Source organism: Geotrypetes seraphini, chromosome 3 (genome assembly GCF_902459505.1).
Source record: "Geotrypetes seraphini chromosome 3, aGeoSer1.1, whole genome shotgun sequence".
NCBI lineage: Eukaryota > Metazoa > Chordata > Amphibia > Gymnophiona > Dermophiidae > Geotrypetes > Geotrypetes seraphini.
In genome coordinates this window covers 320,199,767-320,444,424 of record NC_047086.1, presented here as the reverse complement: position 1 = coordinate 320,444,424, position 244,658 = coordinate 320,199,767, and the positions used below count along the sequence as shown (strand labels likewise).

General features: G+C 43.7%; 1 protein-coding gene across 4 annotated transcripts; it reads right to left on the bottom strand.

Moving 5' to 3' along the window:
- Positions 1 to 13,242: 13,242 nt before the first annotated feature.
- Positions 13,243 to 234,461, bottom strand: ATL2 (atlastin GTPase 2). 4 transcript variants are annotated; one of them, XM_033936399.1, is made up of 14 exons: positions 234,181 to 234,329; positions 223,455 to 223,699; positions 156,681 to 156,815; positions 138,311 to 138,415; positions 131,838 to 131,888; positions 128,774 to 128,830; positions 119,819 to 119,911; positions 119,158 to 119,296; positions 102,457 to 102,584; positions 80,998 to 81,054; positions 80,155 to 80,226; positions 56,525 to 56,956; positions 14,773 to 14,787; positions 14,260 to 14,662 (listed from the first exon to the last, which is right to left on the bottom strand). In XM_033936399.1, the coding sequence occupies exons 1-14, from the start codon at positions 234,254 to 234,256 to the stop codon at positions 14,555 to 14,557; spliced, it is 1,713 nt and encodes a 570-aa protein (XP_033792290.1). In that variant the 5' UTR covers positions 234,257 to 234,329; the 3' UTR covers positions 14,260 to 14,554. The 4 variants fall into 4 exon arrangements, with proteins under 4 accessions (XP_033792289.1, XP_033792287.1, XP_033792288.1 ...); XM_033936398.1 differs by lacking the exons at positions 14,260 to 14,662; positions 14,773 to 14,787; positions 234,181 to 234,329 and adding exons at positions 13,243 to 14,173; positions 234,341 to 234,461; XM_033936396.1 differs by lacking the exons at positions 14,260 to 14,662; positions 14,773 to 14,787 and adding an exon at positions 13,243 to 14,173 and having other exon boundaries at positions 234,181 to 234,328.
- Between the last annotated feature and the right edge of the window lie 10,197 nt (positions 234,462 to 244,658).

The following is a 244,658-nucleotide window of genomic DNA, read 5'->3' as shown; positions in this document are numbered from 1 at the left end:
GTTTCCAGAAAGGGCTTCTTCAGGGAAGAGATTTGGCAGACAGTCCCAGGAAGTCTATGTCTCCTCCCCTGCGATGTTCTCCCATCCATGCATTCCCTCCCAGACACACTGCCCGTGCCCCAGCCGCTCCAAGGAGGCTGCCCCAGATGAGGCCCACGGTGAATGAAGGATTCTCTCCTCTGCGGGAAAGCTTGGCACCCGTCTGTCCGGCCAATGTTAAAGGTATGGGGAAGGGGGTGGGGGGTCAGGGGGTCGGCCGGGGAGATCACGGGTCGGCAGGGGGGGGCGATCAGGGGTTCTGGGGGAGGGGGGTTGTGTCGAGGGCAGGAGGGCCTGGGATCCCTCCTGCCTGTATTGTAGTGGGGGGTAGGGGGTTGCCGGGGCCAGGAGAGCTTGGGCTCTCTCCTGGCCCGTTCATGTCGGAGGGGGGGTCGCCGGGGCCAGGAGAGCTTTGGCTCTCTCCTGGCCCGTTCGTGTCGGAGGGGGGGGGGGGGGTCGCTGGGGCTAGGAGGGCTTGGGCTCTCTCCTGGCCCATTCGTGTCCGAAGGGGGGAGGGTCGCGGTTCGACGGGGCAAGAGGTCATCATCACCCACACTCCCACTGGGGAGAAAAAACTCCCGCTCAGCAGGCTCAAGTCAGGAGGCTGCGCCTCTTTTCTCCCTCCCACAATCCATTATTCTTCACACCTTCCACTCTGCTCATCTATTACTCCCTCTGACCTCTAAACTTGTGTTTGATCTCTGGCAGTGGCAGCACTTCTCCCAGGCTATTTCTTACCAGCATTTGGGGCTTTCTCCCTGTCAGGTCCCACCCCTCTGACACAACTTCCTGTTTTCAGAGGGTGGGACCTGATAGAGGAAAGGCTCCACAGGTTGAGAACAGGGAGACAGGAAGAGAGTGTGAGAAATGTTTCTCCCAGGGTTGTGGAAGGATAGAAGGACAAAAGAGAGCTACTGTCCCATAGGAGGAAAGGAAAAGAGGACACATGAAACATAGAAACATAGAAGATGACGGCAGAAAAGGGCCATAGCCCATCAAGTTTGCCCACTCCATCAACCCTCCCCTAACCACTCCTAAGGGGTCGCTCACAGGTGGTATCACCTCTATACTGCCCTCGTAAAGATCCGACGTGGGTATCCCATTTATTCTTAAAATCTTGTATGCTGCTGGCCGCGATCACCTGCTCTGGGAGTTTGTTCCAATGGTCCACCACTCTTTCTGTGAAGAAGTACTTCCTGGTATCCCCATGAAATTTCCCGCCCCTGATTCTCAGCGGATGTCCTCTTGTGGCTGACGGACCCTTGAAAGAGAAAATGTTGTCTTCCACCTCTATGCGGCCAGTGATGTACTTAAATGTCTCAATCATGTCTCCCCTCTCCCTACGCTCTTCGAGAGAGTATAGCCGCAATCTGTGCAGCCTGTCCTCGTATGAGAAATCCTTAAGTCCCAAGATCATCCTAGTGGCCATGCGCTGAACCGACTCAACTCTTAGTACGTCCTTACGGTAGTGAGGCCTCCAGAATTGCACACAGTACTCCAGATGAGGTCTCACCATGGCTCTGTACAATGGCATTATGACCTCCGGCTTCCGGCTAACAAAGCTTCTACGGATACAACCCAGCATTTGTCTAGCCTTGGATGTAGCCTTTTCCACTTGGATGCCTCAAGGGAGGGGAGGAAGAGATATATGAGGTCTACTCAAAAAGTTCCAGGACTGATTTTATAAAACTTTATTTAAAAATCTTAAAACTTATTCCATTGGGTTTTCTTCAAAGTACTCCCCTTCCTTACGTATACACTTTTCCCACTATCGTTTCCATTTTTGGAAACAGTCCTTAAACACATCTTCAGGAATCGCCACAAGTTGCTGCTTCAGATTTTGCTTTATGTCTTCAATGGTGTCAAATCACTTTCCTTTCAGCATGGATTTACGTTTAGGAAACAGTCAGCAGGGGACAGGTCAGGAGAGTAAGGTAGCTGGAGAAGAACTGTCATTGTTTTTTGCACAAAATTTGTGAATTTTGAAGCATTCAGAACACCTTTCACAGCTCTTGACATGTTCCCCATATGCCAGTTTCAACATTTCATAAGTTTCTGTAGCAGTCTTACCCAATTTAAAACAGAACTTCACACTGTAGCGCTGCTCATTGAGGTCGCACATGATAAAAAAATAGCTGATCAAGAAAACATACTTTCCACAAAAGCTGCTGTAGCTCGGAGATGAAAACAGATATCAACAAACAGAAAAAAAGGAGGTTTAATCATGAGGTTTCAAGCTACTCAATGCCGCCTAATGCGTCTCAAAACAACTTCCCATTGGTACATATTTTAAACAGACCTCATACAAATATGTTGATCTCAGAAGGGGGCAGTGGTGCAGGAGAACTTGGTTTTAGGGACAATGTGGAGGGTTACCATATGGCTCCAGATAAAGGTTGGATTAAGACATCTGGGTTTTGCTTCCATCATGGAAGTAAAACCCAGATATCTTAATCTAACCTCCTTTTTCTGGAGCCATATGGTAACTCTAGCAATGTGTAACATGGGGAGGGATAAGGGACACAAGAGAGGCAAAGTCTGCCATGGGAGAAGACAAGGGGTGATGCCAAATAAAGACAGGGACACAGAACAACAATGATGAACAGGACAAGAATAGAGACAGAATGGAGATGCTGAGCATGGAGGCAAGGGGCAGGGACAGGAGAGATGCTGGACAGGATAATTAGAAACATAGAGGGAAGATGGATGATGATCAGGAAGAGAAAAGAAATGTCAAAATAGACAAGGAGTTCAAGGCAAAAGAGTTAAAGAGAAAAACAGAAACCAGAGACTGGAACAGAACAATTAGAAAAATAAAGTGACAGACAACAAAGGTAATATATATATATCAGCTAGCCTTGCACTTAAGTGTGTAGAAATAATGGTGATGACACAAATGTTTTCAAAAAATTATTGATTTTATTAATTTCCATAACAACTATCAAAAGGTTATTTGTGTCATGGGAGTCTTTACAGAAGCCAAAATCTGGCATTTCTAGCAAAGAATCCCACTCTATAATAGTTGTTCCTTCTATGACCAGTATGACATCATCACTTGTCAACTAATTAACCAACAGAGGCTGTCCTTAGGTTTGAACAAAGACAATTCCTTTTAACAGAAAAAAGTTTCACAAATCATATTTTTGTTTACATTAATTTCTGAATATGCATAAAACATTATAACATACCCAATACACTTTTTGTCATTCTCAAAAAGGTAAAATCAAACAGCTTGTCTGTGTCAGACAAAACCTTGTTTTGGAAAAACTGACAGTTTCAAGTTTCACTGACACACATACTCAGAAGACCCAGACCCTTTCCTATGCTGGAGGTCAAACTAGCTGACCTTTCCTGCTTTGGGCCTCTCAAAGACTGGTATTGTCATGGTAACAGTGTCTCTGGCTTAACTTAACCATGTCCAGATGTTGCCTCTGGAATTTTCAAAACCTAAATTTTAAAGTAATTTATATGCACATTTCATATATAAAGACACAACCAAAATTCACACACATAATCAAACACATTCTGGGATCTCAAACATTCATACACAACCACACTCATATCTCATTCAAATCCATACGCAACACTAATATTTCATTCCTGATCAATACTGTATTCAAACCTATTCATTAAAGATTTTTTCCTGTACCCAACATTGAAATGTCTGGACCATCTGTTACTACTTAAGCCATGAGGCTCAAGGTGGGAAAACTGCACAAAGACACAGAGAGGACAAAGAGATACAGAAAGACAGAAAACAAAATGGAGTCATTAAAACAAGATGGAGTCATTAATCCCTCTAGAAGTATGTTACGCATTACCTGATTCCCTCTATGGTCTGGCTTAACAACAAAATACATAAAGAGAATATTATTATACTTTTTCTTAATATTAATCTGTAGTGTGTTTTTCTGGCCTTGGCTACATCCATATTCAGATTTTCATGCACCCACTTTTCCATATGCTTCTATTGGGCGTGGCCTTAACTTTCATATGTACTTCTAACTAGTTTACCCAGAACCATACGAAAAGCCAGCGTTTTTGTAGAAAAATCCACAAAATACTGCTCGATGTCCTGCACACCATCCATTCCATTAACACATTAGCGCCCCCTACAGCCCACAAGCGAGTGCCACTCCTCAATATACATGAATACATACACACGGTAGAATATTAACCATAACTCAAGCAACCAACAAAATATCTAAGAAATACTATTATACTTTAAATAAAATTTAAAATAAAATAAATTTCTGGCAGAAATTTAAGTGTAAACTTGGCATGCCACACCTGGGTACATCCACACTTTGCCTACCATGTCTGGTAGTGTGTCTGGAACAGTTTATGTTATGGCATAGTTTAGGGTATAGCATTAATTAGGCCTATTTTTAATAGTAACTCTCAAGCAACCAGAAACTACAGTTATCTGGCATCTACCAATCCTCATGGGTGCTGGTTAACTGAGCATCTACTGTATTATATATATAATTTTTCTTCCAATTTCTTGATTAGAATATGTAAATTTTTGGAATGTACCTCTGCCAGATATGACATTGCTGGGGTCCATGAAAAAAAAAAAATAATGTATTGGCCTGAAATCTGCAAAGCAGTGGCAAATCTCCAGCTCTGAGATGAGACACCCTTGGCACCTCTGCTTCCCCTCTGGCAGCAGCAAGAAATGTGATCTCCTGCTATTGCAGGACCAGTCTCGCAATAAGAGTTTTAGAATTTCATTGCTCTTATTGCAAGACAGATCCTGTGGCAGCAAGATGACATTTGATTAAGGCATCTGCTGCTGCCAGAGGGGGTGGTTTGTTTGTGCTGCAAAGAACTGGAGGAAGACTGGAGTTGTGCCAGCCCCTACAAGGGGCACCACCTTGTAGTGGTGGAGAGGCTTGTGTATTTCAGTGACTGGGGATGCTATCCTGCAGGGCTACCCGGAGAAATCAGTGTCCCATATCCTCAGAAGAGAAATCAGTTTCCCAAACTTGCGGGAATCAATATGGTGTTTGAAGCAGAAGTGCTGTGTCAGCTCCTCTGTTGGCAAATGTTTTAAGCACACTAGAAACAGTGGGAGTAGACAATGAACACTCCACATAGGATCACTGGGTCAGCAGTTATTTATGTCCTTTTATTGAAATAAAGAAGACTCTTTCACACCAGTGATCCTACGTGGAGTGTTCATTGTCTGTTCCCACTGTTTCTTGTGTGCTTTTATACCTGTGTTTTTTTTGTCCTGTTGGACTTTTGTTGGCAAATGTTTTAAGCCATTTTCTCCATTTGTGCTTGTTCCAATGGGGAAGAAGAAAGGCCAGATATGAACTTACCTGCATGGTTCTGTTCTTGAACTGATTCAGATTATCCTCAAGGTTGCTGGCGCCATGATATATGGATCCGCAGTGCCTTTGGAAGGCCCAACATTTAATGAGTTGGGTCTTTGTGCAGAGTGTGTATCTTTAAGCCCTGCAGATAAATAGGCAGGTTCCACCGAGATTAGGAAGAAATTTGTTGGCTTCTGAACTGTCTGCAAAGGGGCAGAGGTAGTCAGTCTCATCGAGTGAGGAGCCAGTACATGGAATGCCATTGTCCCCCAAGCTGTTCAGGAGAGAGGTTTGACACTGCAACAACTTCTGGAGCTGCTGAGTTGGTTCAGCATGGCACTGCCCTCAGTGGATTTTAGAAACCAACGATAGTCGATGGAGACACCATATGGGAAGCCAATATAGGAAACCATCAAGATGTTGAGCTGGTCTTGTCCCTATATTAAACTGTAAAGGTAGTTCTGGAGAAGTCTGGTGATATTCAGGCCCAGGTGGAGGTAATGTGTTTAGATCTACCGTTAGGAACTTTTGTCCTGGAACGGGACTGAAATTTGGGGTTATGTAATTACTTCAGCTATATGAACAATTTCTGGGTTCTAATGTTTATATCTGCTTTATAGATAGAAAAAAACATTGTGGCCTAATGAATATTTCCTGTATTAAGGGATTTCCCTGTATATTTATGTCTTGTTCTAATTTTTATTTTCAAGTATATGCTTGAATATTAAGTTGAATTCTAAAATAAAAAAAGGTATGTCGGGGGGAGGGGGAGTTAGAGTGAGCAGGAGGCATGTCCCAAAATCTCTCCCTTAAAAATTGGGCCCCTTTGGCAGCTCTGCTTTTACCAAACTTGGCAGACAGCAGCACTCCTTAAGCCAGCACCTCATGCATGGTTTGCCAAGCTCAGTAAAAGGGAGTTTTTGTCTGCTTTCAGAGGAAATCCTTAACTGGTGGGACTTGGGTATCCTCACCAGCTACAGCAAGGTCAGGGCTGGTGTTAGCCATACCAGAGCAGAAAATAAAGAAGCCCTCCCCTATATTCCCTCTCTTCACTTGACATTACAATCATACCAAGAAACACTTACCAAATACAAAATAAGGGATCACAAATGAGAAATAAAAATATGTAGGGAAAAGCCCCCCAGAACTAGGTACCATGGCATACATTGCAAGTGAAGAAATAATAGAAAAGTTTATTTCCTTTTCTATCACAATAAAAAGACATCCACTATACACATTCCCCAAGCTACCATTACTTAATAAAATCAAATGTCCTTTCTTTGTTGTATAGACATTTTATTTTTCATCATATTGGTTCAGGTTTCTTTTTTCCACTTTCCTGTTTGTCTTCTGTTAATTCTCCAAGTGGCTGTCCATTTGACTTCTCTCCTTTCATGCCATTTCCTCACTACACTTTAAGGCACATGTGTCAAACACAAGGCCCGTGGGGTGAATCTGGCCCACCTAGCTTTTTTATGTGGCCCAAAGCAATGTTACCGATCTTTCCCTTCTGAGTCCAGTGTGTCCTCCCCTCTGCACTGGTCCGACACCAACACGCTGGAAAGTTCGCCCACCTCGGCAGCGCTTTTTGTGGCTCCCCCTCCAGCCCACCATCCGCTGCAGTCCACCTGAGCGGAAACAGGAAGTTGAGCATCATTGGAGACAGACCGCGGCCGTCAAAAAGCAGGAGGAGCCATGCACAGCACGCCCAAATTGTCGAGGCTGGCAGATTCCACTGCCCGGCAGCGACATCAGACCGGCGCCGGAGGGAAAGGCATGACAGGCTGTGAAGAGAGCGAGATGAAGGGAGAGGTTGGACCTGGGGTAGTGTGGAGAAAGAGGTAAAAAGATACTTGAAGGGAGAACCGTTGGGAAGAGAAAGGGAGAAATGGTGGACCTGGGGGGAGGGAGGCAGGCAGACAGACAAGGGGAGATATGGGATGGGGCAGTTGGGAAGAGAAAGGGACAGAAGTTGAATCTGGAGATGGAAGGGGAAGGAGAAGAAGAAATGTTAGGCCTGGGGGTGGAAGGGAGAGAGAGATGCAAAATATCCAATCAGGGACCTGAAAATACTGTTGAGTCTTTAAATAGGCTCGTCTTCAAAAATGAAAACCACTCCCTCTTAAAACAAAACATCCAATCAGGACTGGAAGGGGAGGGGCACAGCAAAGTGGAGAATATGAAAACACCACCCAGGACGAACAGCTGTTATAGGACTAGAGTTCTTTTTAAAAGAACGCTGACCATTGAACCCTATTGTTTAATCCATCCGGTATAATAGTGTTTAAATTATAGATCCAGTGCTATTCTCGCTGGCGCAGGAATCTTCTCCAATTTCCTCCCCTTGTTGATTATATACATTTCTCCAACACTACAAAAATATAAGCTCTCCTTTCTAGTTTCAAAGCTACGTCAGCTTTGCAACATCTGAGGTGTTTTACCTATTGTGCTGTACTGGCTTGAAGTTAGCTTGTAGCTATATGTTTAAGAGAAGTGAAGGTATTGAGCATGTTTCACCAGTCTGTATTAACAACTGGAAACTTTGTTTTGTTTTCTCCAACACTATACATTTACGCATATTAAAATCATGTCTAGCTTGTTTACAATGAATCACCAGAGGTTCCTCAAGTCTCTCGGTCTGTATGCATGATTTATGTTCCTGTAGTCGAGTCTTCAAACTCTCACTGTCTATCCGATATACAACAGACAGAGACATAGTATGCAATAAATGACCCTACTGGTTCTACATGTTGAGTCAAAATTCAGTTTATATTTCATATGTGTTTTTGGATGCTCAAATACTTTCCCTTCCATCATGATGGCACACATGGAGCAATTCCCACATTTCAAATGTCCCGTAGGATTATTGCATGTATAATCTATAATTGCACATATCATCTATATTTACAGAACTCAGGGTATCCCCAAAGTTGCTGTTTCTCTGAAACGCAAACAAGAATGTAGAGGAACTAAAACACAGATAGTCACAACATTGAGAGATGAGGGCGAATTGTCCATTGCAACTGGACCGATGAAGCAGAATATTTCATCACAAAAGGAAGCAGATCTTTTTCATACTTTATCTTACAATATTATAGCAAAACCTCTCTATGGACATAGAGGGCTCTTTTCTTCACTTTTCTCACCAAAGCTGCAAGATAACCTCGGTTCATCAATTTCTCTTCCAGTAGGAGCAATTGTTCCAAAAACTTCTCCTTGGTATTACAGATTTGTCTATATCTCAAAAACTGTGCATATAGTATATTACTTTTCATGGGGTATGGGTGTATGCTGTTGAATCTTAAAATAGAGTTACAATCAGTGGCTTTAATATGTACTGATGTATCAAAACGAGTAGCTGTTCTTATTACTTCTACATCCAGAAACACCGACCGCTGAGTAAAGCAAAGAAAAGAGCTGTCTCTGCCCATGACCCCTGAAAGATGAGCACAGGGCTTTTACCTGGTGAGCCACAGCTGCTTCCTGTTAGTCATGGGGTTCCTAGCATGAGAACTTAGTGATCCAAGCCATGTGAAGGTGAAAATATCTGAGATCATACCTTAGCAGATCTCTAAGCTATCATATCAGATGTGAGGAAGAAAGACATTAGTGGAAGCTGCTGTGGCTCAGTGGGTAAAAGCCCTGTTCCCCTCTTCCAGAGGTCACAGGTTCAAATCCCAGCACATATTTTAATTGTGGTATTCTACCTTGCAGGTGCACCTTGATGATTTCAAAATGAGGTCAGCATTGTGCAGCTGCACACCTCCATTTGCAATGAAGTAGAAGCTAAGGTACGTATTTGTTTTTTTTCAGGTTTTAAGCTAGGGGTGTCCAACCTTTTGGCTTCCCTGGGCTGCATTGGCCCCAAAAAAATGTTTCTGGGGCAGCACAAATGTGCAAATGCTGCAGGAAGACATAGATTGTAAACACCCGGGGGCAGCAGAGGAAAACACTGCATCGCCCTTGACCGGGGCCGCACAAAATGCTTCACAGGGCCACAGGTTGGACACCCCTGTTTTAAGCTTTTGAAAATGAAGTTATGTATGCAATCTACACATTTTTTCATGTGCTTTTCTTGCTTTCAGTAATGAGCTGATTAGAGCACTGTTTAGTCAGAAAAAGGGGTAGCTTTTTAGTAACTAACATAAAGCTGTGTTTTTCATGTGCTGTGCTTCAGTTAATGGATCTTTTCTTCTAATTAGCAAATATCATTGCTGTTTGTCCACAAAAATAGAAGGTTTTGCATGCAATATATCTGTTTTGATGTGCTCTGTTTATGTGGTGCCTTATTAAATGTATTTTGAGCTTAATAAAGAAAAAATAAAATCCCATAGAGCTATTTAGCAGATCACATTAAGGACGTCCAAACTGTGCCTAAGTTTCATCCATAGAACTCAGGTTTTCTTTCTTACTTGATCAGCATTGTAACTTTCCCCCTCTTTTTCCCTCACGACTCACGTTAGTTTTACCCTATACTGTCAATGTCACTTTGTACGTCAGCACCAGATATTTATTTGTATATTTTATTATATTGTACATCGCTTAGTAAATTAAATAAGCGATTCATTAAATACGAATAAAAACTTGGAAAACTTGGTCTATCTGAAGCCCAAACTATGCTAAAAAGTAGGTTTCCTTTACAATGCCTATAGGACCTAGCTTTACAATTGTTATGCAACTTGCTAGCTCACTGTGTAGCACACTGATTAAACCTACAGCCTAATGTTGCTGGTTCGAATCCCAGGCACTCTCTGATGGAATAAAAAATAAATAAAAGCATTAAACAGATCCAACTCCCAGTATCACAATTATAATGAAAAACAACATAAAATCACCATTCTAATATCATGATAAAATATTATAACATTAATGACACTGGACATCTATCACCTAAAACCCAAGAGTCTAAAGGATGTCTCAAAAATTAGATGTCTAAACAGTGCTGAATGTCGCTGAGCACGATTCTACAAAGGACGACTATCTTGGACACCCAAACTGCGCCTAACTTTAGGCGCGCTTTGCAGAATCAGGGCCTGAATGTCTACTATTTAAATCTCTATTGTCTAGACCCTTGGGTCCCTGGGAAGAGGAACTAGAGGAAAACTGGTGGGATTTCTGAGGAACAAAAAGTGCCTCTACTGCCTCCTGGCAGAACTTCAAATTCTGTTATCTGGTAGATATTTGGAATGGAAATCTGCAACGCTGGCCATGAGACTGTCCAAGCAATCTGCTTAGAGTAGCCCTGGAGGTTGAATTGCCCACCCACTGCCCAATCTAGAGCTTCCGGCAGGCAGAAACAGCGTATGCCGATACCTTGCTCTTGACTGATGTTATAAAAGAGCATCTGTCACATAATTCACTCCTTCCATAATCAAGTGGGGATAGGCATTCTCTCGCTCTATAGGACTACACCTCAATCTGGTGTGGCAAGCCCATGCCACAAAGGAGGCAGCAGCTGCCACTTTTATACACAAAGTTAGCACTTCAAACTGTCTTTTAAGGACCATATCCACTTTGTGATCTTGAGCATCCTGCAGCATCACCCCTCCTTCATTAAGGAGGGAGATACGCTTGGTAACTTGAGCTACCACGGAATCTACCTTCGGCTAAGAAAACAGCTGGTGGAATTCCAGAGTTATAGGATAAAGCATGGACATAGCCTTCTGGGGAGTCCCATTGGCCAGTGACTAACAAGGGATGTCCGGTTACACAGGAATAAAAAGTAGTCTCTGTGTTTATGCCACTCATAACGGAACACTGGGAGGTGGAGGGCTGCTGAGGGTCCAACTTTAATGCACAGAGAGTGTCTGGTGCACTGAAGGATCATCATTCTGAGTACAGCCACAGCCTCCTGATTTTCGGCCTCAGACAGAGACCCTAGATCATCCAAGGACACAGTGGCTCTTTGAGATAAGGCATGGAAAGTAACTTCCAGTCCTCTCGGTCCTGCTCCAAGTGGTCACTGAAACTTGAAGCTGACTTGTTAAGGAGTCAGGGAAGCCTTCTTGGCAAGGGACTCTCTCTGTTCTGATGCTGGCATGCTCACAGGCAGAGCAGCACTCTCAGGCCTGTCAAAAAGGCTCTTCACAACAGATTGAGAAAGTCTGAAATACCCTGAAGATTGCTCCAAGGATCATTGCCTGGGATTGTTGGACCTCCACATGCTTGTGTTTTGCACCCTCGTTATATGCAGCTTCTGATCAAGATATCTTCCCTGATGGCCAGGCTTTTGGGGTTCTCTCACCCTGGAGGACTCTAAAGAGTTTCAGCCCAAAGCTCCCACCCCTTCCTCCTGCACCCCATGGAACACGGTCACTCTTCTGCCAACAAAACTGTGCAAAGAGGGCATGATACAAGGCAGATTGGCCTGAGGAATCCATTTCAGATGATCTCTTGTCAAAACAAGTAGTTTTGAGGCAGATGGAAGCTATTTAAAAAAGACTATTAAAATTCTAGAAGGCCACTGCCAGTAAAAGCATGTCAAAAACTCCTCTTGGGAGCTTTCCTGAAACTCAAACTTGGATAAAAGGGGTTTTAGAGGTGGGGAACCTAATCCTAACCCCAGAAATCCTCTGATCCCCTCTCCTCCCCAATTTTCCCCATAAGGATTAATGGGAGTACTCACTGTGGATTCTCTGGTGCTGGTCTGTCAGCTTGTAGCAGTCTGCCTGCAGTAAAAGGATTTCTGCCTCAGAAACTGCTGGAAACAAATCCACCACTGAAAGTCTTCTGGCTGCCAGTCATGACTCTGAAGATGCCAATCCTCAAATCCACATAACATGTCAGGAAGTGATTATACGCAACTGTCGCTCTGAAACTCACAATGCTGTTACATAGGGGCCCCACAGCCTGCACTCAAGCTTCTGATAAATCAGCAGGTGAGCAAGCTCCCAGGGGAATGGACCCTGAATTTTTGATGGATCACAGGCACTCTAAAAGATTGGCCTGTGAGCAGCAGCCCACCTTTGTGGGTCTGCATCCTTTCCCAGGCACAGAAACCCCATCAAGAAGACCTCCAGGCATCAAGTCACATAGGAAAAGAGGACAAAGAAAGATATCCGAAAATAATAAAATGAAGCAGAGCAGATCAGCACACACCTCAGTTTGTTGCAGAAAGAAAAACTGAAGAGGGAACTAGTCTCTACTGCTGAAGGGGAGAAGATGAAATATGAGTGACATCCTTCTGCAAAGTTCACAACTAAAGGAGGACAACAGCTTCAGTACAGAGTCCTGTGTCTTTGTAACAGAAAACAAGATAGCAAAAATATCTCTGCAAGAAGTGTAGTGGGCATGAAAGTACTGTATTATGAATATAAATGTGTATATCTACATTATATAGTGCCTTCCAATGAATGACCAAACAAAACATGAATGACTGATACATGGCAGGTGAGATCACATTCACATAGATTTTTTTATATAGATAAAGAAAAAATCTTTTATTTATCAGGCATAAGGCTAAGTTGGGGCAATGTCCATTTCATAATAAGAATACACTATTAGCAAACAGAATTATTTTGGAGCACACACATTCTGTTCCTTGAAGAAATGGTTTCATATGTACAATTGATTTTAATTATGTACTGAAAATAAGTTACAGAAGAAATTTAAAATTTAATAGCAAACAAAAAGCTTTACAACAAATATCCCCATTGTTTTTCCATCGGGGATGGAGAGGATCAAGACTGCAGTGCTCAAGGTAAGTTAATATCACAAATATATAAAAAACTGCAAGTTGCATGTGCATTCACAGTTATGAGCCACAAACATTCCTTTACATGTACTGTACTTAACCTATCACTGAACCAGATTTTGCCATAAACTACAAAACTTCCCATACAAAATCAGTATTTATATATTTATACTTCATATACATTCTCTAAGCTGTGATTTCATAGAAAATAAAAATTAAAGATGCTGTACAGACAATGCTTAGCTACAGGCAAGATTTTGGGATGTAATTTTTCCTCAGAGAAAATTAAGTGGCTTATGTACACAAAGGCTAAACTGCAGAAAATAACAGTTCTATATTTCTCAATTTGCATTTCTAAGAGCAAGTTTGTAAATTAAAAGAAAAAAAAAAAACCCCACACAAAATCCCCCAAACACAGCTGTAACAGTCCTATGCATTTGTTTCTGACAGGAACTGCTAATGCAACTGTATAATACTAGTTTTAAAAGGCAGTACAACAAATATATATCTAAACTTCCAAGTAGTGGCTGAATTGTGACTTCACTAATGCCAAATACTACCAACAATCCAATCAAGAATCTTTATAATAAACTCTAAACATGCTAAATAAAAATAAAAATATGTAGTCTGGATACATTCTTTCAAAAGATTTCCTCATAGACTTCTTGTAAAAAGAAAAGCTATCATATCCCTGAAATACCTTTTTTAATGAGCAAAAGACTGTTAACCATAAAACAAAACAAAAGTAATTGAACATGGCACAAAATGAGCAGTCAGTCTGTATATTGTATTTTACTAAAAATTCATCTGCCAGTCTCCATGGCACTAGTTTGTCTCATATAAATGCAAACATTCTTCACACCTGGTGGCAGCATCATGTGAAGCCTGTCGCACTATAACTATATCTACAGTTTTGATTGTAAACTTTGGTTTATTAAGTTCTCATTGTACAGCACACAAGTCTGGGATAGAAGGACACAACTGAAGACAAGATGACTGGTCAGTCTGTCTTTAATCTGGCATGTTGGGATACTTGCTCAGTCAGACCTGCTTTGATGGAGTTTCTCACAGTCTGTCTTATGCTATCCTCCATCAAATTATCACTCAGTGGCTTCAATACCTGTAATATGAAAACATGCAAAAAAAAAAAAAAGAAGAAGAAAAAGAAAAAAAAAAGAAAATGGTAAGGTAAACCAAAACATACAAAATTAAAAAAAAACTGAAAATGTCAAATTAAATAAAATTACAGTAAAGTGAACAGAAAAGGTTGTGCTGCTACAATATTATGGGATTAATCCTTCACAGTTGATGGAAGGATAAGACTTCTTTCTAAACTGTTTTACTGAATTCAAATATCTTCAAGGTTTCCCAAACGATGTGCAATTCCATACCCTATAGGCACCATCAGTCATATGTTTACTGCATTTATGGAGATCAGCCTACACAGTGTCTGCTTAATGTCCTACAAGTATGAATACGTCAGAAACAGAACAAACAAATACTAATTTTTCTTCTTGTTATTGTTGGAGGATAGTCTCTGTCTCTGCGCTGATGCAACAGCACGACGGGTCATCCGACGTCTACAAACATCAAACAGTTTGGAAAGCACCTAAAACATGGAGTGATGTATTAGAGAGTAGCCAGACTTACAGAAAAAAATAATTGAAAAGGAAGCAGACTGATAAAGGAACATTTAATCAATCTCTGGCAGTATCTCACCTTCCTGGGACTCCTCTGTACAGCATAAAGGAAAGATAGAGAAAAAGTAATTTAGCACAAAGTATCCCTAAAGATGGTGTCCATTTCTGCTTTATAGGCCTACTAACCTGACTCTTGATACAAGCATGCTTTTAAGCTCTTTTCCAGGATTTCCTTGTCCCTTTCCCAAGCAAAAAGGTATAGATCTGCAATATTTACTTTTTTCTCAGTCTGACAGATTTTATACACACTGAAGATGAATTCCAAAAACTCATACCAAAAGGTCAACGCTAAGAAACATTAACCTAGTCATTAACTTGAAGTCTTAAAACTATTGTTTAATCTGATTGAAGTTCAAATGTTCCTCATAAAGAGAGATTACCAAGCAAATAAATACAGTACAATGTTTAAGATTCCTTCTTAGGGCAGTACTGAATATTTGTATTTGATTTGATTCAGCCCCAAATATATTTGCATTCTGCTAAATAGCATTTTAAATTTGAATACAAAAAGTCTGGGGCTCTGTGCTAAATTCTACTGAAAAATACTTGATCTCTAATTTCAAGTTGCTTCTTTTATTACTTATTATGTTAAAGCTCTATACCCATTATTTATAATTGGTATTCACATTCGGCCAATAGTAAAATATGCTCTTCTGTACAGCTCTTCAATTGTAGGATTAGAATTATTTACAAGGCAACATCTGTAGAAAAAATATTCTCAATTAAAAGCAGGGTGTCTCAGACCTAGTCTTCAGGACACACCAAATCAGGCAGATTTTCAAAAATACAATGAATATGCATGAGAGAGATTTACAAACAGGGACAGTGCATGCAAAATTTATCTCATGCATATTTCAGTATTGCAATATATTGAAAGCCAAATTGGTTTGGTATGTTTAAAAGACATCTGTAGGGATCTAAGCAAGCTATGATATCTCCTCATGAAAATTTACAAATTTGGGGTATTTTTAAATTCCATTAACTGAATTAACAAAAATATTTAAAAGACATTTTAGATAGAACGTGGAAACTGGAATTGAAACATCCAGGTCAGGGTAATGCCACTAGTATTTTAGAGAGGGATCTGCCAATGTACAGTCTTTTCTAAAATACAAGCAGGAATGAATGTGTATAGGTTGGTTACATGTGGCAGCAGCTCTCCTTTTGCATTTGTCAACATCAGGCTTGTCCAACCCTATGGCCCTGGGGCCAGAACCAGACCCTTCATATGTTGTGTTTTTTTCTGGCCCTTGGAAGCTTGGTAATTTATGTAGTGCTTATAGCAAGATTCATAGGCACCAACTTTTTAAAAATGATTGGGGGTGCTGAACTCAAAACTCTCAACAAATTATCCTTCACCTAGCAAAGAAAACCAAAATACATCTGGTAATGAATGGTCAGCCTGTATCTAAATGTTGAGAGCAAGACAGATAACAATGACAAATCAAAAACTAGGATCCTGCCACTCTCTCCTCCCCCTTGCAACTTGTCAGCATCATACTCTCTCTGTCTCTCCATTCTGGCCATCTACAACACTTTTCTCTAACCAGTCCCTCAGCCCAACATCTATATTACACTTTTTTCCTTTTTTTCACTTTCCCCAAATTTATTTTTCCTTGCTCATCCTTGTCCTCTTTCCCTCCCAACATTTTAATTTTTTTCTCCTTTTGCACAGCCTCTTTTCCTCACAACCCATCTTCTAGCTCTCAACACCTGTGCTACTCTTTGCTTCCTCATTCCTTTCTTAGGGCCTCCCTCAGCACTTTTCTTCCTGTCTATGGCAGACCTAAGGCAACGTGGCTGTCTGAACTAAGTTGCAGCTCTTCTCTGTTCCCCATTAGCCCATTGGTCAGATATTCCTTAGCCAGCCAATAGGCTGCAAGGAAAGGCAGGACAAGTAGGTTAGGAGAAACCAACCTTCCATACTGCTTTTCCCTGTGGCCTATTGGCTAGCTAAAGAATGTTTGACCAATGGGCTGCAGGGAGAGGTGGGAACAAAAGCCTTTCTGCTTTCCTGTGCAGCTCTACATTGAAAAAATTTCAGCTTTGATGTCTGGGCAGTGCTGGAAAGAATATTGGTGGTGCTCTAGCACTCACAGAGCTGGTACCTATGACAAGATTCCTGCTTCTTCGGCATGACTTAGATCTCTGTAAGTTTGAGCTGAGCAGTGACAGAAGTTTGAATTGGTCTTATGGTTTCAAGTCTCATGAACTTCTGGCACCATGCAGCTCAGACATGCAGAAAACAGAGTTACGCTGGGGAAGCAACTGAAGCCAGGTGAGAGGAAATAAACTGGGTAAAGCCTAGAGGGGGGGAACGAACACGAGAGGCAACAAGTAGACTAGATTGGTGTTTCTCACCACGCTGTACGCATACCCTTGGAGTACATGGCCTGATTGCTGGGGATCTTTCCCTGGCCGCCCGCTGCTGAATCTATTTCCGGGGATCACTCCCAGCCTGCCCGCTGCCGGCGATCCCTCCTTACCTCTGAACACCTGCCGCACCCCCCCCCCCCCTACGAAGCCGTCCCTGTTACTTTGTCGGAGCCGGATTCGCTCCATCCTCTTCCAGCAGCAAATCCGTGCAGCGACTCACACGCTGCATAGCTGACCCGCAACCTTCTCTCTGATGTCAGAATTGACATCAAGAGGGAAGGATTGTTGGCCAGCCACATGCAGTGCATGAATGGATGCACACGTCGTCCTTGCACGGAGTTGCTTCTGGGAGAGAATGGAGTGAATCCAGCTCTGACAAAGTAACAAGGACGGCTTCAAGAGTGGGGTGTGGTGCAGCGGGTGGGCGGGCAAACAGACATGCAGTTGGGCAAGAATCCCTGGTGGCTTCTGTGGACGGGATGGCTGAGGGGAGGGGGGGCAGGCAGAGAACCTCGGTAGCGCCTGTGGCTTCTGTGGACGAGTCAACTTCGGGGTAGGGAGTGGGTATGTGGGCAGGGCAAGCAGGGATCCCCAATGGTACAACTTAATTTTGGGACAAAGGCTGGAAGGTAGTGAGGGGGAGGGGGCACAAACTCGACACAGAAAGGGGGCATGAACATGGGACACAGAATGGAGAGAGGAAGGTGCACTAACTTGGGACATAGAGGGGAGGGAATAGAAAGGGAGAATTGTTGGGCATGAGTATGAGAGGAGATGCTGCACACGGGGAAAGGAAGAAAGGAAAATTGGAGAGAGAGAGAGGAGCGAGGTAGAGATGTATGGGGAAAAGAAGGATGAGAGGGAGAAAGTTGGATATGGTGGTGGAGAGGGACAGACTGAAGGGGATGCAAGAGGGAGGCATGTTGGATATAGTGACGGAGGAAGAGATGTGACATGGTGTTGGAGAGGGGTGATAGAAGGAGAAATGGGAATGGGGTTGGTGGGCAATGGTGAAAAATACTGTACATGATCTGGGGAATAAGAGAGGGAAAAATGTTGAATGTGGCAGTAGAGGGGGGAGGGGGAGGGCAAGATGACTGGATCTCTCAAGACAGATGGACAGTGAGAGAGGGAGACTTGTTGCCAATGGGTCGGAGGAGAGAGAGGAAGAAAAGCTGGACTCATGGAGGGACAAAGAGAGATGTTGGTTGGGGAATGGAATGAGGACTGGAGGAGAGGAAGCATGCAGGAGACAGAAATAAATAAATAAAATATTGGATGCACAGTCAGAAGGAAGTGCAACCAGAGACTCATGAAATCACCAGACAACAAAGGTAGGAAAAATGATTTTATTTTCAATTTAGTGATCCAAATGTGTCAGTTTTGAGAATTTATATCTGCTGTCCATATTTTAAACTATATTTATCTATTTTTCTATAGTAGTTGAGGTGACATTGCATATTTTAGCCATCTGCATTGACCTCTTTGAAAAAAAAACCCACCAAAAAAATGATAATTAACATTTTCTCTGCATAGTATGTGCTTTGTGTGTTTTTAATTTTGTGTTCAAAATTATGTATTAATAAGATTATATTGTGTGTATATGAAAAATGGATGGAAGAAATTGCATTACAATTAGTACTATTATTATCGGGGTGGAGTCAGGGCTGGTGTTTGGGAAGGTCTGGGGCAGAGCTTGGGCGGGGTACTCAGTTGGTATTTTCTAGGCTTAGGGGGTACTTGGCTTGAAGAAGTTGAGAAACACTGGACTAGATGAGCGCTACGAGTAGATGAGAGACAGAAGAGAGAGAGACTTGCTGGGTGGGGATGGCACACTGCTGCATTTTGCCACTATGTGATGAAGCATATGGTAAAATACAATGGTCCATGTTTTAGTCCTCTGAATGTTACAAAATATCAAATGTGGCTACTGATATAAAAGGGTTGGACAAGCCTGATCTAAATCATCAAATGGAAGCAACTTATCAATACTTACAAAGTGCATATTGTATTTTCGAATATAAACTTAAAACATGCATATCTGCCATTATGGAACCTAAATTTTCCCAGTTATAGAACTCAATCACTTTGCATTATCAAGTTCATGTGGGCAAAAATACACTCAGGTATTAAAGAGGTGAGCTCCCCTAATCCTTCCTCTACACTGCTGCTCAAAACAAGCACTTTTGCAAAACCTAGACACCTGCAGAAGCAGCTATAAATCTTGACCTTAATCTCCGAGATTATAAATTCCCCTTCTAGAATTGGGAATACATGTTTACATATTGGCCCCACCCAAGCCATGTCCCCTTGCTATATGCACATATTGACAATTTATATGTGTAAATCCTGGCTTTCTAAAATTGAGTTTTTTGTGCGTATCCAAAATGCATGCATAAATGTCATTATTTACATGTGTATATTGTAAATAGGGCTTCAAGATTCTAGGCCTTATTCATTAGACAATGTATGAATTACCTCCCATATTTGTCACAGGAATCACAGTTGTACTGATCAGTTTGTTCATTGAGATCAGATAATACAAAGCAAGTTATTGATGTTAAATATATATTATACTGAGACTCAGGAGGCTGCTTTTTCTATTGTTGGCCCATCATTAATGTGGAATAAATTGCCAGCATTATTTCATTTTGTAAGCCTATTGATTCAGGATAATTTATTGTTTGTAGTAGTATGTACTTTGATCATATAGCCTCAGTAGTTGAGGAAAGCAATATTGACATGTGTATAGTGTATATATTTGATTTTATAATTGTGTATGTATATTTTATTGAATGAATAAACCAAAAGAAACTCTGTGGAATGACGATGTTCCTCAATTGGACTTTATTTAAAAATGTCAAAGTTCCAAAGGTACACTTAAATCATCCACATAAAATAAAATCATCCACAGAAAAGTAAAGTAATCCACATAAAAGCCTTAAAGGACCTAATCCGCTAGGGATGCAGGACTCAACACGGTCCGCGTTTTCGACAATGGAAGCAGTGTCTCACTTCCAGCTCACCACATATTAGGACCCCTGAAAAAGACTTTTTGTCAAAATGCGGACCGTGTTGGGTCCTGCATCCCTAGTGGATTAGGTCCTTTAAGGCTTTTATGTGGATTACTTTACTTTTATGTGGATGATTTTAGTGTACCTTTGGAACTTTGACATTTTTAAATAAAGTCTATTAAGGAACATCGTCATTCCATAGAGTTTCTTTTGGTTTCTTCTGGATTTTCTTCTCTGTGGATATTTTGGGGTCATTTTTTTGGTTTTCAAATTGAATGAATAAACTCACCTTACATGGATAAAGCACAGTTACTTACCTTAATAGGTGTTTTCCAGGGACAGCAGGCAGATATTCTCATATGTGGGTGACATCATCCACCACAGAGCCCAATACAGACAGTGGTAAAGTGTACTGTCACTAAGCTTTTAGTAAAGCTTCGAGTCTGCCGCACCACACATGCGCAAGTGACTTCCCACCCAACGCCAGCTCGCAAGGTCATCAGTTCTATGCCCAATGAAGCCAACTAGGGGAGGAGGGCAGGTTGTGAGAATATCTGCCTGCTGTCCTTAGAGAACAAATGCAAAGCGATGCAAATTAGAAAGAATAACCTGAATCAGTTACCGGATGCTAGGGTCCACCTTGGGGATTAGCGCCCAAGAAAAGGATCTGGGTGTCATTGTAGACAATACGATGAAATCTTATGCCCAATGTGTGGTGGCAGCTAAAAAAGTTTCAAGTTTATTTAGGTCTTGATATACCGCTTTTATAAGGGAAGCGGTATCCAATTTATATAAAACATTAAAACGGTTTTTTAAAAAAATATAAAATATAGGGAACAAATTCACATTTAGGAAATGGACGTAACATTGACACATATGGGCAGATGGGGAGGATACATTGCTTAAAATAAAAGAAAGGGGAGGTAAAAGAACAAAAGGAATAAAGGTGATCTATAATGTCGGGCTTGATGTAAGAACATAATGTCAGGCCTGATGTAAGAACATAAGGTTTTTGAATAAGGGATTAAGTATAAATCTCAAAAGCATCTCTGAAAATAAATGTTTTAAGATTAGATTTAAAGTTATTGAAATTATTTTCTTGTCTCAATGTCAGAGGCAAAGCATTCCACAATGTGGGAGCAGTTACAGAGAAGATTGTTTTCCATGTTGTATCATAGAATAACTGACGAACTGAAGGGACCGCTAAAACATATTGTTGGGAGGAGCGTAGTGTCCTATGTGAGTCATAAGGGATTAGCAACCTATCAATAAATGATGGAATATGGTTAGATTGGACTTTGAAAGCAAGAAGTAGTATTTTGAAAGTGATCCTATGTGAAATAAGTAGCCAGTGTGCTTTTCTGAGGAAAGGGGTTACATGGTCAAATTTTTTTAGCATTAAAAATGATTTTTACAGCAGCGTTTTGAATGTCTTGTAATCTCCTGATCTCTTTTTGTGTGATGCCTTGGTAAAGCGAGTTACAATAATCTAAGGTTGAAATTACTAAGGAATGGATGAGAATATTGATTTAATTGGGGTTAAGTAGTGATTTGAGGGATCTAATCATTTTTAGTTTAAAGAAACATTTTTGTACCACAGAGCTGATCTGAGATTTGTAGGATAGCGTGTTATCAAGGATCACTCCTAGAATTTTAATGTTTGGTACAAAGTGAATTGGGATTGAGGAAATGCATATTGGGGATGCAAGGGTTTCATTTTGATCCTGCGAAAACAGCATACATTTGGTTTTTGAAATATTAAGAGAAAGAAGATTTTTGCAGAGCCAGATTACACTAGATGTAATTTTTGATTAATATCCATGATTTCCACATGATTATGGCTCTGGACTGGATGGATTAATAATAATAAAGCACAGTTACTTACCGTAATAGGTGTTATCCAGGGACAGCAGGCAGATATTCTTAACGTATGGGTGACGTCACCGACGGAGCCCCGGTACGGACACTTTTAACTAGAAAGTTCTAGTTGACCGCACCGCGCATGCGCGGGTGCCTTCCCGCTCGACGGAGGAGAGCGTGGTCCCCAGTTAAGATAAGCCACCTAAGAAGCCAACCCGGGGAGGAGGGCGGGTCCTAAGAATATCTGCCTGCTGTCCCTGGATAACACCTGTTACGGTAAATAACTGTGCTTTATCCCAGGACAAGCAGGCAGCATATTCTTAACGTATGGGTGACCTCCAAGCTAACAGAGGGGGAGGAGGGCTGGTTGGCCATTAGGAAAATAAATTTTGTAACACAGATTGGCCGAAGAGTCCATCCCGTCTGGAGAAGGCATCCAGACAGTAGTGAGTAGTGAACGTGTGAACTGAGGACCAAGTGGCAGCCTTGCAGATTTCCTCAATGGGCGTGGAACGGAGGAAAGCCACAGAAGCAGCCATAGCTCTGACTCTGTGGGCCGTGACAGCACCTTCCAGTGAGAGACCGGCCCAAGCATAACAGAAGACAATGCAGGCAGCAAGCCAGTTAGAAAGGGTCCGTTTAGAGACAGGGCGACCTAAACGGTTAGGGTCGAAAGATAGAAAGAGCTGAGGGGATGCGCGGTGAGCCCTGGTGCGATCAAGATAGTAAGCAAGGGCACGCTTACAGTCCAGCGTATGCAGCGCCTGTTCCCCAGGATGAGAGTGGGGTTTGGGAAAAAAGACAGGCAAAACAATGGACTGGTTGAGGTGAAAATCCGAGACCACCTTGGGAAGGAACTTAGGATGGGTGCGCAGAACCACCTTGTCATGGTGAAAAACAGTGAAAGGTGGGTCGGCAACTAGTGCATGCAGCTCACTAACCCTCCTGGCAGAGGTGATGGCAATGAGGAAAAGCACCTTCCAGGTAAGAAATTTGAGGGAAGTCGAGGCAAGAGGCTCAAACGGAGGTTTCATGAGGGCGGACAGAGCCACATTCAGGTCCCAGACGACTGGAGGAGGCTTCAGAGGTGGTTTGACATTGAAGAGGCCTCTCATGAACCGGGAAATCAGGGGATGAGCCGTGAGAGGTTTTCCGAGTACTGGCTCATGAAACGCATTGATGGCACTGAGATGCACTCTGATTGAGGTGGACTTGAGGCCAGCGTCAGATAAAGAGAGCAAATAGTCAAGTATAGTCTCCACCGCCAAAGAGGTGGGATTGTGGTGATGCAGTAGACACCAAGAGGAGAACCGGGTCCACTTCTGGTGGTAGCATTGGAGGGTGGCCGGTTTTCTGGAGGCATTCAAAACATGACGGACAGGCTGAGACAAATTTTCTGGAGAAGTCAGCCCGAGAGAAACCAAGCTGTCAGGTGGAGCGAAGACAGATTGGGATGTAGTAGAGACTGATGCTGCTGTGTAAGTAGAGTAGGAAACACAGGAAGAGGAATGGGCTCCCTGGAGCTGAGCTGGAGCAGGAGAGAGAACCAGTGTTGGCGAGGCCACTGAGGAGCGATGAGAATCATGGTGGCATTGTCTCTGCGGAGTTTGAACAACATCCGCAATATCAGAGGAAGTGGAGGGAAGGCATAGAGAAACCGACCCGTCCAGTTGAGCAGGAACACATCCGGGGTCAGACGATGAGGAGAGTAGAGTCTTGAACAGAAAAGGGGCAGTTGATGGTTGTGAGGAGCTGCAAAGAGGTCCACCTGAGGAGTGCCCCACCAATCGAAGATGGAGTGGAGTGTGGTCGGATCCAGAGTCCACTCGTGAGGTTGAAGGATGCGGCTGAGATTGTCGACCAGGGAGTTCTGTTCGCCCTGGATGTAGACAGCCTTGAGGAAGAGATTGCGGCCCGTGGCCCAGGTCCAGATGCGGATGGCCTCCTGACAGAGGAGGGGAGAACCGGTGCCGCCTTGCTTGTTTATGTAATACATGGCGACTTGGTTGTCTGTGCACAGGAGAAGAACCTGAGGGTAGAGAAGGTGTTGGAAAGCTTTGAGTGCATAGAACATGGCCCTGAGTTCCAGGAAGTTGATATGATGTTGACGCTCCTGAGGGGTCCAGAGACCCTGTGTGCGAAGTTCTCCCAGGTGGGCTCCCCATGCGTAGGGGGAGGCATCGGTGGTGATGACCATGGAGTGAGGGGGTAGATGAAAAAGCAGACCCCTGGAAAGATTGGAGGAGTTCAACCACCATTGAAGAGAGCGCTGAAGAGACGATGTCACACAGATGGGATGAGAAAGAAGGTCCGTGGTCTTTGACCATTGGTTGGCTAGAGCCCACTGATGTGTTCTGAGGTGGAGTCGTGCCAGAGGGAGAACATGGACCGTGGAAGCCATGTGGCCCAGGAGGACCATCATCTGCCGAGCAGGGATGGAGTGATGAAGGAGCACCTGGCGGCAAAGATGGAGCAGGGTCTGTTGACGGTCGGAGGGGAGGAACGCCCTCATCAGAGTGGTGTCGAGAACAGCTCCAATGAACTGAAGTCGCTGTGTGGGAAGCAGATGCGACTTGGGGTAGTTGATCTCGAACCCCAGAAGATGGAGGAAAGAGATGGTGTGTTGAGTGGCTTGTAGCACAAGCGGAGACGTAGGTGCTTTCACCAACCAATAGTCCAAGTAGGGGAACACCTGGAGGTTGTGAGACCTGAGGAAGGCCGCCACCACAATAAGGCACTTGGTGAACACCCTGGGCGATGATGCGAGGCCAAAGGGTAGCACTTTGTACTGGTAGTGATGGTGCTGTATCTGAAACCGGAGGTAGCGACGTGAAGTCGGATTGATTGGAATGTGAGTGTAGGCCTCCTTGAGGTCTAGGGAACATAGCCAGTCGTGTTGAGAAAGAAGAGGGTAAAGCGTGGCAAGGGAGAGCATTCTGAACTTTTCCTTGACCAGACACTTGTTGAGGTCCCTGAGATCGAGGATGGGACTTGGGTCTCCTGTCTTCTTGGGTACCAGGAAGTAGCGGGAGTAGAATCCCTGACCCCTTTGGTCTTGGGGGACTTCTTCGATGGCATTGAGAAGAAGGAGGGATTGAACCTCCTTGAGAAGGAGGAGGGTTTGAGAGGAGTGAGAAGCAGACTCTACGGGAGGATTGTCTGGTGGAAGAGTCTGGAAGTTGAGAGAGTAGCCGTGGCGAATGATGGTAAGGACCCACTGGTCTGATGTGATGACCTCCCAAAGGCTGAGAAAAAGTTGCAGGCGTCCTCCGATAGGTTGAGGAAGAGGTAACGCTGGTGAGAGACTGGCTATGCCCTGGAGAAAGGAGTCAAAAGGGCTGAGAAGGTTTTGACTGAGGGAGAGGCTTGGCAGGTTGATGAGATTGGGAGCGAGCCTGAGTTTGCTGTTGTTGACGAGGTCGGCGAGGTTGTTGCGGAGGTGGATGAAGAGGTCTGGCTGAGAATCTGCGTGGGTATGAAGACTGCTGTCTATAGGGGCGAGCAGGCGGAGTCTTCTTCTTCGGTTTGATGAGAGTATCCCACCTGGTCTCGTGGGCAGAGAGTTTCTGGGTGGGGGAGTCTAGGGACTCTCCGAAAAGTTCATCACCAAGACAAGGTGCGTTAGCCAGGCGGTCTTGATGGTTAACGTCGAGGTCGGAAACTCTCAGCCAGGCCAGACGTCTCATGGCAATCGCCATGGCCGAAGCTTGAGAGGTGAGCTCGAAAGATTCATAAATAGAGCGCACCATGAATTTGCGGAGTTGGAGCAGACTGGAAATGTGTTGTTGGAAAAGAGGGACCTTACGTTCCGGAAGATACTTTTGTAATGAAGAGAGTTGTTGAACCAGATGCTTCATGTAGAAGGAGAAGTGAAAGGTGTAATTATTGGCTCTGTTTGCAAGTATTGAATTTTGATAAAGGCGCTTGCCAAATTTATCCATCGTTTTGCCCTCTCTGCCAGGAGGGGTAGAAGCATAAATACTGGATCCCTGGGTTTACTTCAAGGTGGATTCGACAAGAAGAGATTCATGGGGTAGTTGGGGTTTGTCAAACCCCGGGATAGGGATGACCCTGTAGAGACTATCCAGTTTTCTAGGGGCCCCCGGTACCGAGAGAGGGTTCTCCCAATTCTTGTAGAAAGTTTCCCGTAAGATGTCGTGGACGGGTAACTTTAGAAATTCTTTGGGGGGTTGCTCGAAGTCTAGGGCATCTAAAAAAGCCTGTGACTTCTTAGAGTCAGATTCTAATGGGATAGAGAGAGCCGCTGACATTTCCCGAAGAAATTTGGTGAACGAGGATTGTTCAGGCTTGGAACTGGTATCGATTGTGGAGGGCTCCTCGTCGGTTGAAGAAGCCTCATCGTCGGTACTGGGTTGGGATTCTTCCCAGAGGTCCGGGTCCCTGACGTCGGTGTGTATAGGACGGGATGGTGGTGTGGATGGTTCTGCGTGGCGAGTCTTAGAGAGAGATTTGTCAGAACGCATGGAGACGGTACCGGGGGAAGAAGAGCGGTGCCGGTCTCGGTCTCGGGGGGCTTGGCAACGGTCCTGATGTCGGAGAGGATCGGCATCAGAGTGTAGTTGCACGAGAGGGTGGATGGGTTCCGCCGCGAGCACCGGCATGGACATGTTTAATGGTACCGATGGAGTCGACTCCGGTGGTATGGTGCGAGGCTCGGGCCGGTCCGGTACCGGAAGGAGCGGGGCCAATATTGTTGGCAACAGGTGTTGTAGTTGTTGCTGTAGCTGCTCCTGTAATTGAGTTTGGAGTATGGCCGCAATGCGGTCGTCCAGAGGAGGCACCGGTACCGCTTTTTTCTTTTTCGGTACCATAGGTGCTGCTCTACGCCCCGGTGATGAGGAGGCCGATGACGAGGCACTCACCGAAATCGGGGCGGAGCGTTTACGGGGTCGGCTGGATGCCGGGAGGACCGGTGTCGCCGCCGTGGCAGGAGGGCGCTCAAGGGAAGTCGATGGTGTGGCAGACTCCATGGCAGATCCGGTGCCAAAAAGGATGTTCTGCTGGATCTACCTATTCTTTAACGTACGTTTTTTTAGAGTAGCACAGCGAGTGCAGGTGTCAGCCCGATGCTCTGGACCCAGGCACTGTAAGCACCAGTTGTGCGGGTCAGTGAGAGAGATCGGGCGTGCACACCGCTAGCACTTCTTAAAACCCGGCTGAGGGGGCATGAATGGAAACACGGCCTCCGCAAAATCAAACCCGGAGGCCTGTATGTTGGCAACAGGCTCCGCTGGGGCCGGCCAGAAAAATAAAGGAAAAGACAAATTAAAGATTTTTTTTTTTTAGACGAAAAAGAAACCCGAAGGGAAAAAAGCAAAAAAGGAAGAAAATTACGCGAGCGGGAAGGCAAAGTAGGATATTTCAACAGCCGTTGAAAGCACATGCGTCTTCTTCGCTCTGCAGAAACGAAGAAACTGGGGACCACGCTCTCCTCCGTCGAGCGGGAAGGCACCCGCGCATGCGCGGTGCGGTCAACTAGAACTTTCTAGTTAAAAGTGTCCGTACCGGGGCTCCGTCGGTGACGTCACCCATACGTTAAGAATATGCTGCCTGCTTGTCCTGGGATAATAATAATAACAACAGTTTATATACCGCAGGACCGTAAAGTTCTATGCGGTTTACAATGAATTCGAAAGATTCTATGAATTAGAATGAATTAGAAAGATTCAATGCGGTTTACAATGAATTAGAAGATTCTACAAATTGAATGGAACATTCATAGCTAGAGATTAGTGGTTGACAGTTTACGGGATCGGATTTGGGGGGTGAGATTGTGATGGGGTCGATTGTGCAGATTCGTTACCTAGGTACTTCAAGAACAGGTATGTTTTTAGGTGTTTCCTAAATTCACCATAGTTATTTGCGTGTATAATTAGTTTTTCCAGGTCTTTGCCCCATGTGGCTGCTTGATACGATAGAAGTTGTTGACGGTGTCTCTTAAATTTACATCCTCTAGCCGATGGGGAAACGAACTTCAGGTGTGTTCTTCTCTTATGTCTGTTGGTTGAGAAGGAGAAGAGGTCAGTTATATATTTAGGGGCTAGACCAGATAGTACCTTGAGGCAGAGACATCCTAGCTTGAACTTCACACGTGCCTCCATTGGCAGCCAGTGCAGGAGTAGGTAGGAAGGGGTTAAGTGATCGGACTTCTTCAACCCAAAGATCAACCTGACTGCCGCATTTTGTATCAGTTGTAGTATCTGCATTTTCTTTTGGGAGATTGTCAGATGGGCAATGTTACAATAATTAAGATGGCTTAGCATTAGGGATTGTACCAGAATTCTGAATAAAGAAGCGTCGAAGTATGCTCTAATGGATCTAAGTTTCCAGAGAGTAAAAAACCCCTTTCTGACTAGGGAGTCCACATGGTCTTTCATGGTTAGACCTTGGTCCAGTATTACCCTCAGAACCTTCATTGTAGATTGAATAGGGTAGCTGAGATTGTTGATGCATAGTGGTATTGTGGTGACAGGTGGGTGTGGCGAGGCCATGAAGAATTTAGTTTTATCTGAATTAAGCTTCAGTCTGAATTCTGTGGTCCATTGTTCCATCAGGTTTAGTGCTTCTGTTGCCATGGGGGTGGTTTCAGAAGGAGAAGTATTGAAAGGGATAATGATTGTAAATTCATCCGCGTAACTGAATAATTTTATACCCCGCTGGGCCAGCTGCACGCCAAGTGATGATATGTAGACGTTGAAGAGCAGTGGGGATAATGGAGATCCCTGTGGAACGCCAGATGGGTTTCTCCATGTTTTAGAGAGGTTGTAATTGAAACGTACTTGATAGGTGCGGGACGTAAGGAATCCTCAAAACCAGTTAAATATCTCTCCTCTGATGCCGATTGCGTCTAAGCATTGTAGCAATTTCTCATGATCCACCAAGTCGAAGGCCGAGCTCATGTCAAATTGCATGATTAGGGCATTAAGGCCCTTGCTGAATAAAGTGCGTAAGTAATCTAGGGTCGCCGCAATCACTGTCTCGGTGCTAAATAGAGGTCTGAAGCCAGACTGGGTTTCATGTAGTAGAGAGAACTGATCAAGGTAGTCCATCAACTGGGTATGTACTAAACCTTCCATTATTTTTATGAAGAATGGAATGGATGCTACCAGTTTGTAGTTGGTTACTGATGTTATGGATTGTTTACGATTTTTTAGAATTGGGGTAATTATAATGTGACCGTTATTAGTTAGGAATTTTCCATTTTTGAAATTATTGGTCAGATAGCTCCACAGTGTTAGTTTAAAGTCTAATGGGGCTGCTTTCATAATGTTAGGGGGACAGGGATCTAGAATGCAGTGAGATTTAGTATACTTGTTATAGAGTTTGATAAAGTTATTCCATTCTAGGTCCTGAAAGGAGTTCCAAATCATATCCGCTGGTATTTCATTTCCATGTATGTTGGCTATTTGATGTGCATGTGTGTTGTTTGTTTTCCTTAGGTTCGCAATTTTTGAGTCAAAGTGCTGTTCTAGATCGTTTGCTGACGGTAGTTTCATATCGTGCATGGATTGACTGTGACGTGTAGTGTCAAATAAATTAGTAACCAAGTTGAACAGTTCTTTAGTGTTGATTCCTTTTGAACTTGTTTTGGATATATTAATTTTGAATGAGTAGAATGCTTTTCGCTTTTCTTTTATCAATTGTTTGTAGTTCTTTATGTTGGATCTCCAATTGTTCCGGTCTGATATTTCTCCCGTCTTATTTCAGATCCTTTCTAGTCGTCTTACTGATTGTTTCATTTTTAATAGTTCGGAGTTGAACCATTTATTGTATTTATTTGAGCGGTTTATTCTGTTTCGTTTAGGGGCAATTTTATCTAAAATGGATGTGCTTGTTTTCGTCCACCGTTCCCAGAAATCTTCCTCTTCATCTACTTCCTCACGTAATACATAATGTGCCCAGTATTCCTCTGGGTTGTTGTGGCCCCTTGTGAGATGTTCTTTTTTTATCTTTGGGTGAGTTTTTGCTTTTGATTGATTCCAGATTAAGTTAAAGTAGTAGGTGAAATGGTCGGACCAGATATCGTGGCACCAGATACCGTCGATAGTGAAATGGAAGGATTTAGGATCTCCTTTGTGGACATAGCTACCAAATCTAACTGATGGCCTTTTTCATGTGTTTGTGTAGAAAACGGGAGATTGTAGTTTAATGAGGATAGGAAGTTTTTTAAATCTTTCGCGTCGGGATTGCCCTCGTTCTCTATATGTAGGTTTACGTCTCCTGCTATAATATTGTAAGACGGAGTGATTGAATTTTGTAGAATGAATTCGTAGAAGTCCTCTCTGGCCTTTGACCAGCTTTTTGGCGGGACATAAAATATAATGCAGGAGAGGGACTCTTCTAGATCCTTGTTGCTGATTTTGCAGGCTAGTATTTCTAAGTGGTTGGTTATCTTGGAATCTACTAAGTCAAGTTCAAGTTCTTCCTTAAGGATGACTGCCAGTCCTCCCCCTCTTCTGTCTTTGCGGTTTAACATGTGAATTTTATAGTTATCTGGTATAAGGTCATTTAGTATTGGATCTTCAGACAATAGCCATGTTTCCGTTAGAAAGAGGCAGGCTAATTGCTTGCTGATGATCCAATCTTTGATTAAGAAAGCTTTGTTCCTTACTGATCTAGTGTTGAGGTAGGCGCAGGGAACAGAAGAAGTTGTGGTGGGTATGGTGAGTGTGGTGATTTTGATAGGTTTTACTTCCCTTGTCCTTTTTTTGAGGGTACGATGTGGTCTACCGTTGCTTGTGATTACTTTAATATGATTTACTTTTTTTTCCTATTGGTTAATTAGAAGCCTAATGGGTGTGTCAGGGTAATGGACGGAGTGAGATAACGTCCCTAACGTTATTACTTAGGATCAATAATAGCTTCATGTTTGCCGGTTGTTGTGATTCCTTCTTGTGGTAATTGTTATGTTGGTTTCCCGTCATTGCCAGTATTAAGTTTGCACAAAGATTGCGGGGGTCGGGGGGGGGTCGGTAGGCGAAGCTGGTTTTCCACACCGACCTGGTATCTCTCCCCTGCCGCGGGACGCTGTGTCTTGGTTAGGGCAGCTCCCGATGGCAATGGAGTTCGAGTTGGGGTGGCTCCCAATTCAAACGGAGTTGCCCTGAAGAAGAAACTCTAAAGAAAAGAAAAGGCGCCGCAAGGGCCGTTGGGGGTGGAGTTGGGCTCCCACACCCGACCAACTCCTTCCCTTGCGGCTGCTGCAGTCCTTCAGGGTTGGGGCAGCTCCCGATTCAAACGGAGCTGCCCTGAAGAGGAAAGTTTTGGAGTGAGGCGCTGCAAGGGCCGTTGGGGGTGGAGTTGGGCTCCCACACCAGACCAACGCCTTCCCTTGCGGCTGCCACGGTCTGTTTGGGTTGGGGCAGCTCCTGATTCCCGTTGGGGCAGCTCCCCATTAGTTGGATGTCATCTGCGTAGGCATAAAATGTGAATTCTACAGATTGGGCGACGGTTAACAACGGTGCTAGAAACAAGTTAAATAGTATGGACGAAAGAATGGATCCTTGTGGGACCCCTGAATCTTGAGAAAAAGGCTTTGAGGATAAATTTTGAAAGTGAACTTGATATTGTCTGTCAGAAAAGTAAGAAATGAACCATTTAAGAGCAACTCCAGAAATTCCTAGTGTTTCAAAACGGTTTAAGAGGAGTGCATGATCAATTCTATTGAACGCTGCATTGCATTTGTTTGCTCGAGAAATGGTGTTAATTGATTAAAGATAATTTTTTCTGTTAGTTTGGCAAGATAGGGAATATTGACTATAGGGCGGTAGTTGTTACAATCATCAATATTTCCAGAAACAAGTTTGGGGATAGGTCTTATTTTTGCTAATTTCCAGTGAGTGGGCATGGTACCTGAAGAGAGGCTGTTCCCAATCATGGATTGAATGAAAGGGCCAAAGATAGAGAAAAATCTTTTAATTAGTAAAGGTGGTAAAGAGTGCTCTAGGATTCCTGAGCTATTGATGGAGCGCATTGTTTTTTCTATTTCTATCAAATGTGTGTTAAAGTTAGAAAATGTGCTGAAAGAAATGGAATAGGAATTGCCTGACGTTGTGGGTGGAGACACTGGATTTGTAGAGATTATGGTGTTACGTATAGTAGTAATTTTAGTTGAGAAATAGTTTGCCAAATCCTGTGCTGAAAGAATGGTGGAGGAAAGGGATGAGTTGTTGTTACCTTTCATGGTAAGTGATTTCACTACAGCATACAAGGTTGAAGTGTTTTTGGCTGCAATAATTTTTTTGTTATAAGTTTTTTTGTTTTCCTGGATTTGTTTTTTTGAAAAAAGTGGCTTTATTTAGGTAATGGTGAAGTAAACTAGGGGTGCGATGACGGTGCCAGCGTCTTTCAAGAACATGAACTTGGCGTCTCAGTAGAATAAATTCTGGTGTGAACCAGGGCTCTTTTTTCAATATTGTAGAGGAAGAATTTTGATGTTGAATAAGGGCTAGATCATCTAAGAGTTTTTGATATGCATTTATCCATGTTTCTATCTGTGTATCTATTGATAATGTTTTAACAAAGATAGCATAGTCCGGCACTTGGATACACACGACCTGATGAGAACCAGTCAACATGGCTTCAGGAAAGGGAAATCATGTTTGACGAATTTACTTCAATTTTTTGAGACCGTGAACAAACAAATTGACAGTGGACATAATATACTTGGACTTCCAGAAAGCGTTCGACAAGGTTCCACATGAAAGACTTCTCAGGAAACTACAAAGCTATGGAATAGAGGGAGATATACTAAGATGGATAGGCAAATGGCTGGAGAACAGAAAGCAGAGAGTGGGCATAAATGGGAAGTTCTCAGACTGGGAGAAAGTGACTAGCAGTGTGCCCCAGGGCTCGGTACTTGGGCCCATCTTATTTAATATTTTCATCAATGACTTAGAAGAAGGAACATTCAGTGAGATCATCAAGTTTGCAGACGACACAAAGCTATGCCAGGCAATCAGATTTCAGAAGGATAGTGAGAAACTCCAGAGTGACTTGTGTCAGTTAGAGAAATGGGCGGAGAAATGGCAGATGAAGTTTAATGTGGAAAAGAGAGCAAATAGAATGTTAGGCATGATAAAGAAAGGAATCACGAGTAAATCGGAGAAAGTTATAATGCCGCTTTATAGGGCAAAGGTCAGACCACACTTGGAATACTGTGTCCAACATTGATCTCCCAACCTAAAGAAGAATATAAAACTGCTGGAGAGGGTGCAGAGATGAGCAACGAAGCTAATAAAAGGTATGGAGAACTTGGAATACGAGGAACGACTTAAGAGACTGGGATTGTTCTCCCTTGAGAAAAGGAGACTGCGAGGGGATATGATCGAGACTTTCAAAATACTGAAAGGAATCGACAAAATAGAACAATGTCCAATGTGACACGGACAAGAGGACATGACTGAAGCTAAGGGGGGGGGGGGGGGGACAAGTCCAGGACAAATATCAGGAAGTTCTATTTCACTGCAACAAGTGGTGGACACCTGGAATGCTCTCCCAGAGGATGTTCTAGGATTTAAAAGCAAACTAGATGCACATCTCCTTACGAGAGGCATAGAGGGATATGGGTGACTAAAATTACGCTAGGTGTACACCTGGCTGGGCCTCCGTGTGTGCGGATCGCCGGACTTGATGGACTGAAGGTCTGATCCGGAGATGGCAGTTCTTATTTTCTTATATTGAGATCAAAAGAATCTACAATGGACCCTTGATTTAGTTTAGTGAAGTCCCTAACTAGAAGCAGTGGTTGCAGCAAGCTACAAAACCATCATCACAGGATGTGGATGGTAGCCTTCAGTGTCTCTTTCCTATAACATTGTAATTCGACCCCTTTTTTCCTTTTGTACAAGTTTGTCTGCTTGGTTAATTATTCCCTCAAATATGTTTGTTAACTTGATTGTTTTTATTGATTAATGTACACCACCTAGAAGCCTGATTAGGTGGTATAATAAATTTTTAAATAAACTTGAAACTTGTCAGAGAACTGAGAGTGGTTTTGATTGTAAATCTCTTAGATTTCAGCATGCCATAGTCACCACCAGGCTATTTTGAATTGTGCAGCTGGTGGAGAGAGTTTACTTATTCCCAGCCTTAGCCAGGAGGGGAGCTCTGTTTTTTGCGAGCCACAGAGAAGAATGGAGTGAGGAATGAAATTGACATTAATAGGCAAACAGAACTCATCAGTGGAGTAGGGACTTGCAACTGATAATAGAGCTGAAGTGGGAGTTGGACCAGGGTTGGTCTATAGTTCACTGCACGTGACCACTGAACAATGGTTCAGACGTGCTCTCTTGTCTGTGTCTGCTCCATAGCAGTATAACAGGTAGAAAACCAGTAACGCTCTGAAGGGAGAGCAATATATACATAGGAATAGAAAAAAAAAAACTTTTAACAAAGGCAGTTCCCAGCATAAATGTTGGAATAATACCAAATGCAGAAAAAAAAAGTTGTTTAGAGATCCATATTAGATTCTGAAAGATATGAGTATGAACCTGTTCATAGTCCAGTGTACCAGCTAGTAGTGAACGTTCCAGAATAGGTGAGGAAGTGTTCAAGAATAGATCTAGAATTATAAATTTAGACCCTAGTGAAGGCAAAGAAAGCCAGAAAGAGATAAAATCATCCTAAATAGGATGTGCACTGGCCTTCCCCCCCAGCCAGTCCCTAGCCTCCAAGGTCTTTAGAATAAAGAAGTAGATGGATCTCGACATTGCTCTTTTGACATTAGAAAATGAGCAGTAGGGTAAGATATGCCAAAAGAAATACTGTGAATATCTCCTGGATTACTTTATTAGCATTGATGGTACAGTGGTAGACGTTCTGGTGTTGAAGAACCTGGCTGATCCTGCTGAGGAAACATAATCAGTGAACAGTCTTATACGGTATTCCCCATCTTTGAGGTCTCAGCGGAGAATGTGGATGAAAGAGACAGTCAAGGAAAGAAAGGTGATCTTTAAAAGCTCTCCATCAAATGGAAAAATATGGGAGGTGATCCAACTTGCTTCTGCTTTCAGAACTTCAGAAATATCTGAACAAGGTTGTTGCCAAGACTTTGTCAACACTATTCACTAGATATTCGTGGTACTTGTTAGAAATTTTGACTGGTCTGGCCTTGATGACAGACTAAGCAATTAAGTAAAGTCCAAGATGGTGGCAAACCTTCAGCTTCCAAAATCCACAAGTTCGATGAAACATTTGATTGCCCTCCCGAGTCACTCAATCCCATTGGCTTGGCATCTTGTTTAATAAAGAACTTATGTTTTCTTTGGTGTTCTTGACAAAAATTGACAAGGCTCAACAATTTCTGGTTAAAGATCCTGCAAACTGGAGAGATGATCCAAATTACCAGTATTTGAAGCAGTCAGCATCATCAATGTCAGTAGTCAACAACTCTGCTGAAAGAGCAATTGCCTTAATGCAGCAGTATAATAAAAGTCTCACAAAGAATGAGGGCAGAAACAGCTCCACCTTTGCCTTGTTGCTCAGCACAGAAAGACCTATCCACTTGCTCCAAAGCCACACTGATGAATAGAAACATAGAAACATGAGGGCAATTAAAAGACAAATGGCCCATCCATATCTTATGTTATCTCCTCCTATTCCTAAGAGATCCCATGTGCCTGTCCCACAATTTCTTGAAGTCAGACACAGTCTGTCTTCCACCATTCTCTACCTTTCTGTAAAAAAGTATTTCTTTACATTAATATTACCACTACTAATTTCTATAGTGCTACTAGACATATGCAGTGCTGTACATCAAAACAGAGTTCCTGCTCAAAATAACTTACAATCTAGACAACACAGACAAACTGGACAAGATGTGCTGCAATTGTCAGGTGGGGAGAAATACAGAGGGAATGGTAAAACAGATATAGGTGCTTAGCAGGTAGAATTATAGAGGGAATGATAAAACAGATATAGGTGCTTAGAAGGTGGGTTGGAGTTTGGAATTGAAAACATCTTCAAAGAAGTGGGTTTGAGTCTTGATTTGAATACTGCCAGAGATAGAGCTTGACATATCAAGTCAGGCAATTTGTTCCAGGCATATGGTGCAGCAAGGTAGAACGGACGGAATTTAGAGTTGGCTTTAGAGGAGAAGGATACAGATGAGAGACATCTAATGAGCAGAGTGCCTGGGAGGGAGTGTGGGGAGAGGAGAAATACTGAGGAGCTGCAGAGGTCAGTAAGAGGAGTTTGAACTGTATGTGGAAACAGATAGGGAGCCAATGAAGTGACTTGAGGAGAGGTGCAATGTGGGTACAGCGACGCTGAAGGAATATGAAGTGTGCAGCAGAGTTCTTAACAGATTGAAGGGAAGAGAGATGGTTTAGCGGAAAGCATGTTGCAGTAGTTAGGTGAGAAATGATGAGGGTATGGATGAGTGTCTTGGCAGTGTACTTAGAGAGGAAGGGTCTGATTTTAGAAATATTGTAGAGAAAGAAACGAAAGGTTCTGGTAGTCTGTTGGATATGTGAAGAGAAGAAAAGAGATGAGCCAAAGATTACTTCAAGGTTGCAAGCCGACAAGACAGGGAGGATGAGGGTGCTGTTCACAGAGATAGAAAACGGGGAAAGCAGAGACAGGTTAGGTGGAAAGAAAAGGAGCTCAGTCTTGGCCATATTTCATTTTAGATGGAGACGAGACATCCAGGTAGTGATATCAGACAAACAGGTTGAAACCCGGGACTGAAATGTCTGTCAAGATTTCAGGTTTAGAGAGAGATCTGCGGAGTCATTGGCACAGAGGGGATACTGAAAGCCGAGGGAGGAGATTAGAGCACCAAGAGAAGTGTAGATGGAAAAAAGTGGTCCTAGGACACAGCTCTGTGGTACAGTGACTAACAGTGGGATGGCAGTAGAGTAGGATCCACCACAGCATACACTAAAGGTGATGGGAAAGATGGGGAAAAAAACATGTGATAAGAGAGCCTTGAAATCTAAGCGAGGACAGTGTATCGATGAGTAGGTGGTGATTTACCATGTCAAAAGCTGTGGATAGATCAAGAAGTATGAGGATAGAGTAGAGGCCTTTGGATTTGGCCAGGAGTACGTCATTGAAGAGTTTCGTAAGGGCAGTTTCTGTATAATAAAGAGGGTGAAAGCCCAATTGAAGTAGGTCAAGGATAACCCCCTTATAAATGTATGGCTATGGTTGGCACTAATATGGCAGTATAGAAAGATTTTGGTGGTCTCACACACCCCAAAAATATGAATAAAACAGCACATACCTAAAAATATGAATAAAACAATACATACCTGTTTGTAAATCAGTAGATCTGGTGTAGGAAAGGTTAGTAGAGCATCACACAGGTACCTTAAGTAGCCTAGTGAATGGGCTAGTGAGCCATAGAGAGAAGGACCCAGGCCCATAAACCATTAACCACTACATTTATGGTGGAAAGTGTGAGCCCACCAAAATACTACTATACTGCCATATAAAAAGTCACCTGCAGCCACCCCCATTGCCCCAGGTACATTAGATAGATTGTGAGCCCGCCGGGACAGACAGGGAAAAATGCTTGAGTACCTGAATAAATTCATGTAAAACCGTTCTGAACTCCCCTGGGAGAACGGTATAGAAAAATTGAATAAATAAAAAAATAAGGGCTATTGGGGTGGGAGATAGGCGAGTCTAGTAGGTTTGGGGAGATTTTTGGATGGATCACCATAAATTACGAGGGGGTTATGTTGAGAGGAATGAGTCAGCACAGTCTGATTGTGACTAGAAAGACTGCTTTAAACATCAAGTCCAAGAGAAATGCACTTTTCCGAGGCCCAAACGGAGCCTTAGAGAGGCTGGATAGGACCACATTAAGGTCCCACAAAGGGAAAAGTGACTTGATCAGTGGTCTAATATGAAGAGCACTCTTCAGAAATCTGGCGCTGTCTGGATGAGACACAAAAATAGGTCCATGGTCCTGAGCTCTGAATCAAGAGAGCCCAGAGACTTGGACCCAAAGGGAAGCCACGGTGAGGACCTTGTCCAGATCCTCTTGGAGGAAGGCAAGTACCACTGACACCGGAGCTGAATACAGTTCCATACCATCATGGTCACACCAATGCTGGAAGTCCTATTCCTATTCCTCCTCATATCTGACTTCCTATTTGAAATTCTCTTATTCAACAAAAGATACTAGAAATTCAGGTAAGTTTATCTTCCCTACCCCAAAGGCCTGTCGTTATAAAACTTTTTTTGACAGGACTTTGGCGTACCCAGCAGGGAAGATGAACTCCTAGTTAAGGCCGATGACTGTTCAATCCTACTCTTACCTTACCTTTAGGAAAACATTAAAAACCCATTTATTTGACAAACAAGAATGCTGTTTTTTATATTATGAGGTGATTCGGTTCTTATTCTTTTTAATGCATGTTTTAATCTTTTGTAATATTTTATTATGTAATACTAGATTGATGTATACAGTTTGTGTGTTTTGAAATTGTATCATGTGCTGAAATGTCTCAGCTTTTTCCTGTTGTGAACCACTCAGAACTACTGGTAGGGCGGTATATAAGAAAATAAATTATTATTATTCCATGACTTAGCATAAGCAAAGAACTAAGTTGACTTCTTAGACTTGAGAAGAGTCGCAAAGACCACTTCAGAATAGCCTTTTTGTTCTAGCACAGAACGCTCAATACTCATGTAATAAGAGCAAAAAATATTCAAATCCTCCAGGCAGACTGGTCCCTGAGACTGGAGGTCCGGATGGACCTGAAACTGGAGGCCACGCTCTATGCGAGACCATGACTTGCGATGTCAATCTGGAGCCACTAGAATGACACTGCCCTGATGGGCCATTATCTAGCAAAAGGCTCAACTTATACTGGGCCAGGGAGAAAAAGACATACAACAAGACTATCTGAGGCTACGGTTGTCTGCCTTTTTGTTCATTGCCGTTGCCATGAGGTCAAATTGTGGGTGATCCCAGTGCAGGACAATGGCCTGAAATGCTGCCACTCGCCTGGATCAAAAGATCTGTTTGTTGAGGAAGTCTGCCTGAAGATTGTCCACTCCCACTACATGTGCTGCCGAGAGCACTTGAAGATGACGCTCCACCTAGTGGAAGAGCAGATGAGCTTCCAAAGCCAGAGATACACTCCTGGTACGTTTCCTGTGATTGGCATATGCCATTGCTGTTGTATTGTCAGAGAAGACCCTGACTACTTGACCCTCCAGAGTCTCCTGTAGTCTCACCAGAGCTAATCCAATGGTGCACAGCTCCAGTCGGTTAATCGACCACGACCATTTCTTCTGTGAGGGCATTCAACCCCCCCTGAAGTGGACACTGAATACAATGGACTCTCCAGCCCTGAAGACTAGCATCAGTCATGACCATTACCCATGAAGCGATCCGCAAAGGTATGCCCATGGAAAGGGTCTGAGGACGCAGCCAACAACTCATGCAAGCTTGAGCCTCCAGCATCCAAGGTAGGCACATGCTGCAGGAGACGTACGTGAGCTCTTGCCCAAGGTACAACAATCAATTGCAGTTGCCATGGACCCCAAGACCTGGAGACAGTCCCATGCTGACAGAGCTGTCTCGTCCAGAAGATGGAAAATCTGAGAGCACAGCTTCTGTCTCCGTGCATTGAGCAGAGAAACATGGCCAACTGCCGTTTCGAACCAAACATCCAGATACTCCAGGGACTGCGTCGGTGACAAATGGCTCTTTCTGTAATTCACAAGCCATCCCAGGTCTTACAGGATTTGGAGCAACCGATCCACCATTCTCTGACCCTTGGAGAATGAGGAAGTCCTGAGCAGCTAGTCATCTAAATAGGGATGGATCTGTAAACCCATGTTGCACAGTTAAGGTGCTACTGCCACCATCCCTCTATCTCTCTGTTGTTCACTTCTTGTTTCCATGACATTCCTCTTTACATGTGCTATGATCTGCTGACAGTTTGGGATTAGAAATTCCATCTTTAGCCACTGGGAAACTCACCGGCAATCGCAAATCAATGCTTTCGGTTCAGGGCCCGGTATTGTGGAATGCTTTATCATTGTTACTAGGGCAATTGACGGTGCTTTGTCAATTCAGGAAAGGAGTAAAAATGATGTTGTTTGAGTGTGCTTTTAGTAGCAATGCTGTTTTAGTATGAGGTGGTGCAATTTTTGCTGTATTTTACTGTTTACATATTTTCTTGATGTCTTTTTGAAGATTTCTTGATTATGTGTATATATGTATGTATGTATGTTTGTGTGTATATATATATATATATATATATATTTTGCAAGTTTTATGTTTTTACTTGATTTATATTTCGTTGTCAATGAATGTGGGTTTGTGTTACTGATTTTGTATGTTTTATTGTTTCGCGTCTAGATCTGTAAATAGGCGGGTTATAAATAATTTTAAATAAATTAAATCAATCACCGTGGTGAAGGTGCGAGGAACTGTCACCAGGCCAAAAGGAAGAGCTGAAAATTAGTAAAGATTTACCAGCACATGAAATCTGAGAAACTTGTGGTAATGAGAATGTGCAAGTAGGCCTCTGTCAGATCCAGAGAGACTAGGAACTCCCTTGAGGCATCTACTGCTATGTCCGATCAGTCTTCATGTGGAGGCACAGTACTCTGAGCACTGCATGCATGTGCGTAAGTTCGAGGTTGAGTCTCTAATAGTTGGAGCCTTTCTTTGGCACGATAAAGTATATGGAGTACCTGTCTGAGCCCAAGTCTTCTGGCAGGACCGGTTCTATGGCCTGAATATCCAACAAGTGCTGGACCGTGGCTGGCTTGCACTTTGTAGCATTTTCTGGGCTTCTTGCCAGAGAGTCCACAAACCAATCTGTCAGAGGTCGGGCAAATGCCCACTTGTAGCCAAACTGAATTTTTTAATTTTTTTTTTTCACTCAGAGAATAGTTAAACTCTGGAATGCATTGCCAGAAGATGTGGTAAGAGCGGATAGCGAAGCTGGTTTTAAGAAAGGTTTGGACAAGTACCTGGAGGAAAAGTCCATAGTCTGTTATTGATAAAGACATGGGGGAAGCCTCTGCTTGCCCTGGATCTGTAGCATGGAATATTGCTACTCTTTGGGTTTTGGCCAGGTACTAGTGACCTGGATTGGCCACCGTGAGAACGGGCTACTGGGCTTGATGGACCATTGGTCTGACCAAGTAAGGCTATTCTTATGTTCAAGACCCACCAGCTGGACAAAATCTAGACCCAGGCCTGAAGGAATGCCGAGAGTCTGCTCCCTAAATGAAGCAGGGCAGCACCCTGCCTGGCGTCAATGTGACTTCTTGGCCAAGGGAGATGCTTGAGAACAGAGGACCGTTTATGTATGGGTCCTAAGATCTCTGCCTGTAGCCCGGGGAAGCTCTCTGCAATGCGGAGCTGGAATACAGTCAAGATCGACTGGAGTCATGAAAATTAGACCACCCCTGAGCCTAAAGGTTCTGGGTCTGCTGCCAGACAAGATCCATAGGCACCTGACCACCATAGAATTCACAAGATAATCCAGGGCCTTGCCAAACAACTGCCCTTGCAAGCGTAGCCTTAGAGGTGGAAACACTAGCCCACTCTCTCCCAAATCATTCCGTGAGTAGATATCAAATAAGCTGATGTTTTACCCAGGACCTGTAGAATGTCATACAGGCCATCAGTAACAATCCATACCAGAGAACAAAGTTAAGGAGGCGGCTTGACCGACTCAGACTCCAAAGTATGCAATCTAGACAGACAAGCAAAAGGGACAAAGGATGCCACCGAGGCATTTGTGACTTCCAGAGCCATTGCCTTGAAAAGCCTCTTCAGAACGACATCTACACCAGTTTCAGTTGGACCACTTTCACCATATGGCACCTTTAGTTTATCCTTTTGAGACTTCACTATCTCCCCCAGAACATATTCCTCCTCCTCCACCATTATCTTGTGATAACAGGACCATATCAGAGGGTCCTATATCAGAGACAGGAACTGAAAAGGAATCACAAAGCAGTTTGAAATTGAATTTTGCTAAATTACCTCAGGTGGTTGTTTTACCTGATTCACAATTGTCTGTTCCTGTAACTGAAGATGAGCAAGATATTACTCTTAAAGATTCATGGGGCCTTAATTAAAGGATGGAAGGGATGTTAAGATCTGTGGTTTCTCAGAATAAGGTCTTTTCACAAAAAGTAGTGTATAAACTGCTCAATGTAGATTCCAATGTTTCCTTACTGGATAAAAGTAGCACGTCAGAGTCTCAGATTTCAACTATACAAGCTGTTTCAATTAAAAAAAGATTCCTGTAATATACACTTTAAAATGGAAATGCTTGAAAATGCTGATAGAGCTACAAATCTATGATTTGTTAATTTTCCTATTATATACTTGCTTTTACCTGAGACCCTTTTGAGGAAATCTCAAAGAGATTCTAGGTTTGGAAAATAGTGCTACCTTCTCATTTTCAAAATGTTATATACCTTCTAAGAAAAAGCTCCCAGGAAATCAAGAACAAGGAGTAGATTGTCTGGTTTCCTCAGAATTAGATTGAACTGCCTTTTTAGAGGAGTCACAGGACATAATCCAGACAAGGTCAACTCTTTTGTTGACTTACCTTAATGAAAATGATAAATCTATGATAATGAAACTTTACTTTAAAAAGAAGAATGACATTTTCTGTGGAGATAAAGTAATGCTATAGCCAGGGCAACCCAGCTGTGGTGGAAGGTCTTTTTATTGCTGAAGCCCAGAGTGCTGGCCCTGAAAGCTACTATTTTCCTCAAATTCCCTTGCAAATGTATACAGTACTCCCCCGAAATTCACAGGGGTTCCATTCCAGGAACCCCTGCGAATTTAAAAAAAACCTGCAAATGCGGTTTTTCACCTGTCAAAAGACAGGGGAGGAAGGAGAGGGTATCTGGAGACCAGCTCCTGATTGGTGTAGCCCGACTTTACTACAGGAAGAGGCGGTCAGAGCAAATGAGCGAGTCCGCGATTCACAAATTTGCAGGGGAACACTGTAGTGAGTTTTCAGATACATGACTTTGTTTTTTGGGATCCACGCTTTCTTAAAGATAATGAGAATAAACAGTCTTGATAGGAATATGATTAATATATTATAGCACTTCATTAGTAGGATTTATTATTTAAATGCTTCCTTTTCTTATTTTATATTTTCTTTGTGAAAGAACAACTTCTCCCTGTTGGATGTCCTGGGAAAATTTATTATTTCCTTGTTTTAAGTATATTGTAAAGATTTCCATATTCCTTAACTGTGTTTTTTGTATTGTGTATAACAATTGAAAACTCAATTTAAAAAAAAGAAGAAAATAGTATATTGTAACGATTTCCATATTCCTTAACTGTATTTTTTGTATTGTGTATAACAATTGAAAACTCAATTTAAAAAAAGAAGAAAATAAGAATATAAGAATTGCTGCTGCTGGGTCAGACCAGTGGTCCATTATGCCCAGCAGTCTGCTCACGCGGCGGCCCTCTGGTAAAAGACCAGCACCCTAACTGAGACTGAGACAGCACAGTTACTTACCGTAACAGGTGTTATCCAGGGACAGCAGGCAGATATTCTTGACTGATGGGTGACGGCACCGACGGAGCCCCGGTACGGACAATTTTAGAGTGATTGCACTCTAAGAACTTGGAAAGTTCTGGCAGGCCGCACCGCGCACGCGCGAGTGCCTTCCCGCCTGACGGAGGCGCGCGGTCCCCAGTTAGGATAAGCCAGCTAAGAAGCCAACCTGGGGAGGTGGGTGGGACGCAAGAATATCTGCCTGCTGTCCCTGGATAACACCTGTTACGGTAAGTAACTGTGCTTTATCCCAGGACAAGCAGGCAGCATATTCTTGACTGATGGGTGACCTCCAAGCTAACAAAAAGAGGGATGGTGGGAAGGTTGGCCATTAGGAAAACAAATTTTGCAAAACAGATTGGCCGAAGTGACCATCCCGTCTGGAGAATGCGTCCAGACAATAGTGAGATGTAAAAGTATGAACTGAGGACCAAGTAGCAGCCTGCAGATTTCCTCAATAGGTGTGGAACGGAGGAAAGCCACAGATGCTGCCATGGCTCGAACTCTATGGGCTGTGACAGAACCTTCCAGTGTCAGTCTGATCTGAGCATAACAGAAAGAAATGCAAGTTGCGAGCCAATTGAACAGCGTACGTTTAGAAACAGGATGTCCCAATTTATTCGGATCAAAGGACAGAAAGAGTTGAGGGAATGATCTGTGGGGCTTAGTACGGTCTAAATAGTAAGCTAAAGCCCGCTTACAGTCCAAAGTATGCAGAGCCTGTTCTCCAGAATGAGAGTGAGGTTTCGGAAAGAAGACAGGCAGAACAATGAGAGCAATCAGGAAGAGAACCTTCCAAGTGAGAAATTTGAAAGAAGCCGTGGCCAAAGGTTCAAACGGAGGCTTCATTAAGGCTGAGAGAACCACATTAAGATCCCAGATTACAGGAGGTGCTTTAAGAGGTAGTTTCACATTGAAAAGACCTCGCATGAATCTGGAGACCAAGGGATGAGCTGAAAGGAGTTTCCCATGGACTGGCTCATGAAAAGCAGCAATAGCACTGAGGTGGACTCTGATGGAAGTAGACTTGAGACCAGAGTCAGACAAAGAAAGAAGGTAATCCAACAAGGTCTCCACAGCAATGGACGTAGGATTATGATGATGAAGAAGACACCAGGAAGAAAACCGTGTCCACTTCTGATGGTAACATTGCAGAGTGGCAGGTTTCCTGGAGGCATCCAAAATAGAACGAACGGACTGAGACAAAAGAGTATCATTCGAAGTCAGCCCGAGAGACACCAGGCTGTCAGGTGCAGAGACTGGAGGTTGGGATGCAGAAGGGTCTCCTGATGCTGTGTAAGCAGAGAAGGAAATTGTGGAAGTAGAATAGGTTCCCTGGAACTGAGTTGAAGTAGAAGGGAGAACCAATGTTGCCTAGGCCACCGTGGCGCAATCAGAATCATGGTGGCCTGTTCCCTCTTGAGCTTGAACAAGGTCCGGAGCATGAGAGGCAGAGGAGGGAAAGCATACAGGAAGAGATTGGACCAATCCAGGAGAAATGCATCCGCTGCCAGACGGTGAGGAGAGTAGAGTCTGGAGCAGAAGTGGGGCAGCTGATGATTGTGAGAAGCTGCAAAGAGGTCTATCTGAGGAGTGCCCCACTGAGCGAAGATGGACTGTAGAGTGAAAGGATCGAGTGTCCACTTGTGAGGCTGGAGAATTCTGCTGAGCTTGTCCGCTAAGGAATTCTGTTCTCCCTGAATGTAGATAGCTTTCAGGAATAGATGGTGATCTGTGGCCCAAGCCCAAATCCTCTGGGCTTCCTGGCACAAGAGGCGAGAGCCTGTCCCACCCTGCTTGTTGATGTAGTACATCGCAACTTGATTGTCTGTGCACAGCAGGAGGACCTGAGGAAAGAGAAGATGTTGGAATGCCTTGAGGGCATAAAACATCGCTCTGAGTTCCAGGAAGTTGATGTGATGTTTCATTTCCTGGGCTGTCCAAAGTCCTTGAGTTTGGAATTTGTTCAAATGAGCTCCCCAGGCATAAGGGGAGGCGTCGGTGGTGATGACAAGTTGATGAGGAGGTAGATGGAACAAAAGACTTCTGGAGAGATTTGAGGATATCAACCACCATTGTAGAGACTGACGAAGAGATGATGTCACAGATATGTGTCGTGAGCAAGGATCCGTCGCTTGGGACCACTGGGTCGCTAGGGTCCATTGAGGAGTGCGCAGGTGGAGACGTGCGAAGGGTGTGACATGAACTGTGGAGGCCATGTGACCCAAGAGTATCATCATTTGCTTGGCAGAGATGGAGCGTTGATGAAACACCTGCTGACACAGAGATTGGAGAGTGTGAAGACGGTTGGACGGCAGAAATGCTCTCATGAGGACTGTGTCCAGCATCGCTCCAATGAATTGAAGTCTCTGAGTGGGGATGAGATGAGATTTGGGTAGATTGATCTCGAACCCCAGAAGTTGTAGAAACAGGATGGTCTGGTTGGTGGCCTGGAGTACTGTCTGAGAAGAAGTGGCCTTTAGAAACCAATCGTCCAGGTAAGGAAACACCTGAAGGTGGTGGGAACGTAGAAAGGCAGCCACCACAATCAGACATTTGGTGAACACTCTTGGAGAGGAGGCAAGACCGAAGGGTAGCACCTTGTATTGGTAATGACAATGGTTGATCATGAAGCGGAGGTACTGTCTGGAGGCCAGATTGACCGGTATGTGAGTGTATGCTTCTTTGAGATCTAGGGAACATAGCCAGTCGCCTTGATTGAGAAGAGGATAAAGAGTAGCCAGAGAAAGCATTTTGAATTTCTCTTTTATCAAGCATTTGTTGAGATCGCGAAGATCTAAAATGGGTCTGAGATCTCCTGTTTTTTTGGGGTCTAGAAAGTAACGGGAGTAGAATCCCTGCCCCTTTTGATCTAGAGGAACTTCCTCTATGGCGTTCAGAAGAAGGAGGGATTGAACCTCTTGAAGAAGGAGGGAAGACTGAGGAGTGTTCAAAGCAGACTCTCTTGGCAGACTTTGGGCAGGAAGAGTCTGGAAATTGAGAGAGTAGCCGTGGCGGATGATGTTGAGGACCCACTGATCCGAGGTGATGATTTCCCAACGGCTTATGAAATGAGTAAGGCGTCCTCCTATGGGCTGTGGAAGATGGGCAGAAGGAGGGAGACTGGCTATGTCCTGGAGAACCAAGTCAAAAGGGTTGAGTTGATTTCTGTGAAGGGGGAGGTTTCACCTGCTGCTGCTGTGCTGGTCTAGCAGCTTGCCTCTGTTGTTGCCTCTGACTCCTGGGTTGTTGCTGGGCCTGAGGTAAAGGACGAGCCACAAATCTACGTTGATAGGCCGATTGCTGGCGAAAAGGCCTGGTAGGTGGGGTCTTCTTCTTTGTCTTAAGGAGAGTATCCCATCGAGTCTCATGAGCTGAGAGTTTCTGAGTAGTGGAGTCCATGGATTCTCCAAACAGCTCATCTCCCAAACAAGGTGCATTGGCCAGTCGATCTTGATGATTGACATCGAGTTCTGAAACTCTGAGCCAGGCCAGTCGTCTCATAGCCACCGACATAGCCGTGGCCCTAGAGGTCAGCTCAAAGGTGTCATAGATTGATCTGACCATGAACTTGCGCAGTTGTAAGAGCGATGAAGAAGTTTGGCGAAAGGCGGATCTTTTACGGTCAGGGAGGTATTTCTCAAAAGATGACAAAGTCTGAATGAGATGCTTAAGGTAAAAAGAAAAATGGAAAGCATAGTTCCCTGATCTATTTGCTAGCATCGCATTTTGATACAACCTCTTGCCAAACTTATCCATGGCCTTACCTTCTCTGCCAGGAGGGACCGAAGCGTATACACTAGCCCCCGTGGATTTCTTTAAAGTAGATTCCACCAGTAAAGACTCATGGGGGAGTTGCGGCTTGTCAAAGCCTGGAATAGGTATGACCTTATATAAGGAGTCCAGTTTGCGGGGAGCTCCTGGGATGGTCAAGGGTGTCTCAAGATTTTTGTAAAATGTCTCTCTTAATATGTCATGGAGAGGCAGTTTGAGAAATTCCCTTGGAGGCTAGTCAAAGTCCAGAGCATCTAGAAATGCCTTGGATTTTTTGGATTCAGCCTCCAAGGGAATAGAGAGAGTCACACATCTCTTTGAGAAAAGAGGTAAAATAAGTTGAATCAGGTTTAGAGGAGGGATCTAACCCAGAAGGATCCTCTTCCCCTGATAAACACTCTCCCTACGCGAGGAGAGGGTCCTCCGAATCACCCCACAGATCAGGGTCCCTCACCTGAAAACTGCGGTCCCGGGAGTCCGGTGTGGAGGGTTCTAGGTGTCGAGCTTTATGCATCGACTTACCAGACCTCTGTGAAACGGTACCGGGAGATGTTAAAGGCTGTGTCGGCGCCGAGGTTTGAACAGCCTGGTGTAAGGATCTCGGTTCCGGCGCTAAGACCGGCATTGATACCGAGGAAGTGGTATGCATCGGTACCGACAAGGTGGATGCCGATAAAGGAGGCTGCTCCACTGCCGGTACCGGCGGCTCAGACCGGACCGGGACTGGAAGGCTCGATGTCAAAAGAGCAGGGAGCAGCTGTTGGAGTTGTTCTTTGAGCTGGACCTGCAGGACGGCGGCAATGCGCTCATCCAGTGAAGGCACCGGTACCGCTTTTTTCTTCTGCGGTACCTTGGGTGCCGCTCTACACTCCGAAGAGGAACCCGAAGTCGAGGGGCTAACCTCAATCGGAGCGGAGCGCTTCCGTGGGCGCCTCGAGGTCGGCAGGATTGGGCTCGCTGCCACTGAGACCGGAGGACGCTCCAGCGGGGAAGGCTTCTTAGCCAGCTTACCTGAGGGATGTGACGCCGGCGCGGTATCGTGCGGTGTCGAAGTAGGTGCCGACTGCGTCGGGGCCGAAGCCGGAACCGGTGCCGCTGAATCCGACATCTCGGTACCAAATAATAATCGCTGTTGGATTTGGCGATTTTTTAAAGTTCTCTTTTTAAGAGTGGCACAGCGGGTGTAGGTGGACGCTCAATGGTCAGGACCAAGACACCGTAGACACCAGTTGTGCGGGTCTGTGAGTGAAATTGGTCGAGCGCACCGCTGGCACTTCTTAAACCCGGGTTGAGGGGGCATGAAGGTACAAACGGCTTCAGCCAAATCGAAGGCCGAGGCCTCGATGGTGGCAACAGGCCCTGCTGGGGCGAAACCGAAAAAATGAAATAAAAAAACAAATTAAGTTTTTTTTTTTACAAAGAAAATAAAATAAAATGAGGGAAACAATATTTCCCAACGAGTTTACGCGAGCGGGAAGGCGAAAGAGAAAAAAGTTTTCAACAGCCGTTGAAAAGTGCGTCTTCTTAGCTCCGCGGAAACTAAGAAACTGGGGACCGCACGCCTCCGTCGGGCGGGAAGGCACTCGCGCGTGCGCGGTGCGGCCTGCTAGAACTTTCCAAGTTCTTAGAGTGCAATCACTCTAAAATTGTCCGTACCGGGGCTCCGTCGGTGCCGTCACCCATCAGTCAAGAATATGCTGCCTGCTTGTCCTGGGATAATAGCCCTACCTGCGTACATCCTTGTTCAGCAGGAACTTGTCTTTGTCTTGAATCCCTGGAAGGTGTTTTCCCCTATGACAGACTCCGGAAGAGCCCTGGATATTCACCTAAGAGGATTTAACTGGGTAATTCACTTTGCTAACAGAATAAATCCAGTTTCCCTAAGTTTATTAAGAGCTGTAGTAAGGCAATGCTGTCTAAGAGGTCCCATTACAAGATGCACTGCCAAGCAGTGCATGCTAAACATTGAGCTACCCACAGGAATAGAATGGGGCGGCTCAGCATTTAGCGTACACTGCTCAGCAGTATACCTTTCTAAAAGGACCCATTTGTTAATCTTTTTAAAAATACGATGGTCATTTCATAAATAATGCACACTATTATTATTTTTTTTTTTTTTAATTTTAGATGTTTTATTTTTTTTCCAAAGTATTTCTTTACAATCCTTCAATATAGTCTCCCTGCTTTGCAATGACTGAGTCCCAATGTCCTTGAAGCTTCATTATTCCATCCAAAGCACCGTTTTTGTTCAGTTGTCGAATAGCTCGGGTAATGGTGGAAGAAAGCTCTTCCAGAGATGCAAAACGATGTCCATGCATAGGTTGTTTCAACTTTAGAAAAAGGTCGAAGTCTGGACTGTAGGGAGCATGAGGTAACTCTTCCCAGCTGTATTCACAGTTTTTCAATGACGACATTCCTTATGTGCGTGCGAGTGTTGTCATGAAGAATGAGTGACCCAGTCAAGAGCAACTGAGGTTGGGTTTTGTGCATTTTTTGCAAAAAATCACGATAATACACTGCTGTGACACTTCTTCCACATGGAACTTTGTCTGTGATGATGATGCCTTCATGATCATAAGCAAAAATCATCATTTGTTTGATATTTGATTGAGCTTGTCAAAATTTTTTGGGTCGTGGGGAAGATGGAGTTCTCCACTTGTTGGACTGTGATTTTAGCTTCAGCTCAAAGTCTCTGACCCATGTTTATCAATAGCAACAATGCGATTCAGAAATGCCTGACCTTCAACGTCAAATCTTTGTTTCAGCATGGTTGCATTGTTCAGGCGTCTCTGCTGTTGTTCAGCAGTCAAGAAGTGGGGGACTCATCACGCAGAAATATTTTTCTTTTTTTAATAGTGAAATAGTTTTTATTGGTTTTAACAAAATATACATAGCAAAATCAGCCGTATACAAACCAGAACCACCAACCAACAAAAATAATACAGTCCCCTACAATCCTTCCCCCCCAGCCAGCCATCATACAATCCTGCAAAGAAAAGAATAGGAACCTGGTAACAAGATTACATGTTCAGAATTCTGCTGTGGGCCTGAGGCATGAGGTCAGACTAAAAGGGCTTCCATAGGGCACAGAAACAACATCCTGAAGGGGATTCAAGATCAGAAATGCTTCAACGTTCCAAGGCTGCTTGTAGGATCAGAAGTGAACGCCAGTGTTGCACCGACGGGGCTTCAGAAGAAAGTCAAACATGCAATATGGCATTCTTGCCCATCAGCATGACTCGATCCACAAAGGCTGCCATTCCCTGTGGCTTTGGGGATACAATCCTGTAGCATCCAAACAAAGCTGCGGGTGCAGGAGTCCAACTACGATTCCAGAGGGTGGAAACATATCTACCCAAAATCATCCAGAATGTCGAAACCTCGAACAGGACCAAAATTGGTGACCCAAAGAGGCATAGGAGGCAGAACACTTGAGGCAGCCGGGAGATTGACCGATATGCATCCGATATGCATGTGTAGGAGAAACATGAAGGTGTAGTAGAAACTTGTGTTGAAGTTCCCAATGGGTAATATCAGACATCAATTTAAGAGCTTTCTTCAAGGCTCTACTTATAATGCTGTTCCGAAAGGGTACACTGTAAATCCGCGGCCCATAGTCCTGCTATTAGCACAAAGTTTGCTCCCAGCTGACAGTCCAAGAGACATGATGGAAATGAAGTGGGATGAGATTTTGTGCCGAGAGGCTAAACATTTCAGAGAGCACCTCACGATTCGCCTCCACCAATGTTTCAGAGGGCAAAGAATGAATATAGTGTCTAACCTGAAAATAATGAAATATATCAGAACTAGGTAAAACATAAATATCTTGCAGTTGTGCAAACGTATATAGAATACTGTAGGGGTGTTTCCTTATTTGCACCTGAAGGTTAGGCCTCTATGACCTCACCAAGCCTGAACCATTGTCTACAAGAAATCATGGTCTGCAAGAAATCATTCTGCAAGAAACTTTCCAGCATGAATTTTGCAAGAAGAAAGAAGTACACAGCTTTGCTGTTTCTGCCTGATGCATTATGGGTATGTACCAGAATGTTATTCTACTCAAGGACATTCATCTGTGCCTTCATAATGGGACGGTGTGATTCTGGGGGAAGTTATCCTGTTCTTATCTGTCTAACGACCCTGGGTCTACCAGCCTATATGATACTTTACACAGTGCCAGTGATGATGGATCGCAAAGTCTCAGAACACTCGGAAGCAAAGGACCAACGGCTTCCTACAATACCTTCATCATCAAATACCTGAATAATAAATTTGAGACCCTTAGTTTTCCAAGATCTGATTGCTTGACATTGCATACCCGGTGTAAAATCCCCGTTTCCCTGAATAGGTAAGTAAAGAGAAGATTTGGAGGAAATGTGAAGGGTGCAGCATACCCAGGCCGGGGTAAAAATGAGATATGCAGAAATAAATTTACGAAGGCCTGGTGGTGTGACATGTAACAGAGCACTAAAATGAGTGGGGTGAAGTAATGAAGTTTCCAGCAGAATAGCCAAAAAAATGGGAAGTGCCAGTCGTTAATATGGCGCATTTGACAAGCCATGGCATACCATTTTATATTTAGCAAACCATAATCCCCTCTCTCTCGTGGTATACAGGATCGTGCATAAGTAAGATGTGTCCTCCGTCTACCCCATAAAAATCTCTGCATCCGTGCTATTAGTTTTATCTCCTGGTTGCAAGCAAGCAATAGTGGGAGCACCTGAAAGTGGTACAACCAGGGTGGGAAGTGTACCATGTTGTAAAGGGCCACCCTACCCGAAATAGACAGGAAATGACGCCCAGATACGCATCATAGTTAATGTGGAACACAAAAGTGCATAAAAATTCTATGCATATAACTGAGACAAGTCTCTAGGCAATATGACCCCCAGGTACTTCAAAGATGCGGTAGCCCAAGAAAAGGGAATCTCCCCCACCCAAGAATCCTGCAATGCCACTAGTATGGCCAACACCAGAATTTTCCCTATTCAAAGTAAATCCAGAGTAAAAATGGAATTCATCCAAGGCATAGAATACTGCGGGTCAGTCAACACAAAAAACAAGTCATTAGCGAAAGCCATAAAATTTTTCTCTTTTTTAAATCATTTCTCAGAATCTCAACTTCTTGTGTTGGCATTTGGCATACATTGACTTACTCGATGCTTGAGAAGAAACCAATGAATGTCAAGACAGTGATGCATGGGAGTGCTTAGCATTTTTAAGATGTGAAGCTGGTGGTGCCACAGAAGCTGACACTGAATGGGCTACCCATGTTGACGTAGAAATTGATGTCAATAGTTCCGTAGTGATGTTTGTTCCATGCCAGTGGGGTGGACATCGTCGATATGTCTGGTGTCCTGAACAGCTTCTCCTGTTGTAAAAATCTGAGCCTTCAAAGAACACTTTTGAAGTTTAAAGCAGAGTGCACAAGACCAAAGCACTGAAGACAGCAATTATGTGAATCAGTGACTGAAATGGTCCTATTGAACTGCGTACACTTCTTGAAACCACTGGAAGGCTTGGATATTTAGGGGAAAAATTGCAGTGGCAAAGTTGAAGGACTCACTCATATCGAATGTTGAGTGATTGAGAACCCAGAAAGAAATTGGTGCCACTGGCCTGCAAAAAGACCTAGAAGAGCCGAAAGGCCAGAAAATTCAAAAACAATGAAAAATTAGAAAGAAAACAATCAGAGAAAAATTAATGAAGAAAAGTAAGTAAAAAGACAATGGGAAGGCAAACAAAAATATCTGAAAAAAATGTGCACTTGGAAAACTCCAAGAATAGAACTTGTTAGCTCCGTAGTCCATAGTAGAACTTGTTGGTCCCATGAGTTGACAGTGAGTAGATAGTCTCAAGACTTCAAAAGAAGCTAAAGTAATGGTACATTTTTGCATTGTCCGTACTGGGGCTCCGTGGATGATGTCACCCATCTATGAAAATATGCTGCCTGCTTGTCCTGGGATAAAGAGATATTCAAATGTCTAGCAGGAAGCAATACAATTTCAGGGTATTTTCCTCCCACAGAATGGACAGTTCAAGATTATGGATCACAAGGAGGCTACAGTAGGTGCTTTAGGGTAAAGGAGATACGAGTGAAACAAACATGAGAAAATACAGATATCCAGTACCCTCTCAGTGAGAAAGTGAAGATTCTAAAATCCAAAGTACTGGCAGAGTTCAAGTTTATATGGGATAGACACACAGGAACCTTAGTAACAGAGCAAGGGAATGACAACAAAACTAGCAATACCTGCGACAAAACAGCAGGAACATACAAATGAGCAGATTGGGTTGTCTTTTATGCTGACATTTTCTTTGTTTCCAAGATCTTTGTTTGCCACTTCCTGATCCAGGAACCATTAAGTTGGGTCTAACCTTACCAAATCTGTTTGAAATAATGTTTTTCTTACCAGATATGCTACTTTTACGTTTGAGATCAAATATCTTCACACTATTCATATATAGTGGTTCAGTAGCTTAAGTTCATCCAAACAATTCATCCCTAGAACAACTGATGATATATTTTCATATGATCCTCAGCTGGCTCTTTAATCATGCAATATCAGGTTGGTTTTTGTTTTTTTTTGCATGAGCCATTATCATCCCCGGATCAATACATTTTATATCCACTAATTATTTCTACTTAAATTTTTATTTTACTTAAATATTTTTTTCGCTTATCTTTGTTATAAATATTAACTGCCTCTCCCAACATGATCACGTTTCATTAAACCTTCTTCAGGGTCAAGGCTTATTTGTCTTAACACTTCTCTATTTCTTGCATTTCAAAGCACTGTAACTAGCTACTGCTGTGCTTTAAAGCATGAAACGTGGATAAAAGTGATACATGTCGGTAACAAAAATCTCAAGCATGAATACAGGATGTCCGGGGCGGTACTTGGAGAGACCTCCCAGGAAAGAGACTGGGAGTTCTGATCGACAAGTCAATGAAGCCGTCCGCGCAATGCATGGCGGTGAAAAGGGCGAACACAATGCTAGGAATGATTAAGAAGGGTATCATGAACAGATCGGAGAAGGTTATCATGCCGCTGTACTGGGCCATGGTGTGCCCTCACCTGGAGTACTGCGTCCAGCACTAGTTGCCATACATGAAGAAAGACACGGTACTACTCGAAAGGGTCCAGAGGAGAGCGACTAAAATGGTTAAGGGGCTGGAGGAGTTGCCGTACAGTGATAGATTGGAGAAACTGGGCCTCTTCTCCCTAGAAAAGAGGAAACTGAGAGGGGACATAATCGAAACATTCAAAATACTGAAGGGAATAGACTTGATAGATAAAGACAGGTTGTTCACCCTCTCCAAGGTAGGAAGAATGAGAGGTCACTCTCTAAAGTTAAAAGGGGATAGATTCTGTACAAACGTAAGGAAGTTCTTCTTCACCCAGAGAGTGGTAGAAAACTGGAACACACTTCCAGAGCCTGTTATAGGGGAAACCACCCTCCAGGGATTCAAGACAAAGTTGGACAATTTCCTGCTCAACTGGAACGTACGCAGGTGATGCTGGACTCATTTAGAGCACTGGTCTTTGACCAAAGGGCCGCTTCGTGAGCAGACTGCTGGGCACAATGGACCACTGGTCTGACCCAGCAGTGGCAATTCTTATGTTCTTATGTAGTTAATATTTATAACTAAAAGGTAAATGAAAAAAATGTAATTTTAAAAAATATTAGAAATAAGTAGATATAAAATGTATTGATCTGGTGACGACAATGGCTCATGCAAAAAAACATATTGCATGACTAAAGAGCCAGCTGAGGATTGTATGTAAAGTATAATATCAGTTGTTCTAGAGGTGAATTGTTTGGATGAACTTTTAAGTTTCAAGCATAACAGAAAGCCTAGTTCTATACTCTGACAACTTTGCAATACAAAGAGATGGCCTGTTCAGATAGAATGTGACTACTTAGGGCTAGATTCACTAAGCAAACCGATCGTGTACCAATTGGTTTGCGACCCGACTTCCCTCTGATCCGATTCACTAACTTCTCCTCTGATCCGATTCCGATCTGTGTATGCAAATGAGGAGCCTGAGGTGCCTGAGCCAATCAGGGCCTTAGGCTCCTCCCTATGCATCACATGATACACTGGGGCGGGGCCTAAGGCCTACATTTGCATTGCGTCAGGAGGAGGAGCAGGAGGACTTTGCGGTTCCTCCTGCTTCCGAAGACAGCGCTGGAGGCCTAAGGAGTAGGAGAGATTGAGCACCCCTCCTGCTCCAAATTTTAGGTACGTAGGGGTGTCAGGCCGGGCTGGGTGTGTGTGTGCTGTGCGCGGATCGGGGGGGGGGGGGTTTTGACACGGGACACTTTGTCGGGTAGGGGGAGGCTTTTGTTTCATTTTTTTTTTATATGCCTGATATTTTGCAGCCCATTTAAAAAAAAAACAAAAAAAAAACAGCAGAAGCCCTGACAGCAGTAACAGGAGGCTGCTTCTCCTGTCACTACTGTCAGGGCTCTCTCTGACTCAATCCGATCCATGCAGTTGGTTGGGGGCATGCTTCCGATCACCCCTATTTGCATGAAGATAGTTAGTGAATCGGTCAGCCTGCCTTCAATCGCACACGGATCGGAAGGTTAGTGAATCTAGGCCTTAATTGTTTTAAAAGCCTTCATAAATCAGTGGCTAACCGAATGTTCTAATATATTCACTATAGCCTCAGTTTCAGAAAGCAGATATCTTCTTTCCTAGACAAATCAAGAGCCCCAGGCCAAACTGCCAACATCTACTGTCAAAACAATTTGGTAAGTCTGAATTTGGAAAGTTAAATCAACGTCAGACTGATATAAGAATACCAACAAGACAGAATCTAATTTTTCTTATGACCTTGATAGCTCATAAAGCCCTTAAGTGGTTTTACTCCATAATACTGACATGTCTGATTTCTTCTTCTCATGTAGCAGCATATATAACCCTCTGTGTGAACAGAATAACATTTTTCTAGTCAAATGCTGTCTTAACCAGTCACCAGCATGTGATTAACAACACATATTTGCTACCGAGACCCCATACCTAGGCCAAAACTGTTTCTAAAATATTCTTCCTTATGGAAGTTCTTGGCTTAACCACAGTGGGCCCATTTGAGTTTCCATATTTTTACCTTTAAGTTTGTCCCCAGATAAATTCAGGAACACAGTATTTAAGAAAAAGACAGGGGAGGAAAGGAAAAAACAATGTTTGAAGGATACCAACCTGTTCCCATAGTGTTTCTGCAACTTGGTCAATGATTGTTCCAATTTCTCTGAACTCTCCTGAATACTTAACGTATGCCCAAGTACAGAGGGATAAAAGTGCTACCCCCATTATGAGGTTACACAAGGAAGCTATTGAGTTCAGGCCAATGAAACCAGTCAACCCTGAGATAATGTACATGGCAAACATAACAGCAAATAACGTGGCAGGGGTACGAGCAGCATAAAAAATATTTTTGCCATCGTTGTGCTTTACAAAGTTTGCATAGATTTCTTCTAGCTCTGCTTCCAACTGATCCTGATAACGACGGCAGAACTCTTCTCCTCCCATCTTTTTCACGGATCTGAACTGTTTGATAGAAGACTCTTTCAAATCCTGATGTTTTCGTTCTAGGTCTGAAGGTGCAATGTAAGGCTTATCGCCACCACATATCTGTTAAAACAACAACAACAACTCTTATTATAAAATAAATTGATTAATATGCACACAAAAAGATTCTAAGCAGTGTAGCAATTTCCTCCAGTAGAAGTCAAATGACTTCTGTTTGAACCCTTCAAAAGAGAAATCAAAAATTTCAGGCCCCTAGCCTCCTGAACATTCCTAGAAGCCAGTAATGGCATATTTCAGTGTGCCTTTAAAAACTATATATATCATTTAAAATAACATTCAAGATAAACCTGAGGAAGTATTGAGTTAAACAATCTGAATCATACTATCATAGTAATTGCAAATAAAACAAACAAAAAAAAATCCATTTGTTTAAGCCTCTTAGAAGTATCAAATTATCAGCTATTGCTGATTTGTCATGTGTGTTAACGCTTACTAAAGCTTAGTGCATGCTAACAGAACGAAAGATTAGGTTCTTATCTTTGCTAATTTTCTTTCTTGTAAATCCACACTTTAATCTGAGACCAGTGGGTTATTTCCATCTACCTGCCAGGACTTTGTAGGAAGCCTCAAACTTCAGAGACTTAAGCCAGGATTTTCAAAAACCCGTGTTAAAAAGCGACGGTCTGCTATGAGGGGCCTTAAAAAACTTGGACCAATCAGCGCCTCAGGCCCCTCACCGGATGCATCAGGAAGGCTCCTAGGGCTCTGATTGGCCATCTCTCCTGCTGCATCACAACACAGATGGGTTTTCTAGCAGTCTCCAACAATGACCGGCACCCCTGGACCAGTATCTTTTTTTAGTTGCCAAAAGCTGACGCTGCTTTTTTAAAAAAGACTCGGCTTTTTTAAAGAATCCACTGGAGGGCTCATTTCAATGTCAGTGTCGGAGACTACTAGAAACCTTGCTAAAGAAGAAGATAATCCGCCGCTAAACTTTGACCAGGCTAAATCGTCGGAAAACAGTTTAGCGACAGCGTTAAACTTTTGAGAATCTTGCCATTAAACATGTATCCCTCTTATCTCATCACTGTCCCTATAAGCATTAGTTAGGCTTAAAGCAGCCAGGAACATCTGTAGAGGATAAGAACAATAGAGAGAGGGGTATGGGGACACTTCCCGACAAGGAAGTCTATTCTGCTGACAATTAAAAATGCAATTAAACATGCGATTAAACATAATTGAACCAGGTCATTAAACATGATAAACCTGAACAAGAACAATGCTAAAAGTAGACAGCATGCATGTCAGAATGCGGCACCCTAACTAGGGACCCCCCCTAAAACTGAGTGCTAAACCCATTTCGATGGCACTCTAATAAAGGCTGGTCAGAAAAAAGAAAACCAGCTTCCCAGTACATGGGATAGGCAGACAATCGGTGAATCAGGAAAACACAGGGTTCCTGGAATAAAGTTTGATTTGTATTATATGTATAATCTTTTTTAAAGTTTGTATTGTATTGTTTCCCTCTGAATGTATTTTAAATTGTACATCGCTTTGAATTATGATTAAGCGATTAATCAAAAAAATCATTAAACTTGAAACAAAGGTAAGAACCTAATCTTTTGTTCTTGTACAATCCCACTTTATTCTGGGACCAGAGGGACTGATGTGCCTGCTGCCAAAACAGAGGCACCAAAAACATCCTCCTGCTTGGCCGCCACACTGATCCTGTAAAACTTGGTCAACGTATGCCAGGACGACGGCCCTGCATATCTCGCACAAAGAAACAGTCGACTCTGCCCAAGAGGTTGAAACACATCTGATAGAATGAGCCTGCACCGCAAAGGGGGGGGAGAGGAGAGTTTCTTTCCGGACGTCAAGTAAACCGCTAAAATGGCAATACAGCTCCAACTGGAAATGGTGGCCTTAGAAGCTGGCTTATCCTTGCAGGCAGGACCCACCAAAATGAACAGATGGTCAGTGAGGCGAATCTCGATGGCCACCTCCAGGTACCATAAAGCAAAGTTACTTACCGTAACAGGTGTTATCCAGGGACAGCAGGCAGATATTCTTAACGCATGGGTGACGTCACCGACGGAGCCCTGGTACGGACACTTTTAACTAGAAAGTTCTAGTTGGCCGCACCGCGCATGCGCAAGTGCCTTCCCGCCCGACGGAGGAGTGCGTGGTCCCCAGTTAAGATAAGCCAGCTAAGAAGCCAACCCGGGGAGGTGGGTGGGACGTAAGAATATCTGCCTGCTGTCCCTGGATAACACCTGTTACGGTAAGTAACTGTGCTTTATCCCAGGACAAGCAGGCAGCATATTCTTAATGCATGGGTGACCTCTAAGCTAACAGAGAGGGAAGAGGGATGGTTGGCCATTAGGAAAATAAATTATGTAACACAGATTGGCCGAAGTGTCCATCCCGTCTGGAGAAGGTATCCAGACAGTAGTGAGCAGTGAACGTGTGAACTGAGGACCAAGTGACAGCCTTGCAGATTTCCTCGATGGGCGTGGAACGGAGGAAAGCCACAGAAGCTGCCATAGCTCTGACCCTGTGGGCCGTGACAGCACCTTCCAGTGAGAGACCGGCCCGAGCATAACAGAACGCAATGCAGGCCGCAAGCCAGTTGGAAAGCGTCCGTTTAGAGACAGGACGACCTAGACGGTTAGGGTTGAAGGACAAAAAGAGCTGAGGGGACGAGCGGTGAGCCCTGGTACGGTCAAGGTAATATGCAAGGGCACACTTACAGTCCAGCGTGTGCAACGCCTGTTCTCCAGGATGAGAATGGGGCTTAGGGAAAAAGACAGGCAACACAATGGACTGGTTGAGGTGAAATTCCGAGACCACCTTGGGAAGGAATTTAGGATGGGTACGCAGAACCACCTTGTCATGGTGAAAAACAGTGAAAGGTGGGTCGGCAACCAGTGCATGCAGCTCACTAACCCTCCTGGCAGAGGTGATGGCAATGAGGAAAAGCACCTTCCATGTAAGAAATTTGAGGGAAGTTGTGGCAAGAGGCTCAAAAGGAGGTTTCATGAGGGCTGATAAAACCACATTCAGGTCCCAGACGACTGGAGGAGGCTTCAGAGGTGGTTTGACATTGAAGAGGCCTCTCATGAATCGGGAAACCAGGGGATGAGCCGTGAGCGGTTTTCCGAGGATAGGCTCATGAAACGCAGTGATGGCACTGAGGTGGACTCTGATTGAGGTAGACTTGAGGCCAGCGTTGGACAGAGAGAGCAAATAGTCCAGTACAGTTTCCACCGCCAATGAGGTGGGATCGTGGTGATGTAGTAGACACCAAGAGGAGAACCGAGTCCACTTCTGATGGTAACATTGGAGGGTGGCCGGTTTCCTGGAGGCATTCAAAATACGACGGACAGGCTGAGACAGATTCTCTGGAGAGGTCAGCCCGAGAGAAACCAAGCTGTCAGGTGGAGCGAGGACAGATTGGGATGCAGTAGAGACTGATGCTGCTGTGTAAGTAGAGTAGGAAACACAGGGAGAGGAATGGGTTCTCTGGAGCTTAGTTGGAGCAGGAGGGAGAACCAGTGTTGGCGAGGCCACCGGGGGGCGATGAGAATCATGATGGCTCTGTCCCTGCGGAGTTTGCATATCGTCCGCAACATCAGAGGCAGTGGAGGAAAGGCATAGAGGAACCGATCCATCCAGTTGAGCAGGAATGCATCCGGGGCCAGACGATGAGGAGAGAAGAGTCTGGAACAGAAATGGGGCAGCTGATGGTTGTGAGGAGCTGCAAAGAGGTCCACCTGAGGAGTGCCCCACCGAGCAAATATGGAGCGGAGTGTGGGAGGATCCAGAGTCCACTCGTGAGGTTGAAGGATGCGGCTGAGATTGTCGGCCAGGGAGTTCTGTTCGCTCTGGATATAGACAGCCTTGAGGAAAAGACTGTGGGCCGTGGCCCAGGTCCAGATGCGGATGGCCTCCTGGGAGAGGAGGGGAGATCCGGTGCCGCCTTGCTTGTTTATGTAGTACATGGCGACTTGGTTGTCTGTGCACAGGAGAAGAACCTGAGGGTAGAGAAGGTGCTGGAAGGCCTTGAGAGCATAGAACATGGCCCTGAGTTCCAGGAAATTGATGTGATGTTGACACTCCTGAGGAGACCATAGACCCTGGGTACGACGATCTCCCAGGTGAGCTCCCCATGCATAGGGGGAGGCATCTGTAGTTATGATCATGGAGTGAGGGGGTTGATGAAAGAGTAGACCCCTGGAAAGATTGGAGGAGTTCAACCACCATTGAAGAGATTGCTGAAGAGACGATGTCACAGAGATGGGATGAGAAAGAGAGGCCGTGGTCTGTGACCATTGGTTGGCTAGAGTCCATTGAGGTGTCCTGAGGTGGAGTCGCGCCAGAGGAAGCACATGGACCGTCGAGGCCATGTGGCCCAGGAGGACCATCATCTGCCGAGCTGGAATGGAGCGACGGAGGATCACCTGACGGCAGAGGTGGAGCAGGGTCCGTTGGCGGTCTGAGGGGAGAAACGCCCTCATCAGAGTGGTGTCGAGGACGGCTCCAATGAACTGAAGTCGCTGTGTGGGAAGCAGATGCGACTTGGGGTAGTTGATCTCGAACCCCAGGAGATGGAGGAAGGAGATGGTGTGCTGAGTGGCTTGTAGCACAAGTGGAGACGTAGGTGCTTTCACCAACCAATCGTCCAAGTAGGGGAACACCTGGAGGTTGTGAGAACTGAGAAAGGCCGCCACCACAATAAGGCACTTGGTGAACACCCTGGGCAATGATGCGAGGCCAAAGGGTAGCACTTTGTACTGATAGTGGCGGTGCTGTATCTGAAATCGGAGGTAGCGACGTGAAGTCAGATTGATTGGAATGTGTGTGTAGGCCTCTTTGAGGTCTAGGGAACATAGCCAGTCGTGTTGAGAGAGAAGAGGGTAAAGCGTGGCAAGGGAGAGCATTCTGAACTTTTCCTTGACCAGACACTTGTTGAGGTCCCTGAGATCGAGGATGGGACTTGGGTCTCCTGTCTTCTTGGGTACCAGGAAGTAGCGGGAGTAGAATCCCTGACCCCTTTGGTCTTGGGGGACTTCTTCGATGGCATTGAGAAGAAGGAGGGAGTGGACCTCCCTCATGAGGAGGGAGGATTGGGAGGAGTGGAAAGCAGACTCTATGGGAGGACTGTCTGGTGGAAGAGTCTGAAAGTTCAGAGAGTAGCCGTGGCGAATGATGTTGAGGACCCACTGGTCCGATGTGATGACCTCCCAACGGCTGAGGAAGAGTTGGAGGCGTCCTCCGATAGGCTGAGGAAGAGGCAATGATGGTGGGAGACTGGCTATGCCCTGGAGAAAGGAGTCAAAAGGGTTGAGATGGTTTTGACGGAGGGAGAGGCTTGGCAGGTTGATGAGACTGGGAGCGAGCCTGAGTTTGATGCTGGTGACGAGGACAGCGAGGCTGCTGTTGAGGTGGGTTGAGAGGTCTGGCCGAGAACCTGCGCTGGTAGGGGCGAGCAGGCGGAGTCTTCTTTTTAGGTTTCACCAGAGTATCCCAACTGGTCTCGTGTGCCGAGAGTTTCTGGGTTGTTGAGTCCAGGGACTCCCCGAAGAGTTCGTCACCAAGACAAGGTGCGTTAGCCAGGCGGTCTTGGTGGTTAATGTCGAGGTCAGAAACCCTCAGCCAGGCCAGACGCCGCATGGCAACAGCCATGGCAGATGCTCGAGAGGTCAGCTCAAATGAGTCATAAATGGAGCGTACCATGAATTTCCGGAGTTGAAGCAGACTGGAAATTTGCTGTTGGAAGAGGGGGACCTTACGTTCAGGAATGTATTTTTGTAAGGAGGAGAGTTGTTGTACCAGATGCTTCATGTAGAAGGAGAAATGAAAGGTGTAATTATTTGCCCTGTTGGCCAGCATCGCATTCTGGAAAAGGCGCTTGCCAAATTTATCCATAGTTTTCCCCTCTCTGCCAGGAGGGGTGGAGGCATAGACACTGGAGCCCTGAGTTTTCTTTAAGGTGGACTCCACCAGGAGAGATTCATGGGGCAATTGAGGCTTGTCAAACCCTGGGATCGGAATGACCCGGTACAAGCTATCCAGTTTGCGAGGGACTCCGGGGATAGTGAGGGGGTTCTCCCAGTTTTTATAAAAAGTTTCCCGTAGGATGTCGTGGACGGGTAACTTAAGAAATTCCTTGGGCGGTTGTTCAAAGTCTAGGGCATCGAGAAAAGCCTGGGACTTTTTAGAGTCTGACTCTAAGGGAATGGAAAGAGCTGTCGACATCTCCCTGAGGAATTTGGTGAAAGAGGACTGTTCAGGTTTTGAACCGGTATCAGCCACCGAGGGTTCTTCGTCCGTCGACGAAGCGTCTTCCTCGGTACCGTGCGGGGATTCTTCCCATAAGTCCGGGTCCCTGATGTCGGGGTGCGCATGGCGGGACATCGGTGTGGAGGGCTCGGCATGGCAGGTCTTGGAGAGAGACTTGCCGGAGCATACTGAGGCGGTACCGGGAGAGGAAGACCAGTGCCGTTCCTGGTACCAGGAAGGGTCGGTATCAGAGCGGACCTGTACCGTAGGTTGGGAATGGTGTGGTTCAGCCGAGAGCACCGGCATGGAAGTGTTAAGCGGTACCGAGGGGGGTCGACACCGATGGGATCGTGCGAGGCTCGGACCGGTCCTGTACCGGAAGGTGTGGGGCCAACATCACCGGCAACAGTTGTTGGAGTTGCTGCTGCAGCTGCTCTTGTAATTGGGCTTGGAGTATGGCCGCGATGCGGTCATCCAGGGGAGGCACCGGTACCGCTTTTTTCTTCTTCGGTACCATAGGTGCCACTCTATGCTCCGGCGATGAGGAGGCCGATGACGAGGCACTCACCAATATCGGAGCGGAGCGTTTGCGGGGTCGGTGCGGTGCCGGGAGGACCGGAGTCGCAGCCGTGGCAGGAGGGCGCTCAAGGGAAGTGGAAGGCTTCTTAGCCGGCTTACCTGGGGCCAGCGACCCCGAAGAAGGATCCGGTGGCGTCGAACTAGTCGGTGCCGACTTTTGAGGTGCCTTCGACGTCGCGGCAGGTTCCATGGCAGATCCGGTACCGAAAATAATATTTTGCTGGATCTGCCTATTTTTCAATGTGCACTTTTTAAGAGTAGCACAGCGGGTGCAGGTGTCAGCCCGATGTTCCGGACCCAAGCACTGTAGGCACCAATTGTGCGGGTCGGTGAAAGAGATCGGGCGTGCACACCGCTGGCACTTCTTAAAGCCCGGTTGAGGGGGCATGAAGGGAAACACGGCCTCCGCAAAATCGAAGCCGGAGGCCTGTATGGTGGCAACAGGCCCTTCCGGGGCCGGCCTGAAAAAATAAAGAAAACTCGACGAGTTTTTTTTTTTTTTTTGAGAATAAAAGTAAAGGAATCCGAAGGGAAAAAAATAGAAGAAAAACGAAAAATTACGCAAGCGGGAAGGCAGAAACTAGTTTTTCAACGGCCGTTGAAAACACATGCGTCTTCTTCGCTCCGCGGAAACGAAGAAACTGGGGACCACGCACTCCTCCGTCGGGCAGGAAGGCACTCGCGCATGCGCGGTGCGGCCAATTAGAACTTTCTAGTTAAAAGGGCTCCATCGGTGACGTCACCCATGCGTTAAGAATATGCTGCCTGCTTGTCCTGGGATAACAGTTTGTACATGTCCAAGGGCTGCAACACCCAATTCTGCTCCCTTGAGCCAGAGGAAGCAAAAAAATGAAGCCGGACTTCCTGATATACATAGAAAGCGAAAACCACTTTCGGAAGAAAAGAAGGAACAATGCACAGCATCACATTGGAATCCACAATATTCAGAAAAGGTTCCCAGCAGGAAGGAGCCTGAAGCTCTAAAACCTTACAGGCTGAGGTAATGGCCACCAGAAAAACCGTCTTGATTGTAACATCCATAAGGGACACCTGCTCTAGAGGCACATACAGTGAACAAGCCAGAGAGTGAAGAACCAAGTTGGATAGGGAAGGCGCAGCGGAGGCTGAAGCCTCAAAGCACCCTACAGGAAGCAGGATACATCTGGATGAGCTGCCAAGGAGCCACTCAGAGGAGGGCCCATACAAGAGAGCCTGGCAATCTGCACCCTGAGAGAAGCTACTGCTAGGCCCTTCTTCAGGCCATCCTACAGAAACTCAGAACACGAGGAACTGACCAAACCGACAGGTCCACCTGTGTCAGGATGCACCCGGCCTGATAACATATCCAATTCTTCACATAGGTAGCCACTGTGGATTTCTTTTTGCTGCAAAGCAATGTGGCAACTACAGTTGAAGAATAGCCTCGGTTAGTAAAAGCAGCACGCTCAATAGCCATACCGTAAGACCAAAGTGGTCCAGATCCCACAGTGCAAGCGGACCCCACACAAGGAGGCGAGGGTGACAAGGTAGCCAGAGTCCCTTATATCGCTGGAGCCGAACAAGTTGGCATACGAAGGCTACCTCGGCCAATCGGTTGTGACCAGGACTATGGACCTTCATGGGCCACTATCCATCTCAATCGACACCCTATCAGGGGCCACTGGGAAGACAGAGGAGACCTACCCATGGCCAGGGCTAAACCAGAGCATCCAGGCCATCTCTGCTGGCCTTGGGATGGCGACTGAAGATCCGATCTTCTTTCATGTTGGTCGTATTCTTCACTGATCTACTATGCAATTGAATGCTTTTTGAGACAGAGACCACTCTCCTAGGTCCAGAGTCTCACGAGAGGATGGTGGAGCATGATGGACCACTGGTCTGACCCAGCAGCAGCAATTCTTATGAGAAAAACTGCTTGAACGTTGTTCACTCCTGCCACGTGCGCCTCTGATATCACCACTAGGTGTCTCTTTGCCCAAAAGAAGAGAAGCTGAGCCCACACACTCAGGGAGTCACTCCTGGTGCCCCCTTACCAATTGACATACCATTGTTCGAGAAAACATGGATGGCTCAATGACAGAGATGATCCTTGAAGTGGAGGAGAGTAATCCAAATCACCCGAAACTCCAGGTGATTGATTGACCACTTACGCTCGGAGGGAGTCCACCTGCCCTGAACAGGGATGGTCAGACATACCGCTCCCCAGCCTTTGATACTTGCATCTGGAGTCAAACACCCAATCCAAAATCCAGAGGGAAAGAACCCTGGAAAGTGAGAGGTCGTAGCCACAAGGCAAGACTGTTCCATGACAAGATTGACCAGGGCAGGGAATATCCTGCCATGGATGCAGACAGGTTCTGGCCCAAGGGACCACATCGATCGTGGCCATCATGGTCCCCAGAACCTCATGGCCACCATGGTCCCCAGAACCTGGAGGGAATGTCACACCAATGGAACCAGAGTGGCCAGAAGGTCCTTGAAAATCTATCGAAGCTTCTCCTGACAGGACACAGGCAGGAACACTTTATTCTGACCCATGTGAAAGTGAACTCCAAGGGATTCCAAACCTGTGCCGGGTCGAGGTGACTCTTCCTGAAATGGATCACCCAACCCAGGCGCTGCAACAACTGAGCCACCTGATGAACAGTCTGACTCCCCTCAGACTCCAAGGGAGCTCTGATCAACCAGTCATCCAGATACGGTTGAATCAAGACACCCAGGATGAAAAGACAGGCTGCCACCACCAACCCAAAAGGCAGCACTGCAAACAGGAAATGTAGCTCCAAGACATGGATACCTCCTGTGGTCTGGAAAAAATGGGAATGCGGAGCTATGTCTCTGACAGATCCAGGGAGGCTAAGAACTCCCCTGGCACCACCTATGCTATCACTAAGCGTACCATCCAAATGCAGAAGTGGAGCACTAGCAGCACTGCATTGACTGCTTTGAAATCCAGAATCGGTCTCCAGTCATCGGAGCCTCTCTTTGGAACGAGGAAATATGCCAGTAATGCCATATCTCCCATAGCCCGAGTTTTGCTTTGGAATGTGCACAATTGCCCAATGTCGAGTAATCTGCGGACTGGGGCATATACCCAAGCTGCCTTCTCAGGGCGGTCTGCTGGTGAATTCCAAAAATTCTCAGTCAGAGGACAGAGAAACTGCAGTTCGTAGCTGTCCCAGAGAACCTCCAAGACCCAGTAGTCAGAGGTAATGGCCTGCCAATCTGCCAAAAAGGCTGACAACCACCCCCTAAAGTGCTGGGGGGGGGGGGGGAGGGAGAGATAGAGAGACATCAGAATTGCCTCTCTGCAAGAGCCACCTGGGTGGCTGGCATCAAGAACTGCTGAAATGTGGTCTGACGAATGTGAAGGCTTAGCAAAAACTTTCAAATTGTCACGCAAAGTATCAGCCATATAGTCCACCACAAAACACCACAGTGTCAGGATCAGGGTGAGTCACCTCGACCCGGCACACCCGAAAGAAGAGGCCGCCGCAGCCTTAAAGTCAGCAGCCGCCAGATCAACCAGACGTTTAAGGATGAAATCCACGCATTGGTCCTGAACACTCTGCAGGAAATGTGCTTGGTGACCTGCGCCACCGAGGATTCCACCGTCGGGGAAGCAAATCGCTTGCTAAAGGCAACCGCCATGGGATAAAATCAAGATGTGGTGCGAGCACATGTTGAGGGACTTTCAGGCACCTCCCAAACACCTTTAAGAAACCATACTAGGTCAGGATGATCAAGAAAAGAGGCAGATTGCGGCCTCTGGGCACTATCGGTTTACCTGCCAGCACCCTCAAGGGGAAGCAAGAGAAAAGATCCTCGTCCAAAGGAGCAGGGGGTCTCTGCAACCCACCCGGAGCCCGCAGAGACTTTTTTTTTCCTGCAGCCAATTACAGCTTGATACATCAGACTAATAAAATCTGGGGAAAACTCATCCTCTGTGGTGGAAGCCAACCCCTGCGGTCCAGGTTTCTGCTTTAATCATCTTCTCTTCGTTCTTTCTATTCAGCATTTGTCTTCTCTCCCTTCCATGCAACATATGCCCTCTCTCTTTGCCCCTTCCACCCCGCCTCTGTCCTCTCTCTCTCTCCCTTTCCATCCCTGTCCACCTTCTCTCTGCCCTTTCCATCCAGTGTCCGCCCCTCTCTCTTCCATATGGCATCTTTCCTCTTTCTATATCCCTTCAATAAACTGTATATCTATCCTGTGCCATTTCTCTCCTTTGTACATGATTCATTTCATCTTAACCCCTTCTCCATTTTTCTGTTTCCACCCTCTCCCCTATGCTCTGGCATCTCTCTCTTCTCATTTCCTTCCTTCCTTCCCACTCCACCCCATGGTCTGGCATCTCTATCTCTTTCCCTATCCTCCCCCCATGCCCTGGCATCTCTCTCCTCTCTTATCTCTCCCTCTTTTTCCTTGCTCTGGCACCACCTCTCCTTCCTTTCCCTCTGGTCTGGCATTTGTTTCCTTAGTTTCCCTTCCCTCTCCCCATGCCCTGGCACCTCTCTCCTCTCCTTCCATCTCCCCCACCCCCTCCATTATCTAGCATCTCCACTCCTTCCTTTCTCCCTTCCTTTCCCCTGGTCTGGCATCTGTCTTCTTCCCCCCCCCATATGCCCTGACATCTTTCCCTCCCCCTGCATGGTCTAGTATCTCCTTTTCTTTCCCTCCCTCCTATGGTCTTGGCATCTCTTTTTCCTCTCCTCTCCCTTCCCTGGTCTTCCTACCCCCCCCCCCCCCAATTGGGAGCAGCAGCAGCATTTCTCTGCCCTCCGGTCGGCAGATTCGCTACAGGCTAATGCGGGAAATAGGTCAGTAATGGGGTCAGTAACAGAGGGAAGCTTACAACTTGATGTTCTTGCTTGCTTCGGGTCATCCTCGCTGCTGGGTCCTGCCTTTGCAGAAACAGAAAGTAGGCAGGACCCGGCAGCGAGGAAGGCCCGAAGCAAGCAAGAACTCCAAGTTGTAAGCTTCCCTCCCTGCCCTATCTCCCGCCTTAGCCTGTAGCAAATCTATTTCTTGGACCTGCTTTATTCCTCTTAGGCACCTTCTCCATCCTTTTCCATGTGCCAGCAGCAGTTACTTAAGCACGCAGCTGCTAGCTTCCGCCTCCCCTCTTTCTGATTGGTTCTCCTGCACAAAGCAAAACCAATGTCCTGCAGAAACAGATCAACCTGTCTTGCGGGATCATCAGCAGAACGAAAGCAAACACAACATCGGGGTTCTCCCTGTTTCGCGCACTCGGTCGTAATCAGCCTGCAGCCCCTGCTTCCAACTGCGACCGTAAAAAATGACCAGCAGTAAGATAAATAAAGCTGAAAATCCGCTTGCTGGCGCTTTAAAAAAAATAAAAAAAGTCAGGCTGAGGCGAATTCACGACAGAGATGACAGCTGGGCACTCACCTAAATTAGCTGGGCGCTCTGTCCGGCTAAAAGGCGCTAGGAAGAACACTGTTACAGGGACAATGATGAGATAAGAGGGGGAGGGGTTTAAGTCTCTGAAGTTTAAGGCTCCTACAAAGTCCTGGTGGCTAGATGAAAATAACCCACTGATCCTGGAATAAAGTGGGATTGTACAAGAATTAGCACATAGTAAATGCTGCACTTCCTATTTTTTACCTAAGGGCCACTTAGTAAATGAGTCCATTAGCATAAACTAAGCTTTATTAGAAGGACCCCTAAATCTATAGTAGCAGATCAATTATCACATTTTCTTAAACAGATTAACATTTTGCATCCATGTTGAACATTTTTCCACAAAAACCAATTCACAAAAACCGCTCTTAAGGGTGATCGCATTTATATAGGCCAATATTGATCATGATAAAATGGTAATTCTGATATCATTAAATCTCTCATTGGCATTTGACTTAGCAGACTATGATCTGCCACATGATATACCAAGGGAGCTCAATGTTATGCTTGAATGGTTCTATTCTTATCCCTTTATTTACATCTTTCTGTCTCCCTTACCGATATTGATACAAATGTTAGAAATTAGTTCATTTATTTATGCAGACAACATTCAACTTCTTTGCACACTAGATCCAAAAGTACTTCAAGCAATTTTAGCTCCAAATTAAAAACTTCTTGAAATTTTTCAACATTGTTTCATCAATGGTTCTGTAATTAGGATCTTTGTTATTTCATAGAAAGTTTTAAGTAACAGATCGTAAGGCGGTAAATGTCTCTTTCTCTCTCATTCATTTTATCAAAATCTTCATCCTTCATCAGTTTCTTTATTTGAGGACCAACAAAAATTCCAGCTTTCAATTTTTCTTGTGTGATGAAGGGAAATTTCTTAGAAAAGTACTTTAAACTGGGCCCATCCTGTGGTAGAGCCCTTACAAACTGCTTCATCAAGCCCAATTTCGATGTGTATTGGTGGAAGCAGGACTTTTGAGGAGGTCCACAAGCGGTTCATGAAGATGTTTTAGCTCCAGGCACAAAATTTCACCGCTCTGGCCAAACTCTCACACTCCAATGTCTTTGCGTTGTCTGACTGTCCCATTCACATAAAAAACAAGGCATTTTTGTGAACCCAGCTTGTTGTCTTAATAGTATTCCTATAACTTTGAAGTCACCGCAGATAAGCGGTGGCGGCGAAAAGGCGAACATAATGCTAGGAATAATAAAGAAGGGGATCATGAACAGATCGGAGAAGGTTATCATGCCGCTGTACCGGGCCATGGTATGCCCTCATCTGGAGTACTGCGTCCAGCACTGGTCGCCGTACATGAAAAAGGACACGGTACTACTCGAGAGGGTCCAGAGAACAGCGACTAAGATGGTTAAGGGGCTGGAGGAGTTGCCTTATAGCGAAAGATTAGAGAAACTGGGCATCTTCTCCCTTGAGCAGAGGAGATTGAGAGGGGACATGATCGAAACATTCAAGGTACTGAAGGGAATAGACTTAGTAGATAAGGAGAAGTTGTTCACCTTCTCCAAGGTAGGGAGAACGAGAGGGCACTCTCTAAAGTTGAAAGGGGATAGATTCCGTACAAACGTGAGAAAGTTCTTCTTCACCCAGAGAGTGGTAGACAACTGGAACGTTCTTCCGGAGTCTGTTATAGGGGAAAACACCTTCTAGGGATTCAAGACAAAGTTAGACAAGTTCCTGCTGAACCGGAACGTACGCAGGTAGGGCTAGTCTCAGGGCGCTGGTCTTTGACCAGAGGGCCGCCGCGTGAGCGGACTGCTGGGCACGATGGACCACTGGTCTGACTCAACAGTAGCAATTCTTATGTTCTTACACTGGATGCTTGTTAAAAGTAGCTTCATGTTCTCGAATGTTTCTTTCATTTGAACTGAATGGGCCACAGGAATGGACCCATACACATTCCCATTATGCAGTAACATGCCTTTGAGGCTCCTCTTTGATGAGTCTATAAAGAGTCTCCACTGAGTAGGATCATGTTTAGTGCCAAAGAAGTGCATTAACTCGTTTATGTTATTGCAGTAAACCAAAGAATCGTTTTGTGAGAATAAAGAAACTAGTTCTTTTCTCTGTGTCTGTACCATTTATTTAGTTTGTTTTCTATCCCGTTCTCCCCAAAGAGCTCAGAACAGGTTACAGGTTAACATACATAATATACAGTTAACAGGTTACCATGAGTAATGTGTTCCTGGTTCCAGAAGATTCTTACTTTTAAGCCGGGAGCCAAGTAGTTCTGCAGATTCCTTAGGCAAATTCAAATCACGTACTAGATCATTAAGTGCACTCTGAGAGAACCGTTGTGGAGTAAAGTCGTATTCAAGCTGGTAGACATCATCAGTGTCGTCTTTGGTGATTGCGTCAAGTTCACTTACAAACATCATCTTCTGCCAGGTTCTCTAAAACAGCTGGAGGAAGAGGAGCATGCAAGTCTTCTTCATGTGGAATTGACCTAATGGCTGAAGGAATGCTTGGATATACAATTTGGTTATTTTTCGAATTGCACCCCTGAACATTAACTAAACAGAAGTAACAGTCATTAAGGTGGTCTTTAGGCTCCCTCCACACCATAGAAATTGCAAATGGCATGTACGTTTTCTTTCCTTTTTTACAGAATCTTAACCTCTCAACACAATAGCAACAAACTTTCTTTGGCGCCCATGCCTTATACTGGTCACCAAGTTTCACTTTAAAATAAGCATAGTAAGCTTTTTTTTCACAAAGTCTGTTATATCCATTCCTTGCTTAAGTACTGTATAATTTGCACAAAACATTTCCAGAAAACATTTGGATTGTTCACACACTTGCGTGTAGACTTTGTAGTACCTGCAATCACAATACAGAAATAAAATGAGAACAGTACTGGTAATGCAAGCGTCTAAGATAAATAATACCTCCAAGGTCACACAAAAACAACTAGGAGCAACAGTTGTGCCAGCCTAAAGGCTTACAGGTCTGTATTGAGAAATTTCCCTCCAATAATACTCATTACCTACTGGCACAGCAATAAATCTTTGAAGTAAAATTGTGAAAAAACTGTACGTGATAGAAGAAAACTATTGATTTATGGAATCAGCATAAAAAAGTGAGGTAATATCACATATTAGTTTTCAGTCATCCAAAATCATGCAGACTAGAAGCTTCTCCTTGTGTGTCTTTGGGAGGAACACTTTGTTCTCTCCCGTGGCAAATCGGACTCCCAGGTATTCTAGGTCTTGTGTTGAAATGAGGTTGACTCTTCTAAAAGTTGACCACCCAACTGAGTTTTTGCAGCAACTGGACAGCTTGGCAAACTGCCTGATGTCCTTTGAACTAGGCTCTGATGAGTCAATCGTCCAGATACAGGTGGACCTAGATACTGAGCCTGCATAGGTGACCTGCTGCAACCACCACCACCTTGGTGAATGTTCGAGGCACTGTCACCAGCCTGAAGCGCAAGTCTGCATATTGGAAGTGTTGTTGCAAGATGTGAAACCTCAAATATAGTTTGTGCTCCAGAAAAAATGGGTATATGAAGGTAGGTCTCTGTCAAATCCATAGATGCCAGAAATTCCTCCAGCATGACCAAGGCAATCACTGACCTCACTGTTTCTATTCAGAACCACATAACTTTGAGGGCTGCATTGAATGCTTTGAGATCCATGATTGGATCTGAAAGTCCTCAGAGCCTCTCTTTGGAACAATAAAGTATACTGAGTATCTGATGGAGCCTGAGTTGGACTCTGGGACGAGCTCTATGGCTGCTATATCTAGTAATCTCTGGACTGTTGTTCTGACCTCTGCTTCTTTTTCTGGCTTCCCCACTGGGGAGTCTAGGAAAAGCTCTGGAAGGGGACAGTAAAACTCGAGTTTGTACCTCTCTCAAAGAATGTCCAGCATCCAGTGATCTGTCATGATTTCCACCCGCTTCTCTAAAAACACCAAAAAGCCTCCCTCTGTTACGTGGCAGCTAGGCCTTTGGCTTGGCATCATAAATGCTTCTTTGGGGTAGAAGAAGAGCCGGCTCCCAAAGATTGCGGGTGCCTAGCACTTCCAAATCTGTCTGCCGTTATGAAAAGACCTTTGGACCAAGGAACCTCAAGAGTATTGATGATGTCTCCTGGAGGCACAAAAGGATGTGCACCTGGATCATTTAGAGGAACAAGATTTACTAGCCATAAGGTCATCTAGATCCTTACCAAACAGTAATTGCCCCTTAAATAGCAGCTTACTTAGGATTGCCTTAGACATTGAATCACCAGATCACTTTCTAATCCACAGCATGTGGCATGCAGAGACAATAAGCCGACAGCTTGCTCACCACTCGAAACAGGTCATACAAGCATCAGTTACGTAGTCCACTCCAGTGATCATAAATGGAAGGTCCTTATCTAGAATGGTGTCCAGATTGTGACACAGCTTGGAGTGACAGGTTCAAACAACAAAAGATGCCATCACACCTTTCAACCCAGAGGCTATGGAGTTAACAGCCTTTTGAGTACAAAATCTATTCTACAGTCTTGAAAGTCCTTTAACACCACACTATCTTCACTGGGAAGAGAGATGCGCTTAGTAACCCGTGGCACCAGAGAGTCCACCTTTGGGGAAACAAAAAGCTGATTAAAAGTATCCGCCATTGGATAAAGCTTAGACATAGCCTTTGTCACTCGCAGAGGCCCTTCCGGCACCTCCCAGTGATCCGTGAGCATATTTGTGATGTCTGGATGGTCTGAAAAACAGGAAGACCGAGGTTTACTGCTACTCATAAGGGAGTATTGCCCTGTCGAGGTCTGATGAGTCTCCAGCTTTAACTCCTGGAGGGATTCCAAAATCATCCCCATCAGCACTGACGGTTTGAACAGTCTGCGCACAGTGGGGTCATCCCCTAGATCTGGGTCCTGTAGGACTATGACTGCAGTATTGTTACACAATGTGGAAGTACCTGCCAAAGAAAATAAAGGCATAAAAACAGCATTCGGATCATCAGAATCATCCGCAGGCGGATTGTCCCCCAACTGTACATGGCTCTTCTGCTGGGGACCTGCACTCTTAAGAGGAAGAAACCCCTAGTACTAACGCGATTGCAATGTTAACCAAATTCATAGAACCATTGTTAACCAAGCATGCTTGAAACCTTGCTTCCGCTATAACCAGCAGAAGCAAGAGGATACTAGCCTCAAGCCTCAAGCAGTTGGTATTAGAACCCACTGAGGATCAGGCAATCCTGGACCAGTTATTCACAATGGAGACAGTGTCACAGAGGTATCGGTGGGAGAAACCTTGGCCTCCAGCGACCACAACATGGTGTGGTTCCACCTCAAGAAAGGAACTACTAGGTCAAACACATCGACTAAGGTCTTAAATTTTAAAGGTACTAACTTTCAGGGCATGGGAGACTATGTCCACCAAGTGCTGCAAAATCAAAGCACGATGGACAATGTAGAGGAACTATGGTTGGCTCTGAAATCTACACTGCAAAAATCAACTGACATATACATAAAATCTGTGAGTAAGCGACGCAGAAAAAATAGACCACAGTGGTTCTCCGCGGAGATCTTAGAACTAGTAAAGCAAAAGAAAAGAGCTTTCCTTATCTACAAGCAAGCACAACGACCGGAAGTTAAAGAAACCTATCTGGCAAAATCTAGAAAAGTTAAAACGACAGTCAGAGAGGCCAAACTCTGGATGGAAGAAAACATAGCTAGGCAGGTAAAGAAAGGTGAGAAATCCTTCTTCAAATACGTTAGCGACAGGAAAAAGAACACAAGCGGTATTGGGCGCCTAAAGAAACTTGACGGCAACTTTACAGACTCGGATGCGGACAAAGCAGAACTATTCAATAACTACTTCTGCTCAGTCTTCACCTGCGAAGCGCCAGGATCCGGTCCTCAGCTACAGACAAAAGGGAGCTCGGAGGACCCATTCTGGGACATGGAATTTACCGCATGCGACGTCTACCATGAACTATCAAAACTAAAAGTGAACAAAGCTATGGGCCCAGATAATCTGCACCCCAGAGTACTTCGAGAATTGAGAGATGTCCTGGCAGAACCGTTAGCCGAGCTCTTCAATCTTTCCCTAAGCAAGGGAAAAGTGCCCTTGGACTGGAAAAATGCCAACATTATCCCGCTTCACAAAAAGGGATGCAGGTCAGAGGCTGAAAAGTATAGATCGGCGAATCTCACATCAATAGTGAGTAAACTCATGGAAATGTTAATTAAAAACAGATTGGACACGATTCTGGATAATGAAAGATTAAGGGATCCCCACCGGCATGGCTTTACGAAGGGAAGGTCTTGTCAATCCAATCTGATAAGCTTCTTTGACTGGGTAACAAAAAAACTGGATGGGGGCGAATCCCTAGATATTGTATATTTAGACTTCAGCAAGGCTTTTGTTAGTGTCCCACACCATAGGTTATTGAGCAAAATGAACACGCTTGGGCTTGGAGAAACACTGACAGCATGGGTAAATTACTGGCTTAGCGGCAGACTTCAAAGGGTAATGGTAAACGGACATCGAGAGTGACCAGTGGAGTGCCACAGGGCTTGGTCTTGGGCCCGATACTGTTTAATATCTTTGTAAGGGATCTGACTCAGGGACTTCGTGGCAAAATTACATTATTTGCCGATGACGCTAAACTATGCAATGCTGTGGGCAGGGCAACGGAACCTGACAGCGCTACCAGGCCCAACACTATGGAGCAGGACCTACTTCTGCTGGAACAATGGTCCAGTACTTGGCAACTAAACTTTAATTCATAATTACCATATTGTACTTATGTGATATTGTACTTATAATTTACTTATATATCCTCAAATTACATATATGTGAATAAATATTTATACATATAAAAAGTGCTCAGTGTCTTATCTCTTGCATGTGAGCCTCAATGAGATCATTAAGGGACCATCATCGCACTTTTAGGTCTCTTATTAAACATTGTGATTGATCTTATAATGCAAGACCATCCATTGAGTGCTAATACTGTCTCTTATGTACTATTGAATAAATTATTGTACTTATCTTGTTTATCTTGAACGGTCAACTCTTGTGGCTCTGCCCATGTGGGTTATATTATATAGAGCATACTAAACGTAAGCTCAAAGCTAGAATTGCTGAACATCTAAGCTGCATCTGCACTGGTAAACAACAAGCCCCTCTGGGCCATTAAGGGACACACGGAAAATGACCTGAAGGCCTCTGTAATTTTACAAATTCACCTTCCTAGGGGGGGTGATATTAGTAGATGTTTACTAGGTAAAGAACAACGGTTTATATATCAGTGGGGCACCCTTGAACCGGGAGGCCTCAATACAGATATTGAATGGGTATAGAGAAACTCACAGCACGAGTTGTGATTTTCTAGATTACTAGATTGTGAAATCGGGGTTTGTGAGAGTGTGCATATATTTCACTTTTCACTTTATAGTAAAATTGAAAGATCGGAAAGTTTGAGCTTTTCCGTTATAAGATTTGGGCCACCATAAATATTTGAGAAATCCATAAAGTAAATGTAGAGATTTTCAAATTTTCCTACCATTGAAGTTGATCCAATGAAAATACACCGAGGCAGATAAATGATGTCACAGTTCTAGGGCCCGCCATTCTTAACGGCTAAATGAAGAGAATAGCTGGCGTTTCTGGACAGGAAATGCTCAACACATTAGAGGTAACATATCTTACTTGAATAGTTTTAAATTGTAGACGGTTCTGGTTCTATGATTAGATTTGGGAATTTGTTGTTTAAAATTTACTAATTGGGTTGATGCTAATGCAGTGTGGTCTTAACTTATGAATCAATTGATAGGGCCAGGAATTTCTGACATTTTTGGCAATATTAAATAATATATGTAGACTTTCTAACCTTTCCAGGCTTTCCCAAATTAAACCCGAGGTGGTGCAATATCAAAACACGATGAATATATTGGATGATTCTATTATAACAAAGATAATGTAGTAATACAAATTTATAAAAGATATAATAATAAAACATTTAAAGTTTACTAATCAGTAAGTGCTCGGTTTATATGTTTTAAATTGTAGTTGTTTAAGTAAAGTGTTTATTTATATATTTATTTTAGCAAACACTCCTCCTGAAGAAGCCTTAGCGGCAAAACTCAGGACTGAGTTGGGGAGTAGAGAAAATTTAAAACTTGCACATTTGCACTTTTGGCACAATTTGGACACCTTTATTCACTAAGTCTCATTGGAACAGTAAGCATGCAGAGCCACAAGAGTTGACCATTCAAGATAAACAAGATAAGTACAATAATTTATTCAGTAGTACATAAGAGACAGTATTAGCACTCATTGGGTGGTCTTGGTTTATAAGATCAATCACAATGTTTAATAAGGGACCTAAAAATGCGATGATGGTCCCTTAATGATCTCATTGTAGCTTGCATGCAAGAGATAAGACACTGAGCACTTTTTATATGTTTAAATATTAATTCACATATATGTAATTTGAGGATATATAAGCAAATTATAAGTACAATATGGTAATGATGAATTGTAGAAGCTGGTAATCATTTTGAACATTCCTAAAGTACTACCGGCAATTTAGATATTTATATTCCTGTATTTTTATAGTATAACTAAACTTTAATGCCAAGAAATGTAAAGTAATGCATCTTGGAAACAGTAATCCATGCAGAACATACACCTTGAACGGTGAAAGCTTAACAAGAACTACTGCAGAAAGGGACTTAGGAGTACTCATCCAGGACGATATGAAAGCTGCAAATCAAGTGGAGAAAGCTTCAGCAAAAGCTAGAGAAATGCTAGGTTGCATCAGAAGGAGCTTTATCAGCCGAAAGCCTGAAGTCATACTGTCATTGTACAGATCCATGGTGAGACCTCACCTGGAGTACTGTGTCCAGTTCTGGAGGCCACATTATGAAAAAGATGTGAAGAGAATGGAGTCGATCCAGAGAATGGCCACTAGGATGGTCTCGGGACTCAGGGATCTCACTTATGAGGAACGTCTGATCAAACTGCGCTTGTATTCTCTCCAAGAGCGCAGAGAAAGGGGGGACATGATAGAAACATTCAAATACATCATGGATCGCATCGAAGTGGAGGAAGAAATCTTTTTTCTCAAAGGTCCCACAGCGACAAGAGGGCATCTGCTAAAACTTAAAGGGGGAAGATTTCACGGTGACAGCAGGAAATATTTCTTCACCGAAAGGGTGATTGATCGATGGAATGGTCTTCCACGCCAAGTAGTCGAGGCCAGTAATGTTCTCGACTTCAAGAGACGTTGGGACAAACAAGTGGGGTTACTACAGAGTTATGCTTCAAAGATGGATTCTCATGGGAGAGGGGATTATAGAGTGGGCAAATTTTCTGAGGGAGGGTTCTTGAGTGGGCAGACTTGTTGGGCCGCTGGCCCTTTTCTGCTGTCATACTCTATGTTTCTATGTCTATATTGCCCCAGAGGACCCCTCCAGACCCTGTTTTGAGCTTTTACAAGACTTTTGGCGCAGAATCGTGCCTGCACTTCACCAGAGATGTCCTTGTGCTGCTCCCTGGCTCCAATGTGGACTTTTTGGATGGTCCTCGGATGAACTGTGCACCAGAACCCCTGAAGAGGTAGGAGTGGCTAAAGAAGAGACTACCTCCCCCCCCCCCCACGCAGCATGCAGAACACCTTGTTCCTCCAAAAGCCATCCTCTGCAAATAGGGCATGAATCAGAAGTATCCTACCCTAAGGAGTCCATTCTATTTGTTCTCTATCAAAAACGAGGTGTTTTGAGGCAGATAAAAGCTTTTACATTCAAAACAGGAAATCCAAGATGGCTGCTGTGGCAGTGATTTTAGTGCTAAAATGATCCAGGAAAACCACACCTGAAAATACCAAAGGATTTTTGGAATGGGGGTCCTCGGACTAACCTCCAAACCACTCAAAACCTAAATTTGGAGACCCCCAAAATCAATCGCACAGGTAGTTGAGAGATTTGTATTGTTACTCACTGTGCCATGCTGTGTGCTGGGAGCTGCAAGATGGAAGCTGAAACAGCTCACAGGGAGATCCTCTGCCTCAAGAAGCCTGGAACCTGGACTGCCTGTTTGTTCTGACTGCCTTTTGGCCCACCAAAATGGCCAGAAACCAACAACACTCCTGGAAACCACACATGTGAAAGGGTAGAGGAAGTCTGCCACGAGCCTGGATAAACCACCACGAAGCCAAGCAGCCTATGCTTGAAACCACAAGCAGACAAACCTGGGGTGCGCTATACTCCCAAGGGAATGGTCCCCAAACCCCAAACTGTGACTGCAGGCTGTCCAGGTGGGTGCACTCCAAAATAGCCAACCCACTGGAAGCAGACTGTCCCTCAGAGCCTGCAATTTCCCACAGCCTTCAAGGGATCCTGCAGCAAGAAAAAAAAAATCACTCAACAAAGCGGAAAAATACTGAAGCGAAGAAAAATAAACATGCGCAGAATAGACTAGCTCCTACTATTTCACTTGCAGGAAGACAACTGGAAGTTGGAGGGCAGTCTAGAGGTAAGAGAGGAGGAGCAAAACTATGCAAATGAAGCTTCCTACAAGAGATCTTATGAAATGAGATTGACTACCCAGTTGTTCAGGAATAGAGTGGGGTTGTAAAAGAATGTAGGTTTGTGCTACTGTTCTAAAACAGCATCAGGATGCCCTGATGCTATGCAGGAAGCACTGATTCTAACAGCATTAGGGCATCAAAAAAAAAAGGGAGATGCCAATTACAGAATTGCCACCATAGATTTTTTTTCTGATCAAGAAAATGTTTGCAGGGTTACTCTACCTGAAATTCTGGAAACACATGCAACTTTCCATGATTCTTAGGAGAGTTTTGTACTATGTTTGATGGCATATAGGGAAATAAACCTGCATACATATGAGAGACACAGAGAAAACACATGCGCTTAAGGAATTAGATATTAGCTTTAATGGAAGAAACATAATACAACTTAGTAGCTAAAACACTCAGTAGATGGATGTGGCTGTTCAGTATCAGTTTTGCACTTGCCTGTTCCATGCTCTTGCTATAAGTGTCTTTTGATACTGCTACTGCAGCAAGATTGTTGGCTTCAGCGGTTGCCTAAAAATAAATTGTAGATTAGTTTTCAAAATATTTAGTTGGCTAAATATGAGACTAGTATAATTTTTAAAAAACGTGGGGCTACATTTGAGTGCCCTTTCCCCCCCAAAAAAATGCAATCTTACAAAAAATAACTCCCAATGGAGTAAGCTAATATTATGTAAAAGTCTTGGAAATGAAAGGAAAAGCACATTGTGGCAAAATATGCACTAAATCTAGAGTATATGTGTGCAATCAACTGAAGGTAAATTTTATATCAGGTGTGTTAAACAATGTAAGGATAAGAAAGTACATTGGCTATGCTACTGTTTCTATATTCAGAAAGTTTTGGAATCTATCTGGTTCAGTCTAGGACCCATGAGCCAAAGAATATGGTAGTTGAGAGATTTGTATTGTTATTTCTAAGATCTCATGAGAATCAAAATGAATATATACACAAAATTTTTGTAAAATAACTTTCATGGAGAACATGTACTAGTTATGGTCATCATTTTTTGTGTGTGGGTGGGGGGGCAGGTGTAGATGGAAGGCATGTCTACTATTAATTTATAACTGCCAAAGGTCCGTGTGGGCCACATATGAAGTGTCACATTTATAAGCATTGCCTATCAGGTGTGTCTTGACTGAAATAAGGTTGAGAATCACTGAGTCTAAGACAAACCTTTCAGATAAGCTTCTCCCTAAAGATGATGTGAAAATAAACTATTCATAAGTTACTGTAGATGGTGTGGGGATTCAAAAGTATTGATAAAAATACAAATAGAAAGATACCTGAAGCATTGACTTTGGATGCGGCAACTCCTCCCCTTGATAGATTTTGATGTAAGCCTTAAAATAAGAAAAATATTTTAATAGTTTGGCTTCTTTGATGGAAAAAAAGCACAGTTGCTTACCTGCTTTAAGAATTATTCTGCTGTCTTCAGAGATTGGACCTCACAAATGGGTGATGTCATCCAAGACAACCTGAGGCCTGTTTACAAGTTATAGAACTTTCTGGAATGCTCCTTTAAGCATACACTGAGGCCTGGATGCACCAAAAATCGTTGTTAAGATCTTGTGGGTCACTGCGGGCCGATAAATTGTTCGATTTTCGGTGAGCAATGTTCAACTGACTTTGCATGCAAATTAGTTTCGCAAAGGTCGGCCGTAATCCCACCCCATCAGTTGTTGGAAAAGCAACTTTCACACATGTACAGACTCAGAGCCATTAGGGAAAGCCTGAACAGCTGAGGGAAGCCCCGAAGCAGGCTCCTGCCACTCAGTTGTTTGGGGCAGGAAGACTTATTTCCTTTTTTATGGCACAGATGTTGTGCGTGTATTATACGCACAATACCTGTCCCCATTAAAAAACAAAATTGTGCCCCTCACAGTACCCCCTAAAAAGAAAGGAAGAATGCCCACTCCCCTCCTGCCTTGGCCACCTGAACCACCCACACACCACTGACTGCCCCAAACCTGGACCCCACCCACACCTGCCCCCTTTCCAACCCCTCCCACCACCCAACGAGAAGGCCCTAGTGAGTTAGGAGGATTCAAGTCAGAACACCCCCCCAGCTCAAGCACACACCCCCTCCTTGTACCTTGTTGTAGAAATCCAGCAAGAGGGATGCCCATTCCCTCCTGCAAGCATGCCCGCCTATTCAAAATGATCCAGATACCTAAGGCCCCTCCCATAGGAAGGCCTTAGACATCTGGGCCAATGCACTGGAAGGTGCCCAAGACTAAGACTGATGTCAGGGGAGGAGTGTGTGGTGGTCCACGTTGCCAAGGCAGGAGAGAGTGGGCATCCTTCCTGCTGATTTCTTTTAAGTTATTGGAGAGGGTGGCCATTGTCCCCGGGGGTGCGGTGGGGGTGGGGGTCAGGGTGTGTATGGGGGGGTCCCAGTTGATGAGGCAGACGGGATTAGGTATCCCTCCAGCCAATGATATTCGCGGGGGAGGGAAGGGGGGATAATCGCTATATTTTATGCATCGCGAAGTGATATGGTTTAATTAGTGGGCTGGTTAAAATATTCATGACCTCATTTTAATACCAATTAGGTCGTTTGAATAGCAGACTCGGAGGCTGCAATGGACACATGAAAAAGCATGCAGTGATCCATTGTGTACATCGGTTGGTTAAATTAGATCGATGCTAAAATCAGTTCAACAGGTTTAGCAATGATCGTTACACGCACAGTGACTTTAGTGCATCCGGGCATGAGTTCCTGTGCTATGTCACTGGGGCCACCTCAGATCTGTTTTGAACTATGAAGAGGAAAAGCAAACACCAGGGATAGAGAGGAATGAAGGAGAAATAAGTGAACTGAATTCTAAACCTCACTCCTGCAGAAAGCAGAGTTACTTACCATAACAGGTGTTATCCAGGGACAGCAGGCAGATATTCTCACATGTGGGCGACGTCATCCAAGGAGACCCGGTACAGACACTTTAAAAATGCATCGCCACTTTAAGAAACTCAGAAAGTTTGTGATAGCCTGCACAGCGCATGTGCGAGTGCCTTCCTGCCCGATGTAGGTGCGCGGCTCCTCAGTTCAGTACGCCAGCTAAGAAGTCAACCTGGGTTGTGAAAATATCTGTCTGCTGTCCCTGGATAACACCTGTTATAGTAAGTAACTGTGCTTTATCCCAGGACAAGCTTGCAGCATATTCTCACATGTGGGTGACCTCAAAGCTAATCAGAATGGGATGGTGGAAGAGTTGGACTTTTAGGAAAATACATTTTGTAATACTGACTGGCCAAAGTGCCCATCCCATCTGGAAAAAATTCCAGACAATAATGTGACATGAATGTATGAACCGAGGACTAAGTAGCAGCTTTGCAGATTTCATCAATAGGAGTGGAACGAAGAAAAGCTACTGAAGCTGCTATAGCTCAAACCTTATAGACTGTGACCCGATACTCCAGTTGCAGCCCAGCCTGAGCATAACAGAACGATATGAAAGCAGCCAACCAGTTGGAAACTATTTTCTTGGAAACAGGATGCTCCAACTTGTTAGGATCAAAGGAAAGAAAAAAGTTGAGGAGATATTCTAAGTGGTACCTCCTACTGAGGTAATAGGCCAAAGCCCGATTACAATCCAGCGTATGAAGTGCCATTTCTCCTGGATGAAAATGAGGCTTGGGAAAAAATACTGGAACCACAATTGACTGATTGATATGAAATTCAGTGACTACTTTCGGTAAAAACTTTTGATGTGTGCAAAGCACCACCTTGTCATGGTGGAACACTGTGAAAGGTGAATCCGCCACTAATGTTTGAAGTTCACTCACTCTTCTGGCAGAAGTGAGAGAGATGAGAAAAACAACTTTCAATGCAATGTACTTGAGATAAGCTGTAGACATTGGTTCAAATAGAGATCAACTTAGCAAGAACCACACTGGGATCCCAGATCACTGGATGTGGCTTGAGAGGTGGTTTGACATTGAAAAGTTCTTTCATTAATTGGGAGATGAGAGGATGAGCAGTGAGAGGTTTACCATCCACTGGATGATGAAAGTTGGTGATAGCGCTGAGGTGGACTCTAATAGATGTAGACTTGAGTCCCGAATCAGACAAATGGAGAAGGTAATCCACAACTAGTGAAACTGAAATAGATTTTGGATCATAATGATGAAGATGACACCAGGAAGAAAAACGCGTCCACTTTTGCTGGTAACGTTGTCAAGTGGCTGGTTTCCTGGAAGCTTCTAAAATGAGTTATACAGGCTGAGAAAGATGAAGGTTAGCTGTGCTCAGTCTGACAGATACTAAACTGTCAGGTGCAGAGATTGAGGTTGGGATGTAGAAGCGAGCCATGACTTTGCGTAATAAGAGTTGGAAATATCGGCAGAAGTATTGGGTCCTTGATACTGAGTTGAAATAGAAGGGAAAACCAAGGCTGTCGGGGCCACCGAGAATCATAGTAGCCAACTCTTGCTTGACCTTGACAAGTGCCTTTAGACTTAGAGGAATAGGTGAAATGCGTAGAGAAACTTGCATGTCCAGTTCAGTAGAAAGGCATCTGCCTCCAGATGTTGAGGCGAGTATAGTCTGGAACAGAATTAGGGCAACTTGTTGTTGAGGGAAGATGTAAACAAATCCACCTGAGGAGTGCTCAATTGAGAAAAGATGGGATGGAGAGCTGCAGAGTTGAGCGTCCATTCATGAGGTTGAAGAATCCTGCTGAGCTTGTCTGCTAAGCAATTCTGTTCCCCCTGAATGTAGACTGCTTTGAGGAAGATGTTGTGAACAGTCACCCAAAGCCAGATCTTCTGAGCTTCCATGCCCCCTTGCTTGTTTATATAGTACATGGCTACTTGATTGTCCGTGCAAAGCAAGAGGACTTGGTTGACTACAAGGTGTTGAAAAGCTTTGAGGGCATAATAAATAGCTTCAAGTACCAGTAGATTGATATGAAAAAAACTGTTCTCTGGTGTACCAATGACCCTGAGTCTGAAGGCCATCTTTATGTTCCCCAGAAGCATAAGTCAATGCGTCCATGGTCAATACTTCTTGATTACATTACATTACATTAGTGATTTATATTCCGCTTGTGCCTTGCGGTTCTAAGCGGATTACAATTTATAAGACTGGACATTTCCAGTAGCGGTGCAGTACATAGATTCAAGAATGTGTCAAGATACAATTGTTAATCTGGGTTTTTCGGAGGAACTTGAAAGCTAATAGTAGATTGTGATATGTTGTTGTGATGAGTAGATATAATAAAGTCAGGATTCTGGTAGGTTGTTGTGATGAATAGAGATAATAAAAGTCAGGGTTCTGATGTATTGCTATGGTGGTGATGGTGGTGGTCATGAGAGTATTTTCTATTGTTGTTGAGGGGTTATGATGATGGGAAGTGTGTTTTGAAGAGATAAGTTTTGATGAGGGGGCATGTGAAATAGAAGACCTCTGGAAAGATTGGAAGATATCCACCACTGAAGTGACCGTTGAAGAGATGAGGTTACAGAAAACTGCGAAGCCAGAGACCACTGATGCATTCTGAAATGGAGCCTCGCAAGAGGAGTCACGAGAACTGTAGAGGCCATGTGGCCGAGGAGAACTATCTTTTGCCTGGCAGAGATTGACTGGAGTCGGCACATCTGATAACAAAGTTGAAGCAAAGTGTCCTGATGTTCCTGCAGAAGAAACCCTCATTTGAGTGGTGTCAAGAAGAACCCCAATGAACTGGAATCTTTGAGATGGATGAAGTTGTGATTTGGGGAAGCTGATTTTGAAACCCAAATTTCAAAGTAATAATATGGTGTGATTCATCGCCAGAATTACATCGTGACAAGAAGGGTCTTTGATGAGCCAGTCATCTAGTTAAGGGAAGACTTGAAGACCGAGACTTCAAGGCCGATGCCACCAGCATTAGGCCCTTCGTGAAAACTCTGGGAGAGGATGCGAAGCCAAAAGGCAAAACCTTGTATTGGTAGTGGTGATGGGCCACTTGAAACCTGAAGTATTTTCTGGAAGCCGGGTGAATTGGGATAGGAGTGTAGGCTTCCTTGAGATCCAGAGAGCTTAGCCAATCATGTGAGCCAGGAGGGGATATAGAGTGGTTAGAGATAACACATAAAACTTCTTCCTGATTAGGAATTGTTGAGGGCTCTGAAATCTAAAATCGGTCGTAGACCCCCCCTGTCTCCTTCATGACCAGGAAATATCAGAAGTAAAACCCCTGCTTTTGTTGATCCAGAGGAATTTCTTTTATGGCACTGAGTAGAAGAAGGGAATGAACTTCCTGAAGAAGAAGAGAGGAGTGATGAGGGTTGAAAGCAGGGATGGTGATGAAATGTAGAGAGTAACCCTCCCGAATGATTTGTAGAACCCAGAGTTCAGAGGTGATGAGCTCCCAACGATGAAAATAGAATTGGAGACGACCTCCGAATGGCTGAGGTAGAGGCTGAAGTGGAGGGATTGCAACTATGCTCTTGAATAGCTGGTCAAAAAGACTGAGTTAACTTAGCGGGGGCAGTCGGCTGAACCTTAGGAGGAGGAGGATGCTTTTGTTTTTTTCTGTTGAGGCCTCGCTGGAGCAGAGGATTTGGCTGGAAAACACCTCTGGTAAGAAGAAGGCTGGAAAGATCTCGATGCAGAAGGCTTGGATTTAGGCTTTAACAAGGTACCCCAATGAGTCTCAAGAGCAGTAAGCTTTTGGGTCGCAATATCTGTAGAGTCCCCAAAGAGCTCATCACCCAAACAAGGGATGTTGGCTAGTCTGTCCTGAAGATTAACGTCCATGACAGAGTCTCTGAGCCACGCCAATCTTCTCATTGTACAGACAGAGGAGGCTCAGGTGAGCTCAAAAGTATAAGCTGAGTGAACCAGATATTTCCTCAACTGAGTGAGGGTGCAGACAAGGTGTTGAAACCTTTCATTTTATGAGAAGGGATAGAGTATGGCGCAGTGGTTAAAGTTACAGCCTCAGCACCCGGAGGCTATGGATTCAAACCCATGCTGCTCCTTGTGACCCTGGGCAAGTCACTTAATCCCCCCCATTGCCCCAGGTACATTAGATAGATTGTGAGCCTGCCGGGACAGACAGGGAAAAATGCTTGAGTACCTGAATAAATGTATGTAAACCGTTCTGAGCTCCCCTTGGAGAACGGTATAGAAAATTGAATAAATAAATTAAAAAAAATATATTTTTGGTGCCCAGGAAACTGTTTAATGAGATGTTTCAAATAACAAGAAAAATATAAATTATATTTGATGGCTCGGTTAGCCAACGTAGAATTTTGGTATAGCCATCGGCCAAATCTGTCCATAGTACAACCCTCCCTTCCTATTGGGACCGATGCAAAAACTTTTGATGGAGTAGATTTCTTTAAGGTGAACTCCGCAACTAGTGACTGATGAGGATGTTGAGGTTTATCAAATGCTGGAATTGATATTTTATAGAGAGAGCCCAATTTCCTGGGCATCACAGGGACAGAGAGAGGAGACTCTCAGTTCCTATATAGGGTCTCCTTTAAGATTCCATTTAAGGGCAGCTTGAGCATCTCCTTAGGAAGTTGATCATAGTCCAAAGTTTCAAGAAATCCCGCATTGAATCTGGAATATTCCTCCAACTTGACAGAGAGGTCCTTTCCCAGTTGTCTAATAAAACGAGTAAAAGAAAGCATCTCAGTAGGAGAAGAAACTCTAACTGGAGAATGTCTAGGAGACTTCGATGAAGGAGAATCATCTGCTTCTGTCATTGAAGGCCAAGGATCTGGATTTGAATCATCCTGGAGATCAAAGTCCATCAAGACAGAGGGAGAACAATGCTTCAACCGGTGTCAATCTGGTGTAAAAATCTTGGAATGTTTACATTTACGGGAAAGCTACCTGGACTTCGATGGACTCCTACTAGAGCGTATAGAAGAAGATAACTGATGCTTGGAAGATGTAGACTGGTGTCTAGAAGACCGATGCTTCGATGCAGTACTAGCAGGACTTGAAAGGTGTTGAGAGTCCTTGTGATGCGCCGATGAAGCATCGACAGTATCGGAGATCTTGGCAGTGTTAGGCTCAGGCTGGACTGGTACCAGAGGAGTCTGTGTCGAGGATAAAATATTGAACTTATCCCCAAATTGCTCCCGAAACAGAACATTGAGCTTCTGTTGGAAGGTAAGCACTGGTACCTTTGGCTTAGTTGCTGGTACCAATGGTGTTGCTCCAAAAACCAGACCTGCTCTCTATTCTCCAGACACCTGAAGGAGAGGATGCAAACTCACCCCTTGATGCTAGGAACTAGTCGCTTAAGAGGTTTTCACGGCTGGCATGAATGGACTTGATGACTTAGTGGCTTGTAACCCTGTCTGGGAAAATGTTGGCTTTTTAGCTAGTTTTCCAGATGGAGCGATGACTTGAGACACCAGAGTAGATGATGGTACATTGGGCGGTGTCTGTTATGTCAATGGTGTTGAAGTCTCTTCCTCCATGCTGACACCGAACATTTCCTGTTGAAGGATATGGCTTTTTATGGTGTGTTTCTGAAGAGTGGAACATTGTGTATAGGTTTGTGTCTGCTGCTCCAGACCCAGACACTGAAGACACCAGCTGTGAAGGTCTGTAAGGGAAATAGTGCAAGAACATCGGCCATACTTTTTAAAAATCCGTCAGCTGGCATGACATCGACAGAAAGACTGCCTCAGCTAAAATGAATTAGACGTCTGAGGAGACTAATCGCCCTCCCGGTCAACCCGCCGGATGGCCGACTTGAAAAAAGTTTTTGTCATTCGGGGTTTTTTTTGATAAGAGAAAGTTAAAGAAAAACCAAATAAAATAAAATAATTATAAAGCACGAGAGTGGGAAGGCAAGGTGAGAAAACGAAGACCGTTAACAAGGATGACTTCTATGCTCCGTGGAAAAAAACATAACTGAGGAGCTGAATGCCTAAGTCGGATGGGAAGGCACTCGCGCATGCACGGTGCGGGCTATTGCGAACTTTCTAAGTTTCTTAAAGTGGCGATGCACTTTTAAAGTGTCTGTACTGGGACTCAGTGGATGACATCACCCACATGTGAGAATATGCTGCCTGCTTGTCCTGGGATAATACCTGTTTACAAATAATCAGTTTTGCTTTCTCAGAGGACAAACAGAATAGCAGTCTTCACAGGAAGAAATCCCTGGCTACAATTTACCTTTACATAAAAAGATGAAAAATACAAATAAATAAATGTCAACAAGCAAAGCCAACATATATTTTGGTCACAACTGGCCATTTGAATTTTCCAGAGACAAGCAGGAGAGATGCAGGCACACTTGTTGGTGAAGTCTCAGACTGATCCTGTTTGTCAGTGCTATAGTAAGCTTATGGCTTACTGGGCATGTATAGAGATTCCTGCCATCCGTGGCTCCTCCCTCTGCCTTGTTAGTTTTATCTTCATCCGCTCCTAGAGTTGCAGCTCTCCCCCCTCTCTCTCTCTAACACAATAAAACAAAAACAAAACACCACACTAGATTTTTTTAAAAATTGCCTACCTGAACATCCTCAGAGAAAACTTCTCCAGAGCTAGAAAGAGAGAGAGAGAGAAAAAAAAGATACAGAACCAAATTTGCCTGCAAGAACAACTTCTCCTGCCTCTTCTCCCTTCAAGATACCGCTGCACACAGAGCCAATTCTCCCTCAATGCAGCTTCAGTGAATCTCAGCGGCATGATGTCACCTTAGCGGTCAGCTGTCTTTGTCAATCCCTCCCCCAGAGCCCTGTTTCAGCATCGCTGCGGAAAGTGAATGGCCAAACTGACCAAATCTGTTGGATCTGGTACCTTTAGTCTAACAGTAATGCAATTTGAATGTGTGGATTTACTCTACAGCACAGCTGTAAGTGTCTGAATGGGGATGAGAAGTATAAATGACTGGCACGCAGCAGGGACATCAGCCACCTGATGTTCCACCCCTTCTCTGCTGGCCGGCGCAACATCATCATCGAAGGCTTATCTGAGGTCTGTGTTTTTCTCAGGCCGCCTTCGAATTAACAGAAAGGCTACTACAGGACAAGCTTCAGCCTTGCAGTTCTCTCCCTCTTCAGGCAAGCAGAAGCAGACTAAGGGTGTCTTGCTACCTCCTAATCCTGCAGTACCACCAAAGGGCCATGCAACTTTAAAACAGTCAGTTCCTAAGGATCCTGTGGCAGTAGACCCACCACTACCTAAATATCCTGCACCACTCTTTCCCATGCCTCTTCTCCAGCTGCCTGTCCCACAACAGCCTCCACAGACACCATCAGCTTCAGATTTTCTCCAGTTGCTACAACACTTTATGCAAGACAGTGCTGCCCTGTTCCAACAGATCCCAGCATCTCCTCTAACCCTATCAGCAACACCGGCCACACAGTGGGTTGATGAAACCACTTTACCTTCAACGTTAAGATCTGTACCTAGCCCCCCTTCAGACCCCCTCTCAGATGCTGAATGGGGACCCTATACTTCTACCTATTTCTCATCTCACACATCAACCTCTCTGAGTGCCTGGTTGAACTCAGACAATATCCCACCAGAGCAATTTCAATCAGCTTCAGCTCAGCCGTTTCTCCATACAGACCAGGCTGAATATTCCTATCCAAAACTCCTTAAGAAAGTCTCCACCTTATTAAACATCTCCCAAGCAACTACACAGGCAGATGAGCATAACTTCCAAACCATTCTTCAATCCTGCCAGATACCTTCAAAGGATATCATTGCGCTTCTGGTGCACCAGATTCTTCAGGACCTTCAATTGTCCAATTGACTAAAACCACAATCCATTTCAACAGTCTCAAAATGTCTTGAACTGCAATATAACATGCAGAAGATCCCTGGTCACAATTTGCAGCAATTAGCACACTGCTCAATGGTATTGGAAATGGCCATTAAGAAAGCCAAAATGAACAGAATCCAATTGAATGCTCTGCAAGGAAAGGATTGCCGTCTCCTAGACTTAGTAGGATGTAAAGTATATCAGAACACACAAAAGACAGTGGGAACAGACAATGAACACTCCATTGAAGATCACTGATGTAAAAAGAGCTTGTTTATTGCAATAAAGGACACATACACAAGCCGTGAATCCGACATAGCGCTGTGTTTCAGCGACTAAGAGCACTTGCATCAGTGGTTACTGTAGCGTTGTAATTCACGAGTAACAGGTCCTTTGTTAAAACAAGGCTGGGTCAATCGAACGTTCAAAAAAGGCCGAGCGCTGAAAAGCTGTCGAAGCAGTTCAAAAAAGTATATCAGGAAGCCATGCTTTCCTCCAAAATCATTGCCCATCAACTTAAAATACTATATTATCAACATTCTGTCCTCCAGCAACTAGACAGCGCATCCACAGATACGGTAGCCCATCTCCACATGGCCCTTCAAGAATCCACCTATCACCTATCAAGACCAACTATAATGCCTATATATGATATGATCTCTCAAACTGCTGCTGTAGCCACTGTGACCTATCGCTTAAAGCCTCGAATCTCAGAGATGACTTCCATAAATGCTTAGCAGATACTCCCTGTCTAGAAGACAGCCTATTTGGCAAAAAAGTTAAGGATATGGTATCTCAACTAAAAGAGGATTCCATGGCTATATATGAGCTGTCTGCCCACCATACAGATCAATCCCAACAGTACTGAGAAGCTCCATCATTCCCCAATTATCATAGATCTTATCAGCAATTCTTCTAGCAATACTACCCTAGACAGTGATTTGTTCCTTACAATAGACCCAACCTACAATAGTCTCAATCCTCTGCTTACTCTTAGAAACAACACCCAAGAGAGCGGAAGCAGGTTCTCAGCACCCAGCTCTCAAAGTCAATCCTAGTTTTTGACAATTTATCAGCGGGAGGCCAGCTCAGCCAGTTCCTTCCCACATAGCAGGCCATCACAACAAAGAAATGGGTCCTGAATATCATCCACCAGACAAATGAGATCAATCTCTGCACAGACTCCAGGAATTCCTGAATATCATCTCAATTTCCTTTCAAGAGTCCTTGTTTCCCAATTGCCTCAACTATCATATACTCCAAATCACCACATCCCACTATTTGCAGTGGAACTGACCATCTTTGTTCAGAGCAACGCAGTGGAGAAGTACCCAAATGGCAAACAAACAGGGGATTTAACTCAAATTTCTTCCTTATTCCCAAGACGACTCAGGGCCTTCGTCCTATTCTAGATCTCTGTTCGCTGAATACTTACTTCAAGCGAAAAAAAAATTCAGGATAAGCTCCCTCCCCATTATTCTTCCTCTCCTCAGACCCAACGATTGGCTGGTCGCTCTAGATCTCAAGGCAAAGGAGTACTCCAGGACCAAGTTGAGAAACACTGGTGTAGGGAGAGATGAGAGATGCAGAGCGAATACACTTGTAGGTCAGTAAGAGGAGTTTGAACTGTATGCGGAAACGGATAGGGAGCCAATGAAGTGACTTGAGGAAACAACAACCACTACCAGTACAAGGTATTGCCTTTTGGCCTCTCTTTAGCACCACAAGTCTTCACAAAGTGCCTAGTTGTAGTAGTAGCGCGCCTCTGCAAAAAAAAAACAAAAAAAACCAACTCCAAAACAGCACTGTCTTTCCATACCTTGACGACTGGCTCCTTGTGGCTCATTCCAGAGATCGCTTACTTCTTACTATCCAGAACACCCTATCAACTCTGTGGTCTCTGGGATTCATCATCAATTACGAAAAATTGTCTCTAGTTCCACTCGTTTACTCACATTCATAGAAGTTCATATCAACACTATCATAGCTCTGGCCTTCTTTCCCGAGGAAAGACAAGAGTCCATAGCAAAGCTTTGCAACCTGAGAAAATCATCCCAAATGTCTGCACGCCACATTTTGTACCTCATAGGCATCTCTGACATTAGTACCTCCTGCAAGACTGTACATGAGGCCGTTGCAGTGGCACCTCAAGTTAAATTGGAACCAAAACACAACTATTCTCATGATGGATTCCAATTCCAGACTCAGTAAAACAATCCCTCCTCTGGTGGATTCAGTCTCCTTCTCTTTAAAATGGATGCCCATTTCAGTCTCCTTCACCTCATCTTAAAATTACAACAGACATCCAAACATGGGCTGAGGGCCCATATGGACCATCTCAGAACTCAAGGCCATTAGAGACCAAAGAATCACACCTGAACATCAGTCATTTAGAACTCCGTGCAGTTTTTTTATACCCTGCAAGCAATGATTCCAACAAAAGCGCACTCTTATACAGATGGACAATCAAATCATGATGTTTTATATCAACAGGGAGGATTGGGATCCCTATGTCTTTGCAGAGAGGCCTATCTCCTGTGGTGCTTTGTCCATGCCAACCTATAAATAGTGGTGGATGTAACACAGGAGAGTCAAATCCACAAACACAAAACGCACAAAGTGGAAAAGTCCAAAGAAGACTGGTGAACGCTTTTCCTTTGGATGCATTTGTCAGTGACGGTGTTTCATTTCTCTGCATAGAGCTTTTAAGTGCTTTCCTTTTTTAAGTTATCAGTGCAAGATTGAATGAACCATTTTATGTGAACATTTTCATTTCACTGCACGATTTGCAAGGCAGGCCATTCTGGCCGAAACATGTACATGTCGAGTCATTGAAATGTTTTATTGAAGAAATAAAGGATGTTCATCAAATACATTTGAGTTCACCAGTCTTCTTTGGACTTTTCCACTTCTTTGCGTGAACCTACAGTGTACATTCCAGGATGCTTGAATGTAATAGCGGACTCACTCAGCCACAAACTCAATCCTCACAAATGGTTTCTCGATCCCATAGTACTTCAAAACCACTTCTAGCTTTGGGGGACCCCAGTCATAAACCTATTTTCATTATAGGACAATGCAAAATGACTGCAGTTTTGTTCTCTTCGATCAGCAAGTCAAACCATCGCAAGAGATGCCTTCTCCATTCTGTAGCTGGGAACTCTCCTGTATGCTTTTCCTCTATTTCTACTCACCTCCAGAGTGCTTCAGAAAATCATCAGCGACTGCCCATCCTAATGGACAGCCAGGCAAATCTGGTATCCTCTTCTTTTAGAGATTCTCATTGCTGCACCAATTCCTCTCGGACTCAAACATCTCTCCTCACACAGAAGAACAGGCAAATTTTCCACCCCAACCTAACTGCATGGAAACTGAGAGGAGCACCCTCACTACTATCCTAGTCCCCCAGTCAGTAAAGTCGATTTTCCTAATAGCCAGATGACCCTCTACCAGGAAATCCTATCAAAGTGGACACATTTTTCTCTATGGTCAACTATCTAGGGCCAGGACCCCCTAAAATGTACCATTCCGCACATACTGACCCACCTGCTCTACTTATTGGATTCCTGCATCAAGACAAATTCAGTATGCCGCAGGGCTCAGTGCTTGGACTTGTGCTCTTTAACATCTTTATAAACGATCTGGACATAGGTACGACAAACGAGGTGATTAAATTTGCAGACAATACGAAGTTATTCAGAGTAGTGAAGACGCAGGGGGATTGTGAAGATCTGCAACATGACATAATCAGGCTCGAGGAATGGGCATTGACATGGCAGATGAGGTTCAACATGGATAAGTGTAAAGTGATGCATGTCGGTAACAAAAATCTCATGCACGAATACAGGATGTCCAGGGCGGTACTTGGAGAGACCTCCCAGGAAAGAGACTTGGGAGTTCTGATTGACAAGTCGATGAAGCCATCCACGCAATGTGCGGCAGCGGCAAAAAGGGCAAACAGAATACTAGGAATGATAAAGAAGTGGATCACGAACATATCAGAGAAGGTTATCATGCCATGGTGTGCCATGGTGTGCCCTCACCTGGAGTACTGCGCAGGGCTGTGGAGTCCGAGTCGAGGAGTCCGAGTCGGAGCAAAAAGAAGGTGGTGTTGAAAATGCTCAATTCTCTCAACTTGACATTCCATTTTAACGATCTGAAAATTAACCAGTGCTGTGGAGTCGGAGTCGAGGAGTCTGAGGAAATTTCGGGTACCTGGAGTCGGAGTCTGAAGTACAAAAAACTGAGGAGTCTGAGTCGGAACATTTATCTACCGACTCCACAGCCCTGGTACTGCGTCCAGCACTGGTCGCCGTACATGAAGAAGGACACGGTACTACTTGAAAGGGTCCAGAGAAGAGCGACTAAGATGGTTAAGGATTTGGAGGAGCTGCCATACAGCGAAAGATTAGAGAAACTGGGCCTCTTCTCCCTCAAACAGAGGAAATTGAGAGGGGACATGGTCGAAACATTCAAGGTACTAAAGGGGATAGACTTAGTAGATAAGGACAGGTTGTTCACCCTCTCCAAGGTAGGGAGAACAAGAGGGCACTCTCTAAAATTGAAAAGGGATAGATTCCGTACAAAAGTAAGGAAGTTCTTCTTCACCCAGAGAGTGATAGAAAGCTGGAACGCTCTTCCAGAGGCTGTTAAATGGGAAAACACCCTCCAGGGGTTCAAGACAAAGTTAGGCAAGTTCCTGCTGAACAAGAACGGGAGCTGGTAGGGCTAGTCTTGGTTAGGGTGCTGGTCTTTGATCAGAGGGCCGCCGCGTGAGCGGACTGCTAGGCATGATGGACCACTGGTCTGACCCAGCAGCGGCAATTCTTATGTTCTTATGTGTGCCTTCATTTGTCTGCGATTTCTGCCTATCATGTCCCAGTGGACATCAAACCAATTTTGCAATATTCTCTAGTGTCACAATTTCTAAGAGGCCTCCACGGGACCTCAATAATGTCTTGGATTGACTCATGTATGCACCCTTTGAACTACTAGGTACTGCTTCTCTCAAATACCAAAACATGGAAAACAGTTTCTCAGCCATAACTTTGGCAAGATGGGTCAGCGAAATCCAAGCACTGGTCATCTTTATACTCAATTTTTCCTTAACTGCATCCAGCTGCACACGCATCCAAAATTCTTACCCAAGATGGTTTCAGATTTCCACCTCAACCAGAATATAGTACATGTACTCCCATCCTTCTTTTCATCTCTGTATACCTCATCAGCAGAGTAGGAACTCTGACTGCAGAAGAGCACTTCTTTTCTATCTTAGAGAGCAACATTGTGTCATACATACCAATCAACTTTTCGTCACCTATAACCTGGCCAATCCAGATCAACCTGCCTCTAAAAGAACCATTTCCATGTGGATTTCTCATTGGATTGAATTCTGCTACACCAAAGCACATCAAGCACAGCCTAGTAGAATTAGTGGCTTCAGATTGCTTGGGGGGGGAGGGCAGTTTCTTCAGTAGCAAACTTCCGATCAATTTCACTTCAGGACATCTGTAAAGCTGCCAACTGATCAACAAAACATACTTTTGCTAAACATTACTGTTTAGATCAGAGCAAAGCACAGGACATTCGTTTTGAACAGTGCATCCTATGAATCTTTTCACTCCTTGATCTACCACCACCACCCCAATACAAATAGTAGTTAGGGACTCACCAACAAGTGTGCCTGCATCTCCCCTGTTCATCTCTGGAGAAAGCAATGTTGCTTACCTTAACAGGGGTTCTCCGTACAGAGAAGGGGAATTTAGTCACACTTATCCTCCCCACTAGCATCTTTCTATGATCTAGCTAGAGACAAAACTAACAAGGCAGAGGGAGGAGCCACGGATGGCAGGAATCTCTATACATGCCCTGTAAATCAAAAGCTTACTATAGTTAGGGGTGAGCACTGACACACAGGATCTGAGACTTCACCAACAAGTGGCATTCCCCTGCTGTCTACAGAGAACACCAATTACAGGTAAGCAATTTCACTCACTCATTCTCTCATTTTATGACAACCATCTGAAAATAATAAAAATGAACTTGGGGGAAGGAGGAAGGGGAAGGTAGATGAGCTGGATTCTAAAACTCGAGAAAAAGTTCCAGGTCAAACTGACCAAACCTGTTGGATCTGTTTTTTTAGCCTAAAAGTAATATGGATTTACTCTACAGCACAGCTTTGCACATTTCTTCCACAGAAGCTGACCTCAGATAGGTCATTTATTCTACCATAGCTTTAACACCCTTCCAGAATTAGCTTTGCCTAGGCATATCAAAGATTTAATATGAGCTTTTGCCACCTCTGATAATCAGAAAAGAAGCATTCTCCCCCACCCCAGTTGAGATGCGTCAAAGGAGACCTTTACACATCTCTTGATCAGAACAGCCTTTAGATTCAGTCATAAATCCAAAATCTCTCAGATACTCTCAGAAAACTGGTATGGTAGAGATCACTAAATATAGACCTAGTTAATTAATAAGGCCTAATAGTGGTCTCCTTGATTGCTTGTGTCTAGACCCTGAAGCAGGACAATGCCTTTGTGAAGCTTTTCCCCTGATGCATTAGAGAGACATCAGGAGTAGCCAGTACCAATACCAATGATCCTCAAGATACCAAGCATCGCTGGAGTCTCCTACATTGTTTAGATCTTCTTTTGAAGCTTACATACCTTTGCAAGATGTAGATTTAAATGCTCCTTGAACACATAGGTGAACTCTGTCCTTGGCCAAAATTCAATTGAAATTTTCAGAAAGAACATGCATAGTAGTTATCTTTATATACTGCCCTTTACTGTTTACAAACAAATCTCTTGCATATTGTCATGAGCAAAGCTGCTACCCTCTGGTTCCTTTATGTGAATGTCCTAAAGTGATAATTTTTCTATTGGCCTAAACTCCAATTCTACAGCTATAAGTTCCATTGACTGATCCAATTTACAGCAGTCTCATGCTCCAGATTCATTGAACTACCAAACACTTAATACAAGTAAATTTGCCCTGAATTTCTGTTTAAAACTTATCACAGTGAAAAAATAGAGCAATGTCTCCAGGATTTTTGTTGGAAAAAGTCCTCTTAACAATAACTGCTACAACGACACCTTAAATTGCATTTTCTCTACTCAGTGTCACAGAGTAATATGTTCTTTTCTTTTTCCATCCTTAAATGTTACAACCCATTGACAACCTTACAAACTAATACCTCTATATATTCAATTTCTTCCTCCTTAATTATTTTAGGGTGATGAAGGAACTTACAAGAAGTTCTGGTGGTTTCGCTGGCTGACCTTTTCAATGCTTCTCTAGAGTCAGGAGTGGTACCAGAGTACTGGAGAAGGGTGGATGTGGTCCCTCTCCACAAACGTGGAAGTAAGGAAGAAGTAGGGAACTACAGGCCCAAAAGTCTGACTTCTGTGGTAAGTAAATGGTAATGGTTCTCCTTGCAGAAGTAAGTGAGATGAGAAAATACTTTCCAGGTAAGGTACTCGAGATGAGTCATCGACATTGGTTCAAATGGAAGCTTCATTAATCTGGAAAGAACCACATTGAGGTCCCAGACTACTGAAGGAGGTTTGAAAGGTGGCTTCACATTGAAAAGTCCTTTTATGAATCTGGAGACCAAAGGATGTGCAGTGAGAGGTTTACCCTCAACTGGCTGGTGAAAAGCAGTAATAACACTGAGATGGACTCTGATCGATGTAGACTTGAGCACAGAATCAGACAAATGGAGAAGATAATCCAGCATCAGTGAAACTGAAATGGACTGCGGATCATAGTGATGGAGAAGACACCAAGAGGAGAAACGAGTCCACTTCTGCTGATAACATTGCTGAGTGACTGGTTTTCTGGAAGCTTCTAGAATAAGCCTCACCGGCTGAGAGAGGCAAAACTCAGCTGCATTCAGTCTGAGAGATACCAAGCTGTTAGGTGTAGAGACTGAAGGTTGAGATATAGTAGTGCACCTTGACTCTGTGTAAGAAGAGATGGAAATATCAGCACAGGAATGGGTTCCCTGGAACTGAGTTGAAGTAGAAGAGAGAACCAAGGCTGCCAGGGCCACCAAGGAGCTATGAGAATCATGGTAACTGTCTCCTGCTTGACTTTGAAAAAAGTCCTGAGAATGAGAGGCATAGGTAGAAACGTGAAAAGAAACTTGCGTGCCCAATCCAGCAGAAAAGCATCTGCCTCCAAACGATGAGGACAGTAAAGTCTGAAGCAGAATTGGGGCAACTTGTTGTGGGGAGATGCAAACAAGTCCGCTTGAAGAGTGCCCTACTGAGCAAAGATGGGATGGAGAGCTGCAAAGTTGAGCGTACATTCGTGAGGTTGAAGAATTCTGCTGAGCTTGTCTGCTAAACAATTCTGTTCCTCCTGAATATAGACTTCTCTCAGGTAGATGTTTTGAGCAGTCACCCATAACCAAATCTTTTGAGCTGTGGCATAAAAGGAGAGATCTCGTGCCTCCTTACTTGTTTATATAGTACATTGCTACTTGATTGTCCATGCGAAGCAGGAGGACTTGATTGTCGACGAGGTGCTGAAAAGCTTTGAGAGCATAGTAAATCAACCTGAGTTCCAACAGACTGATGTGGAACTTCCATTCTTTGGCGGACCAATGACCTTGGGTTTGCAGACCATCCAGATGTGCCCCCAGGCATAAGTTGATGCATCTGTGGTCAAAACTTTCCGATGAGTAAGCATGTGAAACAGGAGTACCCTGGAGAGATTTGAAAAAAAATCATCCACCACTGTAGCAATTGTTGAAGAGTCGACATCACAGAAATATATTGCGAGAGAGGATCTGTTGCTTGGGACCACTGAGAGGCTAGGGCACATTGAGGTGTTCTGAGATGGAGCCTCGCCAAAGGAGTCACATGGACTGGACTGTAGATTCCATATGGTTCAGAAGAACTATCATTCGCCTGGCTGATATGGACGCGAGCTGTTCTACTTGATGACAAAGCTGAATCAGAGCATCCCGACGACTCTGGGGAAGGAATGCTCTTGTTAGCTTGGTGTCGAGAATTGCTCCTATAAATTGAAGTTTTTGAGACCGCAGAAGCTGCGACTTGGGGAAGTTGATCTCGAATCCCAAGTGCTGGAAAAATGAGATGGTGCAATTTGTCGCTAGCACAACATCCTGAGCAGACGGGTCTTTGATAAGCCAATTGTCTAGATAGGGAAACACCTGAACACCTTGAGATCTCAAGGCCGCTGCCATCACAATCAGGCACTTCGTGAAGACTCTGGGATATGATGCCAGACCGAATGGCAGGACCTTGTATTGGTAGTGGTGAGAAGCCACTTGGAAATGGAGATATTTTCGGGAGGCCTGGAGAATTGGGATATTATTATAGGCTTCCTTGAGATCTGGAGAGCATAGCCAATCATTGTGAGCCAACAGGGGATACAGAGTGGTTAGAGAAAACATCCAAAATTTTTCTCCGACTAGAAATTTGCTGAGAGTTCAGAGATCTAGGATTGGTTGTAGACCTCCCATCTTCTTTGGCACCAGAAAATAGCAGGAATAGAACCCCTGATGTTGCTGGTCCACAGGAACTCCTTTGATGGCATTGAGGAGAAGGATTTGAAACTCCTGAATTAGAAGAGAGAACTGGCAAGGGTTGAAAGCAGACTCTCTTGGAGGATGATCTGGAGGGAGGGTGTAGAAATGCAGAGTAATCTCCTGAAAGATTTTTACGACCCAAAGGTCTGAGGTGATAAGCTCCCAATGACAGTTGTAAAACTGAAGATATCCCCCTATTGGTTGAGGGAAAGGATGAAAAATGGAGACTAAAGCAGGAAATTGTTTGACGAGATGCTTCAAATAGCAGGAAATGTAGAAATTATAACTGATTGCCTTGTTAGCCAACATGGAGTTTTGATAAGAGTCTACTTCCGAAATTATCCATAGTGTGGCACTCCCTCCCTGGAGGAACGGATGCAAAGACATTTGCTGAAACTGACTTCTTTAAGGTAGATTCCACTACTAAGGATTGATGGGGAAGTTGTGGTTTATCAAAACCTGGAAGAGGTATGACTTTGTAGAGGGATTCCAGTTTTCTTGGAGCCACCAGACGACTTCTCAATCTCAGAGAACTTAGGTGGATGTTTGAACTTAAATCCATGTCCCCAAATGGTTTAAATGAAACATCTTATTGGATGGCTCAGGTTGATATATAATCTACAATTTCTTAAGTTTCCCTTGAGGGTCCTGTGTATATTCTGGGCTAGAGGTGTAGTTGCCCTTTAATTACATAATATCAGCTGCAGCCCAGCTCATTGGGGACAGTGTGATGTCAGAATAAACACCACGGCCATCTTTGATTGCCAGCGGCAGAGTAAATCAAGCAAAGACTAACTTAGGTAAGAAGCTCTGTGGAAGATTAGTTGAAGCGGGCTTTAAACAACATTTAAATTAACACTAACTGTCTGAACTAATCATACATTTGTTTTCCTTTTCTGCGCATCTGACAGCCATCCACCGCAAAAGATGCATGAATCCATGGCATCCTGCCCTGCAGAGGTCATCTATGTGGTTTTCTTTCAAAAACGAAGTTGGCAAGTATAAAAAAATAACTTTAAAAATCAAATCGAGAAAAATCCAAGATGGCTACTGAAGGTGCAGATTTTGACTAACAGCCTGGGAAAACCACAGCAAACCCTCAAAAATGGCGATTTTAGGATTTTAGTGAGAGTGAAGAGAGGTTACATGTGGACAGAGGAAAGTGAGAGTGAAGAGAGGTTACACGTGGACAGAGGAAAGTGAGAGCGAAGAGAGGTTACACATGGACAGAGAGAAGTGAGAGCAAAGAGAAGGAAGAGAGGTTACATGTAGACAGAGGGAAGTGGGAGCGAAGGGACAAGAAGATGCACGTGGACAGTGGGAAGTGGGAGCAAAGAGAAGGGACGAGAAGGTGCACGTGGACAGTGGGAAGTGGGAGCAAAGAGAAGGGACAAGAAGGTGCACGTGGACAGTGGGAGCAAAGAGAAGGGGCGAGAAGGTGCATGTGGACAGAGGGAAGTGGGAGCAAAGAGAAAGGAAGAGAAGAAAGAGAAGAGAAGGTGCACGTGGATAGAGGGAAGTGGGAGCAAAGAGAAGAGAAAGAAGAGATGGTGCACATGGTCAGAGGGAAGTGGGATAAAAGAGAAGAGAAGGAAGAAATGGTGCACATGGTCTGAAGGAAGTTGGAGAGAAGAGGAGAGGTATGGAAGAGAGAAGATATGATAAATCTGATCTGAGATTGAGGCAGAAACATGGAAGAAAACTGAATATGAAAATCAGTGCCAAGGATGGATGTAGTGTAGAAAGCGAAGGAGAGAAAAGAAACAGCATATGTATAAGGAGACTTTTGAAACAGAGTTAAGAGAACAGTTGGAACAAGATGATTAGAAAATAAGATCACCAGATAACAAATGTAAGGAAAATGCTTTTATTTTCGATTTAGTGATTGAAATTTTGAAAAATTTACATTTGTTGGTTTTATATTTGGATTGTTCAGGAAGAAATGTATTTCTTTCTGTTTCTCTTGTGGTGTAATGTGTACAGAGTCTTGCATATTAGGGTTTGTGTATTAGAAGAGGGTTTTTTTTTTCTGTTTTCTGCATGTGTGGTTGAGGTCAGGTGTTCTGGTGGGGATAGAAGTCCATAAACTTTGGTTGGTGTCATGACCCCAAATAGGAAGTTATTTGTCAGCTCTCCTTCAATTTTTGGGGACTTTAAACAGCCCCAGCTGAAAACTTAGTGATTATTTATGGTATGATCCCTGACAAATGACACTCACATACCCAAATTTCTAATCTTGGTTTATATTCGAGTCAACCTTTTTTAACTCCTCTTTTGGGGGGGGGAGGAGGGGGAAGATCATGTTTATATTCAAGTATATACGGTAAGTGATCATACATAAAGTTAAGCATGTAAATTCAGACCTATGCTGGTATGCTATAACTGCAATTACACACGTATTTTAGGCATCTAACTTTAGAAGACTTATACAAAATTATCCCCATATTGCTTACCTTAAAGTACTCTACTAGATCTCTGCATGTCACTTTGGATCCGCCTATTTCTTTTTCCACCAGCTTTCCTGGAGCAAGTAACAATGGAACCAGGTTCTGAAGCTCCTTTTTGAAGTCATCGTCAATGTCTGATGAAGAGTAGTTAGAAAAATCATTGATATAAAACCAAGAGCACATTTTTCTACTATACATAAAACACTCTACTAGTTGTGTTTTATGCAATCTGCCTGCACAAGCTTCAATCTTTTTCCCACATACATTCATCCAGACTACTAACACATTCCAGCAAACGAGTTCTTCACTAAAAATAAAAATGAGTGGAAATTTGGCAGTTGTTCCCATTGAGCAGCAAAGTTTTGCTCAGTTATACTTCTGTTCCTACATTTTCACTAATCAGAAATAATTTGATTTAAAAAGATCCCCAAGACAATCCGAACTAACTACAAACAGGGAAGCACTCCAAAGAGATAAACAAGACGTTGAGTTTAGTAATAAAACCATTAGATTGCTGGCATCTAAACATAAAAAAACAAAACAAGCTACTAGCATATTTCCCCGAAAATAAGCCCTACCCCCAAAATAAGCTCTAGTCTCGGGATTCGCCAGCAGTTTCCCTTCCCTCCCTCCCATCCTTTGTGCAGCAGAACCCTTGCCCTTGACATCATCAGTAATACGGCAGAATGCATTAACGGGTAGACAAGGCCGAAGCAGCCTGTTTAGATTGCTGTTGACCCGATGCTACTTAGGGAGGTATGTAGGGCTTGCTCGTGGTCAGCGGGGTTCGGATGGGAGTTCAGCTGCGTGGCAGGGGCGGGTGCTCGCTCAAGGGTCCTGCTGCACAAGGGATGGGAAGGAGGGAAGGATAGAAGCTGGGTAAGGGTCCTGCCGCACGAAGGATGGGAGGATAGAAGCTGGGCAAGGGTCTTGCTGCACGAGAGATGGGAGGGAGGGGAGAAAAGATGCTGCACATGTGGGGGAAAGAAAGGAAAGAGGAAGAATTGGGGTGAAGGAGAAACACGATAGTTACAATATCTCCTCTATTTGGACAGCAGGAGATATGGGAAACATTTCAAGCTTATTATAAGGACTTATATAGCAAGCCAGGTAGTCCTGATATCACTGAAATAAAAGCCTACTTAGCAAAACATCCTCTACCAAAAATCTCTGAAGCTCAACAATTATCCCAATTTATCTCAAAAGAGGAAACATTACTGACAATTAAATCTCTACCTCCGGGAATATCCCCAGGCATAGATGGGTTTACAAATTCTATAAATTCTTTGGTAACCTTTTAGCCCCACTTCTGACATGAGTCTAACACCTTAGACAATGGAGTCCTCTTACCATACTCTTGAATGCTGGCAGCAGTAACTCAATATGGAAGCCTGGAAAAGAGCCTACTGATTGTGGGTCTTACAGGCCCATTGCTACTAGACTCAGATTATAAAATTGTTACAAAAATTTTAGTGAATAGGTTACAAACAGTAACACCTAAATTAGTCCACAGTGATCAGGCAGGGTTTAATTCAGCAGAGGCAAACTTTAACAATATCAAAAAAGCATTACACTTACTATGGTATGCAAGGGAGACTAGGTCCCCCATCCTGGTTTGATAAGACTGCTTTTTCTGTTCCAAACCCTGCAGAAAATGGGTGTCTCAGGGAGATATCTTCAGTGGGTGTGCGCACTATATCTGTCCCCTCTGTCAACCCTCAAGATGAATGGCACATACTCATTACCAATGGAGTTACAGAGGGGAACATGTCAGGGATATGCATTCTCCCTCTTATAATTTGCTCTGTTTATGGAACTCTTAGCGCCAGATCTAATCTAACAGATATTACAGGAGCTACTATAGGAGACATACAACAAACTGTTGCTGTTTGGATGTGCTTTTATTGCTTACACTTCACTGAAGGTTATCGGCGAAGTATTACATGAATATGAACCTTAGCTGGTTTTAAAATTAACTTGTCGACACGGGGTGGGGGGAATTGTGTGGGTGGTAGTGTATAGAAAAATTTGAGCTTGTCTGTGGTTTCTTTTGTGTGTTCGTTTGATTTTCTTGATGAGCTCAATAAAATATATTTGAATATAAAATTAACTTGTCATAATCGGAAATCCTAAATGCAAATCTGATACAGTTGGAGGCCCTTCTCCTCTTCCAGAAACAATTCCCCTTTCAGTGGGCTACATCATATTAGGTATCTTGGGGTTAATTTATGTTCAAATCTTTTTTATTGTGAATGCTAAGCAATAAAAAGCAAGGAACACAATAAAATCCAATGAATCAGAATCCAACAATACAGCATTTGAGGATAGACAAGAAAACAAAAGCAACAATCCCCCTCCAGTTCCCAAACCCCACCTAACCAACAAAACCCCCAAACATCAAACCCTCTCCCCCCCAGAGAAACACATCGAAGATAACCAAGAGGTCACTAAGATCCCAAAGGCCCGTACTCTTGTGGCCCATGGAACTACTGGAAGAAGTCCCCCCCCTTCAAAAGAAAAAAAAAAAAAAAAAGGGAAAAGGGCCTGCAATAACCGATCCCGGTATCTAGCATGGGGCATAGCTACAAAGCTAAGCAAGATGGTTCAAAAGGAGACTACGTCCTCTAGGAGATAGGGAAGCCAAATAGACTCCCCAGATTAGCAAAAAGCTATGTCTGCGGCGAGGGCAGCCAACTGCCTCTCGAGCCTCCCAAGTGGCCAAATTATGCACCAAAAATCTCCAGGTCCAAAAGGAGGGCGGCTCAGAAGCAGTCCAGCTTTGCAAAATGCATTTGCGAACAAGAAGACACACCTTATGACACCAGAGGGATCCCCCCTTAGGAAGGCCCCGAAAGGCCCCCGGCAGGTCTAAAACAGTTGCGCAACAGTATCCGCAATGGGACTCCGAAAAAAGCCCCGTAAGTACCGGACTATAGACTGCCAATAAACTTGGACAGTCCAACAGTCTCAAAAGGAATGAGTAAAGGTATTGGGGTCCCGGCCACATTTCAAACAGAGAGGTGAGTCAATACCCCCCACAACTTTATGCAATTGCACCTGAGTATAGTAGGGGTTAATTTAACAGTGGATCCAGCTGGGCTGTTTGCAACTAATTACCCAAATTTATTAAAAAGGTTATTTGGCGAATTGGACATATGGAAAGGCTTAACTCTTAGTTGGATGGGCTGAATTGCAGCTTTAAAAAATGATCACCTTAACCACCCCTTTTTTTTTATTATATAAGGTTATAAGTAGGGTGGGATTGGGATATATGATTTTTGTTTTAACTGGTTTATTACTAATGGGTGAGATTCTTTTATGCTTTGATGATTAAAGCAAGAATGTCAAGTGATTTGTAAAATTTATTTTTGATTGAATATTATACACTTGTTGTAAGATATGAAAACGAATAAAGATTAAAAAAAAAAAAGATGATAATTTTGCCACAACTGTTATACGAGAATATGCCGCAAGGAAAAAGAATAGTCACTGCTTGCGAGGACCAGGCAGCCGCGTCCAGCAAGGGAGGGCGCCAGAATGATAAAAAAGGTAATGGGGGTAGGCCGGGGCCTGCCCTGCCAAATTAAAAATAGGGAGGGAGCAGAGAGAGGACGGGCCTGCCTGTGGGAAGGCCTGAGAGAGGGGCTGCGTAGGAAGGGAGGAAGGCCTGCCTGGGAGGGGGAGGCCTGCTTGGCCTGTCCCTACCTGCCTGCCAGCAACTAGGCCTGCCTGCCCTGTACCAGCCTACCACTAGACCACCAGAGGGGGGACAGGGTACAGAGCCTGGCAGGGAGTGGGGACAGGGTGCAGAGCTTAGCAAGGAGTGTAGGGTTGGGTGCAGAGCCTGGCAGGGAGAATTTGGTTCAGAATGTTATTTTCTCATTTTCCTCCTCTAAATCTAGGGTGCTTCTTATGGTCAGGTGCATCTTATGGAGCAAAAAATATGGTAACAGCAGATAGAATCGTAACAGATCCACAAAACTTTGGGAATTTATATCAATAACAGTCTTATTTGTATATGTTGCAGGAGAGAAAACTTTCAAAACATCTCCAATATGCAAAGGGTCCAGATTGTACAGTCTTATAGAATAGTCACACCATTGTCCATATATTCACTGAAGCAATATAGCTCACAAAATAACTTGCAAAAAAAACCCAGCTATGTTGTTCTCCTTCAAACCAGCTGAGAGAAAACCCCACTGTGAAGTCAAAGAGCTCAATAGACCAGGGAGCTCGAGTGATAAAGAATCCAAAAACCATCAATGCTCCCAGAAATAAAAAAGGGCTCAAAGTGGCCCAAAGGCCAAAAACTAAAAAGTTGACCAAATTAAACCACAGTCAGTAGGAATATAGGAAGAAACTAAAAATAAGAAAGTTTGACTAAAAAACAAAAAATAAAGACAGAAGACTTCTCAGCTCCATGTAAAACTAAGAACTGCAGGTTCCGTGAGCTGACATTGGGTGGGAAGGCACCGGCATGTGCATAGTACTTAAGGCACTGCCTTAAATTTTTTAACCAACAGTGCTGTTGGTAGTGTCTGTACTGGGTTCTTTGGATGTGAGAATATTATGCCTGCTTGTCCTTGGAGAATTTACTCACTACAGAAGCCAAACTGTCCTATAATTCCCAACTAGAAAATGATACGATGGCTGTTACCTGCAGCTAACCTGCCGAAACAGTGGGGGGAAAAATGTGGTCGCCATGGGTAAGGGGACAACGGCATTCACCATCCCATGGAGCGGTGAATGACCTTGTCTCTGCTGTTAAGGGAGGGAACGCGTGCGGTCACCGATCACGTGCAGCCCCCTCCCTTCTTCCTAATGATGGCCGCCACCATCCGTCTGGGCATCTTCCTCCTTCCCTTCCCCTCATGCCGATTTTTTATTTTCTTTCAACAAGCAGCCGGAGCCTTGAAGTAGCGTGCGGCTACCGAAAAGTTCTCCTCTGACACAACTTTCTGTTTCCGGTTGCATCAGAGGAGAACTCTCTGGCAGCCGCACGCAACTTCAAGGCTCTGGTTGCTTGTTGAAAGAAAATGAAAAATCGGCATGAAGGTAAAGTCAAAATGATCTACCAACAATAAAATTTAAAAAAAACACATAGTACACTGTACGCAGAGAAAATGTTAATTATCATTTATATTCTGGTTTTTTTTTAAAGAGGTCAAGGCAGATGACTCTATGCAATGTCACCACAGTAACAACTATATAAAAATAGACAAATATACTCCCCTCCCTTTTTACTAAACCGTGAAAGCAGTTTTTAGCACAGGGAGCTATGCTGAATACCCCGCGCTGCTCTCAACGCTCATAGGCTCCCTGCGCAAAAAACATTATTGCGGTTTAGTAAAAGGGGGCTATAGTGCAAAATATAGACAGCAGATATAAATTCTCAAAACAGACATATTTTGATCACTAAATTGAAAATAAAATCATTTTTCCTACCTTTGTTGTTTGGTGATTTCATGAGTCTCTGGTTGCACTTTCTTCTTCTGACTGTACATCCAATCTTTTTTCCCTTCTTTCAGCCTCCTGTATGTTTCCTCTCCTCCAGACCTTATTCTCTCCCCCAACTTTTTCTTTCTGTCTCCCTGCCCCCTCCACTTTCTTTCTCCCTTCCTTCTTTCTCCCTTCCCCCTTCTTTCTGTCTGTCTCCCTGCCTGTCCCCCTTCTTTCTTTCCATCTCCCTGCCTGCCCCCTTTCTTTCTTTCCGTCTTCCTGCCTGCCCCCTTCTTTCTTTCTCCCCGTCTCCCTGCCTGCCCCTTTCTTTCTTTCTCCCTATCCTCACCCAAGCCACTGTCGCCATCGGGGAACAGGCCCCCAAGCCATGGCCACCCCTTCCGACCAGTATTCCTGCAGTCTTTGAAATGAGTCGGTAGAGCTGGAGATCCCGTTGTTGCAGATGGGGATGAGGAGGTTAAAAAGGGAGGGGAGAGGGGGGTGATCTGAGAACAAATGGTCTTCTATGTCTTAACCAAGCAGGAGAGAAGACAGTCCGGGTCAGAAGTTTCCAGCTCTGCCAGGCACGGAGGACCAGCGCATGCGCAGACCATCTACAGGCAAAGATGATGGCCTGCGCATGCGTCGGGATCGTTGGAGAGCGATCCGTGCGGTCGGTTGGGGGCGTGATTCTGATCGTCCTCATTTGCATGAGGGCGCTTCATGAATCAGCCCCCCCAACCACAGATCGTATCCGATCCATGGCCTTAGTGAATCTAACCCTTTGTGAATACGCTGGGTGCTGATTTTAGTCCAAATGGAAGCACCTTGTACTGGAAGTGGAGTGCCCCCCAGATGGAAGCAAAGGTATTTTCTGTGGGCTGATAAGATAGGAATGTGTATGTAAGCTTCCTTCAGATCTAGAGAGCAGAACCAGTCGTTCTTGTCCAGGAGGGGGTAACAGGGTTCCATACAAAACTTCTCCTTTTCTAAGTATTTGATGAAAGCATAACACCTCTGATCTTCTTTGGAATCTGGAAATACTTGTAGTAGAACCCTTGGCCCCACTCCTGCTGAGAAACTTTCTTGATGTAATTGAGCTGGAGGAAGGCTGAGAGCTCTTGTTGGAGAAGGTGGGTCTGATGGGAATTGAAAACAGACTGTTTTGGAGGCATTTTCTGTAGATGAAGAATGTACCCTCATCTCATTTTCAGGACCCACTGGTCTATGGTAATGAGGGTCCAACGTTGGTAGAAGTGAGTGAGACAGCCTCCTATGGGAAGAGTTTGAGGTTATTGAATGCTGGCTAAGCTCTGTATGAAGAAGCCATGAGGGATATACTGGTTATAGAGTTTTTACGTATCATAGAGAGAGAGAGAGAGAGAGAGAGAGAGAGAGAGATTTCTCCTTCCCTCCCCATCCATCTCACTCTGTCTCCACGAGTCCAACACTTTCTGCCTCCTGCATGCTTCCTCTTCTCTGGACCTCATTCCCTTCCCCAACCAACATCTCTCTCTGACCCTCCATGAATCCAACTTTTCTTCCTATCTCCTCCAACCCTATTGGCAACAAGTCTCCCCCCTTCTCTCTCTCACTGTCCATCTGTCTTGAGAGATCCAGGCATCTCTCCCATCATCTCTACTGTCACATCCAGCATTTCTCACTCTCTCATCCCCCGGAACATGTGCAGCATTTTTCACCACTGCCCACCAGTCCCATGCCCATTTCTCCTTCTATCACCCCTCTCCAGCTCAATGCCACATCTCTCCCTCCATCACTATGGCCCAACATTCTTCCCCCTCGCATCCCCTGCAATCTGTCCCTCTGGTCCCGCTCCACCATCATATCCAACATTTCTCCCTTTCATCCTTCTATTCCCCATGGATCTCTACCTCACTCCTCTCTCTCTCTCTCCCCAATTTTCCTTTGTTCCTTTTCCCATGTGCACCATCTCTCTCTCACACACACACTCATGCCCCCCTCCTTCCTATGTCCCAAGTTAGTCCCCTAGTGCCCCCCTCAATCCTTACTTCTTTGTCCATGCCTCCTCCCCGCTGGCAGTGCTTATCACATTTTTCTTATGATTTTGGTGAAGGAGAGGCTCTCTGGTGGTGATCTCCTTTAAGGAGGTGGAGGGGATGGATCTGAGGAAATGCCATATAACTCATCGGCAGAGAGATCTGGACATCCTGAGGAAGAGAGTGACAAGTCAGAGTCATACTCTTCCAAACTCGATGTGGTGAGGGAGAACGTCAAGATGGGCGACATCGAGTAGTATGTTGAGACCAACTTTGACGTCAAGAAGATTAAGAGATCTTCATCGCCTGGTTGATGAAGAGCATAATAATGAACTACGATGTCTTAATGTCTTCCTGGGCTTCGAATGTCTTTTGCAAGGAGTTCAAGATCTAGACCTAGATTTTCTCTTGAAATATTGCTTGGACTGGGCTGGTACCGGTTGTATTTTGGCAGGGGTCCAAATTGCCCGAGCCTGCAACATGACAGCCAGCTTCCTCTAAACTAGGTCTCTGATGGTGCAAGAGGTACTCTGTGTTAAGGCGTTGTGACCTTGATGATGAGGCACGCCCATGAGGAGACACCAGTTGCAAAGATGAGGTCTCAGTTCTATATGTTGATGTTTGGAATGCAAAGTAGACGCTTTAGGCATGTGAGCTCCTCCCTCTGCAGTCCATTGGAGAGATCAATCTACCTGCTTTTAAATATCAGCAACAGTGGGAAATCAACTGCTTTTACACCTCAGCAGCAGCGGAACTATCCGCAACTACCAAGAGCCCACAGACCCGATCCAGCCAAGAGTGTGAGCTCCACCTCCCCCTGCAGTCCACTAGGAAGATCAACTGTTTTTTACACCTAAGCAGCAACAGGACCAGCCACCACTACCGAGAGCCCTTTGCCCTGATCCAGCCAGATAAGTAAGCTCTTCCCCCAGCATTCCGTTGGAAAAATCAATATGCTTGCTTTTAAATATCATCAGAAGTAGGAGATCAACTGCTTTTACACCTAAGCAGCACCAAGACCAGCCGCCACTATCGAGAGCTTTTGTCCCAATCCAACCAGACGTGTATGCTCTTCACCATACAATTTGTTGGAGAGATCAATCTGCCTGCTTTTAAATATCAGCAGCATTGGGAAAACAACTGCTTTTACACCTAAGCAGCAGCGGGTCCATCCGCAACCACCAAGAACCCACAGACCCGAACCTGCCAGGAATGTGAGATCCACCCCCCCTACAATCCGATAAGAAGATCAACTGTTTTTACACCTAAGCAGCAATAGGACCAGCCGCCACTACCGGGAACCCTTTGCCACGATCCAGCCAGACATATAAGATCTTCCCCCAGCATTCCATTGGATAGATCAATCTACCTGCTTTTAAATAGCAGCAGCAGTGGGAGAACAACTGCTTTTACACCTAAGCAGCATTGGGACCAACCGCAACTACCAAGAGCCCATAGACCAGATCATGACAGGAGTGTGAGCTCCACACCTCCTGCAGTCCGCTAGGAAGATCAACTGCTTTAACACCTAAGTAGCAGCAAGACCAGCTGCCTATAATAGGAGCCCTTGCCCCGATCCAGCCAGGCATGTGAGCTCCTCCCCCTATATCCCGTTTAAGAGATCAATCTACCTGCTTTAAATTTCAGCAGCAGTAGAAAAACAACTGCTTTTACATACAAGCAGCAGCGAGACCTACCGCAACCACCAAGAGCCCACAGACCCGATCCTGCCAGGAGTGTGAACTCCTCCCCCTGCAGTCCATTGGAGAGATCAATCTGCCTGCTTTTAAATATCAGCAGCAGTGGAGATCAACTGCTTTTACACCTAAGCAGCAACGAGACCAGCCACAACCACCGAGAGCACACAGACCCGATCCTACCAAGAGTGTGAACTCTTCCCCCCCTGCAATCCGCTAAGAAGATCGACTGTCGGCTCCGGGCGGCTTTCCCGCAGAGGAGAGAATCCTGCATTCACCGTGGGCCTCATCTGAGGCAGCCTCCTTGGAGCGGCTGGGGCACGGGCAGTGTGTCTGGGAGGGAATGCATGGATGGGAGAACATCGCAGGGGAGGAGACATAGGCATCCTGGGACTGTCGGCCAAGTCTCTTCCCTGAAGAAGCCCTTTCTGGAAACGTCAATCGCTCCTCCTAAACTTACTTGCTCCACTTCATCACTGACGCTGAAACCGTGGATTGAAGACAAAGTTTTATTTTATTTTTCTTTCCAGCTTATGATTTATCTTTAATCTTATCTATTGTTTTGCCTTTTGTCTTTGTTTTGTTCTATTTCTATCATTTAAATTTCTCCAGAATTCTACTGTTCAACGGCTCCCCCTTCTGTTTCTATTCCTTTCTCTCCTCTCTTCTACCTTCCAAAGTATTTAGATCAATGCTGTCTTGTTAAAATGTTTATTTTATTTTTATTTTTCCTCTAACTCTACTTTTCACTTCTCTATTACCCTCCAGGTACTTTAGTTAGATTGTGAGCCTTCGGGACAGTAAGGGAATTTTTCAACTACCTTTCTTATTTCTAATCTCAATGTGTATTTTCTGTAAACCGCTTAGAACCTAACGGATGTAGCGGTATATAAGAAATAGCAATGTTACTTACCGTAACAGTTGTTATCCAGGGACAGCAGGCAGCTATTCTCACTAGTGGGTGATGTCATCAGACAGAGCCCCGGTACGGACGTCTCACAAGCACGTGTTGCTTGTAGAAACTTAAAGTTTCTAGATGCCCGCACCGCGCATGCGCCGGTGCCTTCCTACCCGGAGATCCGGGCGTGTCTCCTCAGTTCAGGTAGCTAGCCTGAGAAGCCAACCCAGGGGAGGTGGGTGGGACGTGAGAATAGCTGCCTGCTGTCCCTGGATAACAACTGTTACGGTAAGTAACATTGCTTTATCCCAGGACAAGCAGGCAGGTATTCTCACTAGTGGGTGACCTCCAAGCTAACCTCAGTGGGATGGAGGGGGAGTTGGCGACTTAAGAGAATAAATTTTTCAATACTGTTTGGCCAAACTGTCCATCCCGTCTGGAGAGGGTATCCAGACAATAATGTGAGGTGAATGTGTGAACCGAGGACCAGGTGGCAGCCTTGCAAATTTCCTCGATTGGTGTTGATCTGAGGAATGCTACTGAGGCTGCCATTGCTCTGACCTTATGGGCTGTGACCTTACAAGGAAGTGATAATCCAGCCTGGGCATAGCAGAAAGAGATACAAGCCGCCATCCAATTAGAGATGGTGCGCTTTGATACGGGTCTTCCCAACTTGTTAGGGTCGAAGGAGACAAAAAGTTGAGGAGTGGTTCTGTGTGGTTTGGTGCGATCCAGGTAGAAAGCCAAGGCACGTTTACAGTCTAGAGTGTGAAGGGCCGATTCTCCGTGGTGAGAATGAGGCTTAGGGAAGAATACTGGAAGTACAATGGATTGGTTGAGATGAAATTCGGAGACCACCTTAGGCAGGAATTTCGGGTGAGTGCGGAGGACCACCTTGTCATGGTGGAATACTGTGAATGGTGGGTCCGCCATCAATGCCTGGAGTTCGCTGACTCTGCGAGCGGACGTAAGGGCTACAAGGAAAAGCACTTTCCAGGTGAGATACTTCAGAGGGGCCCTGTTGAGTGGTTCAAACGGGGGCTTCATGAGATGGGAAAGGACTACATTGAGGTCCCAAACTACTGGGGGTGGTTTGAGAGGAGGGTTAACATGGAAGAGTCCTTTCATAAATCTGGCGACCACCGGATGGGCCGAGAGGGGTTTCCCTTGTAGGGGCTGGTGGAACGCCGCAATAGCGCTCAGGTGGACTCGTATGGATGTGGACTTGAGCCCAGATTGAGATAGGTGCAGGAGATAGTCCAGCACGGAGGATAAGGAAGCTCGCTGAGGTTCCTTTGACTTAGAAACGCACCATGAGGAGAATCTGGTCCATTTCTGGGAGTAGCATTGTCGAGTGGCGGGCTTCCTGGAAGCTTCCAAGACCTCCCTCACTTCTTGTGAGAATTGGTGAGGGGTTACGTTGAGAGGAACCAAGCTGTCAGGTGGAGAGACTGCAGGTTGGGATGAAGTAGTGATCCTTGCTGTTGAGTAAGTAGTGAAGGAAACACTGGAAGTGGTACTGGTTCCCTGCTGCTGAGTTGAAGTAGGAGGGAGAACCAAGGTTGTCTGGGCCACCGAGGAGCTATTAGAATCATGGTTGCCCATTCGAGTTTCAGCTTGACCAGAGTCTTCTGGATCAGCGGGAATGGTGGGAACGCATACAGAAATCGTTTCCCCCAGTTCAGTAGAAAAGCATCTGCCTCGAGGCGGTGAGGAGTGTAGATCCTGGAGCAAAACATAGGCAGTTTGGCGTTGTGGGGAGCCGCAAAGAGGTCTATCTGAGGCGTCCCCCATTGCGTGAAGATTTGGTGAAGGGGGCTGGAATGGAGAGTCCATTCGTGCGGTTGTAGCAGACGGCTTAGTTTGTCTGCTAAGACGTTGTTCTCCCCCTGGATGTATACTGCTCTGAGTAGGGTGTTGTGGCGCACCGCCCAGTCCCAGACTCGTAGAGCTTCCTGGCAAAGGAGGGCCGAGCCCGTGCCTCCTTGCTTGTTGATATAATACATGGCGGCCTGATTGTCTGTGCGAATGAGGATTACCATGTCGTGGAGTAGGTGTTGGAAAGCTTGGAGCGCATTGAAGATGGCTCTGAGTTCCAGTAGATTGATTTGGTGTAGTCTCTCCGCATTGGTCCAGAATCCTTGGGTGCGGAGACCCTCCAGGTGGGCCCCCCATGCGTAATTCGACGAATCGGTCGTGAGAACTTTCTGATGGGGGGGAGAGTGCATCAGCAAACCTCTGGATAGATTCGAAGAGGTCATCCACCAAAGTAGAGACTGCCGAAGAGCAGGTGTGACTAAGATGCGTTTGGATAGTGGATCGGATGTCTGATTCCACTGTGATGCCAGGGTCCACTGGGGGATCCTGAGGTGGAGTCTGGCAAAGGGTGTCACATGTACTGTGGAGGCCATATGGCCCAGGAGCACCATCAGTTGTCTCGCCGGTAGGGTTTGGCGAGTAGACACCGACTGGCAGAGATGAAGAAGAGATTCCATGCGTTGCCGAGGTAGGAATGCTCGGAGTCGGGTGGTGTCCAGGACCGCTCCGATGAAGGGGAGGGACTGGGTGGGTTGTAGGTGAGACTTGGAGAAGTTGATCTCGAAGCCCAAATTCTGGAGGAAGTAGGTTGTAGCCAAGGCCGCCGAAGTGACCTCTGGGGCTGACGGGGCCTTGATGAGCCAGTCGTCGAGGTATGGGAATACCTGTAGACCCCTGTCCCGGAGTGCTGCGGCCACTACCACCAGGCACTTTGTGAAGACTCTGGGGGACGAAGATAGGCCGAATGGTAGCACTCGATACTGTAGGTGCAGATTTCCCACCCGAAATCTTAGGAACTTTCGGGAGGCCGGGTGAATGGGGATGTGAGTGTAGGCCTCCTTGAGATCCAGGGAGCATAACCAGTCGTTCTGCTCGAGGAGGGGGTATAGAGAAGCCAGAGTCAACATGCGAAACTTCTCTTTGACCAGGAACTTGTTGAGGGCCCGAAGGTCTAAAATGGGTCGCAGGTCGCCCGTTTTCTTCGGGACGAGGAAGTACCGGGAGTAAAACCCTCGGTTCAATTGGTCTGAAGGGACCGGCTCGACAGCCCGAAGCTGGAGTAAGGTTTGGACTTCCTGAAGAAGAAGGGCGGTCTGCGTCGAGCTTGAAGGATACTCTCTTGGAGGGTGGTCCGGGGGGACCCGGTGGAATTGAAGAGAGTATCCTTCTCTTATGATGGTGAGGACCCATAGGTCCGTAGTTATGGCCTCCCATCGATGGTAAAAGAGATGGAGGCGGCCCCCTATGGGAGAGGCCGAGGTTATGCTCCCGGGGGGGGCGTCAAAAGGGCTGGGGGGCCTTAGGTACGGCCGGTGGCTGAGGTTTTTGCTGAGACTTCTGGGGAGGTTGTCTCTTCGCAGGCTGTCTCGCAGCAGGCGTTTGTCTGGGCATGTAACGCCGCTGGTAAATCAGGGGTGGCCTGGAAGGTCGAGACTGTTGAGGTTTGGGTTTGGGCCGCAGGATGGATTGAAAGGATTTTTCATGATCCGACAGCTTCTTGGTAACAGTCTCGATAGACTCATCGAACAGGTCAGCTCCAGCACATGGTACGTTGGCGAGTCTGTCCTGTAGGTTGGGATCCATATCGATGGTACGGAGCCATGCCAGGCGACGCATAGCTACCGCGCTTGCGGCGGCGCGTGCCGAGAGTTCGAATGCATCGAAGGAGGATTGCATCAGCTGGAGGCGTAATTGGGAGAGGGAGGCTACCACTTCCTCGAACTCGAATCGAGCTTGGTTGTCTATGAACGGAGTGAACTTGCGGAGCACCGGCAAGAAGAACTCCAGATAGGAAGAGAAAAAGAAGTTGTAGTTTAGCACCCGTGACGCCATCATGGAGTTTTGGTAGAATTTTCTACCAAATTTGTCCATCGTTCTCCCCTCTCGGCCCGGCGGTACAGAGGCGTAGACCTGGGAGGGGTGAGAGCGTTTTAGGGAGGACTCGACCAGCAGGGATTGGTGGGAGAGTTGGGGGCCCTCGAACCCTTTATGGTGCACGATGCGGTATCGAGCATCGAGTTTGCTGGGGATCGCCGGTATGGAATACGGCGTTTCGAAGCACTGCATGAAGGTCTGGTCCAGTAGTTTATGCAGGGGGAGCCGAAGCGACTCCGTTGGAGGGTTAGGTAAGTGCATGGTGTCCAGATACTCTTTGGAGTATCGGGAGCCCGTGTCAAGGGTCACATCCAGATCATCCGCCATTTGTCGGAGGAATGATGAGAAGGATAATTGTTCCGCCAGCGTCGGTCTGTGAGACGGGCTGGCGGAGGAGGAGGCCTCCAGGTCCGTGGACATCGGGGAGTGACAAGGAGAATCGGGCACCGGTGTCTCCTCGTACTCCGGGCCCCTCGGAGGGGACGCCTCTGATGAGGAGTATCCCCTACGTTGCAGTTTTTTCTGCGGTGACACCTCCGAATGGCGTGAGGAGTGCCAGAATGAGTGTCTCGATCGGTGCCCGTCTCGGTGGCGGGACGGGGATCGGGATCGTCTGTGCATCGCATGGTCTCCCGAGGCCCCCAAGTGGATAGGGCTGGAAGCAGTGGATCGCCACTGGGTCTGCGATGCGGGTTCCTGCGATGCTACCCAAGTCTGGTAAGGAGTACGGAGGAACTCTTCCTGACTATGCCCAGGGCTTCGAGTATCGATCGGAGGTCTGGTCCCATGTTGGCGCGGAGGCGTAATGGGTTCTAATGGCGGCATGTCGGTAAGCGAGGCTTGCCGCGTGGGTATCGCCGCCCTCCCCCGTTCGTCCTCGTCGGTTGTCGAGGTCGAACGGTGTGGGGGAGGGGGAGGGGGCGGACCGCCCCTTTGGACCGGTACCGGGAGGTCACCCTGTATGGCAGCGATGAGCCCGGGTCCGATGGTCTGCATGAGCTCAACGAATTGAGCTTCCAGCACGGACCGTAGCGAAGCCGATAGGGAGGGATCCGCACCGAAAGGGGGTCCTCCTGCACGGGCATCGCGCTCCTTCGAGGTCGAGTGCTTCTGCTTAGTAGCTTTCGGCACTTTGATGACCATTGGTGGCACTGTGGAAGGAAGAGGTACCTGAACCGAGGAGACCGGGGCAGGCACCGACGTCGAGCTCGTGGATGGTGTCGGGGCGAGCGATGCCGGTTTCGCCGCACTCGATGCAGGAGGAGTCGATGCCGGTTTCGCCCGAACCGGGGAAGTATCGGATGAAGTGGAGGCTGAGGGATCTTTAGCTGCGTCCATCTTGAACATCGATTCCCACAATAGGCAACGCCGCTTGAATGAGCGTGCCGTAAGGGTAGAGCAAGGCCCGCACGATTTCGGGATGTGGTCAGGGCCCAAACACTGCAAACAGCGCCAGTGAGGGTCCGTGAGTGAAATCGCGCGTTGGCACTTGCTGCACTTTTTAAAACCGGTGATTGGCCGGGACATAGGCCGGAAAATCTCTGCCGCGAGGTCGAAGCCCGTGGGCCTGAGCCACGTGGCCGGCCCGTTCGACCCGCCGGAGGAAATAATCTTCTCTTTTTTTTTTTTTTACTGAAAAAGAAAAGAACTGTTAACTGTAATTAAAAGAAACGAAAACGCGGACAAGGAAGGCAAATTTAACTGAATTCAGCTAGCGCATGAAGAAGTTGAACTTCTCAGCTCCGCGGAAAAGAAAGAACTGAGGAGACACGCCCGGATCTCCGGGTAGGAAGGCACCGGCGCATGCGCGGTGCGGGCATCTAGAAACTTTAAGTTTCTACAAGCAACACGTGCTTGTGAGACGTCCGTACCGGGGCTCTGTCTGATGACATCACCCACTAGTGAGAATACCTGCCTGCTTGTCCTGGGATAAAAATTACATTACATTACATTTAGATGATGTCAATGCATACAAGGATACCAATGCATGCTTAGATGGGGAAGAATGCTTCTGCTTCTTAGCTCTCTGATGGCGGTACCAACGGTGATGTCGACATCGACCAAGGCATCTAGGTCAATGCCAGCCTTGGTGCCAAAAATTATTTTTGAGCTTCAGTGTCTGATGCGGTGGACATTCTCGATGCTCATAATGTTGATCCAAAAAAGCTTCTCGAACTAGAGCTCTCTAGACTTCAGTGATCTCTTTTGAAGTTGAAAGCAGTGCTTACAAGAGTCTACTTGATGGTCAGGACTGAGGCCCTGAACACATCAATTATGTGGATCAGTGACAGATGGTCCTCTTGCACAATGCACCACTTAGAACTACTAGAAAGCTTTGACATCGAGGGGAAAAGGGGAACGGAGCAATTTGGAGTAGGGAGAAGCAATCCGTCTTACTCTAGTTAATAGCTTGGTGAAAGCTGGCAGGAGAATCTAAGTAGCTGGCTACCTCTATACTTATAGCTCTGGGGATCAGTGTCCCAGAACCTAGAATACACTGGTAAAGGGAAGAGTTTCTATTTATCCTTTTTTCACCTGATAAGTGTCCTTCTGGCCTACCTGCTGTGCACATAACCAGCCACAGGGTATCATTGGAAGCCAGGCGTTACAATTTTAGTCAGCAAAAAATTCTGGAACAAAAAAGTAGCAGTCAAACCTCCTACACCCCCCACACCACTGAGGTCAGAGGATGCTAGTTTAGAGCAAATTAAGAAAACAAGAAAAAGAGAAACAAGATTCTTACCAATCAGTCTGCCATCAAAATTTGGATTGGTTGCAACTTTAAGGCCAGGATGTGGCAAAAGGAAACAGCCAAGGTTTGAAAAACAGGAATGAATATGCTTTCGTACATTCTGAAGCTCTTCATGTTGGTTTTGCTTTACCTGAGTACAGAAGAATTTAATTGGAAAATATCAATTTAAGTTTTATCAAGTTACAATGAAAAATTAAGTCATAATACAAATTTAGAATACAAATTTAACAGGATAAAGATGTCAAACACAAGTTAATCTATTATTCATTTAACTGAACTCATCCATCCCTTAAAGATCTTCAAACAATTATATCATTTCCCTCCATAAGCATTAACCATCTGTAAGTTTCCAATAAATGAAATCTCTCTATACATAGAATAATAGACATACAGTACTAAGAACTGCTGCATGAGGTAAGAGCCACATATCTCAGAACTTTAGACATGGCTCTGAGCTCTACAAGAGCTCTTATCCTGGCATCATCAGATGCTGTCACCCACTTGTGCACCTGAATATCATGCTGGTAGATGGGAAAAGTGGGACTCCAATCTAAATTCCCATAAGTGTGTCAATGTATTATATACCACATCAAATTTTATTTAAATCAGTCTGTACAAATCCATCAAAAATATAGAAACTGAATTCATTTACCTGCAGTCTCTTTTCTAAGAACTTTCTTCCTCCTTCCAAACCATATGGATGTTCATAAGGATAGCTCCAGTCTCTAATTAAGAACATTAGAGTCTATGCAAAGTTAAAGAAAAAAAACCATATACACAATAAATAAATAAAAATCAAATCTAGTATCAAATTTCATCAGCTCCTGCAAGTTAATATATTGACTGTTGTAATAAGTCAATAGTCCAAAACCAAAATGCAATCTGGCATGTGTCTTTATTGATATTTCCTAATATTTTACAGCTCTTATCACCAGTGACATGCCTAATATATTTAATAATGTATAATCTTATAGTACTAAAAAGTAAGGTTAGTGTATAAGAAATGTTTATACTATTTATAAACTTCAGTTTTTCACTATACGGCAGAGAGACTCCTAACAAGTATATTCAAGGATACTGTTCTTAAAATAGATGCAATTAATAATTCCTGTATTTTGTATTTATATCATCATAATTACATCTAAAACAATAAATGTAACATTCAGAAAACTGCTTTAATAAAGGAATACATTGGTGTTACGCTTCAAATACAGAGAAATATGGTATATGAACACAAGCTTGCCATACTGGGACAGACCGAAGGTCCAATGAAGCCCAGTATCCTGTTTCCAACAGTGGTCAACTCAGGTCACGAGTAACTGGCAAGATCCCAGTGGAATCTAGAGTTATGTTTAAGTGTTCATGTATTTGTTACAAAGTAGTTTTTGGTATGTCACCAGGCTACTTGCTCCCTCATTTTTCTTTAAGTCACTTTAACAAGAATACACGGAGAGTAAATCTGTTTACATACCCTTCCATAAAATCTTGTCACTACAAGAAATTCCTCAAGAGAACGTTTTCATTTCAGGCCGCCAAACTGAATACATGGCTCGGCAAAATGATGTTAGAAGCTTCTTCTTATTTAGATTTTAGAAAATTGCTAAAGACACAACTATTCAACAGGCTTTTTATCTTTTTTTTTTTCTTTATTCATTTTCATATTTTACATGAAGTGTACAAAATATTGAATTACAACTAATGAATACACAATATCACTTTTATATCTATTACATAATATTCTAAGCATATTTTTACCTCCTCCCCCACCCCCCACCCTTCAATTACTTTCCAATCACCTTATACATATTGTATACCATATTATAACATGTTATGTAAAATTATTTTCACTACCCCCCCCTCCATGTGTGCCATAAAGAGGAGAACGAAAAAAGAAAAGAAGAGAAATCCTACTATTCATTCACTACAATATTTTGTCAATGGCCCCCATATTTTTATAAATTTAGGATATGTCCCTCTTTGTATTGCTATTGCTCTTTCCATTTTAAATATATGACAAATTGTATTCCACCAAAATGCATAATTAAGGTTATTATGATTCTTCCAGTTATTGGTTATATGCTGAATGGCAACCCCTGTCATGACTAATAAAAGCTTGTTATTTTCTGGTGAAATTTGACTTTTTTTCCTCATCATCATTCCAAATAATACTGTATCATATGATATTGCTACATGATTTTCCATCAATTTATTAATTTGTGGCCAAATTGCATTCCAAAAACTTTTAATGTAGGGACAATGATACAGTAAATGATCCAATGTCCCAGGTTCCAGATTACAGTGCCAGCATTTATTGGACTTAAAACTATCTAATTTTTGCAAACGTGTAGGGGTCCAAAAAGCTCTATGTAATAAAAAGAACCAAGTTTGTCTCATAGATGCTGACACTGTACATCTCATTCTCCAAGACCAAATTAGTGGCCATTGAGATGCAGTAATTTGATGCTTAATCTCAATGCTCCAAATGTCTCTTAGACCATTTTTTGGTTTTTTGTTCAAATATCCAGATATTAATTTATACCACAATGCGGCTTGATGCCCTAGGAAGTCTGCTTGGAAACATAAGAACTCTAAACTATATTCATTATTCAATGTTTTCCACTCAGGGAACCCAACCTGAATGGCCTGCTTCAATTGCAACCATTTAAAACTTTGTGTTTTACTAAGACCAAATCTATGTTGCAATTGTGAAAACTCCAGCAGTTTACCTTCTGAAATAACATCATTTAGAGACCGAATGCCTGCAATAATCCAGTTCTTCCAAAGGATTTGAGCTCCGCCAATTTTGATCTTGGAGTTTATCCATAAAGATTGATTAGTTGACTTGTTTATTGGGATAGGTGTTAATTTACTAATAAACCTCAACGTTTTCCAAGTATCCATTAATATCTTATTTACTCTGTATCTTCTAGGCATGTTGATACTTGGAAGATGAACTAAATTTAGGGGAAACATAAGGCGCCATTCCAAATACAACCAATCCGGTGCATTATCTATAAGTTCTGGGAGGATCCAATACATACCCTGACGTAAAATATAGGCTTGATGGTACCTATAAAAATTTGGAAAATTTACCCCTCCCTCCTTAATTGATTTTTGCAAAGTTACTAAAGCTATTCTAGGTATTTTACCAAGCCAAAGAAATTTCGTTAAAATGCTATTAAGCTTTTTATAAAAGGACCCCTGAAAATAAATAGGTATCATACTCATTTGGTAACAAACTACAAGCAACATCATCATTTTAATAGTTTGAACTCTCCCCCACCGAGATATATGTAAAGGGTTCCATTGTTCACACAACTCCGTAACTCTTTTTAATACAAATTTTTCATTTTCTTTTACAGTATCTTCAATTGTATTTTTAACTTGAATACCAAGATATTTAAATCCTTCTTCCTTCCATATGAATGGAAAATTATCAAATAGTCCTTTTACACAATGAACATTTAAAGGTATAATTTCTGACTTACTCCAGTTAATTTTATAACCTGAAAATTTACCAAACATATCAATTAATTCTAATAGACAAGATAAAGTAGACTCTGGATTTCTCAAATAAAGTAAAATATCATCCGCATATGCAGAAATTTTATATTCCATATCAGAATATGGAATACCCTGTATCCTCTTTGCTTGCTGTATTGCTAACAATAAGGGTTCTAATACAACATCAAATAACAAAGGAGATAAAGGACAACCTTGTCTAACTCCCCTTTGCAATTTAAAACCTTCAGATAACCTATTATTAATATTTAATCTTGCAATCGGGAAGCTATACAATGTTTTTACCATTTGTATAAATCCAGAACCTATACCAAACCATTCTAAAGCTTGATACATAAAATTCCATTCTACCCTATCAAACGCTTTTTCTGCATCCAATGAAACTGTAAAAGCCGGTTCATTCATTTTTTTTGATAAATTTAACATATGAAATAATAATCTAGAGTTATTAGAGAAATGCCTTTTAGCAACAAAACCAGTCTGATGCGTGTCTATAATATGTGGGAGAGCTTTGGCTAATCTCAAAACCAAAATTTTCACCAAAAGTTTATTATCAACATTTATTAAAGATATAGGCCTGTAGTTCGAAACCAAAGTAGGATCTTTATTTGGCTTAGGCAAAACAATTATTACTGATTCAGCCATAGTACCTTTAATATCACCTTTTATAAGTTGTGTCTGATATAAATTTAGTAAATATGGGGAAAGGACATTTTGAAATGTTTTATAAAATTCTACTATATAACCATCACCACCTGGAGCGGATCCAACTCTAAGAGATCTCAATGCTGTTTCTAATTATTTTAATGATATAGGTTCATCTAAACTCCGTTTTATATGATCCATTAATTAGGTCCATTAATTAAATCTAAAAAATTTTTACCATCTTTTTGCCTCTCCAAATAAGGCTCAGAAGAATACAGGTCCTTATAAAATTTTAGAAATTGTTTTAAAATTATATCCGTTTGATTTGTTATTATACCATTATCATCTTTTATCCCATTAATATTAGTTCTTCTTTTTTTTGCTTTAAGATAATTCGCTAATAATCTTCCCGCCTTATTAGAATTTCCATAATACATTGTCTGCTTGGAAAACAAATCTCTTCTTATCATTTTTGAAGCTAATTCATTATATTTACCTTTTGCTTTCAAAAAAGCTTGCAAAACCTCATGTTCCCATTTACTTACCAATTTAGTTTCTAATATTTTAATTTCTGTTTCTAACTCTATAAACTGCATTTTAATCTGTTTTCTAACAAAAGCTGAATAGGATATAATATGACCTCTCATTGTCGCTTTAAATGCGTCCCATACATTTTCAATAGATGTATCCTCCACTAAATTCATTTGGAAGAAATCACTAATTTGTGTGTTAAAATTTTCCAAAAATTTGTCATCCACAAGCAATGCATTATCAAATCTCCAAAGAGGTCTTCTATTCTCTAATTGATCTATTTGTAATTCTATCCATACTCCCGCATGATCTGAAATAATAATAGGATCTATGGAAGCTTTAATCACTTGTTGTACCTTATGTGATGAAATAAAAATATAATCTATTCTTGAAAATGATTTATGAACCTGTGAACAAAATGAAAATTCCTGATCATTAAAATGAAGAATACGCCATATATCCTTCAAATCACATGATTGAGCCAAATTATCTAAACCTAAAGATTTTATACTTTTACCTAGTTTTTTATCCAATAATGGATCCATTACAGCATTAAAATCTCCAGCCACCACTAAATTAGAAGCAGCCAGTGGTAACAACATACTCTGCATCTTTTTAAAAAATTCTGATTGATTCGAATTAGGGGCATATATATTGAACAACGTCAGGGTATTATTTCCCATACTTATATCAATATGTAACCATCTTCCATGTGGATCTGAATTTACTACCTTAAAATTGGCCATACACTTTTTATTTATAAGAACTGCTACCCCTGCTTTTTTACCTGCTGCTGGCGCAAAAAAAAATTCCTTCACCCACCCACCCTTTAGTTTCTGTGATTCCTTTATATTCAGATGAGTCTCCTGCAAACAATAAACATCCGCATTTTGCTTTTTTAAAAATGCTAATACCTTTTTTCTTTTGATTACATGATTCAGGCCATTGACATTAATAGAAAATATCTTAAAAGACATAATATATTTTAAACTTCTCATCATAATCTTCTTCCCCTCTTCCTTCATATTTAAGATCTAAAGAACTTCTCTCAATGACACACATTTTTACCCCTAAAGTACCCAACCCCTTATTGATCTTTTCCTTAATCATTCTAGTAATACCTTTAAAACCCATCTTTTTCCCACCCCTCCCCCCCAATATAATGACTGCTTAAGGACACACATTGGAACAGCAACCCCAACTTCCCCCTCTCCCCCAGGCAACCAATATTTATTAATATCCCCTTTATCATTTCTTAAGATAAACTCATTAACCCACCACAATGTATCTTAGTATGTCTCTCTTCTAATCATAAAATCTTTTTTATTTTTTTTTTTCCATTTTAAAATAATTCCTTTCTCTATCTATTATTTAACCTTTTTGGTCACATTAACCATATTTAATTCCTAACATTCCATTAATGCATCTTTATCTTCTCACCAATCTTTAAATTCATTTCCCCAATATTTTAGTTCATACCACAAAATTCTATCATAAACATATATTTAATAAAGTATTATTATTTTTCGTATATCTCATACACTCTAATCCAACAACCCCTATCATCCTTTTAATACCTAAAAACAAATATCCATATTTTCATATACTTCTTTAAAAATTGTTTACAATTTTATAATTTTTATCATCTATTTATATATAAACATTTTTATTTCATTCTGAAAAAGAAATTTCATTTTATAATTAATTTTTTTTAATTTTTTTTTTATACATTTTCCTCTTTTCCAATTAAAATTCAATCCTTTTGAAACTATAATATTACAAAATCAAACTTTACATTTGATCTTTTAGTCATCTCCTTCAATTACCAATAAATTCATATTATGTAACTTCCTTGTATATTTTTCATTTTTCTTTCTTTTACTTGCATCTAAATGTCATAGATCATTTCTGTCTATAATTAGTCCATTCTGCATTCTTCTTTTTGTTTTCCTTTCATTCATTACTTTTCGTTTATTGACTTATTAAATTAACTGATCTTTCATATTGTTTTCTTATCTATATCCATCTTCCCTTAAGTCTCTTAACTGCCAATTGTCATTTTATTTAATATCCTTTTAGTCTATCCATTCTGCTTTCTTCTTTTTCTCATTTGTATTATTATCTAGTCCATTCTTCACTTTTCTCCTTTTGTTAATTATTCAAGTTCTTTATTCCTTTCTGTTCACTCTTTACTCCAGTCGTCCATCCCTTAATCGTCGAAAGTTCAGTCTCATGAATTTCCAGTCCATCCTTCTTGCCTTTACTTCTTTATATTTTTTTTTTCTTTTTCCCTTGTTCATTTTATTTCCTGTTCTTTATTTCATATTCTTCTTTCTTCAACACTCCAAGTCTCATAGTTTTACATTAAATTTTTTTGCTCAATATCCATCAAAACCAGACTTAATATTTTCTTTTCATTTCAACATCCATTATGCTAAAATGACATAGGTTCTGATTTTGAAAGAAAGGTCTTTAGCTTTTCCGGATCTTCAAAATACAAAGATTTATCCCCAGAAGATACCCTCATTTTTGCTGGGTAATACAATCCATATTTATATCCTTTTTCCTTTAATTGAGGTCTCAATTCAAGGAATTTCTTCCTTTTGTTTGCTGTATTTTTAGCAAAGTCAGGCAAAAACCATATTTTGGATCCTTTATAATTTAAATTTTTATCTTTCTTTGCAGCATTTAAAATTTCTATTGCTTGCTGGTATCTTAACATTTTAAATATTAATGGTCTTGGCCTCCCTTGATTTTCCATATTTTTTATTGGAATCCTGTGCGCCCTTTCTATTTCTAAAGGCTGTTTAAAATCCAACTGCAGTATTTTAGGAATTAGATTTTCTAAAAATTGTATGGCATTTTTCCCTTCCAAATTTTCCTGCATTCCAAAAAGTTTTATATTCTTTCTTCTTCCTCGGTTTTCATAATCTTCCAGCTGATTTTTCAATTGAATCAGTTCCAAACTGTCATTTTTACATCTTTTTCCTTCACATTCTAAACCCTCCATTTTAGCTTCTAACTCTGTTGTTCTTTTATTAGTTATTTCCATTTGTCTGTGGATATTCAGTATTTCTTCCTTCATTTCAGCCATAGTACTCACAGTCTCTTTTAGCATTTGTTTAATTTGCCTCAGTTCCTCCATAACTTCGGCTTTGCTCAGCTCCTCCGACTCTTCAGCAGGAAGTGGAACCTTACTCGGGGTAATTTGATCCTGCTTCTGCCTTTTCGCCGACCCACCAGTTTCATTTTTATTTTGTCGGGTGCTTGCCATGCTCCCGCTCTTCTTTTTGATATTTTTTGCCGAAATCGGCTTGGAGGGGAAAACTTTTTTTTTTACCGACTGTTGCCTAGTTAAGAGGAGCGCCGCGATCACACGTCCATTTTGTGTGCGCGCTAAGCCACGCCCCTCAACAGGCTTTTTATCTTAACGTTCTTTGCTTTTTAACACATCTTTTAAATTTTATGCATTTTATTCATATGTCTATTTCATCTTGATGTACTTATTAGAATTGTATGTATTGCTTTCCTGTTGTCAGCCGCTTAGAACCTTCCCAGTATGGCGGCATATAAATAAATTATTATTATTACAGTGGAACCTTGGTTTACGAGCATAATTCGTTCCAGAAGCATGCTCGTAAACCAAAATACTTGTATATCAAAGCGAGTTTCCCCAAAGGAAATAATGGAAACTCTCTTGATACGTTCCCACCCACCCCACGAGACCAGCGGCGCTGCTCCCCCCCACAAAGTCCCCCCTGGTGAACCAGCACCCCCCACCCCCTGCTGGCACCGGCATGCAGCCCAAGGACGTGCCGGTGCCGCTTGAAGAACTTCCTGCCTCTGCCGGGCCTTGAGCATGCATCTGTGCATGCTCAAGGCCTTCTAATTCTCCCTCTCGCCAAGATTCTCGGAGGAAGGGCTAAAGAGGCTAAGGAAGTGGACCCATCCCTTTTATCATTTTCATTGCCCTTTTCTGTACCTTTGCTAATCTTGCTATATCTTTTTTGAGATGTGGTGACCAGAATTGCACACAGTATTCAAGATGCAGTGGCATCATGGAGCAATACAAAGACATTATAACATATTCATCTTTGTTTTCCATTCCTCTTCTGATAATTCCTAACATTCTATTTGCTTTCTTAGCCACTGCTGCACACTGAGCAGAGGGTTTCATTGTATCCTCACTATTAGCACTATGATATAGTGGGCTTTTAACAGGAAACCCTTGCAGAAGAAAAGCAGGTTTTACTAGGTTTAGTTTTCAAAAATTATTCTGATTAGATTAATTAACATAAGTACAGGAACAGAATATTTTTGAGCTTCAACATGTACAAAGCATCTAGAATTATAAGGTTGAAAGGTGAAGTTTGTGACGAGTTCTCTTAAGTGCCACCCTATGCATGAATTTTTAAGACCATCACCTCCTATTTAACAAGTCGAGAAGATTCTCACAATATTACATTACATTACATTAGGGATTTCTATTCCGCCATTACCTTGCAGTTCAAGGCGGATTACAAAAGAATTAACCAAGATGTATTACAAGAACTTACAAAAAAAAAAAAAAAATTGGTCATTTTCAAAAAGAGTAAGAAATGGGTAAGGTTATTTGTTTGGGGTAATTGGCTTTAGTGAGAGGTGGAGTTTGAGACTTGCGATATTATTTCTTTTTTCAGAGTTTTCTTGAAGAGTATGGTTTTTATTTCTTTTCTAAAATTCTTGTAGTCTAGGAATATACTCCTGTTCTCTTGATGCAAAACTGGTCTGTGCAGTTCCAGTCTCTTGACAGCATATTCCTAGCTAAGACAAATGCACTGTATTTCCTTTTGTTAAAATAATTACGCATATAATTGTTTCTAAAACAAATCTGTAAAAAGTGTACTTCACAATAGCAAAGATGTATTACCTGAAACGGCCTTTGGTAAACTTCTTCCATAGCAAGTCTTCCATATTCTGTAAATAACTTAAGTAAAATCATTAAGAGCTACTATCACATATAGTGGTGTTGCTGTAAATTTTAATTTAAAAAAAAAAAAAAAAAATTCTTTATTCATTTTCAAATCAAAACAACAAGTGCACAAAAATACATCATACAAGTAATTCCAATATAGCACTATAATATTCTAACACATAAAATCTAATAGTGTAATAACCCCACCCACCCATCTACCTTTCATCACATTTTCAACTAAATATATACATGTTATCTACCATATTATAACATATCTTGTAAAATTACCCCCCAACTCCACCCTCCCCCTTGAGTGTGCTAAATACAGCTAAGAAAGAAAAGAAAAGGAAAAGAAAAAAAACTGATGACTATTCATCGCAATACTTTGCCAATGGCCCCCATATCTTTACAAAGTTATTATATGTCCCTTTTTGTATCGCTATTGCTCTTTCCATCTTATAAATATGGCATAATGAATACCACCAAAATGTGTGATTAAGATTCTTGTAATTTTTCCAATTATTGGTAATATGTTGAATGTCAACCCCTGTCATGGGTCGGCAGTAGCTCGGCGGTTACTTCACTGTAAATTTTAATTAAATTTATATGTTAAGGCCCTGATTCTGCAAAACACCTCTAAAGTTAGGCACCGTTTAGGCATCCTTTGTAGAATCACACTCAGCGGTGTTCACCACTGTTTAAACATCTAACTTTTTAAGCGTCCTTTAGACTACAAAATCAGGTTTTAGATGAGATTTAGACATCCAAACAAAGTTTTTAATATTTTATTATTATGTTATTAGAATGGCAATTTTGTGCTGTTTTTCACTATAATTGTAATACTGAGAGTTGGTTCTGTTTAATGCTTTTATTTATTTCTCTTTCATCAGACAGTGACTGGGATTTGAACCAACAACATTAGGGTAGAGGCTGTAGGTTTAACCAGTGTGCTACTAGCAAGCTACATAGCAATTGTAACACTAGGTCTTATAGGCATTGTAAGGAAGTCTACTTTTGAGCATAGTTTAGGCTTCAGATAAAACTGAGTTCTATGGACAGAATATAGGCACAGTTTGGACATCCTTAATGTGATCAGCTAAATAGCTCTCTGGGTTTTTATTTTTGCTTTATTAAGCTCAAAATACATTTAATAAGCCATCACATAAACAGGGCACATCAATACAAAAAAATTGCATGCAAAACCTTGTATTTTTCTCAGCAAACAGTAATGGTATTTGCTAATTAGAGGAAAAGATCCTTTAACTGAAGCACAGCACATTAAAAAAACAGCTCTATGTTTCTTGCTAAAAAGCTACCCTTTTTTCCTCACTAAAGATTGCTCCAATGAGGTCATTCTTGAAACAGGTGGATTCAGCAAATAAAGCACATGACAAAAATATATAGATTGCATACATAATAACTTCATTTTCAAAAGGTTAAAAAAAAACAGATACAGACCTTAGCATGGCTTCTACTTCATTGCAAAGGAGGTTTGCAGCTGCACAATGGTGCCCTCATTGTGAGATCATCAAGCTACACCTGCAAGGTAGAATGCCACAATTAAAATATGTGCTGGTTGGGAATATGGTGGAGCTGGTTGGGATTCAAACCCATGACCTCTGGAAGATGAGCACAGGGCTGTTACTTATTAGCAGATCCCTAAGCTATCATATTCCAGGGCAGTCAGAGACACCTACCTGAAAGCTGCTATAGCTCAATAAGTAAAAGTTCTATTCTCATCTTCCAGAGGTCATGGGTTCGAATCACAAATCAGCTCCCCCCAGCACATATTTTAATTGTGGCATTCTACCTTGCAGATGCACCTTGATGATCTCACAATGAGGGCACCATTGTGCAGCTGCAAACCTCCATTTGCAATGAAGTAGAAGCCATGCTAAAGTTTGTATCTGTTTTTTTAACCTTTTGAAAATGAAGTTATGTATGCAATCTATATATTTTTGTTATTTGCTTTATTTGCTGAATCCACCTGTTTCAAGAATGACTTCATTGAAGCAATCTTTAGTGAGAAAAAAAGGGTAGCTTTTTAGCACAAAACAAAGTTGTTGTTTTTCATGTGCTGTGCTTCAGTTAATGATCTTTTCCTCTAATTAGCAAATACCATTACTGTTTGCCCAGAAAAATAGAAGATTTTGCATGCAATATCTTTGTATTGATGTGCCCTGTTTATGTGGTGGCTTATTATATGTATTTTGAGCTTAATAAAGTAAAAATAAATCCCAGAGAGCTATTTAGCAGATCGCATTAATAATGTCCAAAGTTTCAAGTTTATTAGGATTTTATATACCACCTATCAAGGTTATCTAAGTGGTTTTACAGTCAGTTACTCAAGCATTTTCCCTATCTGTCCCGGTGGGCTCACAATTTATCTAATGTACCTGGGGCTATGGAGGATTAAGTGACTTGCCCAGGGTCACAAGGAGCAGCGTGGGATTTGAACCCACAACCCCAGGGTGTGGAGGCTGTAGCTTCAACCACCACGCCACACACTCCTCCTGTGCTTAAGTTCCATCCATAGAACTCAGATCTATTTGAAGCCCAAACTAAGCTCAAAAGTAGACCTGGTTTTCATTCACCTACAATATAAGCATCATATGGACGCCCTAGGTCGCTCAGCGTTATGTAAATGAATCAAAGGACGCCCAAATTGAGCCATTGCTCAAACTATGCCCATTCTACCCCCACACCTATCGAGTTAGGCGTGAGTTTTAAACATGGACATCAATGAAATTGTGGCTGCATCTACAAAGTGGCGTCTACATCCTCTGGAAACCTAAGTACCAATTATTGCTTGTTAAGACCCTTAATTGGCCCATTAACCACTTAAATTGGATGCCTAAAGCACGCCTAACTTTAGGCATGACTTAGGTGCACCTTTATAGAATCGGGGCCTAAGTGTCTCCACCCTTACAAGGATATGAGAATAAAGTATATCTAATATGATAAACTACAGAAGAGCACTTCAGGAACACAATTTAAATGAAAGGTTAAGCATATTTACCTGTAAGTGTTGAAGATCATCTTCTTGAATGTTCTGAGACAAATTGTACACCTAAAAAAAAGAACAGAAATCTAGGTGTTTTAAGTTTGCCAATTTAACACATTTGTGATCCTATCAGACTTTTCTCCATAAAGTTTTACATGATTATGTGTGCAAATACAACATATAGTTTCTTCCTTCTTTCCCAGCAAACTAAAAGAAGCTTATGATAAAAAGACACTCTATTTATCCAAACTTAAATATCAGAAGACAATTTTTAAACAAAGAAGCTTACCAGAGAATTACAAAGTTACACACAATCTTACAACCAGCAGCCATTTTACCTCTCCTCCCAACTTTCTTAAAAAGAAAACATTCCAGCAGCAGCTCAAAGCTCAGAAATACAAATAAGCCTGTACATTACTTCTGTCACCTTTACACATGCTATGAAATGCCTTAATAAGAGATTATGTACTTACCCTGGTAAGCTCATTTCCAGTAGATAGGCGAGACATTCCAGACAGTAGGGTTATTTTCCTACAGCTGCTTGCTGCTGCAGAAGAAATTCACTCTGGAATTTTCACTCTGCTACTGTTATACTTCACTGGGCTCTCTAGCTCCACCTTCAGTTAGTACCCAAACATGTAGAGCCACCCAACACACCTGAAGTAGAGGTACCTGTAGCATCAGGTGTAAACAAATTGTTCTGCTCAAAAAGTACTGAAACAGTACCATTAACTGCCAACATAGGCTTCAAAGGATCTCAGAAACTACTCCCCAATAAATTGAAACATATATACAGCCCCCTCAAGGGCTGACAGACATCCAAATATCAGCTTGGAGAAGCATAAACAGACTGAAAACTATAAGCAAGCGCAGGAAGGACAGGGCAGGAGTGTAGAACGTCTCACTTATCTACTGGAAATGAGCTTACCAGTAAGTACATACCATATTTTTGGAGCATAAGATGCACTTTTTCCACCTCCAAAAAGGGGGTGGAAAAGAGGGTGTGTCTTATGGACCAAATACACTGCGGCGGCGGCGGCGGCGGCGGCGTCCCCCCCCCCCCCCCCCCCCGTTACCTTTTTAAAGTGGCGGTGGTCCAGCGCGGTCTCCTGCTGGATGGCTGCCTCTTTGCAGAGTGATGTACAATGCCTGGTCCCGCGCTACAATTGACTGATTGGGTGGTTTAACGGCAGCGGCGCACACGTACCTTCCCCGCTCCCACCCCTCCAGCATTTGTAATTTTTGCACATGAGTGCACCCGCACACATTGAGGGGGAACCAGCAGTGGCTATGAACGCGCTGGACACCTGGAAGCTAAAGGTAGTCGACCTGCAGGCCGAGCTCCAGTGTTGGCGCCTAGACTGCCACAGGCTGAAGGCCAAGTTGACACAGCGGCTGCAGGAAGCATTGGATGCTAAATTTTTAGCAGGAGATTCTGGCGAGGAGGAGACGACAGGACTAGGTGGAGAGCTGATGGACGAGCTGGGCGACAATAATCACAGCACTGCGGGGGATGAGGACGACGGAGAGCCAGCATTTCATCTAGAGGGAGAAGGCCCGGAGCAGATCGTGGTAGCTCTGAATTCAGAAAAGGGCACAGAGGACAGGAAATTAGAGCGGGCCGCAGGGGAGTGCGGGCCAAATGGAGAGAGAAAGACAGACAGAGACACAAGGGATGGTGGGGAGGGGAGGACAGAGATGCTGGATAGGAGGGGTAGTTGGGAAGAGAAAGGGAGAGACACAAGGGATGGTGGGGAGGGGAGGACAGAGATGCTGGATAGGAGGGGTAGTGAGGGGAGGATAGAGATGCTGGATAGGAGGGGTAGTTGGGAAGAGAAAGGGAGAGACACAAGGGATGGTGGGGAGGGGAGAATAGAGATGCTGGATAGGAGGGGTAGTTGGGAAGAGAAAGGGAGAGACACAAGGGATGGTGGGGAGGGGAGGATAGAGATGTTGGATAGGAGGGGTAGTTGGGAAGAGAAAGGGAGAGACACAAGGGGTGATGGGGAAGGGAGGATAGAGATGCTGGATAGGAGGGGTAGTTGGGAAGAGAAAGGGAGAGACACAAGGGATGGTGGGGAGGGGAGGATAGAGATGCTGGATAGGAGGGGTAGTTGGGAAGAGAAAGGGAGAGACACAAGGGATGGTGGGGGGGATAGAGATGCTGGATAGGAGGGTAGTTGGGAAGGCACAGGGAGAGATGGTGGATCCTCGGGTGGTGGAGAAGGAGGGAGAGATGCTGGTTGAAAGGGTAGTTCAGGAAAGGAGAGATTGTGGATCTGGGGATGGTGGGGTCCATCGCTGCAGCTGCAGGGATGGAAAGATGCCAGACATCTGGGGGAGGGAAGGGAAAAAGAAGGGGAAGAAGATGGATGGTTAGCACAGAGAAAGAAGAAATCGATAAATGGGCAGGAGATCTTGGCAAGTGAGTTATCAGAAGACATTTTTCCCAGAGCCTGGGACCAACATGATTTGAATAATAATCAGACAAAAAAAAGTAGAAAAAATAATTTTATTTTCTGTTTTGTGATTACAATATGTCAGATTTGAAATGTGTATCCTGCCAGAGCTGGTGTTAGACAACAAACGTGAACTAGGATTTAACAGAGAGAGGAAAAGTCTTTTTGTTTATTTTTACACCACAGCACCAGTGTAGGTAGGAGAGGGCAAATGGGGTGGAGTGGGTGAAGTGTCTATAAAATAAACCCAAAAACAAAAAAGACAATCCAACACAATCTGCAGTGAGAAAGACAGCACAAACCAAGAACAGAAAAAAAACTGCAGACAAGCGTACAAGATGCAGGCTATGTTTATATCAATTATTAATTGCGGTTAACCTTATCATCTTTTTACAAACCAAGGGACCCAACAGTCCGTGTTTCGGTTAACACGCTTTCATAAGGGGTTCCTAGTTGACAAGGTATCAAATTAAACCGCAAATAAAAATAAACATAAGCCTGTGTAGTTCGAAAGTAATCGCTGACCAGGAGGTCTCTGTGTGAACTTGCAAGCATGACATAGCTCTAGCAATTTTCAGAGCATCATCTTGAAAGCCAAACTGCTCAGAGACCAGAATGCAACAATCAGGATGCCAGGGGAATGTAGTAGACTGCAAGCACACACCACAAAGCCAGGAGGAAGAAGTTGGAAAAAGCTGGCTGAGTGACCAAAATGAACTCCTGCAAAGATTCAAAAAAAGGTATGGCAAAGCTGCAGACTCAAATAAGCGCAGGTTTGCGAGAGCAGTTCCAGGTTCCAAAAATCCTAGAGGGGTCCACAGATCCAGTACATAGTGCCTGATCTCCCGTCCCTGTAAGCACTGCACCTGAAAATAAGGGTCATCAAAAACAAATAATCTGCATCAGGATCCCCCAGATCAGGGTCAGGCAGTGCAAACATAGTGGCAGGGAGAATCGAGAACATGTCCAAAGGAGCAACGCCATTGAGACAAGCCATGGAGGTGGATAGGGACTGTGCAGGGAAAACACACTGGTTCTGAGCTTCAGATCACAAAAATCTCATAAATTCAGAAAAAGTGTCTGGATCATGAGGCATAAAGTCACCATAAGGTGACTAAAATTTGCATTTCCTAGGCTGCAAAGAGTCCGCAGCCTGGTGGGAAGAAGTACCAGCCGTGCCGAACCCTGAAAGTCACAAAGGCTGCCCCGCTTGGCTAGCTGAGCATTTGGTCACCTGCTGCAGCAGGAGAGAGGCTAAGCTGGATGCTATGCTGCTCCCCAACCACACCACACGACATGTAGCGTATAAACAAATATGCACAATCCTGGCAAGAATCCACAAGAGATCCCAAGGACTCCATCCCAGCAGGTTTTTAGGCAAAATTTTCAGTTTTGAAGAAGCAGGGAGCTTTGGAGGGGTGGGGGGGGGGGTAGAATCACTAAAAATCCAAGATGGCTGCTGTCATAACATTCACACCAAAATTGCGATATTTTTCACACTTCCCAAACTAAAAAGTTTCAAGTTCATTAAAATTTGATATCCCGCCTTATCAATATTCAATGCGGTTTTACAAAGTTTAAAAATACAGAGAAAACATAAAAAAGGGGAAGACAGCAAAACCTACAACAGATAAACATAACACAATTAATAAAAACAATGACTGACTAGTTCGAGAGAAGGGGAAGAACTACAAAATTTGGATAGGAAAGAAGAAAAACAGGAAAAACAAAAGGTAGGGAAGACAGAGAGATTGGCTAGATGGCAAGTCTAGCATAAACGTAAAGCATCCTTAAAGGACGATCAAGATTCAAAAGCATCTTTGAAAAGGAATGCTTTTAGGCTAGTTTTGAAATCGCCCAAAGATAAAATCTCTCTTAAGTGGTTTGGTGCTGAGTTCCAAAGTGAGGGGTCAGTGACAGAAAAGATATTAGTTCTCATGGTATTAATGTGCCTTAGTGAAGGAATTGAAAGCAGATTTGGTTAGAAGATCGGAGAGAATGCTGGAAAGAATGTGGAATCAAGATTCTGTTAATAAATTCTGGTTGACACACAAACTACCCCCTTCTACTCAAAATAAATTCTGATTGGCCAGTGATTTTAGGATTTTTCATTAAGGGGAACATAGGAGAACACTTAAAACCCCACTTTTCAAACCTCTCCAGATTCCTTTCACAGGCTGTCAGCCTGTGTACTCACTGTGACCCAACAGGATCTGTGCTGTAGCCTGCTTTCAGCTCTCTCACAGTAGCTAGATGAGAAAATTCACTGCCACAAAGTTGGCAATGGTTCCATAAAGCTGCAAAATCCAAAGTGGACTCCTTCTGCAGCAGCACATGACTATAAGGAAATAACACTACTGTCTAGAACAGTGTATTGCAAACTGTATGCCTCCTGAGATTTCAGGTGTGCCGCAACACACTGGTGAGGAGGAGAGTCCACACCAGCCGGCTGTCTCGCGGCGAAGGTCCATCCTGTAGGAAGTCAGCTGTCAAATAGAAAGTTATCAAATAGAAAGCATCCACAAACTTTTCATTGGCCTGAAGTTTTGAAAATAGCCCAGAGAAAACTCGATTTCTGTTATAGAACTACAACTCTACCTTCTTGCAGGACTTGGAAACAGCAGCCGTGCACATAGCCCCGTTTGCGCGATCATTAACTCATACCAACATCTGTGCACAATGCACAACATGAAAATCCCTGCACTTCAAAATCATACCATCGTAGGAGCTTCAAGTAGCAGCTCTCATCTGATGATTTGCCAAGATATTTTCCCTGTATTGTAAGGGATAGGATTTTTGTTTTTCTAAACCCACAAAAAAAACCTCTCTCTTCTGAGCTGCACACGTTAAGCACTGCAGTTCAAATAGCAAACAGCACTGGAACCCAGTGAGAAAACTCTCTTTGCTACCCATAGATGCATACAACTGATTAATGACTTGCCATCCTGCCTCTTTTGGAGGTCAATGGGCATTTGCTATGATTTAGGAAAGATCAGAGCAACTGACCCCCTTCCTTCGCCAAGAAATTAAAGTGGCAGAGGTACAACTCGGATTCTGCTCCCTCTCAAGAAAAAAAATGACGTTACAAACCGAGTAACAATCCAAGAGACCAAAAACTAAACTTTCCCGAGGCAGAAACCCCCCACGTGGTCTTGATCACCCTGCTTGCCGGAATTGAAGGGAACTTAACACTTTTTTTTTCTCCCAGAGGAGTCCCAGACTCACTGCAGCCACACGATCTGACGAACAGAGACATTATCAGCAGTTTTGTGGGAGGTGTTGCGAGCATGGATAATGAGACACCAGCGCACTCATAAAGCTGCAGTTGCCAATTAAGCTGCTAGCTTTCACTCAAGGTGTGCAAAATAATAAAAAACATGGAAATGACGCATAACGCAAGGTTTACGAAAATATAATTATTTATTGCTTTTATTTTTCCATCCTGGAACTCAAAAGGCTAGTTCCGTTAGCGGGAGGTTATAGTTGCCAAAATGCTGGCCTTCTGATAATGAACTCAACTCGATACTTCGAAGCTCCCCATTATATACCTTTAGTCCAGTGTGACATCATTGGCCATGGGCCAATCAAAAACAGAGGTGGTCTTTAAATTTAGACAAAGAAAATTCCTTTACATGTTGAAAAGTTTCAGAATTCATATCTGCTGCACCAACCTGAACAACCTTACCATTTGCTGGAAGTAGAGAAATGCTGGAAAATTCCAGGAGGCACCAGCCTATTTGCTGGTCTATTTGCTGGTAGGAAGGGACACAGCCCACTTGTTCAGACTGGTATAGCAGAGATGATAAGGAAATTGAATTTGATTCTTCAGAGTACCACTTAAAAGAAGGAAAGACAAATAAATCCGAAATGGTTATAGTTTAGTAAAGTAGAAAATTCTATACTTTTTTCTTTTGTTAACTGCTCATAAATAGTGAAATCTGAGATATGGAGACTGATGGCAAATGGAGAGCTGAAACAAAAAACTTAGATCATATAAAATGTAATAGCAAATGACAAAAGAACTCTCACCTGGACAGAACTTGTCATGGTGCTCAACGCAAACACTGTTGCACAGTCTTTGATGGTTGACTGGCTATCAAAGGCTCCTTGAGTATCCATTAGCAATACAGCCACCTAAAATTTAAAAAACACACACCCAACCCTATTACAATAGAACAAGGAATCAAGTATTTATGAAAAGTGAAAGAGATGAACCCTTATCACTCTTCTCTTACTCTCCTCTTGCATATTGCACTGGCATGCACCATGGGTTTAATATCTCTAATTTTTTGCTGTGTCCAAGGCCTATAATAGTAACACTTAAGTATTGAGAAACAATATGTTTCTTCCCCAAAGAACTTACAATCTAAGTGGGGACCTGAGGCAAGGGTAACTTGTTTACAGGCATCTTAGAAGCAAAATCTACAGACAGTAGTAAAGCTATATCCACCTTCTGGTGAATACCATCACAGCCACATTTTAACATAGGCCCCTATTAAGATCAAATAAAAAATCTGCAGGAAGGCCAATCCAGACTCCAAGACTTGCATCCAGGTGAATATATATCAATATCAGATTTTGATTTAAAAATTTTTAATAAAATGATTTTTTGGAAGGAAAAAAAAACCTATCTAGTTTTCTATTTAAGATACATTAAAGTTCAAAAGTTTTTCATCGTGAAATAAGGATTAGATTTTAATTATGTAGCATGCGGCTTTATATTCATGCAATGTCTACATTTTTTTGGTAAATGAATTTCATTATTCCAATCAAATTGTCACAGGCAATTTTTCTATCACAGATGCTTGGTTTTGTATTTTTCAAAAAACTGTGAATTTGCATCTGCATCTGCAGAGGTATGCTGCTTCTTCACAGCAAAAATGTTATAAAATATACAGCTGAAAAAAAGACCTTAGCCCCATTGTTCCTTTGCAAATCGATGTACACAGAATTAACCCCTTATCTCTTATTATTATTATTATTATTCAAGCACTATGGGGCTCATAATCAAAAAAAAACAAATGTATAAAAAGTGGCCTAAATGGGTACTTGGACGATCAAAAAGCCTGATCATCCAAGTACCCATAATCAAAGCTGGTTTTAGACACATCTAAATCCAGCTTAGGCCTTTCCCCTGCCTCTAAACGCAAAGAGCAGAAAGAGGCGTTTTTAGAGGAGGAGAAAGGGTGGGAGGTGGGCCGACCTAGATCTAGCCGTGCAGCAGGTATAATCAAAACTTTAGGCAGGTTGCCTAGTCGGCACTTATACGTTTTGACTTAGACCAAGTCAAAACAGGTATAAGTGCCGAAAAGGGGCTGCTGAGCTGATCGCGGCTACTGTGATCAGCTCAGAGGCCCCAGCAACCTGCCTACCCCCTATAGAAATGATCACGGCAGGAGAGATGGCTCATCTCCCCTGCCGCGATCCACCCTCCCTCCCTCCCCCCTGACAACGATCAGGGCAGGAGGGAGCCCAAGCCCTCTTGCCCCAGTGACTCCCCTCCCTCCCTCCGATTACGATGGGGCCAGGAGGGAGTCCAATCCCTCCTGGCCTGTTGACAACCCCTACCCCCATCCCAACTAAGATACGGGCAGGAGGGATCCCAGGCCCTCCTGTCCTCGATGCACCCCACCACCCCCTGCTGACCCCTCAATCCCCCCCCACCCCCAATCCCCCCCGTACCTTTAAATCATTGGCCGGACGGACGGGTACCAAACCTGTGTTGAATGGCTGGTCTTAGGGCCAGATTGGCTCAGGCGGCTCAAACCCCGCCCACAGGTGGGGCCTGAGGCGCCTGGGCCAACCGGAATAGAACCAGGAGCCTTAGGCCCCTACTATGAATCGATCCGAAACTGTGGATGGAGCCACCATCTTATGCTGCACTTGGCTGCCGCTGTCCAGGGGAGTGGAACTTGCAGGAAGGTGCTCTGATTAGCCAATCGTCCCAAGTACAGGTGGACCTGCCAACCCGCTCTGCGAAGATGAGCAGCCACTACCACCATAACCTTGGTGAATGTATGGGGTACTGTTGCTAGCCCAAAGAGAAGTACTGAGAACTGATAATGACTTTCCAGCACATGGAATCTGAGGAATTTCCTGTGTTTTGGGAAAGATGAGGATGTGAAGGTAAGCTTCCGTCAAATCTAAGGCAGCCAGAAACTCTCCTGGCTGCACCACTGCAATGACTGATTGAACAGTTTCCATCCAAAACCGAGGTACTCTCAGGGCCGCATTGACATGTTTCAGATCCAGAATGGGCCTCCACTCCTCTTTCTTGGCATGGCAAAGTATATGGAGTATCTGCCAGAGCCCGAGTTGTCTGGATGAATTAGTTTCATGGTTTGGATATCTAACAATCTTTATAGCTCTGTTCAGATCCTTTTTGCTTTCTCCAGCTAGGCTGCTGGTGAATCCACGAACCAGTCAGAGGGTACGCAAACTATCTGATAATGTCCAGGACCTAGCGATCAGACATTATATATTCCAAGCCTCCAGAAAGTCTGAGAGCTGACCTCTGGGTAAAGGTTCCTGTGGAATATTAAGAGTACCAAGAGCAGCAAAAGGACCACCAGCTCTGGCCTCTAGGTGCTTGGGATCTGCTGTCTGGTAAAGATCTGGGTTGGCGATTTTGAACACTGGCCTTAAGATCATCTAGGACTTTGCCAAACAGCATCTGTCCTCTAAAAAGGAGCCTGCTCAGAGTCGCTTTAGAGGTTGAATCACTTGCCCATTGCCTGATCCAAAGCATTATGATGGGTGGCGATCAAAATGGCTGAGACTTTCCCCATGACTCTGATAATGTCAGAGGGCATCCACTAAATCAGTGGTTCTTAACCCTGTCCTGGGGACCCCCCAGCCAGTCGGGTTTTCATGATACCCCTAATGAATATGCATGAGAGAGATTTGCCTACCTGTCACTTCCATTATATGCAAAAGCTCTTTAATAGTAGACCACTTATCAGATGTGGGGAGCCGTGAACTGACCTTTTCAGATAAGTGGTCTACTTTTAAAGAGCTTTTGTAGAGCCATAACATTTGCTACTCCAGTAGAAGCAAGAATCCTTGCTCCATGCAATGTGTTATGATTAAAATTCAAGCACCTTTCCAGCGACATTGTACCGCTTCTGAGGCGCCTTGCTGAAGAGCTTATGAGCACATTTAAATATTTAAAAGCCTTTAAATGTTATACGATGATATTATTTGAGAAACTTGCTCAGTATTGATAAGAGGGGGGTCTTTTGTGTTTTGTTCCATTTTGCATCCATCTTTGGCATTAACTTAACATTCAATTTTTCTGCTTTCTTCTCAAAATCTACTTTTCCATGTCTTCCCTTCCTATCTCTCTCTCCTTCCCTCCTCCTCCCCCCCAGTAGTCCAACATCTCTTTCCTTCCTTTCCCCCCTTCCAGTCTGGCATCTCTCTCTACTACTACTGTTTTATTATTTCTATAGTGCTACCAGACTCCCCTCCTTCCCTTCTATTCCCTGGTCTGGTATCTCTCCCTTCCTTTAGTCATCTCCCCTCCCCTACCCCCCAGTGTAACATTTCTCTCTCCCTTTCTCCTATCCGCCCCCCGCAGTCCATCTCTCTTTCCTTCCTCCTTTCTGGCCCCCCTCCCAGTCCAACATTTCTCCCTCCTTTCCACCAGTCTAACATTTCTTTTTCTCTTCCCCCTGCATGCTTCTCCTTCAATCCACTTTCCCTCCCCTAACCAACATCTCTCTCATTCTCCATGAGTTTACCTTTTCACTCTCTGCTCTCTCCCCCTTCTCCCAAAGTGTGACATTTCTCCTTCCCTCCTTTCTGTCCTCCTCATCCATCTCTCCATGAGCCCAACCCTTTCTGCCTCCTACACACTTTCTCCCTCTTCTCCTTACCTCTTCCCTCAAGTGACATCCTTCCTTCCCACTCCCCAACCCATGTTTTCTCCCCATGCCATTTCTTCCTCTCCTCCACCCTGTGTCCATTTCTCTCACTCTCATCGCTCTCACTCCTCCTGTAACAATTTTCCTTCCTTCCCTCCCCCCAATTCCACTCACAGCTAATATGCTCGCTCCCCATCCACCATCTCACCCTCCCCTCCAGTGTGTAGTATCTTTCCTTTCTCTCCCCTTCTGCCAGGTCCAGCAGCACCTCTTCTTCTCCAGCAGCACCTTTTCTTCTCCCCATGTCCAGCAGTATCTCTTCTCCCTTCATCCTCTCCCTGTCCAGCAGTACCCCTTCACCCTTACCTTTCCCTCCTCCATGTAGTTGGTGCTGCTGCCAGTGGTGATGGTGTGGGGCAGCATTCCTGCATGAGGAGCTTAGATTTATTTCTGTCTGTCGATTCTGCTGGGTTTTTTCATTCCCACGGCATTGGCAGCTTTTGGCTACCCTCCCCCTGCGGTACCGAGTCAAGGCCCTGGGGAAAGGGAGCTATCTACGACGTCTGCCTGTGCCCCGGCTTCACTGGATTTTCAATGCTAAGTGAAAGCCGCAAACTGCCGTCCTTTGCGGTTTGTGCAGGAGCAGGAAAGAAAAAATAAACTTCCTTCTGGGTCTTAGTGCCTGATGTTATAGTTGCCAGTGCTGTTACAGTGAGAGCTATTAAGCTCTTCTTTACACCAAAGACGCTACACAGATTCCTACACAGGGAGAAGCCACTTCAGATGATAGACCGGCAAGCGGACAGCAATGGATGCAGCAGACAGAAGCAGGATGTTGAGCTACCAAGTTTTCTGCACTGTTTGCCATATGTATGACTACCTCCCCTCTGGGAGGTGATCTTATGTATGCACTCGATGCAAGGAACTGGAGGGCCTGAAGAAGCAAGTCAGACTTCTGGAGAGCAGAATACTGGAACTAGAAGCACTTCGAGCAGTGGAAGAGGACAGAAAGGCAGAAGACTTTATGACAGTGGAAATCGTTGATGAAGAAGTCAAGGAGTTAGAGAAGTTCATCGAACAGGTATATAGGGAGGGCCGTGGAAAATCACCAACAGTGGAGCTGCCAAGATACACCTACAGTGAGCGAGGACCAAGATACACCTACAGAGAGTGAGGACAACCTGGAGGACAACCACAAGGAAGACGAGATCGGTGCAAGCCAATGCCAGAATGAGGGAAGATGGAAGTGCACAGAGGACATGGACCTATGGCTGGAGAGATGGTCATATACCAGGGACACGGACCTGCGGCTAGAGAAGCAAGAGAAGATAGAGAGGACAGCAATCATCGTGGGGGACTCCATCATCAGACAAGTCAACAGCCACATAGTGGGAGGAAGTCAGGATTGGCTGGTGACCTGCCTACCAGGAGCCAACGTAGAAGATATAGTCAGCCGCATCGACAGGATCATCAACAGCGTGGAAGAGGAAGATACGGCGGTGGTGATCCACGTGGGGACAAATAATGTGAGCAACAGGAACTACAGCAGGGAAGGACTGAAGGACCAGTTCCAGATGCTAGGAGGGAAGCTGAAGACCAGAATGCTGAGGGTAGCGTTCTCGGAGATCCTGCCGGTACTCAGGGCCGATGAGAAGAGGCAGACGGAGGTGCAAGCAGTCAACGCATGGATGAGGCACTGGTGCGAGGAAGAAGGATTCCACTTCATGCGCAACTGGACGATGTTCAGGGGGGAAGAGCAAGCTATTCAGGAAGGATGGACTCCACCTTAGCGGAGACGGAACGAGGCTATTTGCAAGCAACATCAAGAGAGAAATTTTTAAACTAGGAAGAAGGGGAAAGCCGACAGTCAACCAAGAGTTGATGATTCGGGAACCGGTATACCCAGTGGATATTGTGCAGGAAGATAGCAGGGAAGACTCACCGGATCATAGGCAAGACAGAAATCCTGACAGATTGAAAGGGACACAAGAGGGAAGGAAATGAAAGAAAGTAACAAGCCATAAACTCAAGTGTATGTACACGAACGTAAGGAGCCTAAGGAATAAGATGGGGGAATTGGAAGCTACGGCACAAAAAGATAACCTGTCGATCAAAATCGGGAAAGATTCCGGAAGACTGGAAGGTGGCGAATGTTACGCCGATCTTCAAAAAAGGTTCAAGGGGAGATCCAGGAAACTACAGACCAGTGAGTCTGACCTCGGTACCGGGAAAGATGGTAGAGGCGCTGATAAAGGACCGCATCATTGATCACCTTGACGGACACGGTCCAATGACAACCAGCCAGCACGGTTTCAGCAAAGGCAGATCTTGTTTGACGAACTTGCTGCACTTCTTCAAGGGAGTAAACAGGCAGATAGACAAGGACGACCTGGTCAACATTGTATATCTGGATTTTCAGAAGGCGTTCGACAAGGTTCCGCATGAATGACTACTTCGGAAAATTGCAAGCCATGGAATCGAGGGTGAAATAACTCACATGGATTAAAAACTGCCTGGAGCATAGGAAACAGAGAGTGGGGGTAAATGGACAACACTTAGACTGGAAGAGCGTCACCAGTGGGGTGCTGCAGGGCTTGGTGCTTGGATCCGTGCTCTTCAACATCTTTATAAATGATCTGGACATTGGTACGATGAGTGAAGTGATAAAATTTGCAGACAAAACAAAGTTATTCAGAGTAGTGAAAACAAAGGGGGATTGCAAAGATCTGCAACGTGACTAGACTTAGCAGATAAAAACAGATTGTTCACCCTCTCCAAGGTAGGGAGAACGAGAGGGTACTCTCTAAAGTTGAAAGGGGATAGATTCCGTACAAACATAAGGAAGTTCTTCTTCACCCAGGAGTGGTGGAAAACTGGAACGCTCTGGTGGAACTGGAATGTTCTGGTGGAAAACACCCTCCAGGGATTCAAGACAAAGTTAGACAAGTTCCTGCTGAACGAACGCAGGTAAGGCTAGTCTCAGTTAGGGCACTGGTCTTTGACCTAAGGACCGCCGCGTGAGCGGACTGCTGGGCACGATAGACCACTGGTCTGACCCAGCAGCAGCAATTCTTACGTTTTTATGTCCCCCTCCTTGTTGCTTAATCCACCCTTGTGACTTCTGCTAAAATCTCCTGATCGGTTAACACAGCAGATGTCTGCACCTGCTCATCAATGGCAAGAAATTCTTCCACAGACATACCTGGTCCAAGAAATGCAATTCCATCAGCCATTCAAAAATGTTATCACAGTCACGAGCAGACAATGTTGGCGATGGGGGTGTCTCTAAAAGATCTTCTCCTGTCTCTGCAGAAATGTCAGAAACAACGTTCTTGACAATTCCCTGCCTTCCTGAAACAATTGTTGATTGTAGCTGTGATTTCGTTCTCCCAGACTGACCGAGCCCATCGCAGACACTGCAGTATGTCGATGGCAAAGTTGTCCATGTCGTTGTTCTCAATTGCTGATAAGTTTATACATAAGTCACTTTCTATATATAACTTTGAAGTTCTGTATGATGCCCATATCACATGGCTGAAGTTGACTCATATAGTTTGGTGGCAAGAACTCCAGCTGTTTTGCTTTAAGCTTCAGCCGGGTCATGTGTGCTGCAGTTATCAACGATCATCAGAATGTGGCACTTTTCCTTCACAAATTTTCTATCAAGATCTGTTAACCATTCACTGAACAGACTGGCTGTAATCCATGCTTTACGATTGCTTTTGAACACAACTGGTAGCGACTTTGCACCTTTGAAACAATGTGGCTTGGAGACTTTCCAATAGCTAGTAGCGGTAGCTTTTCAGATCCATCCATATTGGCAGCAAACAATAATGTGAGGCGCTCCTTACTTCTCTTGCCACCATGGCAGCTGTCTCCTTTGAACGTCATTGTGCAATCCGGCAAAAAAATAACCCAGTCTCGTCAGTGTTGAAAACGTTGCGTTCGTCATATTGGTCCAGCAGCCATGGTAGTTTGGTCTGTAGCAAGTTCTGGTGGTACAGACTCTGATTCGCCACTCAGGACACGAAAGATAACAGCTCTGCGCTTCTTGAATCTATCTAGCCATCCATCACTACATTTAAAGTCATTGTGACCAAGTTGAACAGCAAGACTGACTACTTTTGCTTTCAGAATTGGACCGGAGACTGGTACACCAAGTGAGAGTGCTTGCTGCAACCAAAGAAAAAGCGCATCTTCAACATCATCATAGGTGGATTTGCACAATTTCTTACTGCCATCTGCAAACTGCACAGAAGTCTTGTACTTCTCATGGCTACTCCAGATGTCACAGACCGTAGATTTGCTTATACCATAGTCACGTACAATATCCGCTTGTGTTTTCTTTTTAGTTTCGATTAAAAGAACGATTTCGCATTTTACATCAAATGTTATAGAACGACGCTTCATAGCAGGTTTCTCAGCCATTTTGACTACAGTATCACAGGTACGCCATGTGCTGTGTAGGCGGAGCCTGCATGTCCGTTATAGCCGAATGAAATTACAGCTAAAAGTGGCTCTCGGGACCAAAATAGTTGTCCGGTATATCTGAAAGTTCGGTATATGCGAATCTGCTATATCCGATGATTTTCTGTATGTTTATAATGGTGCTCGGCCGGGACCAATGGACCTCGACCACTACATGCAAGATTCTGTTATAAGCGAGTCCAGTATAACAGGATTATACTGTATACAGTAAGCCAGAAGGAATCCAGATCTTCTATGTCTATTGGCCCTTGCCAGAGAAGACTCCAACCTTTGGGCAGTATAAGCCCTCTGTCGCCACTAGCAGAACAAAATGAGAAAGATGCGCAATCCTGCACACAAAAAAACAACAACCCAACAACAGTCTATCAGAAGCAAGAGAGGGAAAATGGAAAAATTATGTTCTTACCTGTTAATTTTCTTTCCTTTAGACGCAGCAGATGAATCCAGAGACCAATGGGATAGCACACATCTACCAGCAGGCGGAGATAGAGAAACTGATTAACAGGTGGTCCTATTGGTTGGCACTCCTCCTGTATCTTCAGTATAGCTCCTTGCCCAAGCATCTGTAACCATCAATAGGCATATAGCATGTAAAAAACTTCTTTTCCCATAACAAATCTCAAAAGGCAATCATACAGAATACAACCCTCAATAATAACAAACTTTGAAAGTTGCAAAAGAAAAAACCGACAGACAATATCCAGAAAGGGTGGAGCTCTGGATTTATCTGCTGCATCTAAAGGAAAGAAAATTAACAGGTAAGAAAATAATTTTTCCTTCCTTAGCAACAGCAGCAGATGAATCCAGAGACCAATGGGATGTAGCAAAGCAATCCTCAATCTGGGTGAGAAGCAAACGCCGACTCAACTGCCCAAGGGTTGGAGTCTTCTCTGGCAAGGGCCAAAAAACATAGAAGATCAGGATTCCGCAACAACCGAAGCATTAAACGCATCCACCGCATGCGCCCCCACATCCAACAGGTAATGCTGAGATAAAGCACTCTCAGAAGACCAAGTAGCCGCGAGACAAAATTCCTCCATGGATAAAACCTCTGGACCGAATCCAAGAAGTAGCCATTGCTCTGGCTTAATGGTCATGAAGTTCTTTCATAAGAACATAAGAACATAAGAACATAAGAAATGCCATCTCCGGATCAGACCTTCGGTCCATCAAGTCCGGCGATCCGCACACGCGGAGGCCCTGCCAGGTGTACACCTGTCGTAATTTATAGTCCACCATATCCTTACATGCCTCTCTTAAGGAGATATGCATCTAGTTTGCTCTTGAAGCCTAGGACGGTCAATTCCGCAATAATCTCATCTGGGAGGGCATTCCAGGTGTCAACCACTCTCTGAGTGAAGCAGAACTTCCTGACATTAGTCCTGAACCTGTCCCCCCTTAGCTTCATTACATGTCCTCTAGTCCGTGTCAAATTGGACAACGTAAATAATCTTCTCTGCTCTATTTTGTCGATTCCTTTCAGTATTTTGAAGGTCTCGATCATATCCCCACGCAGTCTCCTTTTCTCAAGGGAGAATAATCCTAGTGTTATAAGTCTGTCCTCGTATTCCAGTTTTTCCATACCCTTCACCAGTTTTGTTGCTCGTCTCTGCACCCTCTCCAGCAGTTTTATATCCTTCTTTAGGTAGGGAGACCAATGTTGGACGCAGTATTCCAAGTGTGGTCTGACCATTGCCCTATAAAGCGGCATTATAACTTTCTCCGATCTACTTGAGATTCCTTTCTTTATCATGCCCAACATTCTATTTGCCTTCTTTGCCGCTGCCGCACATTGTGCTGACGGCTTCAGGGTCCTATCTATCAGTACACCCAGGTCCTTTTCTTGTTCACTCTTCCCCAGAGTTGCACCTGACATTGTATACTCGTATTCCTTATTCTTATTTCCTAAATGCATTACCTTGCATTTCTCCACATTGAACTTCATCTGCCATTTCTCTGCCCATGTTTCTAACCGACACAAGTCGCTCTGGAGTTTCTCTCTATCCTCATGCGATCTGATCGCCCGGCATAGTTTTGTATCGTCTGCAAACTTGATGATCTCACTGGATGTTCCTTCCTCCAGATCATTGATATAAATATTAAAAAGGATCGGCCCAAGTACCGAGCCCTGGGGTACACCACTAGTCACTTTCTCCCAGTCGGAGAACTTCCCATTTATGCCCACTCTCTGCTTTCGGTTTTCCAGCCATTTGCCTATCCATCTTTGTATATCCCCCTCTATGCCATGGCTTTGTAGTTTCCTGAGAAGTCTTTCATGTGGAACTTTGTCGAACGCTTTCTGGAAGTCCAAGTATATTATGTCCACCGGCTTCCCACTATCAATTTGCTCATTTACGGTCTCAAAAAATTGGAGTAAATTCGTCAAACATGATTTCCCTTTCCTGAATCCGTGTTGACTGGGTTTCATCAAGTCGTGTGCGTCCAAGTGCCGGACCATGCTATCCTTGATCAGTGCTTCAACCATCTTGCCGGGGACAGACGTAAGACTCACAGGTCTATAGTTGCCCGGTTCCCCTCTTGATCCTTTTTTGAAAATTGGGGTGACGTTCGCTATCCTCCAGTCGTCCGGTATCTGTCCAGTTCTGATTGTCAGGTTTGCAAGTTTTTGCAATAACTCTCCGATTTCAACCTTCAATTCCTTTAAGACTCTCGGGTGAATTCCATCCGGTCCAGGGGATTTGTCACTTTTAAGTTTGTCGATCTGATAGTATATCTGGTCTAAGTCCACTTCAACTGTGGTGAGGCTGTCTTCTATTTCTCCTGCAAACACTTTCTCCGCTTCAGGTATTGTTGAGGTGTCCTCCTTCGTAAAGACGGACGCAAAGAAGGAATTTAGTTTGTCTGCGATTTGTTTATCTTCCTTGATGTACCCTTTTCTTCCCTGGTCGTCCAAGGGTCCGACTGCCTCTTTTGCAGGTTTTTTCCCTTTCACGTATCTAAAGAAGGGCTTGAAGTTTTTGGCCTCCTGGGCTATTTTTTCCTCATATTCCTGTTTTGCATCCCTCACCGCCTTGTGACATTTCTTCTGATCATCTTTATGTTTGTTCCAGGCTTCGGTTGTCTTTATGTATTTCCATTTTTTGAAAGAGTCCTTCTTTTCTTTTATGGCTTCCTTCACCTGTTTGGTAAGCCATGCCGGTTCTCTTTTGCTCTTTGATCTCCGATCTTTGGAAATCCTCGGAATGTAGAGATCTTGTGCTTCTGTGATAGTATTTTTCAGTAGGGACCATGCCTGATCTACCGTTTCAAGTTTGTCCACCTTCTTTTCGAGTCGTTTTTCTACCATGGCTCTCATGCTATCGTATTTACCCTTTTTAAAGTTCAATGTGGTGGTTAAGGTTTTGGCATGTTTCCCTTTCCCGATGTCAAGTTTAAAGTTAATTACATTGTGATCACTCGTTCCCAGTGGAACCATGACTTCCACTACTGTTATCGGTCCCGTGAGGCCATTTAGGACCAAGTCCAAGGTGGCGTTGCCTCTTGTTGGCTCTTTTACCATTTGTTCCAGGAAGCAATCCCCTAGCACCTCCAGGAACTTGGCCTCCTTGCCGCAGTTGGAGGTTGCTAGTTTCCAGTCTATCCCTGGGAAATTGAAGTCTCCCAATATAATTACATTGCCTGTCTTGCATTCTTGTTTGATTTCCTCCATCATTTCTGAGTCAGTTTCCTCCGCCTGTCCTGGGGGACGATAGTAAAGGCCTATTTTCGTATCTGCTCCAAATTGACCAGGAATCTTGATCCAGAGTGACTCAAGCTTCTCTTTCATTTCTGTTGTAACCATTTCAACAGAATCTATTCCCTCCTTAATATATAGAGCAATACCTCCACCTTTCTGCCCTACTCGATCTCTTCTATACAGCTTGTATCCCTGTAGTACTGTGTCCCATTTGTTTTCTTCATTCCACCATGTTTCTGTTATGCCAATGATATCCAATATGTCATGTCTTGCTATTGTCTCTAGTTCCCCCATTTTGTTACCTAGACTTCTAGCATTCGTATACATACATCTAAGTTCCCTACGTGTTACCTTTTTGGACCTTCTACTCTTGGCCGTCCCTGTAGTTTCAATTACGATATCCTTAACTGCTCCTGTGTTATCACCCTTGTTTGCCATCAAGCAAGCATGAAGAATGTCCTCCTGGACCCATCGAACGATGGAGGCTTTGGACACTGCCATACGTTTGAGGCGTTGTTGAAGAATACAAAAAGGTGATTTAAACAACTAAAAGTCATTAGAAACCTAGCTCGCGGAGAACGCTACGCACTTAAAAAAAAAAATGCATTGAATAAAAGCACGTCTCCCCATTTTTCCTCCCAGGAACAAGAAAGGAAAAGTGAGAATGTCATAAAAGAAAGGATGACACCTCCTCAGAAAGAAATTGTGGTACCGTCCGAACCGACACCCCAGATTTTGTAAATCAGAAATAGGAATCCCCACCGAACAAGGCCTGCAACTCAGAAAACCGCCGAGCTGAAGCCATGGCCACAAGAAACCCCGTGTTCAACGGCACAGCCTTTTAGATTCTCAAAAGACAAGGATGAAATGAAGCCTTCGATAAACTGCGAAGAAGTACCTTAAGACTGTACTCCGGACAGGGCTTTCTAAGAGGTGTACGAATATACCATACTTTGTTTAGGAACTGAACTACATGAAGCTGAGAAGTAAGCGAAGAGCAATATACCTAGCCCTTAAAACAAGCTAAGAATGGCACTTGAAGCTGAAGGGAATTGAACGCTAAGCCCTTGGCAATACACTTGTGCCAAAAAAGAACTCTGGAAGGGAGCAAATGTTGAGAAGTACCCAAGAAAGGAAAAACCTCCAAAAGGAAGCAGAAGCCACAGGTGAAGACGTCTGTATCGCCTGGATAAGAGAAGAAACAACCTGCTTTATCATAACACTTACACGTTAGCCATGACTTTTCAAAAGCTAGGTCATAATACCAAAGTAGTATGAATATCCATGTTGATCGGACCCTAGATGAGCAAATCTGAAGATACCAGGAAACTTAATCTGGCTGTCGATAGACTCATCAGATCCACATGGCAAGGATGGCGCAGCCAATCCAGAGATTCTACAAATACTGTGCCCTGAAAGCGGGCTTGAGATGGCAAATCCAAGCCATCATCAGCCAGGGGAAAACACTGAAAAAAGAGAAACCAGAGGCTACCCCCTCTGACTCCCACTCCCTGTGCCCACTGAAGAAGCTAGGAAGCTTAGAATTTTGATACGAGGCCATGAGGTCTAGTTCCAGGAGATCCTACTTCCATACAAAGAACTGGAATGCCTGAACCAAAATTCTCAATATCCAGGATGTAGAAGATTTCACTATTACTAACATTTACACTTTCTAGAGCATACACAGCGCTGTACACTGTAACATACAATAAATGGGCCATGCTCAGATTTCGTGGAGAGAAAGTCTATCCAAACTCTATTCCTGACCCGTAAAATGATCTGCCAACAGAAGAGGAAGATGAGGGTCCACCCATTGACATAGAACCACAACTTTACCCGCCAACTGGAGTACATCACCTACTGCTGTAGAGAAATACCCCCATCATAATACTGACTGAAAAGACCTTCAGCGTCATTCCGGAAGAATGGTCTGAAGCTCCAGAAACGGTAGCCTGATCATGCTCCAGAGTAGAAGAATGAACAAGTACTGAGTCGCCTCTTAAGACCAGACTCCTGGAGCTGAGGATGGAAAGCACCGAGCCCCCCAACCCGACAGCCCGGGATGTTTGGTGACCATGAGCTAGTCCAGCAAAGACAGAGGCATGCCTTTGAAAAGAGAAATCTCACTGAGCCACCAAATCATACAGAGCGATGCTTGAGAAGCCTACCAAATAATTGGAGCCCTGAGATACCAGGAACCACTGGAATAAAAGCGACCGCTGTAGCGTTACAATGGAAAAGCAAGCCGAAGTTCCCAGTGGAGTCAGCAACATGGATCCTGGAACCTGTACAGAATCCCATACTCTTGGTCATGGTGACCGAAGAAGAATGCAAACCTGAGACTGTGACCCATCGCCCTAGTCTCTGGAAGAAACACATTTCTCTCCTATATGAATAAAAACATCTCCCCGATATATCTATAAATAGTACAGGAGAAAAGAGCGCTGTGCAAATTTGAAGATTCACGTCCAAAGAACTGAGGAAAAGAAACCACCCTTTTTGTGTCAGTCAAATGGTCCGACTGGAAGACGATCGAAGCAAGCAGTCAAGAAGAAAGTAGGTGAATCGCCTGGTAGTGCCAAAATAGTACCACTGCCCACATTTTCTAAAATGTTCGTGAAGCCTTGGGTAGGCGAAATGGCATGTGCCAAAACCGAAACACTGCTCCAAGAGAGGCAAGCACACCTAATGCCGATTCGGAGTCCATAGTGAAAATGTAAATATTCTCCCAGTTTTTCTGCAAAAATGTGTAACCTTGAGAAACTAATTCAGCAGAATGGGATCCAGCCTGCCCAATGCCCCCTTCTTGGGCACCATGCAGTAAGTGGAACAACGTCCCTTAGCTCCTGAAGAACTACAAGAACTGCCCTGAGGACCAGTAACACTTAAAAGGGAAACACAAAACATAGAGACTCAAGAACGAACCGGAAACCTGAGGAGGATGCAAAGTTGTAAGCATCCTGAAAAATGTTCACAGCCCCCTGACCTGACATTATGGCGTCTTCCCCCTCATGAGAAAGCCTTAAGAGTCATTGGAAGAAGTCAATATCCCCTTAGAATGAAGTGCAGAAGGTCAGGGAATGGCAGGATCAGAACTGTAGGATCTGTAAGAAAGAAACTCTCCTAGGAAAAAAATCAAGGTTCACAATGTAAAGAGAAGTATATACTGGAACCATGAAAACAGTACTAACTCCATGCAACGTGAGCTAAATACTTATGTTCTTTAAAGTGAATGCATACTAGACTAAATCAAGATGCTGCATCTACCTCCCCGTGTAAAACAACAGCATCCTAACAAGTATCAGACAAAGCTCACATCGCTAATGAGAGCTTCAGGGATGAGGCTAACAGCCACATAGTGCATGCTCCTCCACGGGTTTGATAGAATTGGTAACTGGCTCCTGGTTAGAAGGAGCTGTACAGCCCTTCCTGTCTGGTCGGGGGTCAGTCTAGCATGTGCCATGAGAAGATGGTGACAGGAGAAACCAGCGTGATAAGCATGGAAATCTGAAGTCCAGGCCCCCTCAGAAATAGAGAAAGAGAGTCCTAGCCGCAGGAAGATGCGAAGTGTCATTATGCCCATAGAGACAGCCCGAACTTGGAAACTGTTTGTACTACCTTTAGGCATATATATCCTATGCCACTACTAGACACATGCAGCGCAGCACAGAAGTCCAAATAAGAAGGACATTTACCAACAGATAAAGACTCAATCTGCAGGGACCCCAAGAGAGACAATGAGATATCTGTGTGAAATACAGGGCACTATCTTACTGCTGATCTCACTGTGCCGTGAGTTGCCTATGTCGACCCAGTCCGGAGACAAACCGAGACAGGGTGACCTAGCACAGGTCAGACTCTCCTTGAGTGCTAACCCCAGAGTCCGATTAAACAAGCAGCTTCCTTCAAGGGAATACAGCAGGAACACAGACATAGACATATAAATCTGCCCAAGCTTGTCCCAAAGCTGGTGAAACGCATACAAATTGTCTGAGCCATAAAGGAGAGAAGCCGCAGCATACCCTGACCAAAGTCAGCTGGAAATAAACTACCGGAATGCTGCAGCTCTCCTGCCATCGCCGGAGACCCAAGCGCGCACCTGATCCTCGCCGACATGTGGCCGCTGCATCAACACTCCTAGAAACATAGTCGGATTCAAGCCCCGCAAAATTTACCCTGCCGCGGCCTGCATAGAAAGAAAATCAGACTCGGGGAGTAACTAGAAGAATGGTGAGGTGCTTCCCACAGCGCCGGAAAAAACATGTCCCATCTCATGCGCGCTGCTATAAACTGGCACTTGCACAATCAGCTGCACATGGCCGCGACAAACACCGACGAAAGAGAGCCTCGGAATAAACAGGACTACTACTGCTGCACTGAAACCCAACGAGGAGAACAAGTGCGAGCATGAAATCGCACCCGTAAAGCCGCGCTGCAACCAACAAGGAAACCAAGCGCATGCGTGCAAAGGGCGGGAAAGTCCCGGCTCCCTCAACGGATTTCTAGTCATAAAACTTAGCCTCAATAAAATATCCATTCCTTAAATGTACATTGACCGAACCCACAGTACTAAGACTCCCAAACAGAACCTGAAGTTCAAACAGTAAAAAAACACATACATACTAACAAGCTTATTGTTAGGGCCGGTTGAAGCTAGTAAGTGCTGGTTATGCAGCACTAACAGGGCAGAATGTAGCAACTGTGGTCTCCCTGTTTTGTTTTTTTTTAACAGAGAAGGGAAAGAAGTAAAAAATGGAGACCCAGTCAGACCCTCTATCATTGGAGGGAGGGTGAGGTAGGGACCTGGGGGGGCCCAGGTATAACCCCTAAAGCCGGCACCGTTCAGCCGGACACCCCTGTCTCACTGAAGAGAAACCTCAACAGGAGAAATAAAATTGCCATCTCACTGAAGAGAAACCTCAACAGGAGAAAATAATTTTCCAGTCCCAGCCAGAATTCAGGAGCTAGTTGAATAGAGACTATCACCTACTGGGAGATAGAGCATACTGAAGATACAGGAGGAGTGCCAGCCAATAGGACCACCTGTTAATCAGTTTCTCTAGCTCCACCTGCTGGTAGATGTGTGCTATCCCATTGGTCTCTGGATTCATCTGCTGCTGTTGCTAAGGAACCTACGTGGTCTCCTTCATTACATTACATTACATTACATTACATTAGTGATTTCTATTCCGCCATTACCTTGCGGTTCAAGGCGGATTACATCTAAACTAAAACAAAAATTACATTCAAAATTTGAAGGAATAGAATAAGCGATGACATAGAATTTTTAAGGTAATATATGTTGGGTAAAGAGTTACCAAAGGGAAGTGGAGGTCTTTAGGAGATAAGAATAGGGTGAAATTATGGGTTTTAGATAATGTTTGGTAGATAAAAGAGTACGGCCATGGTTGAACAAGGTGTCTACTCCCTGGGACATAAGCTCCCTCCGCCAGCTGAAGCAGTGCTCTGCCTTCACATTGATCCTGGATGTCATCAAGTTAAATCATGGAGGGATCCCAGTGGTCCAGAATGAGCTGAAAAGCCTGTTGCCCCAGCTCCCACTTTCCTGGAGTCAGGAGGAAGCAACTGAGAAAGTTTGTCTCCTTTTCTGCATTAAGGACTACTGAAAGGGACTGCAGATAGGTTAATGCCAGTGGTCTCAAACTCAAACCCTTTGCAGGGCCACATTTTGGATTTGTAGGTACTTGAAGGACCTCAGAAAAAAAGAGTTAATGTCTTATTAACGAAATGACAATTTTGCTTGAGGTAAAACTCTTTATAGTTTATCTTTCCTTTGGCTAAGTCTTAATAATATTGTAATTTACAGCTAAAGAGACATGATCAAGAAACTGTTTTATTTTACTTTTGTGATTATGATAAACATACCGAGGGCCTCAAAATAGTATCTGGCGGGCAGCATGTGGCTCCCGGGCCGCGAGTTTAAGACCACTGGTCTATGCCCACCTTAGACCTATCTATGGCACTATATCTATGACAATTGCCTAACTCCAGGCATTGTCCTCCTCGTTTATATTACTAGTGCCCGACATCACTGACTGCTTTTCCCTTATGAGCTGCAGAGCTAGGCAGGCCACCCGGCATGCCAGGCGATTGATGGACCAGGACACCTCCTGGCTTAATCAGGTGCCCTGTGCCACCCGGTCCAATCAATGAGCTCCCCAACTGAGGAACCTTGCATCTATGGTGTTTCCATACAGAAGTGATGGACTTATATAATGGGATGAAAGAATGGCCCTTCTTTAGGACCATGATAATTAGATTCATTCATGTAATGAAAATGACCAGTTTTGGGGGGAAAGGGCCAAGGGAGATAGTGTAAAGACTTTACCTTGGATCCATCAGGCTTTTCAACCACAAACACTTCACTCCATATCTGTATACCAGTTGTCTCTCGCTCACATCCACCTCTCCATGTGAAGCCAGTGAGAGGTTCATTAATGCCACCTATCCAAACAGAGGAATTCTGTAAAACAAAGCAAATAAAAATGTAATAGGAAATAAGAGTTTAAAATTCATGTTTCAAAGGACATATGGAAACCAAGAAAACATGGTGGAGTGACGATGATCCTGAGATGGACTTTAATGAAGAAATCCAAGTTCCAAATATACAATAAAAATCCAAGTTCCAAATATTCAATAAAATAATCCACATGAAAATTAAAAATCCACATACAAATCAAAAGGACCTGTCTGCTACTGGCACAGGACGAACACAGTCCGCGTTTCGACAAATTGTCTTCTTCAGGGGTCCCTAAGAGTCCTATGATGATGAATACATGGAAAAAAAATTTGTTTCCCTTCAATCCATTAGTTTTTTTCCATGTATTCATCATCATAGGAACCGTTTCTCTTGGACTCTTTTCTCTGTGGATTCCTTGGGGTCAATTCTCTTTGGTTTGTGCTCAAAGGACATATTGGACATATTAAGATTTCCCTTTTTTTTTTCTAATGAACACAAGCATGTGCAGTAAACAACCATCACATATGACCTCAATGTGTCATACTCTTAAACTTCCGTATATAAATTCTATGACAAAAATACCTTAAAAATAGATGTAGATAAGAGTTCTTTAACCAACCCCCCCCCCCTCCGCCATATATGTAATATTATGAGGTTTAATGTATTTTCAAGCTACAAGACCTCAAGTGTTCACAGCTGTCCGGGTTTGGAAATCAAACATGACCAGATAGCCAATCGTGAACTATCACTGATCTCAATTGCCTTTTCTGTATTAAACACTCTATTTATATTTTTTATAGTCTTTTGTTTTTATATTATTTTGACTAATGCCTACAGTGGTGAAAATCATCAGCTACCTATCCAAGCAGTATTGTTTATTTCCATTCAGATTTAATATTTATCAAAGCTTACTTATTACATAAAGCTTATGATAGTTAGCTTGTGTGATGCTGCTGAAACAATGGTACTGGCAATTTTTTGTAGCTATATAGGAAAGCTGTGAAAATGGGTTAGCCGATATTCCAACGTCACGGCTGGGTCTTTGATGTTTTAAGTTAAAACAATTTTTATTGATGCAAACAACAACAAATACAACATTAAAACTTGTATAACAATGATGATGCATCAAATATAATAATATGATGAACATATTGATGTGGTTAATATTACATACAACATCAAGGTGCTTAGTATAATAATGACACCAATAAATGGCTATGGTATCTTAACTTTTATATCAGTCCAAATAGTGAAGTAGTATACCAACAAGCAAAGACTAGATATTCAAAACCTCTTTAAAAAATTCTTCATTAACTGTATGTGGAAGCCTCAGTCCCACCACTCCACCGCTTTACCGTTTGCACCTGCGGGGAGAATTACGTGGTAACCTTCATCATTGGCTATTCCGCATTCATAAATATTTAAAGCATAAATAATTTTAAATGTTTCAATATGCGTTTAAAGTGCTATGTGCCATTCTCTTTTTATTTGCTTATTTATAATACTGTGTACTTATCTCTGCGTCCGCCAACCTGGGAGCCAGACCCGACATGTTTCGCGTTATTCCGCTTTATCAAGGGTCTCCCTACATGTTAAAAAGAAGGAAGCCGTTAAGTTATTATTCATATACTGCTCCCCCCTATCTAGTCTTACTAAAATAGTCAACCAAAGTAACAATAAACAACCTTACCGAGGTAGCCGCTGTCATCCGACTCCAAATACAAAACTTATGCAAACAAGATGGCGGCAACAGACATCCTCGGTGTTTAAATACTCATCTACTTCCTGTCACCAAAGGTTACCTCCCCCTGTTTCCCATTGGTGTAACCTTTCAACCTATCAATGACGCCCATTCCAACTCATTGTTCAGCCCTCTTGGTGTCACCGTATCTAACATGAAGATGTATCTCTGTTCCCTCTCATTGAGTCTCTTATGATCTATTTTAGTAAGACTAGATAGGGGGGAGCGGGGGGAGCAGTATATGAATAATAACTTATCGGCTTCCTTCTTTTTAACATGTAGGGAGACCCTTGATAAAGCGTAATAACGCGAAACATGTCGGGTCTGGCTCCCAGGTTGGCGGACGCAGAGATAAGTACACAGTATTATAAATAAGCAAATAAAAAGAGAATGGCACATAGCACTTTAAATGCATATTGAAACATATTTAAAATTATTTATGCTTTAAATATTTATGAATGCGGAATAGCCAATGATGAAGGTTACCACGTAATTCTCCCTGCAGGTGCAAATGGTAAAGCAGTGGAATGGTGGGACTGAGGTTTCCACATACAGTTATTGAAGAATTTTTTAAGAGGTTTTGAATATCTAGTCCTTGCTTGTTGGTATAGTATAATAATGAGGCATCGAGTAAAATACATCCCATATAAACCTAGAAAATATCTTCATCCCCCATCAAACCCCACTCGATCTATGTATGACTACATGTTTTAAATCATTTAATACCCTCTACCATCCCTCCCCAAACCCTCCCTTCCCTTCCCCATTCAAAGGTACTCTCCATCCCCCATCAAACCTCAATAGGACTACATGTTTGAATCTATTTAATACCCTCTACCTTCCCTCCCCAAACCCTCCCTTCCCTCCCCCTTCCAATGGTACTCTCAATCCCTCCTCAATCTCAGTTAGGACACCCATCTTAAAACTGCTCTACGACCTTTAGGAAATAAGGCTTGCAAATATGGATCCCATATTTGCATAAACAACATCTTTCGCTTCCTCATCCTTCCAGCATCTCTAGCTTTCCAGATGGCCAACTGATGCAACTGGTTTCACCAATGCCAAAACTTTGGAGGGTCAGGGATCATCCAATATTGAAAAATACATTTTTTGGCCAGTAGACTCATTTTCCTACACAGCGTCCTATGCCCCTTAGGCAAATGACAAAAAGCTTCTGGCAAATCCAAAATAAAATGGGATGGAGAGTAGCGCAAAGATCTTCTAATTAACTCAGACATATAAGATATTATTCGCTTCCAAAAATGCTGAATGGGACAAAACCAAAAAGCATGTTCCAAAGTGTACTCCCCTAACCCACATTTATGACATAATGGAGTAGGAAGACCTCCACCATAGAACAACTGTGTACGAGTATAATAGGCACGTAATGTTACCCTGTAATATGTTTCTCTTAACAATGCACATTGTATCACCCCCAGGTGTAGCCCTTAAAGAACGGGCAACATCCCAATGTCCCAAATTAAGCTGTAATTCTCTCTTTGATGTTTTAAATTCACAGTAAATGATCTTGACCTCAATGGAGCGTCTCTGTTTCACTCTGTTAGGAGCTTCATCAGGAGATGTAGTATAAATCTTATTCTTTCCTTTTAGCAATCATGGCGACAATCAGCTGAATTCTTATAGAGTAGATTCTCTCAGGAGGGACACGTCCTTGTCTCTGATACTGAAGCAGTTATTTCTTCGTCTTCTAGCTAGAAGACATCTTCTGGTTAGAAGACAAAAAACAGCTGCGGCGCCATCACCGAGAATATATCTTGTTGTCGCGTCCCAATGATTTAAAGGAGGGGACTGCTAGAAGATTTTGGTTTAAAGACTGAAGTGAGCATGAAATACTGTATGGGATGAGTAATTTATCAATAAATTGTGGTTCATTTGAAGAGAGGGTTTTGAATGAGAGAAATAGAATTTTGAAAGTGATTCGAAGGGTGATCGAAAGCCAGTGAGATTTAACTAAAAGGACCTTAACATGATCATATTTTTTTGGCATTATGAATTAGTTTGACAGCAGTATTCTGATTTGAAGACTTTTTTTTCTGTTTTTGTGATATCTATTAGTAGAGAATTACAGTAGTCATGTTTTGCAATGATTAATGAATGGATTCGTATATTTAATGATTTTGGCTCGAGGAATTTGGAAATAGAACGGATCATTCATAGCCTATAAAAACAAGATTTAACTATACTGCTTATGTACTTGTGATAAGAAAGTTTATCATTGATGATGACTTTGAGAATTTTTAGTGAAGTTACTATTTCCAGATGAATATTGTTAAGGATAAATGGGACACTTAGATTTATTCCTTTCCTCCATGGGAGGAGTAAGTATTTTGTTTTTTTGTATATTTAATGCTAACATGTTGGAATTTAGCCATTGTCTGACACTCTCAAGCCTTGTTGATTTCAAAAATTTCTTATTTTTTGGGTTTTGAGAGTAACCTTCCATGATTACTTTGAGAACCCAGGAATCTGTTATGATCAGGGTCCAATGCGGGTAATAAATTTGCAAATAATCTCCAATTGGTTGAGGAAGAGGCTGAGATAGGGGAACAGCAGGAAACAGCGGCTATGCTCTCGAGAAGCGTGTCAAAAAGACTGAGTAGGCTTTTGAGGAGCTGCTGATTGAAGCTTCTGAGAACATTGCTGTTTCTGCAGATGTTGTCTAGAAACAGGTGTAACGCCTCCTATATGAATAAGGCGGCTTGGTCAACTGCCTCAAAGTGGAAGGCTTTGCCTTTGATTTGACCAAAGAATCCCAACTAGTTTCATACAGTGTTAACTTTTATGTAGCTGCTTCAGTGGAATCCCAAAACTGTTCATATTCCAAACAAATTAGCGTACATATTAGAGACTCTTAGCCAAGCCAGGCGTCTCATAGCCAAAGACATAGCCGATGCTCTAGATGACATTTCAAAAGCATCATAGGCTGACCTTGCTATATATTGTCTAGTGTGTTTCAGAGTAGATACTATCTGTTGGTATTGCACAAGGTGGTGTGAAGGAATATACTAGTCAAAAATCGGACAACCAATTAATCAAGTGCTTCAAATAACAGGAAAAATTGAAATTGTAATTTCAATGCTCGCCAGCATGGTATTTTGGTAAAGTTTACAACCAAATTTGTCCATAGTATAGCCCTCATATCCTGGAGGTGCTGAGGCATAATCTTTGGTAGTAGAAGTTGTTTTAAGTGTTTACTCTACCACTAATGATTGATGTTGAAGCTGTGGTCTGTCAAACCCTGCACAAGAAACAATCCTGTGTAAAGAGTCAAGTTTTCTTGGAGCTATCACAATATTCAAAGGTGTTTCCCAATTTTTTTTAAAAAAGAGTCTCTTTGAGAATGCCATGAAGTGTTAACTTAAAGAGTTCATCATAATCCAAGGCCTCCACACAATGAGCAGTGTAGAGCTTTACCTAACTGCCTAATGTATCTGCTGAAAGGAATTCTCTCTGAAGAAGATTTTCTCCTAGGAGGTGAGTTCCGTGGAGACAGTTGTGAGGAAAGACGGAAAGACACAGGAGCAAACAAAGTAGGAGAACAGTCTGAGATAGAGCACAAATCTGAGTTATATAGAAGACCTGGAGATAGAGTGCTGAGAAGATGACAGGAATAGTTTGAGTCTTTTACTCTGCCTTCCTCTTAAGCACTCTTGGCTTTTTTCACCATTAATGAAACCTCTCTATTGGGACTCCCTAAATATCCTGCTTCAATAGTATCCATAAAGGATACTCCACAGTGAACCATCTGCTCCTGGGCGACTGTCAGACCCCCCCCCCCAATCTTAGTTTAAAAGCTGCTCTCTCTCCTTTTAAAACATTAGCACCAGCAGCCTGGCTCCGTCCCAGTTAAGGTGAAATGCATCCTTTCGGAACATGCTTCCCCTCTCCCAGAAGGTTGCCCAGTTCCTAACAAATCTAAATCTTTCATCCCTGTACCATCATCTCAACCATGCATTGAGACTTTAGAGTTTTGCCTGCCTCTCGGGTCTTGCGCGTGGAACAGAGCATTACTGAAAATGCTACCCTGGAGGATCTGGATTTTAGCTTTCTACCCAAGAGCCTAAATTTGGCTTCCAGACCCACACCTCCTACATTTTTCTCTGTCATTGGTTCCTGCCCAGCGCTATCTAAAATCATATCTAAGTGATCAAGTTTCCAAATTTTATTTAAAATTTGATAAAATGCTTATAAACATTTCTAAGCAATTTACAATTAAAAGAACAAGGGTAAAAAACCAACAACACAATTCATACCAAACCAAAACAAGACAGTCACTAACAGGAACAAAAAGGAAGGAGGGGAGAACTATAAATGTAATAATAATAATTTTATTTTTTATATACCGCCAAAGTAGTTCGAGGCGGTTTAAAATAAGAAGAGCTGGACAGTCAGCGAAGACATAACAATGAAATCCTTGAATACAATGAATATTTAGAATAACAGTGATGTCTTTGAATACATGCATATTTGTGGGGAGGAAGAGAGAGTGAAAGTCACATTGTAGCAGTGGCGTACCAAGGGGGGGCGGGAGGGGCGGTCCGCCCCGGGTGCCAGCCCTGAAGGGATGCTCCCGGCCTTGCCGTTCAGTCCCCCCACACCCCCGAAGGACCGCTCGCCCCACTGACCTTCCTGCATCACCTGTGAAGCAGCAAGCAGCAGGATTGCGAGGTCAGCTATCCCTGAGCTGCTTGGGCGCTGCTTCCTGCGCAGCGGTCCCGCCCCTCCTCTGACGTCAGAGGAGGGGCGGGAACGCGGCGCAGGAAGCAGCGCCTAAGCAGCGCAGGGATAGCTGACGTCGCGATCCTGCTGCGGCTGCTTCATAGGTGGTGCAGGAAGGTCAGTGGGGCGAGCGGTCCTTCGGGGGTGGTGGGGACTGAACGGCAAGGCCGGGAGCATAGGTAGTACTGCTTCATAGGTGGTGCGGGGAGGCCAGGGGGGCGAGCGGTCCTTCAGGGTGGGGCGGGTGGGCAGGCAGGCAGGCATTCAAGGGGGAGGGGGGTGGCAGGCAGGCAGGCCTTCAAGGGGGTGGGACAGGCCTTCAGGGGGGGTGCAGGACTTCAGGGGGTTGCAGGCCTTCAAGGGGGGGACAGGCAGGCAGGCCTTCAAGGGGGGGACAGGCCTACAAGGGGGGGGACAGGCCTACAAGGGGGTGGGACAGGCCTTCAAGGGGGGGACAGGCCTTCAGGGGGGTGCAGGCCTTCAAGGGGGGGACAGGCCTACAAGGGGGGGACAGGCCTACAAGGGGGTGGGACAGGCCTTCAAGGGGAGGACAGGCCTTTGGGAGGGGTGCAGACCTTCAAGGGGGGGGGACAGACCTTCAAGGGGGGGACAGGCAGGCAGGTCTTCAAGGTGGGGGGACAGGCCTACAAGGGGGAGGGACAGGCCTTCAAGGGGGGACAGGCAGACCTTTAAGGGGGGACAGGCCTTTGGGGGAGACCCTGGTTTAGAAGTACACGGAGGGAAGGGGGTGTTCAAAGAGACGTGCATATGCCAAACTTTGGGGGGGGGGATGAAGAAATAATGGGTCTGAAAATAGAGGAGAGGGAGAGAAATGATGGACCATGGGATTTAGGAGGGAAGGAACTGAAAGGGAGAGAAATTGGACACAAGGGATGGTGTGGAGGAGGGATAGAGATACTGGATAGGAGGGTAATTGGGAAAAGAAAGGGAGAGATGGTGGACTCTGGGGTGGTGGGGAAGGAGGGAGAGATGCCGGATGAAAGGGTAGTTAAGAAAAGGTGGATCTGTGGAGGGAGATGAAAAAAAGGAAAGATACCAGACTTCCTGGGGAGGGAAGGGAAATGGAAAGGGAGGACAGAGTTGGCGGATGGATGGTTAGCACGCAGAAAGAAGAAAGAAGGAGACCCTGGCAAGCAAGTTATCAGAAGAAAACCAGAGCCTTGGACCAACAAGATTTGAAATATAACCAGACAACAAAAGGTAGAAAAATTAATTTTATTTTCTGTTTTGTGATTATAATATGTCAGATTTGAAATGTGTATCCTGACAGAGCTGGTGTTGGACTGCAAACGTGAGCTAGGATTTAACAGAGAGAGGAAAAAGTCCTTTTTGTTTCTTTATTTTATTTACACCACAGCGCCAGTGTGGTTAGAAGCCAAAGGGGGTGAAAAAGCTATAAAACCCACCAGGAGTTTTGAAAAAAATCACCCAACTGGGAAGGAAAATCGAATTGAAAAACCAATTCAATAGGCTGAATCGAATCGAAATTTTTTTTCCTGAATCTGGCAGCATTAGTTTGCGCTACTGTCTTAGACTTTAGGACCTGGAATTGGGGAGAGATGGCATCCTCAGTACTTTATAATGCAAGTGAAACGAGGATTTGGTCAGACTTTTGAAGGGTCTGCAGAAAAAAAATATTGTATAGGCCGGGGACATGAAACAGCAGGAAATGGGAACTTTTCTTCCTTCTATTTTTGTGAATGGAAAGGCTGAGGATGTCAGAGAGTTCAGTTAAAATATGTGCTTTATAAGAAAATATAATAATGTGTTTTATAAAGTTTATAGCATAGCTGGCCTACCCAGTGAGGTGTTTCTAGTGGTGGTGGTGGCAGCATGTCAATGTGTTGAGAGGAAGAGGTGGTCTGGGAAATTCTGCTGAGCAAACTCCAGGCCCATTTCCACCCCCCAGTTAGTCCACTCCACTCAATTGGTTCACACACTGAGTGGGTCTTTGGGTGTTGTGTTGGGATCTCTTCCAGTGGTTTATCAGTATCTCCTTCTGGTCCAAGGAAGGAAACTTTGTTATCCTTAGCATTGACCTACAGAATATGTTTGTAACAGCGCTGCTTGTGTGGCATTAGGCTATGTAGTGATCGAAAGAAAAAAACAGACCTTTGCACATTTTTGCACTATATAGTGGGTGTATGAGGAGATTCACATTTCCTGCACAGCTAAGTCCATGTGAAGTTACCTTGTGCTGTATTTGACATCTAGCAAGGTCTCTGTTTGAAAGGAAAGATCTAAACTTAAAAATGAAGTGGCCAGAAGTTATGGTAAAAGCAGATAGTGTAGCTGATTTTAAGAAAGATTTGGACAAATTCCTGGAAGAAAAGTCCATAATCTGTTATTAAGACATGGGGGAAGTGTGTGCTTGCCCTGGATCGGTAGCATGGAATGTTGCTACTCTTTGGGTTTTGACCAGGTATTAGTATCCTGGATTGGCTACCATGAGAATGGGCTACTGGGCATGATGGACCATTGGTCTGACCCAGTTAGGCTATTCTTATGTTATGTTCTCATCTGTAGGGGCTTTTGTTTTCACTTCTTATTTTAATGTATTTTTTTTTCTGGGAACTTATCAGTGTTTTTTATAATGGGAACAAAAATGGAAGAGAATTAATGTGTGTGAGATGAGGGGGTAACTAATTTCTTCAGCTAAATAATTCAATCCACTTCAAACAGACATAGGAGAACTCACGCACCATTCACACACCCTCCAACCAAAAACGTCAAAAGAAAAAAACTGTTCAACAACCTCCTAGCCATTCGAGCTGCAACACTCGACCCCCAACCCTACAACCAATTGACATCGACCACATACTGCAAAACCTTCAAAAAGAAATAAAAACCCTTCTATTCAAAAAACACATAAAACCGAACTAACACAATCAGAACTGTCCCAAGCATCACCTGCAACTACTCCATATGTACTTCTGATGTCATGACAATTCAGACATAATTTATGTTACGTTATGTTTGGAATATAAGAAAATTTTCACTGCCTGTTTCTATTCTGACCATTTATTCCGTTTCATGGTCATTACAAAAAATATTTTTTTACATGGGGGGTGTCAAAAAATGATGGGCCCCGGGTGCCACATACCCTAGGTACGCCACTGCATTGTAGGGATGTCAAGTACAAGTAAGTAGAATACAGGGGGGGGGAGGAGAAGTCTTTAAGAGTTCTTGGTTACAAATCGGTTAAACAGGTTGGTTTTGACTAGTTTTCTGAAGTTAAGGTAGGATGAAGAGTGCTTGATAAGATTACCTAGCCAGCCATTCTGTTGATTTGCTTGGAACGCAAGAGTTCAGTCAAGGAATCTTTTGTATTGGCAATTTTTTATTATTGGGTGGCTGAATATTTGTAATCTGCACTTTGGTCTGGTGGAATAGTCAATTTAAAATGGGCGACTAGGTATAGGGGGACCAAACCCCGAATGGATTTGAAACAAAGGCAGGCAAATTTGAACAGCACTCTTGCTTCTAGGGGTAGCCAGTGGAGTTTTTGGTAGTAGGGGGTTATGTGATCCCATTTTTTTATATTGAAGATCAGTCGCACTGCTGAATTTTATATGATTCGGAGTCTTTGAATGGTTTTCTTGAGAGACCCCAGATAAATGATATTACAATAGTTGAGCAGGCTTAAGATTGAGGCTTGCACCAGTAGTCGGAATGAAGCTGTGTCGAAGAACTTTCTGATGGTTCTTAATTTCCAGTGTTGAGAAGCCTTTTTTGATCAGTAGCTCTGTGAAAAGTAACATCAAATGGTAAACACATAAGGGAGGGTTGAATGGTAGCCTAACAAAGGCTGGTTGTAACTGTGGAAATATTAATTATTTTACAGATCTAATGTTTATTTCTAACTTCAACTCTCTAATGCGTCATTAACTTGGAATGACCTTATTGAAACAACCAGAACAGAACCTAACCAAGTCATATTCCAGAAGAAACTGAAAACTCATTTGACACTTAATCACTTGCATCCCCTCCTTCCCCCTTCACCCCTCTCCCTACCCCCCTCCTACCCTCCTCTTCTCTTAACCCTCACCTCCCTCCTCCATCCTCTCCTCTCTCTATAAGTCACCTTGAGCCTACCTAGGTATGAGCGACACAGAAATAGAAAATTAGATTAGATTAAAAAGGAAACTTTTGAGAGAACTTTTGAATTTATCTAATCATGTTTCTGCTCTAATAAATGATGGTAAATGGTTCCATGTTTGTGGCTTGGTTATGGAGAAAATTTCTGTTCTTCTTGTATTGATTTTCAAATAGGGAATGGTCAAGAGATTTTGATCAGCAGATCTTAGTGTCCCTAAGGTAGCATAAGGAATGAGTAGTTTATCAAGAAAAATTGGTTGTTTTGACTGATTGATTTTGAATGTTAAAAGTGCCAGTTTGAAAGTAATTCTATGTGGGATTGGTAACCAGTATGCATTTCTCAGAAGAGAGGAAACATGATCAAATTTTTTTAGAGTTCGTTATAATTTTTATTTTGTATTATTTGTAAACGCCTTTTCTTTTTAAGGTAGATTTTTATAAAGTGAATTGCAGTAATTCAATTTTGTGATAATCAGGTGTTGGTCCATCCTTTTTCACCCTCCCCCAAGATGGTGCCTGGTTAGGTTTCAGCTGTGGTGCCTCCCACCTTTTTCTTCATTTTATTTTCTCTTATGTTTAAATGATTTTTATTATTCCAGCAGTAAGAAGCAAATACAAACAGTAGTACCATACAGGAAATAACATTTTCAACAATATAATCAGTTCCCCTCCCATCCCCTCCCCTCCCCAAGAATCCATGGCCAGTCCAACAGCTGAGAGTGGGAATAAAATCTTAAAGATTCAAAAGTCTACTGCGAGCACACGGTGTGAGGTCCTGCCAGAAGTGCTCCCACACCTGACAAAATTTGCGACCTGGGCCAGAAGTCAAGTCTCCCACCATGCGTCTCTCCAGTGTTGCATGCACTATCATTAGGGATCTCCATTGTGCATATGACAGGGGATCACGGGAGAGCCAGTTGGTGAGGATGGCTTTTTTTCCCATCAAATTTATTTTCTCTTATTTAGCATCCTTTATTCTTATTTTTTTACTATTCTTTTAATTTGGTCTAACTGTTTATTTTTGATATTACTATTCAATCCTGAAGCCTAATAACTTTCTGACCATTGGCTCCAATGGTCAAAATGACCCTCCCACCTACCTGCTGTTGCTTCGGGGTGATGCTTGGGGGATGCCGACTCCAACTGGACCTCTTCGGCTGCTCTGTGGATGGTGGAGTTTCTGCTTTGGTACTGCTCCTCTGCTGCTTTCCTGGAGATCGTGGCTTGCTGTGGAGGCCTGCCACGTTTCCTCCATTGGCGTCAGCAGAGCGTCGGTTTTAGCGCGACTCCCTCTCATGCTGGTGGGGTTGTTACACACTTGACAGTTCTGCCATCGGTTGCCGTGCTCAGGAGTCAGTGATGGTTGTGCGCTGCTCCCCTATGATTGGAGTCTGTGTGGCTGTGATCACCAGCGGTGAATTGCCTTATCTCATTGGCCCGCTGTCTTCGGCCTGCTGTGCCACGTTACCTGGAGGACTGCAACTGTCTCCGCTGAATCAATTGATAGCGGTTTGAACATTGAGATCTGTGTGCCAGTAAGGGGACACTATAACCGTTTTCTGAGGACTGGACTGATATTATATATTTTTTAAAATTTATTTAATTTTTGTTAATGTTAGTATGTTAATAAATGTTTAATATGATGCTTTAGTTAGATCATTAGCCTTTTGGACAGATAGGGAAGTTTTAAGCATGTAGTGTTAACCACCTTGATTTGACAATAATTGTTAAGAAAAGCGGTATATCAAATAAACTAACCAGGCAAGTGACACGGTGATCTCACAGCCACCAGCCACCCAGCTTTCTACATGCCTAATGATTGAATCATCAACTACAACAGCCGTCCTAACTCTGCCTTCCTAGGCAGAAGTACCTGGAAACACATCCTCAGTGCAAGAGGATATTGCATTCCCTGGTGGGCAGGTCCTGGCTATAGGATTATTTGCTACTTCACCAGGGTGATGCTCTCCTTTTAGGAAACCTCCCTCCTCCAAGGCAGCACTGGGGCTGCCAGACAGGAGGTGGGACTTCTCTACGTCACTATAGGTCTCCACAATGTGCCTCTCTCAGTTCCTCTAAATCTGCAACTCTAGCCTGAAGGGAACAGACTTATTCTCTGACAGCTAATAATTCTTTGCAACAAGAACACACACATAACTTCTCACCAATTGGGAGATAATCATAAACGTGACATTCAAAAGAGGGGTGCAAAAGACTGGATAGCACCCCTTTTGCTGCTGGACTACTGTCTATCTTATTTTTGAGCTGATTAATTAAAAACTCTATTAGGTTATAGGAATATTAGACTAATATAGAGAGCCTTAGGTTTATTATGAATGCTTTATTTAGGGCCTCTTCTACTAAACTGCACTAGCGGTTTTAGCGCAGGGAGTTGCGCTGAATGGTCCGCTCTGCTCCTGACGCTCATAAGAACTCTATGAGCATCAGGAGTAGCGCGGGCCATTCAGCACGATTCCCTGCGCTAAAACCGCTAGCGCGGTTTAGTAGAAGAGGGGGGTTAGTGTTTGATTCTTAGCAAATAATGAAATGAATAAGAATATGTAATAAACAATTCTCCTGTTATCCTAATTAGAATAATTGACTACAAATTAAGACTAAGTAAAGAAATGAGCTAAGGGTGGGTGGGTGTGGAGAGGTCATCTTGAGGGAGGCCTCCAACCTCCTATCCTGCATATCCTTGAGGGCTGATCTACCCTCCACTGGCAAGGTAGGTAATTTTCTTAGTAACTGTGGTGACCAAATAATATACCTTAGGGAGCTTAAGTAATTCCAACTCTTCTGCTAAGAGTGGAGAAAGCTTAACCATAGCTCATGCTTCATGCAGCTCCACCTCAAGTGTATCCCATTGTGTCGAAATAAGGACTTTCATTGGCTGCATGGACACAGAAGGTCTTAGTAGGCCTCTTGGTGCCAGATATGGGGTGAGAAGTAGCCTCAAACCAAAGAAAATTGATCCCAAAGAGTCCACAGAGAGAAGAATCCAAACCAAAGCAAAAACACCGTGGAATAACGATGATCCTAAAATGGACTTTTTTAAAAAGGTCCTATAAACTTATCAACTTATCTTTGGCGAGAAGTAGCCTCTCAGGCCAACTGCTCAAGGAAAGAAACATTAAGTTCCTCTAATGCCTTCACTGAGCATGCAGGCCACCATAGGATCATCTCCCTCCTCAGGTAGCAATTCTCCCTCCTCCAAAGGATCCGCAGTTGAGAGACATGAGCCTAGCAGGGAACATCCAAATCACGATCTGAGTGAACAGAGACAGCACAGTTACTTACTGTAACAGGTGTTATCCTGGGACAGCAGGCAGATATTCTCACATGTGGGTGATGTCATCCATGGAGCACTGGTATAGAAAGTGAAAAGTGTAATATCACTTTAAGCTTTAATAAGCTTTCAGACTGCCCGCACTGTGAATGCACAAGTGCCTTCCCGCCGATGCCAGCTCACGAGGTCGTCAGTTCTATGCCCAAGCGCAGAAGACAACTAGGGGAGGTAGGCGGGTTGTGAGAATATCTGCCTGCTGTCCCAAGATAACACCTGTTACGGTAAGTAACTGTGCTTTATCCTTAGACAAGCAAGCAGCATATTCTCACATGTGGGACTCCATAGGTTTAGTAACGGGATGGAGGGAGAGTTGGGTTCCAAGAACTCAGAAAAATTTGAGTCGCCTCGCATAAGCCATGACCTAATAGCATAACATAACATAATACTATATTTATATACCGCAATATGCCTTTTGGTTTAATGCGGTTACAGAAAATAGATACAACAACAAAGAAGAAAAATATTAACATCAAAAATTATTAAAACCATATGTATGTAGTATTAAGGCACATATGTATGTAGTATTAAGGCACATAGAATTCCCTTTCTGTCCCAAATAGGGATCACAATTTAAACTGATGTGCCTAAGAAGTGAATGATACAAAGTATAAATAAAAGAAAAAAAGATAAACAAAACAGGAGGGAAGCATCTCAGATCACAGCCTGCACCAAAAAAGGCAGAAGAGTAAATGCCTGAAAAGGAAAGGGGTAATATGTTATACAATATTTGAAATACACTGTACAATGTAGGTACAGATACAAATCAAATTTACACATGAAGAGCGTAATACAAGGGTGCAGTATAACTTAGCAAATAAGAATGAAGTCAGAAAAAAGTCAAAATAAAATATAGTTCCAGTCAATGAGAAAAAAAAAAAATTAGACCAGAGTAAATAGGGTCTTGGCAGTTCCACTCCTTGCAAGCGTCCAAGGTCAGGATCCTCATGGCAAGGCATTGACAACAGGCCCTTCTCCGACAACACCTCGGCATCAGCACTGAAACAGGCCAACAGGATACCGCCGAAGTAGACTCCGCCCAGCATGCAAGGACAGGGCCCGACGCCTTGACCAGTGTCTGGAAGAGCGAGATCTCCCGCTCTGAAGAGGCATCTAAAGAAAGCTGCCTTGCTGTTGCAGTCTCTCCCAACACATTAGGGTGCAGCATATAAGCTAGGCATCGGTAGACAAGGGGCACAACAGGCCGAGGAAGACTTCGCTCCAACGAGAAGGACATGGCCTGACACCGTGCATCCGAGGAACAGGGAGAAGTGGCAGGGACCAGAAGGAGCTCCTGGCACACTGCACTTCACAAGTCCTCCACACGCTCATCCACACCACCAGGTAGAGATGTAAGCACCAAAGCAACTTGTTTGGATTGAAGGAGACAAAAAGTTGAGGAGCAGCTCTGTGTGGTTTGGTGCGTTCCAAATAGAAAGCCAAAGCACGTTTACAGTTCAGAGTATGAAGAGCTGATTACCAGGGTGAGAATGAGGCTTTGGAAAAAACACTGGAAGAACAATGGATTGTTTGAGATGAAATTCAGAAACCACTTTAGGTAGGAATTTAGGATGAGTATGGAGGACCACCTTGTCATGATGGAACACAGTGAAAGGTGAATCAGTAACTAAAGCTTGCAGCTCACTAACTCTTCGAGCAGATGTGAGGGCAATGAGGAACACCACTTTCCAAGTGAGATACTTCAGATGAGCTATAGACATTGATACAAATGGAGGCTTCATCAATTGAGCAAGAACAACATTGAGATCCCAAACCACTGGAGGTGGTCAGAGAGGAGGTTTGACATTGAAAAGTCATTTCATGAATCTGGAAACCACCGTATGAACAGAGAGGGGTTTTCCTTCAATAGGCTGATGGAAAGTTGCAATTGCACTGGGATGGACTCGAATCGATGTAGACTTGAGGCCAGATTGGAAAAGTGCAAAAGACAATCTAGCACAGAAGATAAGGAGGAATGTTGAGGCTCCTTATAGCAAGAGATGCACCACGCAGAAAATCTAGTCCATTTTTGGTGGTAGCATTGTCTAGTGCAGCGGTCTCAAACACGTGGCCCCCCCAGGGACTATTTTGCGGGCTGTGATCTGTTCTCTCCACTTCACAAGTTTTCCGATTGTGGAAAGGACAATCGCATACAGACCGCGACTGCGGCTCGCCTAAAACAGGGGTCCCCAATCTGCTTCCCTTCCCTTCTCACTGCCCTCCGTCAAGCCACCGCAGTCAGGGAACAGGCCAGCGCCGAGGTCTTAGCTCTCCCTGCTTATCTTCCCCAGTGCGGGGCCGACCAATTCTCGCGTCGGAGAAGAAGTTCCGGGCCAGCCAGCCAGCGATTGGCTGGCCCGGAACTTCCTCCCCGACGTTAGAATTGACGTCGGGTGGCGAGAATTGGTCAGCCCCGCACTGGGGAAGATAAGCAGGGAGAGCTAAGACCTCGGCGCTGGCCTGTTCCCCGATTGCAGTGGTGGCGGCCTGTTCCCCAATGGTGGTAGCTTGGGGGAGGGCAGGGAGAAATGGTTCATAGACAACCCTGCGAAAGACAAAGGTGCGCGCCGACAACTGAGCGCAAGACGGAGGCGCGCGCCGAAGAAAATTACAGTTTTTAGGGGCTCCGACGGGGGGTTTTGTTGGGGAGCCCCCCCAGTTTACTTAATAGAGATCGCGCCGGCGTTGTGGAGGGTTTGGGGGGTTGTAAGCCTCCACATTTTACTGTAAACTTAACTTTTTCCCTAAAAACAGGGAAAAAGTGAAGTTTTCAGTAAAATGTGGGGGGTTACAACCCCCCCACACCCCCCATAACATGGCGCGGTCTCTATTAAGTAAAGTGGGGGGGGTTCCCCCCCACGTCCCCCCATCGGAGCCGTAAAAACAGTAATTTTTGCGGCGTGCGCCTCCGCGCTGCGCTCAATTGTCTGCGCGCGCCTTTGTCCCGGCGCGCTTTTGACCTGACACCAGGAGAAATAAAGAAAGAAAGGGAGGGGGACAGGGAGAGAGAAAGAAAGAAGGGAGATGGGACACATAGAAAGGGGCATGGAGAAAGAAAAAAAGAAAGAAAGGGAGCACCGAGAGAGAGAGAGAAAGACTCCCCCCCCCCCCGAAGCGGGGCAGGTCCCCGGGTTCTCGCACTACCGGCTCCGTCATTTTGATTAAAAAAATTAAAAAAAAGAAAGATGAGCGTATAAGAATGAACTAAACCAAACATGATCTTAAAACAACACATCCCAATTTGAATAATACCCTGGCCTCTATTGGGAGCCAATATAATTTCTGGTTACAAACCCCCCCCCAAAAAAAAAAAACCACAAAAAAAAAACAAACAATTTCTTCAGATTAAATATCAAAGGCACTGCAGAATTTTAGATAATTTGTAAATTTTGGAAATTTTTATAGGTGCCTGCTAAGTATATTATATTGCAATATTCTAGGATACTTAATAAAAAGAGATTACACCAATACCCCTCTTCCCAAACACAAATAGCAATTTTTTTTCAAACCCCACTTGTATATATATCCACAACTCGTAACCCTGTGGCACTCACTGCACTATAGCTCTAAAATCCACCCTTACAGCTTATTCTCCTGAATCCTCCAGGAATACAACTATTTTGTTCTCCCCTCCCCGCCACCCCCACTGCACATATTTCTCCAGCTCCCTCCTACTCTACCACACATTTCCCTAAACATAGTCCCTCTTTCCCAAACCCCCTGCAGTATACCCCCTTCCTAATCTCTCACAAGACACCTACAAAAGGACAAACAAAGGTATGCAAATATTTCTCTTATTCGCATACCTAATCTGTAAATAGCAGAATCCCACAGTTCAATCAGGTTCACATGCAGGAAGACATACCCTGATGTGCAACTGCTTTTGTGTTTTGTCCTCTAATGCTGTTTACAGCTTATTTCAAATATTTTGCCCTACTCTCGAGCTAGTTTGTTCTACAGTGGGGAATCTACAGAAGAGATTATATATACCACAGGGTGAGAAGGGCCTCTCTGGTTTCTGTGCAGAATTCTGTGCAAATTCTCCCATGAGTAGAGCTAGTGATTCCTAATCCTGAGGACTGTTTATTGTGCTGTCTTTGGAAAAAGCTAAGTTGCTTTCCTGTTGATAGGTGTTTTGACAACAGCAGGATATTGGTCAAGGAATTGGTTTCTTGTTTTTGAGATGAAAGGGCATTTGGATTTAGGTCATGCCTTTTTCAGTAGTAACTCAAGGGGATTTCATTCAGATATAGAGAATTTTTCTGTCCCCAGAGAACTTACACTTGAGGCAAAGTTCAGTGGGATTGGAATAACAGTGTTCCCTGGTTTCAGTCTACTGCTCAAGCCATTTGGCAGTTATTCTACTCCAAAACAACCTAAGGTGTCTCCATATAATGGTTTGGTGCATTTTACTTATACACTTCTCCCTCCGTATTTGCGGTTTCGGCACTCGCGGTTTCACGCAGGCTGGCTCTGCCCCAAAAAATTACATCATGATTAAAGTTACTTTCCTTTTCCTGTACTGTAAAAAAAGTTTAACGTTTACAAACATTCACTCTGCTTCCATGCTTTCTCCCACAAAATTGAAGCTTCAAATCTTTCACCCTGAAAATCGCTGGTTCCCAGCGAGCACATAGAAAAACCCAGCATCCATAGAGAGAAATGCTGCTTCCCAGCATGCATGGAGAAAATTGCTATTGCCCAGAAAATCGCTGCTTGCCTGCTTAAAGCCCTAAAACCTGCCAAAAGCTTTGGGAATCGCTGCTTGCCTGCTTAAAGCCCTAAAACCTGCCAAAAGCTTTGGGAATCACTGCTTGCCTGCTAAAAGCCCTAAAAACCTGCCAAAAGCTTTGGGAATCACTGCTTGCCTGCTAAAAGCCCTAAAATCCTGCCAAAAGCTTTGGGAATCGCTGCTTGCTTGCTAAAAGCCCTAAAAACCTTCCAAAAGCTTTGGGAATCGCTGCTTGCCTGCTAAAAGCTCTAGAATATCTGGCAATCGCTGGGAATTGCTGATTGCCTACCATAAGCCCTAACATATCTGGGATATTGCCAGTGGCGTACCTAGCATATGTGATACCCAGGGCCCATCATTTTTTGACACCCCCCCACATCTGTACAAAAAACATGATTTTTAGTAACAAGCCACGTCACACATGAGTACCTAGGAAAAGGCAGCATCTTACATACTGCAGTGAGCAGTACAACATCAATACACCCATTGTAAAACTAAACAAGCCAGATCAATCCTGCAGTCAATCCTAACACACAGAACACAGAAAACACCTTCACGTAGTATGGAATATGTCATCACAAACTAACCCCTTCCCCTTTTACAAAACTGTAGTGTGAATTTTAGCCATGGTGATAACAGCTCTGACGCTCATAAAATTCCGAGCATCAGAGCTGCTACCACCACGGCTGGCGCTAAAAAACGCTCCACAGTTTTGTAAAAGGGGGGATAAAATAGAAATACATAGACAAAGGTTAAATTGAACCAGTAAAAAGCTGGATTCTGCATACAGTGCACTACAGAAACAGTGACACATGTCTCCTAAAGCAATAAATAAATACAAAATTTTTTCTACCTTTGTCTTCTGTGGTTTCTGCTTTCCTCATCTTCTTATAACTCTTTTCCTTCCATCCACTGTCTGCCGTCTCTCTTCCCCTATATGGCATCTTCTCTCCTTAAATGCCCCTTTCAGAAACTGTATGCCTCCCCCTTCCATCTCTCCTTTCACCCCCCATTGCTCTGGCATCACTCTCCTCTCCTTCCCTCTCCCACACCTCTCCTCTGCAATCCCTTTCTTCCCTCATTTTCCTTTTCCATTTATTTTCTGCATCTGTCTAGATTACGTTCTTACTACCCTCTCATCAATGTCCTTTTTTACTGTCTACCTAAAGCTTGCCACCTCTTTCCCTCACCCCTCCAGTGTTTCCCTAATTCAATCCTTTTCTCCCCATCATGTACCCTCCTTTTATTTATCCTCTCCTTCCATCATGTACCCTCTTTCTCCAACCCTTCCATCTAGTACCTTCTCTTCTCTCTGTCCACTTCCATCCAGCGTCTGCTCCCCTCTTTCTCTTCTCCCATTTCCTTCCTGCATTTGCTCCCTTATCTCTCCCATCTGCACTTCCATCCAGCATAGGCTCCCCACTACCATCCAATGTCTGCCCTTTCTCTCGCCATCCACCCCTCTTCAATCAGCATCTGCCCCTTTCTCTCCCTCCAATATCCTTCCCCCTTATGTCTCTCCCCTTTCTCTGTACATCAATTCTATCAGCAACATCCTTCCATACCACTCTGCCCCCTTTCTTTCCTTCCTCCACTCTTCCATTCCAGCAATCCTGCTCCTTTCTCTCCCTTCATGCAGCAAGGTCCCATGATGACTGTAGCTGCCGGCTGCCAGTCCACCCCACTCCGACGTACTTGCTCTGGAGCGAACTCAGCAGCCGCATGCTGGAAGGTCCCGCGATGACTCGTCTGCTGACTCTGCTCCAGAAGTAAGTTATGTCGGAGGGGGAGGTCCCGGCAGACGCAGGGAGTTGTGGCAAAGTCCCGCAATGACTGCATCTGCCGGGTCCACCCCCTCCGACGTAACTTACTTCTTTCGGAGCAGAGCCAGCAGAGAAGTCAGCACGGGACCTTCCTGCACCTCAGCATGGCTGCCAACTCTGCTGCAGAGAAAGTAAGTCAGAGGTAACGTGACCATTTATTTTTTTCATCAAAAGGGAACATCTATAATTGGCTGTGTATCCTTTCTTTTATTTCTTTCTTTCTGCACTCAGGTCCAACAATTGTCCCTTTCTATTCCCTCCCTCCTTCCTTCCCATGTCATAAGTGCCCCCAGTGCCTCCATCCCGTGTCCATAGTTCCCTCAGTACCTCCGTCCCGTGTCCATAGTGCCCCCAGTGCCTCCGTCCCATGTCCATAGTGCCCACAGTGCCCCCTTCCCGTGTCCTTCTCATGTCCTTAGTGCCTCCGTCCTGTGTCCATAGTGCCCCCAGCGCCACCATCCCGTGTCCATGGTGCTCCCCAGTGCCTCCGTCCCGTGTCCATGGTGCCCCCAGTGCCCCCGTCCTGTATCCTTAGTGCCACCAGTGCCTCCTTCCTATGTCCATAGTGCCCCCAGTGCCTCCTTATGTCCCCCCCACTACCTTCCAGAGTTTGGTCACCCCAAAGCCAGCCTGCCTGTCTACCTATCTTCCTCCCTCCCTGCCGCGCTAAAGCCAGCCAGCTTGCCTGCCTACATCCTGCCCTCCCTGCTGTGGGGGAAAAAAAAAAAGCGCCTCTCCCCTTCCTTTTCCCCGGCCCGCACCACTACGATCCTACCTCCCCCCGCCGACAATAAGTCTTTCCGACGTCAATTCTGACGTCTGAGAGGACATTCCGAGCCAGCCAATCCGAGCCTGGCTGGCCCGGAACGTCCTCTCTGACGTCAGAATTGACGTCGGAAAGACTTCTTGTCGGCAGGGGGAGGTAGGATCGTAGAGGTGCGGTCGGGGGAAAGGAAGGGCAAGAGTACTCCTACCGCCCCCCCTTGGTACGCCACTGGATAATGACTCTCCTTCAGGAACAGGTCAGGTCTCCCACCATGGCTACAAAGCACAAGAGTTCAAGTGCTACTGAAAGTGCTCCCAAAAGGGAAAAAAAGTGAAAACCTTACAAGAAAAGGTAGAATTATTGGCTATGCTTCAGAGAATAAAGTCCTCCTCTGCTGTTCTCGACACTATGGCATTAATGAGTCAACCGTTATGTACATTAAAAAAAAGAATGAAAAACAAATCCGTGAAGCTGTTGTGGCAGCTGCACCAGCAGGTGCGAAGACATTACATGTTGTGCGAGATGCCAATCTCTTTCGTACGGAAGCTGCAACATTTCTGTGGGTGCAGGATTGCTACATAATGAGAATACCGATACTCTGTGATAAGAGGAAAGGCAAAGTCTTTTTATGAAAACTTGAAAAGCAGGGAATGTGTAATGTCGTAATCCACCGACTTTCTGGCCAGTAAAGGGTGGTTTGATAAATTCCGTCACAGGTATGGCCTGCATAATGTGAGAGTGATAGGAGAAGCAGCATCTGCCAACAAAAAGGTGACTAGAGTTCCCTGCAACCTTTAAGCAAAATTACTGAAGAGAAGGGATATGAACTTAAGCAGGCATTCAATGCCGATGAAACTGCTCTCTTTTGGAAGAAAATGCCACAGAAGACTTTCATTAGCAAAGAGGATAAGCGAGCACCAGGTTTCAAGACTGCAAGGGATAGATTGACTATGCTGCTTTGTGCAAATGTAGTACGATAATGCCAACACTGATTTATAAAGCCACAAACCCCAGAGCCTTGAAGGGAAAAGATAAGTTACAGCTGCCTGTTTACTGGATGAGCAACAAGAAGGCTTTGACAACAAGAGCTCTGTTCCTAGAGTGGTTTCATCAGTGTTTTGTGCCAGAAGTAAGAAAATACCTGGCCAATAAAAGGAATGGAATTCAAGGTTCTGTTGGCATTGGACAATGCCCCTGGACACCCAGACACACACGAGTTCCACACTGAGGGTGTTGAGATCATCTACATGCCCCCCAACAGAACATCTCTCATCCAGCCTCTCGACCAGGGGGTAATAAGGACCTTCAAAGCACACTACATACGGTATTCCTTGGAGAGGATTGTCCATGCTATGGATGAAGGCCACAAAGTGAAGAACATCATAAAAAATTGGAAGGAATTCACTATTGCCAATGCCATCAATATTATTGAAAGAGTGGTGAAAGCTGTCAAGCCAGAGACAGTGAACTTGTGCTGGAAGAATCTTTGGCCTGAATGTGTAAAAAGGGATAACAATGTAAATATCACAGAGCCAGGCCAAGAAATTATGGAAAGCATCATTGACTTGGCAAAGCAGGTGGGTGGGGAAGGCATTGAAGATATGAATATGGAGGATATTCAAGACTTAATAGACACCAGAGCAAATGAACTAATGGAAGATGATCTCATTGACCTGACTGCTCCTGAAGGAGAGGCAATACCAGATGAAGAGGAGGAAGGAGGAGTAGAAGAGGTGCCAGAAGATGTACACTGGATAATATTGCAGAGGGTATACGCAGGTTCAATGGTGCGATTGACTTTTTCTATGACATCGATCCATCCATGGTACGTGCATTAAAGATGAGGGAGTTAGCAGAAGCAGCGATTTCTACATACAAAAATATATATAAAAAGAAATGATGAAGCAGAAGAGCCAGACGGAAATCACAATGTATTTCCAAAAGATACCGAGAGTGACTGCATCTCCATCCACTGCCTCACAATCCACCTCTTCCACCCATGAAGAGGAATCCCCTTCATCTCTACATCTTCCTCCTACTGAAGACCCACTTCCACTGCCTGAGAATGCCCCTGGTGCTCACTTATCCTCTTCGTCTCTTCCTCCTGCAGTACTTGAACAGGACGTTGAGGATGAAGACACTGCCTGAGTACTGTACAGGTATTCCAGTACTGAACTTTCAGTATTGAACATTTCTTTTTTTTCCTTGTTGAAAAAACAGTATTGAACTTTTTTTTTTACCCTGAGATTATTATTGTATACCACTGTATTGTTGTTCAATAAATATCATTATTCAATAAATATTGTTATTCCACCAAAATTGTGAATTTTAATAGTAATAATAGTGGCCATTTCCAAAAACTGCAAATAACAGCTGAAAAGTTATTCGCGGTTTTATTAACAAAAACGCTGGTTGTTACAAAAAGCCGCAAACAACATATAAAAAGTTATTCACGGTTTTTCCATATTCACGGCTATGTTCCGCCCGCATCCACCGCGAATACGGAAGAAGTGTATGTGCACCAGTAGAGAACTCCAGAAAGTTTGAGAGTTTAGAAACACTGTTGCAGCCTAAGGCTTTGTCAGATGATGCCACTCATTTATGAGAGCTAATAGCCTCGTGTGCTTGGAAGACATCTCTTACAAGTAAGCAACTTTCTTTAAATAAACTACATAGTTACTTGATACTTCTCTAGAAACTGACAAGCTCCTAAGAAAATTCTTCTAATTCACTGACTCATTTAGTTAAGGCTAATAATGACTGTGGGGGAAAAAAACAACCCAAAAAGTGTGTGTGTTGGATAAACACTCTAAAACTTATCAACTGCCCTAGTATTCTCTTACCCTTCCCTGGCTTATTTTATATTCTCCACTAGTTTTTGCACTTTTTCTGTGCCAATGACTCCAAGTGTCAAAAGGTACATTTTTGATTCAACAGGAAAAAGAGGTATCAGCAATATTCCTTATGGGTACATAAATCCTGATATTTTGAATCCTCAAATCAACTATATTTACAATATATAAATATCTAAATAGAAGCCCCAATTATGTCAAAGCAGTTGAAAGCCAGCAGGTCCGAGTTGATTTTCTGAATCTAGATTAGGTCTTGGTGGATTGGCATCTAGTTCAATAAACACACCATTGTTTGATTCTAAGTGGCAACTTTGGCAGTTGTATCAGTGAATCCAAAGACTGTACAGAATGCAGACTTAATTACTGTCTCACCTTTAAACTGTTTAGCGCAAAGGCAAGTTGGCAGGAAACTGTAGAAAAGGCTTGTACTATTGCTGGCAGAGTTTGAGGCTAATGTCTCCAAATAGATTTCTGTCAGGGTAAATGAAAAACCACACTCCTATCCCAAGGAGTCCGTCTACCCTCTTCTGCCAAAATTTCTATCTTTAATTGTTACCAGTTTTTCCCACTGGTGCCCGTCCTTCGTTCAAATGTACCAACTTAACAACTTACTTCTCATCAACATCTTATGTTATCTTTTTCACCTTCGCAGCCTTGCACCTTTGTAACTCAAAGCGAAATCTCCTTTCTCTTCTCCTACTTATACTCTGAATATCGTCGACTGTATAATGCTACTCATTGTGAAACCATGTAATACACAGCCCTGTAACTCTCCTGTTACTATCACTAGATGTTCAATGCTATACTCTGTAATTCGCTGTCTGTACAGTTTCTCTTCATTGTAAACCGCCTAGAAGAAGAATAAAGTTATTATTATTATTATAAACCAGGGTATGTTGAGTCTCTGATTTACTGCTAGTGATAGTCTTTAACACTTGCATTCTGCCAAAGATAGCTCCTTCTCTCTCTGAGAGATCCCACGTGCCTATCCGAGGCCCTCTTGAATTCAGACACAGAGGATTTTTCAGAGTGAGAAAGAGAAAATGGTTACTGTGGATGGGCAGACTAGACGGGCCATTTGGCCTTTATCTGCCGTCATGTTTCTATGTCTCTATGACATGAAACACTGAAACAACTTGGCAGGAATGAAGGAACGGTGTAAAGAGAGATACCAGTGTCGAAGATTTTAAGGAAAGGCTCCCTACAAGAGAGAGCCCATCTCATTGATATCACAGCTACCATAAAAATTGTTTTGAGTGTCAAATCCATCAGCAATGCCTCCTTCAAAGGCTCAAATGAGACCCCTCAGAGCTACATTGAAATCCCACAAAGGGAACGGGGCTTTGACTGGAGGTCTAACGCGCAGTGCACCCTTCAAGAATCTGGCTACGTTCAGATGAGATCTGTGGTCCTGAGCCCTGAAACAAGAGAGTCCTATGACTTTGACTCATAGAGAAGCTACCGCAAGTCCCTTGCCAAGTATGGCTTGGAGGAAAGCCAACACTACAGAAACTGGAGCTGAAGATGTCTCCAAGTGTTCCTGGGTGCACCAATGAGGAAAGTCTCCCATGTTTAAGTTTAGCATAAGCTGAGACCATAATGAACTTCTTAGAGACTTAAGGAGAGTGGAAATGACCACTGCCGAGTACCCTTTACATTCTAACACTTTGCGTTCCAGACACTTTGCTCTTACGTCATGGCTCTTGATCTTCTAGGCACACTGGACCTTGGGAAAGGCTCTCCGGATGGACCTGTAACCAGAGACCAGGACCCCGCCCGAAAACGCACCAGATCCACATACCATGGTCTGCATGGCCAGAATGATCTTTCCCTAATAAGAACATAAGAATTGCCACTGCTGGGTCAGACCAGTGGTCCATCGTGCCCAGCTGTCTGCTCCCGTGGCTGCCCTTAGGTCAAAGACCACTGCCCTAATTGAGTCTAGCCTTACCTGCGTATGTTCTGGTTCATAAGGCACTTGTCTAACTTGGTCTTGAATCCCTGGAGGGTGCTTTCTCCTATAACAGCCTCCGGAAGAGCGTTCCAGATTTTTACAACTCTCTGGGTGAAGAAGAACTTCCTTATGTTTGTACGGAATCTATCACCTTTTAACTTTAGAGTGTGCCCTCTCATTATCTCTACCTTGGAGAGGGTGAACAACCTGTCTTTATCTGCTAAGTCTATTCCCTTCATTATCTTGAATGTTTCGATCATGTCCCCTCTCAGGCTCCTCTTTTCAAGGAAGAAGAGGCCCAGTTTCTCTAGCCTCTCATTGTATGGCAACTCCTCCAGTCCCTTAACCATTTTTGTCACTCTTCTCTGGACCCTTTCGAGTAGTACTATGTCCTTTTTCATGTACGGCGACCAGTGTTGGATGCAATATTCCATGTGGGGGCGCACCATGGCCCAGTACAGCGGCATGATAACCTTCTCAGAGCTGTGATCCCCTTCTTAATCATTCCTAGCATTCTGTTTGCCCTTTTCGCCGCCGCTGCACATTACCCGAATGGCTTCATCGACTTGTCTACAAGTACTCCCAAGTCCCTTTCCTGGGGGCTTTCTCCGAGTACAGCACCGGACATCCTGTATTCGTGCATATGATTTTTGTTACCAACATGCAACACCTCTTCTACATGTGAGCTTGAAGGAGTGTTTCTGTTCTGCTCTGCCTTTATTTCTTTGAGTTATTTTTGGATTTCTTTGGTTTTTGGTGTTTGGAGCGTCCCTGTTTGTTGGTCCAGCTCTACATGTGAGGAGAAGAAGGAGACGGTTTGCAGCTGATAGGCCAGTACCTTGTGGTACCAGTTAGTTAGCCTGTAGCATTTTTAGAGCTTGGGGCTGTCCCCGGTTAGCATGGCTCACCTATTGTTTGGCAGGAGTTTGAGCATAGGCTGTTAGGCATCAATAAGAACATTCAAGATATTGAAGGGAATTGACTTAGTAGAGAAAGAGAGATTGTTCACCCTCTCCAAGGTTAAAAGTCTAAAGTTAAAAGGGGATAGATTAAGTATAAAAATAAGGAAGTTCTTCTTCACCCAGAGAGTGGTAGAAATTTGGAACGCTCTTCCAGGTGAAAGCACCTTCCAGGGATTCAAGAAAAGGTTAGATAAGTTCCTGCTGAACCAGAATGTATGCAGGTAAGGCTAGACTCAAATAGGGCACTGGTCTTTGACCTAAGGGCCACCACGTGAGCGGACTGCGGGGCACGATGGACCACTGGTCTGATCCAGCAGCGGCAATTCTTATGTTCATATGGTGACTACTTTGTATGTCTAGCAAGTGCAATAGTGCCAAGTCTGCCTTGGACCCAAAGCTAGTTAGGTTTTCAGGATATCTACAATGAATGCACAATATTGTTGGCTTTTACTTTGTTATTGATTTCCACTGTCTCTTACTTTTGGACAATTTGTATTTGGTAACCTAACACTAATCTAGAGCAAACCACAGCCAAGCAACCACTACCACTGAGACAGTAAAGAAAGGGAAAAAATGTAATTCCAAGTTATCCAGAGTTACTATCTAAGGGGCTGAGCCTCAGATCCCCGTGTGTTGTATATGTTTCATAAGCACACTAGAAAGGGAATTAACCTCACTGGCTCATGCTCATGTTAATCAAAAACAGTTTTAGTTCTTAAACTTATGGTTTTTAAACAAGGACTTAACTTTTAGATCCCGGGCAGGGTGTTGTTGAAAATAGGCAGTGAAATCATTGTTATTCAATATTTCCTGCTGTATCTGCGTTAGTCCCTTCGCCAACGTTAAGCTAGTGTGCTTGTGAAACATATACAACCAGGGCTGTGGAGTCGAGGAGTCGGAGTTGGAGGAAATTTCGGGTACCTGGAGTCGGAGTCGGGAGTCAGAAGTACAAAAAACTGAGGAGTCAGAGTCGGAACATTTATCTACAGACTCCATTTTTGAACTTGGCATACCAATCACGAGCGATACTTTCAGCTATAGCACCCACTATATACACAGCACAACTGTTGCGAGCAGCTTCTGCGGCCTTAGAACCTTGATTAAAAGCAAAAAGAAGGTGGTGTCGAAAATGATCATTTCTCTCAACTTGACATTCCATTTTAACAATCTTAAAATTAACCAGTGCTGTGGAGTCGGAGTCGAGGAAATTTCGGGTACCTGGAGTTGGAGTCGGAGTCATAAGTACAAAAAACTGAGGAGTCTGAGTCGGAACATTTATCTACCAACTCCACAGCCCTGTATACAACACATGGGGATCTGAGACTCAGCCCCTTAGATAGTAACTAAAAAGGAAGGGAGATAGTTTCAAAACGAAGGGAGATAGTTTCAAAACGAAGGGAGATAGTTTCAAAACGAAGGGAGATAGTTTCAAAACAAATGCAAGGAAGTTTTTTTTCACTCAAAGAGTCGTGGACACTTGGAATGCGCTACCGGAGGAAGTGATCAGGCAGAGTACGATACAAGGATTCAAACAGGGATTGGACGGATTCCTGAGGGATAAAGGGATCGTGGGATACTGAGAGAGGTGCTGGGATGTATCACAGGTATAGAAAGCTAACCAGGTAATAAGTATAGAAACCCAATCAGGTCGTGCATGTGCAAGACTGGAGGGTTAGGACTTCGATGGGAAGCTAGGACTTAAATGGGAAACCAGGGTGGCAAGGGGACCCCCTCTGGGGATTCAGACAGGTCTTGACCTGTTTGGGCCGCCGCGGGAGCGGACTGCTGGGCAGGAAGGACCTGTGGTCTGACCCGGCGGAGGCACTACTTATGTTCTTATGAATTAAGTTTATGAGCTATTCATAGTGGATTTACACCTCTGGATAACTTGGACTAAGAAAATTGAAATGACATTTGAGAAGGGTATTTTTTTAAATTAATATATGTTCTTTCTCATCCTGTATATAATTTTGGTGAAAAAATGTAATTCCCCCTGAGAAATGTCCTGCCACTGAAGTTTATACTGTGAATCTACAGTCTTTTGTGGGAAGCCTTTGGTTTCTAGGTTTCAGTTCAGCACATTTGACAAGAATTATATACTAGAATTTTATAAGAAACTCCTGTACTGGAAATTGCCAGATTTAAGAATCTATAATTGAAGAAGTAAATTCCAAAATCTGTTGTGCTGATTGTTCCAGCTCCTCTTATCTCTGTATCCTACTCACATGACTTTTCATTGTGCCTATCTTCGCTGATTGTCCAGCTCTTCTTATTGTAAACCGCCTTGAACTATTATGGCTTTGGCGGTATATAAAAATAAAAATTATTATTATTAAGTAAGAAAAGCTGTTTTCTGGATAAATGTATTCCATCCAATAAGAATTTTTTTGTTTTGTTTTTTTTTTGGGGGGGGGGGTGGCTTGGGAGTGCACGAGGATGGTCGGGTAGGGCAGAGGCTCTGTACATACAGACATTAATGACATAAAATACTGAAATAAAATTTTCATTTTAACTGAAGAAACGAAGGAAAATACAACGTGATGGCTTCAGGAAAACAAAACAAGTCTGAAATGGGGATTTCTAATACCGGCAGTGTTAAGAGATCTAAGCCAGAGCCGGCAACACCCTCAAAGTGTCCGTTGTCAAGAGAGAAAAGTGACATTGATTTCTGGAAAGAAATACAAGAGATAAAAGAAATTCTTCTAAAAAACGCCAAAAAGCTGGATGAAATACAGGAAGAAGTAATGACTTTAAATAAAAGAACAGAAGTGCTGGAGATTAAAACAACAAAAATGGAAATGAGAATGGACAGTTTTGAAGCAGAAAAAAGGCAATATAAACTGGACAGAGAAAAAATCTTTACACTCACCAGGGAAGTCGAGGATTGCCAGAATCGCATGAGACGGAGTAATTTGAGACTTTTGGGCGTACCGGAAGGTGTGGAGAAAAATAATCCGGTTTCATTTGTGGAAAATTTTTTGATGAAAGTCTGCCCCTCAAATCCAATTACCCGATAGAAGTTGAACGTGCACATCGTATACCAATGAAAAGACTGGATACTTTAAAAGGTCCTTGCCCCATAATTTTCAAGTTGCTAAGACACCAGCAAGTTTTAGAGGTGTTAAGAATGGCTAAAGAACATGCAAATTTAAAATGTCAGGATGCCAAAGTCCACATCGTTCCTGATTTCGCTAAAACAACGGCAGATAAAAGGAAAAAATTTCTAGACATGAGGCCAAAGTTAAGAGACATCGGAGCTAGATTTGGCCTGATATACCCTGCGATTATGAAAATAACTATTGACAACAAAACTATGAGCTTTGATGAACCTGTGAAGTTGGAAATGTTTTTAAATCAAAGGGAGCAGCCGATGTCAATTTAATTTGACTTATTTACTTCCTGGAGTTGGAGTTGATTCTTCTTGGTTTTTATTTGATTTTATTTGTTATTCATCTTTAATATATTTGAGAATCTGCTAACTGACAGTTTGGCTCTGTTTATTTTGAATGGAAACTGTGAAATGGAATGCTGATGAAAAAGGCAGTTTGTTTCTCTGTGAGCATTTAATATCTCTTTCTCAAAAGATGACTTTAAAGTTGAAATGAATTGTTCCTTTGCTGTTACATATCTTAATAAGATATTAGAATATCTGATATATGTTATTACAATATATTCATGAAGATAAGATATTAATATACAGAGCTTATAGTGGCAGATTTAAATCATAGGTTATGATGAGTTAATGGAGGTTTTGATAAAAATTCAGTACAAAAGATTTCAGTTAGCAAAGATTTTCAAGGGACTCTAATTTAAGGTTTAGTAGGCTTCTTTGAGAATATTTAAGGGGAATATATGTATTTAAAAATAAATAATAACAATAATTTAAAAAAAAAAAAGGAAAATATATTATTAATGCTTAATTTTCATTTATAGGTTTCTTATAAGTCTGATACTTTTAGCAGACATATAGAGTTTCACATTCTTTTTTATCATTTATAATGTGAGTGGAAGATCTTTATTTAGTTTCTTATTTTGATTTTTTAATATTTTGAGAATATTACATAAATTATTTATAAAAATACATATGATTATTACATACAATATTGTTTTATAATTGAAGTCTGTATAGAGCTTTTAGTTTAGCTTTACTTGGTCTTGTATGTGCAGTTCCAGGTTTTATTAGCCAATATTAAGGGTGGGAGAGGGAGGGATGGGAGGGGGGTTAAAGGGATTTGATAATTGGGGTAGGGATGTTGGATTGGGAGATATAAATGAAGGTGGTGTTTATTCATTTCAAATGATTTCAGTTTTTTGTTCAGATATAATAATTGGAAGAACTTTTTTTTTTTTTTTTTAGTTCAATAAATTTTTATTGAGTATTTTGGAAAAATACAAGGAGCAATTCAAATACATATAACATTTTGTATATATATGGTCTATAAATATGCAATTAACTATAAAGGACCATGGTATTAAGAAAAGCTCATAGTAATGAAGTTATTTGTGAAGATTGTATGAGAAAAGAAAATGAGATAGAATAGAATAAAAATTAAGAGAAAGGAAATAAAGAGAAAAAGTGAAGAAAAGTTAGGGGAAGACAGGAGTGTCTACAATGTAGAGCGTACATATGAATCTAAGAATGACCAGGGTGATTTTTTATTTTTCATATTCATGGATATTCAGAGCAAAATTCTATTTTCATATGCATATGATTCATATCTATGGTACATACATAGAGAGTTCCACCAAAACGTATAATTTAATAACGAAGATAGTTTCCAATTTTTTAAAATATGCATGAGAGCAGTCACAATCATGGTATCAATGAGTTTAGGAGGGCAATTTGATTGCGCGAAACAGGGATGTTGAGATCGAAGGATTATAATGTCCATAGAAATCTCTTCCGAGCAGTTAGTGATAGATTGTATGGTGTTCCAGACTTGGGTCCAAAAAGAGCGGACCAAAGTACAATGGAGAAACATATGATCAAGAGTTCCCTCCTCTTTCAAACAGTTCCAGCAAACAGAATCTTGTTTTAGTTTGGCTTTCCACATGCGAAATGGGGTCCATATTGCATTCCACATAACAAAGAGCATTGACTGTGAAACTCTAGAAGATAAAAGCGGGCGGTTTGTTGAAGACCAAAAGAGTTCCCAGTCAATGTCCGAGAGCGGAATGGTTAATATATTATCCCAGTGTTTCATAGCATGATATGAAAAAGTAAAGGATTGATCTCTTAGAATATTATAGAAAAAAGATATAGCTTTTCCTTTTGATAGAGACCACGAAGACCAATGGTATATAGTATTTTTGGAAGCCATAAAGTCATATTGTATATGCACAGAAGACAGCATTTCACTGAGTAAAATCCATTGTGAATAAGCAGAGGATGGTAGCAGGTATGTGGAACAAAGTATATCAAAAGGAATTGACGTATTAAGAGTAAATAGTTGATGAGCAAACCATATACCTGCCCGCTGCCACCGTTTCCATGAAAGGGATTTGCCTTGGTTTTGTATTTTGGGATTATTCCAAAGGGACATGAGTGGGCTAACACTAACTGAGATTTCGGCTATATTATCTAAGTGATGGAGAGCATGCTGCGTTGAATTGAAAAGAGGATATTTTCTCAAGTGTCTGGGTATTGATATCGTTAGTAAGCAGGAGATGTGTAGAGGTTTGCATAGAAAACATTCCATTTCAAACCAAGTAGGAGGGTCTTGAGAAAAGGAGTCATTAACCCAGTAAGCTCCATATTTAGCTAATGAAGCAATATAATAGTGGTAGAAATCAGGGAAGTTAAGACCACCGTTAATTTTAAAGGCCTTCAGCTTGGCTAGAGCAATTCGAGGTTTTTTCTTGTTCCATATAAATTCAGATAGCTTCCTATTTAGCCAATGGAAAAATGATTTCTGGCATAAAAGAGGAAGCATTGAGAGAATGTAATTAATTTGAGGTGCTAGGGTCATTTTGATGGATGTTATCCTGCCCCACCAAGACAAGTATAGTGGAGACCACCGAGATGTAGTGTTAAGAACTAAATTTTTGATTTTGGATATATTAAGATCTTGAGCAAGGACTGGATCTTTGTGTATTAAAATCCCCAAATATTTCACAGCTTCATTTGACCATGTGAATGGAAAGTTAGCCAAGTCTGATTGGAAAATGTTATTGTTCAGAGGAAAGATTTCTGATTTCTCCCAACTGACAGAGTATCCTGAGAAGCGGGAGTATTGTTTGATGATGTGTATAAGATGAGGAAGAGAAGATTGAGGGTTCCTAAAAAAAATTAGTACATCATCAGCATAGGCTGCTAATTTGAAGTCTCGGTCTAAGGAGGGGATACCGTTAATTAGCGGGCTTTGTCGAATAGCAGAAAGAAGAGGCTCCAACATTAAATTGAACAGTAGTGGTGAGAGAGGACAGCCCTGTCTAGTGCCTCTGTGAAGGGGAAATTTATTGGATAAAGAATTGTTAATTAGAATATGAGCGGTAGGACTGTGATATCTATCCATTTTGTGAAAAATGAGCCAAAGTTATACCATTTTAGGACATAGAAAAGAAAAGGCCATTCCACTCGATCAAAGGCTTTTTCAGCACCTATAGCTAGGCCTATTATTGGGTCTGTCAATGTTTTAGCGTGAGCATTGATATGGTGAAAGAGGCGCAGGTTATCTCCTATATATCTTTGTTTAATAAACCCCTTTTGATCTTTATGTATAAGATGGGGGATCACTTTGGTGAGTCTTAATGCAAGTAATTTTGCCATTATTTTATAATCTAAATTGAGGAGAGATATAGGTCGGAAGTTTTTAACCAAGGTGGCGTCTCTGTCAGGTTTAGGAATTACTACAATGGTGGCTTCAGTGAAATTAAATTGTTTATCTGGATTGGAATGGAGGAAATTATAGTATGTAAGTAGATGAGGAGCTAAGATGTTTCGAAATTGTTTATAAAATTCGTTAGTGAAACCATCCGGACTGGAAGAACTTTTGTAAAAATTATTTGGATTGATGGAGATTAAAATTTTTTCACTCAATGTTAATGGACTTAATCACCCAGTAAAGAGAAAAAAAATGTTAGCATTTTTAAAAAAGCAACAGGCTGATGTGTATTATATTCAAGAGACACATTTATCAGTGGTTGAATCCAAAAAGCTAGAAGATAATTGGGTGAAACACTGTTTTTTCGCTCCCGCAATAGGGAAAAAGGCAGGAGTGGCTATATTGGTGAACACAAAATGTTTAGCTTCATTTAAAATGATAGATTTTGATCCTTTAGGGAGATGGATACGAGCGGAAATGAGAATGGGAAATAATACTTTGACTTTATTAAATATCTATGCCCCGAACTCGAATCAAAATGATTTTTTTATTAATATACAAAAATTAATACTCCCACTGGCTGCTTCTAATTTAATAGTAGCTGGAGATTTTAATGCTGTTATGGATCCTTTTTTGGATAAAAAACCAAGCAAAAATATAAAATCATTAGGGTTAGATAATTTGGTGAATACTTGTAATTTGAAAGATATATGGCGTATTCTTCATTTTAATGATCAGGAGTTCTCTTTTTGCTCACCAGTTCATAAATCTTTTTCAAGAATTGATTACATATTGGTATCAAATTCCATAGTGCAACAAGTGACACAAGCTTCCATTGATCCAATTATTTTGTCTGATCATGGAGGAGTGTGGATTACACTTACACTAGATAATAATGAATACAATAGATCATTATGGAGGTTTGATAATACATTGGTTTCAGATTCAACTTTTCTTGAAGAAATTAAGTTAAAAATTTTGGAATTTTTCCAAATAAATACCTCAGCAGATATTAATGCGGAAATCTTATGGGATGCATTTAAAGCTACTATAAGAGGTAATATTATTTCTTATTCTGTGTATATTAAAAAACAACTTATTAAACAATTTTCAGATTTGGAAAAAGAAATTAAATTGCTGGAATCCAAAATTAATAGATGATTGGAATCACGAAAATTTGTAAACTTTATTAAAGGCTAAAGGCAAATATAATGAAATTTCTTCAAAAATGGCAAGGAAAGATTTGTTTTCTCTGCAAACCTTGTATTATGGAAAATCTAATAAGGCAGGAAGTTTACTTGCAAATTATCTTAAAGCAAAAAAGAGAAGAATAAAAATATGTGCAATAAAAGATGAAAGGAAATATGCATAATCAAACTAATAACATTTTAAATCAATTTTTGGCTTTTTACAAAGAGTTGTATTCTTCCGAGTCTTCTATTGATAAAGTTCAAAAAGGTATGGAATTTTTAAATCTTCTTGAGGGTCCAAAGCTTCCTGATCATATAAAAAGAAGTTTAGAAGAACCTATATCATTAAAAGAATTAGAAACAGCATTGAAGTCTCTTAGAGTTGGATCCGCTCCAGGTGGGGATGGTTTTACTGTGGAATTCTATAAAACATTTCAAAATTCTTTATTACCCTATTTACTAAATTTATATCAGTTTCAACTTAATAAAGGTTGTATTAAAAGTACTATGGCAGAATCTATGGTGATTGTTTTGCCAAAGCCAAATAAAGATCCCACTATGGTTTCAAATTACAGGCCAATATCATTAATTAATGTTGATGGAAAATTAATGGCTAAAACACTGGCATTAAGATTGGCAAAGGCTCTTCCTTACATAATTGATGTACATAAGAACATAAGAACATAAGAACATAAGAAATGCCTCCGCTGGGTCAGACCTAAGGTCCATCGCGCCCAGCAGTCCGCTCACGCGGCGGCCCATCAGGTCCAGGACCTGTGCAGTAATCTTTTATCTATACCCCTCTATCTCCTTTTCCAGCAGGAAATTGTCCAATCCTTTCTTAAACCCCAGTACCGTTCGCTGCCCTATAACGTCCTCTGGAAGCGCATTCCAGGTGTCCACCACACGTTGGGTAAAGAAGAACTTCCTAGCATTTGTTTTGAATCTGTCCCCTTTCAACTTTTCCGAATGCCCTCTTGTTTTTTTATGTTCTGAAAGTTTGAAGAATCTGTCCCTCTCTACTCTCTCTATGCCCTTCATGATCTTGTAAGTCTCTATCATATCCCCTCTAAGTCTTCTCTTTTCCAGGGAAAAGAGACCCAGTTTCTCCAATCTCTCAGCGTATGAAAGGTTTTCCATCCCCTTAATCAGTCGTGTCGCTCTCCTCTGAACTCTCTCGAGTAACACCATATCCTTCTTAAGGTATGGTGACCAATACTGGACGCAGTACTCAAGATGCGGACGCACCATCGCCCGGTACAGCGGCAGGATAACTTCTTTCGTTCTTGTTGTAATACCCTTCTTGATTATCCCCAGCATTTTATTCGCTCTCTTGGCGGCCGCTGCGCACTGTGCCGTCGGCTTCATTGTCGTGTCCACCATTACCCCCAAGTCCCTTTCTTGGGTACTCTCATTCAATAACATCCCTCCCATCGTATAGCTGTGCCTCGGGTTTCTGATTCCCACATGCAATACTTTACATTTCTCAACATTGAACTTCATCTGCCATCTCTCTGCCCATTCTCCCAATTTGTCCAAGTCCCTTTGCAATTTTTCACAATCTTCCTTTGTCCGAGCTCCACTAAATAGTTTGGTGTCATCCGCAAATTTTATTATCTCACTCTTTGTTCCTGTTTCTAGATCATTTATGAATATATTAAATAGCAGTGGCCCGAGCACTGAGCCCTGCGGGACACCACTCGTGACTTTCCTCCAGTCTGAGTAGTGTCCCTTCACCCCTACCCTCTGTTTCCTACCCGCTAACCAGTTTCTGATCCATCTATGCACGGCTCCGTCCACCCCATGGTTCTTCAGTTTCCGAAGTAGACGTTCATGAGGCACCTTGTCAAAGGCTTTCTGGAAATCTAGGTATATGATGTCTATGGGGTCTCCTTTGTCCATCTGTTTGTTAATTCCCTCGAAGAAGTGCAATAAGTTGGTCAGACACGATCTCCCCCTGCAGAAACCATGTTGGCTGGTTATCAGAAGTTCGTGTTTTTCAAAATGTTCATCAATTTTTTCTTTTATTAGTGCTTCCGCCATTTTCCCCGGAACAGAGGTCAGACTCACCGGTCTGTAGTTTCCCGGGTCTCCTCTTGATCCCTTTTTAAAGATGGGCGTAACGTTGGCTATCTTCCAATCCTCCGGAATCACTCCTGTTTTCAGAGACAGGTTGCAAATTTGCTGTAGTAGTTCCGCTATTTCCTCTTTTAGTTCCTTCAGCACCCTTGGATGGATTCCATCCGGACCCGGGGATTTGTCAGTTTTTAGTTTTTCTATCTGTCTGCGCACATCATCAAGGCTCACTTCTATGGATGTTAACTTTTGTGCTTGATTTCCATTGAAGAATTGCTCAGGTTCCGGTATGTTGGTTGTGTCTTCGTTTGTGAATACAGATGAAAAGAACATGTTAAGTCTTTCTGCGACCTCTTTCTCTTCCTTCACCGCTCCCTTCCTGTCTCCGTCATCCAGTGGTCCCACCTCCTCCCTAGCCGGCTGTTTCCCTTTAACATATCTAAAGAACGGTTTGAAATTTCGTGCTTCCCTGGCTAGTGTCTCTTCATACTCTCTTTTGGCTTTTCGTACCACACGGTGACATTCTTTTTGATACTTCCTGTGCTCTCTCCAGTTTACCTCAGTTTTGTCCCTTTTCCATTTTCTGAATGAATTTTTCTTATTGCTTATCACTTCCTTCACTATTTTAGTTATCCACGCCGGGTCTTTTATTCGACTCTTGTTGCACCCTTTTCTGAATTTGGGGATATATAGATTTTGCGCCTCGCTCACCGTGTCCTTGGTTTCATTGCTAACAAACATTCTTCTAACAATACAAGATTGACATTTCATACATTAAATTTAACTAAAATGATGAATGAACCAGCTTTTGCTCTTTCATTAGATGCAGAAAAAGCTTTTGATAGGGTAGAATGGTCATTCATGTATCAGACTTTGGATTGGTTTGGTATGGGTCCTGGTTTTGTTCAAATGATTAAAACTTTGTATAGCTCCCCTATGGCAAGATTATACATTAATAATAATTTATCTGAGAGTTTTAAATTACATAGAGGAGTTAGACAAGGATGTCCATTATCTCCTTTGCTGTTTGATATTGTTTTAGAACCCTTATTGATAGCTATTAATCAGACAAAGGGGATACAGGGTATTCCCTTGAAAGAATGGGAATACAAATTATCTGCTTATGCGGATGATATTTTATTATATTTGCGCAATCCAGGTTCAACTATACCATGTTTGTTAGAATTGATTGAAAGATTTGGAATGTTTTCAGGATATAAAATCAATTGGAATAAATCTGAAATTCTTTCGCTTAATGTGCATTGCATAAAATCTATGTTTGATTCATTTCCTTTTGTATGGAAAGAGGATGGATTAAAATATTTAGGAATTTGGATTAAAAATTCAATAGAAGATACAGTAAAAGAAAATGAAAAACTTTTATTAAAAAAGGTTTCGGAATTATGTGAACAATGGAACCCATTACATATATCTTGGTGGGGAAGAGTTCAAACCATAAAAATGATGATATTGCCTGTGGTTTGCTATCAAATGTGTATGATTCCGGTATTTTTTCAGAACTCTTTTTATAAAAAATTGAATGCAATAATTATTAAGTTTCTTTGGCTTGGCAAAACACCTAGAATTGCTTTGGTATCTTTACAGAAATCAATTAAGGAGGGTGGGGTAAATTTCCCAAATTTCTATAGGTATCATCAGGCCTATATTTTACGTCAAGGTATGTATTGGGTCCTCCCAGATCTCATTGAATACACTCCAGATTGGTTGTACTTGGAATGGCGACTCCTGTCTCCTTTACATCTTTGTCACATTCTCAGTATCAAGATGCCCAGATTGTATAAAGAAAATAAACTTTTATTAGATACATGGAAAACTCTAAGATATGTAAGTAATTTAACTGAAATTCCTATTAGTAAATCGACAAATCAATCTATATGGCTAAACTCCAAGATTCAGATTGGCGGAACTAAGATTGTCTGGAGGCATTGGTTAAATGCAGGAATACGAACTTTAAATGATGTTATTTCAAATGGAAAAATGCTTGAGCTTACACAATTGCAAAATAAATTTGGACTGAATAAATCACAATTTTATAAATGGTTGCAATTGAAGCAGGCCATTCAGACAGGGTTCCCTGAATGGAAAACTTTAAATTTTCAATACAGCATGGAATTCTTATGCTTCCAGGCAGATTTTCTGGGTCACCAGGCCGCACAGTGGTATAAAGTTATTAGTGAATTGGTTAATAAAAAACCTAAAAATGGTCTTAGGGATATTTGGAGCATTGAGATTAATCATCAAATTTTGGCATCTCAATGGCCACAAATTTGGTCTTGGAGAATAAGATGTACACTGTCAGCATCTATGAGACAAACTTGGTTTTTTCTTTTGCATAGAGCATTTTGGACCCCTGTTAGATTACAAAAATTAAATAGTTCAATGTCTAATAGATGCTGGCATTGTAAGCTTGAAGTAGGGACTTTGGATCATCTTTTATTTTTCTGTCCCTATATATTAGCCTTTTGGAATTCGATCTGGGATCAAATAAATTCTTTATTAGATAATCCTGTAGCATTAACTTATGATACTGTGATATTTGGCATATCTATGAGGAAAAAGAGTCAGATATCGGCAAGTAATAACAAACTTTTATTGATTATGACAGGAGTTGCCATGCAACATATTACTACAAATTGGAAAGATCACACAAGACTTAATTTTAATTTCTGGTGGAATTCACTATGTCACATATATAGAATGGAACGTTCAATAGCAATACAAAATGGAAATTATAAAAGGTTTAATGAAATATGGGGGCCATTGACATTGTTTTGTAATGAATAAACACCATTTTCTTAACATTATTTATGATTGGAAGGGAAAGGGGAGGGTTTATATAAATGAAAAAAAAAAAAAAAGTAAAAAAAGAAATATGACAAAGATTGATTCAATTAAATAATTGTATGGAAAGGGAGGGGGGAAGAAGGGTTTAGATATATATACCTTTGTTATGATCTTGATAGATTTATCAAGTGATGTTAGTAAATCTATGTATTACTTATATTGTGCACTTGTTGAAAGTTTAAAAATGAATAAAGAATTATAAAAAAAAAGAATTTATATTTTTAAAAGAACATAAGAATTACCATACTGGGACAGACGGAAGATCCATCAGTATCCTGTTTCAAACAGTGGCCAACCCAGGTCACAAGTACTTGAACCTAGATCCCAAGTAGTAAAACAGATTTTATGTTGCTCATACTAAAAATAAATGCAGTGGGTTTTCCCAACTCTATCTTAACCTTATGGACTTTCCTTTTAGGAAATTGTTCAAACCATTTTTTAAACCTTGCTAAACCAACTGCTTTTACTACATTCTCTGGCAATGAATTCCACAGTTTAATTATACATTTGAGTGAAGAAATGTTTTCTCTGGTTTGTTTTAACGTTAATACTGTATTTAATAGCTTCATTGCATGCCCCCTAGTGATTCACATCTACCTGTTCCACTCCACTCAGTATTTTCTAGACCTTTATACCTCTCCTCAGTCATCTCTTCTCCAAGCTGAAGAGCCCTAGCTGCTTTAGCCTTTCCTCATAGAAGTCGACCCATCCCTTTATTTTTGTCACCCTTCTCTGTACCTTTTCTAATTCTGCCATATCTTTTTTGAGATGCACTGTACAGAATTTTCACCAAATATCACTATGAATGAGTCTTAGTGCCAATTTCACACATCCTATGCCCATCTATAAAGCAGTCTGCTTCCAGTATGAACAGGAAATAGGATTGAATCAGTTGGTGTCTGATGTTCTCCAGTATTGTTTCACATGGAGGTGTTTTTACTTAATTATCCTGTGGGGTATCTAGATGGTGAACATGCCCAATTTGTGGTCCTCGTTACTACGGCGGACAGACTTTGCGTGGCCACTTTCTGGAAACGAGCAGCTTTGCAAACACGTTCTGATCTTTTGCTTAAAGTAGATCCAAATTAGAGAGCTGCACGGGAACGGGGACGACGGGAATCCCGCAGGTTCCCCCTTTGGGTCATGGGGATCCCGTGGGGAGGCCCCCTAGGGTCGCGGGGATCCCGTGGGGACGCCCCCTAGGGTCGCGGGGTTCCTACGGGGCTGGATGTACTCAGCCACAAGGCTCGTCTCCCTACCTGCCCTGCCGCAGCACACAGCCGAACGGAAGTCTTTCTGATGTCAGCGCTGACGTCGGAGGGAGGGCTTAAGCAAAGCCCTCCCTCCCTCCAACGTCAGCGCTGACATCGGGAAGACTTCCGTTCGGCTGTGTGCTGCGGCAGGGCAAGTAGGGAAAAAGCAGTTGCGTACAAGGCGGGGGGCGGTCCGCCCCGGGTGCAGCACAGCCGGCCAAGTTCCCCGACCGACCGACATTGCTCAGCAGACTCTTCACCTCAGTGGGGATAATATCAGTGTACACCAGTAAGGAAGGTATTTATGCTAAATCTAGCCATCTTCCCTCATCTAAAGATCCTGAGCAACAAGAGAGAATTGTTATCACCATCGGTTTGCCACTAAGAATTCAGAACGCCACCCTGGTGATATACGGGATGTCCAATTTATTGAAATGTGAGACAACAGGCACTCAGCTCCCTGAAAGATGCTAAAATGGCCAACATATTAAAAATAAATTATAGCGCACTTACAGATGTGGGGAAACCTGATACTTAGTTTTCTTCCCCAAATTGCTCAAAGTTAGGGGCTCAGATATAGACACATCAAATCACTAATACAAACATAAAATTAGGGCAGCTTTTTAGACTTTAGGTCTTTGGAGCCAAATAATTCTTCCCAATCATGGTAAAAGAGCACCCCCAATACTGAATTAGCACCCACAGAGCTAGTACTACTATTTATTATTTCTATAATGCTGAAAGGCATACGCAACACTGTACATCTAACATACAATAGGAGGGGTAGGGACCTCCGGTCCTCGAGAGCCAGTCGGGTTTTCAGGATTTCCCCAATGAATATGCATTGAAAGCAGTGCATGCAAATAGATCTCATGCATATTCATTGGGGGTAGAGGACGCTGAAAGGACATGGGGAAGACAGAGGTTGGAGAAGGACGCTGAAAGGACATGGGGAAGACAGAGGGCGGAGAAGGACGCTGAAAGGACATGGGGAAGACAGAGGGCGGAGAAGGACGCTGAAAGGACATGGGGAAGACAGAGGGCGGAGAAGGACGCTGAAAGCACATGGGGGAAGACAGAGGGCGGAGAAGGACGCTGAAAGCACATGGGGGAAGACAGAGGGCGGAGAAGGACGCTGAAAGCACATGGGGAAGACAGAGGGCGGAGAAGGACACTGAAAGCACATGGGGAAGATAGAGGGGGGAGAAGGACGCTGAAAGGAAATGGGGAAGAGAGAGTGGGGAGAAGACGCTGGCAGGGAAGAAGACAGAGATGCCAGACTAAGGGGGGAGCGGAGGGAAGAAGATGGGTGCCAGACCAATTTGGAAGGGGGGAGAAAGGGAGAGGCACAGTAACAGAGCAAATGGAAGACGCAGAGAGAAGAGAGACAGTGGATGGAAGGAATTGAATGAGAACATGAGGAAAGCAGAAACCAGGCAACAAAGGTAGGAAAAGCACAGTTACTTACCGTAACAGGTGTTATCCAGGGACAGCAGGCATATATTCTCACATGTGGGTGACGTCATCTATGGAGCCCCAGCGCGGACAGCTTTTCAAGCAAACTTGATTGAAGTTTCAAGTTTGCTATGCTGCACCACGCATGTGCATGCCTTCTTGCCCACTAGAGGGCGCATCCCCATCTCGTGGTCCTCAGTTCCATAGCCAGCAAAGAAGCCATCCCCGGGGAGGAGGGCGGGTTGTGAGAATATATGCCTGCTGTCCCTGGATAACACCTGTTACGGTAAGTAACTGTGATTTATCCCAGGACAAGCAGGCATGATATTCTCACATGTAGGTGACCTCCAAGCCAACCAAAAAAGGGCAGGTGGGAGGATGGCAATTTAGAAAAACAGGTTTCGCAAAACTGACTGGCCAAACCGGCCATTGCTTCTGGACAACGTATCCAGACAGTAGTGGAAGGTGAAAGTATGAACCGAAGACCAAGTGGCAGCCCTACAGATGTCCTCCACTGGAGTAGACCGGAGGAAAGCAACAGAAGCTGCCATTGCTCGGACCTTATGTACCGTGACCCGACCATGCAGCACGAGACCAGCCTGAGCGTAGCAAAAGGAAATACAAGCAGCCAACCAGTTAGACAAGGTGCGCTTGGAAACAGGACGTCCCAACCGATTAGGGTCGAAGGACAAAAATAATTGAGGAACCTTCCGATGAGACTGAGTGTGTTGAAGATAAAAAGCCAACGCCCTCTTACAGTCAAGCGTGTGAAGCGCCACCTCGCCAGGATGCGAGTGGGGCTTCGGAAAGAACACCGGAAGAACAATGGACTGATTGAGGTGGAAAGCAGACACAACCTTCGGCAAAAATTTAGGATGGGTGCGAAGAACCACCTTGTCATGATGAAACACAGTAAAAGGAGGGTCCGCAACCAAAGCCTGCAACTCACTAAGTCGCCTAGCTGAGGTGAGTGCAATCAGAAAAATCACCTTCCAAGTGAGAAACTTAAGATGAGATTTGTCAATAGGCTCAAAAGGAGGCTTCATCAGCTGAGCCAAAACCACATTGAGATCCCAAACTACAGGAGGAAGTTTCAGAGGGGGATGAACATTCACCAGACCTCGCATGAAACGAGTCACCAGAGGATGAAGAGAGAGAGACCGACCCTCTAGATGCCGATGGAAAGCAGCAATAGCACTAAGATGCACTCGAATGGAAGTCGTCTTCAGCCCAGACTTGGACAAATGCAACAAATATTCCAGAACCGAAGACACCGGAACCGAACTCGGATCCAGATGGTGCGAGGAACACCAGGATGAAAATCTGGTCCACTTCTGGGAATAACAAAGCCACGTCGAGACCTTGCGCGAGGCATCCAAAACCTCCCTGACAGACTGAGAAACAGAAACCGAAGTCAAGGGGAAAGGAACCAAGCCGTCAGATGTAAGGACTGAAGATTGGGATGCAACAGGGATCCCCAACTCTGAGACAGCAGAGAGGGAAAAACAGGCAGAAGCAGAGGCTCCCTGACACTGAGTTGAAGGAGCAGGGAGAACCAGTGCTGACGAGGCCAACGAGGCGCAATAAGAATCATAGTGGCTCTGGACGACTTGAGATGAACCAACATCCTCAAGATCAGAGGGAAAGGAGGAAACGCATAAAGGAACCTCCCTCCCCAGTCGAGAAGAAAGGCATAGGCCTCGAGACGGTCCGGGGAGTACATCCGAGAACAATAGAGGGGCAGTTTGTGAGTCTCCGGGGAGGCAAACAGATCCACCTGAGGAGTCCCCCAGCGGTCGAAAACCTCGCGCAGAACTCGGGAGTTTAGTGACCACTCGTGCGGCTGGAGAAGACGACTGAGTTTGTCGGCCAGACAATTCTTCTCTACCTGAATGTAAACCGCCCACAGGAAGATGTTCTGGGAGACCGCCCATTCCCAAAGGCACAGGGCTTCCCGGCACAGGGACCAAGAGCCCGTCCCCCTTGCTTGTTCACATAGTACATTGCCACCTGGTTGTCCGTCCGCATGAGGACTACCTGATCGTGCAGCAGGTGGCAGAAAGCTCGAGCGGCCAGAAAAATGGCACGAAGCTCCAACACATTGATGTGACAAAGACGGTCCTCTGCTGACCATAGACCTTGAGTCCGCAGACCGTCGAGATGAGCCCCCCACGCGTACTCCGAAGAGTCCGTGGTCAGGACCTTGCGATGCGGAGGGACGAGAAAGAGCAAACCCCCGGAAAGATTGGAAGAGTTGGTCCACCAACGGAGCGAGCGTCTCAAGGAAGGAGTCACTGTCACAGGAAAGGAGAGCGGGTCCCGATCTTGACGCCACTGGGAGGCCAAGGTCCACTGAGGGAGTCTCAAGTGCACACCGCAGGTTACTGAGCAAGATGAGTTCTATAGGATTAGGTAACACATTGATGAAATGGGTTGGGAGCTGGCTTGGAGGTAGGCTCCAAAGGGTGGTGGTGAACGGCACTCCCTCCGAAATGACGGAGGTGATTAGTGGAGTACCACAGGGCTCAGTCTTGGGCCCAATCCTATTCAACATCTTTATAAGAGACTTGGCAGAAGGGCTTCGAGGTAAAATAACATTATTCGCCGATGACGCCAAACTGAGTAATGTAGTGGGCAAATGCACAACAGACGAAGATTCAGTGCCCGACAACATGATGCACGACCTACTCCTACTGGAGCGATGGTCTAGGACATGGCAACTCAATTTCAATGCCAATAAATGCAAAGTTATGCACCTGGGCAGCCAGAATCCATGCAAGTCTTATACCCTTAATGGCGAGATCCTAGCAAAAACGGTAGCAGAACGAGACTTGGGGGTAATAGTCAGTGAGGACATGAAGTCTGCCAATCAAGTGGAGCAGGCTTCGTCCAAGGCAAGACAAATCATGGGCTGCATACGAAGGGGTTTCGTCAGTCGTAAGGCGGAAGTCATTATGCCATTGTATAGATCCATGGTGAGGCCCCACCTGGAATACTGTGTGCAATTCTGGAGGCCGCATTATCGCAAGGATGTGCTGAGACTGGAGTCGGTGCAAAGAATGGCCACCCGGATGGTCTCGGGACTCAAGGATCTACCATACGAAAAACGGCTTGACAAATTACAGCTATACTCGCTCGAGGAGCGCAGAGAGAGGGGGGACATGATAGAGACGTTCAAGTATCTTACGGGCCGCATCAAGGCGGAGGAAGATATCTTCTTTTTCAAGGGTCCCACGACAACAAGAGGGCATCCGTTGAAAATCAGGGGCGGGAAACTACAAGGTGACACCAGGAAATTCTTTTTCACTGAAAGAGTGGTTGATCGCTGGAATAGTCTTCCACTACAGGTGATTGAGGCCAGCAGCGTGCCTGGTTTTAAGGCCAAATGGGATCGGCACATGGGATCTATTCACAGGGCAAAGGTAGGGAAGGGACATTAAGGTGGGCAGACTAGATGGGCCGTGGGCCCTTATCTGCCGTCTATTTCTATGTTTCTATGTTTCTATGTTTCTAATCGGGCGAACGGTGTGACATGAACCGTCGACGCCATGTGGCCAAGTAGAATCATCAGACGGTGCGCTGAGACGGAGCGCTGCAGCGAAATCTGACGGCACAGTCGAAGTAGAGCCTCCACCCTCGGAGGGGGGAGGAACGCACGAAGGTGAACCGTGTCCAGCATGGCCCCGATAAACTGAAGGGATTGAGCAGGGCACAGCTGCGATTTGGGAAAGTTCACTTCGAACCCCAGACGTTGAAGGAAGATGATAGTCTGTTGGGTCGCTGAGATAACCCCCTCCCTGGATGATGCCTTGATCAGCCAATCGTCCAGGTAGGGAAAGACCTGTAGCCCCTGAGAACTCAGGGCAGCCGCGACTACCACCATACACTTCGTGAAGACTCGAGGCGACGACGCCAGCCCGAAAGGGAGGACCCGATACTGAAGGTGCAACTCCCCCACCTGGAACCGTAAGAACTTGCGGAAGGCGGGATGCACCGGAACATGAGTATACGCTTCCTTCAAGTCTAGGGAGCACATCCAATCCCCTTCCTCCAACAGAGGGTAGAGAACCGGAAGCGACAACATACGGAACTTCTCCCGGACCAGGAACTTGTTGAGCTTCCGGAGGTCCAGAATGGGGCGTAAGTCCCCGGTCTTCTTTGGGACCAAAAAGTAACGGGAGTAAAACCCCCTCCCCCGTTGGTTTGGGAGGACCGGCTCCACCGCCCGAAGGCTCAACAAGGCCCTGGCTTCCGAGAAGAGAAGAGGAAGCTGGGCTCGACTGCAAAGAGATGCCCCTGGCGGTCGTTCCGGCGGCGTGGCTGAGAAATTCAGCGAGTAACCCTCGGAGATGAGACGGAGCACCCAAGCGTCTGACGTGATCATAACCCAGGCCGAATGAAAGGCCCGCAGCCGGCCCCCGATGGGCAGGGGGTCCGGCGAGAGTGCGGAGGGGGCCCGCCCCCATCCGCTCATCACGTCAAAAAGATGGCGCTGGCTTAGACGTCCCCTGCGCCTGAGGTTTTGGTTGGCCCGCTCTGCCCTGCTGCGGGGGGCGCCGGGGCGGAGGCCTAGAGAATGCCGGCGTAGACTTTTGAGGGTATCGCCGCGGTGGAGGTCTGAACGGCTTCTGTGGCGGTACCCGGGGTTTAGGACGGACCAAGGAGGCGATGGAGCGCTCATGTTCGGACAGGCGTTTGGTCGCCGCCTCCAGGGACTCATCAAACAATTCCGACCCAACACATGGCAGATTGGCCAGGCGCTCCTGCAAGTTCGGGTCCATATCAACCGTTCGGAGCCATGCGAGACGGCGCATGGCTACCGCAAAGGCGGAGACCCTGGAGGCCAACTCAAATGCGACGTAAATGGCATGAAAAAGGTATAGACGCAGCTGTGACAAGTTGGTCATAAAATTACCAAAGTCCCTCTTATGGGAATCCGGCATGACCCCATGATAACGGGGTAACGCCTTCACCATCTGCCTCAAATAGGATGAAAAAGTGAAAGCATAATTAAGGACCCTGGCCGCCATCATGGAATTGGAGTAGAGGCGGCGACCAAACTTGTCCAGGGTCCGCCCTTCCCATCCGGGAGGTACCGCAGCCGAGACCCTAGAAGGCTGAGACTTTAACGCCGACTCCACCAGCAACGACTGGTGAGACAGTTGTGCTTTCTCGAAGCCCTTACACGGGATGGTACGGTACTTCGACTCCATCTTCGACGGAACCGCTGTGACCGTAAGAGGGGAGTCCAAATTTCTCAGGAAGGTCTGATGGAGGACTTTATTGAGAGGCAGACGAGGAGTCTCCCTCGGGGGAGAAGGCAAATCCTGCTCCTCCAAAAATTCCTTCGTATATTGGGAACTGGACACCAGATCCAGGTCCAACGCCCTCCCCATATCAAGCACAAATCTCGAAAAGGAGGAGGGCTTGGAAGGCGGGGGAGGGAGATCGAGAAGCCCGCGCCGCCAAAAAGGAAGGGGAAGCCTCACGGGAATACCTAGACGTGGTAGCAATATCCGAAACATGGTTCACAGACTCTCATGGGTGGGATATAACTATACCAGGATACAACCTGCTTCGCCAAGATAGAGAGGGTAAGTTGGGAGGTGGGGTAGCACTTTACATCAAAGAGAACATCAAGACAACTAGGATCACAGATGTCAAGTACACTGGGGAATCCATCTGGGTAAACCTGGCCAGAGGCGGAGAGAAATGCCTATACCTTGGTGTGGTATACAGACCTCCAAGACAATCGGAGGACAAGGACACAGAATTAATTGAAGACATTGAGAATATCACCTTGTGGGGGGACGTTGTCCTGCTAGGGGACTTCAACATGCCTGATGTAGACTGGAACACATTCTCAGCAACAACTTGTAGTAGAAGGAGGATATTAACATCCATGAAGGGAGTACAGCTCAAACAAATGGTGCTAGAGCCCACTAGGGCCTAGGCCATCCTGGACCTGGTACTTACGAACGGGGAAAGCGTCACGGAAGTCTCGGTGGGAGAAATGCTGGCAACCAGTGACCATAACATGGTATGGTTCAACCTTAGAAAGGGCTTCCCTAGATCACAAACAAAAACGAAGGTACTCAATTTCCGGGGCACTGACTTCGCAAGCATGGGTGATTTCGTCCATCAGACGCTACAGGCTCAAGAAATAACGGATGATGTGGAAGCTATGTGGTCAACACTGAAAAGGACACTACACGAAGCAACTATCCGCTACATAAAATCGGTAAACAAACAACAAAGAAAGAGGAAACCCCGTTGGTTCACTTATGAGGTCTCACACCTAGTCAAGGACAAGAAAAGAGCATTTCTTTCATACAAACGCACCGGGGAGAAAGAAGCTAACATTGAATACAAGACAAGGTCTGCAGCGGTCAAAACAGCAGTCAGGGAGGCCAAACTTCGAGTGGAAGAAACTCTAGCAAAGAACATTAAGAAAGGGGACAAATCCTTCTTCAGGTATATTAGTGACAGGCAGAAGAACACAAACGGGATAGTACGCCTTAGAACAGCAGACGGGATTTATGTGGAAACAGATTCCGAAAAAGACAAACTACTGAACGATTACTTCTGCTCAGTCTTTACCTGCGAGGCACCTGGACACGGGCCACAGCTGGAAGCAAAGCCAAGCAAGGAAGACCCATTTCAGAATTTTGGGTTCTCACCAGCTGATGTTTACAGCAAACTGTCAAGACTCAAGGTGAGCAAAGCCATGGAACCAGACAAATTGCACCCACGAGTGCTCAGGGAGCTGTGCTATGTCCTGGCGGAACCGTTAACCATGCTCTTCAATCTCTCCCTAAGTACGGGGAGAGTCCCCCTGGACTGGAAAACAGCTAACGTCGTTCCTCTGCACAAAAAGGGTTGCAGAGCGGAGGCTGCGAATTACAGACCAGTGAGTCTCACATCAATAGTGTGTAAACTCATGGAAACATTACTTAAATGTAAATTAGATACGATTTTGGATGAGGGGAATCTAAGGGATCCTAGTCAACATGGATTCACTAGGGGTAGGTCATGCCAATCCAATCTTATCAGCTTCTTTGATTGGGTAACAGGAAAGCTAGACTCGGGAGAGTCTCTGGACATAGTGTACTTGGATTTCAGTAAGGCTTTCGACAGCGTCCCACACCGTAGACTATTAAACAAGATGAAATTGATGGGGTTAGGTGAGACACTAATTGCATGGGTCAATGATTGGCTGAGTGGAAGACGTCAGAGGGTGGTGGTCAACGGCACCCTCTCTGAGACATCGGAGGTGACCAGCGGAGTGCCACAGGGCTCGGTCCTGGGTCCACTCCTTTTTAACATATTCATAAGGGACTTGACCCAAGGGCTTCAGGGTAAAGTAACTCTATTCGCTGATGACGCCAAACTATGTAATATAGTAAGTGAAAGCAATCTGCAGGATAGTATGACGCAGGATCTGCTTACGTTGGAAAACTGGTCCTCGACATGGCAGCTGGGCTTCAACGCTAAGAAATGTAAGGTTATGCATCTCGGTAGCAGAAATCCATGCAAACCTTACACCTTAAATGGAGAAACACTAGCTAGGACTTCAGAAGAAAGAGACTTGGGAGTAATCATCAGTGCAGACATGAAGGCCGCCAAACAAGTAGAGAAGGCCTCATCCAAAGCAAGGCAACTTATGGGATGTATCAACAGAAGCTTCGTTAGCCGCAAATCTGAAGTCATAATGCCACTGTACAGAACCATGGTGAGACCTCATCTGGAGTACTGTGTGCAATTCCGGAGGCCACATTACCGTAAAGACGTGCTTAGAGTTGAGTCGGTTCAGCGGATGGCCACTAGGATGATCTCGGGGCTCAAGGGTCTCTCGTACGAAGAAAGACTAAACAAATTGTAGCTCTACACTCTAGAGGAGCGCAGGGAGAGGGGGGACATGATTGAGACATTTAAATACATCACGGGACGTGTCGAGGTGGAAGAAGACATCTTCTTTCTCAAGGGACCCTCGGTCACAAGGGGGCATCCGTTCAAACTCAGAGGAGGGAAATTCGATAGTGACATAAGGAAGTATTTCTTCACAGAAAGGGTTGTAGATCACTGGAACAAGCTTCCAGAGCAGGTGATCAAGGCCACCAGCGTTATTGACTTTAAGAATAAATGGGATGCCCTAGTAGGATCCTTATGAGGGTCGAGTTAAGGAACTAGGTCATTAGTACTCAGACTTAATGGGGTGGGTCAGTAGAGTGGGCAGACTTGATGGGCTATAGCCCTTTTCTGCCGTCATGTTTCTATGAGGTTCCCTACCCGTGCCAGACCCCGAACCCCACGACGCCGCACCAAGCGACCTCGACGGGGTCGGGGACCGCCTATGCCCCGAGGAACCCTTGTGGGAAGTCCCCGGGGTACGAGGCACCGAGGCATGCCCCTTCCGTCTCGGCGAGGAGTCTCTCGATAACCCTCCCTCGGAGGAACGGAAAAGCCTCGGATTGTCGAGGCGGAGCTCCGAGACACGAAGCGTCTCAGCCCCGGTCGGCGAGGAGCGACCGCGTCTCCGAGGAGAACCCCAAGGACGTTTGGGCTTCCTCGGCCGACGCTTCGCCCGAGGCCGACCCGAGGGCGAGGAGCCCCGGGAGGACCTCGACGAGGAAGAAGAGGAAGAGATCCTCCTAACCCTACGCACCTTGTCCCGCGGCCGCACACTCCGCTCAGGCTGGTCAACCGAGGTCGAGGGCAAGGTCGAGGTCGAGGCCAGAATCACCCCGGGGGCCGAAGCCGAGGGAACCGAGACCGAGGCCGCCGAAGCCGAGGCAGTCGAGGCCGAAGCCGGCTGCAGGTGCGCGAGGGCACCGGACAGCTCCGAGGCAATGAGTGCACGGAGTAAGTCCTGAAAAACAGGAACTCCCATCATAGCCGGTAGATCCGGGGCCGGCGGGTGCTCCCTCGAGGGCGACCTCGGTCTCGAGTATTCCCGCGGGGCACCTGACTTCGACGCTCGGGGTGGGGCCGAGGACGACCCACCCGCCCCCGTCGAGGAGCCCGAGGACGGCTTCTTCGCAGACCCTGGAGTCGAGGAAGGAAGTGAGGACTTACCCTGGGCAGGCTTCGTCGCCGAGGTAGGCTTGGACGAGGAAGACATCCGCGGCGAGTTCGAGGGAGTAGAGGCCGAGGTCAAGGCCGGGGCCGAAGCCGAGGCCGACGTCGAGGCCTTCCCCGCCGCGGGGTCCACAGAAAAGAGCTCCGCCATTCGGGCACGACGGCGGCGGAGAGCTCTCGTCTGAAACGTCGAGCACCTGGTACAGGAGTCAGTCGGGTGCTCAGGACCTAGGCACAATAAGCACCACCGGTGAGGATCGGTAATTGAAAGCAACCGATCGCACCGGGTGCACTTTTTAAAGCCCGTCAAGGGATGGGACATGAACTCAAAAATGGCCGGGAACGAACAAGGTCCCGCGGCCGCGGCTACCGGGAGCCCCCGGAGCCGAACGAAAAAACTTTTTTTTTTTTTCCGTCGATAATTAACATACGAACTAATAAAAACAACAAAATCAAGCACAGCGACCGAGAAAACACACTCAGCCGCGGTGTCAGAAGGCAAAAGATATAGAGCACAATTTCCACAGGGCTTCTGGCTCCGCGGAAAAAACTGAACTGAGGACCATGAGGTGGGGATGCGCTCTCTAGTGGGCAAGAAGGCATGCACATGCGTGGTGCAGCATAGCAAACTTGAAACTTCAATCAAGTTTGCTTGAAAAGCTGTCCGCGCTGGGGCTCCGTAGATGAAGTCACCCACATGTGAGAATATCATGCCTGCTTGTCCTGGGATAAAAAATTATATTTCTTTTTTTTTTTTTTTTTGCTTTAGGATAAAGTAGTATATTAGTTGTGTTGATAAAAATTTATAAATATTAGAGGCTGTGGTAGAAACCCGTTTACAAAGTATGTATTCTTCCCAATTAATATTTCCAAATTAATAAAGTCTTTTTGCTTATTTGTAAATGGGTTTCTACCAGAGCCTTTAATTCAGTAGCATAATTAAATGAAATAACTATTTCTGTAGTTTATAGGGACGGGTGGGGACGGAGGGGATTCCTCGCAGGGACGGGTAGGGACGGAGGGATTCCTCGCGGGGACGGGTGGCGACGGAGGGATTCCTCGCGGGGACGGGTGGCGACGGAGGGATTCCTCGCGGGGACGGGTGGGATTCGTCATGGGGACGGGTGGAATTTCTGTCCCCGTGCAACTCTCTAGTCCAAATTGACTGCTTTAAACAATGACACGTGGTTCTTTTCATCGTATTTGGCATCTCTATGGCTACTGGAGAGGCCTTTCTTAATCACTGGTTATGTTTTCCTTTACTCCTAGACTTTTCTATTATTATTGCCTTGTGTACTGTGATGTATCACTCGGTTGGGGGGTGGTTTGCTTTCTGGGGGTTGTTCTTTTACTGTTGGCATTCTGCCTGTGTATTGTTTTGACTTTGCTGAATAAAGGTGATTTTAAAAAAAAAAAGTGATTTGCTTTCTGGGGGTTGTTCTTTTACTGTTGGCATTCTGCCTGTGTATTGTTTTGACTTTGCTGAATAAAGGTGATTTAAAAAAAAAATAAAAAGAAAGTCATCAAAGGTCAAGACAGACATGTCCTCTCAAAGCACTTCCAAGTTTAGTTTTTTTCTGCTCTGTCAAAAGGGTACAAAAACAGTTTATTGCATGGCATGAAAGGCTCAACCCCTATCTTATCGAAAGTTCATCCATTTTCTTTTCTCTCTTTAAAATATACTGGTCATTTAAATTTTCCTTTTGCCTGAATTCTGTACCATGTCTCAGTTGAAGTCAGTTCTGTTCTTGCCCATATCATGGGAGGAAGATTCCAGTACTTTGATGCCCATTCCAAAATGTTTAATCTGCTTGGGCACCAACCATTTCCCTGCTGAATGGAAGCACAGTGGTCATGTCTTCTAACCTGAAAGGACCATTTCTGCGCTTAAAAGAAATTCACTCATTACTGGCAGAGCCCATTTTTAAGCCTACTATGGAAACATTTCTAACAAATTCAGATGGACAATGCAATGGAAGATTAGGTTTTCACCTTTAATAATCATGTTTTTCTAGGTTAAGGTTGATCAGATCATTATCCGCATTTCTTGATGAATCATCGCTGAATATTCTAATACATTCGTTAGTCATATCAAAGACTGACTACTGCAATGCCCTGTACAAGGGATATACCTTAAAAGAAATACGTAAACTGCAAATTCTTCAAAATACCGCAATAAAAATAATTACTAAAAAGAAAAAAATTGATCACGTAACTCCCCTTTTAAAAGAAAAGCACTGGTTACATGTAAACCACAGAATTACATATAAAATAGCATTACTCACACATTAAATACTAATTAATAAAGCTCCTGCATTCTTAGAAAGATTTATAATTCCTTATACTCTCACAAAATCTTTAAGATCCGAAGAAAAATCTTTACTAGTAGTTCCTTCGCTAAAATTTGTTTATTCAAGGAGGGATACGATATTTTCTGTTACAGCTCCTCAGATTTGGAACTCACTCCTGATCAATATAAGAGAAGAAAAATTACTTAATAAGTTTAAAAGTCTTCTAAAAAGCTGGCTTTTTAAGGACGCTTTTAACTGAATCATTTAAATTCTATTATATTAGGATACTTTACAGTCAACTAGTAGTGCTGGTAAGCAAAAATTAAGTGGGTAAACTTCCCCAACCTCTTGTTTTATTACCTACCCCTTTTATTTGATTATGAATTATATTTAATCCTTTATTTTTTTTCACATGTTTTGTTAAAATAGTTCTAATTGTCTTGTTATGTGTGTTTTTTTAATCTAATTCTTAACTAAATGTAAATTTAGATTTGGATTTTGCGATCAAATCAAATATTTTAATAAACTTGAAACTTCTTTTAGTCCCTGGAGGATCCAGTACACTAGATGTTCAATCCCTTCCCACTATCTGTGAGTTGCAGAAATCCAAACACTTTTCTGAGCACATGCTCCTTCCATCTTAGTGAGAGTTAGAGCTCTCTGCATTCAGTCCCAAAGCCAAGCAACGTACCTGAACAAATTCATGACAAGGAAGTGGGTACTGGGGAAGCTCCCCAGCAACATGGAAAAATTATGTTCTTACCTGTTAATTTTCTTTCCCTTAGACGCAACAGACGAATCCAGAGACCAATGGGATAGCACACATCTACCAGCAGGCGGAGATAGAGAAACTGATTAACAGGTGGTCCCATTGGCTGGCATTCCTCCTGTATCTTTACTATAGCTCCTTGCCCAAGCATCCGTAACCATCAATAGGCATAGCATGGGAAAAAAAAACTTATTTCCCATAACAAATCTCAAAAGGCAATAATACAGAATATAACCCTAAATAATAACAAACTTCGAAAGTTGCAAAAGAAAAAACCGACAGACAATATCCAGAAAGGGTGGGGCTCTGGATTCATCTGCAGCGTCTAAGGGAAAGAAAATTAACAGGTAAGACCATAATTTTTCCTTCCCTAGCAACAGCAGCAGATGAATCCAGAGACCAATGGGATGTAGCAAAGCAATCCTCAATCTGAGTGGGAAGCAAACGCTGCCTCCGCAACAACCGACGCACTAAATGCATCTACCGCATGCGCTCCCACATCCAACCAGTAATGCTGAGAGAAAGCACTCTCGGAAGACCAAGTAGCCGCGAAACAAAACTCCTCCAAGGAAAAAACCTCTGGACCGAGTCCAAGAAGTAGCCATCACTCTAATGGAATGGTCATGAAGTTCTTTCGCCAACCGCTTCCCTGCCATCAAGCAAGCGTAAAGAATGTCCTCCTGGACCCATCGAGCGATGGAGGCTTTGGATGCCGCCATATGTTTGAGGCGTCCCTTGAAGAATACAAAAAGGTGATCTAAACAACTAAAAGTCATTAGAAACCTTTCTCGCGGAGAACGCTACGCACTTTCAAAAAATGCAGTGAATAAAAGCACATCTCCCCATTTCTCCTCCCAGGAAGAAGGAAGGAAAAGTGAGCGTGTCATAAAAGAAAGGATGACACCTCCTTAGAAAGAATTTTGGTACCGTCCGAACTGATACCCCAGATTTTGGAAATCAGAAATAGGAATCCCCGCTGAACAAGGCCTGCAACTCGGAAAACTGCAGAGCCAAAACCATGGCCACAAGAAACCCCGTGTTCAACGGCACAAGGAGCAAATGAAGCCTTCGGTAAACTGCGAAGAAGTACCTGAAGATTGTACTCCGGACAGGGCTTTCTAAGAGGTGTACAAATACCGTACTCCGTTTAGGAACTGAACTACATGAAGCTGAGAAGTAATCGAAGAGCAATATACCTAGCCCTTGTAACAAGCTAAGAATGGCACCTGAAGCTGAAGGGAATTGAATGCTAAGCCCTCGGCAATACACCTGTGCCAAAAAGGAACTCTGGAAGGGTGCAAATGTTGAGAAGTATCCAAGAAAGGAAAAACCTCCAAAAGGAAGCAGAAGCCACAGGTGAAGACATCTGTAGCACCTGGATAAGAGAAGAAACAACCTGCTTCGCATAAAACCCTTACACGTCAGTCATGACTTCTCAAAAGCTAGGTCGTAATACCAAAGTAATACGAATATCCATGTTGATCGGACCCTAGGTGAGCAAATCCGGAGATACCAGGAAACTTCTTAGTCCGGCTGTCGAAAGACTCATCAGATCCGCATAGCAAGGATGGCGCAGCCAAGCCAGAGATTCTACAAATACTGTGCCCGGAAAGCAAGCTTGAGATGGCAAATCCAAGCCATCATCAGCCAGGGGAAAACACTGAAAAAGAGAAACCAGGGGTGAGAAAGAAGCCACGCTGTTACCCCCTCTAACTCTCACTCCCTGTGCCCGCTGAAGAAGCTAGGAAGCATTGAATTGTGAGACGAGGCCATGAGATCTAGTTCCAGGATATCTCACGTCCATAAAAAGAGCTGGAACGCCTGAGCCAAAATTCCCAATATCCAGGATGTAGAAGATTTCACTATTACTAACGTTTACACTTTCTAGAGCGTACACAGTGCTGTACACTGTAACATACAAGAAATGGGCCATGCTCAGATTTCGCGGAGAGAAAGTCTATCCAAACTCTTTTCTTGACCCTTAAAATGATCTGCCAACAGAAGAGGAAGATGAGGGTCGACTCACTGAAGTAGAACAACAACTGTACCTGGCAACTGAGAACATCACCTACTGCCCAAGGTGTAGAGAAATACCCCCATCATAATACTGACTGAAAGGACCCTCAGCGGCATTCCGGAAGAATGATCTGAAGCTCCAGAAAGGTAGCCTGACCATGCTCAAGAGTAGAAGAATGAACAAGTACCGAGTCGCCTCTTAAGACCAGACTCCTGGAGCTGAGCCCCCCAACCCGACAGCCCGGGATGTTTGGTGGCCATGAGCTAGTCCAGCAAATACCGAGGCATGCCTTTGAAAAGAGAAATCTCGCTGAGCCACCAAATGCATGAGGAGCCTACCAAATAATTGGAGCCCTGATATACCGGGAACCACCGGAACAAAAGCGACTGCTGTAGCATTATAATGGGAAAGTAAGCCGAAGTTCCCAGTGGAGTCAGCAACATGGATCCTATAACCTGTACAGAATACCATACTCTGGGTCATGGTGACCAAAGAAGAATGCAAACCTGAGACTGTGACCCATCGCCCTAGTCTCTGGGAAGAAACACATTTCTCTCCTATATGAATAAAAACATCTCCCCGATACACCTATAAATAGTACAGGAGAAAAGAGCGTTGTGCAAATTCGAAGATTCACGTTCAAAGAACTGAGGAAAAGATGGCCCGACTGGAAGACGTCTGAATCAAGCAGTCAGTCAAGAAGAAATTAGGTGAATCATCTGGTAGCGCCAAACGGTACCACTGCCCACATTTTCTAAAATGTTCTTTAAGCCTTGGGTAGGTGAAATGGCATGTGCCAAAACCGAAAACGCTGCTCCAAGAGAGGCAAGCAAACCTAGTGCCGATTCAGAGTCCATAGGGAAAATGTAAATATTCTCCCAGTTTTTCTGAGAAACTAATTCAGCAGAATGGGATCCAGCCAGCCCAATGCCCCCGTCTTGGGCACCATGCAGTAGGGGAACAACGTCCCTTAGTTCCCGAAGAACTACAAGAACTGCCCTGAGGACCAGTAACACTGAAAAGGGAAACACAAAACAGAGACTCAAAGAACAAACTGGAAACCTGAGGAGGATGCAAAGTTGCAAGCATCCTGAAAAATGTTCACAGCCCCCTGACCTGACATTATAGCGTCTTCTCCCTCATGAGAAAGCCTGAAGAGTCATTGGAAGAAGTCAAGATCCCCTCAGAATGAAGTGCAGAAGGTCAGGGAATGGCAGGATGAGAACTGTAGGATCTGCAAGAAGATTCTCCTAGGAAAAATCAAGTTTCAAAATGTAAAGAGGAATATACTGGAACCATAAAAACAGTACTAACTCCATGCAACATGAGCGAAATACATATGTCCTTTAAAGTGAATACGTACTAGACTCAATCAAGATGCTGTATCTACCGCCCCGTGGAAAACAACAGCATCCTTACAGGTATCAGACAAAGCTCACATCGCTAATGAGAGCTTCAGGGATGAGGCTAACAGCCATATAGCACGTGATCCTCCGCGGGTTTGATAGAATAGGTAACTGGCTCCTGGTTAAAAGGAGCTGTACAGCCCTTCCTGTCTGGTCGGGGGACCCATCTAGCATGTGCCATGAGAAAATGGCGACAGGAGAAACCAGCGTGATAAGCATGGAAATCTGAAGTCCAGGCCCCCTCAGAAATAGAGAAAGAGAGTCCTGGCCGCAGGAAGATGCGCAGTGTCATTATGCCCATAGAGACAGCCCGAACTTGGAAACTGTTTGTACTACCTTTATCAAAATAACAAAACAATATACTTCCAGTGAATGTGAAAAGTCCCGATGTGGGGTGTCAGATATGACCAATAAAAGCAAGACGCTTCAACGGTCTGTCAATTCTTCATTCATCCCCAATAGTTATGACATCGTGATATATTTATATATTTTTTTTAAAACTTTTCTTTATGCTTTTTATGCTCTTTATACGTTTTTCAGTGCATCTATCTTAGAAATAAGTTGAATATTAAGAACTTATCTTCGTTCCATTGTGGGTGATAATTATAGTTATCTTATGTTCCAGCGTTCAAATCAATGCTCCCCTCTGCCAACGCGTTTCGCTGATCTTTATCAAGGCTGGGGGCACTAGGGAAACACATAATAAAACACCCTATTAAAAAACTGTTTAAATTGTTATTCAAATACTATCTTAAAATACAAAGTGAATAAACACAAACCTGCATAGTTATAAATTCCTAGTTGTGCTGTCAAGCGGCATCAAAAAGATGGCCGCGGCGTCTTTTTTCACTCACTGATATAGACCCACCCCTGACGTCACGACTGCTAATTAGTAAGTAAGATCAACTTGAGCTAGCCAATCCGATGTTTCGTTTAACCCTTCCGGGGCCATGGAGTTCAACATGAACATCCAACGAAGTTCTTTTAAATTAAGATTTTTTTCAACATTTCCTCCCTCCCACCCTACTGTAATCATATCTAGCACTCTCCATTTGAGATCTTTTAAAGTGTGACCACACAATTTCCAATGACGTACAAGTGGAGAGGTTTCATTCCGGGTATGGACACGAGATTTGTGTTCTGTCAATCTCAGTTTGATGGACCTTTTTCTTCAACCTGAACTTCAGAGGGTGAAATCATATATTAAAGACACTACTCATATATTGAGACTGCTCACTGAAATTCAGGACGTACAGGAACAATGGCTGTTGGCGTCTTTTGATGTGACAGCCTTATGTACTATGATCCCTGCGGACCAAGCTCTCGCCTTGCTGAAAGAGATATTCAGTCGACAAACGATTCGTCCTCATCTATCTATGGACATATTGATGGAAATGGCCACTCTAGTCTTGACCAAGAGTTACTTTTGGTTTCAAGAGAATTTTTACCTCCAGTGTCATGGTATCGCCATGGGGGCATCCCTTGCCCCGTCTTTAGCTACATTGTTCATGGCTAACATGGAGGAGGAGAAGATATATCATATGCCATTGTTTGATCATATAGTCATTTGGAAGCGATACCTCGATGACATTTTTTGTATATAGTCATCAACTGAAGCTAATCTCCACAAGTTTGTGAATGAGCTTAACTCATTAGATGCTAATATTCAATTCACCGTTACGATGGATCTTCATGAATTGGCTTTTTTAGACATTAGAATTATTAAAGATCATGGGAAACTGCTAACTACTCCTTCATCGGAAAAGTACAGACCGGAATAGTCTGCTTCGTTTCCATAGCTTTCATCCCATTGGACTCCGGCGGAGTTTGCCTATAAGCCAATTTTTACGTCTGCGGAGGATTTGCTACTCTTTAGAAGAATTTCGCATGCAAGCCAAAGTCATGAAGAAGCGCTTTTACCAGCGCGGCTATCCTCACGACGTTGTGAAAAGAGCTTACACCCGGGCTAAATATGCCCATCGTGAGTGGTTGCTACAGGAGAAGAACAATTCCTCCGATTCTGATGACAATATTACTTTCATTCAACAATATTCCACTCTTGCTCAAAAGATATCTTACATCATTAATAAACATTGGCATGTTGCTAAGTTAGCTGTTCCCTCGCTGGAAAATCGCCCTATTTGTTCTTACAAAAGGCAAAAAAATATAGGTGAATATGTATGCCATAGTATTATTAGAAATCCGATATCCAAGACTGTAGGCTGTCATCTTCCGTGTGGTCATTGTCAATGGTGCCCCTTCACGATTCCAGGTGAGCTATGGAATCATCCGACTACTGGAGTCTCTTATAGATCTAGAGCTATTACAAACTGTAACTCCAGTCGGGTCATTTATTGTATTCAATGTCCATGCCCTAAATTATATGTAGGCCGTACACTAAGATCCATCAAACTGAGATTGACAGAACACAAATCTCATGTCCATACCCGGAATGAAACCTCTCCACTTGTACGTCATTGGAAATTGTGTGGTCACACTTTAAAAGATCTCAAATGGAGAGTGCTAGATATGATTACAGTAGGGTGGGAGGGAGGAAATGTTGAAAAAAATCTTAATTTAAAAGAACTTCGTTGGATGTTCATGTTGAACTCCATGGCCCCGGAAGGGTTAAACGAAACATCGGATTGGCTAGCTCAAGTTGATCTTACTTACTAATTAGCAGTCATGACGTCAGGGGTGGGTCTATATCAGTGAGTGAAAAAAGACGCCGCGGCCATCTTTTTGATGCCGCTTGACAGCACAACTAGGAATTTATAACTATGCAGGTTTGTGTTTATTCACTTTGTATTTTAAGATAGTATTTGAATAACAATTTAAACTGTTTTTTAATAGGGTGTTTTATTATGTGTTTCCCTAGTGCCCCCAGCCTTGATAAAGATCAGCAAAACACATTGGCAGAGGGGAGCATTGATTTGAACGCTGGAACATAAGATAACTATAATTATCACCCACAATGGAACGAAGATAAGTTCTTAATATTCAACTTATTTCTAAGATAGATGCACTGAAAAATGTATAAAGAGCATAAAAAGCATAAAGAAAAGTTTTTAAAAAATATATAAATATATCACGATGTCATAACTATTGGGGATGAATGAAGAATTGACAGACCGTTGAAGCGTCTTGCTTTTATTGGTCATATCTGACACCCCACATCGGGACTTTTCACATTCACTGGAAGTATATTGTTTTGTTATTTTGATATTGATTTTTGCTTATATTTAACTTTTGTGAGGATGGTCCAGTGTACTACCTTTAGGCATATATATCCTGTGCCACTACTAGACACATGCAGCTCAGCACAGAGGCCCAAATAAGGACAGTTACCAACAGACAAAGGCTCAATCTGCAGGGACCCCAAGAGAGACAATGAGATACCTGTGTGAAATACAGGGCACTATCTTACTGCTGATCTCACCGTACCGTGAGTTGCCGTATGTCGTCCCAGTCCGGAGACAAACCGAGACTGAGTGACCTAGCACAGGTCAGAGTCTCTCTGGTAAACCCCTTGAGTGCTAGCCCCAGAGTCCGATTAAACAGGCAACTTCCTTCAAGGGAGTACAGCAGGAACACAGACATAGACATATAAATCTGCCCAAGCTTGTCCCAAAGCTGGTGAAAACATACAACTTGCCTGAACCGGAAAGGAGAGAAGCCCCGGCATACCCTGACCAAAGTCAGCTGGAAACAAACTACTGGAACACTGCAGCTCTCCTGCCATCGCCGGAGACCCAAGCGCACGCCTGATTCTCGATGACACGTGGCCGCTGCATCAATGCTCCTAGAAACATAGTCGGATTCAAGCCCCGCAAAATTTACCCTGCCGTGGCTTGCATAGAAAGAAAATCAGACTCGGGGAATAACCAGAAGAACGGCCCACAGTACCGGAAAAAACATGTCCCATCTCATGCGCACTGCTATAAATCGGCACCTGCACAATCAGCTGCACATGGCCGTGACAAACACCGATAAAAGAGAGCCTCAGAATAAACAGGACTATTACTGCTGCACTGAAACCCAACAATGAGAACAAGTGTGAGCATGAAATCGCACCGCTACTGCCGCGCTGTAACCAACAAGGAAACCAAGCGCGTGCATGCAAAGGGCGGGAATTCCCGGCTCCCTCCAAGAATTTCTAGTCATAAAACTTAGCCTCAATAAAATATCCATTCCTTAAACATACGTTGACCGAACCCACATTACTAAGATTCCCAAACAGAACCTGAAGTTCAACCAACAGTAAAAAACAGAGACATACTCACAAGCTTGTTGTTAGGGCCAGTTGAAGCCAGTTAAAGCTGGTTGAGCAGCAGTAACAGTGCAGAATGTAGCAACTGTGGTCTCTTTTTTTTTTTTTTTTTTTACAGAGAAGGGAAAGAAGAAAAAAACTGAGTCCCAGTCAGACCCTCTAGCAATGGAGGGAGGGTGAGGCAGGGACCTGAGGGGGCCCAGGTGTAACCCCTAAAGCCGGCACCGTTCAGCCGGACACCCCTGTCTCACTGAAGAGAAAATCTCAACTGGAGAAATAGCATTGCCAGCTCACTGAAGAGAAACCTCAACAGGAGAAAATAAAGTTCCAGTCACAGCCAGAATTCAGGAGCTAGTTGAATAGCGACCATTTCCTGCTGGGAGATAGAGAATACAGGAGATGCAGGAGGAGTGCCAGCCAATAGGACCACCTGTTAATCAGTTTCTCTATCTCCGCCTGCTGGTAGATGTGTGCTATCCCATTGGTCTCTGGATTCATCTGCTGCTGTTGCTAGGGAAAAACAATTTATGAACTGGTCTGCTCTGTAAAACATGAAAACAAGTAAAACAGGCAAAAGGCAACCCATAAAAACAATGAGGAACAATGTAGAACAATCCTGCTGTGTTCAACAAGCACCCACATGGAGCAGCTTTCAGTAATATGAATACTCACAGAAGAGCAAACTCTCCACAGGACCCATTTACTGGCTGGAAGATCCTCAAGCCTGTAAGGAGAATAACCAAGGCAAAGCAAACAGGCAATGCAGAACAACTAAGAGGGCGGGCCATACTGAATCCTCCAGGGACTAACAGAAAGAAGATTATTGAAAGTGAAAACCTAATCTTCCATTCTGTTTTATCCCTTCCAGATTCAGTATGCTGACATACCAAAGCAATATCAGCATCTAGGGAGGAACAGGAGAGCCTGCCCGCAACACCAAGGTCCCAAAAAGGCTTCAGAGCAAGCCGCCACATCCACCCAGTAAAACTGGGTAAACATATGAAGAGAGTACCAAGTACATATTTCCCTGAAAATAAGACAGGGTGTTATATTAATTTGTGCTCCAAAAAACGCACTAGGGCTTATTTTCAGGCAATGTCTTATTTTTGGGAAATACGAAATCTAACCTTGATACTTGTTATACCTATCCCTCCCATCCCTTTATGCACCAGAACACCACCGACTGCCTTACATACCTCTGAAGCCTCAAAATCGGTGGCAGCGCTCTGAACTGGCTGCTTCGTGGCTTTCCCCGCCAGGGCCTTCCCTCTGCTGCATCACTGATGAAGCCACCGAAAAACACAACTTTAAGTGAAAAAATAAGACAAAAGATGCAGAGCAAATCCAAAAGACTTCTGCATGGATTGCTTGCAGAATTGAAACTGCAGGGGCTCTAACTCTCTCTCTCAAAGGTTGAAGGAACTTGCGGGAAGGGATAGAACACCTAGTGTACTGAATCCGGAAGGGACGCAACAGAAGCAAAATTATGCATGCAGGATACAGAATACATTACATTACATTACATTACATTAGGGATTTCTATTCCGCCATTACCTTGCGGTTCAAGGCGGATTACAAAAGGTTAGTTTAAGGACAGAATTACAGTGAATAAAGAATTACAGAGTTACAGAATAACAGAATTATATGAATTGTAGAGAATAGCTAGAGAGGTAATATGAAGATCTTGAGGGCTTTTAGTGGTCGTGTTGTTATTTCTGTTTTAGGAATTTCTTGAAAAGTGTGGTTTTTATTTCTTTTCTGAACGTCTTATAGTCTGGGGTGGTCATCAGAAGGTTGGAGATTTGGTTATCTAGTCTTGCAGCTTGTGTGGCTAGGAGGCCGTCATGTAGTTTTGTTCTTTTCACTTCTTTGGATGGGGGGGGTATGAATGGGGAGTGCGTTTTTCTGTGTCTGGTGCTGGTTGCTTGGATGAGGCGATTGTTCAGGTATGATGGACTGTCTCCGTGTAGTGTTTTAAATAATATGCAGTAAAATTTAAATTGGATTCTTTCTTGGATTGGGAGCCAGTGTGAGTTGATGTAGGCTTCAGTGATGTGGTCGTGTTTTTTCAATGAATAGACGAGTCTTAAGGCTGTATTTTGGATTGTTTGGAGTTGTCTTATCGTATTTGCCGGACATGGGAGGAAGAGAATGTTACAGTAGTCCAGTATTCCTAGTATTAGGGATTGTACTATAAGTAGGAATTGTGTGCTTTCAAAGAATTTTCGGACTTGTCTCAGGTTTCTCATGATTGCGAATGATTTTTGAGTTGTTTTGTTTATTTGTGGCTGCATTGTGCAGCATCTGTCTATGGTCATGCCTAGTAGTTTTATGGTTGTTTGGATGGGATATTTGGTTGCGTTTATGTCAAGGATGGATGTGGTTTGGATCTTGTCGTTTTCTAGGAGGATGAATTTGGTTTTGTCTTGGTTGAGTTTAAGTTTGTGATTTCCCATCCAGGTTGTGACTGCTTCCATTGTTTGGTGAAGTTCCTCTGTCATGGTAGGTTTGGAATGATCGTATGGGATGAGGATGGTGATGTCATCCGCGTAGCTATAGGATGTTAGGCCTAGATTATTTAGATGGGTTCCTAGAGAGGCAGTGTATAGATTGAAGAGGGTGGGGGATAGTGGAGATCCTTGTGGTACGCCGCATGGGTTTGACCAGGATTCTGATTTTTCTTTGTTTGATTTTACTCTGTAGGTTCTGAGTTTTAGGAATCCTTTGAACCAGGAGTATACTTTGTCTGAGATGCCTATTGCATCTAGTATTTGTAGAAGGATGTTGTGGTCTACTAGGTCGAATGCCGCCGATAGGTCCAGTTGTATGAGTAGCATTTTTTTCCCTATACTAATTTGTTGTCTGACGGTATCCATGAGGGAGCCTAGTAATGTCTCTGTGCTGAAATTTGTTCTGAATCCTGATTGCATGGGGTGTAGTAGGTTGTGATCCTCTATGTAATTGGTGAGGAGTTTGGCTACTAGGCCTTCTGTAATTTTGACATATAGCGGAATTGAGGCTATAGGTCTATAGTTGGAAGGGAGGTTTTGTGGTGCCTTTGGGTCTTTTTGGATTGGGGTGATGACAATTTCGCTGAGGTTGTCAGGGAATGTGCCCTCTGTGAGCGTGAATTGGATCCATTGTAGAATTATGGTGCGGAACTTTATACTTGAGGTGGTAAGGAGATATGAGGGGCAATGGTTGAGGTCACAGGAGGCATGGCTGTATTTTTTGTATAATTTGTTAAATTCTGGCCATTTTATGTTTGGGAATTGAGACCAAGTTCTGTCTGCTGCGATTGCCTCTTTTCCTGTGGGGTGGATTGTGATTGGATTTTGGTTGGATGGGTTGAGTATGAGTGTGGCTCTGGTGTTGGTGATTTTATTCTTGAAATGTTCTGCTAAGATGGTGGGTGATGGTGGAGGTGTGTTGGTGGTGGTGGTGTATGGTTTGGTGTCTGTTAATTCTTTTAGTATTTGGAAAATTTTTTTGGAATCTTGTGTTTCTGTGCCTATGAGCTTGGTATAGTAACTTTTCCTCTTGTCTTTTAGTAGATTTTTGTATTGTTTGTTGATTTTTTTCCAGTCGGTTTTTGTTTGTTCTTGATTCTTTTTTCTCCATTTTCTTTCTAGTCTTCTACACTGTCTTTTGAGTTGGAGTAATTCGTTATCAAACCATTGGTCTGATTTCCTTGCTGCCAATAAAACACCTACGTTAATAGACAAATTAGCTGCTAATTAGTACTGAACCAATAATTAACAGTAACTGGAGTTAACTACAAATTAGTGCCAATTGTTGCCAGGTATGTGCATAACTGCACTTAATCACTATTCCAGGAAAGTCTACAGTGGACAATAACAAAGGGCTAGCATGCCTAGCACTTATGAGCTAAGATTGTAGAATACTCTCAGTTGTGGTCATTTACATGGCGCAAACACCTATGTATGCTAGTATTTAATAAAGGAACGTGCACATGACCTTTTCAGAATTACCCATTTTTATATGTCAACAGAACTTTTTTCTAAACAGTTTGAAACCTTTACTTGACATTTTTTAAAATACTAAACAGGCAAAATTATATGAATAAGGTAAAAACATTGTGGCTTGCTTTACCTTATTGTACATATATCGAAGCATGAAGTCCAGAAGAAATGATTTGCCTTTCCGGAAGGCTCCAGCCACAGAAACCACAACTATGTTTAGATCTCGTATGTGCTCTTGTAACAAAACCTGCTCCAAGGCCTTTTCATCTAGCTCAAAGTCATGGTCATCTTCATGGGCAAGAACTATTTGTATTGGATATGGCTTATCTATATACACTTCTGAGTTAACTAGTACATCCTCCATCTGATTTTCTCCTGCAAGAAAAAAAAAAAAAAAAGTTAGCGGCTCGCAAGGTGTTTTAGTGTTTCTAATGGGTCCCAGTAAAAACTTAACGTTACATAAAGCATGTGAACTAACAGATGCAAGTTTAATGAAATGAAGATCAGCATGCAAGCAATCTGCAGAGCAAAACCTTTTAAGAAGGTTGCTCTTGCCAGTGCTAAAAATAAACTGCTCCCTATTTTAATAGATCACTCTCTCAGTGAGCAAGATTGGACTTAAAGCACTAGTTAAAATAGGCAGTTTTCTCCAAAAATACATATCTCCCCCTAAAATCTGCCTTTTGCTTCAAAATGATAACGAGAAGTTTAATAAATACTTTAAAAAAATACTTAGAAACCTGAAAAGGCTGGAAAACAAATTCTGGATTCTATGCATGTTGCATAAAAGGCATCTACTAAATTTCCTACATTTACCAATGTCATCAATAACTTTAAAACCTTTGAAGGGGGAATAAAAGGAATAATGGTAATTATTTGTTGGCAATTGTTTTCTAAACATTACCTCATCTTAAAAGTGCAAATTGAGTTTCAGGTGTTAAAAGTTAATGCTAAAGATGATGTATGGCAGAAAGTGAAGGAGAGAAAAACAACAAATGGATAAGATGGCCTTGGATACACAGTTAAGAGCATAGACAGAAGGAAGTTTAGACAGTGACTGGGAAAAGATCGTTTGAAAAACAAAAATCACCATAATAAAGGTAGGAGAAATGATTTTATTTTCAATTTGCCTCCTCTTCTATTAAACTATGCTACCAGTTTTTAGCGCAGAGAGCCGTGCTGAATGGCCCGCACTGCTCCCGACGCTCATAGGAACTCTATGAGCATCAGGAGAAGCGCGGCTCCCCATGCTAGAAAACTGCTACCGCAGTTTAATAGAAGAGGCCCTTAGTGATTGAATTGTTTCCGTTTTAAGAATTTACATCTGCTGGCTATATTTTGCACTGTTCAGGAAGAAGTGCATTTGTTTCTATTTCTCTGGAGTAGTACTGCATGCAGAATCTTGCATCGTAGGGTTTCTTTTAGTTTGTGGTCCCATATTTACACAGAGGTTATCTGTGTTCTGGTAGGAATTAAAGTCAAGAAGCATACAGTGTGTTTTGTGTAGTTTAATTTTGTGGTTAGCCATTATGTGTTGATTATATTGTGTTTATATATGAAAAATGAATGGAAAAAATGGTATTACAATTAGTATTATTATGGGGGCAGGGTCTGAAGCGGAGTTTCCCCCTCCAAACAAACAAAAAAGCTGCCTATGCTTAGAATGACTATTTGAATAAAGTTGGGATTAAGTATGGTAACATCTATGGGGTGAAAATAACCAGGTGAATAGCTGGAATGGTGTACTTGCGAAAGGCGGGATGCACCGGAACATGTGTATAAGCCTCCTTCAGATCGAGGGAGCACAGCCAGTCCCCTCTGTCGAGCAGCAGGTACAGAACTGGAAGGGAGAGCATTCTGAACTTCTCCCGGACAAGGTACTTGTTGAGCCGCCGGAGATCTAGGATAGGACTAAGATCCCCGGTCTTCTTGGGAACCAAGAAGTATCGGGAATAGAACCCCCGGCCCTGCTGACGAAGTGGGACATGCTCCACCGCACGGAGGCACAAAAGGGCCCTGGCCTCCGATAACAGGAGTGGTAGCTGTGACTTGTTGGAAGGACACGCGCCGGGCGGACTATCGGAAGGAACCTCCCGGAAGTTGAGAGAGTAACCCTTGGACACGACCTTGAGGACCCAAGCGTCTGAGGTGATAAGGGTCCAAGCGGGATAAAATGCCCGGAGACGACCCCCGATGGGAAGCGGTGTCGACGACAGTGCGGAGGGGGCCCTTCCCCAACCGCACAGTCAATAAGACGGTGCGGGCTTAGACACGGCCGGTGCCTGCGGTTTCTGCTGCGCCCAGGACTGCTGAGGTGGCTTTCGAGGGGGCGGTCTCGAGAAAACTGGAGTGGTCTTCTGAGGGTAGCGCCGAGGCGGAGCCCAATAGGTCTTAGGAATGGCGGGGTTCACTATGGGACGCACCAGAGAAGCGAAAGATCTTTCGTGCTCAGAGAGGCGCTTCGTGGCCACCTCGATAGAGTCATCGAAGAGCTCCGAGCCCACACAGGGAAGGTTAGCGAGGCGATCCTGAAGATTAGGATCCATATCTACAATCTGGAGCCACGCCAGCCGGCGCATGGCCACAGCGAACGCGGATACCCTGGAGGTGAGCTCGAAGGCGTCATAAGTAGCATGGAAAAGATAGAGACGCAGCTGAGAGAGGGACTCGATCAACTGCCCAAAGTCGTCCCGGTGAGAATCCGGAAAACTCCAAGAAAGGCAGACAGAGATTTCCCCAATTGCCTGAGATAGGAGGTATAAGTGAAGGAATAATTCAGAACACGATTGGCCATCATCGAGTTCTGATATAGTCTCCATCCAAATTTGTCAAGAGTGCGGCCTTCGCGCCCTGGCGGGACCGCTGCAGAAACCCGGGAAGGGTGAGGCTTCTTAAGTGAGGATTCCACCAGAAACGACTGGTGGGATAACTGGGCCCGCTCAAACCCCGACTCCATTTTAGACGGAACCGCAGTAACAGCGTACGGGGTTTCCAGGTTCCTCAAAAAAGCCTGGCGAAGCACCGGATTTAAGGGAAGGCGGAAAGATTCCTGTGGCGGGGAAGGCAAATCCATCTCCGCCAGGAACTCTTTAGTATAGTTGGAGCCAGACTTAAGGTCCAAATCCAACGCCCGCCCCATATCCAGGACAAACCTCGAAAACGAGGAAGGACGAACACCGGACCGGTCGTCCGCCGGGGTAGATGAACGGGAACAGCGAGCCGCCGAAAAAAAGGGCGAGGCTTCGCAAGAATACCGGGGTTCACGACCTGCACCGTGACCCGAACCCCAAGAGGCAGCGCCCAAGGAACGCGCCGGGGTCGAAGACCGCCAAGGCCCCAATGACCCCTCTCGGGGAAGACCTCGGGGTATGGGGCACCGAAACTCTCCGACGCCTCGGAGAAGTGTCCCGAGAGCCCCGGGGCGAACCCTTAGACAACAAAGCAGACCGAGGAAGCGACCGAAGCAACCGCGGGTTCGAGAGAGAAAGATCAGAGACCCGGAGTGTCTCGACAGCATGGGCCGTTGGCGAGCGACCCCGCCTTGGGGGGGAACCCCGGGGACGCTTAGACGACCGACGAAGCGGGGATGAGGGACGCTTAGATCGGCGCTTCGATTGAGGCCGGCCCGAGGGCGAGGAACGGCCCGATGCCCGGAGCGAAGACTTCGAGGACGAGAGCCGCCGGGTCCGGCGCACCTTGCCCCGAGACGCTGCAATACCCCGCTCAGGCTGGTCCGAAGTCAAGGGAGGCTGCAAGTGGGCCAATGCCGAGGACAGTTCCGACGAAATTAAAGCCCGGAGCATGTCCTGAAAAACCGGGACCGCCATCATGGACGGCATATCCGGGGCGGCCGTACATTCCACAGAGGGCGACCTCGGTACAGAGTATTCCCTGGGAGTGGATATATGCCCCGACTTGGAGGACAGGACAGGACCGGGGCCGAGGACGGCGCCCCCCTCCATGCCCCACCGAGGTCCCAGAGGATGGCTTCTTCACCGGAGTTGCACCTGAGGAGAGAAGCGGGGACTTACCCTGTGAAGACTTCGGGCCGGAAGTCGAGGGCTTCGAGGCCGAGGACGGCCGGAGCCGAAGCCGGGGCCGATGTCGAGGCTGGGGCTGCGGTCGGCTCCACCACAAACAGGTCCGCCATACGAGCCCGGCGGCAGCGGAGCGCTCGGGGTTGGAAAGTCACGCACCTGGGGCACGAATCGGTGGGATGATCAGCCCCGAGGCACAGGATGAACCACCGATGGGGGTCGGTGATCAACAACAGCCGATCACAGCGGGTGCACTTCTTAAACCCGGACAAGGGCCGGGACATGAAAAACAAAGGCCGCAACCGAACGGGGCCACGGCAATCCGGGAGCCCCCGAATGCCGAGCACGAGCTGAAACAAAGAAAAGTCTTTTTTTTCCCCCCCCGAGATAAGAAAACAACAAAACGAACGCACACAGCGACTCTGAAAAGAAAATAACAAAGCCGCGGTGCTAGAATGCAAATCACACGGAGAGCAAAAGATCAGGGCTTCTGGCTCCGCGGAAACTTTAGAACTGAGGACCACGAGGTGGGGATGCGCCCTCTAGTGGAGCGGGAAGGCATGCACATGCGTGGTGCAGCATAGCAAGCTTGAAATTTCTTTCAAGTTTGCTTGAAAAGCTGTCCGCGTCGGGGCTCCGTGGATGACATCACCCACATGTGAGAATACGCTGCCTGCTTATCCTGGGATAAAATTATTTTATTTTCAATTTAGTGATCAAAATGTGTCTGTTTTGAGAATTTACATCTGCTGTCTATATTTTGCACTATGGCCCCCTTTTACTAAACTGCAATAGCGGTTTTTAGCGCAGGAAGCCTATGAGCGTCGAGAGCAGCGCTGAGCATTCAGTGCAGCTCCCTGTGCTAAAAACTGCTATCGTAGTTTAGTAAAAAGGGAGCAGGGTATATTTGTCTATTTTTGTATGGTTGTTTCTGAGGTGACAGAGCATAGAGTCATCTGCCTTGACCTCTTTGAAAAAACCCTGGAATATAAATGATAATTGCAGATTTTGTACACGATGCAGGCAGTCTTTATTGAGACAAGTAAATCTTTTGATTAAAAACCTTAAACCAGGTAAGGGACCCAACACGGTCCGTGTTTCGGACTAACCTTCGTCAGGGGTCCACTTTTGATAAAAGGGGAAAATTAGCGTGTCAACTATCGCTACTTGTCCAAGGCTCTTTTCTCTTTTGATAATTTTCCCCTTTTATCAAAAGTGGACCCCTGACGAAGGTTAGTCCGAAACACGGACCGTGTTGGGTCCCTTACCTGGTTTAAGGTTTTTAATCAAAAGATTTACTTGTCTCAATAAAGACTGCCTGCATCGTGTACAAAATCTGCAGTTTTTGGTTTGTTTGTTCTGGATTGTTTTTCACTGCAGAGAATTGGACCCTGGTTTTTTCCTTTGGTTTGGTTTGTGGATATAAATGATAATTAACATTTTCTCTGCGTACAATGTGCTTTTTTTAAATTTTATTGTTGGTAGATAATTTTGACTTGGTCATTTTAAAAGTAGCTCACAAGCCCAATAAGTGTGGGCACCCCTGGTGTATACATTTCACTTTACTTCAACAGCCAGGGCTAGAGCTTGGCAACATATTTACTTTACATTACTGGTCCTTTAAATTATTATGGATTAGCTGACTTGTGGTTAGAACAGTAGACTGAGAACAAAGGAAGCCACGGTTTAAATCCCACTGCTATTTCATGTGATTTTGGGCAAATTATTTAACACTCCATTATTTCAATTACGAAACAGACAAAGACTTCTAGGGGAGAGAGAAATAACTTAGTGTACATGAATTTAAACTTGCCATGAGCTACTTCTGAAAAATTGTAAGCCAAAAGAAAAAAAAGGATACAAAAAATAACTACGGTACTTTACATCGTAAGCCTACTAGGGACAGAGAAAGTACCTGCATAAAACAAATAAACTGCTTTGATTGTACCACAGAAAGGCAGTATATCAAATCCATACACTTTATACTTTAACTACTAAATTTCTTTCCCTTGATCTCTGCTAGACCAGTCCCAGACTGATGGGTTTTGACACCCTACCAGTAGAGTCACTGACATTTCCAGGGACATCACTACCGTATAAGGCATGGTGGAACCCTAGAATTTGAAAGGCCATCCTATCTCAAATTATGGATGATCTTTAGTATTCTAAACTGTGAATTATTACTTCAAATAAAGTCGACATCAGTAACATCCATCGCCACAGCTTCTTTTGTTTTGGCAACCCTAGAATTTACCAACAGTTTGACAAAGCTGTGGTAAAGAGATCAAACACAATGAACCAGATGAAAACACCCAAGTGAACACAGATTAGAGCAGAAAATATCCCTAACTCAAATCCTCTGCAAAGATAACCTGATAGATCAACCTATTGAGTGAGAAAGCTTCTGGTGAAATAGGAGACAAGATTGAACAGCTATTTTGTCAGCCCCTTGTTGCAGTGGCAACCAAAAAGAAAGTTTGAGATACTGCTCATATACACCATTACATTGTCAGCTCTAGGGTTCTAGAAAGCGATTTATGGAAAATACATGGCCCGGGCTCTTCTGAGATGCACAGGAACTTCCATTCATCTGGGTCAGCATATCTGGAGTGTGTAGCTGCTTTTGGCATATAATCTGGTATGCATAGGGGTCTGATGAATAGCCTCCATAGTGGCTTTAAATAGAAGCTACTAGTTGACCAGTGGCTATGATATGCTTCTGTAAGTTAACTGTTTTGGGACAAACTCTTGTTTGGGGAAAACCAACAAAGTGGTCAAGGACTTTGGCAAGACTAAATCCCAGAAGACAGTAGTTGAGTCTCTACAGAGATGATTGGTGTCTAAATCCCAATAACAGCCATGTTTTTTGCTTGAGCAAATCAGCCTCCTCTTCTGCCTCCCAGGAATGCTTCATAAGTCAGCCTTTCAGGGGGAAGTGGGCCACAACATCTGAGAGGTCTAGTTTCCAACCTTCTGGGAGGGAAGGAAGACAATACGGATTTTCAGGCCACCATCACCTCAGATCAACTTGTGCTCAAGGTGGTTCAGCTCACTTTTGTAAAGCCTTTAAATGCCTTTTCAGTTTTTCCCTGCAATTTTTTTTCATGATGAATGTATGTAGTAAGTCTGTCCTATTTAACGATTATGGTGTTTCATTTCTATTTTATTTATTGGAAGATTAGATTCTTATACCTTGATAATCTTCTTTCTAGTAGAAAAGACATACAAGTTTTGAACCAATGGGCTATTCACCTCTACTTACGAGTTTTTATAGAAGGTGTCATCTACATTTTTCATCTCCATCTTTTCTATATCTATACCAGTGGTTCCCAACCCTGACCTGTAGGACCCCTAGGCCAGCTGGGTTTTCAGGATAGCCCTAATGAATATATATGGAGCAGAGTTGCATGCCTGGCATCTCTATTATATGCAGAGCTCTCATATGCATATACATTAAGGCTATCCTGAAAACCCAACTGGCCTGGGGGTCCTCCAGGACAGGGTTGGGAACCACTGCTCTACACTGTACTCTTGCTCCTCTGTTTGTACCAAAACAGTTGACAACCACACAACAAGAAAGAGGGGCACAGGAACTCCCTGACAAAGCCATGTCTGCTCTGTTCTTAATCAACTATAATTATAGAAAACCAACACCAACAGGAACATAAAAATACAAGGTGGAACACAACAATTCACTTACCTGAGTGCAACTGGCACCAATACTTATGTAGTTACCACACTCTCCCATTTAATAAAACTTTTTTTATATACACTAGTGGCCGAAATTGTGGAAACACCTAGCATTTTAAGCATTACATCTTTGAAACAAACTCTCAACCTCAGAGTCTGTGCTCTCCCACAGCCAGAACACTAAAAAGCCTTGCAAACGGTCCCAAAAACAGAATATAATTGAAAAATAAACATGAGAAACTGGAGGACAGCCCAGAAGGATGGGAGACTGAGACAAAGAATGATAACGAAGCTCCCTATAAAAATTCTCATGAGAAGAGATTGATTACCCACCCATTCAGGAATGGATTGTCTGTTGCATTAGAAGTAATGATTATACTGCTGCAACCCACCTCAAACTCTGTTATGGAGGATTTCACAGGATATAAGACTACATTTACGGTATATAAGACTACATTTACGGTATTCAGATTAGCAATAGGATCACCACTGCAGTTACCCAGTTCATGAGTTTGGTATTAACTGTATACATGAAAACTGCCAATCAAGTGGAGAAGACTTCATCCAAGGCCAGGCAAATGATGGGTTGTATCTGGAGAAGCTTTGTTAGTCGGAAACCCAATGTCATAATGCCATTGTACAGAACCATGGTGAGGCCTCATCTGGAGTACTGCGTACAATTCTGGAGGCCACATTACCGTAAGGATGTGCTGAAGGTTGAGTCGGTTCAGCGAATGGCCACCAGGATGGTCTCAGGACTCAAAGATCTATCGTACGAAGATATACGGCTATACTCTCTCGAAGAACGTAGGGAGAGGGGAGACATGATTGAGACGTTTAAGAATATCACTGGTCGTATTGAGGTAGAAGATGATATTTTCTTTCTGAGAGGGCCTTCAGCCACAAGAGGGCACTTAACAAGAGGGCACTTAACCCTAAAAACAGGGAAAAAGTGAAGTTTCAGTAAAATGTGGGGGGCTACAACCCCCCAAACCCCCCACAACGCGGCGCAATCTGTATTAAGTAAAGTCCCCCCACGCTCCCCTATCGGAGCCCCTAAAAACAGTAATTTTCTTCAGCGGGCACCTCTGCGCTGCACTCAATTGTCTGCGAGCGCCTTTGTCCCGGCGCGCTTTTGACCTGACACCCAGAACCCTTGCCCAGCTTCCATCCTTCCCTCCCATCCCCCCGTGCAGCAGATCCCTTGCCCAGCTTCCATCCTTCCCTCCCTCCCATCCCCCTGTGCAGCAGAACCCTTGCCTAGCTTTCATCCTTCCCTCCCTCGTGCAGCAGAACCATTGAGTACCCGCCACGCAGACGAAACACTGATGACCCTCCATCCTTTCCTCCCAACCGATCCCCGCCCATAAATACCTTGCTGCAAAGGAGCGTCAGGTCAGCAGCACTCACAGGCTGCTTTGCAGCCTTCTTGCTAGGGCTGTCTGTGTACTGACATCATCAGTACACAGACAGCCCCAGCGACAAGGCCTGTGAGTGCTGCTGGCCCGACGCTCCTCTGCGGCAAGGTATTTATGGTCATGGTTGGGTCAGCGGATGTTCAGAAGTTCGGCTGTGCTGTGGGGGAGGGGAGGGGAGGGCAGGGGAAGCACGGCTGTCTATGACTAGGGCTTATTTTTGGGGGTAGGGCTTATATTAAGACCTATCCTGAAAATCATGCTAGGGATTATTTTCGGGGTAGGTCTTATTTTCAGGGAAACACGGTAGCTTGTTTGCTTCACTATATTTTCCTTTCTTAAACTCTTGTAAACCATGTCGAGCTCTATCCTTATAGAGAAGATACGGTATATAAGCTTAAGGTTTAGTTTTCCAAAGGAGCCAGCTCTGTGGGTGCTTGAGCACCCCCAGTATTGAAAAGTGTTTTAACTGTGTCCAGGGACAGGCAATTTCCATTGGTTTTAGCACCTCCAATAATTCTGAAAAGTTGGCTCCTATGGTCAGAACCCCAAATGGGACCATGACTTAGGTGAGCTCTCTATAGGTACATCATTATTCTGCAACACAAACAGGGCACACACTTATATTTATCCACAATCACAGACACAAAGATTGAGAAGCACTGCCCCAACATTTTCTAGAGCCATATTCCAGTCGGGTTTTCAGGATTTCCTCAATGAATATGCATTGAAAGCAGTGCATGCAAATAGATCTCATGCATATTCATTGGGGAAATCTTGAAAACCCTACTGGACCGGAGTTCCCTACCCCTGTGCTAGAGGCTCTTTCTCAAGTTGCCCCGCTATGTTTACCGAGATGTCACTGAACAAACTCCCCATTGAAGTGAAGTTTACTATGCTTGTATTTAAAAAGCATACCACTCTACATTTTACGTGGTACTGTATTTTTAAAAGTAGGTCAGAATGCACAAGGAACCGCCTCCGAGTTCGAGTTACTGGTGATACATAAAATGAACGCAGCAAGCGCACAGGACAAGGATGGATTTCATCCTCGCATCTTGTTGTCCTTAGGAAAAGAAATGCATGGACCCCCCCCCCCCCCCTGAAGGTGCTGGAAGGTACCCTTCGATCAGCGTGCACACGTTGTTAATGTAGAGAAGAGCCAACTATCACATGCTTCATGATCCAAGTACAAGCTGACAGGGAGGGGAAGCGAGTGCAGGTAGTGAGCGAGTGCAGGCAGGAGATGGAGCCCAGACAAACGAAGTGCTAGCCGGAAACCGGTAGGTGCGCGCTGACGGCACCAGCCAGCTTTCAAAGATACTACTTCTTGAGTCTCGCATTTGAATTTTAAAAAAATACATATACTGTATAGCGACAGCTAAACACAAGACAGACTAGATCAGCTTGTAGCGAATGAGCAAAGAACAGAAAGCAGGAGCACGCGGGAGCTTGGAGAGAACAGCGACAGGTGAGGGGGGGGGGGGGGCGCGTGACCACAGACCCAACGGCTCCCTCAAGTCACAGCGTTTACCAGCGCATCCCGCTCTATAACCTCCACTGCTTCAACCAAACGAATGCAGTTCTTTTTCCCTCTTCAGCTGAAGTGCCCGCCTTTGGATATTATCGCGAGGCTCTCTCCCCCCCACACACGCGCGCCTGCCCACAGAATCGCTCGTCCTTAGCTGTCGCTTCCATTCAGCAGCAATTTTACCTTCAGCATAGACGTGATTTATTTCTTTACTGCAGTTAAACTGCAACCGATGTCTCTTCGCGTTCCCCTCCGCCATCTTGTTCTGTTTTAAAATTAACTACCTGCTGACGTCAAACGTCGCTGCCCCTTTGGCAGCCTGCTGTCCTAGGTCCTAGCTTACCACGCGAATTCTTCTCGTTGACCCGAGCGCGCCCCGACGGTGTCTGGAGCGGAACAGTCCCAGTCGGGCGCCAACTAGTCTCCGTGACATTGCCGTTTCTGAAGGGGTTGAACGTGTCAGGGTGACAGGTGGAGCTCTAGGATTAAGAGGGGCAATCTGGTTTTAAAGCGGTACTACATGCCCAGCTTCTCGGAATGGGGGGAAAACGACCCAAACAAACAGAAACTGGCGCTCAATCCTGTTCATTAGTTAAGAAAAAGTGAAACGGACTTCTCTAAAGTACAACTACTGTTGTACTGGAGTGAGGTCTACAACCTTATAAAACTGAACGTCCAATATTTCACGGATTATTTTTCTTTTGGTGAAAAATATTTCAAGAACTGCAATCTTGTCGTAAATTGAGACATACTCCTGTAAATAGCTTCCGTCACTCCCTGGGGTCAACGGTCAAACTCTTTCACCTACTGTATAACGTTCATTCAGGCCAGAATTAGGACATAAGGCAAATTTGGAATGTGTTTACTACGGCCCAAATGTTCCGAGGGAGGAGGAGTCAGATCCTCCAGTTCCTAAACTTTACACCTTAAAAACTGCTGTAGCAGGATCTGACAACTGTTAAATTTGAAAGCAGAGGATCTGGTTTCCTTCTCTGCATTCATTTGACCCACGGCTGCAGGAGCAGTGCCATATCCTTCCAGTCACAGCGCCGGCACCTTTTTTGACAGCATAGGTATCCAGGAAAAGAAAAGGAAGGACATCATTTTTCAACTTGAACACCTATCAGAATTGTGACCCAAGAAGATCCAGTCATCAAGGGTCAAATGAGTGCAGAGAAGGAAGCACAAGTTGAAAGCATAGGATATGGAAGAAGAAAAGAAAGCATGGGATCTAGCTTCCAAGTTGAAAAGTCACCAGAACTGTAATCCAGAGGATCTGGTGGCCAAGAATCCACTGAGGTTAGAAAAGGAAGCCCAGTTTTAAAGCATAGTTTTGGGGGGAGAGGAAAAGGAAGCCAGATCTTCCTAATCATATGTTTCAAGTTGAAAAGCTACTATAACCAAGAGGATCTGATGGCCAAGAGGCAACAGTGTGGAAAAGGAAGCCAAATCCTGTGCTTTCAACTTTGAAAGCTGCCAGAAACATAATGGCAGATAAAGGCCAAATGGCCCATCTAGTCTGCCCATCTGCAGTAACCATTATCTCTTTCTCTCTCCGAGAGATCCCACATGCCTATCCCAGGCCCTTTTTTAATTCAGACACAGTCTCTGTCTCCATAGAAACATGATGGCTGTGACCCAGAGGATCTGGTGGCATTTAGGATAGAAAGCATAGGGTCTGCTTTTACCTATTTTGAGAGATTTTTGCCCTAAGTCAGGTGATGGAGGGGAGAGGCAAAATACTGTTACAGCGCCTCAGACTTGGAATTCACTCCCGCTATACTTAAGAGAGGAGAAGAATTTGGAAAAATTTAAGAGCCAATTTAAGAGCTTTCTTTTTAAAGATGCGTTCAATACTTAATTGAAATGTTAATTTGCTCTTTCACTAATTGCTCTTTTGTTTACTTTTATCTTACCTATTTATTCGTCCTTCCATTCCTGTTGTGTTTAACCTTTAATTGTTGACTCTTTCCTTTCCAAGATTGTATTTCTATCCTACCTTCCCTATTGTATTCATGTCTTAATTAGTTTTTTTTTTGTAACTTATCCCCTTGTTAATTTATGTAGGTCTATTTTTTGTATATTTTAGATAATGTATTTTACCAATTTGTACATCGCTTAGAATTTGGAATAGGCGATTAATCAAATAATAAATAAACTTGAAACTTTTGATGACTGCTACTGTGTGCTGTTCTCCAGGTAGCAGGAAGAATTAGTGAGCAATGCTTCTTAACAACTGTTTCCTCTTCTGCAGTCATACCTGCCTTGATTCCTGCTTATGGAAAGTATTAAAATATTTTATATATATATATAATATTACAATAGGAGGCCCAGGATTTATAGAGTGGAATGGTATTGGGATTTTGTTGCCTTTTGCAGTACAGTACTAGCTCAAAAAGTGTTACATTCAGGTATAGTAGATATTTCTCTCACCTCCCCCAGCTGGCTTTCAATTTAAGTTTATATTTGCGACAATGAAAGATTAGGGGACTTGCCCAGGGATCAGCAATGACATTTGAATACTGACTTTTTTTGGTGGGGATATAGTGGATTTGGTGGGGATATAGTTGTAGCCATTCTGTGCTACAACTAAAGCAGGATTTTAAAAAGGTTTGGATAATCCCAACCCAACATTCAACACTCTCTAAATGTTATCTAAAACCACATAATTCACCCCATTTTTATCTCCTAAAGACTTCTACTTCCAGTTGGTAACTGTTTACTCAACCATTTTTTTTTTTAATTACCTTAAAAATTTTATATCATCGCTTATTCTATTCTTTCAAATTTTGAATGTAATTCCTGTTTTTAGTTTGAATGTAATCCGCCTTGAACCGCATGTAATGGCGGAATAGAAATCACTAATGTAATGTAATGTAATAATTTCTTAAAAGAGAAGTCCATAGGCCATTATTGAGATGGCTTGGGGAAAACCACTGCTTATTCCAGTGTATCACAAACTGTGTGCTATGGCACACTAGTGTGCCGCAACAGATTCCAGGTGTGCCCCGAGACACTGGCAAGGAGGAGAGGCGCCAGCTGACTGCTTACAGGGCGTGCCTCTTGCAGTGAGAGGCATGTCCTGTAGGCAGTCGGCCGGCACCGACGACTCTCCTCATCAGCATCTCTTCTCCTCTCCCACACCTCCAGGATCTCCTACCAGTGAAGTGACAGGTTGAGTCATGGCTGGAGGGCCTCTGTGCATGTGCAGATCTCAACATGATGATGTCATGCATGCGTGTGATGTCATTGCGTTGACATCCGCACATTTCCAGATGCCTTCCAGCTGGGGCACCAAAAAGTTTGCGGGACACTGGCTTATTCCTAGGATAAGCAGCATAAAATCTGCTTTACTACTTGGGTCTAGTTAGGTACTTGGGACCTGGGTTAGCCACTGTTGGAAACATTCTTATGTTCTGTTGAGGAAATTACATTGGCTTCATTTCCAATTGAGAGTTCAATTTAAATATGCCTGTATAGTCTTTAAAATTCTACATTGGCTATTTGTTCCTTTGATCTCTTTATCTTTAAACACCATGAGATTTTCAAGCACAATATCAGCTCATATGTCTAAGATCTTTGTTCCATCTTTAAGAGGAATAAAGTCCATTAGTAAAATTTCATACTCCTCATATTAACTGTGATAGGGAATGGACTACCTTCTCATATGAGATCTTGTTTATCCCTTCAGATCTTTCGCAAAACCTTGAAAACTACAATGTTTTATCACTTTTTAAGCTATGGCCCTAATGAAGGTTAATGGATCTTTCTTTGTAATTTAATTTTGTAAACCAAGTCAACCTCCTATTTCTAGGAGATGATTCGGTATATAAGACTAATAATTAGATTAGATTAGATTGTTTATATAAATTACTTTGAGTGTGGTTGTAAAGCTAAAAAAAGAAAAAAGACCGATATTCCTGTTTACAAGAAATAAAATTAGCAAATGTAAGAACCTAATCTTCCATTGCTTCACTCTTGAAGGTCCTTGGGCCTGCATTCTGTAAATGGTGACGTAAGTTAAGCGCCAGTAGGCACCTTGGCCCAGATTCACTAAAGATAGCGATTCAGTCGCTGTTGGCTAATTCTCTGGCTGATTTTGAAACAGCAACTGATTATCTTTTTTGTATGCAAATGATTTACACGGAGGTGCAAATCATTTGCATGCAAACTTCCCGACTCAATTGCTCACTGAGAGATTGAGTCGGGGCAGAGCCCTGACAGTAGTGACAGGAGAAGCAGCCTCCTGCTGGGTTTTTTTTTTCCAGTTTTTTTAATGGCACAGACATTTTGCATGTATTACATATGTAAAATATCTGCCCAATGAAATAAAAAGCCCCGCTCCCCTGACAAATTGCCTCCTCCCCCTCCCTCCCTGAACAAAAAAAAATGCCACCGCCACCCGCCAATGCTTGCTACCGCTGCAAACGAATGGCAGAACGAATTCCCACTCCCTCCTGCCATCGGCCCCTGTTCTCCTCCCAAAAAACCCAAATGGCAGGAGGGATACCCACTCCCTCCTGCCATCAGACAGCAGACACTGATGCTCCCCACCACTTCTCCATACCTTAAGTTGGGAGCAGGAGGGGTGCTCAGTTCTTCCTGCTCCTCCGGCCTCCAGCAACAAACAGCAGGCCTTAGGCTCCACCCTGGTGCATCATGTGATGCACAAGGAGGGGCCTAAGGCCCTGATTGGCTCAGGTGCCTCGGGCTCCTCCCTTGGGAGGGGCCTGAGGCACCTAAGCCAATCAGGGACTTCCTTAGAGAGTAGCCTCAGGAAGTCCCTAATTGGCCATTGCTTTGGCAAAACAATGGCCAATCAGGGACTTCCTTAGGCTACTCCCTAAGGAAGTCCCTGATTGGCTCATGCACCTCAGGCCCCTCTCAAGGGAAGAACTGAGGCGCCTGAGCCAATCAGAGCCTTAATCACATGATGCACCAGGTTTAGCGACGATTGCTGACTTTAGTGAATCGGGACCCTTGTTTGCACCTACCAGCATCTAGATTAATTGCTTTAATTGGCATTAATCAGCACGGTAATTGACCATATAGCTTAAAACCAATTAAAATCTCATTTTAAAAAAAGTAGGTGCCGCTAGGTGCCTGTTGGGGTAGTTACCGGATTCATGCCTAAAGCTTGGTGCCAAAAGTGAAAGTAGGTGTGGTTAGGGGTTTAGTTGCCGCTAAGCCTGATTCTCAAAAAAATGTAGGCCTTTAGAACACTGACCTACATTCTTTGATGACGCCTCCTTTCGTCTGCTGGTACAGTCTTCTATCCTAAGCGTTCTGGATTACTGTAACATCATATACTTAGGCGCCTTCAAGAAAATAACCAGGAAGTTGAGGTTGGTCCAAAATACCGCCGTCTGTCTCATCTTTGGCTTGAAGAAATGGGAGCACATAACCCCTTTCTACCACAAGTTGCACTGGCTGCTGTTCGAATCCAGAGTTCTATTTAAGTTCTCATGCATCTGCTATAAAACAGTATTTGGCATATCACCAGATTACCTTTACCCACACTTCAACCTGAATTACGATAATAAAAGCTCCCGCAGAATAAACCTATTCGCCTTTCCCTCATTGAAATCGTGTCATCTTAAAAGATTCTTCGAAATAACCTTCGCTTTTCAAGCATAGTAACATAGTAGATGACGGCAGATAAAGACCCGAATGGTCCATCCAGTCTGCCCAACCTGATTCAATTTAAATTATTTTTTTTTTTATTTTTCTTCTTAGTTATTTCTGGGCAAGAATCCAAAGCTTTACCCGGTACTGTGCCAAACTAAACTCATGGCTCGCCCAAATTGTACTAGATGCATCTTCATATCTCAACTTTAGAAAGCAGATCAAAACCCAACTCTTCAACAAACCAAATCCTTAACGCACCCCTCCCTTAACTCCCTCCATCCCTTCCCTTCCCTTTCCTTTAAGATTGTTCCCCCATCTTCTTAAAGCTTGTATGCACCTTCTCTTAAATGCATTGTATATTCTTACTGTATGTATTATATATAATCTTTTCCCTCACTTAAATTGTAAACGTATAACTAGTATGCATCTGTCTCCTTCTCTTAAATTCATTGTATATACTCACTGTATGTAATGTACTTAATCTTTTCCCTCACTTAAATTGTAAACATATAACTAGTTTGACTTCATGATTGCTTTATTATGTTCCTCAATTCCAATCGCATTGTCTGTACTTCATCTAACTGTTGTGAACCGCCTAGAACTCCCTGGGTATGGCGGTATACAAAAATAAAGTTATTATTATTATTATCTAACTGTTGTGAACCGCCTAGAACTCCCTGGGTATGGCGGTATACAAAAATAAAGTTATTATTATTATTATCTGTGCCTAAGTTTTTTCTTAAGTGTCACTTGCCACGATTCTGATAACAGCGTCTAATCATGATTGACATGTGGCCAGCTCCATTTTTCAAGGCACCAGCTGATTTAGATGCCGCTAACAGAATCTGGGCCTAGGTACTTTTTCTTCTATATCTTGTGTAGTTTGTACTTTGATTTCTTCTTTGCTTTGCTTGCTCAAAATCTTAGAATAAATCATTGCCGTAGTTAAATTCAACATTGCTTGATGTGTAATAGCTTTGAATCAAAGTATGCAACATATACGCTGAACTTTGATTTGTTTCTTCATTTACTCACACTAATTTCCAGCCCCATTCTGTACCTTGAACTTAATGATTTAGTGTGTTAGTAGAAAGATTTACCTTTTGCCTAACAAGTATGCTAGATGATATATCTATGGAGTCTTATCTAGTTTACCATACTAAAAATAGTTTAGCATAGTGTTCTTATAATAAATTCTGTACAGAGAGAAAAGCGAACATTTATTTCTTTGTACCGTCTAATGTTATTCTATACTTTTATACCACTTTCCTCAAACAAAAGTTTAACACATATAGTTTTCAATAATTAAATATATCTTCCTATTACCCACTTCCTTGTGCATTTACTACTGTTTATCTTTCCTTCTTCACAGGCATCTCAATGATGTGCTAAAGCCAGCTCGTGAGAGCTATTTATTAAGTTTTTAAAAACTTTGGGAGCCGGTTGTTATAGGCCTCCCCATGGCTACTTTAACAACCAGCTATCAAAATGTGGGCTTGGGACCCCTCCTGAACATCTTTTTACTTTAGTGGCAGGGATGCCAAGCCCCACCAGCCAAATAAATAGACTGCCACCGTTCCCTGCTGCTCGTTCAGCATACAGCATGCTGCTCAGAGCCAAAAATAAGCAGAAGGGAGTGGCAGCAGTCCATTTATTTGGCTAGTGGGGCTTGGCCTCCCTGCCAACAAAAGTATACCTTACATGCCTGCATAGGAGAGGAGAGAGAAATGCATAGGTCCCCCCAATCCACCCTTGGGCCCCCCTTCAAATTGCAGGGTTAACTTTGCCCAGAGAGAGAGCCCACTGTTAAAAATTTACCCAAATTCTTAGAGGCAATTCTATAAATGAGTGCATTAAATTTAAGTGAGACGGGCATACAGTATAAATGTGGCCCTAATTAGCAGATATGCGCCAAAATGCACTATGTGCTATTATAAAGTAATGCATAAGTATTATGGTATATAACGAAGGTGGTATACACAAGGGTGGGCCATGGGCCTTGTGTCAAGTGATATATATAACTTATGGGGGTCCTTTTACAAAGGCGCGGTGGCGGTTTAACGCGTGGAATACCGCGTGTTAAACCACCTGCCGCGCTAGTACCTAACGCCTCTATTGACGAGGCGTTAAGATTTTAGGCTGCTGCGGGGGTTAGCGCGTGATGAAATGTCCGCGCTAACCCCCGTAGCGTGCCTTGATAAAAGGAGCCCATAGTATCATCTGCATGAATTGCAAGGCGGACATAGGCATGCCTGCTTACACCGGTCATTGACCTAGTGTAAGAGATCGTACCTAACATTTGGCACACCAAAGCAAGTTTATGCTAGGTGAACGTAAGTGCTCATTGCACTCCATTATGTCACCTGATTCAAGATGCTGAGTTATAGAATTACCTCCTTAATGCCTCCACATTTGAATACATGCTATTTTCACCTAAATCTAAATCTTAACCATAACATGCCTTTACAATATCATCAACGTCTTTTATCCTATCAAGCGGAATCCTGTCCTGGGACAAGGATTTGAATAATTTAATTATGACCTCTAACACTTATCAACAATTTAGGTGACATCTAAAAGAATATCTGTTTACTAGGATCCTTTGGGTAACTGAAGTATTCCATCTACTGTATCCACTTTTTTCTTTTGTGAACTGCATGGAACTTAACAGTATTGCGGTATAAAGGTGAGTTTTTATGTTACGTTATGTTATGTAGGGCATCCACCTAGGTGGCAGGATTTGTGGGTTTACACCAAACAAAGAAGATGCAAAGATCCCTCAAAAAGTAAGAAGGCAATCAAGATGGAGTGGGAATCAAAAGAGGCAAATGAAAAAGGATGGTGTTCAGTTAGTTAAATTAACTCTTTATTATAAGAGTTGATAAGCAGCACTAGATTCACAAACATGACTCTTTATTATAGAAGTTCATAAGCAGGACTGGATTCACAGACAGGACTCAACACAAACTGTGTTTCAGCAAAAAGTCTTCATCAGGAGTCCATCAATGTCTATCAAAGCAGTATGACATAAAATAAAAACCTACAAACATATATTGGTGGTGTAGGAAGGTGGACAGCATGCAGGACAAGTTATTTTCCTGCCCATTCAGAGCCCTGAAGAAACGATAATTTTATCGTGAAACGACCATCGTCTGCTTTTTCATTACAGTGACAACACTCGAATATTCCGCTTTAGCTTTAGCATTCTGCTCTAGCTCTGTGACTGAAGCACCAATGGACTGCACTGAGAACAGCAATACAATAATACAAATAATAAGTTCAGTACTTTTTTTCCCTTCTATCAGTTTAGCAGAATTTATCTGTTTACACATAGTACAATTGCTGTAGCATGATAAGGGGTTTTCTGGCTGATGATAGAAGTGTGGGGGAAGCCAAGATTCAGTTCTAGCTTTCACTCATAGCCCTGGTGTTTTTTGTACACTCCGTGGCTTCTGAGGCCTTTTCTCTTATTCAGTGTTTGATTTATGGTATATTTGACAAAGTGAAAGTTTTTGGCAAGACAACACAGTATAACTGATGGTTAGTGTTAGAATTGTATATTTAATTTACCCCAGTTCCTCCATTGTGGATGGTATTTTGGAACATACATACATACATACACACACAGATACATCCGATTTTATATTTATAGATTATCATCCAGTCTCTTGAGGCAGGCCACTTTGGTCGAAACACATATATGTCGAGTCTTTACTGATGTAATAAAGATAATGAGCACCTAAGATCACCTTCACTATTTATTCATCTAATATTAAAAGGCTACAGAAAACTGCTTTGAGGATTCCAGGAAATATGATCATATAACTCCTTTATTAAAGTGCATCACTGATTATCAGCTACATTTCAAATTTCATTTAAAATTCTTATTTTGCCCCATATTTCTAGGGGCTGAGAATCAGTATATTCTGCTGCTTATTTTCTGGTTTGCTTATGTTCTTTGGAATAATCTTCCAAAGTCAGTATGTGTAGAAAGGAATTCAAAAGTATTTTAAAAATTATTAAAAGCTCAATTTTTTATTTTAGTGTTTGATATCCAACCAGATGGGGTGAATGAGCTATATTGATAGAGTGGTAGTATTGAAAAGTGCTGTTTATTTTTTTCTTCTTCTTTTCTACTTTTGCTTTTATGGAGTATATGCATTAGGTCTGTCCTATCATGATTATGGAGTTGTTTTCTGATTATATTTCTATTTTTTATTGCCATTTTCTTATAACCAAAAAGGCTTGGCAGTATATTAGTCTAGGGTTTTTTCTGAACCAATAATATTGAAAGTATTTCAGTTGTCAAAATTAATAAGAAACAATAAACGTGCAAAGTATAAAAATAGTGGAAATACAGTTCACTTTTTTGCTATCTTGGAAATGTTCTATGAGAAATAGGTCTACATTTTGGGATCTGTGGATACCTCAGCTAGACTGGCATTGTTGAGACATCATTGAGTTTGATTCAACATAACTTTTCTGATATTCTAATATACTGTAGAATTTCAGTCTACCACACAGCCCCAGCTGCTAATTTAGTTCTAACCAGCTTATCTGCCACATTCTACTATCTGCCATGCCATGCAGATTACCCTGTACATTTGAGCTGACTGTAGGTCCATGCAGGGCAGCCTCTATCTTCTTGGAAGAATAATGCAGAGCAGTACTAAGCTGAAGTACCACTCTATGAAGGTTACTCTAGTGGTTTGTTTCCATCTTCTTGCCATTAAGGAATTCTTTGTGCTCATGCCACCTTTTTGAGTTTCATCAGTTCTTATCTCCACCATCTTCTCCTGGAAGGTACTACATGACTCCAAACTACCATTTACTCTCATTCTAGAGCTTGCAAGCATAGGCACCAACAGTTCAAAATGACTGAAGGTGTCAAACAATATAATACAGATTGCCTCTCTCTGGGCACAATGAAGGAGCTTGCTCAATATTGGGGGTGCTCGGAACCCCCAAAAAGGAATTTGCTCAATATTGAGGGTACTCAGTATCCACTGGCACTCACAGAGGGTCCAGCAATG

Coding starts and splice junctions, on each gene's coding strand:
- ATL2 (XM_033936399.1), bottom strand. CDS start 234,256: ATGGCGGAGGGGAACGCGAAGAGACATCGGTTGCAGTTTAACTGCAGT. Junction 119,912..128,773: donor TTTACCAAAGGCCGTTTCAG/GTAATACATCTT, acceptor AACTTTGCATAG/ACTCTAATGTTCTTAATTAG. Junction 81,055..102,456: donor ATCTAGTAGAGTACTTTAAG/GTAAGCAATATG, acceptor TCTTATTTTAAG/GCTTACATCAAAATCTATCA.